This window comes from Callospermophilus lateralis, chromosome 6 (genome assembly GCF_048772815.1).
Source record: "Callospermophilus lateralis isolate mCalLat2 chromosome 6, mCalLat2.hap1, whole genome shotgun sequence".
Taxonomy (NCBI): Eukaryota; Metazoa; Chordata; class Mammalia; order Rodentia; family Sciuridae; genus Callospermophilus; species Callospermophilus lateralis.
Genome location: NC_135310.1, coordinates 24,310,728 through 24,524,864, shown reverse-complemented (window position 1 = coordinate 24,524,864; position 214,137 = coordinate 24,310,728). Strand labels below are relative to the sequence as shown.

The 214,137-nt window shown below is 38.7% G+C and overlaps 1 protein-coding gene across 5 annotated transcripts; it reads left to right on the top strand.

The window, feature by feature from the left end:
* Positions 1–64,904: 64,904 nt before the first annotated feature.
* Phactr2 (phosphatase and actin regulator 2) lies at positions 64,905–204,141 on the top strand. Of its 5 annotated transcripts, XM_076858173.2 has the most exons (14): positions 64,905–65,123; positions 87,423–87,497; positions 102,564–102,731; positions 133,917–133,997; positions 138,982–139,140; positions 144,488–144,727; positions 148,899–149,433; positions 155,615–155,817; positions 157,063–157,219; positions 162,340–162,395; positions 167,489–167,550; positions 170,183–170,320; positions 183,231–183,307; positions 196,739–204,141. In XM_076858173.2, the coding sequence occupies exons 1-14, from the start codon at positions 65,078–65,080 to the stop codon at positions 196,752–196,754; spliced, it is 2,013 nt and encodes a 670-aa protein (XP_076714288.2). In that variant the 5' UTR covers positions 64,905–65,077; the 3' UTR covers positions 196,755–204,141. The 5 variants fall into 5 exon arrangements, with proteins under 5 accessions (XP_076714288.2, XP_076714290.2, XP_076714291.2 ...); XM_076858175.2 differs by lacking the exon at positions 87,423–87,497; XM_076858176.2 differs by lacking the exon at positions 144,488–144,727.
* Positions 204,142–214,137: the final 9,996 nt, after the last annotated feature.

Genomic DNA, 214,137 nt, shown 5'->3' with positions numbered 1-214,137 from the left:
TCTGTGACTACAGTCATTTTATCCTTGCCACAGAAGACATTGAAATAAATAAGAACAGTGTGATATCAGGGATGAAAACTCTAGGGTAACAGATGAAACAAAACATGTTAGGGGTGTGCGTATGCACGTGTGTAGGGTAGTAGGAAGTCTGGGTCCGTGCATATGTATCATACCCCCATTTCCGTCATGAAACCATGCTCTAGGGCTTGTCCCAAAAGCATATAGGTATGACATTCTATGACAAGGCACAATTTCAAGATCCACTGAACGCTTCTCTAATTACATCAGTAGAGTAAGTGAAAAATAAATAAATAAACCAGAATCCCTAATTTAGCCTCATTTAAAACTTCTGCCTCCCACAATTAATTATACTGACATTCTGGCAGAATTATCAGTTTAATTCAAGCAAATGCCTTTCTTAACTGACTCATATATTTATTTAAAGGCCATTTAAGAAAGGGCAAGTGACTACTGTTAGCAACCTTTTTGTAGGCTTCGAAAATGCAAAGGGTTATTATTTCTTTTTTGGCTGACTATAGCTGCAAGGGATAAGTGTTTGCATAATTTGTGGCTATATTTGTTTATGCTACTAAATGCCATTAATAAAAAAAAAAAATTCCTCTGCTCCTGACAAATGTTCAGAATGCTGATACACTAGGTCGAGTGACTATTGAAAGAGCAGTTTCCTTACCATTTTCAACTTTAGGTTTAATCACCAATATAGGCATGTATCCCTTTGAACGGAATAATAGGTTTTTAAATTTTATTATTCAAACAGTTCAGAAATAGCACCTTTCTTATAATAGTTTATAACTGACCGTCAATGATCAACTTTCCATGGTCATTGTTTGATGAGGTAAGCATCTCTCTCTTCCAGGAGGGAAATGTGAACCTCCATGACACACTTTCCCATTAATCATACTGAGTGCATGTATCCTAATATCTCAAAACCTGAGACATCTTTGACATTATACCAGGGGTCGGATTAACTTGGAACACTGCATTTTCTCCAATTTAAATAAGATAATGAGGTTGCATATTTGCCTAAATTTTTCTAATCAGAAATGGCTTTAGGCAGTGGATATCTGAGCCTGGCAGCTCAAAGCTGAGCACCAATCTTAACAATCGGACCATCAGGTTTGTTTGCTTTTGTGTTTGTTTGTTTTGCAGTACTGGGGATCCAACAGGGGCCTTGCACGTGCTAGTGGACCATCAGTTTTAAGGATCCAGGTCTCCCTCCAGCAAGGCTTTCCGTGTAGGTGTTAGGTAATCCTTAGGCAGAAACACGAAGGGTCTGCACATGTCTAATGCTTCTAATTTATTAAAATCACTCAGAACATGGATTAAGAGAGATGCATATGTGGTTTCTGTTGTGAAATAAGGAAAGAGGAGCAGCTGGGGACTCCAGCCTTTTTGGTGGGATGTGTACTCTTCAGCCTTTGTGAACCTGCCCAATCTCCCCTTAGCAACAGAGAGCTGACATTCCCACTGCCTTGGAGAAGGAGACATCCCTTTCCCTTAATTGCTGGCTTAGTTATTCCTTTAAAAGCTTTTCCTGGAATAACAATCAAATATTTATCAAACTGTGTGTGTGTGTGTGTGTGTGGAATATGTCAGGGCAATTTCTGGTATACCTAACCTTTTCTTTCTCGTCTTACGGTTATTTCTTCTTAGAAGTTATATAACAACCCAGATAGATGGCCCTTTGTGATGACAGACCTATGGCTATGACTGCAGTCCATGTTGTTCTGCCAGTGCATTTGTGTCCCTCTGCCACCTCTCACCTAACTTCAGAAGCGGTGCTCCTGAGTGAGCTGTGGAAAGAGGTGCTGAGGAACGTTGATTAGGAGGGCATGGTGCTCACCTGAGATGCAGTGAGATGTAGTTCCACCTTCTACAAGGCAGAGTATTGTAAAAAGTTCTGCAGCATTTACTGGACTCATTTCTCCTTGCTTGATATCAAGATCTTTTAGTGACCGTGTGTGAGGCTTGAGAGGGATCCTCATTTGTAGAGGAGGTGGCAGCTACCGAGGACCCCGCACCTCCAACTTACCTTCCATCCAAGTGTCCAAAGTTTTTTTGGCCCTTGATGTACAATCACTGAATTTGAGAAGCTCACAATCTTGTAGCTGCCTGTACAAAGAGACTGGAAGTTTATTTGGGAGAAGATTTAGGAAAGGTTCACAGTGGCAGTCAAGAGCGTCCAGCCACCTTAGTAAATGCTGGCTCTACCACTTGCCATGTCAATGACTGTGAACACGCGACAGAAACTCCATGTGCATTGATTCCTCATTTGTAAGTGGTGACCATAATTATACCCTCTAAAAAAAAGAAGATAACACATAGGAAGTTTTTGAAACAATGGTTGGCATATTATAATACCCAACGCATGTTGGCTGTTTAGAGAACCATCCAAACAGTGAAGCAGATTCCTTTATGACAAATGTCTGCTCTAGCAGGATGGCTGTGAAAGCAGTGCAGATGAAAATGAGGAAAAGTGATCAGTCATAAGCAAAGAGAGCGTCAGGTGGCTGTCCCAGGAGTGTACTTGGAAATTGATGTGGGTATGCAGTGGCAGTAGGATTGAGGGTGATTGCATTGGGTATGTATCAGTGGAGCATGGAGAGTGGATATGGAGGCAGGGAGAACTAGACCAGGGAGACCTTTGAGGTTTTTATTTGGAGAATCTTAAGACAATAGTCCTTCACTGTGGAACACAAAGTGGGTTTTAAGGGAAAGACATGAGTTGCATTTTAGAACTGTTGCGTTAAATTATTTCTATGATACCTACTTGTCAGTAGCTGTTCACTGATGATTTTGATCCATTGAAGGGTATACACACACACACACACACACACACACACACATACACACACACACTCACACAGAGACACACATGAAATTCCTTACTGACTATCGATTTGAGATAAGCAGGATGTTTGGTTTATTTGGATTTTTACCCCCAGTTTAAATCCTTTATGTTTTACATATGTTTTGTTTACTTCCGTTCAGTAAACTCAATGACAGCTAATTTTTCCCCTCAGCCTGGAGGAGATCCCGTGGGATTGTGTAGAGAAAAGAGACTTTCTTATGCTTCATCTTTTCAACACAGATGGAGATAAGATAAGGCCCAGAGAAAATGCCCCTCAGCACTGAAATAATTTGGCAAAGGCCAAGTTGTTCCATAAGAAAATGTTAGTGCAAAGATATTTCAAGGGAGACCTAATAGCTCAGGCTGTCAGGTCAAAATCTCTGAACAACCAAAGATGGTGGTTCAGAAGAAGGGATACGGAACAGAATAGACTTCCTCTGGAGATTAATGCATTTTGAAAGAAGATACTTCCAAGAACAATTAACTTTGCAAACTATATTTTCTGCAATTTCAACCTTTTTCCTCTAATTCCCTACTTTGATGGTATCTTGGTTTTATCTATAATTCTATTAACCATATCTTTTACAGATATAACAGAAAACATACCTGCATATGCAAATAACATGTACATAGGTATTTGCATTTGTACCTGTGTGGTTTCTATTAGCTCTATTCAGCTCTGATCTATGGGAATGTACTTTCTAACAAACTTATTAAAAATTTAGAATAGATTTTCTTTTTAATTAAAAAATCTAATTTGTTCTTATTCTCTGAAACACCCCTTATACTTTTATTGAACATTTTATTAACTATGAAACAAACAGTGACTGTATATATTTTTTAAAAGCCCATTGTGGTATTTTAGCGTTTTATGATTCACAAGTACGTATTTAAGAGTAATTTAATAAGTATTAAATAAGCATCTAATTATGAGCACCTGGGATCTATGTAAAACTCTTTTTCTAAGCAAAAGATTAGTATTTGATAAGTTTGGTTTTTGAAACATCCATTTTCAAAGTGCTGGTATTATTATAGAAATCACTGTCCTTTAAAACAAAACGCCAAAAGGAAAAATAGGTTTATGTTGAAAGTTGGCTCAAGAGTGAGTCGGAACAGGGCAATGTCTTTGTCTCAAAGACAAAGTTGTTTTTATTTCGGTTTTCAGAATGTTTGAATTTGTTCTGAGTGGTGTTTCCTTTATAATCACTCATTTCCAGTGGCAAAATAAATTCTGATTTTTCTGTATCCAGAAGATTAAAATAAAAAAAAAGTTTGTCAAATGGCTTCAATTAAGAACTATGGAAAAGGATGTGGAAAACCAACTAGAACGCAATGGATCCAGAATTTTCTAAATTACATGCCATTTTATATCAATTCCATGGATATTAATGAATTTCCTCCCCCCCCACACACACAGAGTGTAGCATTGGGAAGCTGGAGAGCCTGAGCATGGGGCTCTTGATGCGTTAATAGGCACATGCTCACATGCTCACAGAATGAGCATGGAATTCCTTGTCTGTGAAATTTGTCTGTCCAGTTTGTTGTGAATTCCTAAAATGGCATATAGAACGCAGCAGCATCTCCCAGTCGCATTCCCCCAGGTTCTTGCGGGGACACCTGGTTACCAGGGAGGGAATCTGTTGGAACCCCCCCCCCCCACTCTCATTGTTGCTTTCTGTCTTCATCTAGTGTTTCCTCTCCTGAATTCTTTTCAGTTCCCTGTGTCCTAATATAGGAAGCCATCTGTGGTAACCAGCAAGCTAATCACTTCCTTAAACGTCAGAGCTTGGCTATTTGGAGATAAACCTCTAGGTCATTCATGTCCAGGATTTCTCTTCTTCCTTGCTGCTGGGCTGTGGGGCATATCATTGCTCATTGCCTTCACCATCTGATGGAGGAGAGAAGGGAAAGGAGCCAGGACTTCAACCTGGTTTGGATGGGAGTGGAATTCAATTACAGCCATGAAATTGGGGATAATGCACATATTTTATTTATCTGAACGTTTCAAATAGATTATTAAAAATTGATGATATAGGCTGGGTGTGGTGGCGCACATGTGTAATCCCAGTGGCTTGGGAGGCTGAGGCAAGAAGATCTCGAGTTCAAAGCCAACCTCAGTCAAAACGAGGTGGAAGCTACTCAGTGAGCTCCTGTCTCTAAATAAAATACAAAATAGGGCTGGTTTAGTGGATTTGAGTGTGGTTCAGTGGTCAATTGCCCCTTAGTTCAATTCCTGGTACCCACCTCTGCAAAAAAATAAATAAATGAATAAATTGATACTATAAAGATTTTATGTGTAAAAACACAAAAAGCAGTTTCAAAGTTCTATTTTTGCAAATCAGGCGTCAAGAACATAGCAAATCCTATTTAAATGTTAAATGTGTTAAAAGGAAGGAAGCTTACTTTTTATGAATGCCTGTTTTGCCCCAGGCACAAGTTAAGTATTTTACACATGTTGCAAAATTAATATCTGCAATCACTCTGAAAGTAAATATCATTTCCTCCAAGATATATATGAGGAAACTGAGGCTAAGTAAGACTTCACCCAATAAATAAGTGGGTGATTTGTAAACAAATGCAACAATAACAAAATTCAATCCATCATTTTCCATGTCATCGTATTTGCCTTGAGCATGGGAATTCTTGATCTTTGTATCCTCCACATTATTGAGTGCCTAGACTCTAGTACAGCATGTAATAAATGTATTTTTTTAAGCAAGTTGAGTTGGACATGGTGGTGCATGCCTGTAATCCCAGCAGCTTGGGAGGCTGAGGCAGGAGGATTGTGAGTTTAAAGCCAGCCTCAGCAATTTAGTGAGGCCCTAAGTGACTCATTGAGTTGCTTGAAATAAAAAATATAAAAGGGCTGAGGATGTGGCTCAGTGGTTAAGCACCACTGTGTTCAATCCTCAGTACCAAAAAAAAAAAAAAAAGTCAAGTATGGTATTTAACTAATATGAGCAAATTTTTCAAAAGGAAATCAATTTTGAAATATCACTGTCAAAAATGATCCCCTCACATGTCTGAATACCTCAATGAACAGGAGTTACTATATGGTTAAGAAGAACATGTAGTTGTGAAATACTTCCTTTGTAAACTTTGTACATTTTTGACAATTTTAAAATAGTATGCTTTTTGGTAGAGTCCACATGTGATATCTGGCACCACTGTAAAAAAAAAAAAAATCATTCAACATTTTCACTGAAGGATTCGATAATATTAGGGTCATTAACAGAAATCATTTTAAAATGCCCTCCAAAATTTTCAACAATGTTTAAATCAAATTCAGACACATCTTTCTGGAATATAAAAGAATTTCAACCCCCTTTCTTCTCCCTGAGAGATCAGGGTGGGAGAGAAGATCACAGAGGAACAGTGTCTGTTGACTTCGCCACGCCTGTTCACGGCTTGTTCTTTCTCTTTCACCAGCCATGCTCACGTGTTCATCTAGGTAGCTCTTTCAAACTCTGTTATTCTGTGAATAACTACAAGATTTGAAAAACGCCCTGTGAAACAGTCGTATTGCTTGCGTTTTGATATATATGTCAAGAGGAGCTATGTTCCCAAAGATGGGCTGGCAGATTTCCCGACGGTTTGCTATGCAGTCAGCAGAACTGTTTTGATAGATAGCTCTTTGGTCATCTTTAAAAAGAATTCCTCAATACTGAGCTATCTGTCACCTAAAAAATTACATTTGGAATTTCTTCACATAAACTAATTTTTCTAAGTATTTACTCTAGTTGTGTTTAAGATTCAAATGATGCCTCATGAGTGTAGGGTCGTAATTTCCAATCTTACACCTGAGTTGCTCAGTCCCAGCCCGGTTTTTCCACCTCAGCAGGTGCAGAGTTTGAATCTGGACATTCACTGGGGCTAGTGACGGGCCATACTTGACCGCATGCCCTTATCTTCTGTTGTCTCTCCTGTGTCCTCTGCTTCACCAATCTCATCTGTGCTCTTCTGCACACACAAAAATGGGCGCATATTCCTCACCTCCGTTCTCGCTGGCCCTCCCACGTAGCATGCCTGCTCCTCTCCTTCCACACTTCCAGGAGACGTTTCCCCATCACCCACCTGAGCCAGGCAATGTGCTCATCAGCGTGGAAACCAGAGAGTGAGACAGAGCTTCTGTCTTCCCAGATCTTTTTTCTAGCAGAGATGCAGAAGTTAAGATGAATAGATAGAATACTTGAACTGTGGTCAGTGTTGGGGAGTTAATGAACTGATAAAGGGTGAGTTCCCCTGATCTTAAATGCCAGGAGCCAGAATATTTCCAATTTTGTATTTTTTTTTAATTCTGAAATATTTACATTTACATGATGAAGTGTCTTAGGGAGGAATCCCAGGTCTGAACATGGAATTCACTTATGTTTCATACACACCTTATGCACTGGTGTAATTTGAATCTTAATTTTTTTCCCCAAAGGCCCATGATATGGAGGCCTGATCCCCAGAGAGGCACTATTGGTAGGTGGTGGAAATTTTAGGAGGTGGGTCCTAGTGGAAGGCTTTTAGGTCACGGGATATGCCCTTGAAGGGGAATGTGGGGCCTCAGTCCTTTTCTCTTTCTTTCTTTGGCTGCTGGGCCATCAGGTAGCAGTTTTGCTGTACTGTGATTAGCCACCACAGGCCAAAAGCAAAGGGCCAACTGATTATGGACTGAAACCTTTAAAACTGTGAAACAAAATAAACCTTTTATCTTTGTAAGTTGCTTATCTCAGGCATTTGTTATAGTGTCAGAAAGCTGACTAACATGCATATTGCTTGGAGGTAATTTTACATAATATTTTTAGCGCAGCTGTATTTTGACTGTAATTCATCACATGAGGTCAGGTGTGGGATTTTCCACTGTCACATCATTTGATACCCAAAGAATTTCGAATTTTAAGGCATCTCAAATTTCAGATATTCTTTTTTTTTTTTCTTTTTGTTGCCAAAGATTGAACCCAGGGGTGCTCAACAACCTAGCAACATCCCCAGCCCTTTTTATTTTTTATTTTTAGACAGGGTCTCACTAAGTTGCTTAGGGCCTGGCTAAGTTGCTAACACTGGCTTTGAACTTGTGATCCTCCTCAGCTTCCTGGACCACTGGGCTTATAGGCATGTACCATGGTAACTGGCTCAAATTTTGGATTTTCTGATTAAGGATGCTGAACCTGTGTTTGGACAGGGAATGAGGAAGGGTTGGAGAGCTACTCTGGATGGGGCCATCAGGGAAAGCTTTTGAGAAATCAGCATGCAAGCTGACACTTGAGGAATATAAAGAAATCAGAGATGTGAGAGCTAAGGAAAAAAGGATCCCGAACTGAGAAGCTAACAAACCCATAGTTCCCAGTGAGGAAATTTATTGGGATGTTTGATCAACAAAAAGCAAGGCTAGATGTTTCTGGGGACTGGTGAGGGTCATGAGAAAGGGCACCAGATGAGGGCGAGGGGCCTCAGGCCAACGATAAAGAGCCTTGGTGTCCGCCTTTGTCCTTCAGTTCAGGAGCCTGTGAACATGACATGGTCCTGGCTGATGAGATGATGTCAAGGCTTGACAAGACTGGGCGGAGTGGACTGCAGAAAGGCGAGGATGGAGGGTTCTGGATAAAGTCCCTGACCGTCCGTGATGGAGACAGCCACAGTTGGGGTGGGAGAAGGCACTTCTTGCAATCTCAGCCACACACTCCTTCTTAGGACATCTTCCCAGCTGGTCAGCCAGCCCTGGCTTTCTCAGGGCATTGATGGAATTCATCACCCTCTTTTCAGTGCGAACACCTTCCATTTGAATCTTGAAACACCTTGTGGGCAGATGCCACATCATGAACATCATTCATATCTTCCAAAGAGTTAGAATGGTTGTTCTAACTCCAGCCACCTATTAGTTTATTAGTCTTTTTAAATATCCCAGGCTCTTGGTCTCATCTTGGACAAATACAAACAGAGTCTCTAGAGGGGGAGTCAGAATTGTGTTTTGTTTAAAAGCTCACCATGATATCATAGTGGGGTGACCAGTGTGAGAAGCGCCATCGCAGGCCTGTCTGCCTCTCTCCACCCGCTTCCTCCCTCCAGCCCTCCACAATGAGCAAGTGGTCTAGCTGAGAATTTGCGTTTGGGAATGATCCACTTCCAGGTGGAAGGTGAGGCAGTGAGCCTGAACTAGATCTCCAAGAAACTGGCTGAAATGAAAGAGCAGAGGTGGAAGAATTGCTTCTGGATGACATAGCAGGATAGAAAAAATGGTAGCAGAGGTTCTGTAATCTGTCCTTTAGGAACCCATAGATCTGACAGAACAAGGTGTTACAGAGAGACCTGGTCACTTGCTTCCCATTCAGGAGGTGGCTTTCTCCTCCTGCATCTTCCAAGCACATTAAATGAAAAGAGCAACCACAGCAACCATAGTTGTCTCTGGTGAGACTTGACATGTGAATTTTTTTTAAAAAAAATTTTTAAATACATGATAGCAGAATGTATTACAATTTTTATTACACATATAGAGCACGATTTTTCATATCTGTATAAAGTATTTTTTTCATTACAATTCTTTTTTTTAAAGAGAGAGAATTTTTTTAATATTTGTTTTTCAGTTTTTGGTGGACACAACATCTTTATTTTATTTTTATGTGGTGCTGAGGATCGAACCCAGTGCCCCGTGCATGCCAGGTGTGCGCATTACTGCTTGAGCCACATCCCCAGCCCAACATTACAATTCTTATTACACATATATACCACAATTTTTCATAAGAAAAACTAAATTTCCCTTGTCAAGTTTTATATTGTAAAAAGACACATTAGTAGACTCCAAAAAGCACTGCTATAATTTAATCATCAACAGCTCTGTGTCTGTACTGAGCCACGACTGGACCCTGATGCCACATTTCTTGCATTCATGTAACTTACTACTGACACACTGTTTTAGTGAGAGAGAGATGGGTCCTGTTCCCTGTTATACACACACATGCGCACACACACACGCACACACCACACCAAAATGAATTTATAGATTTTCATTTTGAACTGACAAGTGATCTTAAATATTAAAGCGCTGGTAAGGTGTTCTGAAATTTTGGCTAATAAATTTTAAAATCGTGAAGCCCATCTTCTGATAATATCTGACTTAACGATCTCACATGATCACCAGGGTTACATGAGGAAGTGTCAGTGCAAGGGTTTTTAACTCTTAATATTTGTATAAATGAAGCATCTAGTATTGGGAGGACCCCTTCCCCCATGGTGGACAGAAGAGCCTGCAGGGTCCCATTCCTGCTTCTGCTGACAGCGTCACTGCCACACGGATGCCCCTCTCATGCCAACCAGCTGCCCCTCCAGCTCCCACCATGCCTCCCCTGGCCCTCCCTCACCTCCCTCCATGATTGTCCAGAAAAGCATCATGTCACATCCAACTCAAGGGTGCTCTTCTCCTGTGAAGTGTCTGCGGCAGCTCTGGACAGAATTAGTGTTCTCCCCCCTCCTCCCAGTCCCAGGGGAACTTGTATCAGGGGCACGCTTGTCCTCTTTTACGGTTCTGGCCACATGCTTCTAAAGGACAGGGCAGGGCCACTCTTATTCCTGTGTGCCATGCTTCATGCGATACCCAGACGAGGAGGAAAATGAATGAGAAGGCAAATGAAGATCCAATCTGAAATAAGGTCTGAGGCTTGCCTTTACTCTGAAGAGAAACTATGAAGTTACTTCCACTGGCAATTGAAGATGTGGCCGTGCGGTCCTTAACACAAACATTGGTTTCTAAACTAGAGACTCCATCAGAATTACTCGTAGAACTAAAATATGTATATCTGCTTATCTGTCTGTCTACCCACCTATTGTCTGTCTGCCCATCCATCCATTGAGAGACCTCACAGCCTCACAGCAGATCCACTAATTCAAAATCTCTCATGGGAGGAAAGAAGTAGCTTACTTTTAAAGAAGCGTTTCATGGATGATTCCAGTAATTGTCCCTGGTGAGACCCGTTGTCAGTCTAAGGGACATGTAATGAAGCCACTCAGACAGAGTGAGTTGCCTCTGCTTTATGAGGTATTAAGACATATAAATATTGCCAATGTGAGCACCTTATTATTAGAATAATAAAGGTCTTGTGCCTTGTGCAAAATGCTCTGCTATATACTATTAGAGGCCTGGATTGGCCTGAGGATGAAGAAGCATCTCTCACTGAGACTGAAATGGGAGCAGAACAAGAATTCATTCAGCATAGAAATTCTGTAATCTATTGCTCTGCTCACTCGCCGGGGGAAAAAATGCTCACTAGGTTCTGTATCATTACAGAGGCTTATGTAAAACGTTGTCTATCCAGCTTGCCTTTAATTTATCACCTGCTGCAGGGCTGTTTGTATTTTATATATTTGAGTCTTATTTTCTTAGTAATGGGAATTTGGCAACCATCCATTTTTAAAAGCAGCTTAATATAGGGCATTTTTAATAAGGGCATAAAATGAAAGATTGCCAATCCAGACCTTGGAGAACAGTTAATGTAGTATAGAGTGTGAAAATATCTTTGGTTTCCTGTAGGGACTTCACTCTTCACAGCACCCATCCTGTTTTCCTGTGGGACCAACAGAACAGATGTCAAGAGGAGGAGGAACCGATTTGTTTCCTCAAACAATAAGCATTTTACAACACTCATTAACCTAAGGGTCACTTTTTTAAATTAAGGAAGTTCAAAGACATTTGTTTAAATAACTGTGTGACTATGATGATGGTTGAGAAAAGCCAGAGAGTTGAAAATTAAAGCCAACCTCATCTGTAAAATTCAGCCTTTGTGGAAAACCAGGAGCCCTGTAGCATACATTTAGGATGAAGTACCACTTCTAACTTCTAAATTTCCTGGCTTATGTCAGTTTTTTGTCATAGCCTTAAAGCTTAATAAACAAAGGTATCCCTCATACTAACAGATGTGGGCTTTACCCTTCCTTTACCCTTCAGTCTCAGGTAAGGTTTACTTGAAACATCAGAACTTTAAAAAAAAAAACACACAAAAAAAAAACCCTCCTTACGTGCTTTTGGGTGCCTGGGTTATTTTAAAACAAAATCAAGCCTCACAAAATTATGTTTAAATGCAGAACTGCAAATAAGTGGAATTTTTGAATGTTGTACATACTTCAACAATATCCCTTTCATCTTCAAAAATGCTTACAAATATAGCTCATTTCTCAAATTCTACAGTGAATTGTATAAACACTTCAAATCATCGGTTCTGCTGTTTCAGATATGAAACTAAGGCAGAGAAGTTTATTTATGTTTTATTCAGAGAGCGGCCTCACGCACAGCTTAACTGCACATGGAAAATGTTGCATTGACATATAAAATGTACGTCCGGTTGAGTATAGGCTTGGCCATTTGCCAACCCACGAGGCATGGTCATGCCAAATCAGATTCCCATTGACTTTTATGCAGAAGGAAAGCCAAACACAATTTACCCTTTGGGTTTGCAGGCAATATTATTTTTCAGGGAAATGTAGTTATATTTGTCCTGGTGACAAAGGCTGTCTCTGAGGAGGACAGCCACAGGTCTTTGGTCATCATGTCCACGAAGCACAACTGTCTCCATCTGCTATCTTGAAATTGTCTATACTAGGATAGGCAACCTGGTGATCAGGGACTGAAAATCATGTGCAGATTCCAGTGATTCCAATGGGGGCTCATTAATTCGGAGACCATCCATATGGAAGGCATGTATTGATACAGCAGGTGTCAGCAAGTGAGGGCAGAGCACAGGCCTCCAGGGAAGGGACAGGAGTGGGAGCACGGGGGAAGCCCTGGCATTTTCACACACAGATTAAGCATGGAGATCAAGCTCCAGAGTAGAAACCAGAGTACTGGGCAGGGACATGGACCCATTATATCCAGAGGGCAAAGCAAATGCCTAGCTCATGAAAAGGTAGAAGAAGACCTCAGGAGAACCCCACAGGTTTTATCCTGGCTAATTCAGTTTAGGGTGATCTGGCAACAAAGAAACCTCAGGAGAGCAAGGCCAAGTTCCCATGCACTGATCCCCTCAGCAGTTCCTTCCTATACCACCACCTCCCCCTGGCCCCCTCTCGGGAGCAGCACAGGACTTGGGAAGCCAGCCACTACTGGAAGGAAAGTGAGAAAGGCAGTGAGAAAAGGAAGTGAGAAAAGAAGGATGGAGAGCAGGCAGAGATCCACACAAAGGATTACTTGTTAGAGCTGACAATTAAAGGCCATCCCTGTATAGAGTGGACAGAGGCCCTGAAATGCTGGGTGTTAAGTTTTGTGTGGGGTAGGGATTTGGAGTTGTAACTGTGGCGCTATGGGATGAGCTCAGGATGCTTGCTTCAGAGCTAGGCAAGTGTGGAATTGGCTTAGGTCAGTGGCACCATGGGGTTTTCCAGAGTCAAGGGGTCATGTCCTTCTGGGATTGGCTTAGTGTTATGGTACCGTGGGGTAGGTCACTAATGGGGGTGGGGAGAGTTTGGGTAGGAGGAAGTACAGAAAAGCGAAACTTATAAGATGGCAGTTAACATTTAAGATGGCTGCTCAGATGTTAAATCAAGACCCTATATTCTTCCCTTTTATATTTTTTATTGCATGCCCTTAAGGGACAGGGGAGTAGATCAATTCTTGTAGTTTCTTCCTGCTGGGAAGGGGCAGTGTCTGGACCTTTGTTATGGGTGTGGGATGTCATTTAGGTAATGGTGACAGTCAGGAGGTGTTGACCATGTTGACTCCTGAAGGCCCAATTTTGGTGGAGGGTTGGTAGTCTTGTAACAGAAGCTGGTTCACAGTTTGGGTAGAGATTTTCTTTTGAATCTGGTCTTGAACAGAATCTAATGACGCAGGGGGCAAGCATTAGCAGAAGGCCTGTGACAAGGAGAGGGGTCAGGAAAGGAAGTGCCCACTGAAGAAGGGGGTTACTTAGCTGCCATCCTCCAACAGAGGAGAGCTGTTGTTTCCCATGTTCAAGGTCCTGCTGGAGTGGTTTTATCTTGTCTTTGACTACCAGATGGACTGACATAAAAATTGCATTCCTCCTGTAGTATAGACAAAGTCCGCCTTATCTGACCTTAAGAAAATTGAGGTCCCTTGGATTCTGCAAAACCACAGCAGCTAAAGAATCAAGCTGGGATTGTATGGTTAGCATGGTTTAGCAAGTTGCTGTAAGTCCCCTAGAAACTGGAATGATAACTCCTGATAATAGTACACGGAGGTGGCTCTACCAACTGTACCCGTGGCAATGCCAGCCATGATCCCTCTGCTGTTAATAGGTCCAGTCCACGGTGGTTTTGTAGGACCGCAGAGGTTAAGGAGTCCAGTTGATTCTGGAGGGTTAGAATAGACTCAGGAACCTATTGATCCCCTATCAGCTGATTGGAGAGCTGATAAAAATAGATAACGGATGTGGTTCTTCCTGTCGTTCCTGTGGCTAGGCCTGCCAGGGCGGCTAGGAGGGAAACAAATGGAATAGCTTGTTTGTGTTGAGGGCTCATACGAGTAGGGCCTTACCAATGAGCTGTTTGGGCCTAGAAGACCTGCTATTAAATGAGAGAAGCCAATAATCTCTTGCCAGGAGATGTAAGGGCTGAGAAGCTGTCCCCATAACAAGATTGGAGAGGTCAAGGCCTTTATTTGGGAATATGAATCTTTAACATAGCCAGAGTTATCAGGAATGTAAACACAACATTTAACTTTTAATGTTATAGAAGTCCATCCCCATAAGATGTAGTTAAGGTACTTAATGATCTGATCTTGTAAAACTTTTCTACGGGTATGACCTCTGTGGCTAGTCGAGAACCCTTTATTTCTGTTACTTAGGGCTCGACAATCCTACTAGTGAACATCAAGCCTACTTGTGTAGGTTAGGAATATCTGTAGGCCGGAAACTGACTAAAAACTTCTGGCTTTGGCCGTTTCTCTTGATCCTTATCAGACATTCTTGCCTAAAAATCTCTCTTTTGTAGCCTCTAGGCTTACATATTTTGGGTGGCTAACACAAATGTATGTCTTAAGTTACATTTAACTATTATTATTATTTTTTAAATGCTCAGGAATGGCTATATTTTGATCTTAACTGTGTTTTTTTTCTAGGTGTTTAAGATGAAGCAGGTCAAACTGACTTTTGTTTCTATCTGCTGTTAAGAGTCTGCTGAATTCCCATTTAAAAGTCACCCTTGGGGAACTTGAGAGCAGACTTTTTAGCTCTGCTAATGCCATTTGCACTAGGATGGGTCCAGGTCTTACTGACCACGTGGCTTCCTTTGGAAGCATCAGAATGTCTCCCTTCTCCAATGACCCTCCTCTTCATAGCAAGTGCACTGACTGGCTTTCCTTTCTCTGGTGGCCTCATTAATCTCCCCAGTCGGGAGGTTACGTGGCCCAGAGTTGCAAAAGTCTTTAGAGGAGTTTCCTGTTCTCTGGATTCAGACTGACTCAGAGGGCAAGAGCCAAATATCGGCTTTCTTGGCCCTTTTAATTTAACTTTAATCTTTAAGTCTTTATCTTAAACATCAATTAGTCTCACCAGTCTTAAATGAAGAGTACTGGGCTTTAACTTTAATGTCTATAACCTTACACTCATTTACCCCATTTATTAATTGGGGTCTGTACTATACTATCTGTTCTGATGGCTTATTATCTTAAATTAATCCTGGTTATGTGTTCTTAAAGCACTGTCTCTTCAAAACATTAATAGGCAACATTTAGACACTTTATAAGGAAGATAAAAAATAAAAACAAGAGTAAAAACATATTTAGTTTGTGTAATAACTATCTTGAATTTTGGCTAAGTTTTATATTATACCCCCTGTTTGAGATCCTAGTAATCTTAACAACAAAAATCAATCCTTTGAACACAACTTTAAATGAACTGAAGTCTGGCCTATTTTGGAGTCATTCTGGCATGTAGTAAGGTGGGAGGCAGAGCCTTATCTCAATTAAGGTGGAGTTCTTATAAATTTCTGAATTTAGATAAATTATTTCATTAAAATAAAAGGAAATACTTTATATGTTATTTACAGTACTCTTAATTGGAACAGTTGAAATTTTGGGCCTTTGTATATAGAAATCTTCTTCAAACCTTTGTATATAGAATCACATCTGTTTACCATTTCATGAAAACACAATGTTCAAGTATATAGAATTATACCTGCTAGGACTTTAAATTTAACCTTGTTTTCAGTGATAACAAAGCAACTTTAAATCCTTTTTTTAAAATTTATCAATTTATTAAAGCATTAATGTTACCCAATGGAATTCAAGGAGTTAAGAGTACTTGATGGTATATTTAACAGTTAGCATTTTAACCTTGTAAGTTAATCAGATGTCTAACAAACACATTGATGAGTAATCCCATGTCAAATCTACTTTACTTATTTTTACCAAGATATCAGACAAGTATATTGAACAACATTAGCCATTCCTTCCATGTTGAAGAAAAGAAACAGTGGATATTAGACATTTTATAGATATTTACATTACATTAGTTCTTTGAGCACCTAGAGAGTCTTGTGAGATAAGTTTAATTTTAAAGACATCTTTACTTTCATCTGTTTACCCAATTTAAATTGAACCATTTTAAATCACATGAATTAAAGGTATTATTTTTAAATTCAGATGGGATAAAATTTCTTATTTTTCTGAGTATACAGGTTGTAGAGTCACATTGGTCATGCAGTCACATATATACACACAGTAATAATAATGTCTATTTCATTCTACTATCCTTCCTATCTCCCCTACCCCTCCCCTCCCCTCCCATCACTTCTCTCTACCTAATCTAGGGTAATGCTATTCTTTTTTTTTTTTCTCACATCTTCATACATATATTTTGTATAACAGTGAGGTCTCCTTCCACCATCCATGCAATTCCCTTTCTCTCTCCCTTTCTCTCCTATCCCTCTTCCCTATGTAGAGGTAATCTTCTTCCCATGCTCTTCCTCTCTTCCCCATTTTGAGTCACCCCCCCTTATATCAGAGAAGACATTCAGCATTTGGGCAGGGGGATTGGCTAACTTCACTTAGCATAATCTGCTCTAATGCCATCCATTTCCCTGCAAATGCCATGATCTTATTATTTTTAGTGCTGAGTAATATTCCATTGTGTATATATGCCACATTTTTTAAATCCATTCATCCACTGAAGGGCATCTAGGTAGGCTCCACAGTCTAGCTATTGTGAATTGTGCTGCTATAAACATTGATGTGGCTGTGTCTCTGTAGTATGCCATTTTTAGGTCCTTTGGGTATAGTCCGAGAAGAGGAATAGCTGGGTCAAATGGTGGTTGCATTCCCAGCTTTCCAAAGAATCTCCATACTGCTTTCCAAATTGACTGCATCAATTTGCAGTCCCACCAGCAATGTACAAGTGTACCCTTTTCCCCTGCATCCTCGCCAGCACTTCTTGTTGTTTGTCTTCATCATGGCTGCCAGTCTTACTGGAGTGAGATGATATCTTAGAGTAGTTTTAATTTGCATTTCTATGATTGCTAGAGATGGTGAGCATTTTTTCATGTGTTTGTTGATTGATTGTATATCCTCTTCTGAGAAGTGTCTGTTCAGGTCCTTGGCCCATTTGTTGATTGGGTTATTTGTTTTTTTGGTGTATAGCTTTTTGAGTTCTTTGTTTTACCCTAGAGATTAGAGCTCTATCTGATGTGTGAGGGGTAAAAATTTGTTCCCAGGATGTAAGCTTCCTATTCACCTCACATATTATTTCTCTTGCTGAGAAAAAGCTTTTTAGTTTGAATACATCCCATTTGTTGATTCTTGGTTTTAATTATTGTGCTATAGGTGTCTTATTAAGGAAATTGGGGCCTAACCCCACGTGATGGAGATTAGGAAATGAGGAAAACAACCCCATTCACAATATCCTCAAAAAAAAAAAAATACTTGAGAATCAACTTAACAAAAGAGGTGAAAGATCTATACAATGAAAACAATAGAACCCTAAAGAGAGAAATAGAAGAAGACCTTAGAAGATGGAAAGATCTTCCTTGCTCATGGATAGGCAGAATTAATATTATTAAAATGACCATATTACCAAAAGCACTATACAGATTCAATGCAATTCCGATCAAAATCCCAATGACATTCCTCACAGAAATAGAAAAAGCAATTATGAAATTCATCTGGAAAAATAAGAGACCCAGAATAGCTAAAGCAATTCTAAGCAGGAAGAGTGAAACAGGTGGTATCGCTATACCAGATCTTAAACTACACTACAGAGCAATAGTAACAAAAACAGCCTGGTACTGGCACCAAAGCAGGCTGGTGGACCAATGGTACAGAATAGAGGACACAGAGACCAACCCACAAAATTACAACTACCTTATATTAGACAAAGGTGCTAAAAGCATGCACTGGAGAAAGGATAGCATCTTCAACAAATGGTGCTGGGAAAACTGGCAATTCATATGCAACAAAATGAAATTAAATCCCTATCTCTCACCATGCACAAAAGTCAACTCAAAATGGATCAAGGATCTAGGAATTAAACCAGAGACTCTGTGTCTAATAGAATTAAAGGTATTTGAATCCATTTTTTAAAATTTATGAGTGCTCATTTTCAATCTGCCAATCATTATATCATGTACATGACATATGGACTCACACACATATGGACAGACAACACACAGTGTGCACACATACAAGAGTAAAGGCCTTGTAGCTTTGCGGGGATGAATCTCCATTGCAATGTTACAGGTATTTAAAAACTCCAAAGTTGAATAAAAATAGAACTGATCAGAAAAAACATTAACCTAGGTGCACAGGACCAAAATCATGAGCTCCAAAAAATATGGAATTTAAGGGGAAAAAACCAAACAAACAAGATTGTCCTAGAAAAAAAATGGCTGGCTGATAATTATTAAAGTACGATACAACTTACCTTTTAGCTTAGTATAGCATGAGGCTTCTTCCATTTACATTTCAATGTAAGTCCTGACATAGGTTTGGAAGCAACTGGGGAAAACTGCTGTTCCCTGTCCCTGCTCCCAAACTCGCCTGCGTTCCTCTGGTAGGAGAGTGTTCAACAGGATCATGGAAAGTTAAATCGTATTATTGTGTCAGTAATGGGAATTCCTTAATGTTCCCTGAAGGATTGGAGGTGACGGACCCTAGCCTCCTTTTTATTTGGGAGCGGTCACTAGAGGAGAAAGGGACGTGTACCCAGACAACTCCCTCTGTCCCTGCTGTTTCACGAAAAGGAAGCAGAGTTGCGGGCTGGGTGTGGGGTCTGTGGGAGGTCCTAGAGGAGTCAGAGCAGAAGGTGGAGAATGGTAGGGAAGGGGTTCATCAGCGAGGTCGAAGTCTGGGGTTTTGGGAGGGTCCTGAGGTTGAGAAGAGAGGGTTTAAGAACCAGTAGAACCTGGGCTCGAGAACAGGAAGGGCAGAGGGACGATTTGGAAGGAAGGAAAGACAAGGCCTGAGGGTAGGGGGATCTCTTTCCAATTTCCTAAACACACAATAGTTGAAAAGATTCTGATGATATTGGGAGCTAGAGTGCCATTAAGCGGCCATTTAGAGTCGTTATCCAAAGGTTATTGAGGCCCAATCTGATTGCACAAATGGATAAGCTTTTGGGGCTCTAGGTCCGGGGTAAGAGAGAGAGACCCTAGGTTAGCCAGGAGGCAGCCTAGAGGACTATGGGAGGGGATGAATGAGGAGCCACCCATGGTGAGACATAGGAGGTGAGTTTAGAGGTGGGGCACCCCCAGTCTCTGGTATCACCTAGTCAAGACGACAGTTACGTTCAGAGGATCATCACCATCGCTGGGTAAGCGTGGGGGCAGGAACCTGTACAGGTACTAGGGCACCTGGCCGGGACTATGTACTAGGGGCAGAAGCCCATAGAGATTAACCAAAGGCCAAGAGGTCTCCCAATCACTCTTGGTGGTTTTTTCTCAAAACCCAGGACCCAAATAAAAGACCACCTCTAGACTCGGTCGACAGTAGGGATCAGCCATAGCTGTGAAAGCTATGGCTAGGGGTGACCCCGACCACATGGTAACCCTGGGAGTGTAGGACATTTGAACCCCAGTCTCCTGCGTGACAGACAGAGATACTCACCACTCAATGGTCATTTCCTAGGACCCATAGGTCATTTAGGTTCACTGGAGACAGTGGTCTGTCTTACCTGAAATGTCTGGTGGTGAGTGCAGAGAGGGTGTTTGGCAGAATGGAGGACCTGGCCCCATGATGGAACAAGTATTGGAGCCCAGGGATGCTCAGAGACGTTCGAAGACGGAAGCAGGCACACTGGGGAACCCGATCCTGGGTTTCGACACCAAAATGAAAGGAAAGAGAGAAAGCGCGAGATGGGCGAGCAAGAAATGAAGGATGGAGACCAGGCAGAGATCCACACAAAGGTTTGTTTGTTAGAGCTGACAAATAAAGGCCATCCCTCTATAGAGTGGACAGAGGCCCTGAGATGTTTGGGTGTTCAGCTTTCATGGGGCAGGGGTTTGGAGTGGTAGCTGTGGTGCTATGGGATGGACTCAGGGTGCTTGTGTCAGAGCTAGGCAGGCGGGGAATAGCATGGGATTGGCTTAGGTCAATGGCACCATGGGACTTTCTAGAGTCAAGGGGTCATGTCCTTCTGGGATTGGCTTAGGGTATGGTACCTTGGGGTAGGTCACTAATGGGGGTGGGAGGAGTTTGGGTAGGAGGAAGTACAGGAAAGCGAGAAATTTATCTCATGAGATGGCAGTTAACATTTAAGACGGCTGCTCAGGTGTTAAATCAAGACCCTATGACTACAAGGAAGCACACAGGATCCACCAGCCACCAACACTTTAATGTCTATTTTGCATGCGAATCATTCCTAAATTGCAACTTCTTTCTTATATTCAGTCACATTTACTTTCCTTCTCAAGTTAAACGTACTCTAACACTTGGATAGTGTGCAATCTTCCATGGAAACTAGATTTGGAGTCAGAAAAGAAGGCTGCAGTTCCTGGCTAGGCCTCTTGCACTTGATGGCCAGGGGCCTTGGGCATATCCAGGGACTCAGTTTCCTAATTTGTAGCGTAGGGTTGGTTGGATGAGTATCTAGTATTGAGTGTAATGCGACAGTAGACTCATTTAGCATCCATGTGAATTTTCAGTATTTGCTGATCTCAACTCACTTCACCCCCTGAGTGCTGCCCTAGCCCCCCCACCCCCGGCACCCCGCCGCACCACACCCATCACTGTCCCCCTGGTGTCCTCAGCTGGGTTCTCACATTTTAGTGTTGTGGGTGCACTTGCTTCTGGCAGCTCCTTCTCCCTCCTTTGCATCTGCTGTTTTGTCCTCCTTTGTGGTCTAGGAAACAATCAAGATTGTTATTCTTCTGTCCAAATTAACTGTGCACGGACCTCTGAGGGCCCAAGTCCTTTCCCTGTGATTCACACCCATGGGCCGGTCCTCATGTACTTTCCACATTGATTTGGACTGAGTCCGTTTGGTTTATTTCCTAGTTGTTGACATAACTGAGGTGGACAGCACATTCAATCTTTTCATGTTACCTCTTGATTGTATTTAGAAATCTTCAATGATCCCACCCACGCCCTTAGAATAAAATTGAAGGTCTTACACATGGCTTTGTCTGTGTGGCCCTTCTGTGTCTCCAACACTGCTTCACGTAGCACAGCCCTGGGTCCCAGAATCCCAGACCCTTCATCTCACCCCAACTCTGTGTGTTCTTGCTACTTTGTTCTCCTGCCTATGTCCATTTTTTTTGCACCAGCAGAGAATAGCCCAAAGGCTAAATGACCTCCCCCTATGGTTCCTTAAGGACAGCACAGTATGTGGCACACAGTAACTACTTAGCACATGCTGGCGGACTCACAGCTTGTTGTCATTGTTACCAAGCTGCAAAATGTTCTGTGGAGCACAATGATGTATTTATACCATCTCATTACACAGATTTAAAGAAAAAGAAAACATTTAGGAAGAAAAGGAGAGTTAAGAGAAATACATTTGAATGCAAAGATGCAAAAGGTAACTTAGTGATATTAGTAAGATGTTTACAGATCCCAAAATAGGTCTTTGGAATCTTGATTTTTTTCTTCTGTTTGACTGACTTTAAACCAAATTTAGAATTTTAAAATGTCTATCTTTGTAGAGATTCCTTGCAAGGAAAGCTGGAATACATAGTAATTACAGTAGCAAGTGTGTTGGGTTTGATTTCTCATAAAGACAAAAACACCACACATCTAAAAAAAAAAAAAAAAAAATTCGCAAGGGAGATTTGATTATATCAAAGGAAGAAGACTGGTGAAACTTGTCTATAAATTGAGAAGTAGAAAGAGCCCAGTCTGATGAGTCTGATTATCTGTTTCTTTGAACGTTGCAAATTACCTTCCCTAGAAAGCATGTATTTCTCAAAATACATATCATGGATCAGTTGCTTAAACCATCCTGCTCTTGATATATGGAAAGAAAAAGACCTTAATCATAACACCCAAATGAAATAAAAGTAATTCTGAACTATTGTGAAAATCAGTTGATATGAATATAACTCATAAAGTTAACTTTATATAAAAAACATTTTGTGTACATATAGAGCAATATTCAGGAAGAAAATATCCCCAGCTATTAGCAGTTCTCAATCCCTGGGGAATGAAAGAGAATTATTTTAATATTTTACTTTATACTTCTCTATTTTTCATTTTGTTTTTATAATTAATATGTACCACTTTGGAGATGTTTACAAAGCCAATAGATTACCTTTTAATCTGCTAACTGGAAAGTAGCACATATTACACTGACTTACCGTGAACGATGAATACTATCCTGTGTGGTATGTCTCATGTTTTACCATGTGTGGTGCAGAGAAGCCATGGTAGATGAGGGGACAACTCAGAGCTTTCCCATAACAGGACACTAATGGCATAGCCCCCACCCCAGTGTAATAGCACGAGTGGTTTGAAGGCCCTGCCTCCCCACCCTCTTCCCACCCTGGCCCATTTTAAGCTGTTATTGAACTTTTTCCTTTATTAATCATGAAACTGTGAAATCTTACTAATTCTTATGCTCAAAACCCTACCACAACGACAAATTAGGATTCACGTGCAATATTACCACAACATGAAACTTTTAAACTAGATTTTTTTCTACCTTTCTAAATTGAGGGTCAACTTGAGGCCTCTGGAGTAAAATAAGCAATTTGGAAATATACATCTACCTTTTTGTAAAGTTATGGAAAACAGTTAATTTTTATGATATCATGAAATAGCTCTGCTCAAATGAGTCAATTCCACCCTGTGTTTGTCTAGGTTGGTGGGCGGAGCCGAGGTTCAGACTGTCCTTGAGAACTCTAGGCCTTTTGGAAGACCCCACAAGTGCACTGGAACCAGGGGAAGGGGTGACAAGTCTGGCTGAGCCGGGAAGGCATAGGGTGAATGTGTAAAGGCCTGGCCAAGGAGCTGAAGCTGAGTTGGTCATTGTGCCAATGAATTGAGTACAGTGGCAGAAATGAGAGGTGGGGACCACGGCCAAGGGCTTTAAAAACAATAGTCAAGAAACATGGCAGGAACAAGTCTAGGACTGTCATCCTGATCTCGCTTATGAATACTTGCTGAATCCATCACGTAGCTCATGTTGGAAATAAGGGGCCATGATGTGACCACATGTACACGCAATTGAATTAGATAATTTCTGTGCCAGAATTGTTGTTTTTTGTGATATTTATCAGTGCTTGCTTTGATGGCTCAGAATTGAAACTAGACCACTGTCTGGATAGTTTAGTCAAATAATACATGATAGCTTATCAAATAGGTATGTGCTTTATTTTGATTTCATTTTCACCCTGTCCAGTGTGTCTCCAATGTATTTCATTCCACTAGTGAATGTGTGAATTTCTCAGCTGTTAAAAATGATTTTGTGCAGAGCTGGAGTTGTGGCTCAGTGGTAGAGCACTTGCCTGGCATGTGTGAGGCCCTGGCACCATAAATTAATTAATTAATTAATTAATTTAAAAAAGAGACATTGAGTACCAAAAAAACATTTTTTTTAATGACTGTGCACAGCATATGCCATGAATTATTTCAAAATACCTTCTTTCTTATTTCCATTACTTATCACAATTTTAGAATATACTGGAGATGAAAGACATATTCCACAAATTTGAATTAAGTACCTACTGGGTCAGGCCTTCTTCTGGATGCAGAGAATATGGCAGTGATAAGACACATGAAGCCCTTGCTCCCATGGAGCTTATATTCTACTGAAGAAAACAGACAACAAAAAGATAAACAAATATATATGCAATAGAATGCCAGGCAGTGATAAGACCCCTAAAGAAAGTAAAGCAGAGTGGGCATATTATAGAAGTGCTCTTTTAGGTTTATTCCTCACTCATCCATGGTTTTGCTTTTCATTGTTTTAATTAAATGCCAACTGTTGCCTGAAAATATCAAATGAAAGAATTCCTGAAATAACTCATAATTGTAATATTGCATATTATTCTGAGAATTATAATGAAATCTTGTACTGTCCAGTTCAGGACATGAATCGTCTTTGTGCAGCGTATCCATGCTGTATATGCTACTGCCCATTGGTTGCTGAGTGGCACTCTGGGCTATCAGATCAGGGTTGTGGCCTCACATTGCTTGTATTCAAGTAATCTTTTGTTTTACTTACTAATGACCCTCAAATGCAAACTCATATTGTTATAATTGTTCTATCTCATTATTGGTTACTATTGTACCAAATTTGTAAATTAAATTTGTCATAGGTATGTATGTTTAGAAAAGAAACCATAGTATTTATAGGGTTCAATGTTACCCTAGGTTTCAGGCATCCAGGGAGCCTTGATTTATCCCCTATTTGAGTATTTTTTCCTCAATGTTTGGTCATCTAATTGGATCCGAGTTACAAAACCCAGGAGATTTGTAAGCAGAGCTTTGTGGAATCTTCTTTTATCAGTTTAATGTGGTTTCAGGTGAACCCTGTTTTTTCTGATTTCAATTTGCTTGAACCCTTTAAGTTTCATGCTGTTTCAAGTTTCAAGAAGTGGCCCAAGGTCAAAGAAAAATGCTAAGAATTTCACCTTGCTTTGTGTGACAACAGAATGAAGGCACATAATTACACACCCGTCCCCACCCCTGCCAAACCTGCAGTGACCCAGATTTGTTTGAAATTTAGCACAAAACTGCATTGTTTTCAGAGGATGTTCCCATGAGATAAGAAAGGCCTGGAAAGTGAGGTGGCAGCTTGATTACACAAATATTAAAACATCTCTTCTTAGTGACAAAGACCTGTTGTTTACTCTAATAGAGAACAAATTAACACGTGTTTATTTCTCAAAAGCTTTGGACTTAAGAGCATCTGCCTGGCTCTGCTAAGCATGCCAGTCGCCCCAGGGGGATTCTGTGTGATGTGTCCATTAAAGAAGGACAGGGATGAATTTTAACAAAGACATAAGAATTTAAACAACCAAAGAGAGTTTTCTTTCAGGAGTCACTTTGAGTAAGTATACATTAATTTCAGAATGTTGGTATTACCCAAAACAGGTTTGGAATTCCACTTTCAGAATATTCTTTAAAGTCAGTGTACAAAACAGATCAAAGGCCAAAACTGTTCTCATTCAGTTGTTCATTAGTTCCTTCACTCTTTCATTAGACAGATGTTTGTGATGCCTTCCATCTGCCAACACAGGGCTTCTTGTTAAGTGAATGTCAATAAATTGGAGCTACCATTTCTTGCCTTTGGGGAGCCGAGACACTGTTGTAGGGAGACAGATGAAGTGTAGGACCAGAAGTGCTTAAGTATCTGTGAACAAAACAAGGTGGACCGCCCAGGAGAGAAGCATGGTTTGGGGAGATTTCCCAGGAAGGTGACATTTGTGCTGAGTGTTCTAAGAGCAGTTCAAGTTTGCTAGGCAAGGGGAAATGTGCGTCTTTGTCAGAAGTCTCTTACTTTGTAGCTATACATTATTATTTTCAAAACTAAAGTAGCCTTACTCTGTTTGATAATCTACTTTATTCAGCTGATTTGACCTAGAATGATCTTGACTAATTGAAGAAAATAAATTTACTTGCAGGACATGATCCCTTTCCTAATCCCCTTGTTTTGTGTTAGCATCCTCATATCAGAGAGAACATTCAACCTTTAGTTTTCTTTTTTTTTTTTAGATTGGCTTATTTCACTTAGCATGACAGTCTCCAGTTTCATCCGTTTAGTGGCAAATGCCATAATTTCATTCTTCTTTTCGGCTAATAATTCACTGTGTGTATATACCACATTTTCTTTATCAATTCATCTGTTGAAAGGCACCTAGGTTGGTTATATAGATTAGATATTATGAATTGAGCTGCTATAAACATTTATGTGGCTCTATCACTATACCATGCTGATTTTAAGTCCTTTGGGTATATGCTGAGAAGTGGGATAACTGGGTCAAATGGTGGTTCCATTCCAAGTTTTCTGAGGAATCTCCATACTGCTTTCCATAGTGGTTGCTCTAATTTGTAGTCCTACCAACAAAGTATAAGTGAACCTTTTTCCCCACATCCTCAGCAATATTTATTGTTACTTACTTGTATTCTTGATAATTGCCATTCTGGCTGGAGTGAGATGGATTCTCAGTGTAGTTTTAATTTGCATTTCTCTAATTGCTAGTGATGTGGAACATCTTTTCATATATTTGTCGACCATGTGTATTTCTTCTTGAAGTGCCTGTTCAGTTCCTTTGCTAGGTTATTGACTGGGTTGTTAATTTTTTGATGTTAAGTTTTTTGAGTTCTTTATATAGTCTGGAAATCAATGCTCTATCTGAGGTGCAGGTGGCAAAGATTTTCTCCCATTCTGTAGGCTCTCTCTTCAGGTTCTTGATTATTTCCTTTGCTGGTCTTCACTCCTTTCTGTGGCTGAATCATGTTCCATTATATGGTTAAACCACATGTTTCTTCATCTGCCAATGGACATTTGAGTTGTTTACACCATTTAGGTTTTGTATACAGGGCTTCTATGAACACTTGTGTACATGGGTTTGTTGGAGCATCTGTTTTCAGTTCTTTGGGATATGTATCTATGGTGGAATTGCTGGATTGTATAGTATTACCATCTTCAATTTTTTGAGGAACCACTAAACTTTTGCACATCAACTACATTGTTTTGTATCTCAACCAGCAATAACAAGGATTCCAGTTCATCTATATCCTTGTTAATGCATTTTTTTCTTTTCTTTTTTTCACTGTAGCCATCCTAGTATATGTAAATTGTTATCTTATTGTGGGTTTTTTTCCCCCAGGGTCAGGGATCTTCTCCCATGTATGTTAGAGAAGAACTCTGCCACTGAGCTACATCCCCAGCCCTTTTTATTTTTTTATTTTAAGAGAAGGTCCTACTGAGTTGTCCAGGATTGCTCCAACTTGTGATCCTCCTGTCTCAACCTCCTGAGTAGCTGGGATTATAGGTGTGTGCCCCCATGTCCAGCCCTATAGTGTTGATTGGCATTTCCCTATAATTAATGGTGTTGGGTTACTCTTTGTGTGCTTTGGCTATTTTTATATCTCTCTGTCTTTGATGGCAATTCCAAATAAAACAAGTTGTAAGAACGTTCTGAGCAATGATAGTCTTAGAATAAATGAAGTACCTTATAAGAGGACTGACTTAAGGAATAAAATGTTCATTTGCCTCTGCAAATTATGACAGCAGTTGGTTAAAATGTGAAATCATGGGTCTCTTCTCAATCCTAAGCATTAGCCTGTGCCTTACAATAACCTGGGTCTTATAGGCAGTTTGAACCAGACCTATGATCTACCCATTTTTTCATAGCATTTTGAGATGTTATAGATTTTGCATAAACTCTAGTCAAGTTTGTCTATCTGTATATATAAATCTAAATATATATCTATATCTATCTATATATGTGGTGTGTGTGTGTGTGTGTGTGTGTGTGTGTAGAGAGAGAGAGAGACTAAATATACATATTATAGAGAGAGACAGAAAGAAAAAAGAAAGAAAGTATGTGCTTGTTCTAAGACTAGGCGTAATACTGACCTTAGATTTCAACAATTCAACTCAACAGTTATATCAGTAGAACGTAATTATTCTGTTCCCTCACCAGAATAAAACTCTCTAGAAAGATAACCTTCTTAATACTTTCAATGGAAGTTGCTACTCATTGTTGCTAAAAACTCCCTAGGTATATAGAAACACATGGGACAAGGAAAGGTCTAAAGCTAATGTCTATCTAGAGAAAAAGAGAAGATCCCAACATTATTTACTGTAGCAACTGATACTTACCATAATACTTTTTTGTATTTTATTTAGAGACAGGGTCTTACTGAGTTGTTTAGTGCTTCGTTGTTGCTGACGCTAGCTTTGAACTGGCGATCCTCCTGCCTCAGCCTCTGGAGCCACTGGGCCATAATACTTTTATATATTTAAAATTTTTGCATTGAGCAAAAAGTACAGTTAGAACAGTCTAGGCTCTTGGAATACAGTAGTGACAAAATAGCTCATGTATTTAAAAGGGCAGACTGATGATGAACACACATACCAGGTAGTTGCAAGCATTGGGAAGCAGAATGAAAGAGGTGTAAGGGGCCTGGCAGGCTGCTGCTGTAGACTAGACAGGCAAGAAAGACCCCCTGAGGAAATACAGACACCGCAACAAAGTCAGGGGAAAGCTGTGTGGACACTGAGGGGAAGGAAACAAAGTGCACAGATTCTGCGACTGCTCTGGTTTGAATGTGGTTTGTCCCTTCTGATGCTCTTGTTGAAATGTTGCTTTCAAGCTGGTGGTGGTGGAAGGCGTGGCTTAAAGAGGTGCTAGGTTGTTCAGAGGGGTTAATGCCTTTCTCACAGTGGTGGATTTTCCTGAGAGCAGGTGGTTGGAAAGCAGCCCGAGCCCCTCTTATTTTCTTTTCTCCATGGACTTTGTTTTCTTGTCTGCTTTCCCACCATGTTATGATGCAGCCTGAGGCCCTCACCAGATGCAGTTAACTGGTCTTGAACCTCTCTTCCAGAACTAAGAGCCAAATAAGCTTTTTTTCCTTTATAAATTTCCTAGTCCCCGACATTCTGTTACAGCAACACAATATGTACATGCTTCACCCATTTCTTGAAGTTCAAAACAGCCAGAGTGATGAGATTTCAAAGCAGAGTGGTAGGAGATAAAATAAAAGAAATAGCTAATTTAAAATAGGACAGTGCTAAAGACTGACTTGGAATTGCAAAGATGAAATTATCTGTCTCTGTGCTGGGAACCAGCTCTGGTAAAGTTATTAGTTTCCCATTGTTGCTGTAAGGCTTAAGGCAGTACAAATTTACCATCTTACAGTTCTGGAGGTCAGGAGTCTCTAACATGTGTCAGCAGAGCTGCATTCTTTCTGGAGCCTTGAGGGGAGAATCCATTTCTTTGCCTTTACCAACTTATTCAAGGCCTCCCATTCCCTGCCCAAGGTTCCTTTCTCCATGTTCCAGTCCAGGGGTAGCACCTTCTCCTCTTGGACATCGCTCCTGTCCTTATATCTTCTCCTGCTGACTTTGATCCTCCTGCCTACTTCTTGCAGGGACCCTTGTGATTACACTGGGCACTGAAATAATTCAGGATAACCTCCTCATCTCAAACTCCTTGATGTAACCACACCTTGCAAAGACATTTTTACCTTATAAGTTAACATATTCACAGGCTCTAGAGATTACGACAGGGATATTTCTAGATATGGAAGTGGTGAAGAGGGAGAAGAAGGAAAGTGCTATTCAACCTATCACAATGGTCTTTCTTGCCTGAGCAAAGTATGATTTCTGAGTTCACGGAGTATATTCTATAAGTAGAGAAGATGATGGTGGTTGGTTAGATTATTTAATGAGGGAGGTGTCCTTTCATAACTTTCTTAAAGATATTCATAAAAAATAAGATTCTCTTATTCTAAGCAGCTACACAGATTTATTCCATAAAAGCATGTCACACATATGTCCTCTCCCTGTACAGTTATCTGTATGGACACTGTTCAGACAGGTCTGCTAGGGACAGAATTTCACCACCTTCCAAAGAGCAGAACATATTTCTGGTACCCAGTCTACATTTTCCTTTCAGGAGTATTTTAAAAATCAAGTGAAGTTTCAACATTCAATTATTATTAAGCTCCTCAGTTGGCAAGGAATTTGCCAAATATTAAATTCAGTGTCTTGGGCTTTACTCCAAATGAACCAGCACTTCTCTGTGATGGAGGAGTACAGTTGGTGTCATGAGGGCCTCTCCATAAAATGTCTGGAGTGTTGGGGTGAAGCAGATGCAAATCAGTGAGAACAGTGGATGAGTAGCCTGAAGATTTCACTCTCTGCTTGATGGGGCAGGAGGATGCTCCACCATGTAGATGGCCTTTAGCTTGAAATGCTGCTCATCGAACATAAGTGCTGCAGAATCCCATGTTGTGTGAACTGCCAAGGGGAGGAAAGAATTCCAAGAGAGCCCAGAACAGCACTGTGCTCGTCCACGACCAATACAAAACTGTGAGATAATGAAATTCAAGTTAAAGGAGCGCTGGGTTTGCTGCTCAGATTCATCTGGAGTGTTCTCTATAATGTGCTATTCGTTGCTAGGAACAACCTGTGAAACGTGCCATCTGCAACTTGTGGCATCACAGACTTGCTGAGTGAGCCGATGGTGTGGCCCTGCTGACCTCTGAGAAGCAATCAGCAGCATCACGGTTCTTATATATGTTCATCTTCTTGTAGTTCACATTTTCTGTCCAGGTAATCTCTGTGACAAGAGAGGATGAAAAACTTGAGTATGGGACCAAAATAACTTCAATAAGAGATTCGAGTCTTTCCTTTCCTCTAATACATAAATTTTTATAAATATTCTTTGATGGAATAAAGGTCTTTATTTTATTATCATTTAAAAATCCTCTTGTTTTGCATGGATACAAACATTCAGGAAACAAAGGATGCCCATAAAGCTATCATCAGGCATATAAATTTTGCCAGCTTTTAAAGAAAGCTTTAAAAATGCATTTTAATGTACTGAATTTCTGATTTGGTGACATGTTTAAATTAGGTGTAATGGCAGGATCATTGTAAATAAATAATGTATATTTATCCCATTTAAAATTTATCCAAATTTTATCACTAACCTGAAATCACTGTCTCCTAATTATGACTTTAAAAATAAATTAAAATTTTCATAATAGTTGTTATTGATTCAGTAAGCAACTACCATTAATTCTTCATAGAGTTGTTGCAAGGGTTAAATGAGTTAATATTTGCAAAGCCCCATTCCTGACATTTTATAACAGAAATGACAGTCATGGGTATGAATTCCACTTGTACAATGCTCTCGGTAAGGCAGGGCATATTTCTTTGTTTAATTGAAATGCAGCAGAGCAAGTGTAAATCGTACTGAAATTACTCAGGTAGATCTGGAAAGATCTCTGGTGCTCTAAGTCTTCCTCGCAAAAGTCCCTTGTAGGTCCTCTTAATCATCAGCTTCGTGGAAGTTGTGTTTTCAGCGGCTGCTTGAAGCAACACTGCCGCATTGTATATGCCACAGATTCTTTCTTCTTTCCCTCCTCAATACCAGCCTTCTTGGCTTGGAGGCATTCTGAGGCAGGGAATTTAATAAAGTGCTTTGCACGAAGCGAATGCCCAAGATAGCCTCTTATAAAAGGAAGTTTAATATCTTATCTAACTCTCCGCACGTTGCATCATGTCACAGAGATGGAAGCTTCTACAAGGAAAATGTGTTTCAGCCCTGTTTGGCTGCATCTGTATACCCGAGTGGCAGTGCCCTGTGGAACACCGTGTAGTGTGTGATAAACTGAACAGAAGACTATTTCATGCTCACAGGGAAAAGACATGGCCATGAATTCAGCTGGCTTCCTGATTGATGCCATTCAGATTCATTACCAAAGCCTTTGAACCAGTTCTCATTCCTGAAGGCCAGTTTGCAGCTGGTCCTTGGAAGGCTGTGTACATTCTGAAAATGAGACCATCCTAGAAATGTTGAGCTTAACATAAAGTGCACACCCTGGAAAAGAGACATGGTCAGTGGAAAAGAACCAAAGTGATGGAAGTGCTAAGATTCCACCTCGGTTCTGCAATCCTTTGTTCCATTTCTAGGTTTAAGAATCTACCTCTGTTATGGAGCAATACCATTTACAAGGAAAATTGAAATGGATATAGGAAAATAGGTGGTGAAGGAGCTAAGTCAGAAATACACTTGCATAGCCCGGTCCTTGGAGCAGGAAAGGTCCTGAGAAGGCTCCTCTCCCGGGTCTGGCTCCTTCCCCAAGCCCACCTCAGTCCCACCTTCCTTGAGCCTGACTTTCAGCTGATGCTTAATCTCCTTCTTCCAGAAGTGAAGAAGCAGAAGTATTTTTACCACCAGAGGGAAAAGCTTGAGCTGTTTCCTCTCCGTGATCCCCAGCACTGGCTAAAACTCACCGAAAGAGGGTTGAAGTCTGCAAAATATTGTTTTTTAGATTGCTTCAATTTAAGGGAGAATAAGAATGTTTTCATACCTTATCTTGGGTATCTATATTTTACCTACATTTCTGTCATATTTTTTAAAAAAAATATTGGGCTAGAATTTGTAAGCATAGGCAGATAATCTTTGTGAATGTTCGACTTTAATAAAATTAATAGACATTTTAAAAGCAGTTTTAGGCTCTTAGCAAAACTAAGCAGAAAGTACAGAGAGTTCTCATATTCTCCTGTTCCCACACATCTACGCCCTCTCCCATCCAGAGTGGTGCATTTGTTACAATGATGAACCGACATTGACACATCCTATCACCCAGGCCATAGTTCACATTCAGGTTTACTCTTGGAATTGTGCATTCTGTGGTCCAGACAAATGATGCCCCGTATCCACCATTAGGATCAAGTAGAATAGTTTTACTTCCCTAAAAATCCCCTTTGCTCTGCCTGTTTATCTCTCCTTCTTCCCTAACCCCTAGAAACCATTGATCATTTCACTGTCTCCCTAATTTCATCTTTCCCAGAATATCATATCATTGGACTCATATAGCATGTAACTTTTCCAGATTGGTTTCTTTCACTTAGTATTATCTATTTAGTTTCTTCCATATTTTTTTCATGACTTAATAGCTCATTTCTTTTTGACACTCAATAACATAGCATTTTCTGGATGTATTATTTACTCATTTCATCTACCTAAGGACATAGTAGTTTCTTCCTAGTTTTAGCAATTCCAAATAAAGCTGCTATTAACATCTATGTATAGTTTTGTTTTTGTTTTGTTTTCTTGTGGACATGATTTTTCAACTCTGGGTTAAATACTAAGAAATATGATTGCTGGATCACAAGGTGAGAGTCTTTCAGTTTTCTAAGAAACTAACTAATTGCCATAGAGGCTGCACATTTCTTATTACCACGGACAATGGATGAGTGTTTCTGTCACTTGACATCCTCACCAGCATTGGATAATTGTCAGGGTTCTGAATTATGGCCATTTCCATCAGTATGCAGTGGTATCTCACTGTTGCATTAATGTCCCTAATGGCATGTAATGGTGAACATCCTCCATATGCATACTTGGCATCTTGTATATCTTTTTTGGTGACCTGTGTATTTAAGGATTTGGTGCGCGCGCCCGTGTGCTTGTGTGTGTGTATGTGTGTGTGTGTATTTCTGGGGTTTGAACCCAGGGCCTTGTGCATGTGAAGCAAGCACTCTACCAACTGAACTATATCCCTTAGCCCAGTTTCTAAGAGTTCTTTATATATCTTGAACATCATTATTTAGCAGGTATGTCTTTTCCAAGTATTATCTCCCAGTCTGTGGCCTTCCTTCTCATTCTCCAGACTTTGTATTTCTCAAAATGCAAGCTTTTCATTTTTAAGAAATCTAGCATACCAATTCTTTCTTTTATGAACTGCACCTTTGATATTGTATCTAGAAAGATGTCACTCTACCAAAAGTCATAGATTATTTTTCTCTTGTGTTATCTTCTAGGAGCTTTTTAGTTTTGCATTTTAAATTTAGGTCTGGGATTCATTTTGAGTTAATTTTTGTGAAAGGTATGAAATCTGTGCTTAGGTTCATAGTTTGCATATGGTGGTCCAGTTACTCTTTTATTATTATTTTTTATTTATTTTTTAGTTATAGGTGGGCACAATATATTTATTTATTATTATTTAATTTTTATATGGTGCTGAGGATCGAACCCAGTGCCTCATGCATGCTAGGCAAGCGCTCTACCACTGAGCCAGTGGTAGAGCCACTAGCCCCTCCAGTTACTCTTTTAGAGATGAACTTTTAAGATAAATTTTTTACAATGGAAGGTTAAAGTAGAAACAGTCCTCATTTAAATTGGTGGAAATTAAGCTAAGTAAGATAAGACAGGCCCAGAAAGACAAATGCTTCATGGTCTCACTTATAGGTGAAAGCTAAAACATTGATCTCATAAAAGTATAGAATTGTGGTTACCAGAGCCTGGGAATGGTGTGGGGGAGAAGAGGATGTTTAATTGGTACAGAGTTATAGATGCACAGGAGTAAATTCTAACATTGTATAGTGCAGTAGGATAACTATGATTGACAACAATTAATTGAATCTCAAAATAGCTAGTAGAAAGGATTTTGAATGTTCCCAACACAAAGAAATGATAAATGTCTGCAGTGATGGATAACAGTTACCCGGATTATCATTATACACTGCATATATGTATATATGACATGAAATGTCACACTGTACACCAGAAATATGTACAATTACTACATGTCAACTTTTTTAGATTTTTATTAAAAAAGAAACAATCCTGCTTTGGAAGCAAATATTTTACCTGTCTAGGCAGTATCATGAAATGTCTATGATAATTATATTTCATTCTATTTTAGAAAACACTAGGGCAAGTAGATGTGTCTATAGATCTCAATGTATAGTATCCTAATAGGCCTTTGAATGAAATGTAAAATAATCTGGTATCAGAAATGGCCTAGAAATTTTTAAAATTTTGAGTTCCATGTTGGTGTTTTTCTTTATGCTAACTGTCAAAACAAAATGTTTTCCCTTGCAGATAATCCAATAATAAAAATATAATCACTAAATGGCAACCCCTTTCAGGGAAAGCCATGCTATATGTTCCAAGTTCTCTTCTGAAAAGTTATATCCTAAGAATGCATCATTCTCTTCAAAGGCTATAATTAAAGAAATGTATTTTCTGCTGTTTGATCTTGCCAGAATAGAAACACTTAGTCCTGTGCATTCAATAAGACAGCAGTTTTGTGGAAAATTTGTAAATTGTGATATATAGTACTGCATGTATTTTAAGATGGCATTGGTGTACTCAGAGCCTGCAGAAGAGCTGGTCTGATTTTTCAGTTAGGTCTTGCTGCCATCTGTAACTTCACTCCTGAACAGTCTGTGTTCCTTGTAAGATAAGGGTTCACAACAAAGGAGACTGATGATAGTGAGGTCAAGGGAGTTAGATGATTTATCTCACCTATTCCTTTGGAGAATGAGCCTTGGCTTCATTCCAAAGATGATACAGGAAAATGGCATCTGTATCGTAAGGTGTCAGACTGCAGCTGGGCACGTACACGTTGCTGCAGGCAAATCCCTGGTAATTTGCATGCCACAAATATTTGCTCTTTGGATATGGCTAGCAGATGAAGCAGATACCATTGCAAATAGAAAACCTGGTCTTGTCCTCAAGGGATCTCATAGCCACAAATTAACTGGTCACTACACATTTTAAAGTCAGCACTGATATATTAACTTTCTTCTCATTTATTTAGAAAGACTAATTTAGGTAGCCCAAGGAAGTGAAGAAATGTCTATGAGCAGGACATGTATTTAACTAGAGGAAATTGACCTTTCTTATGTTCATTATTATCATTAAAGTGATGAATAAATATTCAAAGTTATGGCATTTATCTCCACATTCTTCTTATTTGCAGATAGCAAATATTATTTCATTACATATTATATCTTTTCTTTTTTAATTTTTTTAAGTTGTTTATAGACCTTTATTTTATTCATTTATTTATATGTGGTGCTGAGAATCAAACCCAGTGCCTCATGCATGTGAGGCAAGTGCTCTACCACTGAACCACAATCCCAACCCATCTTTTCTTTTTTTTCTTTTGTTCCAATTAGATTATACATAGTTATGCAATAATTTTTTACCTAACAATACCCACTGGACATCTATTCATAATTACATGTATGGAAATTTTAATTATTATTTCATTGTTTACATATACTCAAATGCATTTCATTAGTCCACTTTTGATGGGGGCATTTAGGATGTTCAGGTGTGTGTGTATTCTGTTACAAAATACCACACAAAATACACACTTCAAAAACTTTCAGTCACTTAACTATGTACATAGGACTGATTCGTACTTTCACAGATAATGTATTTGAGTGCTTCTTTTCCATACCCTCAGCAATATCTGGTTTTTAAATATTTGGCAACATGATAGATGAAAGCTGTTGTTTTAATTTGTTTCGTTTAGTCCTGGTCATAGGAACTTCTTTTCTAAACCCATGAACCAACTCTTCATTATCCTTGTCTTTTGCTCATTTTACTGGAAGGTCCTTCAATTCATTTGTAATGACTCTTTATATATTAAGGATATTATGCTTTTCTTATAAATGATGCAGATGAAAAACTTTTAAAAATTTCTATGTAATCACCTTTATAAAGCTTGTTATTTAAGGATTCTGGGTTTTATACTCTGTTTAGAAAACTCTCCACTTTCCTACTTTATTTTTAAAAAATTGAACCATGAAGTCAGATATGGTGGCTCACACGTATAATCCTAGCCACTTGGGAAGCTAGTGTAGGAGCACTGCACATTTAAGACCAGGCCTGGCAACTTAGTGAGACTCTCAAAATAAAAAAAATAAAGAGGGTGGAGGATATAGCTCAGTGGTAAAGCACTGCTGGGCCCAATCCCTAGTATTGGAAAAAAAAAATTGAGGCATGCTTTCCTCTGATGTTTTTAATGGTCTCTTTTGTGACATACGTGAAATATATATATATAGTTTTATATATAGTTTTATACATGTTAAATGTATAAGAAATGAAATTAGGATCCTCATTTATTATCTTTGCCAATTACAGCTACATTCCATTCACTAGTTTTTTGATTCCCTTGAAATATCACCTTTAGTATATAATCTTTGCCATACATGTTGGGGCCTATTTCTGAATGCCTTATGTCAGTGTTTCTCCAAGAGCAGTCAATAACTCATCTGATCATCTGTGGTCTATCAGGCAATCTGTAAGCAGTGATTTCCAAGAAAAATGTAATGAAATCATCTTATTCATAAATTTTAAATATAAGAAAAATTATGATTTTTTGTAGAAAATCCTATTCTTTCTTAATCATTTTCATGTCTTTCAACATTGTCCATGTATTGGCTCATCTTGGCTAACATAAACTCAACAGGGACATTTGGTCATAAACAAGGAATTTTTAGATCACTCTGTAATATTATTTTCATTATGAAATTTGCTTCGTTTCTTATTCCTATTGGGCTATGATATGTACCTAATTCACATGCAGAAAAAACTAAGGGTTTCGAAGTCATCAAAATATGAATGTTGCCTCCTGACTGTCATACCTTAGTGCATTTTTATATGGGGGAATATAATTCTAACTGAAAGTCCAGTGGGCACTTCCTCTCCCATCTTTTGGCAGCCAGCACTTGGGGACATGGCCTGGGTGTCACCTTTGTTTGCTCTTGGTCCAGGTTCTCGACCCTGTGTGTTGCCACAAAGGCACAAGTCTGTTAGAGGTTTGTCATGGTGGCTAAGACAGAATGCAGCACCTGGCAGTAGGGAGGGAGGGTTGAGGGGCTGCAGCACTCAGCCTCATGGCTGCTGGCCTGCGACCGCGTCCTGTGTGGTGGCATCCTGAGAAGGTGGTTCTTCTGAAGGATTCTTGCTATGCCTTGTTACCTCATTTTTGCCCTAATTTTAATTCCATAAGCCTCCCAGTCTTCTTTCAATTAATTGTTTTTCTGTCTAGAGTAACTTTTTTTGTTGTTTGCAGCCAAGGAAAAGGGGAGACCGAAAGAGTATAGAAAACGTGACAATGATGTTCAGATTTTCTTGTGCTATTAGTCCATCCACTCCTAGTTCTCAATAGTGAAACTTTGCCCAATAGGATTTTATTCATTTTGGGGGCTGCATAGCAAATCATCACAAATTAGCAGCTTAAAACAACACAAAATAGTTCTCAGTTTTCATGGACCAGGAGTGCAAGCACAGCTCAGCTGGGTCCTCTGGGTCTGGCTGCAGTCTAGGGGCTGGCCAGGGAAGAGTTCACACACATCTGAACTCTTGACTGGGGAAAAGACTGGTCCTAAGCTCATTCTGGTTGTTCTTTGGATCTGTCACACTCATGGCAAACTGCTTCTTCAAAGTCTGCTAGGACAGCAAGACTCTAAAGCGAATCTGCTCAGAAAACAAGAGTCTTATCTAAGTTAACACATATAATAATATGACACAGCAAGAGAAGCACCCGATCACCTTTGGCATATAAAGGATCATAGTCATGGGGCAACAACCTTTGCTGTATTCTACTGGTTAGAAACAAATCATAGGTCCCATCCACACTGGCATGAACACCAGGAGGCCGAGATCATGAGCATCACTTTCAAATCTGTATATCACAAAACTTTCAAGTCAATTTCTTTTATTCTTGGGGTGGGGGACAGAGTACTGGGGATTGAACCCAAAGGCGCTTAACCACTGAGCCACATTTCTAGCCCTTTTTATATTTTATTTAGAGACAGGGTCTCGCTAAGTTGCTGAGACTAGCTTTGAATTTGTGATCCTCCTGCTTCAGCCTCCCAAGCTGCTGGAATTACAGGTTTGTGCCACCATACCTGGCTAGTCCTGGTATATCTGAGAGCCCTATAGACAGATGCAAAAATCAAGGATCACCATAAAAAGAAGCAGAAGGAAAAATAATAGGAATAATGGCTTGTACATAGGTAGCACTATGAAAAGAGTTGTTAAAGAACGGATGAATCTTCACTGGTAAGAAAGGGAAGCAAGGAAAACTATTTAGAAAAAGCTTTTACAAAATTATCAAGTGGCAGTGCTCAGTGGAGAAGCTAAAATTTCAAAGTTCCAATTGTATTTTATGATTGTTTTGAATATCTAGTACCTTTGGCAAAGCCTACCAAAACTTACTTCCATTCCCAATGGCCTAGTCTTGTGAACTTGGATTTGCAAACCAATTGGAAATAGAAATTAAGGAACCAGTTCAATGTGGAATCTGACCACATTGACTCAAATATATCAGTGTGGATATGCCTGTGTGGCTGGAACAGAGACCTGAGGAGAAAAATTGAAGGATGCATGGTTGGGGGCCCATGTCAGGCCTTGTAGGTCAGTAGAAGATGCTTTTACTTGGAGTAGAGTGGAAACTCACTGTAATGTTTTGATAACATTTCCATAAGACATAAGTGACAGAAGGCAAAAAAGAAAAACAGTCTCCCAGATTATAGCATAATTTTATAATATTTTCTTATACAAAAGCTAGGCATGGTGGCACATATCTATAACCCTAGCAGCTGAAGAGGCTGAGGCAGGAGAATTGCAAGTTTGAGGCCAGGCTGAGCAACTTGGTGAGACTCTGTCTTAAAACAAAAAGGGCTGGTGAGGTGGCTCAGCGGTAGAGCACCTCTGTGTTCAATCCCCAGAACTGGAAAAAAGGCAGACAATTTAGATATGAATCTTAATTTAGCAGGCTGATTCATGTTACTTTTTTTTTTTCAAATATATTAATACTCCATCCACAGACATGTTTTACTTGTAGGAAGTACAAGTGTCAGCTATCTCTTTCTAATAGCTTAGATAAATCCCTTTGTCCTCCTCTGTCCATTTTCTTGTTCAGTTACCAAACTTGTTCTTAGCAATCAGTAGTTTACATAATTTATTCCATTCCAAAATTATAATTGGGATTGTAGCTTCCCCAACAACTGTGAATGGCACTACCTCTTTAATTATAACGTTCCATTTGCCCAGTTGTCGAGAACAAAATTATTCTGTGTAGCATCTAAAGCTTCAGCCAAGGGCTTAAAGTCAGTTGAATCTACATAATTATGCCTGTTTTTTTAAACAGAGTCCACTCTTCTCCTGAATAATTTTTGAATCATTATACGCTTCTGGTTTATAATCCATCAGTGATAAAGCTCATAAAATGCTGCAAAGTACTTTGAAGTACCATTTATCTTTCCAAAACAAATTTGTGGGTGACATGTGCTTATAGTAACATAATATTGTCAAACATACATACCAGAACTTTCTATAGTCCAAAGAGATTTGATCTTCAGGTTCACCACATTGAGAGTTTTTATTTATACCAACAAAGTTACCATGAATAAAACATTTTTATAACCACTAACATTTTATAAATGACACAGACAAAAAAGAAGCATCCTCTTGAATTCATACTTTGTTTTATGTTCTACCAATTTTCACTTTGGGTATCTAAATGATATTCTCTTTTTGAAGAGAATCAGTTGTGCTAGGGGAAAAGTCTTTGGGTTTTAGTTGGTAAAACCTGAATTATGTGGAGAAAGATTACTAACTATCCATAAGATGAAGAATGGAACATACCCTCAAGTGGGTAAGGATAGAGATAATTTGAGTATCATGGTTCACAAACCTGAGCTAATTGATCAAGAACTCCGAACTAACAAATAGATACACATTTACTTTTACACAAATCGGGAACATATTCAAATACTGACTATTTACACAGTCACAAAAGAAGTTTTAAGGACTTCTTAAAATTGATTTGGTATAGAAAGAAATATATATATTTTTTTATAAATAAATAAATATATATATATATATATATATATATATATATATATATATTTTTTTTTTTTTTTTTGTACAGCGATTGAATCATGAGGCACTCAACCACTGAGCCACATCCCCACATCCCCTTTTTATGTTTTATTTTGAGACAGAATCTAACTAAATTGCTTAGTTAGGGCCTTGCTGAGTTTCTGAGGCTGGCTTTGAACTTGCAATCCTTGTGTCTCAGTCTCTTGAGCCTTTTGAGCCACTGGGAATTACAGGCATGTGCCACCATGACCAGCAAAACTATTTCTGAGTATGTTTCCAATAAGTCAAAAGTCAACATAGTTACCCTAAGGTAAGTGTTCCCTGGTTCACAGACTGAATGATTGTCATCATTATTGTCTTCGTTCTACTCTATTGATTCTCATCTTATATTTTCTATCTGGCTGATAAGTATATAATACTATTAATTCCCGTAGGAAAGACATCACACACAGATTTTTTTTTTTTTTTTTTTTTAGTACTAGGGATTAAACCCAGAGCCTTATGCATGTTAGGCAAGTGCTCTATCACTGAGTTACATCCCAGCACTTTTAGTTTTATTTTGAGATTTTAAGACGGGTCTCACTAAATTGCCCAGTCTGGCCTTGAATTTGTGACTCTCCTGCCTCAGTCTTGAGAGTAATAGGGATTATAGGGATGGTTGTGGCTCCCAACATAGATTCATTAGGTCAGGAACACTCCTAGGAAAATGACTCTTGAGCTGAAACCCAAAGGATAAGCAGATGAGCAGTTAACCAGACACCCTGAGTCAAGCAGAGTAGAATAAGCTCCTCAGTAAGGAGAGCAGATTGCTGTCCAGCTGTAGTGCAGAGATGGAAGAGAAATGAACAAGGAGAGGACCATAGGGAAAGCAGACCTAATGGCACTGGTGAAGCCTGTGAAAGGTCAATGGATTTTGTTTCCTCTTCATTGAGCCCTGAAACAAATACTTCCTGTTTCTGTGTTCTGTCAGATAACCAACTAACAAAATGCAACCATTACACTGAAACATCACTACTTAATTTGGGAAAATGTCGTTAAGGATCTTGAGATGAGATCTTCCTGGTTTTACAAGGTGGATTTTAAATCCAGTGATAAATATTCTTATGAGAGACAGAGGAGAAGAAATATAGACTCCCAGAGGAGAAGGCAGTGTCTTGTTCCACTTTGTGCTGATATAACAGAATTTCTGAGCAATTTATAATGAGCAGAAATGATCTCCAACTTCCAGCCTACAAGAGCTTTGAGACCACAAACATCTGTTGTCTAGGCCACCCGGCCTCTGAGGCTTCACTACATGGAGTTTGGTATTCCCTGTTCATTTTCATGGGAAATGTTCATGAACACCAAGATGACTCATAGCAATTGAAAAGAAAAGACTTGATTTGAATTTTATTTCAGGTAATTTCATCTGAATTATTTTGGAATTAACTACATTAGTAATATTTTCTATTTCATACGTAATAATGAATTCAGTACATTATGCATCATTATTTTATAGACATATCAGTGAGAGTATTTATGCATATTTCTATTTAAGCACATTTTTAGGGCAAAATATTTCATAAATGATCTACTCCTTCACTCCTTGATTATTCAGAAGTGCATCGGAATAGACATAATCTCAACCAATTTAACATTACATCTATTTGGAGAATGTTTAGTTCCTCAGTTCAGAAATACTTTTTTAAAACAAATAGTTTATACTGTAAACAGATTACTTGTAAAAATTGCTTAATTTATAGTCCAAAATTAGCATGCCGTTTAGTTTAGTTATTCATTAAATTTTAGTAACATTCCTTTTATGGTGTCAAGACATTGATTAGAATAATATTCTAACAATCAATTGTTTATAGTGAGTTGTTTCATCTCTGTCTTTCATTGTGGCACAATAATGTAACTTCATCCAACTGGTAGTTCCAAGAAGCAAGGATGTTATTAGAAGTGAACAAAGTTATAAAAATCACTATCATATGGCTCATAAATGTTCAGATCTAGGTAATCAAATTGAATCTCCACTTTTGCTTACCATTTACAATCAAACCTCTAGGTATCTCTAATTTAGCTCTTTAGAATGTTAAGTGTTTTACTTGAAATGTGCATTTAGTTCACAAGCAGCAATTCAGTGTTCTGTCTCCATGAGGTGTTGATATTAAGCACTGGAGAGCAGCATGTATTACAACCTGTGTCTCCTTTGTGCAAGCCTTGTGTCTTCTGATTGCTTGCTGGATATCAAAACAGATTAGAGGCAGCATGATTTCTGATCAAAGAATAGGCATCTGCCTACCCCAGGGCTTACAATTTTTAATTTTTTTCTCATTAAAGATAAGTAACTCAACAGAATTTTAAGTAGGATGCAATTTTAAGGAATGAATGTAGAACAGTTAATACTGTAAGTTATTTTTAAAGTCACCTTTTTTATTATCTTGAAAGTAAAAGTCAACTTATTTGCTAAAGAATACTTCAAATACACTGTAATTTTGCACAATGGTACAAATATCAATCTATTTAATTATACCACATTGCTGGGGATGTAACTCAGTGACAGAGCACTTGCTCAGCATGTGCAAGGCCCTGGGTTCAATCCCAATACCTAAAAAAAAGAAAAGAAAAGAAAAAGTATATTATATTTAAACCCAAATGACTCCTACTGGCATTTATTTGGACTTACAAATATTTTAGGTTTATTTTGTTATCCTAATAGAAGGAAAGTTTTGAAGGTAGTGAAGGTGTTTAGCAACATTGTATTACTGAGGGGTGAATTTCTCATAAGATGATAATTATCCTTTAAATAAATGGAGAATAAATAAATTATTTATTAAGAAGTATTATTGGGCTGGGGTTGTGGCTCAGCAGTAGAGCATTCACCTAGCATGCAAGGCCCTGGGTTTAATCCTCAGCACCACATAAAAAATAAATAAATAGAATAAAGGTATTATGTCCAACTACAACTGAAAAATAAATATTCAAAAAAAGAAGTATTGTCATTGTTAATTACCAATTTGGAGGAGACTGTATATCCTTATCTTACAACATGTATAAAGCTAAATTACAGATGAATTAAAGATATTCACTTTAAAAATTAAAAGTACCAAAAGAAAATCATTCTTAAAATATATCATCATACCATTAATGTGTAAGTCATTCCTTAATATGATACTAATATCAAAAGCCATAAAAATTATTCAAAAATTTAACTACCTAAAAATGTGTACCAATATTGTCTCAGAAAAAATGGAAAGATAGATTTTTTAAGACTGGGGAGGTGGAGAGGGTTATGCAGGGATAAACATGTCAGAAGTAATGACATATATGCTTTTCCAGAATGTTTTCTGTCAAAATGTATCTATGATCTTTTAACAGCTGTTCAGTGAGCATCTGACATGGCTGAGGTCACAGAGGAGACCCAGGAGATACAAACTAGACCCAAGTGGGGTCCCCAGAGAGCTTCAAGTCTAGTTTACTTCCATTGTTAGAACATCTATGTCAGTTAATGGTTATTTTTTAATTATTAAAGTATTTCTCACTTTAAAACCTCTCAACAGAACAAGCATTATCTAACATTAATATCCTCGTGCCTTAAAGCTTATCTACTGTAATACAACTAGATCTACTAGCTCCCAAGTATCCATAGTGTATGTGTGATAGAATCCCAAGATCTAACTATCCTTATTTTTTACACAAAAGTAAATACACAAACACATATTTTATTACAATACAGTGACCACTTAGACATAACCTCATCCTTCAACTACACATGGCAAACAATTCACAATAGCCAAACTACAGAACTAACCTAGGTCTTGTCAGCAGATGAATAGATAAAGAAAATGTAGTCTTTTTTTTGGGGGGGGGTCCCATTTTTTTTTATTGGTTATTCAAAACATTACAAAGATTGCAGAATCACATCGGTTACACATCCACATTTTTACATAATACCATAATAGTAACTGTTGTATACAAAATGTAGTCTTTATACACAATGGAGTTTTATTCATCCATAAAGAAAAGTGAAATTATGTCATTTGTAGTAAAACAGTTGGAACTTGAAGCCATTAAGTGAAATAAGCCAAACTCAGAAGGTCAAGGTTTGCATGCTTTGTCTCATATGTGGAAGCTACAGAGGAAAAAGGAAAAGAAAGGTCGGGCAGGGGGTCTCATGAAAATCCAAGGGGATCAGTAGAGTAGAGGGACCACAGGGAGGGCAGAAGGGAGGGAAAGGGAAACACTGGGGAATGATACTGGTCAAATTATATTGTATATTATGTGTATGTACCAATAAATAACAACAAAGCCCGCCATTATGTACAACTACAATGCACCAATAAAAAAGATGGCTGAAAAGAAACAAATACAAATACAAAAAGAAGGTGTTTCATTTTGTTCAATTTGTCATCGACCTATGGTTCCCTATTCAGGGTTCATGGAACGGGAGAGAAGATCATTAGAATTCCACTTTCCTTGAAATGTCAAGAAGGGCAGGTGCACTCTGACCTCAGCTTTAAATTTAAGAAGTAGATGGGAGGATTTGAGGCTACTTGACATGTTTCTCAAGGAATTTCCCCCAAGCGCTAATATCTGAATAGTCTGAGAAATATGCAAGAAATTCCTTATTCTCCCTTGACATGAAGTTATGCTCAGCATGCTAACTACAATGCTCAAGCTTAGCTTTGGAATAGCAAAGAACATTTTCCCATTCTTTGTTGTGTTTATGTTAAAATAACAGTCTTGCAATCATTATTGTTCTGCATAGTCAACATGTCTTAAGTACCCACAGTGGGATAAGGCTTACTTGTAAAGAATTTTAAAATGTGTTTTTAGCAAGGCTCTAAAGATTTAAGTCTTTGCCGTGTTGTCAACAGTTACATTTGTTTCTAAGGAGTAAAAACACAAAACAGGGAATTTTTCTAGGTCCCTGTGAAACTATAGAACATTCTGTGGTGACGAGTTGCTGGCGAACTCTATTGATAATTGGAAATATTGTTAATCTATTATACAGGCACTAAGTATTATCTATCATGATATATATCCTTTTCTGTGAATGTAGGTACTATTACCCTCATCTTTCAAGAAACTGCTTCAAACCCAGAACAAGATCACTCCAAAGCCCTATCATTAACCAGTTACCTTTTGTCCTCTCAAAGTTTCTGCGAGGAATGGGAAAGATTTAACATGCGTCGTGCTTCCACACTACAGTGTGCCTGCTCTGGTCTAGTCTAGGGATGCAGTAGTGGGGAGAAGGGCTAGATCCCTGTCCTTGTAGGCTTGCATTTGAGTGGGACAGATAAATGCTTAACTTAGGTTAATGCTATGGGAGGAGAAAATAAAGGCAAGCAGACAGAGAATCTTGGAAATTTTAACTCATGTAAGGGCAGAGGAAGACCTCCCTCAGACTTTGCTTACTAAAAGGAAAGGGTGGAGGAAGTGGGGGAGAAGGAGGGTTTGCAGTTCACTGGGCAGAAGGAACAGTGGGTGCTAGGGTCCTAAACTGGGAATATGCTTGTGTCTGAGGAACGCAAATAAGACCATCGTGAACTAAAAAGGGGCAGGAGAAAGAGACGGTGAGGGGAAACACACAAAGGTCCAGTCAGGGCTGACTTAGGGAGGCCTTGAAGGCCATGATAAGGATTTAGAATTCCCCCCAACACTTTTAATTTACCGGTGTGATAGGAAGCCAGTGAATGGTTGGGGTTAGGAGACAGATGGAGTCTAATGACCTTAGCTGTGTGCAGAAGAGGCTGTGGAGGGGCTGCGGTGGACACAGAAGAGCAGCTGAGAGATTGCTCTTGAGCCCAGGGAGAGAGATGTGGGGACTGATGGTGGGGACCCTGTTGGGTGAAGATTTGGGGGGTCTATTTTAAGAATTCAGGGGATTTATTTTCCAATTGGTGACAGGCACAAAACTCACATCAGAGTAGCCGAACAGCCAGGACAGTCCTCTCATGAGCTGCATTGTTTGCTGTCAGTTCTTTCATGCATCTTCTGCACATTGCCAGGGGAACGCAGGGTCTGGTGATGGGTATTTTGAGAGGAGAGGGTGGTGGTAGCCTCATTTGCATTTCCCAGGGTGGCTCATGTGCTCCTCACCTTGCCTTGTTAATTAACAAGAATCCATCAATTCTAAAGAGAATTCTCAAGAGAGGTAAATCTAGAGGGCAAAGGCATAGTCAGTGCATCTGATTGTCTCTATTGGGAATCATTGGAAAGGGAGGAAGGTGAGGGGTGGAGAAAGCAGAGCAGGGCTGGGGTGGAGAGATGGCCGTGAGAGTGGGCTCAATGGGGAAGGACCAGAGAAGCTGGCTAAGGCTGAGCCATGAAGGAACCGAGTTACTCCTTATACTCTGAGAAGAAAGAATCGAGAGCCAGTGGATGTTAAATGTGCTCCAAAGTACCAGTGTGGTCACCGAGACACGCAGACGACACTCCTCCTTCCTAAAACCACTTCTCCCCAGAATGGGTGTGTTTGTAGGTCCTCAGGTGTCTGCTGCATGCAGCCTCTTAGATCTCGCCTCCTCTCCTGACTTCCAAATGGCCTGGGCTTGACCAACCGCCATCAAAGGCCCATGGCTCGTTCTTCCCAAAGAATTCTACTTATTTTGGTTTCTGTTTGTAAACAGTGACATTCAAACCCTAGGGGACAAGGGCAGAGTGGATAAGGTGTGTATGTGTGTGGAAAATAGACTCAAATATGAAAAAGAAAAATTAAGAAATACTATTATGAGGTTTTTACTTTAGCTTTAAAATGTGGGTTCACTTTTTTGATTCTTGTTCAGACTGAAAGTGGGCTGTATGTGTGTGTGTGTGTGTGTGTGTGTGTGTGTCTGTCTGTCTGATTGTCCATTTGCGGATGGAGTGAGAGTTTACCAGAGAACCTAAGGATATCAAAGGCACCACCTGATGTGCCCATTTCTTGGCATGTGTTTATTGTTTTGTGATTCATGTAAAATCCCCAATAAAATCTTTTATAAATTCTTCCAAGGAAAAGCAGCTTTACCTGACTGTCACTAACAGGCAAGGGTGCTTGGGCACCTGTCTCCTTCCCCCTCTCGTCTGGATTATTTTAGCTAAAGGGTTTTTGAACCAGCATTTCTCAAATGAAAATCTCAAAGTAAAACAGATGGTGTTTTTCCTCCTGGGCTGTGTGAATTACCTGTGGACATTTGTTTGCACTCAAGTACACATTGCTTTTGTTTCCCATCTGATAAATTCCCTCTAAGTCGGGTCAATTTTCAGTTTCTGTTAAAAAAAACTAAGAGTTTTGGGAATCCAACTGTGCTGCTAATTCCTCCTGGTGAAGAAGACTAGAAACTGTGACAATTCTTGAATAACCCATGAGGTAAAAGGAGTTGAAGTGGTTTTACCAAAAAAGGATACTTTTCACATCCAAGGACTGAATCAGCCCAGTGCCCACTTGGAGATAAGCCTTGGATGGCACACCTGGACTGGTAGTGTGTGTGTGTGTGTGTGTGTGTGTGTGTGTGTGTGTGTGAGAGAGAGAGAGAGAGAGAGAGAGAGAAAGACATAATTGAGTTGTTTTGTGATTCAGTATAAAATATATCATTGCAGATATAAGTCTCTTATAAAGAACAACTATAATACAATAATAAAAAGACATCCCAGTTTTAAAAATGGATCAAAAATTTGGAAAGACATTTCTCTGAAAAAGATATTTAAATTCTTAATGTACATATGCAAGGCTGCTCACTATCATTAACCTTAGAGAAATGCAAATCAAAATCACAATAAAATTCCACTACAGTTTATGAAATTCAGTTACTTTCAGCAGCCATTCTAAGTAGGTAATTCAGGGTCCCTAAGCAGAGACTGCACCCAGCAGCCTCTCAGGAACATCCATGTCATTTGCAATCAAGTTAGGCTGGAAGTTCATTGACAGACAATAGGAAATGCCAGGTATGTTCAGCAGCCCTCAACCTTCTCCCTGCAAGCTCTAGCTGGTAAGTTCCCAGAACAGGAGAGCTGCACTTGATGGGATTGTTGTCTCCATGCAGGAGGCTTTGTTCCAGGTGCCTCTGGACACATCTGTCCTAGAAGTGGCCCTTATCATTGAACCCTGGCCCTTTAGAAACAAGATCAATCACAGCATACATCAGTAAACGGATTGGTACTTAGCAACTTGCGTTGCTTCGAGATTTGCCTCTGGATTTGGATAAGGCTGCTACAACCTAAGTGGCTTGGTCTCTTCACTGTTGTATAAGGCAGTGGCTCTGACTCCTGTTTGTGAACTCCATCTTCTTGCCTTGAGTGCTTAATAGACTGTGGAGATAGATGGGTAAAGGAAAAAATCTCCAGGCTGTTGGCTCTAGTGCTTTGAAGTTTACTAATGGCCTGAAAGAATTCATGCAGCTTCCCACTTGGAAAGCTTACTGTAGAGGGATAGTTTATATTTGGAATAAATGGAATAGATTTGAGAGCCAGTAATAAACCCTCACATTTCTGAAATAGTGACTTTCAGCGAGGATGCCGAGACAATGCTATGGAGAAGGAATCATCCTATCAGCAAATGGTGCTTGGCAACTAGATATCTACATGTGAATCCCTGCCTCATGCAATATACCAAAAAATCAACCTAAGATGGATGAAAGACCTAAAGGAAAGAGCTAAAACTACAACTTAACAGAAAACATAGGTGCAAACCTTCATAATTTTGGGTGAGGCAAGAGTTCTTTAACATGACACCGAAAAATATAAGAAACAAGTGAAAAAATAACTTGGACATCACTAAACTAAAAGCTTTAGTACTTAAAGGACACCATCAATAAAGTGAAAAGACAACCAAAGAATGGAAGAAAATTTTTGCAAGTGATAAATTTCATAAGAAACTTATGTCTGCAACATATAAAGGACAATTACAATACAATAATAAAAAGATACCCCAGTTTTAAAAATGGATCAAAAATTTGGAAAGACATTTCTCTGAAAAAGATAGTTAAATTTTAATGTACATAATGCAAAGCTACTCACTATCATTAACCTTAGGGAAATGCAAATCAAAATCACAATAAAATTCTACTACATAAGGACTAGAATAGCTGTAATCAAAAAGACATATAGTAACAAGTGTTGGCAAGGATGCAGAGAAATCAAAACCCTCTACACTGCTGATGAGGATGTAAAATGGTACAGACACTTTAGCAGTTTGGCAGTGTTTCTCAAACAACTAATCATAAAGTTGCCATTTGCCTGGCAATTCTACTCCTAGGTGTACATCCAAAGGAAGCAAAAGCATGCATTCACCAAAAACAGGCCCATGAAATTCATAGCAGCATTATCCATAGTACCGAAGGGCAAAAAAAAAAGTCCTTCAAACTGATGAATGGATAAGTAAAAATAGTATATCCATATAGTGGAGCACATTGGACAGTAAAAAGAAATTAAGTACTGGTACATGCTACAATACAGGTGAGTCTTGAAAACATACAAGTGAAAGAAACGAGTTACAGAAGGATAAATGTTGTATGATTCCATTAACACGAAGATTACAGAGTAGGAAAATTTCTAGAGGAAGAAAATACACTTGTGGTCTCCTAGCACTGCAGCCAACCATTGAGAAATAAAATGATGCTGATGGATACTGGGTTTCTTGTTGTCACGGTGAAAACATGATAAAATTGATTGTAGAGATGGTCACTACAATGAATATACTAAAAATATTCCACTTGTACATTTTAAATGGGTGAATTGTGCACTATGCAAATTATATCTCAATAAAGAAGATATTTCAAAATTTAAAAAGAGATGAGTACACAATATGGGATATGTCATCAAGTATAGGTTTTCTTTGTGTTTCCTTGCTTTTATGTATTTTCCCAAATATTTCTTAGAGAGAGGGGGAAAAAAACCCATCTGAACCAATAAAAAACAAACAAACAAACAAACAAAAACCAACTAAACAAAGATTTACAACCAATTGCATGAAAGTCACTAAGTTTTCTAGGAAAAATTAATTGTAACATAGTGGTCTCACTTATGATTTACTTTTGTAAATTATATAATGACATGCCAGTTATTACATTTCCATAAAAATGAAAGTTCTTTGGAATTTTTAGTAAAATGTCCATAATCTCTTGGCCAAACCTGTCTACTAAAAGTCATATGTAGTTTTCACCAACGTTGTATCCTACAAATTGCTATATGAGAGGAAGAAGAGCCAACAGCTTTCTCCTAGATTGTGCCAAAAATTAAATCTCTATTAAAATCAAAAGAGTCTTGTATTCCACTAACTAAAACTTCTTAAGTTGATGACTGGAGGGTTTTAAAATAAGAAACATAAGTAGAGGGAAGGAGAAGTCTGGGACAAAAGACATTCATTGACTTTCTTTTCCAAACCAAACTGCCAGGAGACAATGGGCACAGAGGAACTTCCTTTGACCTTAGCAATTCACTTACCTGGAGGCTAAGCTTTCTCATCTGCAAACTTCAGGAGCTTTCAAGTCTTTCCTAACAGTCTATAATTTTGTAATGTGATCCAGAAAAATTCTCTGGGACATCAGTGCTTAATGACAATACAGGTAGATGAATTTATAGTTGAGTGAATCTTGTACCCAGTGCATTGATGAATAGATTGCATTGTGGAAAAAAGCAATTGCATGACTTTCCACAGGCCCCTGGAGCTGGAGCTGACTAGCATAGCATTCTAAAATTAATGTCAAACTGAAATAGCACATCTATTAGTTTTTGAAATCCATAAAAAGATGAGCACAATATACATGTTAATTCACAAACTTGCGTTCAAAAACTTAACTGCCAGGTTCCAAATGAACAGTGAGTGCTTGATTGGCCACAGAGAAAAATCTAAATATTTTGAAGGTTGGATGACCATAAATTCAATCTGAACCAAGTTCAATATGATTTTTTTAAAAAAAAACTTTGCTTTAAAATATGTAGACCAATTCACAATAAAATAAACAGATTTTTAAAAGAGAATAATTCAATGAGTTTTGACATTTGCCATACATCCATGTAATCACACCTCTATCCAGATGTAGAATGTTTCCATCTTCCAAAATATCCTTCGTGCCCCTCCTGGGACAAGCATTGCTGATTTCTTTCACCATGCATTAGCTTTTCCCATCCAAGAGCTCCAAACATGGAATCACAGAACATGTACTCTTTTGTGTCTGGTTTCTCTCACTCAATAAAATGGTTTTGAGGTCCTTCGTTTTGTTGGGTTTATCAGTAGCTTCTCACAATTTGGATTTCCTGAGAAGAGATGACGACGAGCATGCTGGGAGGAGAAACGAACAGAATTGGGCAGAGGGACAAGTGGAGCTGTATGGCAGTTCCCTGCAACCTTGGCAGACCCCAGCGGAAGAACTGGCACTCGACTGGCCCATCCATGTCACCTCAAGTTGTGGCCTGGGAGCTCTTTTGACCACCCCGTGTTGATCAGACTGCTTCTCTAGGAAGAAGATAGTAGACTCTGGTTTCAGCCAGAGGACCCTCCCCACAAAAGCGGGAGGGGGACTGACAGCTGAGGGCTTGTCTCTAACATAGTCCTGGCAGGTGATAATGTTACTCCTGAGAAAGGTCTGGAAAGCACATCACAGTGTTTTACTGTTGAGTTATACTCCATTCATGGATATGCCACATTTTATTTACCTGTCCTACTGTTAGACATTTGATCTGTTCTAGGTTTTGCTATTAGAAATAAAGCTGTTTTGAGTGTCCTGGTATGTGCCAGTTGTCCCAACAACCCAGGAAGTTAAGGCTGGAGGATCACTTGAGTCAGGAGTTCAAAACCAGACTGGGTAACCTAGTGAGAACATCATCTAAAAAAAAATGATAAAAATAAAAATAAGTTTAATCAATAGAGCGCCTATGAACATTCCTGAACAGACCTTTTTATGGATGTATGTTTTCATTTCTCTTGGACAGATGACAAGTAGAACTTCTGAGTCATGGGATAGGTGTATGTTTAACTTTACAGAAACTGCCAGAGTAAATTTCCAAACTCCAAATTATCATTTTTCACTCCCACTAACAATGTATGAGAGTCCCAGTTGTTATATATCTGTGACAACACTTGGGATAACCAGTCTTTTTAATTTTAGGAAACACTTGAAACATTTCCCAACCATTTGGATGGGATGTCAGAAGAGATTTCTGCTTAGGGTAAAGTTTGGACTATAGAGATTTCAAATCTGTGATATATGAAAAGCATGATTTAACATTAACTTCTATAGCAAAAACTGCATTTAGCCATTGGCTTCCTTTGTTATTTTGGAAAAGTACTTCTATATCCAATATTCTAAAATTACTTTAAATTATTGACGTTTGGGGTAAACTTAAATAGAACTTAAAACTGAGCCTGATGTTAAACCTCTAATGGTAAGGGATTCCAGTATTTAGAAATGAATTACAGCACTTAGTTTCTTTTTCCTAAGAGGTTTCTTCAATGAAACATATTCAGATAATGTGCTATAATAATAGTTAAGTTTTACTGATCAATTACTCCATATGAGGCTGTGTTCTAATCATTTCACATATGTAAGTTAATCTCAAAGTTGATTCAAGTATGATTTGAAAAATGAGGAAATGTTAAGGAAATATTGAGCTGCTTCTTCATTCGAAAAATATGTACTGATTGCCACCGTTGTGCAAGGGGATTAGGAAGTAAACAAAGATAAAATCTTTTTCTCAAAGAGTATATACTCCAATAGTAGGAGATTGGATCTATGTATCCACCTATTTATTAAGAATGAACCATTTCATTCTTCTTGAGCTCTCAGCCTGTTCTCCATTTGGAATAGTCATTAGAAAAATATGACCACGTATGCTACCTATAGCTGGATGCCTAAGAGTTGCTGGTATGGGTTCAAACAATTATCTGAATATCCGGAATGGATTACAATTCACAGTCTTTGGGGCTTGAGCTCACACTTTGGTCTCTTACAGATTTAAATGACTTCCTAAGGACTGCTTCTGCAATTCAGATATGCTAGGTGGGGTGCATAGTTTGTTGGTATCATTATAATATTTCTGAATGAAATATGTTATATGATCAAAAAGCTATAAATTTTTGATATGTAAACTACCATTCCCATCAGCTATTGGCTTCAGTCTATTTTTTCTGGCTCTGGAGCTCTCTGAGCTCACGAGAAAAGTGTTAGGTTAACTCTTCTTGGCTTCTGGGATGTCTGCCTGTTCCATGCTATATCTCTCCTTTGGTTCAGATTAGACTTCTCATACATAATACTTCTTTTAGTCCTCCATTTTTACCTAGTAGATCTTCCTGCCATGAAATCTATACTCCCCCGTGCGATATATAATACATGTTACTGAACAATATTGCCACAAATTTAGCAGCTTACAACAACATATATTATCTCTCAGATGCTGTGCTTCTGGTAGAGAACAGTCTAATGATGTCCCCTGCTTTGAGTCTCAGGTTCTCACAAAGTTGCTCTCGAGGTGAGGGCTGGGGTCCTTCCCACCCAGGACTTCCCAGCTCACATAGTTGCTAGCAGCATTCCTTTCCTTGAAGAATGCCAGACTCAGTTTCTTGTTGGCCATGAGCTAGAAGCTTCCTCTGCTTCTTGCCTCGTGCTTCTCCATGCAGCACCTCACCAACACGGCAGCTTCCTTATTCAAAGCCAGTGAGGGAGAGAGTGTCTCCTAAGGAGACAGAAGCTAAGTCCTATGTAACATAACTACACACACATAATCACATACATCCTGGCCACTGTCAGTGGCCAGAAGAAAGTCACAGCCTCCACCCACTCTCAAGGGAGGGGATTACACAATGGTGCGAGCACCAAAGGTCCACTTTAGCATCTGTCACCACACCACCCACGTTAAGAAACCTTTATTGTATTACCTCAGTCAAATGTTTCCTTCCTTCCAAAGTAGAGTTCCCTGGACCTCTCCCTCCAATTTGTTCATGTGTATAGTGATTTAGCAGTTAATGAAGGCCAGTGTTTAGCTTTAGCACTGCTATATTTCAACCAAATCAATTTTTAACAAGACAGAGGCCAATTAGTTCAGAAGAGAAACTGAACAGCGCTTTAACTGGACACATTGAAAATTTAAATGTGTGGATTTAACAGGTGGATATTAAACGTGGTTATGGCAATATTCAGATCCTATGTTTTCTCAATTACTTCATGCAAAAATGTAAGTGCTCATGTGTAAATGGTATTCTACTGACACTTCTGCTTAATGGTAGGCCTGAGAGCGAGCCTGCCCCCAGTACTTCCACTGTATCCTCAATTTCCTTTTCCTGTTTTCCCTGGTTCTTGCAGATGTGAACAGTGTATTGCTACAGACCAGATTCATTCATTCATATATAAAATACTGAGCACTCAGCCATGTGAGGATTCGGCTGGTGTTCCAGTGGTAAATAAGACATGGCCTCCAAGTGACATTCAGTCCAGAGAGGGAGCTAGAGGAGGAACAGCCATGGGACAAATTCCACTAAGGAGGTTGCTATGGAGATATATAGATTAAGGGCTCAGAGGATTTGATGTCTAAGTGGCATATCCCTTAGAAAACAAATGTAGAACAAGTGGTGCCCAGGTATTGAAAAACCCAAGTAGGCACAGAAAATAAAATCATGAAGAACAATGAGTCCCTAAGATAGTATAGAAGATAGGGACAAACAAAGGTTTGCAAACCAAGGCTTTAGGAAAACTCAGATAGAACATGCAACGGAAATGAGCCGTGAATTGCAAGTAACTACAGTATTAGTAAGCCATGAAAGTAAGTTTCACTCTTCAGATGGCAATATCAATGGTCAGGGACTAGCTATTTCTATATTGTCATAAATAATGGAACACACCTAAATATTCATTGCTTTTGCATGAAATGAGACACACTAGATGAAGTAAGACAATTATTTAACATGGGAGCAAAGTAAAAATAACCACTCTGAATAGACCCAGGTGGGAAATCATGTTAAGATAGCTGTTTTCTTTAATAAATGTAGTTGAACATTATTTTTAGCATTGGTTTCCAGAAACAAATCACTGGGTGTGCCGCTGGTTTACAACACTGTATACATACCTATAGAAAAAGAAATCAAATAGTCAGAAGGAACATTAGAATCTCTGAGGCTTTATGTGTGCAAAGAGAAATCTTTGCAAAATTTTCTCCTGCTAAATAAATAAACAGATCTTTTAAAGTATAGCAATAATTTTGCAAATAAAATACAAACCTCTCAGATAAAGATATTTTTTCTTTATTGTCTACTGGGTCCTTTCCTAACTTCTAAGAACTTCCCTTGTGCAGTCTCAAAACTGAAGTCCCTTTACTTGGAGAAGCTGGGAAATAAAAACACTTCAGTTGACAGAGTCATTGCATTGGGGAGCATGAATAGATTTAAAATGGCGATTTCGTATGTCTACTTCTTAATTGTGCGATTATATGATTTCTCCCTGAATAAATCTTGTTTTGATGAAAGATTAAGTCAGAACACCTGCTAGCTACGAGGCTGCCCTCCCTTTCCGGCTCCCATCTTTATACCTGTTTAGAGAATGTGTCAACCTTCCCTAATTGAGAAGTCATTTGCAGTTACTGAAATCCATTTTATATTAAAAAGTCTCTTCAATACGTTCAGCTTTCCCTAGAGGGTTGTTTGACTTGGAGGCATTTCTTAGGTTTAGATTTACATCCTAAAAAAGCTAAGTGTTTTTAAGGAACTAACCTTGTTAGTTTTTTCCCCCCCTTTCCTGTTTTAAGATTCCAGGGACGTAAAAGTAAAGAAAGTTGAAGTTAAACCTGGCTGAGAAAACGACTTATTTTGTTTGTGATTCCCCTAAGATGTCATTTGGAGCTTTAAAGACACAATTGTACTACAAATAAAAAATAGGACAGAGACATATTGACTCTAAAGAAAATAAAAATAAGCAGTGACTGTTTCTCATTATTGAATGCTGAGCTATTCAATAAGGAAAGTGGTTTAAGTGAGACTAAAAACGCATCTATATTTTCCTCTAAAAGCAATAACAGTAAGTTTTAAATCGCCTTCTTATAACTACCAGATAATTCTGTTTTTCATCTTAAATTGTCTTCACCTATATTTAATTACTTTTTAAATTCATAGATGCAGGGCATTCTCTTAATATGTTGAGTCAACGCTTGCTTCTCACTTGGATGAATCAAAGTACTAAATATACCAAAGCAGGGATGTTGCCTCTTTGGATTTTTATATCTATTTTGTTTGTGTCTCCCCCCCCCCTTTTTTATTATTGCCTTTCTTAAATCTGTTTTCTTTTTTCCCCCTTTTTTTTCAGCTTCAACTATTTAATATTTACCTAATTTCTTGGTGTGATTATATTACTCCTCCTTGAATAAATGTTTCTTGTTTTTTTTATAAAGGCAATTAAAATTTTAAATATATTTCTAATTACTATGTTAGCTTCACCCCACAGGTTTTGTAGTATTTTCATAGTTGTTTAGTCCTAAACAACTCATAAATTACAGGTTTATTTTGTATGTTATTTGTATGGTTTTGTACTTTATTTATTTTTTTTTTAGTTTTTAAAAAATGCATAGTGCAGTTTTTGTTTGTTTCTATGTTTTTCCTATTGATTTCTAATTTAATTGAATCATAGTCAAAGATTGGGGATTGTGTAATATAAATTCTTTAAAATTCAAATTGAGATTTCTCCTATGATCCAGTATTTACTCAATGTATAATGTATACTAGTTCTTTCCTCTTGCTTTTTTTTTTTTTTTTTTTGGGTACTGGGGATTGAACCCAGAGGTGTTTAACCACTGAGCTGTATCCCCTACCCGTTTTAATATTTTATTTAGAGCCAGGGTCTCAATGAGTTTCTTGGGGCTTCGCTAAATTGCTGAGGCTGGTTTTGAACTCGCAATCCTCCTGCCTCAGCCTCCCAAGCTGCTGGGATTACAGGCATGTGCCACCATGCCTTGCCTTTTTTGTTATTGTTGTTGTTGTTATTGAACCCAGGGTCTTGTGCATACCATATTTTCCTTGGTATGGAATTCTAAATTGATGGTTATTTCCCCATACTAGGGAAATATAATTCTGTTGACTTCTTGGATTTATTGTGTATTCTTTAAGTGGTATCTGTCTTTTCTACCTACTATGTAAAATTTTTTTTTCCTCTTCATTCTTCATACTCAATTTCACTAGGATGTGCTTTTTCCCTCTTGGGATCCATGATTGTTTTCATTCTCTATTTGAGTGTCTCGTGGACACCTTCTAATTTTCCACTTTAGAACTGTTCCACTCACTGTGGCCCTACTTTATTTAATTAGTGGCAACTGGATCCTTCCAATTGCTTGGCAAAAATTTTGAAGTCCTTCTTGCTCCTTGTATTTTCTCCCACACCCCACATTTAATTCATGAAAAAATCTGGCTCTGCCTTCAAAATGTGTCCAGTGTACAGGTATGTTTCCCACTCCCCCTGCTGCTGGCCAGGTCTAAGCCACCATTATTTTGTAGTGTCTGTCTCCCTGCTTCCAAACTTGTCTCCTCTGTTCTCTATAGAAGCTACAGTGATCATAAAACATGAACCAGATCATGTCAGGACTTTGCTTAAAACCATCATCACTTCTCCCTCTTTCTTGGACTCAAAGCTGAAGACTTTACGGTCAACTGTAAGGCCTTGCATGGTTTATAAATCCCTTCTCCTTATCTCTACCACACTTGCTCTGCTCCAACCTCACTGGTCCCTTCAGGGTCCTCAAACATACACCAGGCGCCTCTCCTTACTCGAACTGCCTTTCTGCTTAGAGTGCTCTTCCCCCAGCTAATCAATGGTTAACTCTATCACCACCTCTTCTCAGAAAAAAACTATTGTCACCACCACATGCCAATCTAATCTCTCTTAGATCCTTCTCTACTTCTTAACACTTTTGTGTTCTAAATTTCTATAAATTTACCGACTTATGTTTGCCACTTATTTTTGTTGTTGTTGTTGTTCTTTCATTAGACTGTAAGTTCTAGAAGTGTGGGTATATTGCTTTTTGTGTAATTCTATATACCAAACACCTAGAACAGAGACTAGAACAAAAGAGATAAGTAATAAAGATTTGTTAAATGAATGACAAACCAATAAATCAATTTTGCTAATATAGAACTATCCTACACATAATACAATATAGATCCAATGTATTTTCATAGAATTGGAATACATTGAGATACAGTTATAACCTAAATGATCATTAATGGGAAATTGGATAAGCAACTTTGATAGAGCCATATAATGGAAGACTACTTAGGACAAAAAGGAATAGAATATGGATATGCAGAACAACATTGGTGAATATCAAAAATACTAAGTGAGAGAAGCCATTTAGAAACAACATATGCTATTCTTCGTATATGAAACTTTAGAAAAGTCAAAACTATAGAGATGGAAAGTAGGTTAATGCTGGTTGCTGAGGATAGGATCAGGGTCAGGGTGGGGCAGGGACCACCTGAAGAAGGCATGAAAGTATGCTCTAGGGTTCTCAAAGTTTTCTGAAACTTGATGGTGATGTTTTAAAAACTCATAGAACTCTTTACTTGAAATGGATACTTTTAGAGTTCAAGGATAAGTTTAGCTGCAGCACATCATCAAATAAATATAGTCGAATACATATAATTAATACAGACTATATACTTCATTTGGGAAGCAGTCCACAGTCGTGGAGTGTCTTCAGAATAAATCACCATTTCTCTGTGCGAAGATATGGATTTAGTGATGAGCCAAATTCAAAGTCTTCTCTATACCAATTCATTGTGCATCCTTAACATGGGAGGAATGAACTTCTATCATTATACTCTGTTAGTCCTTTACTAGTAAGCTACAATATTATTTTCCATCAGCCAGACTCCACCAGGGAAAGGTCTCTCTGTCATGTCTCATTTATCCTCATGTCCAGGCCTAGAGATGCTGCATCCAATTCCAGTTGAATGGATGATTATTTAATGGAGCAATACATACAGGAACTGATATATACAATCACAAAGGAACTTGACATCTTCTTGCTATGGAATCAACGTACTGTTACCAAAATCATACATATATCCACAGATGAGGGTTTTTTTGGTCCATACTCTAAGTTGCTCTCACTAAGATAAAATGAATGCTTACTTATTCTTTTATTGACAAATGGATGGTTGTGACAGTTACCAAAACACAATTGACATTTGACTTTAAGCAATTATTTTGTGTAAATCAGGCAGTAATTGTTAAAGATGCCTTTAAGGACTGTTCTCTGTATATTTTGGTTTGTAGATTAAAGATTATCAATTGTATGGCAGTTGAGTTTTCAAATACTATGGATGGTAATTTGTTTTGCTTTAAGGAAGAGCAACAACTTACAGACATTTTTCCTTCTAGGTTGGAGGGAAAGTTTTTGGGAAAGGAAATTCCAACACTGTGCCTTGAGGTCTTTATTTTCCAGAGTAAATCTTCCAGCTGTCAGCTTGGTCACTAAGTAAGCACACGTGAGCCTCACCACGCCCTCTGCAGAGACTGACTCAGGGAGGGGCAGAAGTAAGGTATTTTGTTAATCCTGTTAGCTTGAGCAAGCAGAAGAATGGAAACTCTCGGGAAATAAATCACATAAAAATATGAGAACAATAGGAAAGAAAAGCTTGTCTTACAGGTTGGTTTCCTGTTCTGCCCAATATTTATGGAATGTGGACTTCTGCTGATGCTTAATATAACTAGTTGCGATGCTTTGCTTTAAAAAAGATCTTTTTTAAAAAATTGGTTAATGTCATGTTAAAACTACTGTCTTTCAGAATTGTCAAAATAAAAGGTATGGTAAGTAGTTAGTTTGCAACTGCAGTAGATTACATTTTTAAAAGTAAACACTAGTTACAACCCAGAAAGTCAACTGAAAGCATAATATTCAGTAAAAGTTCTATTTACTTTTAGATGGTCATGTTTTCCTAAGTAGTCTGCCCCTTATAAAAATGTACCCAAGTTTGAAGAAATGCAAAGTTTAAAAAACATTGGAAGAAATTCTAGTACAAAAAAAAAAAAAAAAAAAGGGTTGGAGGGAGCCTACCTGAATACTTAAAATTTTTTTTGCATATCAGTTTTTAGTTTGAGATTTTTGTATAATATGTATGTATTCTTTTACTAAGTATTAGAAACTCTTGTTTTAAGAAATTCTTATCACTTAGGAAAAAAATTACCTTCTAGCAATTCTATGAAAGGAAGAGAGAAAAGACAGATTCCTGCTTTTTAGTAAATCTGATAATGGTAGGTGAAAAGAAAATAATTAGCTATATGATAGTTTTAGATAATCTATGAGTTTCCTTTGTATTTTTCTGACCGGTATATGTAGAAAAAAAAAAAGATAAATTTTTGAAAATTCTCTTTGGAGAACCAGGCTCAGTGGTATGCATCTATAGTTCCAGCTCCTCAGCAAGCTGAGGCAGGAGGATCACTTAAGCCCAGTAGTTCAAGGCCAGCCAGAGCAACAGAGTGGAACCCTGAAAAAAAAAAAAAAAAGAGAGAGAGAGAGAGAAAATCCTTATTTGGAAAATTTCTGTGTTTGAGTTTATTTCCCATTTCCCGTCCACTGGGAAAGGGTTCTTGCTATAGTTCTCATTAGCCAAGGAAACATCACTAGCTCTATCCTCAAGGCCAAATACGAATCTAAGGGTGTCAGTTAATGTCATTATCATGTCCTCATATGTGGCCACAATCAGCCATCTTAGCTTCCAAGGCCACTACTGTCCTGATACCCATCTCATCTGCTGGAACGCTAGTCCTTACTTCCCATCATGAGCTTCCACCCCCAAAACAGTGGGTCCTAAAAGAAAAAAGTGCCTCTGGATAATGTGAAGACCCAGAACCAGTGCTCATGGCTGTGTGCTCTTGGGGGAGGAAGGTTCGTGCTTCCTGCCTCCGACTCCAAGCTTAGATTTGGCTACTTGGAAAAGTCTAGTGGTGACTGAAGTTACAGGATTTGCAGTAGTGGCTGTACTCATTGTCAGCCGTCTTCTTGAGCCACCAAATTGTATGCTTGTAATTTGAACCTTGCCCTAGTAAGAAAGGACTTTTCCACAAAATCGCCATTGGTAAAGTTTAGGTTTATGTCTGCTTTAACTTTTATCTAACAAATATAGTGACTTTTGTCCAGGACAAGTGTACGTGTCACTCTGGGTACTCCAGATGGATGAGCTTAAACACTTCTGCATCAGACAAGACAGTGAAATCTGTATTGGAGGGTAAAATACTTGAAAACCTTGTAAGTACCCAGAAGGGGAAATTCCAAGTAATCCCCTCAATTTTGATTTTTTTCTAGAAGTAAATGAATAAATCATAATTCTTTCAATAGTTGAAAATGTTTAGATGGGTGTTCAGTGGAAAAATAAGTAAATGCCATTATTCTATATATTTTAGGGAAACTTAATAGAAACTATTCCTCAAATTCAGTCATGGTGTGATTTAACAGCAGTGTATCATACCAGATAGAAGTCATGGTGCATTGAAGATGACTCATCCAGGTTTGTGGGCCACACTGTTTCATTTCAAAGACATCTGCAAGCCCATGACTTCAGTTCTGCTAGCTGTTTGGTTGTTGGTAGAATTGACCATTGTTGGAGTATTTACATCATGAAGATCAGCAAACATTAGAAATCACAAATTGATCTTGTGCTGTCCTCTGTCTCCCACCTCTAGCCTAAACCAGCTGTTAAGCATTTACTAGGATACCATGGGATAAAAGATTGGGTTAGCAATACAGAACAAAGAGTGAGACCAATGGGATAAATGCTGAAGAATTATAAATAGATGGCTTCCTCAGAGTTAGTATTGGCACTAATATTGCTGAGTACTTTTACAAATTCCCTAGAAAGAGGTATACAGAGAAATGACCATATTTTTCAGATGACATTAAGTGTTTCCAGTGTTCAACTATAAACCCATGAGAGTAACACCCAGTCCTATTTGTAAAGCTGCACGAGTTCTATTAAGCCAAGAGTAAGACAACTTGGGGAGGAATTACATTAAAATACCCTTGTTAAATGATAACACCTAAATTTATGTTATGACCTCAAATGGAATTTGGGGACTTCTTTATAGACTTTTCTATCCTCCTTAGCATAACTTGTTAGCTATGATTTTTTTTTAAGAGCCATTTAAACACCAAGCCCTATCAGTGTGAAAACAGAATAACCATCCCACCCTTATAAAGAAAACTTAGTGGGCTGGGATTGTGGCTCAGCTGTAGAGCGCTCACCTAGCACAGGCAGGACCTGGATTTGATCCTCAGCACCACATAAAAATAAAGGTATTGTGTTGTGTCCATCTACACCAAGAAATAAATATTTTTTTAAAAAAGAAAATTTAGTGAATAGTTCCTGCCATTTGGGTTGACATGCTTCAAGGATAATGTAATGGAACTGGAAGAATTTCAGAGAAAATTATGTAACCTGATCAGGGATTATAAGACTCCCAGATGAGGCTAAAGATTCTATTGACTAGGAAATCATGAAAGGTCTTGTATAAGGTAAATATGGATGTATTAAGCAAATCCTGAAAAACTAGAACTGAAGAGCACCCTTGATGTTTATAATAAGAATCTGTAGAAGAAAGGGAAAAAAAGTACACCATTGTTTTTCAAGGAAAAGAAGTAGTGATAGCAAAAAATAATATTGTACCTCAATGTTTAACTTTTATCAATTTCTTAAGATTATTATATCTATTTTTTTAATGTATAAGTTTTAAGGTCTGTTTTCTCGAATTACTGACCTTTTTATCAGTTAAGCTCTGTCAATAGGAGGAGTAGTAAGATATTCCCTCCTCTGACTTAGATTTAACTATTTTGTTTGTTCCTTAAGGCAACTTAAAGCAAAGACATGGAAGAAAAAGCAAATATAATTGCTTACTTTCACTACTGGATTCCCCAGGTGGACTGTCTTCCTAAAACCCAAAGTTTTCGTATTTTGCAAGGAAATTCAGAATTAATTTGATTGTCCTAATTAGAACTCACATTCTAATTAAGTCCTGTTTCATTGGAAATATCATGATTTCTTAATCTAGGGATTGTAGCTCAGTGGTAGTGTTTCCCTAGCATGCTCCAAGGATTTGATCCCAGCCCCCTCCCCCAAATCAGGGTTTCTTCAGAGTGAATGAGGCAAAGAGAAGCAGACAATTGATCACACTATTTTAAGAAAAGGCTCTTCCATAAACCAAAGTTTCTGCTATTTGGGTGTGAAAAAATACAGCAATTTACTTAATAATAATGAAACAAGCATTTTTCGAAAATAAAAAAAGGCCCTGCCTAATCTTAATACAAATGTTAGGAAAATGATTATGTTTAAAGTATTAAAACTCAGATTATCTTGTAAGACACATATGATAACTCCTTTTTTCATAATTTCAGAGTTGACTAGGATAAACCACGAAATGAAAGCTGATGTCAGCGACCCACTATATTGCACTTTTGTTTTTCACTTCTTAATGAAGTGTATGCATTTAGAAAGATGCTCATACCAGTACACAGCTCAGTGAATTTTCATAAAATGAACACATTGATGGGACCACTGTTCCATCTAATGCACAATACATATATTAATCCAAATGACTCAATATTACTAATCATCAGTTGTCAAGACTGAGTATTTATTTGTATTTATAGTTTTAAGAAAATTGAGATTTAAGAGGATATTATAGTAGGGTTTAATTCAGCTTTCAGGGGATAGTATCTTTTAGAATATTGATTGTTATTGTTTTTTCACCTTCTGTACATTTTAAACACCTGGTTTTGTGGTGATTCTTGGAGAGACAGGAAATGAACACCCCAGGAGTTTCTGTGGTCCAGCGCGAAGTGCATCATGCTTAGTTGACTTCACACTTGATACCCTCATTTAGATTTGTAGTCCAACCTGAGGCCATTAAGATTGGTTTTTCTTTTAATCGTATTTGTTAAAAGGAAGATGATTATTAAAAGGAGCAAACCCCACATCTCGCGCATTCAACAGCGCTGCAGTACTTGGGAGTATCAGGAAGGAACTAACTTTAAAGAGAGAAATTTTCTTAAATTAAGTACCGTGACTAAGTACTTTAATTCCTTTTCCTTCAGCCCTTAAGGATCATTTGACATTGAACCTTTTAAATTAAAGGGGAATATTCTGATAATCTGGTTCTCTACTACCCTGAGGGGGTGCGGGTCTCCCAGCCCCCTGGGTGCCACCGGCCCTGCCCGGGCCTCCCCCAGGCCCTTTCTGCAGCTTGTCCCCCCAACCCCACTGCCCCTCCTCCCCTCCCTATCGCCCTGGCCCCCTCCTTTCTCCCTGTGACCCCTGACCCCAGCTAATCTGCATAGAGGAATGACAGGCATCCGCTGGGCTGGATCCGCCGCGCCGGCTACGGCCGGCCGGGCTGGGGACCCGCGCTCGGGAGAAGGTGCGGGACCGGGCGGGCTGCTCGGCTCGGGAGGGGAAATGGACGCTTGGGAAGCTGTCTGGGAGAGGACCCATGATCGAAGGACCGAAAGAACCGCGTGATCCCTGGACCTGGCCCTGCGACCCTGGCCATGGGCCAGACCTCGGTCTCCACGCTGTCCCCGCAGCCCGGCAGCGGTGAGTCCCGGCGCGCGCGATGCGCTCCCGCAGCGCGGGCGCGGGGCTAGCGGGGCCCCCGGGACAGGCCGGGGCTAGCGGACTCCTCGGGTTCCTCTCGGACCCGCCAAGTCCCTCGGAGAAACCCCAGAGGTAGCACTCGCCCAACTCTTTGTCGTGAAAAGTGGAGTGTCTTTTGGGATCTGGCCGATTTTACCTTAAAGGCACAGGCCTCACTTCTGCGCGACATGCCTTGGCTTTGGTTTTTGTCCAGATTTCTTTGGAGCCAGAAACTTACGAGAAACGCCATTTGCGTATTACTGTGTTTTAAAAACGCGAAACTTAGAGAGCAAGAAAAACATGCCAACAGGTTTTTCTGTATTTACCCTTGGCTTCTTAACAGACTAGAACTGAATTCTTTCAAGCTTGTCAACTGATTTATGGTTTGTTTTTCGGAGAAGTGCCGATGGCCTTCTCCTATCCTGGCAGGACGCTGAATACTTAATAACTAACTACCAGAAGAAACCCGTAATTGTTTCAACTCATACTTGTTTTGTTTATGTTAGACACAAACTATAAAGTTTAGGGAAACATCTCATGAACATAGTTCTTGTTCGTTTTATGGAAATGTGTGTGACGTTTCTGAGTTACAATGCCCTGTTTTAACAGTTTCTTTTTTCCATCTTCTTAAAAAAAAAAAAAAAAAGGAAGGAAGGTACTTCTGGTATTTCCCCAGCTGTATAGAGATAAACACTATTCGGTGATGTGCCACGTGATTGGATAATGAAATAAATTTGAAAGTTATTGTTTTGATATTTTCCCATCAACAATTAAAAAACCCAGTAACCTCAAAGGAACCATCTACGTTGTTCATTGAGATATGTGATACACTTTTTAAATTGTGCAAACATCAACAGGATCTTGCTGAAAGGAAATGACAAGGCACAGAGGAAGGTTTATTAATCTGCTCCAGGATGTCTAACTAGATAGCATTCTCTCATCCCACCCCCACCCCTCACCCCCAATGGGTTTGTTTATGTTACACAGCTTCAGTCCCTGAAATATCCTAAGCTTCACTGAGGCTTCTGTTAATGCCCCAAAGAATGACCCTCTGTAAGGGAGAGAAATCAATCCAGAAAGGACTGCACCTTCCCTTACAGACAGACCATGACATGGCTACAGTGCTGCAAACATCACAAAGACCTCACGTTGATGGCTTTTGAGGGACTTGGGGGTGGGGGGTATTGATTAGGATCTTAAATTTAGAAAAGTGTTGGGTGCAAATAATAGTTTTTTTCTTTGTCTCATTTTAAAGCAGTGTGATATCTTTCATTTCAAGTAAGAGTTATATTTTTAAGTTTCTACACTAAAAAAGATAGAATTAAGTCATCACTCCAGTACAACAGGTAGGCAGGAAGTAGTGTCCTAAATTTAGTTCTTTTGTCACAAAACATTTTTGGAGTGGTTAATGGAAAAGAAAAAGATTTTGCATTTACAAAAATCAAGGAATATGACATAAAAGAAGTGCAAAAACCAAGCAGAATCCTAAAATGTAATCATCCTACCTCTTACCAAGCATAGCAGAAAACAAACAACAATAACAATAACAAAAAACAAACAAAAAACACCCAGAGTGCTGTGACTTCTAATAAAATGACTAACCATAGGGACAGATTGCAAAATCTATTTTTTAAAATATTTTTTAGTTGTAAATGGATCATTTATTTATTTATTTATATGCAGTGCTGAGGATCAAACCCAGGGCCTCACGCATACCACTGAGCCACAACTTCAGCCCCCAAATCTATTTTAATAAAAAGTGATTTCAAAAAAAAAATTATGCTTAATGATAAAAGGTATTTCAGAAAAATAGCCATAGAATGGTGCTATACAAGTGGGTTCTTGGCTTTGTGGATTAAAAGTTTGTGTAGATTGAAAGGACCAGTCCAGATATCTGAATAGAAGACTTTTGCTTTTGGTTTGTCCATTGGAGGAATGACAGTGGTTATAACTTAAGTTGCCATATTTCAGAAGTAGAACAATTTTCTCATGGTATTCACTTTGGATCTCTAAGTTTATGAGATCTGAAGTTTTGTCATCAGGTCCTAAACAAAACCAAAAGCGAAATAACATTTGGTCAGTTTTCTATTGATGTCTGTGTTCTCTGAATCTGGGAATGTCAAGTCCTCTGCTCTTCCAAGTATTCTGTTCGCTCTTTGTTAGCTGTTTAATTGGGATTACAAATGCTGTGAAGGTCCTTGTCCTGTTTGATGGCAGCCCTGCTCTAGGTTAAGTCTGGAGCAACTGCTAGGGATTACAGTGTAAGGATGCTTGGGGAGGACAACCTGCTTGAGTCTGGGACATCGATAACACAGCGTCCAACAGTTCCTCTTTTCCCTCCATTTGAGCCTTTGTAAAAAAAAAAAAAAAAAAAAAAAAAAAAATCTTATCTTCATTGTAACCATAGTTTAGCTTGTTTCTCCTCTTTTGATTTCAGGCTCTTTTCATCTTTTCCCTTTAGGGCTGTGCCTGTTTTTCTGGTTTCTATGAAAACTCAAGTTATTTCTGAAAATAAGTGGTCAGACCACATTTCTTTTAAAAAGTTGTCTTCTAGGGGATGAAGCTGTGGCTCAGTGGTAGAGCGCTTGCCTAGCATATGTGAGGCACTGGGTTTGATTCTCAGCACCACATATATAACTAAATGAATAAAAATAAAGGTCTATACATCTAAAAATATCTTTTAAAAGTTGTCTTCTAAAAAGACAACTTTATTGACATGTAACTCACATACCCTAAAGTCCACCTACTGGCATACAAAACATTGTTTTTTTAGTATATTCACAGTGTTGTGACACATGGGTCCCTATTTCCACCCTACTTACTTGCCTGCTCCACACCAGTTAAATACTAATCTACTTTTTGTCTCCATAGATTTGGGAACATTTTGTGTAAATGGAACCATTACATGTCATTTTGTGGATAGCTTCTTTAAGTTGACATGTTTTCAGGGCTGCCTATGTTATAGTAGTATCAGTACTTCATTTATTTTTTTTATTTTTTATTTTTGAGAGAGAGAGAGAGAGATTCTTTTAATATTTATTTTTTAGTTTTCGGTGGACACAACATCTTTATTTTATTTTTATGTGGTGCTGAGGTTCGAACCCAGCTCCCCGCACATACCAGGTGAGTACACTACCTCTTGAGCCACATCCCCAGCCCTTCATTTATTTTTGTTGCCAAATAATATTCCACTGTATGAATAGACCACATTTTGTTTATCTGTTCATCAGGGTTATTTCTACTTTCTTGGCTATTATGAATAATACTCGTAGGAATTATTGGTGAAGATTTATTTTTATTTCTCTGTAGTATATAACTGGGAGTGAATTGCTGGGTCACATGATAGGTAATTCTGTATTACCTTTTTAGGAACTGACAGACAGTTTTCCAAAGTGACTAGCTGTGCACTCTTATTCCCTCCAGCAGTGTATGAAGGTTCCAAAGCCTTCACATCCTTGCCAACAACACTTGTTATTGTCTAGCTTTTTTTTTTTTTTGCCCTAGCTATCCTTGTGAATGCCAAGTTGTATCTTGTGGGTTTTTTTTTTTTTTTTTTTTTTTTTTTTTTGGTACTGGGGATTGAACCTAGGGGCATTTTACCACTGAGATACATCCCTAGGTTTTTAAATTTCATTTTGAGACAGGGTCTTGCTAAATTGCTGAGAGCCTTGCTGAGTTGCTGAGGCTGACCTCAAACTTGCCATCCTCCTGCTTCAGACTCCTGAGTTGCTGGGATTACGGGTCTACACCATTGTCCCTAGCCTTATTGTGGTTTTGATTGGCTTTTCTCTAATTGCTAATTGCACTAAGAATCTTTTTATGTGCTTTTTGGCCATTTTTAGATCTTCTTTGGGAAAATGTCTATTCAGAACCTTTGCCTAATTTTAATTGGGTAATTTGACTTTCTGTTATTAAGTTTTTAAAACCCATTTCTGGATAAAATATTATTCAAATTGGACTACAGATTTTAAACATGGATTGAATGTGAGTCTCTTATCAGAAATATGATTTGCAAATATTTTCTACTGTTTTCCTGGTTGTGTTTTCAACTCAATAGGATGATTTTCAGCTCACAGTTTTAAGGGTTTTTTTTTTTTTTTAATGTTGTTGTTTTTAGTTTTTGATGTCATATCTAAGAAACCATTGCCTAACCAAAGCCAGAAAACATATAGTCCTATGTTTCTTCTAAGAGTTCTATAGTTTTAGCTCTTACATCTAGATTGGTTACACATTTTGCAGGGTTTCCACTTCATTCTTTGTATTGGATATCCAGTTTTCCCAGCAACATTAGTCATAAAGATGATTCTTTCCCTGTTGACTCACCTTGTCACTCTTGTGGAATATTATTTGACTGGGATTTTGATAGGTTGTGTTGAACCTGTAGTTCAATTAGGTACTACTGCCATCTTAGCAATGTGAAATCTTCTAATCCATTAACACAGAGGTCTTTCTATTTATTTAGATCTTTTAAAATTACTTTCTATGGTTTTGTATTTTTCATTGTATTGGTCTTGCCTTCCCTTGTTAAAGTTCTCCCTAAGTATCTTATTGTTTTTGATGCTAATACAAATGAAATTCTGTTCTTTTTCTTTCTTTCTTTTAACTTTTTTTTAAATTAAATTTTTTTCTAATTAGTTTTACATGACATCAGAATGCATTTCGTTTCTTTGTACACAAATGTATATACACATTGTACACAACTTTTTGTTTCTACGGTTGTACATGATGCAGAGTCCCACCATCTGTTTAATCATACATGTACCTAGGAAAATGATGTCCATCTTATTTTACCATCTTACCTACCCCCATACTCCCTGCCTTCCCCAGCTCTCCTTTGCCCAATCCAAAAGTTTCTCCATTCTTCCCATGCCCCGTCCCCTCAATATGGATCAGCATCCATTCATCAGAGGGAACATTCTGCCTTTGGTTTTTTGGGATTGGTTTACTTCACTTAGCATTCTATTCTCCAAGTCCATTCATTTACCTGCAAATGCCATAATTTTATTCTCTTTTAATGCTGAGTTATATTCCATTGTATATGTGTGTGTGTGTGTGTGTGTGTGTGTGTATTTTTTTCACAGTTTCTTTACCCATTCATATATTGAAGGGCATCTAGGTTAGCTCCACAGTTTAGTTACATTGTAGTATGCTGATTTTTGAAATTCTATTCTTAGTTCATTTTCAGAATGTTCATTGCTGGTGTTTAGAAATAAGGGGAAAAAAGATTTTTGTACATTTATCTTATAACTTGCAACCCTGCTGAACTGCAAATAGTTTTTTTTTAGTATATTCCTTTGGATTTTATATATATAAGATCATACTACATAAAAGATCTATATACAAGTTCATGTACAAAGAGAAAATTTTACTTCTTCCTTTGCAGTTTGGATGATATTTCTTTCTTGTCTAATGGCCCTGTCTAAAACCTGTAGAATAAATACAAGTAGCAGGAGTGAACATTTTGTTTTATTCTTGATTTAGGAGGTGGAATAGTCTGTCACCATTAAGTATAATGTTAGCTGTGCCTTTTTTCATAGATGTTCTTTGTCAAAAAGTTCCCTACTGTTCCTGGTTTGTGGGTATCTTACCATGAAAGGATTGGCAAACACAAGTCTTGTGAAAGGCTTTTTTTTTCTGCCTCTACTGAAAAGATTAATGGCTTTCGTTCTTCATTCTATTAATATAACATGTGACATTAATTGATGTTGGGATGTCAAAGCATCCTTACAGTTGGGGATAAATTATTTGGGTATGGTGAATAATCCACTTTTTTAATGATGCTGGATTAGGTTTGCCATTATTTTATTGACTGTTGAATCTGTTATTTCTAAGTACAGGCTATACAGGTATCTGCATAGGGTGGTTCTAGTACCTTCTGGCTTCATGCCCAAGGAAGGCTAAAACTTCTGTTTGTTTCATTGGCAAGTACAAGGCACGAAGATTGAGCTCAGTATTTCTTGAATATATGAATAAACCTATAAGTATTCTCAATGATAGCTTCACTACTTTAAGGCAATGATGTGTGAATGAGACGTATGTATTCTTTTTATTTTTTTATGACCTCAGAAATTATGTTACTCTGGCCTCATTATCAGAAAGGTGGTGTCTGCATCTAGTAACTATTTCCCCCTTTTCAATCCTATCTATCCTCCTGTGCCACAGACCCTTTTTTGATTACTTTGCCTTAGCCCTTAGGTTGGAAGGCCAGTGTCTCCACTTCTAAGAAAAAGGGAAGCAAGTGAATGCAGGGTGCAGGATCACACTAGATTGCAGTAGAACCTGTATCTGTCTGTGTTTCGGAGTTTCTGGTTTTGTTGAAGTCCCTATATTTCTTTTCTAGAATATTTATCCATTTCCTTGTAAACCGGGCATAGAAAGAAATCATAGAAGCAAAATAATTTGTTTCCTTTAATGAAAAGAATATGCACATGGTCAAAAGTCAAACATTACAAGACTGTTTAGGATAAAAATTAGTTTATTGGCCAGGTGCAGTGGTTCACACCTGTAATCCCAGTGGCTCAGGAGGCTGAGACAAGAAGACCGCAAGTTCAAAGCCAGTCTCAGCAGTTGCAAGGTGCTAAGCAATTCAGTGAGACATGTCTCTAAATAAGATGCATAATAGGGCTGGGGATGTGGCTCAGTTGTCAGGTGTCCCTGAGTTCAATCCTGATACCCTCTCTTCCCCCCAAATGAGTTTACTGCCAGTCATGGTGGTGCACACCTATAATCCCAGCTATTCGAAAGGCAGAGACTAAGGCAGGAAGGGGAGTTTGAGGCAATTTAGTGAGAACTTATCTCAAACTAACTAACTAACTAACTAAATAAATAAATAAGAATTAACTTCCTCCTAGATTTCTCAGCCCTCACCCCAGCATGAACAATTTTGTTTTAATTTCACACATTTTAATTCACATATGTGCCTTTATTAAAACATAAACAAGAAATACTCTACTTATTCTTCTGTACTTTGGGATTTTTCATGTGATAGGACTTGAAAATATTTCCATATTGACCCCTTTACTCCTATAAACAAAAAATATTTTAGTAGGTGATTATATAGAAATTTCCTTTAAAAGAACCCTATATATTATTAATTAATGAATTAAATTTTTGGTGGTATTGGGAATTGAACCCATGGATGCTCTACCACTGAGTTTTATCCCCTCCCTTTTTGATAATTCTTATTTTGATCAAGGGTCCTGTTCAATTGCCCAGACTGACCTATTACTTATAATCTCCTGCCTCAACTTCCTGAGAAACTGGGATTACAGGCAAGCCTGGCTTGGAACCCTATATGTTTATATTTTATGCTTGTATTTTTATATCATTTCTGGGTTCTTCTTGCATGTGTGTGCCGTTATGAACAATGGTGAAATGAATATCCTTATCTAAACATCTTGGTCTACATACACCCATAAAACTTAGCAGTGGAGTTGCTGGGTCAAAAGATTTCTGTGTTTTCTGTTGACAAACTTTGTCAGATTACTCCCAAAGAGCCTCTCTCAATGTCACTGTTTACTGTATGAGAACTGTTATTTTCTGCACTCTCATATTTCCATACATCAGGGTCTCTCTTAGCCCATATTGTGCTTTGTGAGAAATAAAAGTCACTTCCTCAGAATGAAGCAGCCCTGCAGGCCCATGGCTTAGCAAGTGGGACGTCCACAGGAACTGGCTTCCCACTCACTCTCTCATCCAGGTGCCCCTTGTGCACTGGAATGTGACCACAATATTGTGCAAAAAGAAGTTTTTAGAATCTTTGTAAATCCCTATGTAAAAAAAGAAAAAAATAGCATCCCTTTTTGATTGTGAGTGAAGTCAAGGCATTTATAGTTCTTTTCCTCTGAATTGCGCATTTGTAGTCTTTGGCTATTTTTATGGTTTCTTACGGATTAGTATGTTACGGTGATTTGCCTCGTGTCTATCATACGTCTTTGATTTGTTTGCACATATTTCTCCCATGTTTGTCTTGCACCGTAAGTTTGTTTGCAGTATCTTTTCACATAAGAACTTTAAGTTTTTAATGGAGTCCGATTGATTAAGCCTTTTCTTTCTTACAAATTAGGGTTATTAAGCAACATGTTTCCTCTGCTGTTTGTCTCTTATTTCAATATTTGATCTCCAATTTATACTGGCTTACGATGAAAAGATTTGATGATCTAAAATTTTTAGACAGCTCCATGGCAAAAAAATTCAAAAAGACGGAAAAAAAACTACCTCCACCACCAAAAAACAAACATGCCCACCCTGTCATCAGCAAATTGAAAAGGAAAATCTTAAAGCTGAAAGAGATATTTATTTGTACTATATATGGAAAATGATGATTAACTTCCTTAATGTAGTAAGACCTCTTAACAACCAGTAAGAAAAAGGCAAACACCCAGATAGAAAAACAAATTAAGGATATGAACGGGCAGTTCTCAAAATATCTAATGGACCAGGGACTGTTCAAACACTTTGCTCGAATTAAGTTTTAAGTCCTCACAACATTCAGATTATAGATCCCGTCTTATAGATTAGAAAAACTGACATAAGAGTTAAGTGACATGCCCATGTTACTTGACCCAAGAAGAAACAGAAGAGACCAATTGGTATATGAAAGTTGAAGCATTTATATGAAAAATATATATATATATATATGGGACGCCATTGATCACCTATGAATTTAGCAAAGATTAAAATGAATGATTTTCCCAGGAGATAATTAGCTTGTGGTAATTTTAATTGGGACAAGCTATCAGGACAGCCGTTTCAATATATATATTTTTTAAATCCCTAAAATTTCTATACACCCAGACCTAGCAGTTACACTTCTAGTAAAGAAAGTCACTTATTGCTCACTGGAACAGTGTTTACCAAAGCTAAAATTGGAAAATAATCTAGAAGTCAAATATCAAGAGCTTTATCAAATTAATTGAGATCAGTCATATAATAGAATAAGCCGTCTGAAGAAGATGTGCAAAAAAGTTTAAAAAGGTGATTTTTATGATAAATAACATCAAAATGTAAAAAAGCAGGTTTCAAAGTAATATGATTTCCTTTGGAGGTGGTGTGGCATCCATGGCCTTCCTCTATGTGGTCCCAGCCAAGGTTACAGCATGCAGTATCCACCAGGCCTCCACTAGTATTAAAGACTGTCACCCACCATGGTCTCTACTTGTCCCCAGCTATGTGAACACTGAGCTTTACCTTCAAAATGTAAAAAAAAAAAAAAATGCTGTTTTTCAACATTTTTTTCCCTTGCAAATTCAATGATGAAAACAGAAACATAGGTCCTAATATAGCCTTCTTCCTTAAGGTTTAATTTTCTTACTAGTGTGTTTGATAACAATGAAAATGTTGCTCACTCTTTTTTTTTTTTTTTTTTTTTTTTACTTTGAGGCAGGGTCTCACTATGTCCTTAGGGCTTTGCTAAGTTGCTGAGGCTGACCTCGAACTTGGTGATCCTCCTGCCTCAGCCTCCCGAGTTGCTAAGATTACAGGTGTGCACCACTGTGCCAAGCCAGGCTACTCAGTTTTAAAGAAAGAAAATAAGCAGAAAATTGGACATTACCTTTGGTCCATTGCTCATCAGGTCTGGTCCATAAGGAACATCACAAATATATTGTTTTATTTTATCTTCAGCAGTGTGAAAAAACCAATAATGGATGGGCAAGTCAGATTTTGCCTATTTCCTACTTAAAGGCAGTTTAAGAAAGAACATAAACCTGGGTTGTTGTCCTATACTTAAGCCTGTTTATTTCAAATAGAGGAAAAATTCTAGCATGTTTTCTTTTCTCGGGGGACTTTAATATAACAGATCAACTGCTAGTCTTATTCTTGGGAGAAAAGATTAATATTTAGTGAAGACTCAACTGATGTAAAAGTGATATTGAGGTAAAAATAGTCTTAAGAAAATAAACACTTCTTTTTCCCTCCACTCCCCCATCTGAAGCAGGGGAACAAAAAACAAAAGCCACAGTAATCCAGAAGGGAACGGGCAAGTGACATTACTTATCAAAAGGTTGGTCTGACCATTATCAGTTATATTTATAAACTGCCCCTGGGTTTATTTTCATTTCAAGGAACTGGATATTTTTACTCACATAAACCTTCTGGCAAGTTTAACACTGTAGCCTTTAAACACTAAGGAAATTTGGGTTGCCAAAGAGAAGGCTGAAGTGCTATTTTGTTTAAGAATATCTTGGAAAGCTACGCGGTACTGCTTGGTGGGTGTATTCCTGCAGATCTGCTTATTTTATGGGGGGATATGAAGAGGGAGAAAGAGTGGCTCCTTTATCTAACAAGAGGCTCCTCAGCAAAAGGTATGATGTATAAGGTGCTGTGCTGAGCTGGGGGTGGGGGATCAAAACCTAGGCCCTCCCCACAGGTCTGAGACTAGCAGACACTTAGTGGAGATGTGAGAGGGAAGGGAAGGGACAGCTAGAGAACTCTGGAGACACAATCAGAGGGTTTGAGGGGATGTGTCTGCCTGCCACATGCAGCATAGATTTCACAGAGATGGATGGCGGTGCCCAGGGGCAGACAGGCCACAGGGATCCAATGGGACGAAAGGAACACTTGATCTAGGGAGATGGCTGAAGAAATGGGAGTATGTTGCCCAAATTTGTGAGTCTGCCACTCTGATCTGTCTTTAAGTTCTAGGTTCAAATCTGTAACTGATTTGCTTGACGGGTTGGTTAGAGTACTTTGTGGGCATCTCCGTGGTAACATTTCTAAATAGAAGGATTGGTTTTGAACCCCAAACCAGTGCTTCCCTTGACTTTCTGCATTTTACCAAATGATGCTCCCAGCCACTCCCTTATACTAGCCAAAAATCTAGGAATCGTCCTGTGGTTTTTCCCTTTCTCCTCCACATCCATCCATCAGCATGTCCTGTTCATTTTGCCTCCAAAATATATCTCAAGATCATTCTCTTTTTCCTGTCTCTGCTGCCTGCCACCAGCCAAGCCCTGATCATTCATTTTCTGGACAACTGCAGAGACTCTAGACAATCTCATGCTTTGGGTCCTACCTTCTGCAGTTCATTTTTTTTTGCACAACAGCTTAAGTAATTCTTCAGAGCATGAATCATGTCACTTCCTTACTCTAAACCTTGCTGTCTTCCCTTTGCATTTAGAATGAAATCCAGATTTCCCAGTCTGGCCCTCAAGTCTCCACATGATCCTCCATGATCGCTGCCCACCTCTGTGACCTCATCTCCCACCACTTTGCCCCAGGTCCCCTGTCTGCTGCTACAGTCTCTGCCTTTTTCAGTCCTCAAAACCTGACTCTCTTCTACCCTTGGACTTCTGCAGCTGAGGCTCCTGTTGGAGACACTCTTCCCCTGACTCCATACAAAACTGGCTCTTTATTTCATCTCCACCATCTTCTCCTTGTGGAGACCTTACCTGCCTTCTCCTCTAGGATAGTCTGCAGCCACAGCCCTCTGTATTCTCTGGCACTTATCACTCAGATGATCTCATTTATGTTTGTTTATTGTCTCCCTTCACTGGAACATAAGATCCACCAGCTATGGACACTCTCTGTCTTATTCACCAGTGTATCCTCCATCTACTTTTTCCTACCCATGTGCCTGACACAAAATCTCTGTCAAATAAATGAGTTGCTCTGATTGGCTGGGTCCTCTATTAGCAGAGTGGTGGGAACTAAGTAGAAAGTTAACAACCTCAAGAAATGGTGAGTGTGTGAGGCCAGGTCTTTAGTATTTACCTCCAGTCTCTAAGTGGCATGGTTATGGGGCCACTTACTGATTCTTCGGCTCCACACATTACCTGCTCACCTCACAGTGTGGAAAACTGAAGATGGGGCTCCCTTTGTCTCACTGTCCCAAACCAATCCCATCTTTCCAGCCCTGTTTCCTCATCTTCCCAGCATGTCTGTGCTGCACTGTGATCAGCTCAGTGGTCCAGGTACCTGCGTAGGAACTGATGGCAGCTGAGCCATGTGGTGAGCCATGCTGCTTTCACTTCTCTACCCAGCTTCTGTTCCCCTGCTGATCTTCTGCATGTGCTTGACTGGTGTTCCCACCTTTGTTGGGTCATGTAAATCTCTTTTCAATGTGTTCAGACACGTGGGTTCTTCTTTTGAGTTCACCTAAGCAGTTTATCCATAGTCTTTGCCCTCTTCCCATTTGGACAGGATTTTCTCTAAGCTGCTGCCCAGCTGTTGCCTTGGGTTCTCTCAGCACCACGCCCTGGAGTTCCTTCCACTTCCTTCTTGTGCTGATTCTCCAGATTGCTGGATCCCACATCTTCTTTTTTTTTTTTTTTTCCTGGATATATTTCCTTATTTTGGCAGAGCACGCAGGGAGCGTCTTGAGAAAGGCTCCTGGGGTAAATATTTTTTTGATTCCTTGTATTAGAAAGTGCCTTTCCTTTGGCTTCATGCTCGGTTGATAGCTTGGCTGGATCATAAGGTAGAAAAGCAAACTTGCTGTAATAAGCACAAACAGCCACCATCACTTACAATTAATCTTGATTACCATTTTCCCCAATGTGAAAGACTTTTTTTTTTTTTTTTTTAAATTTCGGTAACAAATTGCTTTTTAACTCATTTCAAAAGCCTTTCTTGGACAATTGTCACACAGGATCTCAACTTTGACCTGGCTTATTGCACTAGCCTAAAAAACATTTTACGAAAGTTTAAAAGTTTTGTGGGGAAATAGACTAATTTAAAAAATATGTTTACTGTGGTATTAATGTGCTGACATTTTAAAAATGATTTACTACTTAAGGTCGGCATAGAATAATTGTAGTTTCCCTATTTTTGTGTGTTTTTGTTTTAACAGTACATTTACTTTTCAGTATGCATATCCCTATAAAATTTTAGGGTGTTATAAACAGTGGGGTGACATTTCACAAGTTTATGCAATTATGAGAATTACCTACAGTGCTTGGCAAACTACTTATTTCAGTGTTTCATATTCTAGATCTAGAATCTTTTGGAGAGGGGCCTCCGAGTGGTTTTCATAATCATTCTAGAAGTTTCTTAAACTGAGGCACATTCTCTGGAAAATAAATTCTAGGGCAGCAGGATTTTGAAAATGATGAAAATTTTACTTCACGAACTGCCTTTCTCATTACTAGAGGTAAAAGTTACAAAGTGTTCAGTTCAGAGCCTGATGCTCTTTCCTCCGTGCACTGATGAGTTTGGCCATTAGTATTAGCTTCCCATGAGCAGGTATTCCCCTTGTCAAGTGTTGTTTGGGGATTCTGGCATGATCTCGTCAGGAAACTTTTGGCTGTATACATTTTTCATTAATATTATTAGCAGCAAAGTAATCCAGTTCCCACAGCAACCAGGTTTGAAATAACTGCGGGACACTGGAAGGTGAAGAAGTCATCACACAATGGCAGTGGCCTAGGGAAGGCTTGCAGAACCTCTGCCTTTTGCTTTTCAAGAGGCTCCTGTGAGCTCCTTCTGAGGTGGCTGCCTGCCGATTGTTTATGGGAGGAACCAAAGTCAAAGACCAGATGAAAACAGGTGTTTCACAATGAGTGGGAGGAACTGCAAGAAGGGTTTTAGTGCAGCACGTTTCTAGAAAGGAGGCTGAGCCCTTTTCCCTTATGGAAATGTGGGCAGCATTTTCTGTAAACTCCAAAAGGAAGCAATCATTTATTTAAAAATTCTTTTCATATGTTCCTTATTAAACAATGTGTGGCTTTTAATTTTCGCCTCTGTACGTCAGGGGGCTTTCCTTTCAATGCTATGCCTCTTCGCAGAACATAGCCCAGTGTGAAGCAAATTCCATTGAGTCTTAATTGGGTCCTCTAAAAGCTTTTTCTGATGGTTGCTCAGCCCCCTGTGGAAGGCCTCTGTTTGTTGTCTGATGTGTGTGCTGAACACTGCCATGGACCCCGGAGGCCACCAGCTCTGGGGGTGGGCTCACAGGATGATTCAGGAGTGCTGTCACCAATTTCTTCCATTTGAGGGATTTTGTGTTTCTCAAAATGTCTTCCACATCTGTAAGACTAACTTGTGCTAACCTGCCCACCTGTTTACTGAAGAGCTGGGTGAGGATGGAGACTTGGAATGAACCAGGACAAGTTAGCTGAGCCCCTGCTGATGGTTCCTGTCGGCCCTGCTGAGCTGTGCTTCATCTTCCCGGGGCTCCAGGGGCAGGCCTGGTGCACCTGTGCACATCCAGTGTTCTGTTGCTTGGAAGGGACCTGACTGTCCGTTTTTAAATGCAAACATGAAAAGAATAAAACCCAAACATGAGATTTTTGAAAGGAATTTAGAAGGGTACTCTTTTAAAAAACTGAATTCCCTTCAGTCGTCCAACCACAGCTTGTCAGAACACATGCATGCCTCCATTTACAGATGAGGACATTTTAATTTAATAAAGCCATTTAAAGTGTTCATAGCAGAAGGCTTCAGAGAATCTTTCTTTTTCTCTCTTTTAAGTGGGTTGAGGATGAGGTTGAAAGCTATGTACTATTTTCACTTCACTTTCAACCTACTAATAAAAACTTACAGACCAAAGTGAATGTCTGTATTGGTGTGGTAGGGCTGCTATAACAAAGGACCCCAGGTCTGGGTGACTTAAAAACAGAAATTTAGTCGGGTGTCTGGTGCATGCCTATAATCCCAGCAGTTTGGGAGGCTGAGGCAGGAGGATCATGAGTTCAAAGCCAGCCTCAGCAAAAGCAAGGCACTAAGCAACTCAGTGAGACCCTGTCTCTAAATAAAATACAAAATAGGGCCGGGGATGTGGCTTAGTGGTTGAGTGCCCCTGAATTCAGTCCCTGGTATCCCCCCCCAAAAAAAAATAAAAATCAAAAAAATTAATTTGCTCAGAGTTCTGGAGTCTGGAAGTCCAAGATCAAGGGGTCAGCAGGGTTTCTTTTTGCGGAGGCTTCCCTTGTTGGCTTGTAGACAGCCACCTTCTCTCTGTGACCTCACATGGTTATCCCTTTGCACACAAATCTGTGTCTGAATTTCCTCTTCTTACAAGGACCCCAGTCCTATTGGATGACATCAGTCTACCCCAGTTGGCTTTTAAAGAGCTTGTATCCAACTGTGGTCACATTCTGAGGTACTGGAGGTTAGGGCTTCAACATATGAATTTGGAGTGGAGAGGGACACAGTTCAGCCCACAGTTTTGTCCTTAAAATCAATGTACACACCAGTATGCATAGACATGTAGATTTTTTGTCTTCTTTCTGGCTTCTTTAATTTCATCCCTTAACCTTTTATAGTCTCTTCCCACTCAGCCACAGTGCCCTACAGGCAGTAGAGGTGAGATGAATGAGAAGATGCACAGAAGTGACTTTCAGCACTGGAAATTAGCCAGTGTCACTAGGCGATGTCACTTTGAAAGTAAAGCCCAAGAAGTAAAGGGCATATGGGGTAAAATTAGAAAATGATATATGTGAACATCATGTTTCAGCTATAATTGTGTAGGAAATGGTGAGCAGTATCTTTTGATTGAGTAATGCTGTGAAGGAAACCAATAATAGTTATCAGGATTCTAATCCTAAGCCATGCACCTATAACCCCTGGTTCTTGGGAGGCTGAGGCAAAAGGATCATAAGTTTCAGGCCAGCCTGGGCAACTTGGCGAGACCCTGTCTCGAAATGAAAAATAAAAACGGTTGAGGGTATAGCTTAGTGGTAGAGCACCACTGGGTTCAATCACCTGTGCAGCAAAAAAAAATTTTCAATCCCATTATTGTGGTCAGTAACTGTGTATGTGCCGCTTGACTGGTTTTATAATCTTCTTTGAGGTCTTGGGATGTGAGGCATTCTATTTAGAAAGTGTGTTCCCGCATGTCACTCTGGATATCCCTTTCCTTTTCTGTGTTTGATTTTTCTTACCTTGTGTGCTTTCATTGTCTTAGGCATGTTTGATACCCAGCAGATTGACATGTCTCTTCACAAAGAGCCTCTAAAATAAGAAAGACAATGAATAGGGATGCTGGAGAATGATGGTGTTTAAACACCTGTCAGAGTAAAGCCAGAACAAGAATGCTCTTGCCAGAAAATGTAGCAGATTCACTGAGACAGGTTGGTAGTTCAAGATGACTCAAATGTAGGTAATTGCATTTGTGCTCTGGCTCTACATATTGTCAGATACCTAGCAGGCTTCTCATGATGGCCTCCTAACTCTTGTGAAATTTCATAGAAACTCTTAATGAGGACGGTCAGTGGTCAGTTTGGGTGCACTGTCACATTGTCACAAGAAATGAAGGTAGTGATTTAAAAGCACATTCATCTCCTATTTCTTTTCAGTGCTGGGGATTGAACTCAGGGCCTTATGCATGCTAGGCAAGCACTCTGTTGCTGAGCTGCAATCTCAGTCTTCAAAATCCCTTATTCAAAATAGAACATGTCTCTCAAGCCATCTCAGCACAAAAGTAAGATTTGGGTGCAGCAGAGTCTAGCAATCCTCATTCCTTTGGTAAAAGGATTTAAAACCCCCAAGAACCTCAGAAATTAATTTTATAGCATCTCCTTGGACCAGGAGTTGGTAGAAGTAAGTTAGACCTTGACATGACTGAGATGCAAAGCATTCCCCCAAAAGCTGCGTGCAAGACCCAGTTCTTTTGGGACCTGATCTGAATCCAGATAATGATGAGGCAGGCGTGGGGTGAGGGTGTGAGAAAGTCTTAGCCAAATTTCCACGCCTGTTAGCTGTGCCTCTGTCATTTTAGTCTTTGAAGACATTTTGCAGATTAGAGTATGCGAACATTCAATCTAAGGAAGGTTAAAAGTCACAGAACATTGGTGTTTCTCCAAGTGAGAACAATTCACTTGGATCCAAGACCTTATTTCAGATTCAAAACTTAGTGTCATATGGGCTACAAATGAAGTCTTACTGTATAGAATGGAAATAACTGTAAACATTTAATTAGCAATTATTTGTAGTTTTGAAGTCTTATTTTTATTTTTGGGTATTCTAATCCTGTGGTCAGAAAGAGCACTATAAAAGGGGAAGGACCCAGAATAAACCAAAGCCACTTCAATAATGATTTCTTAGCCAGTCTCCTGGGTAATGGTTCTTATAGTGCCAGAGTCCTTTTGGACTTAGCCATCTCCATTGAGTTTAACCCATTTTTTCCCTGTCACCCCACATAAGGAACACCTATAAGAAATTTGAATTGAGGAACAAATAAACCAGTTATGGCCACTTTTAAATAAATGCCTTTAGAGTTCTATTATTTTGAAAAAAAATAATGGGTGAAGGATTAGAGCACTTGCAAAACCTATGTATTTCCACATGTGTACAAAAATAAGTATAAAGAGTATATTAAGTTCTAGTTTATAGTTTCCAACCTATTTGAATACACCTGTGTCAATTTTGTTGAAATATTTACAGATTGAAAACTTGAAACTTAAAGGGTTAAAAGTGGTTTTAAATGGTCTGAGGTTGATGAAATCATGGATCAAAACTTTTTTTTTTCCTCTTTTCAGATTTTGACATTAGGCATATTTGTAAATGTGCAAAATGCAACTTCCTTTGTTTGGCAGTTGTAGCAACACACCGTATAAAGTGCAGCCTTTTAGAAACCCAAAAGCAATATCAACTTGTATTTGACTCTACGTAGACAGTTCCTGGTCAGATTCTCAATACAATTCATTAGGTGTTGTATTAACCAGCATACAGCCAGACTTTTGAATATATTGGTTTTTTTTTCTTACATACATGACAATAGTGGAATACGTTGTTTTTTGTTTGCTGGTTTTCTTTTGCTCTTTCGCTTGCCTGTCTTCCTTCCTTCCTTCCTTCCTCCTTTCCTTTCCTTTTCTTTTTCAGCTACAAGCATTGAAATAAAACCATCAACGTCCCAGATGGTAGGTAAGAACCAAATCTCTCGTTCTTGTAGGTCATGTCAGCCTTCTTATTCAGTTCCTTTCTTTAATGGAGGGCATTTGTGCTCCAGGGGGTGGTGATTTTCTTTGAGTGTCAGTTGGTCTCAGTGGCTCCTGACTATTGTCTTGAGGTTAGTGGAAGAAGCAGGTGTGGACTCTGGGTGGGTATATAGGAGTCTATTTTCCAGGGTGTTTTTGTTTCCCTGAAGATTTCTCGAAGACCAAGAAAATGTTTGCCAAAGTAATTCACTGCTCCATTCACTGATTCCAACTCATGCATAATCCACCCTCTACTTTTATACCCTAAACTCCTTGATTGCCCTTTTTCCACTTCCATATATTGTTTTTTGTGTTATCTCTATTAACCCTAGCTGCAGTCCATTCTGTGCATGAGGAAGAGACTCTGAAAGGTTGAATTAGGTTAATAGCTAGGAAGTGGAGGATCAGATTATTAAATTTATGTCTCTCTGGCCCTGGAAGCCCATGTTTTTTTCTCCACAGTACTCAGAGGTCTGGGTATATACTAAAAATGAATATTTCTTGTTTTTTAAGCATACAAAGAATCATACTGCGATGCCAAATAGCTAGAGAAATAAACAAAACACACTGTTTTCTGACTACTCTGGAAGCTTGGATATGGAAATGCCTAAGTGTGAACCATCTCCATCCATTTCTGTCTGGTGTCTGGGAGACTCGTCAAACAGCAGATATTCAGTTCTCAGTTGAAGGGTGGGATGGGAGGTGTAGTGTGGTCTCTTTAGATTGGAACAAAAATGTGTTGCTGGTTGCCAGTCTTAAAGAAGGAGTCCTAGTGATCCAGCGTGTTATGGCACATGCTCAGCTGTTTGCCAACACTGAGCTACTGCATGAAATACCTTTATCTTTTGGTTCTACTAGATTCTCCAGCTTAAGTGAATTGAAAGTCTAAAGCATTGATTCTCAGCCAAGAATCTGTAATCATGTTTAATCAAATAATTTAATTTTAAGTAAAAAAAATACACTTTTAATTAGGGAAAGGGAAAGGGACCTGGGCGGAGAGGACAAGTGAGGATAGAAGGGAGGATGGACGTGTTTAAGATGCAGTATTATTGCATGTATGGAAATGTCACAGTGAAATTCCTTAACTTGTACAGTTAATATGTGTTCATAATAAGAAACAAAGTAAACAACCAAAAGGCCATTTTAGAGTTTCTAGATTGTATCATAGTTTTTTAAGAGATTCAAATTCCCATGTGTGATGCTTTAAAAAAAAAAAATGGAAAAAACAAAAACAATTTGGATTTCAATCCAATGTAGTCAGGTAATCTCCTCTTCTGCTTTCTTTACTTTTCTTTCTTTTCTTCCTGAACTTCTCCAGTTAGAGGAAAGAAGGTAAGGACAAGAAGCATCTGAGATGCCTAATAAGAGTATTTAGTGGAAGAAAGAACTGTTAATGGAGTGGGTGGGCATGGGATAGAGAGACTCTTGAAAAAATTCATGTTCACTGCTCATCACTGTGGGAAAATAGAAACTTCTTAAAAGATTATTTCACATATAAATTCTTCCAGCTGTTTTTCAATTATTTGTCTTTGATGAAGTGTCTTTAAATTCTACTGTAAGCAGCAATTAAGTGTTCGCTTACCTGAAAAATGTGTCACCCCGCCTGTACTGTTCTTATGAGCGTTAATCATCTTTCCTGCTGGCTTTGATAGTTTCCCAATTTCAAATGTTAGTGTTTGTTATATTATCTTTCAAAATGTTTGGAATTCTACAGGAAGGCACTGTTGGAAACAGTTTCCTCTGTGGGAAGAGTCTAAAGACCTACTTGAATAAATCATAGCCTAGCTAGGCCAGGCCCTGCAAATAATTGCTACACATGACTTACATTTTCATTTTTCAAATATTAATTAAGGACCTTCTGGGTTATAGGTATAGTATGGGGACATCCCCAGAATGAAAACCAGTTTGTCCCTCATCTCATGGGACTCCTGATATAATGGGAAAGATTTTTTTCTTCATAATGAGACAGTCTTTGCCCCTATTCACTTAATTACAACAACAACTAAAAATTATTTTTATGGCTTCTGGAAACGTTGGTGAACTGCAACTAGCTACTTTTGAAGTGCAGTTACAGACTTTTCCCCGCCACTGTAGCACACAGTCAGCATTCCTTCAATATTAAAAATCTTAATAAAAATGATATGAGAAAAGAATTTTGGAATAAGCTCAGTGGCTGGATAGTGTCCAGATTGGATTCAGGAGCTTTCCGAGTGGTGTGATACCCAAGTCCTGCTGGTGGGACTCGTTTCCTGGAAAGCTTGCTTAACATGCATGCCGTTCTAAAGAAAGAACCAGAATAGGACATCCTGCAGGTGGGATCTCCTCGGTGATCCATGTGGGAGAGGAAAAGATACAAAGTCAACACTAAAGATATCATTATCATAAACTTGGTTTTTAAAAAACTAGTGGGATTGTTTCTCTCTCAAGAACATTAGGTGTACAAACTAAGGAATGTTAATCCTCAGTGACCTTTAAATAGTTTCCTATTTAATTTGAACAGGTTATTTCCACCTTTTAAGCAAAGTTATGAAACTAGCCTAAAACTCTGAAATCCTGGAACAATTTTACCCCAAATTTTTTACTCATAATTGGGAGACTTTTGCGCCATTCATGTCAGGGGAGCTATTCTCTTGGAGTTACCCACACTTTTCTGCCCGCATCACATGCTGTGAGTCTAGGTTGGAATGAGGTTGCTTCACTAGAGTCATCCTCCATCATTGACCATAAGCCCACTAAGGGCAGAGATCAGCTCCACATAGAACTTTCTTTACAATGGTTGCTCCGTAAATTAATTGTGACTGAAATGCTTCCATTCCATAGTAGGCACATTTTTCTACATGGGCATCTTTTTGTAGACTTCCTCCTCCTCTTCCTTGCCTTATCTGAAACCTGGCTGTCCTTGGTAGGTAGTAGCACAGCTTCTCTGATAAAGCTGTTTAATGGAGGTTCTGCGGTCCTTTGCCCCTTATGCCACAGGCACCATTGACGTTCCCCCAGCTTCCCAGTGCCATTTCCACCATCTTGTTCCAGGACTGTGCACACCTTCATTTGAAGTACATTCCATCCTGCCAAGTATTCTTGCTACCATCTCCAGACTACCATCATCTCATCTTCCTATGCACCAGATGAGATTCAGGCTTCCCCTCTCTACCTCTTCTTCCTATTACTCAAAGAAACTCAGTCTCCCTGTCTGGCATTCTGGCTGGTGCAGTACTGTAGCCCTTCTGTCTCATCTTCACCCTCTCCCCTCTGAGGCTCCTTCTCCTCATCCCATAAACATTCTTGAGTGTCCTTCACACTTTGCGAAATTTAAACAAACAGCAAACAGAACCTTTTTCTTATACTGGATCAAACTCAATGCCAAAAAAAGTTCAAGGTTCCTTATTGCGCAAAGCCCACTTGCTCCTAAATGTAATTGTTTCTCTGAGAATTTACCCCTGGCCCTCAACAGCTGCTTTTGTTTGGAAGATTCCACCAAACTTCACTCCAACTTTTTGCTAGTGTGTCAGTAATGAATTTCTGACTGTCTGTTGGACCGCTTCCCTTGGATGTCCTGCCAACACCTGAAGTTCATAATGTCTAAACACGATCTGAAGGTCTTTCCCCCAAGTCTTCTTTCCTCCTGACATCCCACTCCACCCTTGTGGAAGCTCAGGCCATCGAGTCCTCTGTGACTTCTCCAGGCAGTTCCTCGGACTCTTTCTCTGCAATGTCCCTCGGATCCATTCATCACTTTCAGCCCTTTTCCACTGCTCCTCTCCAAGTTCAGATGCCTGGGATGTTGCAGTCACCTCTTAACCGAACTACAAGTATATAAATCTGGGTGCCTTGGGAACACCACATGACAAATTGACATAAATTCTCCTCTGTGGAATCGATCTCCCGGCATCCTGCTTTCCATTGTATATGCTGCACATTTCACCTCTGTCCTGGGGAGAGAGTCCAGAGTGCTACATGTGGCCACCTCTTTGCAGAACCAGGCGTGGGGACTTGGTGTGACTGCCAGGGAACTGTTGGACATGCAGACAGGGTCAGTCACGTTATATGTAGATTCTCAGGGCCCTTACTTATCCACCAGCCTTTTGACGAAAGACATTGGTTCAGATTTAATGTGTTACTTTTTAATAATATTTCGGTTACTTTCATCCTCCTTAGGAATATTTTTTTTTTTTTGTCATTTTGTCAGAAGCAAAAATGTAGTCACTTACTTAAAAAAATCACGATGATTTTATTTTACAATTATATGGAAGGCCTGCTGGCCTCGCTCCTACGGTTCCATTCACCTGTGCACAGGCTCAGCACAGGCAGGGCGATCCTTATCCTAACACGGGTGGATTGAAACCCTTTTTCACTTGGCTGACTGTCCACGAGAATTACATATGGACTTTTCTTCCTTTTCACACAGCGCACCCTCTACACACCCTGGACTCTGAGAGTCGCCTCAAGGAGATGACTAGCCTTCAAGGGAAGCGAGGTAGAGGTCGGTGGGCTCCTTAGTTTTTCTCTCTTTCGTGTGCTTCCTGTCCTTCCTAAGCAGAGCTATCGCTGTCTTTGTGGAGAGGACCCTTTGCTCCTCGTGAGAAACAGCGCTCTTCAGAACTTCAAATGCTGTCATTGTCGCTAAAATTTATTTTTCATTGTAAAGTGACCCTTTTCCTACTCAATCGGAGTTCCTTGAACCCTCTAACGTGAGTGACTTTACTTAATCTGTTAAATATTCTGTGGCAGGTCTAGGGGATATTGTTCGTGTCAGTGAATCAGGATGTCATACAGCTGCACAAACATACTTATTCTGCAGGCCTTTTGGCCACAAGTTTAAACTCTGGAATTCTCTGTCGGTACTTGCAGGCAGATGGAAGTCTTTAGTAGCTTCTCCCCTTTGGGGGTTTAGAAAGAATGACTGCCTGTGTTAGAAAAACAAGTTTAAAAACCGATGGTATCAAACTTCTAAAATTAATACTATGGTAAATAAAGATTCTGTACAATCAAAGGTAAATATAAAGTGAACAGAATAGTCTGCCTGCAACCAGCATGTAATGAACTGTGTTAACACTGGTTGCTGTAGAGAGCAAAAAAGTACCTGCCCTAGTTTGGATTAGTGCAAACAAGTGGTTCTGGGTAGAAATGAATTATTGTTCATTAGGGTTTCTGTCTTGCCTTCTCATCCATAACCTTTCTCCCTATTTTATACAAAGGACACTCTGGAAGCAAGCTGCTGAGTTTAAATCCCTCTTACCAGCGGTGTAACCTTGGGCAAGTTGCTTGCTCTCTCTGAACTTCAATTTCCTCATCTACAAGATGGGGCTACATTAATAGCACTTACATCACAGAGTTGTAGTGATGATTAATGAGGCAATACTCATGAAGTCCTCAGAACAGGTCTTCCTGTGATCTGTAAGATTGATATACTCAGCACAAAGCAATGTGAAGAATCACCGAATTGTTAAAGTTGGAAAGGCTCCTGGAGATTATTTAACCTAGTCTCCTAATTTCAGCATTGAAAAATTAGGGTCCTTGCTCAAGGTCACGGGGCTAGTTAAGTAGCAGTGTTGGATCTAGGATCCAGCTCTCTTCTTGGCTTTCTCTTAACCATCCCAGTTGGGTGGTCAAAATCCAGAATAATAACCCAGATTTACTGCCTGTGCGGATTGTGCATTGTCTCCTTCACTTTCTATTTTACAGTCTTACTGTTAGAGCCATGAGGAGGTACTCCTAGTTCACCAGGAACCGAATTATCATATTCCAGCGAAGACAGCCTGGTAGAGGGGGACAGTGCCCTGATTAGGAATCAGGTGACCTGGACTTTCCTTTTTGTCATGAGCTAACTCTTTGGGAAGCCATGTGGCCTTTTTGTGGCTTGGTTTTCTCCTCTATAGGGCCTTTATATAGAGAATCGGACAACATGGAACTCCTGGGTTAAATGTGGTTGTAGTTCCCATCGTGGTAACATTGAAATCGAGTACTTTGGGAAATTACATTGCTCAGAACAACAGAAATTACATTGCTCAGATATGCAGAGTAAGACTATAGATAAAATGTCACTATTTACTCAAAATAAACTTCTTCTCCATCTTTAGTCGTGCTTACAGGAGCTTCTATTTTTGCACCACATCAGGGAAACCTCAAAAGCAGGTGTCAAGGTAAATGAGCTTTTCCAGAAACTTAGTAAGGGAAAGGAGATATTATTTTCATTTTCCAGGTAAGGACAGTAGTAATGATGTCCTTGCTCAAGAAAAGTCATGCAGAAGGCTCATTATTTTCAAGTTCTCTGTCTTCTGAGGTCTTGGTCAGACAGTGTTTTGATTTTGTAACTGGGTAGCTTTGCTTTGAAATGCTCACGTACTAAGATTAAGCTCCATAGATGAATCTCACAGTCCATGAAGGAAAGACACCAAAGGGTATGTCGTGTGATTCCACTAACTGAAAGTTCAAGGAAAGGTGAAACAAATCTGTGGTGATGGAAGTGGTTGTGGGATGAGGGGATGGAGGGAAGCAAGTGGGACTCCACTGGGGAATAGCACAAGGAAGATTTCTGGAGCCTGGGAATGGTGTGTGCCTTGCTCTGGATAGGGACTGCAAAATGAAGAATCACTGTGTGTGTGATACTATATGTATCATGCATATTGTACGTTATACCTCAAAAATGTCTATCTGTATGTTCTGTATGTTATATGTCAAAAAAATTGGGGGGGGGAATGCTGCATAGTATTAGTATAGTTTAGTTTTTAATCTTCCTTGTGGTACTGGGAATGGAACCCAGAGGCACTCTACCATTGAGCCACATCCCCAGCCCTTTTTATTTTATTTTGAGACTGAGTCTCACTAAATTGCATGGGCTGGCCTTGGACGCGCAATCCTCCTGCCTCAGCCTCCCAAGTTGCTGGGCGGATTGTGCAATGTCTCCTTCACTTTCTGTTTTATAGCCTTACTGTTAGAGCGATGAGGAGGTACTCATCGCTAGCCTGGAGAACAGTGGTGCAGAGGGCCACTTTATTTTATTTATTTATCTTTATGTGGCGCTGAGGATCGAACCCAGGGCCTTGCACGTGCTAGGTGAGCACTCTACCACTGAGCCACAACTCCAGCCCACAGAGGGCCATTTTAGAGACAGACAGATGTGAGTTCTAATCCAAGCTCTGCCACCCACTGCACCTGGCTTATAGTGCTGGTTTTAATGACAGTGTACTGACCTTATTTGAGTTCTCTTTAGAGAACTTCATAGTTTCTCTCAAGTTTAGAAGGGTCAGAAATTGGTAAATTGGGACTCAAGTATGAAAGCAGCCTTAGGAGAGGAGTCTTCCTTTAGGGAGAGTAAAATCCGTTTATCATACACTGTTACAGTAATGTTTCTCACATCTTATTACATTTCTTTAAATTTAATTTAACTTCTGGTTTGTATTCTGTTCTTTTATTCTTGAGAATTTAAAAAGAGAGTAGCTAAATAGTTTTTAATGTTAACCATGATTGTTACCTTAATGCTAATTATTTTTTAAGGAAATACCTAGTGATTAAAAGTAATTTTTTTCTGGGTTAGCTAAGATCATTTCTAATTCTAAAATTCTATTATTTTCAGAGTTTTAAGAGGTAGTATACATTTATATAGAGAAAGTTAAAAAGTTCCTTTTAGAGCATTTCACATTTGACCATTTCACATGTACAAGGACATGACTTTATAATTAGTTTGTTTCTTTTTTCCATAAATATATGTCATGTGCCGATTCTGAGCAGAGCACTATGATAATGAGAAAGTGCTTCTTGGCATTACTTTAAAAGGTCAGTCATACTTGGTCTGTTCCCCTGTGGGCTGTCCCCTCCTTAATTTCCACCTGGAAGTCTTCCTCATCTCCATGGCTCGAGTTCATGGCTCTCAGTCCCTGGGAAATATTCTTGGGACACCCAGCCAGAGTTCACTGCTTCCTCCTGGGAGCTAGCTACTCTGCTTCCACCTCTGTTCTTGGCTCACATCAGTGACCACTGGTCACATCTGCTTCCCTGATCACACTGAAGGAGCTCAGGGAGAGAATCTTGCTTGGCTGTTCCTGTGATCCTCCTGGATCTTGCACGACGAGCCACAGCCCCAAGTCGTCAAAGCTAGCCTGGAGAACAGTGGTGCAGAGGGCCATTTTATTTTATTTATTAATCTTTATGTGGTGCTGAAGATCGAACCCAGGGCCTTGCACGTGCTAGGCGAGCACTCTACCACTGAGCCACAACTCCAGCCCACAGAGGGCCATTTTAGAGACAGACAGATGTAAGTTCTAATCCAAGCTCTCCCACTTGATTCAGTGGGCCACTGGAGGAAGATACCTCTCTCGTCATTATCTACTCGATAAATCTTTAATCTTTCTCATCGTAGAAATGCTACCTATCTCAAAGGTATTGTAAAAATTCTCATGAGCTAATGATGCAGGTAAAGTACTTTGTCCAGTTCCTGGTACATAAGAAATACTAAAAACAACAACAACAAAAATATGATCCACTATTAATTCTGCAATAATAAAGTGCTCCTAACTTTAACTCTTGGGAGACAATGAAACCTGGATGAGGCAATGAATAGCTCATTAGTAGGTGCTTCTCACTAGCCTTCTAAACAAAGCTTAAGTCATGGAGTTTCTGTCCCTGCATCTTCCCACTCTCCTCACATCCCTGGGAGTTGAGGGATAATAAGGATGAGCTGCGAAATGCATTCTCAATAGGTCTGCAATAAACACTTAATTCCTTTAAATCACTTAATTCCTTTAAATTAGTTTTTTTGGGGGGTGGTACTGGGGATTGAACCCAGGAATACTCTTCCACTAAGCCACATTCCCAGCCCTTTTAGTTTTATGTTTGTTTGTTTGTTTGTTTTTAATTTTGAGATAAGGTCTCACTAACTTACTGAGGCTGGCCTGGAACTCGCCATCCCCCTGCCTCAACCTCCTGAGTTGCTGGGATTACTGGCGTGCACTACTGTACCCGCCTTAAATTGACTTTTGGTCCCAAGTAAAATTTTATTATTGAAAAAGAGTTCAATTATATAGAAATAAAGTATAGGGAGCCTTTTTATTCCCAGATTTGTCATTCTTTGTCAGCACTCCACGAGAACATGATGTTAATCCCTGTGCACGTGTGTGTGTGTGTGTGTGTGTGTGTGTGTGTGTGTGTGTGTAATCTCCGCTCTCTGGTGTGGTCTCATAACTGTAGCTGAATACTTCCTAATGTTGCAACTGAGCCCATTGTCTGCCCTTTGCAAGATGTTGAATATCCCTTAACTTTATTTGGGTTTATCACATGCTAGAAAGTGTTGAAATAGAAATATGATGACCTGTAAATGTTCTCTTCCTGATGAGCTACTGGGAACTGAAAGTATTCATAAAAGCAGTTTTGAAGGGAAAGCCAGGCAGCCCTGAAACATGGTACTTTCCCAAACTCCCTTGAGCAGAAATCTTTACTCTGAGCACCCTTCAGGTCTCTTAGAGCAATAGTCCATTGACTCCTAAGAATCTGCTAAATCTTCATGCTCCTTTTCATACATGCTGGCTGACACCAAATTTTACAATAGAAACTCTCTTTTAGAATAGTTTCAAACTTGCAGAAATGTTGAAAAGGTAGTACAGGAAGTTCTTATGAGCTTCCAACTCACTTTCTGCTATTGCTGGTATCTTATGTGTATGATACATTTGTTACATCAAGGAACAGTCATTGGTATGTTATCACTAGCTAAACTGCACAGTCTATTAGGATTTCACTAATTTCCACCTGATGTCCTTTTGTTTGTTCAGGATTCCATTAAGCGTATCACATTTTTGTCCTCATGACTCCTTAGGCTCCCCTGGTCTATGTCATTTACTCAGATTTTTCTCATTTTTAATGACCTTGATAGTTTGGAAATATACTGGCCAGGTATTTTGGAAACGTCCCTGAATTTGGTGATGTCTTGGTGTCTTTCTCATGATTACTCTGGGGTGGGGGGCTTTGAGGTGCTGTTCTCATTGCATCATATCAGCTTATCGCTGATGTTGTTGAACTGGATCCCCTTGACGAAGTGGTGCTTATTAGTGTTCTCTGCTGTGAAGTCATTCCTTTCTCCCCTCTTTCCATACTGAACTCTTGGGAAGGAAGTCACTGTGTATAGCCCATATTTAAGGCAGGGAAGTTAAGTGCCACCTCCTTGAGAAGGGAACATTTATATAAATTATTTGGAGCTCTTCTATACAGATGTAAATCTTACTCCCACGTTGATTTATTTATTCAGTGTTTGTTTTCATCAATATGGATTCATAGATATTTATACTTTGGGTTATAACCTAATAGTATACCATTTATTTTATTTCCTCAAATTGTTCCATTTTTGGCCTTTGAGGACTATTTGAATTGGCTTCTGTGTTCCTCTAACAGACTCCCATCACTTAGTGTTTTGAGTGCTTCCTTATTTTCCGGCTCTGTAAGATACTGCAAGTCTCATCTAACATTTTCCCTGTTCCTCCTTTTTTTTTTTTTTTTTCTGAGAGGGGTACTGGCGATTGAACTCAGCAGCACTTGACCATTGAGCCACATCCCCAGCCCTAATTCGTGTTTTATTTAGAGACAGGGTCTCACTGAGTTGCTTAGGGCCTTGCTTTTGCTGAGGCTGGCTTTGAACTTGTGGACCTCCTGCCTCAGCATCCCAGACTGCTGGGATTTCAGGCGTGCGCCACCATGTTCACCTGTTCCTCTTATTAAAGAATGCTATTAGAAACTGTGTTAGCTTTCTGTCACTGTGATAAGATACTTGAATCAATTTAAAGGAGGAAATGTTTATTTTGTTTACAGTTTTAGAGGTTTCAGTCCATAGTCAGCTGACTCAGTTGCTTTTAGGCCTGTGGTAAAGCAGAACATCAGCCTATAGGATCTGGTGGAGCAAAGTTGTTGACCTCACAGTGGCTGGGACGTAGAGAGTGGGAGAAAAAGAGGGAGTAGAGGAAGGGGCAGGGGACAAGATATACTCTTCAAGGGCACATGCCCAAGGACCTGCTTCCTCCAAATGGGCCCCACATGTTACTCTGTTTTTGTTATTATTGGGCCCCTAAGTTTCAATCACCAGCTGGGGACCAAGCCTTTAGGGACTATTCCAGTTCCAAACTCTCACAGAAACCAAGATCTGAGTCCTGCATGTGCTCATTGCTAGTGGGATACTGCTGCTTCTAGTTCCTCTGAGAAGACAGAGCTAAGAAATACATGTGGGTGCACTCAACAAAGTCTATACACATATCTACAATCTGTCTTTCTGCTGTCTCTCTATCTGGCCTAACATGAGTTCGTCCAGATGTTTCTAACTGTACTTGGTGCCACATGGATCATTCCAGATTTCCCCACTTATCTTTTCTCTCCAGCTGGGAGAAACCTGGCTCCCACCCTCAGCCAATTACTTACTGACTTGTTGGATCTCAGTCTACAGATGCAGCAGTTTCAGGATTTCTTACATATACCTCTCATTTTAATTCTTTTGTTCTTTTATGTATTTTTTCTCTCTCTTCTCCACTGACCACTTCTTTTATTCCCTCAAAGGAAGTGATTTGGCCCGATGCAATGTAAACTCTAGTAAGGGAGAAAGTAAAGATCTCCTTTAAAAGTGCAAGGCCAGGATTGCCCGTTGGCTGCCTTAAAAACCATTATCCAGTCTACTCTGCAATGGCTCTCAGCATCGCTTCACTCTGACCTTGCTGTCTACTTGGATCTGTGCCCAGAAACAAGTACCTTGTGTATCACGCATCTCAAGTCATTGTTTCAGTGGAGAGAGATACCTCCTGTGAATGCAGGAAGTAAAGCCAGGGCTTCCCCATTTTTTTCCTTATGATCTGTGGCCTTAAAGGGGTAAGGGGCAGAATTTTAATGGAAACATAATAGAACTAGAAATAAAAAATAAAAATAAATTCTATAGTGATAATCTTAATGTTTTATGAAAATAATAAATTCCAAAGATACACATACATCAAAAAATGATAATGAAACAGCCCAGAAATTATATTTTAAGGAAATTAAGGCTGGTTTACTTGGGTATTTTTTTCCCTTCCTTAAAGCACACAGTGGGGCAGGGGGCTATCAAAGCATTATTTACCACATGTTATTTCTCTGTTTTTGTTATTATTGGGCTTCAGAAGTGTATTTGCATTTACCTCCAAATATTTAAGGATTTTTAGAGAAAATTGAGACCATCTTTATCATTCACTTTTTTCATAGGGGCTCTCAGCTTGCACCAGATCAGTACCAGGAGATCTTTTACTGAGATTCTAAATGATCTTTTAACTACAAAATTTGTGATATGGAATAGTATGCATCATTTGTCTTACTTTCATGGTGACTAAAATAATTATGTGTACAGAAAAATGGATTTTAAGATAATATTTAATGTTATATCCAAAATATAACATTAAATATTATTTTAAAAACTACAAACTCTTGCTGGGTACAGTGGTGCATACCTGTAATTCCAGCACCTTGGGAGATTGAGGCAGGAGGATCTCAAGTTCAAAGCCAGCCTCAGCAAAAGTGACACACTAAGCAACTCAGTGAGACCCTGTCTCCAAATAAAATACAAAATAGGGCTGGGGATGTAGCTCAGTGGTCAAGTGTCCCTGAGTTAATCCCCAGTGCCCTCCTCCCCCCGAAAAAGTCTATAAACTCACACATTAAGTACATTTACCTTTTCTAAAAAGATCTGTCATTCAGTTCTCAAATCTCAAAAGGGAGAATATTCAAATATGTAATATATTTTATATGATAATTATCTAGTCTCTTATATTTTTTGGCCCATACGATCACCTTTACACTGAGACTGCGTAATTGATGAATTTCTGTTTAAATGAAAATAAAACCTGCATATGTTCTCTAAATACTTATCATTGGGTGGTGTGGGCTTATTTCAACAGGAAAATAGATTGAGGTGTATGTGTGTGCGTGTCATTTAAGATTTTTACATTCGAATAGCTAATGACTGTATTTCAGAATATGCTATATTTAAAGTGTACATCTCTGGCATGAAAAGGAAAGTCCTCATGAACCACTCTAATAACATGAAAGTGAATCGAAATTAACATTGAAAACAGAAAATTTCCACTTTTATCTGGGATACATCTGGCAATTTGTTCTCTGTGTGTAAATGCAAAATTCACTAGACTTACTATGAAAGAATTTATAGAAAGTTTCAAATGTGTTTTAATGATAAATTGATCCAAAAGAAAAAAATATAAATGTATCAATGGCACTACCAGTATCCTGAATGTGCAGAAAAGAGAAAAGGTAATATTTGGCTCATTAACTCAAAAGTAGGTGATATCCCTCTTCACTTCCGTGCTTTCTGTGAAGTACAGTGGCATTTTGACTAACTGTGCTGTCATATGGTCTCCAGTTGCAAATGTGATTCACTGAAATAGCCCAACAATTATAAAAATCACAAGTGGATTGTATTCAATCAGGGAAAAGAAGTGTGTGTGTGTGAGAGAGAGAGGGGGAGAGAGAGAGAGAGAGAGAGAGAGAGAGAGAGAGAGAGAGAGAGGCCTCTGACACAAGCTCAGGCCCTTTACAGACCTGAGATAAAGATAGAACCACATATGCCTCATCAAGAAATCAAGAAAGATAATAACTTAACCTTTGGATTCTTTTTTTTTTTTTTTTTTTTTTTTTTCCCTCATGGTGCCGGAGATTGAACCCAAGGCCTTGTGCATGCAAGGCAAGTGCTTGATCAACTGATATGTCCCCAACCTCTGGGCTTCTTACACAGTCAAGAATTTAACATTAAGGCTTCATTTTTCACTCATCCACCCTTTCACTCCATCTCTGTACTGGCCACCTTCTGCCATCTTGGGAGTTATTTAATATGGATTTTTAAAACTTATTTTTATTTACAGGAGAAAAATAAACTGTGTTTTACTGATTCAGATGGAAAAGCAGGATTTTTGTGGCACATCAGGGAAACAGATATGGTTTGGAAGATGGAGTCCCCAGTCTAGTGTGAGAAAATGAGAACTAGATGTTTGTAGTCACAGAGATGAATTTAAGGTAGAAGCTTTAGTTCCACTGATTTGTAATAGTCCTTTTGTATTTTACAGCATTTAAACTGTTGAAAATTAAAATCTTTTAAGAGAGTATAACAGAGAGTCTCATGAAGAAGAGAAACCACACACTCACTTCCTCCCTGGGTTTGCCCCCTGGTTCACAGTAGGCCGTTGGACAGGAGCAGAAGTGAAGATTTTACTGTGTTACTGTGGCTTAGCTTCGAAATCCATCTAACCCCCTGCCCTGCCCCCACATCTCTGTTGAGTTACAGCTGAAGGTAGGGTTAGGACACTTACAGAAGCATCCCTAGTGCTGCATCTCCAGGTGACCCTAGAAATGCAACACTCTGGTTACATCTGCCTAGATAGCACCCAAAATTAGAGTAGACCTCACTAGGAGGAGGAATGGGATTTATCCACACTCATTTGGAAGGAGAACTCACAAGGATTGAGGAGTTGGTATCCATTGAATATCCTTTAACATTCACTTTGAGATTTTTCTTGGTTCTTGGTATGTCAAGTGATTTCCACCCCCGCCTCCCCACCCCACTGGAACTTGAACTTATTTGTATTATGTTACAAGACGCTAGACTTTATTGAAACCTGCTTTCATTGGCTTTGTCTGACACTTCTTCTACCAGGCAAGCAGTGAGTGTCCCTTGTCCCCACTCCCCTCCCCCACCCCCCTGTGGAGTTAGAATCCATCTTCCCTTCTTGTTCTCTGTTGGCACACTGTGTATGCGGGTTGCGGGGGGGCGGTCCTCATTACTGTTGGGTAGGTGTGAGACTGTCAGATACCCACATGGTCTTCAAGGACCCAAAGGGATGGTGACCTTGTTTCTAGTGGGCAGTGATTTGACACCAGCCCAGTACTGGGAGTAACATTTGGTTATTCTGGATGGGGTGGAAATCCATGCTCCTGGGGATGGTTCATTAGCAGATGGCAGATGTGAAGGTCCTGGCTCCCCAGCTGGTCTTTTCTCACAAGACTCGATTCCCACTCCAACTCCCTCAGGGGTTTTAGGGTTCCTTGTTGAGCCCCATGAGGGTGCAAGTGTAGTTCTTCCACTCAACTTTTTCTGGCATGGTGGTCACAGTCCTTCTGTGGTGTTTGACCACTCAGAGCAATTACCATCTACAGAGTTTCTGTCTTGGTAGGTACGCCCTTCCCTGGACCCATGGCTAGAGAGAGGCTCTTTTGACCTGAGCCCATTGGCTGTGTTTCTGGGTTGCCATCTTCTTTAGCTGCAAGTGTGGGGTGTGTAAGGCCAGAAGCAAATCTAGGGAATCTCACCGCGTGCTGGTTCTTGAATTTTGAGGTCCCAGACTGCGCTACTGTTACTTTACCTTTCACAGTCTTCTTACATTTGTTAAATATATGACATGGAGGTGATGATGTTCAGCAAGACACATAGGAATAAGTAACTGTACTCCATCTTTCTGGAAGCAGGAACACTTGCTGCAAGTTCAGCTTCTGCTTTAAAAGAAAAAAAATTGTTTTGCCCCAACATTTTATCATAAAAGTTTTAAAAACTACAGAAAAAAATAAAAGAATTATACTCCCCCCACATATCTACCACCTAGACTCAACACAACATTTTTCTCTATTTCATTTTATTGCACATTTATCCATTTACTCATTTCATCTATTGATCCACTTATTTATCCATTTACTCATTTTTTGATGGATATAAGTACAGTTAACCTCTAAACACTTTAGCAGGAATGTCATTAATTAGATTTTATTCTCTTTATGGTTTTTCTAAGGTAAATTTTACCTAAAGTGAAATGCGCGAAGTCGTAAATACCATTTGGTCAGTTTTGCATAATCCAACCACTATTAAAATTCCATCACCCCATAAGTTCCCTCAACTCCGTTTTCAGTTAATTCCTACCTCCTTCTCATCTTCAGAAGGAACTATTATTCTGATTTTCTTAGGTTTTTGTTGTTGTTGTTGTTTGTTTTTGGCATTGTTGTTGCTTGTTTTTGCCATAAATTCATTTTTCCTGTTTTGACCTTTATATAGTGGAACCACACATGCACTCTTTCTCTCTGGCCCTTTCAGCACAATTTTTTTTGAGATGCATTCCTGTTGTTTGTGTCAATGTCTTGATGAAATGGTGTTAGCAAGAGAAATAGTGATAAGTAAGCTTCCTGTATCTTCCTGGAAGTACAAGGCTTTGCTATTCAAGTTTTGGTTTTTATTTGTTTCTCTTTTTAAATTTTTTAATTTGTTTTATTTACTTATACATGACAATGGAATGCATTTATGCACTTTGATATACCATACATAGATGGGATATAATTTCTCATTTTCCTGAGTCTACATGCTGCAGAATCATATTGGTCATGTAGTCACATATGTACGCACAGTAATAATGTCTGTTTCATTCTACTATCTTTGCTAGATGTGGGGACATCCCCTCCCCTCCTGTCACTTCCCTCTACCTAATCTGAAGTAACACTATTCTTCCCTAGTGCCCCCTGCCTTCTTGTGAATTAGCATCCGCAAATTAGAGAAAACATTAGACCTTTGGTTTTGTGGGATTGGCTTATTTTGCTTAGCATAATATTCTCCAACTCCAACCATTTACTGGCAAATGCCATAATTTCACTGTTCTTTAAAACTGAGTAATTTCCATTGAGTATATATACCACATTTTCTTTATCCATTCTTCTATTGAGGGACACCTAGGTTGGTTCCATAGTCTAGCTATTGTGAATTGAGCTGCTATAAATATTGATGTGGCTGCATTACTGTAGTATGTTGATTTTAAGTCCTTTGGGTATGAACCAAGGAGTGGGATAGCTGGGTTAAATGGTGGTTCCATTCCCAGTTTTATGAGGAATCTCCATACTGCTTTCCATAGTGGTTGTACCAATTTGCAGTCCCACTAGCAACATATGAGTGTACCTTTTCACCATATCCTCACCAACATTTATTGTTGCCTGTATTGTTGATGATTGCCATTTTGACAGGAGCGAGGTGAAATCTTAAAGTAGTTTTAATTTGCATTTCTCTAATTGCTAGAAATGTTGAACAGTTTTTTCATATATTTTGTTGATAAATTGTATTTCTTCTGTGAAGTGTCTGTTCAGTTCCTTAGCCCATTTATTGATTGGGTTATTTGGTTTTTTTGGTGTTAAGTTTTTTGAGTTCTTTATATATCCTAGAGATTAATGCTTTATTGGATTAAAGCATTGGAGGTGCATGTAGTAAAGATTTTCTCCCAATCTATAGGCTCTCTCCTCGAGTTATTAATTGTTTCCTTTGCTGAGAAGAAGAAGCTTTTTAATTTGAATCCATCCCATTTATTGTGACTTGATTTTACTTCTTGTGCTTTAGGAATCAGATCCTAGGTTGACGTGGTGAAGATTTAGGCCTATTTTTGCTTCTATTAGGCACAGGGTCTTTGTTCTAGTGCCTAAGTCTTTGATACACTTTGAGTTGATTTTTGTGCAAGGTGAGAGAGATTTAATTTCATTTTGCTATATATGGATTTCCAGTTTTGCCAGCACCATTTGTTGAATAGGCTGTCTTGTCTTCAGTAAATGTTTTTGGCACCCTTGTCAAGTATGAGATTACCGTATTTATGTGGGTTTGTCTCTGTGTCCTCTATTCTGTACCATTGGCCTACAAGTCTATTTTGGTGCTAATACCATGCCATTTTTGTTACTTCAGCTCTGTAGTATAGTTTAAGGTCTGGTATTGTGATGACTCCTGCTTCACTTTTCTTGCTAAGGATTGCTTTAGCTACTCTGGGTCTCTTATTTTTCCAAATAAATTTTATGATTGCTTTTTCTATTTCTATGAAGAATGTCATTGGGATTTTAATAGAAATTGCATTAAATATATATAATGTTTTTGGTCGTATGGCCATTTTGACAATATTAATTCTGCCTATCTAGGAGCATGGGAGATTTTCCATCTTCTGAGGTTTTCTTCAATTTCTTTTTTTAGTGTTCTATAGTTTTCATTTCATTGTAGATATCTTTCACCTCTTTTGTTAGATTGATTCCCAGGTTTTTGTTTTTGTTTTTGTTTTTGTTTTTGTTTTGTTTTGAGGCTATTGTGAATGGAGTAGTTTTCCTAATTTCTCTTTAAGTGGATTCATTGTTGATATATAGGAATGTGTTTGATTTATGGATATTGATTTTATATCCTGCTACTTTGCTGAATTCACTTATTAATTCTAGAAATTTTCTGTTGGAATTTTTTGGATCTTCTAGGTATAGAATTATGTCATCAGCAAACAGTGATAGTTTGAGTTCTTCTTTACCTATTTGTATCCATTTAATTTCTTTCTTTTGTCTAATTGCTGTGGCTAGAGTTTCAAGCATGATGTTGAATAGAAGTGATGAAAGAGGACATCTTTGTCTTGTTTCTATTTTCCACTGGAAATTTTTCTCCATTTAGAATGATGCTGGCCTTGGGTTTAACACACATATATATAGCTTTTACAATGTTGAGGCATGTTCCTACTATCCCTAGTTTTTCTAGTGCTTTGAACATGAAGGTATGCTGTATTTTGTCAAATGCTTTTTCTGCATCTATTGAGATGATCATATGATTCCCCAATGTGTTATTATGCGAGTTTTCAAAAAATACAGAAAGGACAAAAGGATCGTACCTCCCCCACAAACCTAGCACCTAGATCCAACACTTAACATTTTGCTGTATTTAGTTTTATTGCATATTTATCCATCTGCTCATTTTTTAAAGTGCTAAAAGCTATTTCATTGAATGAATAATACTGTAGTTTATCCATTCTGGGCTGCTTCTAATTCTTTGTCACTAAAATCTGGTAGTTGGGGTAATGTAAGTCATTGTTATCTCCCTTCTGTTTAGAACTTAGTGCAAGGAAACTTAAGATTTTGTGCTTTTCTTCTGATTAATAAAATGACAAAGGCATATCAAGATATGTTTTATCACACACAATACCTGCATCTTCCACATATTTCTTGCTGTTAGTGATAGTTATCAGAGAAATTGAAGCTGAAAACTTTTAATTTTTTTTTCCCTTGTAACAGGAGCAAAAGATAGTTTTAGCATTGTAAAAATAGCATTTAGCTTCCTGGCATCAAATTGTATTTTGTGAAGGAGAAACTATGGTTTTAACTACACCATAACTGTGATATTCATTACTGAGAATGCCAAACTAGCCTCCAGAGGAACATCCTATTTCTGGAATACTTAGAATCCTCTATTTCTGCACAAAATATTGATGTGGTTGTTGCCGATGGATTCAGCTGTGTTTTGCAGAACTTCACTTGTCTGTCCCCACCTGTTATGTAAGTCTCTTGCTTTCTTATTTCCCAAGTACCATTACCTAAGGGGACTATAATTTCTGATGGATTGATTAACTGATTGATATCAGGGGAGTCCTACCAGCTGTGAAATGGGACAAACTCAACTTTATGTGAGGTTCAATCAGAGTAGGCATGCTTGCTGTTAAAAGTCCAGGAAGAGATAGTTGATGCTGGTTTTAACTTTCATTGAAGCCTTTCTCTGATTTGACTTTTCTTTCTATAGTTGATGGACTGGACAAAGCCTCTATAGCCAACTCAGATGGCCCCACAGGAGGTTCCCAGACACCTCCCTTCAAGAGAAAGGGGAAGCTCTCCACCATTGGTAAAATCTTCAAGCCTTGGAAATGGAGGAAAAAGAAGACCAGTGACAAATTCAGAGAAACCTCAGCAGGTATGAGTGTCTGAACTGTGTTGCGTTGCAAGACAGGATAAAATGTTCCAAGTTTTCAAAAGGTAGAAAACTGTGTTTTGCAGACTTCTGTTCAGAAAAACATTCATATTTGAAATGAATTTTTCCAAATGAATAAAATTTAAGGATAACATAACTTAAGAGTTCTGGCTTCCCCTATTTTTGTATTGACTCTTTAATATATTCTTGTTTTTTAAATATATATTTGTAAATTCACATAGAAAATTAAGGTGTGAGGAGAAGGAGGCAGAAGAGAAGATTAGAAAGGAAATGTTACTTATCCACATTATGGTGATGGGCGTCCATTTTTCTGTATATACTCACAACGACATCTCTACTTACTTAGTTCAGTAGTACAGTCTTATTTGTGAATTAAAACTTCTAAATACAGTCTTTTTTTTTGATGTTTTTTTTTTCCTATGGGCAAGAATTCAGTGGCTGTATGAAAGAAAAATATTGCTTTATTTATTGTTTAATTTTAAACTTCCATTCTGTCCTTAGGACAAATAAATCATCTCTGCCCTAGGAAAGCCATAATCCCAGTGATGTGAAAATTTGTGGATTTATTAAAATTAAGAATTACATTGCTTAGTGCCTTTCATATGGACTCGTGGAGGAAATTGACTTTAAATCTCAGGCCAGATCTAAGCCTAGTTTAGCAGGTGCTCAATGTCAATGGTTTTTCTTTAAGGAAGAAGTGTGCTTATCTCTTGACATAAATTCAACTTTCTTACTGCCCAAACAATCTCTTCACCAGAAAGTCTAATATTGTCAGTGCATATATAGGGTCACAGAGCAACTTAGTAGTCTGTGCTAAGACTGGCCACTAGCGCTAGAGCTGTGAAATTAAATAGAAAATATACGCACCGCTGAAGAGTATGTGGTAGAGACACCTAAGCTCCCTGAAGAAAAGTGCCTGATGCATTTGTAGCTACATGATTTCTTTAAGTATTTACTACTTAACAAGAAATAATGATACCCAAAATTTGTTTCCTTTGTTTCAAGGAAGATTAGTGATAAATTGAAGATTGTTTAAGCAGACAATATGTACCAAGGGTTGATTATTCTCATCTTTCTATTATAGATATTGGAAAATACCTATAATTTCTAAAAATGGCAAAAGAAGTGAGTCTCATCTTGGGGGAATTAATGGTGGCTTGGTTATTGGGTCCTTTTCAGTGCTGGGTAACTTCCTGGGTTAGAAGGCACTGGGAATCGGTGGACAGAAGGCAATGCTATATGAGGACAACAGGGTTGTGTTTTTGCCAGAAAGGTACCGAGGGTACCAAGTAATATTAATTAAGGAAGATTCAGCCTCAGTTTCCTCAATTTCAAAATCTGTAAGTAGAATGAACTAAATTCTCAGGTGTTTGTGTTAGTCTGCTTTCTGTCATTGTGACAAAACACTTCCGGTGACTTGAAAGGAGGAAAGATTTATTTTGGCTCGTGGTTTCAAAGATTTCAGTCCCTGGTCAGCTGACCCCATTACTTTTGGCCTGTGGTAAGACAGAACGTCATGGTGGGAACAAACGGTGGAGCAGAGACACTCAGCTCATGGCATCTGATGCTTTTGTTTTTTAAATTATTATCGTTTTTTATGTGGTGCTGGAATTAAACCTAGGTCCTTAGACATGGTAGGCAAGCGCTCTACCACTGAGCTACATCCCCCGCCCAGCTCATAACTGGTAAGCACAGAGAGAAAAAAAAGGAGCAGGGGTCCAAATGTACCCTTGCTGACCACACACCAATGACTTACTTCCTCCAGCTAGGCCCCACCTCCCAAAAGTGCCACCACCTCCCAGCAGAGCCATCAGCTGGGGACCAAACCTTTAACATATGAACTTTTCAAGGACATTTAAACTTCAAATCATTAGCAGTGCACTAGTACCAGATTCTCTCTGAGAGACACTGGCTGAGCATCTTGTTCTCCCCTGTCCATCAGGTGTAGGTGGAACCACAGCAGCCTTCTTAAGTGCTCCCTCTTATATTTCCTTAAGCATTAGGAGAGTCTGGCTCTTTAGTTACCATGGTTACCCAAGATGGGACTAGGGCTGTAGACAGTAGCATTAAGAAGATGAGAAGAGGGGCTGGGTTTGTAGCTTAGTGGTAGAGCACTTGCCTGGCACTTGTGAGGTGCTAGGTTGAATCCTCAGCAAGATATAAAAATGAATACACAAAATAAAGGTATTGAGTTCATCTACAACTAGAAAATACTTTTTTAAAAAAAGATGAGAAGAGAGGATGGGAAACTTCTTCAGCTGCCATTCTTGCCCTTTACTTGAATCTGAGCTACTCTTCTGTCCTCACAGAAGACACTTTCAAAGAACTTTTGCTTGTTCTTTCCTTGTCACTTCTCTTTAATTAAAAGGTATGTTATTGTCACCTTATTTGTATATTTATTTAAAGACTTTAACTTCTGCTGAGATATGTGGAAAGTATTAGTGAAGCTTTAGACCAAAGCAGCAAATGGCATATAACATGACAGTTTTTTTCCATATCCATGAAAGTTGTCACATATAGATCAACACTGATATATTTGGAAATAGCGAAGGAAAAGGTATCTTCTTTAAGAAATGATCTCTAACAGTTAAATTGAGCTATTTAGATGTGATTGAAGCCATGTGCAACCTGACAATCTGTGAAGCCCACCTTGGGCAAGACTCACAGTATCTGGAGGTATGAAAGAGAGTGAGAAAAGCACACACACTTGGCAGGTTAGAGGACTCTTCTGCTTCTTGTAAGACAGAACCAGAACAACAGGCATGTAGCTGCATGTTGAGGTGGGTGGTCATAGGAAAGTGTGGGCATGCAATAGTAGAGATTCAGTGACCAGGTGAAACCCAGATATATTAGATATTAGTACAGTAAGAGAACAGTGTCTTGGCACCCAGACTTGAAGGCTTAGCAGGGAGAGGGGGAGTTTTCCCCCAGCAGGGGTATAGGTGAGGAGGACAGAGCCCTGGTGATCTCCACAAGCCTAGAATCTGACAATTTGATAGAGACAAGAGACCTGGGATCTGCACAGCGTGCTTGTGCTGGAGAAGGTCTCTGCGTTTCCTGCTTCTACATACAGTGCCATAACTGGGAGCCATCTTGAGAAGGGTTCTGTTGTTTTTATGCTTGCTGTTAAGGGGATCAGAAGTACCTGCGTTTTTCTAGTTCCAAGATCCAATGGCCTTTTCTTAGCCCAGGCTCAGAGGGCATTTACTCCAGGAGACAGTTTTGGCTCAGGTGCAAGACTTCTACACAAATCCGCTCAGAATTCTATGTGGTGGGAATTGCAGTCTGTGCTGTGGAAGGTACTTTCTTGACAGTTGACAGTTTGGGAGGTCTGCTATTAGAATGGTGGTAGGGTGGGGCTGATCCCTTGAGTTTGATTTCATGTCAAGTCCAAATTTGGGGCTCTAGCAAAATGGGTGATGGATCTCATGGAACTTGCTATCTCTGCTCCCAGCATAGATCTTTGAGCTCCATGGCCTCTCCCCACCTGCCAAGCTCCTGGTGACATGTGCTAGTGTTTGTCCCTTGAAGCATACAACCCAGGGAACTGTGGAAAGAATCTCTGCCCAAAGGCAGAGGCTTGGCTTCACTCTGGGATGCGAAGCCCAAGAGACTAGGAAGGGATTGTTGCCTAGTGAGTCATACATTCTGTGTGGCTCAGTCCAGTGTGCAAAGCAGCTTAGAGGGACTCCTAAAAGCCTCAGCCACAAAGCACTCCCGCCAGTCACCTGGAGAGCACCATGATGAAAAGAATTGGGGGCTGAAGAGCCCTTAGCCAATATGCTATTATTTTTCTTTTTCTCTTTTTCATTTCTTCCCTTTTGTAATTGTGAATTTTTTTTTTTTACTTTTCTCCTGCTTTCTTTTCCTTTTATAAAAATATTTTTATTCTGGGGCTGGAGTTGTGGCTCAGTGGTAGTACACTCATTTGGCATGTGTGAGGTACTGGGTTTGATCCTCAGCACCACATAAAAATAAATAAAATAAAGATATCGTGTCCATCTTCAACTAAAACATTAATACACACACACACACACACACACACACATATTCTATTTTTTAAACCCTTTCTTTTCTGTTATTATTTTTACCTTTTTTTTTTTTTTTCAAAACTGGGGATTGAGCCTAGGAATTAGCACATATTGGGTTGCTGCACTGTCACTGAGCTATGCTTCCAGCCCAGCTGAGAGGAACTGCATCTAGCATGACCCAATCCTGCCTGAACCTTGGCAGATACATCAACTTAAAGAATGCCCTTAGACAATGATATGATCACAAGTGTGCACAACTAGAGGGGTCTGATGTTCTGTTCCTAGACAGTCACCCCATATAAGAGCTAAGAGAAATAATACTCCTGTGTGGCTATGACACCTGTGAGGTTCCTCAACATCACTTGCTCCTACATCCTGTCAACCTGGACATGAGTGCTGCAGAGGGTGGGCTCTAATCTCAGCCTGTGGCTCTCCGAGTGAAACACCAGGAAGTGTACTAAGAGCTAAGCAGAGGATGAAAGCTTCGGGTGCTTCACTCCAGTCGAAAGAGTCAGTATCAGAATTGCTTTCACATAGCAGAGCCAGTTTCAGTAGTGGCAATGGAAACCCTTACCACATGATAGGGGCTTCCACTCCCAATGCAGGAGTATCCACATGGTCTGTGGTGTATGCCACATCAGCCTAAATTACCAGAAGGACCCACTGTTTCTTGAACTACAGATTAAGCATTCCTCAGGCTCTGATACAGTGTGCTTTGTGTCAGAACTTACTAATCACAGCCAAAGAAGCCATAGGGAGAGTATACTATGAAACCCAACTGGAGTAAAACTCAACACTACACAATAAAACCATACTTCAAAACACACTGTTGAGAGAAGGTTGCTTATTAAGACAGTCCTCACGTAAAAGTGAAAGAGATATCGGTCCCAACAGATACATAAATCTTAGCATGGTACCATAAGAAATATGAAAACACAAGGCAGTGTGAAGCCTCCTAAAGTTTATAACTCTATAGTAACTGATTTTAAAGCTATCAAAATAGATAAAGTGTCAGGCACATAATTAATTTAAAAAAGCAATCTTTAAAAGCCAGCTGAATTCCAAGGGAATTCAGGTAAACAGGTGAATGAATTAAGAAAGGCAATGCAGGATATGAATGAGAAATTCAATAGAAAGACAGAAATTTAGGAAAGAACTAAGCAAAAATCTTGGAAATAAAAATCTTAATAAATCAGGTTTAAAAAGAAACAAACAACCTCAGTTGAAACCCTTATAGTCAAACTAGATCAATTCTTAAAGACAAGTCTAATGAAATATCACATTCACATGATAAAAAAGAAAAAACTAATGGAAATGAAAAGAGCATACCATCTCTGGGACACCATTAAAAAACCAAGCACTTGCATAATTGGAGTAGATGAAGGAGAAGGGCTATAGGCTGAAGGCATAGAAAATCCAGCAAATGAAATAAGAGAAAATTCCCCAAATCTTGGGAAAGGCATGGATCCTCACATTCAGGAGGCTGGTAGAACCTCAAAGAGGCATAATCAGAAAAGAATCTCCCTGTGACCTATTGTAATTTAAGGGCCAAAGTGTAGGACAAAAAAAGAATATTAAAATCTGGGAGAGAAAAGACTGGATCAATAAATTAAAAAGTAAGACTCAACAATATGCTACCCAACAAAAAAAAAAAATCATCTCACCTGCATAGAACAACACAGACTGAAGGTGAACCGATGGAAATGATATTCTAAGCAAATGGAATCCAAAAGCAAGCAGGAATAACTATAATGACATCCAATAAAAATAGGTTTTAAAGCAATCAGAAGAGATAAAGCAGATCACTCTATATTGATCAAGGGGATATTTATTAAGAACATATAATGAGGGCTGGGGTTGTGGCTCAGTGGTAGAGTGCTTGTCTAGCTCATGTGAGACACTGGGTTCCTTCCTGACCACCACAGAGAGAGAGAGAGAGAGAGAGAGAGAGAGAGAGAGAGAGAAGTTTTTAAAAGTTGTAAAAAAATAAATAAGATATAATGATTATAAATATATATACACTGAATGATGGAGCATCCAGTTTTATAAAACAAGCACTGTTGGACATAATGGGAGAGCGAGACTCCAATATAACAATAGTAGGCAACTTTAATTCTCCACTCTCAACAATAGATGAATCATCCACACACACATACAAAAAATTCATTAAAAAAACAGAGTTAAATTGCGTTGTAGGACTTAACTGATGTCTACAGGATATTCCACTCCACAGCTTCAGAATATACATTCTTTTCATCTTTGCATGTGGGACTTTTCCCACAATAGACCTTAAATTAGGCCACAAAGCAAGTCTTAACAAATTCACAAAAACTGAAATAATTTATTACGTCTTATTTGATTACAGTGGAATGAAACTAGAAATCAACAGCAAGGGTCAGAAATTATACAGAGATTGAACAACAAATATTGAATGAACAGTGAGTGGGTCATTGAAGAAACCAGAGGGGAAATTTTAAAATTTCTTGAACCAAATTAAAATGGAAACACAACATACCAGAACTAGTGGAATACGGTGAAAGCAGTACTGAGAGGGAAGTTTGTTGCAATAAGTGCTTACATAAAGGAGGGAGGAGAGGAAGAGAGATCTCAAAGAAATTACCCAATGATGCATCTCAAGTACTTAGAAAAACAAGAACAAACCAAACCCAAAATCAGTAGAAAAAAATAAAGAGTAAAGATTAGAGCAGAAATAAATGGACAAAAAAAGAAACCATACAGAACTTTAATGACACCAAGAGTTGATTCTTTGAAGAGATGAACAAAATTGACAAACCTTTTTAGCTAAACTAACTAAAAGAAACAAAGATACAGATAAATAAAATTAGTTGAAAAGGGAGGTATTAGAACAGATACCATTGAAATTCAAAGGATTATTAGGTAATATTTTGAAAAACTATATGCCAATAATTTGAAAAATCTAGAAAAAATGGACAAATTTCTTGGCACATGTGACCTAAGATTAAAGATAAGATTGAAGCAATGTCTGAGGTTATAGCTCAGTGGTAGAGTGTTTGCTTCACACACATGAGGTGCTGGGTTCAATCCCCTGTACCACATAAAAAATAAATAAAATAAATAAAGTAAAAATATTGTGTCCATCTTTTAAAAAATTTTAAAAAGATTGAAGCAAGAGGATATAAAAAAATCTAAAAGGATCAATAACAAGTAATGAGACTAAAAAAGTAATAATTTTTAAAAATCTCCCAAGAAGAGGAGCCCAGAACTGAGTGGATTCACTGCTAAATTTTACCAGCCTTTTAAAGAAGAACTAGCACCAAGCTCCTCAAACTATTCTATAAAATAAGAAGGGAAGGAACCTTTCCAAACTCATTCAACAAAGCCAGTCTTACCCTGCTACTAAAACCTAATAATAACACAACAACAACAACAACAAAACAAAACCTAATAATAACACAACAACAAAAACCAAAAAAAAAGAGCCAACAACCAATATCCCTATTGAACCTAGTTGCAAAAGTTCTCAGTAAAATATTAGAAAATCAAATTCAACAGCATATTAAAAAGATTATTCACAATAATCAAGTTAGTTTCATTCCAGGGATTCAAGGATAGTTCATCATATGCCAGTCAATAAATGTAATACATAATACAGCACACAAAGAAAATAGCGATATGATCATATGATTGTCTCAATAGCTTCAGAAAAAGACTGTGATAAAATGCAACATTTCTTCACCATAGAAGCTGTAAATAAGAGAGGTATAGAAGGATCATACCTAAGCATAGTAAAGGCTGTAGAAGACAAGAACATTGCAAACATCATGCTAAAGGGGATAAAATGGAAGCAGTTCCTCCAAGATCAGGAACAAGACAAGGATGTCTGTCTCATTCACCACTCTTACTCAGTTCAGTACTAGAGATTTTAGCTAGAGCGATTAGACAACAGATAGAAATTAAAGGTATACAAATAAGAAAGGAGAAAGTCATATTGTCCCTGTTTGCTGATGATATGATTCTTTACATAGAAAATCCGAAAGACTCCACCAAAAGACTTTTAATTCTGATAACAGTTCTGTGAAGTAACAGGATACAAAAATCAACAAATAAAAATCAGTAGCATCCGTATGTACCAATAAGGAATCCACCAAGAGGATATGGAGAAAAAGGAAATCTTCCATCCTGTTGGTGGGAATATAAATTAGTACAGCCCCTATGTTATGGTGGTTCCTCACAAAACAAAATAAACCCATCAACTACTCCTGAGTTTATGTCTGAAGGAAAGGAGTCAACATACAAAGGAGATACCTGCAGATCGATGTTTATTGTGGCACTATTCACAATAGCCAAGACATGGAATCAGCCTAGTTGTTGTCAACAAATAAACACCTAAAGAAAATATGGCATATATAAATATAGGATGCAACCATAGAGAAGGATGAAATTCTATCATTTGAAAGAAAATGAGGACATTATGTTCAAGCAAATAAGTCATACACAGAAAGACAAAAATTGCATCTTTTCTCTCATATGTAGAAACTGAAAAAGAGACCAGAAATTAGAAGAGGGACTATTAGGGACTGGAAAGGGACCTGGGGAGAAGGAGGAGGGTAAGAGGGAGAGGCTGAGAGGGAAGGGTGGTCATAATCAATGCACATTACATGTTTGTATGAAATTGTCACAGTGAAGCCTTTAATGTGTATAATTAATGCAGTAAGATAGAAAGAAAAGAAGGTGAATTTTATCCAAGAAAAGTAACATCTTTATCCATCCTTCTCTTAAATTTCTGGCTCAGTAACTACATGGGTATGAATTTTATTGTGTTCCACTACACTGTGATAAATACTATACCACTGTTCCTAGACCAGGTTTCTGTTACAGGGATTTTATTTGATAGTTGATAGTATACAATAATAATTTTTTAATGCCATTGTAATGACACGTTTACTACGGTGGTGACAGGTAAGAAGGGTCCTTGGTGGTCCTTGAGTCAACTATACTTTGGAGTACTCCTAAACCCAAAGAACAGCTTGTCCTAAAAGGCAGACTGGGTTTGTGTCCCAACTTCCAGTTCTTTGGCCTTGTTTTTTGAAAGCAGAAAGTTAACTGTCTCTTGGTCTGCTTTAGGCTGTCAGTGTCTATCAGTTAGGCTCCAGGGCAAGAAAGCACCCTTCTTCTTCATCTGTAGCCCCCCGTCACTTAACGATGATACACATTCTGAGAAATGCATTGTTGGGCTATTTCGTTATGTGAACTTATACAAACTAAGATGACTGCAGTGTCACCTGAGGTGCTCAGCAGGACCTGTTCCTACTGCTTTTCATCTCCCGAATGAGAGGACCCTTCTTTGGTCTCACCTAAGCTAAGGTTCTATCCCTTCACTGTCTTTAGAATTCAAAATGTCATTCATGTCTTTTTTCCTACATAATCATTTTTTTTTCTGTTTTGTTTTGTTGTGGAGGAGGCTGTGAGTACTTCCTCTGAGTCTTTAAATATGGTTGTTTCTCCCCAAAGCTAAGCATTCAGACACCCTATCTAGACAGTGATTCCTGTGACTTCTGCATAGACTTCTACCAAACACCTTCAGAATCTGACCTGTATCTGCTGCTCCCTCTTTCTCCCCACACTCCAGTTCCTTTTCCCACTGCAACCTGTCTCTGTATCCAGTATCCACTGGCTTACTTGAAACTAGTCATTAAATTCAGTGTCACTATCTCATTTTCATTCGTTTTCAACCTCTGCAAGATTTGCCATGAATGAAGAGTCCCCCCTTGACTTAATGAAAACTCTCATTATCCTGGTTGTCTTGCTCTTTTCTTCCCCTCGTCTCATCTCCCCTAAACCTCTATGGGAGTTTGCTACATGTCGAAGCCTTTCTTTTTGTCTGAGGGTTCCCTTCATCTCAATACCCATGTCTCTCAAACTGGCCAGGCTGTGTCTGATGCTCTGGCACTGACCTGAGGACCTATTGGATAGCACTGCCTAAGGAGAGCACATGAACTCTAAATCCATTCCTCTGGCCCATGAAAGCCACTCTGTCTGTATTTTGTATCAGATAAGCAATCAACGTTCCTGTCCTCACAGGGCTTTCATTCCAGGCGGGTAAGATGATGCTGGATGCTCTGAATGGACACAATAGAGAATACACGCAGTGCATTCCTGCCAACCCAGCTATTTTGCCATTGTACACGTGGCTTCCTTTGGTATCTAGACATTACATTATGATGTGCTTTGACTCTTCCTTGTTTCTCACCATCCTTTACATTCTGAGTTCCCAAAACCATAGATTTATTTTTTCCAAGTGCAGAATCTTTAGCATCAACCTACCTTCTCCATCTCTGTTGTCCAGTCCTTATCACTCCACATCTCCATTCTTGCAGTGTAGCCTTTTTTGCTGTCCTTAGGTTATTTATTTATAGCTAACTCTAGAAAACTAGAGAAGGTCAAGAGTGGCTGTGTTCTGGCAGCCTCTCTAGGTCTTACCTGCCCTCACTTCTAGGTCTGACAGGGAGATTCAGGATGGCACAGGCTTTCAAGTACCCCAGAGAAGCTAAGATAGCAATGTTCCAAGGCTCGGACAAGGCAAATTGAGCAGTGAGTACAACCAAATGTGTTCCAGTTGGAGTCATGGAGCACCATGGGTGAGACTGGGAAACTCAGGCCTCAGTAGCCAGGGTGCTCTGTACCTGGTCATAGTGTTCGTGAACAGATGATGCTTGGGCCAGGGGATCAGAAAGACCCAAACAGGACCCATCCTTTTTTGAAGGAGAAAGAAACAGAGCTGGTACCTAGGATAGGAACTTACCAAAGGAGTTAGGATAGGCACTCCCTGTATAAAGTGGACCATGGGATGAATTTAGGGGAGAGGGTCTCCTCAGATCTCAAACCTCCAATGCTGGAATGGAACTACTCAAGACCTCTGGGAATTGGGGGGTGGGCACAGAGAGGAGGGCTTGCTGTGGTCCCCAGAAGCCTCAGATGAGCGGATCTGGGAAAACAGGTGGGCAAAGCACCCAATGCTCCTTCCCCTCCTCCTGATAATTCTGGATATTGCTGGGGAGAATTTTCTTTTTGTCCTGTTACTTCTTGCCTCAAACTTGTGACTGACCCCATAGTGTTTCCTAAATGAATTCCAGACTCCTTGGCTCTCCTCAGTTTAACCCAAACTGACCTCTTCTGTCTTACTTACCTTTCTTTAAAGAGTCCGCATACCTTGGACTTCCATCATGCTGGGTCACCACAGAGCCTACCCCAGGTTATTTTTGAGACCTGATCTTTCTTCCTTCTGTTCCCTCTTCCTCTGAGCTCCCTCCTGCCTCTGCTATACCTATTGAAATGCTACCGATCATTCAAGGGTCAGCATCATGTCTCTTCCTTCCTAAAGACATTCTTGACCTTGATTCTGCACCAGCTGAGTTGGAGCCACCACCTCCTTTATTTGTACTCCTGTTAGGACACGTATACAGTCAGCTCTCCATGTGCATGGGTTCCGTATCTCTGAGTTCAACACACTGCACATCAAAAATATTTGGAAAAAATTGCATCTGTGCTGATCATATGTAGGCTGGTTTTTTTTCATTCCCTAAATAATGCAGTGTAACATTTATATTAGCATTGACATTGTATTTGATATAAGTAAGGTAGAGATTAAAATTGTGACTTTTATTTACATTTTTAGTAATGGGAAAAGAATGTCCATCTAGATTTTTAGATAACATCCTGATAAGTGTCAGCATTTGAGGAATCAGGACTAACTTGTACAGAGTCATCTGGTAAAACTTGAGTTTACAAAGGTAGTCTAATAGTAATGGCTTTTATTGGGTGCTGTTACATACCAAGTTCAGCTCCAAGAACTTTATTTATATTGACTCATCAAATCACTAAAACAACCAAATGAAGTTTAAGTGCTTCTGTTATTCAGTTCTACTGATGAGGAGACTGGGCCCAGAGATTCAGGGGACTTCCCCGACGAAACTTCTCTGGCAGGAGGCCAAGGCAGTATTTGAAGCCAAACAGTAGGGCACAATGACCAGTATTTTGGACCATTATACTGAAGCATCTCTAAAGGATAACTTCCTACCCAGTTTGCTTCATACTCTAGTTTTTGCTGGAAGAAGAATTTGGTCTGACGAATTATTTTGGTTCTACTTCACTGGCCTGGTTTCAGTAGTACACATGTAGAAAAATGGTTGGTAAGTGTTAAAATTATGTTTGATCCTAATAAGGTATAATATTGCTATAATTATAGAAGCATAATGTTGCTGCTGGGGATTATTTCTCCTATCTATGAAGTTAAAGGGTTTGTCCAAGGTGATATTTGTTAAGGACTACTCTGGTTGCATTCATAAATGACAGTGTTTTAATTTATAGCTCTCATTTCACCAGGAGGGTGGAATGCTTTCACCCTCATACCTTACTGGAAGAAGAGAAGGGAATCTGTCTATTGCTTCACTATAGCAATGTTACATAACCAGGCACGGGCCACACGTCTCACCCAGGTCTAGAAAGGGCTCCTTCCTCTCAATGAATGTTTACGGAGCATTCTCATCCAATTATGCCAGTCACTATTAAGGACTCTAGGGACACTGTTAAAGACTCCAGTAACAAAAGAGGCTCAGCTTCCTTCTCTTGTGGAGGTTACATTCTAGTAGGGATGAGTCAGAAAGCAAATCCAAACAGATTAGGTAGAGTATTAGAAAGTGACAAGAGGAAAAGACAGCAAGAAATTAGAATAGGCAATCTAGAAGGGAGGTTATAGTTTAGAATAGGGAGATCAGGGAGGCTTTATTGGGAAGGCAACAGTTAAGCAAAAGTGGGAAGGAGGGAGGGGAAAGCCCTTTGATAAATCCTATTAAGTAATCACACATATTAGAGATAGCATGCACTTCCTCCTATCAATAAGGATGTTAACATACAGTGATTCTTGTCCTTATAAATTTTAATTTATAATAATTTAATTTAACAATGAAAATGCCTCTTAGTCATGAACCTTGTGATTGTTAATCTTGACATTTGCTGGGCAACACCAAATCATATAATTTTACTCTATATTATATTTCTACCCAAAAAGGAATAGAAAATCAAAAAAGGGATTAAGCCTTACCATATAAACATTTTGTAATGGCTTTCCTTCTCTCTCTCTCTCTCTTTTTTTTTGTTTGTTTGTTGCCAGGGATTAAACCCAGTGGTGCTTAACCAGTGAGCCACATCCCTGGCCCTTTTTTTAGAGACAGGGTCTTGCTGAGTTGCTTTAGGACCTCTCTAAGTTCCTGAGGCTGGCTTTGAACTTGCAATCCTCCTGCCTCAGCCTCCTGAGCCACTGGGTTTACAGGCCTATGCCACTGTGCCTGGCATTGCCTCCTTTCTTGACATTAAATCCAGGAGCCAGATTCTGACAAGTCATCAAACCAAAAGTCAAAAAGCCAGCCTCCTAGAGTCCTAGAATCCCTCATATGTTGGTATTTTTTAATTTTATTTTTTTGGTGGACCACTTTCAGTCACTGCTATTGTAATCATGACCTTCTCAAAAGATGTCATTCTCCATCATTTATCATTTGGTTGGTTTTTTTTTTTTTGGGGGGGGGTGAGGGTGGGGGTGTGCATGTGTAAAGTTCTAAGAATTTTAGCATGTGTAGGTTTGCATAACCACTACTGCAGTCAGGCTATGTTACAGTTCCATCACTCCCCAAATGTTCCTGGTACAATCCTTTTACAGTCAACTGCTCTTGGCACCCCTTCCTTTGCCACTAACAGATGGCATCACTGATCTGTTCTTCACTTTAGTCTTGTCATTTCAAGAATGTCACATGTGGGGGTTGGGGTCGTGGCTCAGTGATAGAGTGCTTGCCTAGTGCATGTGAGGTGATGGGTTCGATCCTCAGAACCATATAAAAATAACTAAATAAAAGTATTGTGTCCACCGACAACAAAAACATATTTTTAAAAAAATGAATATCAAATGGAATCCTTCAGTCTAAAATCTTTTGAGGCTGACATCTTTCAATCAGCACAGCAGCTTTGAGAGGTCCAACCATGTTGCCACATTTGTTCACTGTTCCTTTTTAAGGATAAGTAGTGCTCCGTAGTATAGACCTGCACCATAGTTTGGTTATCCATTCACCCAGTGGAAGACATATTGTTTTTTTCCAGTTTGGGGTAATTACGAAGAAAGTTGATATGCACATTCCTATACAGGTCTTTGTGTAAGCCAAAGTTTTTATTTACTGAGGGAAAATATGTAAGAGTAGGATTCTTGGGTTTTCTGTTAAATGTGTTTATAAGCAATTGTCAAATGCTTTCCAGAGTTTTATATTCCAGCAATGTAGAGAAGTTCTTATCATTCCATGTCATTGTCAGCACTTGCTGTTGTCATTGTTATTTTTTATTATGGTAAAAAGCACATATGATAAAAATTCACTATCTTAAACATTTTTAAACGTGCAGTTCAGCTGTGTTAAGTGGTTTATACTGTTGTGAAAACAGATCTGCACACGGTTTTCATTTTGCAGAACTGAAAGTCTATACCTAGTAAATAACTTCCTTTCATCCCCTGCTAAACACCCTTCAACTTCCTTTTTTTAAAAATCTCTCTCTTTTGTTTGAGTCAGAGTCTTGTTAAGTTGCCCGGGCTAGTCTCAAACTCATGGGCTCACATGATCTTCTTGTCTCAGCCTCCTGAGTAGATGGGACTATATGTGTGTGCCTTTTTACCATAATAAAAAATAACATGTCCTGCACCACTATTCCACTTTCTATACCTGTGAGTTTGCCTATTTCCCTTACAGAAGTGGAGTCATGCAGCAGTTGTCCTTTTGTGACTAGCTTATTCACTTAGCATATGTTGTAGCATGTGACAGGATTTCTTCTCTTTTGGAGGCTGCATGATATACCACATTTTGTCCATCCATTCATTTGTCAATGGACATGTACATAGTGTCCACCTTTTGACTGTGGTGAATAGGACCCCTGTGAACCTGCATACGCAGGTTCTGCATACTGACAGTTTTGTTAGGCCTTCTGAAAGGGATGAAGTCATATTTTGCCATGGTTGAAATTGGGATTTCCTTAACAGCTAATGATGTTGAACTTGTCTTCATGTACTTCCAGGTATTTATCTACCATTCCTGGTTAGTAAAGTTTCTGTTTGGGTCTTTTGCTTATTTTTTAATTATACTATGAGATTTGTAAATATTTTCTTCTAGTCCATACCTTGTCTTTTCATTCTCTTAAAAAAAATCAATAGATTTTTCAGGCAAGATATTTAATTTTGATGGTCTGGTTGATCAATTTTTTAATATTGCTCTTGCTTTTGGTATAACATCTCAGATCTCTTTGCTTAATTCCAGGTCATAAAAAAATTTTTCTCCTATGTTTTCTTTAAAGCTTTTATAGTTTTATGCTTTACATTTAGATCTATGATCAATTTTGGGATAATTTTTATGTAAGGTTTGAGGTTTAAGTCAAGGTTCATTTTTTTAATCCCATTTTTTGAAAAGATTATTCTTTTTCTATTAAATTCTTTGCAACATTTTGAAAAATCAGCGTATTCTTCTTTCATATATCCTTTTTGGTAAAGGTCAGTTCAAGTCTTTTGGTTCATTTTTATGGGAAGTTTGTGTCCCTCTGCCAGAGAGGGGTCTGTTTGTTTTATTTTTAGGGGGATTGTTTTTTGTGGTGTTGGGGGGTCAAGCCCATGGCCTTGTACATGCTAGGCAAAAGATCTATACTGAGCTACACCCAAGCCCGGATAGTTTGTTTTCTTAACACTGACTTTTAAGATGATATTTTCTAAGTACATTGCTCATTTTAGATTATGTTATCTGGAGAGGTTTCCTGCCAGACTTATCTTTTTATTCATTTACAATGTCTTTTATAGAACATGAGATCTTCATTTTGTTGAGGTACAATTTATCTTTTTTTTTTTCCTTTTTATATTGTATTTCTGGTGTCTTGTGTGAGGTTCAGCAGCGTTGGTTGGAAAGGTTATCTTTTCCATATTGAATTGCTTTTGTGCCTTTGTTGCAAATTAATTGGCCACATATGTGTGGTCTATTTCTGGGCTCACTGTTCTCTTCATCTATGTATCTGTTCCTTCATAATATCGTACGTTTTTGATTACTGTAACATTAAAAGTCTGCAAATTAGATTCTGTGATGCCTAAACTTCATTCTTCATTTTAAATTGTTTGAACTTACCTAGTTTCTTTGTCTTTTCATTTAAATTTTGAAATTGACTTTATTTTCTCAAAAAGTTCCTGCTAGGATTTTTGTTGGAATTTCATTAAATCTATCCTGCAGTTTGGGTGCACTTGATATCTTTTCTGTGTTGAAACTTCTAATCTATGAACTGGTTTGCTTCTCTATTTAATTAGTTTTTCTACTTCTTTCATCAGCAGTTTGAAGTTTTGAGAAAACAATTTGAGAAAAACAATTTGAGAAAACAATTACTTAAGTTTACACTTAAGTAATTGTTTCCTTTTTTTAGCTATTGTGAATTATAACTGTTTTTAAATATTTATAAATGTTCATCTCTACTTAAACATTGCTAGCTTATAGAAATATAAATTTATGCTTTCTTACCAAAACTGACTTGTTAGTTTTAGTAGTTCTAGTGAAGGTTGCTGGGGACTTTCTTTTATTAAGAATAATGATATCATCTTTATGTCATCTGTGACTGGGAAAGGTTTATCTCTCCCTTTCTAATCTGTATGACTTTTATTTCTTTCCTTGCAGTAGCTGGGATGTCTACTCTAATAGTGAGTAGGAGCAGTAAAAGAGGACATCCTTGCCTTCTTCCCATCCTTAGGGCGAAAGCATGCATTAAACATGATGCCTGCTGAATGTGTTTTGTAAGAGGACTTTTGTCAGTTTTGTTCTTGGTGGGTTTGTTGTTGTTGTTGTTGTTTGTTTGTTTGTTTGTTTTTAGAGTATTTATTACATATGAATAGTTGTTGAATTTATTAAATGCTTTTTCAGCATCAATTGATATGATCATGTAAGTTTTCTTCTTTAGACTATTATTATATTTGGTTACATTGATAGATTTTTGAATATTGAACCAATTTTGCATTCCTGGGGTAGACTCCACTGGATTATGGTATTATTATTTTTATTCATTACAGGATTTTATTGGAATATATATACATGTATATATATATGTACACATATATACACATGTGAACGTGTGTATTTATTTACTGGAATATATATACTTTGTTTAAGCCAAAGTTTTCATTTACCGAGGGAAAATATGTAAGAGTAGGATTCTTTATGTAAGAGTAGGATATTTTTATGACTGAGTTCACTTAGCACAATGTTTTCGAAGTTAATCTACCTTGCAAGATATATCAGTACTTTACTTCATTCCACTGCTGACTAGATTTCATTGTATAATTATGCCACATTTCATTTATCCATTCATAAGTGGATGGACTTTGGGCTGTTTCTGCTTTTGACTATTATGAATAATAACAGCATTTGTGTATGTTTTAGTGTGGCATTATGTTTTCACTTTTCTTGGTGAATTCCCAGAAATGGAATTGCTGAGCTATATGGTAATTCAATATCTAACATTTTGAGACTGCCAAATAGTTTCCCAAAGTGGCTGCACCATTTTATATTCCCACCAGCAGTGTATGGGCATTCCGGTTGCTCCACAATCTGAGCCTCATTTGTTATCATTGGTCTTTTTTATTATGGCCATCCTGATGGATATGCAGTTGTTTCTCCTGTACTCAGGATTCTTCTCTTTCCTCCTTACTTTCTTATTTTCCAGAAGCACATTTTACCTTCTAGCATTTGTAAATCATTTTTCAAAGCATTTATCCTGCTTCCAGGAGATTATAAATTCTCTGAGATTTTCTTTGTATTCTCTGAAAAGATCTTGAAGCAAGTAGAATAGAGCCTAGCTTATGTTGAGTATTCAATAAATGTTTGTGAAACAAATGAATTAGTGAAAGGCTCTTGATGGGCCTTATCCCATCTCATATATGGAGTGTTTGTCAGTGACTCTTCATAATTGGAAAGTGCTAGAATGGGGTATACCTTTTATCAAGTCTTCTTTAGTGACATATCACTGAGAGTTACCTAAAAGAGCCTTCAGAAGCCTGAGAAAGCCATAATAGACAAAATGAGTATTTCACCAGGGTAATGGATGGGATAAAGACCTATTCCCTGATGAACGGATAATGAACTTAAGTGACTATGTTACCATGTATGGCAACATGAAGGTCAGCGTGGGGGCATCATTGACCAAAAAAGGAGGCAAATGGGGTTGTGTTTTAGTGTACCTGTGTATTTTATAACTAAACCTAATCCAGCCAAATGAGTGTTAGAAATTCTGTGAGCAAAGATGATAACATAATTTTATCACATATACTTTTTTGAAATTCCTTACCCTGTTTTCCTAATAGTACAGTATGGTGTCAGAATAGATTTCCTCTTTATGTCTAACATGCTTGACACATATAGGAGACTAAGTGTTCCTCTTTAGTTTTTTTTTCTTCCAATAGAATTTTTTTTTCTTGGCTCTATTTTTGTATACATATGTGGGTGAAAGAATCATTATAGCTCCACCTTTTATTTCTGAAGCATTTATTATTTATCACAAGTCTATTCTAATAATGGTGAAGCCCATTTATGAGAAAGAGTAATATCATACTAGAACTAGATTTTGGTACTTTTGTCAGAATTGAAATCAGTGGTTTCATACATATAGTAACCTTCCACCACAAGTTTAAAATAGCCAGCTGCACAATAAAAGGGCCAAACCATCAGGACCTACCTTCTACAGATTAATATAAACCATAGACTCTTGTTTCTAAATGGAGTTGAGAAGACTCCCTTCCTTCCTTTACATTTGGGAGAATAGGCTATTGCCTGTTTAATCCAAGCTGAGCTTGGGGTTTAAATCTGTGGCTCCATAGATCTGACTAGTATCTCAAGGGCCCAGACATTTCCAGGAGGAGTTAGTTCTTCTAGGGCCGGGGAACTCAAAGAAGCAGTGTACAGAAACAGTCTCAAATGAACTGATTTCTGATTATAAATGACATTTTTAAAAATCACGTTCACTCGATTGAAATGTATTATTGTTAGCTTTGCTTTCCTGTTTAATATTTCTTTGTCACATTTGAGTCTTAAGAGGGATGTGGAGGAAAGGAGCAATGTTCCCATCAATCTTTTAATAAAATGAGGCTTCCATCGGGTTGACACAAATGAGCTTGCTTTGCTTCAAGAGAGGATCTGATTGTTTATATCCCTTATTTGGGTGAATAATTTCCTAATTTCATTTTCCTTTGGAATGGTGCCATTTTAAACCTGTCTAAGGGTACCACAGAACTCCTTCTGGCCTGGGTCAGAGAACTCACGTCAGGAAAGCCCATTATTTTATTTCCTTTGCATATTATTTCCCGTTGTGGTTCAGATTTGTTTTTTTCATCCTGTGATGAATCCGGTCGTTATCACAGAAGCTAAATCCTGGAAAGTGACTGTTTTCTGGCTTGCGTATTTTCCTGACCTGTTTCTCACTTGGAATACAAGCTGCCATCTTAATTCCTCTTTCTTTTGCAGTAGGTGGAAGTCATTTACTCATCTAGACTTAGAACACATTTTGTCCCAAGTGTTCTTCAGCCACTTCCAGAATCCAGACTCTAGGTCTTGAAACTCGCACTCATGAAATTTCTTTTTATTTTAAAGTATAAATGTTTACTTGTTAACTCTTATAACATAGGATTTAAGAGGCTACCTGAGAAATAGAAGAGAGTAAGAAATATGGTTGGAAAAAAGTCTGAATACTGGAAAAGTTAAGAAACTCGTCATGCATCAGCGTAGTTAAAATTCCTTTTCATTAATTTTTTCATCTCAGCATTTATGTAGTACAAAAAAGTTTCATAATTTAATTTTTCTAAATGGTAGTAGGAAAAGTACATAACATAAAATTTACCAGCTTAATCATTTTTAATTGTATAGATCACTAATGTTAAGTATATTCACAGTGCTGTTAACAGACCTAACAAACTTTTCATCTTGCAAAAACTAAACTACCATTATAGCAATGCTTTAGCTGGGATTGTGGCTCAGCAGTGGAACATTTACCTAGCACTTGAGGCCCTGGGTTTAATCCCCAGGACCACCCAAAACAGCAACAACAACCTCTCAGTTTTTCCTTCTCCTAACCCCTATAGTTTGTTTTTAAAGGAAACCTTAGATGAAAACAACCAGGATGCCATCTCAAGTCTAATCATTGATCTTTTGGGGGCGGGGGTTATTGAACCAGGGATTGAACTCAGGGGCACTCAATCACTGAGCCACATCCCTAGCCCTATTTTTTATATTATTTAGAGACAGGGTCTCACTGAACTCAGTTTAGTACCTCGCTACTGCTGAGGCTGGCTTTGAACTCACAATCCTCCTGCCTCAGCTTCCTGAGCTGCCGGGATTACAGGTGTGCTCCACCATGTCTGACTAGTCATTGATTTTTAATCAGGCATTGCTGTATTGCTCACATTATGTACTTCTTTCTTTCTGCTGATTTTTTCAATTCTTCTCAGTACTGAAAAAAAAAATCAAATGAATTATCACCCTGAGGTTTGAAAATGTTTTCTTTGGGTAAATATCACCCTGATATCTACCCACATAATTTATGCAACTTACTAAATGTGCAGCATTATGATATAGAGTACTTTTCTGAAAAATCGAAAGCCAAAATAAAACCCTTTTATTTATTATTCATTTGAAATTTTATTTAGGATTAAACTTAATGTCGGAAGATGAAATGTAGGTATTAATCACAATAACTCATTCTAGTTACCTTTTTTCTGTGTCCGATGCTGTTTAAAATGCTTGCAATCTTCCCAGTTACTCTGTGAGTATGTTACAATTACAAACCGAGTTTTACTAATGAATGAGTAGTGGGGCACATAAAGGTCAAACAATTTGCCCTAAAATCCAGAGTTTGTGATTAGAATAATCCATATTTGAATCTTTTTGGCCTGGCTCAAGATTTCATTCTTAATCTCTGTACCACGCTGCTTTTAGGTGGATAGGAACAGCAGAGTAAAACTGCCAGTTGGATGTTAGCAAAGGTCTATACAAAGGTATATGGAGAAAATGGAAAATAGGATGAGAAAAGGCTGATATATTTGTCTATATTTTGTGTCAAGCATATGATAAGACGTTTAATCACCCTGATATCTCACATTATGGTCATAGTGCCTCTGTTCTTCTTCTTTTTAAAAAATATATATATTTAGTTGTAGATGGACATAATATCTTTATTTTGTTTATTTATTTTTATGTGGTGCTGAGGATTGAACCCAGTACCTCACACATGCCAGGCGAGCGCTCTGCCACTGAGCTACAACACAGCCCCCCTTTGTTCTTATATGTAGAAACTAAGACTCAGAGAGGTTTAGGAGCCCATCTGGATTACCTGCTAATAAAATGCAGCATCTGTTTTGAACACAGAGGTGCTCTTAGAAGTGAGAATATGTCCTGTATAGAAGTATTCTGCTATGTAGAAGTCTATTAAATATAATACACATTTTTTAATAAAAATAACATTTATTCCATACTACTATGTGAATATTTTATATAATATATACAAAAACTCCTATGTAGAATTACTTCTTCACAGGACATGTTCTGACTCTTAAGAATTACATATAATGCACATGTGTGTATATTAAATAGAAATCCATTATATAATATAAAATATACTGTTTTATATCATATTTATGAGGAATATATACCTTCTGATCCATGTTCTATTTTCTGGTCTTTCAGTTTTACTATCCCACTCCTGGGTTTATACCCAAAGGATTTAAAATCAGCATACTACAGTGGTAGAGCCACATCAATGTTTATAGCATCTCAACTCATAATAGCTAAACTATGGAACCGACCTAGGTGTCCTTCAACAGATGTATAGATAAAGAAAATGTGGTATATATACACAATGGAATATTACTCAACCTTAAAAAAATGAAATTATGGCATTTACCAGTAAATGGACGGAGCTGAAGCATCTCATGCTAAGCAAATAAGCACATCCAAAAAAAGCGAAGGTCATGTTTTATCTGATATGCAGATGCTAATTTCACAATGGGAGGGGGGGCACTAGGGAAGAATAGAGGTACTTTGGATTAGGTAGAGGGGAGTGAAAGGAGGGGAAGGGGCAAGGGGTAGGAAGGATGGTAGAATGAATCAGACATTATTACCCTGTGTGTACCTTGATTACACAACCAGCGTGATTCTACATCATGTCCAACCAGAAGAACGAGAAGTTATATTACATTTATGTATGATGTGTCAGAGTGCATTCCACTGTCATGTATAACTAATTAGAACAAATTTTTAAAAATTTAGAAAATGGTGAGACCCTGATATTACCCTCATCATCAGAATTTGAAGCAGTGGGAAGGGAGGTTATGGAAGAAGAGAGCATTTGTCGAAGTTGAAAATGACCTTTGCTCTCAAACTTTAATTGTTATACTTTCAACCACAATGAAAAGGCGTATTTACCCAAGCCCTATTTTTTGTGTAATCTTGGAAAATAAGAGTCTTCAGTCAAGTTACCCTTTGTCCTAATACTGCAAGACCAAAGAGGAATCAGGGATAGTTTACCCCTCCTGCTTCAATCTAGGTCCAGACCAGTTTTGCCAGAGGAATATTGTTCTTTACAAATATTGCCATGCCATTGTGTAGGCAAGATAGTAGGGAGAAGAGAGAAATGTGTAAAATGCTCAAGAAAACAAAGTGTTTAATCACCCTGGTAATCTAGTCTGGTAAGATGCATATATAAAAGTGATCAATATGGATTTTAGGAAATTGGTTCTCAAATCTTATTACTAACTTATATTGGGTTGCCCTCACCTATTAGTCTGAGTTGATGATATTAAAATGTGTGCTGTTCATAGATTAACTAAATAAAAAGAAGCTGTTAAGATTGTACACCCCCCATATTAAAAATGGCCTATGATATGCAGAATTTCAGACACCCTGAACTCAGGTAGCAGAATTTGATATTTAAATGAATGGGAATGTCCTGATCTGGATAGTTTAGTGTCACCAAGATCTCTTTTGTGTCTAATCTTTCTTGTCACCCACTGCCAGATCTTTTTTTTTTTTTTTTTTCCTGACTGCCTGATCTTAAGTAAGAGGAGATACCCCATCTTGATCAGAACTGTGGACTCTCTGAAATGTGTAAGAATATTTGAGCCCCATCATGCGGTGGGAGATCAGGCTCTCCGAAGCTTCTCTTCTAATGGATATCATTCATGATCAAGTATGGAAACCCTCGTCACCATGAACCAACAGCTAGGATTCACATTTGAGTCATTCCTCCAGCCTGTTCTTCTGGTGGGAGATCAGGATGCTGTTATGTTCTAGGGATGATTATCACTATCCTCATTTCAAACGTCCTTCCCTTCTGTGGTCTCACCAGGTCTTGGGTGTATCCTCATTTTTATAAAGTACCAAGAAATGGAAACGTACCATCTTTTTATTGAACTGGATAAATCCAAAAGCACCTGTTTTGGGCATTTGTGTTTCCCACGAGTTGGAAAGAGTCAGAGTGGTAGGAGGAAGGACTGGGTGGGTGTGTTCCCCGAAGCACATAGGCCCAGGCCTCTGATTACTCTCCTGAGATTACTTGTACTTCCTGACCCATCTGGAATTGAGCGCTTATTCATTGTTCAAGTCCTGAACCTTTATCCCTTGATAACAAATCCCAGGTCCCCTCAGGTTGATCTGCCATAGCCATTCCCTGCTTGCCTCCTGCAGAAGAAGTGATTTGGGGCTTTTGCTGTTTGCACAGGTCAAAGGCAGTCACCTCATCTCTCCTCCCACTTGAACCTTTCCCGTCAATCTTGCCTCCTGAAATTTTAAAACTATTACATACATTTGTTCCATGAAAAAAACATGATGCTGAATGTTTGTAAAACATCTTTTATGCAAAAAGGACAAAATGAATATCTGATAATGAATATCTGAATTTTCCCCAGGAAATCTAGAAGGAGACACAATACCCAATAAAAGTTGTTAATTGCTTGTAGAGTTGGAGGAGGTTTATATGAATTGGTGAAGGGCAGAATGAGAATAAGAATTATAACTTTAGCCTTTTATGATTTGAACTGTGAGAATACAAAACCATCTAAGGGCTGGGGATGTAGCTCAGAGGTAGAGCGCTTGCCTAGCATGTGCAAAGCTCTGGGTTCTATTTCTGATACCATTACATAAATAAATAAAATGAACTTGGAAAGATTGTTCTTCCATCTGAAGTCTTCAAGAAAAATTAGAAAACATTGTGCCTTTCATGAGAAAGTTAAAATCTTTTTAATTATCAATGCAGATTGGAGAAGGCAGAGTGGGTAGGCTTTTAGTTAGACACAATTAAGTTCAACCAGATTCTAGCTATGACAAAAAGGGACAAAAAGGGTATTTAGCCTCTCCAAGTTTCAATATCCTTATTTGCATGGGAGTAATAAGAATAATCGATTATCCTATATTTTAGGTATACTGGGGCAGGGGCTAACGAGACAATAATTATAAAAATGCTCTCTAAGGACAAAATATAGAAATGATTACTCTTAGGTTTCTGGGGGGAAGTTGTGACACTAATGTCCCAAGAGAAGGGACATCTTCCTCTTTCTTTAGGCCTAACCAAGTTTCAAACTCAAGGGGGGAGCAAAAAAGAGGGTTTATTTACTTCTCCTTTCATATTTCTACCCTGCAGACCTAGAGGATCTTGGTCTCTGCTACAAGAAAATTCAATTTAAAAACTTTAGTTGACACCTTTTTGATTAGTCAGGGCTCTTTATTGTTAATGAATCCTAAAAGGCTTAAGCAAACAGAATGTATTGGTTCATATAATAGAAAAGCCCACGGGTATAGGGTTCAGGCATAGGGTTCAGCCCAGGGTTTAGGCACTATTGGATTCAGGTATTAAAATCTATTATTAGGAATCTGTGTTTTTCTATCTGCTGAGTCTATGTTCTGATGTGTTGGCTTGTTTGTTTGTTTGTTTGTTTGTTATTGTTGTTGTTTACAACTTAAGATCTCCTCTTGTGCAGGCAAAGTGGTCTCTACAAATCTAGGCTCATGTTCAGCAAGTTTTAACAGCTCCAGAAGGAGGAGAAAGCCTTGCATTCCTATTGCTCCAGCAAATTTCTTGGGCTTGGATTTCATTGGTGGGACTTGGGCATGTTTCCCTCTCTGAACCAGTCACTGTACCAGGCTGATACCATCTCTTACTGGAAAAATATGGGAGCCCTCAAGCCTAGAGGCTAAAAGGGAAAAATGATTTCCCAAAAGAGAAAATCAGGGATCTGTTTCTAAAAGAAGTTGAAAAAGATGCTGTGCATGCCTTCTTCCCTGCCCTCACAAGACATTTAGATTACCCAACGTCTGCTCTGTGCAATATGATTATTTTTTGTTATTATGGGTAAAAGAAAAAGACATCCCTCAGAGGGCCTCCACTAGAATATACAACTATGTGCACACGAATTTAGCAATAAACAATGTACAAGTGGCACATGCTATAAGAGAAATAACAGTAAGAGCTGATATTTGTTAAATGCTTTCTAAATTCTAGGTAATGGTCTGTGCACTTTATCTGGTTTAAGTTATTTGATCTCCATAAGAACCAGTAAGGTAGCAGCCATGATCCTATTTTGCAGATGAAAAAGCTGAGGCACAGAGAAATTACTTGGAAGGTGCAAGATAGTGAGATCACCCAACAGGAGGCGCTATTTGAAGAGTTCTTAAATTCTAGGGAGGATTTCGCCTAAGAGAGAGAGAGGGAAAGAGTAGAATGTAAGGAACATTAAACGTAAATGAAGGAACAGAGCCGAGGAGTTGCCACAGATGTTTAGGAAATGATAAGAAGTAAAGTTTGACTTTAACATTGGACGTATTAAAAAAAAAAAAAAAAGAGTGAGGAGAAGATGGATTAGCAGGGCCAGATATAAAGCTGGTTGCTGCTCCAAAAAGTTCAGCTCTGCTTTAATCTGAGCATTTTTGAGCAGGGGAAAGGCATGATCAGATAAACAAGAAAATGGCCAGACCTCTGTGTGTTTTCAGGTGGGGGTGTTGGCTTTATTTCTCTGCTTTACATTCTTGAGATGTTTTGGAAGGCTTTTTCAATGTGGCTGTTGGGTGGCGCTGGGGTGGTTATTTCTTTAAACGACTAGCCACCTAGCCTCCGTGAAGAGTCTTTTAGAAAGCAGACCATTTTCTGACGTTCTATTTTCTGTAACTGCTATTGAAGAGGAGTAAAGCCAAGCCAGCTCTTATAGAGCACTTTCAACCCAGGACAAGTGGTTTTCTGTGTTTCTGTCACACTTTTACAGTAAGGCCATTCACTACTCAGAACCAAGAAGATAACAAGGCACGCTTATTTAATAGTCTCTATTTGCTCTTCTATTTTGTTCAGTCATTAAACGGTGTTGGAATTGAGAATTAGGACTCTCTTTCCTCGCCAAATGAAAACACAAGTGACTTGTTGACTACAAGATTTACTCTCACAGATACTTCCAGAGTAATATGAAATCCAGGCCAAGTACCCACTGAACAGAGCCGGTGGCATATGCCCCAGACTTTTTTTTTTTCCCTGAATGCAGTCTCCACGGCTACCACTCCATGCCCAGGACATCATAAATCACTTCTAATTTATGAAGCGCCCAGCCAGTCGTGTGCTACACCCTGCTAGCCGCTGGTGTCTGTCCTCTGCACACTATGGGCTCCCTTCTTCAGTGCATACAGAGCCTTTTTTCAGAAGATCCATAGGACAGAAAGCCGAGAATTTTCCCTTAGACCTTCTCGGCCAAAGAGTAAAGGAGGGAGAAGACAGAAAGCTCTTGTTCCTTAAAGTTTTCCACAAGCCACCCTTGCTTTCTCCGAAACGGGAGGTTGGGAAGGGACAGAAAGTGAGACCGTTATAGTTCCTAGCCTATTTTCTTTTATTCACTTATTTAACAGATACACGTGTATTCGGGGTGCCAGTAACCTGCGTACCAGTCACTACTGGAGACACAGCAGTAAGCAGAGTTTTGGTTCTCTGAGATTATACTTATACATGTCAGGGGATGACACATTTTGCAAGGAAATAAGCTGGATAAAGATGAGAAGGGGAGGTAGCAATTCAGGTATACCTTGAAAGGTTTCTAATACGGGGACCTTTGAGCAGAACTTGAAGGCCATGATGGAGTGAGTCAAGCTGGGGAAATAGTCTCTTGGTAAAGACAGAGGCCACCATGCAGAGGATGCCTGGGAAAAGAGGGGACCATGCCTGGGGAAAGAGGGGACAGCAGGGACTCAAGTGAACTACAGTGAAATAGCCAGGAAGGGTGGTTAGGAGACTGGCAGGTAGGAGAAAATCCTCAGGAGGCTGCCGTAGTGACCCATGCTGAGGAGTTGAGATGCTGTTCAAACTGAGATAGACAGTGGCTGGAAGTTTGGGGAAGATTGATCCTTTTCCAACACTTGAGAAACTGGAGTGTAAGCTTGAAGTCAGGAACATGGGGGGTCATGCTTCCTTCACTTCAGAGAGAATCCAAATTAGTGTTGCTGTAATCAGGATTGAAATGTCAAAGCACTAATTCATCCAGTGCAGAATAAGATACAGAAACCATGATTCTGCTTGATCCCAATATAAGAATCGCTCATGCTTTTTCAATTAGGAGAGAAGAGAGTAACCCTGAGCCATTTATTTACTCAACAAGTGACGGTCCTTTTCCTGGAGAGAGACTGCTACTACATCTAGTGACCTGCAGCCCTCAACTCTCTTCCCTGGCAATATTTTGTTTATGCTACAGCTGTGGGGACTCCCACTCATATTATTAAGGTAGCTGCTCAGATTGGGATGAGCTTCAAAGTCAAACAGCAGCTGCTACAATTCCTAGGACCACAAACAACTTCTAAATAGTCTAGAGCTACCAAAAACCTATGTTTGATTAATGTGCAGAAGTTACAGAGAATTGGGATTTAGATATCTCATGAGGAACAACTCCCTAAAAATGAGGGTGATCCATAACTGAACTGGACATTGAGGGAAAGTGAGTATCCTGTCCCTGAAAATTTGAGAGCAGGTGAGCACACGTCAGGAACGTTCCTGAGATGCCCCTGTCTTCTGAGGCACGTTGAACTAGAATGACCTCCCAGATTCGTTCCAATGTAGAACCCGTCAAAGTGCCCAGTGAATGTGCTCTGCAAACACACAGACACTATATAAACACAGGGCAAATATTTTAAAAGGTGAAGAATGAGATACTTGTACTTCAGTGAGAGCAGGGGTTGGAATTTTGTGCCCAACAACATACCTTCCAGGCTCAGTGGGCTCCAGTTTGTTCTCATTGGCCCTGTACACAGTTATCTGCATTATGTGTTAAAAATGCTTTCAGCCAGAGACCAAACAAATAGCCAACGGCATTTTCCTATCAGGGCCTGTTTATAGGAGGTAGAGCAGAAGAACAAAGCTGTTGCTTTTGATTGCTGGCAGGAAGCCAACCAACGCTGCTGCTTCAAAGCTCCAGGATTTATATAGAAAAAAAGGGAGGATTTTCTTTTTCTTTCTTTCTTTTTTTTTTTTTTATAAAGCAAAGATTAAGTTAGAATTAAAGCAAGAGAAAACCCCAAATTCAAACTAAAAAATCCTCTGGGATCCATAATAGAAAGGCAGAAATGTAAACAAAATACGTTCCAGGCTATGAGATGAGTTTTTGGTGTAAGAATGAAAGTTTTCTATGGTGCCCATAGCAGAGATTACAGAATGGCCTTCATTCATGATACAAGCTCACATGATATCTAAGTTGGACGATTTGTCCTTAGTGGTCATTGACTCTTGTCCCTCATTTTACAGATCATGAATTAGAGGCCCTGGAAATTGAAGTGACTGCCCAAGGTCACCCAACTTGTTGCAGGAGTTCTGGGACTAGCGTCCAGAACTTCTGATAACTGCACTGTGTTTTAGGCGACTTTACTGACTTTACTGAGCAGAGGGTGGATGAAGATAAGAAAGACAGCAAGAGCGGCTGCATTTGGATTTGGCAGTGTGTTAGGGTTGCCAGAATGTGACCGACCCTGGGACCAGCAGCACATGCTGCTGCAGTTGCCACCCCCAGCCACAAGTTTAGGGCAGAACAGCCGGGAGGTTCTGGCCCATCCCAGGAATGGGGGCTGAGACACCTGTTGCAAGAGGTCTCTAGAATCGTGCCGCCCTCAGATCCCAGGCGAGCCTGAATGGGCGTGGGCAATCTTTGGAAGGCTGCAGTGTCTGGGGTCCTTCTAAACTACCTGCAAAATCTCAGCAATGCTCCACCTGTCATTGTGGGTGCTGTAGTGTGGCTTCCTGCACTGATAAGTGTTCTCTCCTTTTAGACAAGAGTCTGAGCAAATTGAAACTTCATTTAAACAGCAACACTCTTTGTATCAGAAAGAAAGCCAGTGGAAGAATCCCTCGCCTCCTGCCCTATTAACTTTGTCCTTTGAAATCATCAACCTTTGAGTGAGCTGTGGTTAGTTGCTTCTGGAAGAGAGGGTGGGGAACCGGGTGAGTGAGTAACCTAAAGGAAGAGAGGGGAAGCATTCATGTATGTCTCCTCGAAAATAAGGTGCTCATTGTCATTCTTTTTATTCTATCCAAAATATGTTTGACAGAACTTACAATAAAGAGCATAGACACTATACATATAAATGAAGTCAGAGAGCAGGGAAGGAGAAAACATGAATTGGCATGTGGAACCAGGGGTAAATCTCAAGTTCTATCAGAACATTCTAGAAACCAGGATAAAAAAGAAACACACAATTGCCAGCTATCAGAAAGGGGAACAAATCCAATTTCTTCAAGAGAGACTAAGTGTTGCTATTCTGGGGCTCATGCCATTAGTAAACACTTAGGGAGACTTTCATGTACTTGATACTAAGCTCACTGCTCAGGGCATGTCTGCCCTCCCCTCTCTCCCATCAGTGTCCTTGCTTCAGGCCACCTGGAGCACAGGAGAAAACATGTTTTTAGTGTATCACATGCTCTTTTTGTGTTTGTCAAGGCAAGTCTGAGGGTAATGGACTTTAGTTTGCCTTTGGTTCAGCTGAAATTGTGTTGTCCAGAGTAGTTCTGGGATTTGCAGATTATAAAACCAGGAATGGGAATCTTATGGAAGTCAGATGTTAAGGCTTCCTGGGCAACCCAGTCTCTCCCAACATACCTTTCTTTCTCCTCAAAGTGCCCTGGACCCCTTACCTTGCCCTTCTCCTATGTGACAAGGTACTTTTTTTGAACAAAGCATCTGGAGGGAATAGAGTTTTTCAGAACACACTTCAGGGGGAAGTTGACTCAGGATTGGTACATAACGTGACTTTGTCCCTGAAACCAGGATAGGGAGCTAATGGTTCCATAGACATTGTAGGATACAGAAACCAAAACTATGCACATACAAGGTGAGCACTATGGATGTCCTGCCCCCATGCCCTTGAGCTCCATTCCGAAGTTGTGCCAGGAATACAGATCCTTTCCAAAAGATGGAAGACTTGGTGTTATGACCGTGTCCCCTCATGTGCCTGTGAAAGCTGCCAATTCTTAACACGCTTCTCTACCTTCCTAAGACTTGGGTTAGTCATACTAGAAGCCCCTGGAATTTGTGAATATAGAAGTGCAAAGAGTTACAAAAGTGCAAGTCGCTGAACTTCTATCACAGATGATATGAGAGAAAACTCTAGAAAAGTCTTCCCTTCTCACTGGGGTTCTGATGAGTTACCTGAATGTCTACTGGGAGTTTATGGTTTGTTGTTTTTAAAAGCAGCATAGGTATCCTCTTCATAACTATATATCCATAAAAGCACATGTGTTGAAACGACTCATTATTAAAAGAAGCAATTTCAAAGCACGAAGTAGCCTCTATCTCTGTAGTTGGTATGAAATATTGTGTCTGGATCCTTAGCCACAGATTACCATTTGAAAGACCAGGGATGGTGGCTGGGCTCAAGATCATGATGTGGAGTCATTTGTCCTTGTCCTGAGTTGGTTCAGCTCCATTCACACCTTTTGTGGGGCTGGGGTTGAAGCCCTCATGGGAACAGAATGAGTGTATTCAATTCTACTTGGAATGATGTTCATAATTATTTTAAGCAATGACTTGATTCTTACTTGTGCTTATTCTTTTCAAAAGTATTAGAGAGGAAGATATCCACAAGACAAAGTAGAGAGGAGCTGATAAGAAGGGGCGTGCTTAAGGAGTTGCCTGATCAAGGTGAGGACATTAACCATACCTTTAAAATAACTGATCCTTCATCCTCTGGTCCTTCTTTCATAGTCTCTTGAAATTTAAAATGATCGTGCTCTGTGTCAGATAAAGCAGCAAGTAATGCTGCAAGAGTCTGCTCTGATTTGGAATGCCCTTGTGGGCAGCAGAGAATCTGAGGTAGTATAGAAAAGAAATCCAGTGACTTTTTTAGTGAATACTTCACTGCAGGTCACTCTGAACCCAAAACTCTGCCCAGGTGCATCAGTGGCTTGAGATGCAGATAACAATGTAATGCTTGCATGACTCCTTCTCTTCTCTGTTCTTGAACTTGAGACTTTCTCTCAAGTTAAACTTGATTGCTTGAGTCAATGCAATTTTAGCTTCTTCATGCCTTATTTGTTTCTTAGGACTATCAATAAAAGAAGAGATAGCAAACATGCCTCTTGTTTTTTTACTCTTTGTGATATGTTCAAATGTGCAATCAATAAGGCATGAATGGGCAAATTCACCTGCTTTATCCTTTCTTTCGAGTAATTTTTTCAGTATTATTCTCTTTTCATTTCTAGTTGCCTCTCACCTTGTCGCTAACAATGCTATTTCCAGTTTTTGGGGTTTTTTCCCCTTTTCTTTTAACCTTCTTTCTGTTTTTCCTCTACCCTCCCAAAGAGGAATCATGCTTCAAAAAAGTTAAGGATTAGAGAGAAAGTGAGTTTGACTCTATAAGAGAAGACACCAGCATTTGGTTATTTCCCCAAAAAAATCATACTGAGTGACTCTCTTTGTTCCCACTACTAGTAAAACTGGAAGACATTTGCTGCAACTTTGTTGAATTATTTCTTACCTCCCCCTTCTCTTGGAGAGGTAGAGTATTATCAATGAACTTTTATGGGAACAAATAACATGATATTTATTTGGAATCAAAATAATAGTATTTCTCTTTTTTCCTGATAAATGTTCCTTTGCAAAGAACTTAACATTTTTTAGCATTTGCTATTTACAAATATAAATGACATATTTTTTCCCAACATCTGAATAATTCCAAAATGGAGCTGGGAAATGCTTTACTGTTTTACTCCTCCTCTTAAAAAAAGAAAAAAAAAAGTGGTGGCGGTGGGGAATCAGGAGTGAATAGCTCCATTTTTACTAAGCCCTCACAATTTGGATATTTTATTTCAATTTCTGACCTGTCAAACTTTTCTCACTCTATAAATGAACTTTATGTCTTCCCCAATTTTCTTTTACCTTGAAGCTATTTATTTCCTGTCTGGGACTTTTAAAAATAATAATTTTAAAAAAATGCACATCCTTAGCCTTTTTAATTTGAAGGTAGACACACAATATCAAAATTCATGTCATGTCCAGCCCCTCTGCAGCCAGTAGAGAAATTCAGTGGCCACGGAGAGCTGCAGACTGACCATCAGAGTTACAGATTGACTAAGAATTTGGCATTTTTTATTTGAAAATATTTTTTAAAAAGGGAAAAAAGCGAAATTTATGACTTTAATTTTTTTTCAATTAAAAATTGTAGGAAGAAAAGATTTTGCTTTTTCTGCAATCGAGTAGCAATGGTCAATTTAAAGAAATGCTTAGTACTCTTGGTTTTATTCTGCCTAATCTGTTAAATGATTTGCAGCACAGGTTAAAAGTTCTTGGATTAACATGCACTTATTTCCCAGAAATCTGACTCTATTTGACCTTTTTTCACATGTAGATATTGCTGAATATTAGAAGTTTTGAAATATAATGAACGAGACAACTTTTAATCTAAACATAAAAAACTTACTGAATTTTGTTTCCCATCTTTTGCCGGGTCCCGGTATAGAACTATAAAATTATCTAATATTTGAAAGTTCCCAGGGGTGCCCATCGGAAATAGAGCTCTTCCCCCTTTCAGTCAAAGGCTGGAGAAAAGAGTTTTCTGTCATTTTCCTAAAAACAATTATATTGAGAATTTCAGTCTGAGAGACCAGAAGCTGCGTTTCTGGTGACAGCCTCCTGGCCTCAGCCAGTGAAGATTCATTCTTGGCTTGATCTTCTTGACCTTCCCATAGCTCTTGACAGTGCCTGTCAATTATGCCTTTTATTACACGGGCCAGCGAGACTTTTCAAGTCCCTCCAGCTGCCCTGGGTGTGACCCCGTCCCATCCTGTCCCATACCTCAATCTCAGCTATTATTATTATTCCCTTTAGTTTGTCTTACTTTACACCAAGTTATAACTTCACTCTGAAAGTTCAACAGTTAATCTCCTCTCTTGAGAAGCCTGTGTGTGGTCTAGTCCAGGTTCAGTCCCTAACTCTGGTTCTTTCCTTCCATCTTTTCCTTACCTGTAACATGAGGGCACTTTTGCCATCCTTCTTTCCTCTCTGCCGGTGTAGCTTCCCCCTGGTGATGAGCCACCTACCTTTGGTCATACATGATTCCCTTCTCCTTTTCCTCCTTTAACTCTACCTGCTATGCCCCTGTTTACTAGAAAGCGGTAAACCTCTTCAAACACTCTTATGCTCTTATTGAACGATTGGTTTCTTTTTATGCTTTATGTCTCTTTTTGCTTGAAGCTCAGTGATATTTCTGGGTTCTGGTTCCTTTGCATATGAACGCCCCGGCTTCTCAACCTCTGATTGCTTCAGCATTGCCCAGCCCCTTCCTTGGTTTAGCTAAGAGACATGCTCCATGTCAAGGATTTCATTTATTTTAATGTTGAAACGATTTTTGTAAGACACAACACTAGAAAAGCTTTTCAGTCTGTGCACTAATGGATTAGTATCTTCAGTTCTTTTCTGTTTTAGTCTTCAATTCCATATTTTTTGCAACTGTGTCTCTTTTTTTAAAAGTTATTTTTATATGCACTAGTTTTATTTTATGCCTCAAAGTAAGTATCTTCCCATGTTGTTGACTATTTCCATCACGTGATAATCCAATTTCTTCATATGACAAAACTAATTTTCTCTCTAGCTTTTTTTGTTCTAAGTTTTTTCAATAATCAGTTATTTAACCTATTGAAGAGTATTCATATAATTGCTTAAAATTGTCATTAACGTGATTTTAATGTCTATTTATTACCAACTAAAGTCAAGAAATACACACATAAATTTATTTGATTTTTTTAAGTTTTTTTTAAATCCAAAGACTTTTTTAATTTTTAATTTTTTTAGGTGTAGATAGATGCAATACCTTTATTTTACTTATTTATTTAATTTATGTGGTACTGAGGATCGAACCCAGTGCCTCACACAAGCTAGGCAAGTGCTCTATCACTAAGCCACAATTGCAGCCTAATCTGAAGATTTTTATACAAAGAAGTGGTTTTATATTGTACTTGAAATTGTCTATCCCCAACCCCTTTAGTATTTTTTAAATATTTTTATATATTATATAATATATATTTTTATTTTTGTTTTTATGTTATTTTAAATTTGTTTTTTAATTTTTTTATTTTTATATTTTATATCTCATTGGAATTGTCTATCCCCAGCCCTTTTTATATTTTATTTTGGGACAGAGTCTCACTAAGTTACTTAGAGCCTCACTAAGTTGCTGAGGCTGGCTTTGAACCTGCCATCCTTCAGCCTCAGCCTCGGGATCCCCTGGAATTACAGGCATGTTCCACTGCCCCTGGCTAAAATTGCCTATTCTTACATCATTTTAATTTTATATGGGCATATTGTAACCCACCCTCTTCTTTTATAGCTAATTGCTTACCTTAATTTTATTGAAATAGGATTTACTGGCAGTGGCATTTCCTTTAATGATTGTCTATTTTAGTTTTATGCAGAAATCAGATTATAGGTTCTTAGTAGTTTACTTGACTAAACAACAGTTGCTTTTCATTTTGAGCATGACATAATTTCATGATATTTATTTTTTACTGGTCATGCCTTCTTTTTTTTTTTTTTTTTTTTTTTTTGTTAAGAAGGCCAATGAATTTTATTGTTGAATCAAAGCAAAGAAAACTTGGGAAATGTTTTCTGTTTTATAATGACTGTTAAAATTAATAAACAACTGCATAAAACCACCTCTAATCATGCATTTCTTCAACTTTACTGTGTCAAACTTTAATTCACTGATTTTTATTTTACAATGCTAGTGCCATTTTTCCATAGATGGAGTAAGGGTAATCTTTCAAGCATCACTAATTAGAAGTTTCTACAAGATCCCTTTTACTTTAGAAAAGCTCAGGAATTATCGAAGTCCAAGGATTAAAATTAGTTATTTATGATTTAGATAATACATTGGACGTTTTATTATAAGCTATGATTTTAGAAAATTCCTCTGTAATTGTTTTTTTCCAATGTATGCTTTTTCGACTAATGTTTTCTAGTTATTTTTAGGCTACCTTATGGGTTTTTGGGTAATTCTATAGAGCAATCGCCTGAGTACATTTTAATCTTTCCTTAAATAAGACAATGAAAATAAACTTAGCTGTTGCTACCATTGTCCCCCTGAACACAGAGTGGCAGATACATTACTGTGTGAAGTTAATACACCGCATATGTAATACATTCTGCAGACAGTGGTGCTTGGAAACTTTCCTGTTCCACCTCTAATTGTTTGTATGTGTAATTACATTTCATGTTATTTGTGTATTTGCATACACCTTGTGTTTTTGGTGCATGTTAAAATGTTTATTTCATTTTTCAGATCATTCCTCTCACCATTCAGTTTCTGGATGACAAAGAAAAACACATAAATATTGACTTCAACAAAACCTAAGCACAAGAGCACAGGAACTCTACTGCCCTGGGGTATTGTGCAATTAGGATAATCAGTCCCACTGCCTTGAAATGGCACATGAATTTTCCCTCCTTAGCTGCTTTCTCTCAAGACTAAGGATTTTCTAGCTCTTTCATTGTAGATAAATTATTTAATGAAACGGTGATTCGGCTCCAGGGATAGAAACACAAACTCAGATCCTACTATCCTGGTAACTGGGAAGCTGGATTTTAAGAAAGCCATCAAGTTAGACATCTAGGTGTTTCTTTCCCATTTTAGATGGAGATGTAACAGTTAACTTTGAAAATTCAAACGGGCACATGATACCCATCGGAGAGGAATCTACCCGAGAGGAGAATGTAGGGAAGTCTGAAGAAGGTCATGGCTCTGTATCTGAGAAATCACCACCTCGGGAGGAAAAGGCAGAAGATAAGAAAGGTAAAATAAAGAGAAAAACCCGTATGATTTCCTTGAGTATGATTTCCTTTAGCTCAATGTCAAGAAGCAGGTCTCAGTCTCCAAATAGTGACCTAAAACCAGTGGTCCACAAAGAGGAAGTCTGAAATATAAAGAAGAGAGAAATGATAATTAGGGGACAAGAAGTAGGGTAACATCCTCAGGTGGATGCTTCCATCTCATATGGCATTGTTTGTTTTTTTATTATTAAAGAGGATCAATTAAAGGTAATCAGAAAAGGTGGAGTCCTCAAGCATTAGGATGTCTGAAAATATTCTCTTTTTTTGAGATTTTTTTCTTTAGGATCTTAAAAAAAAAGAGAGAGAGAGAGAGAGAGGTTGGAACATCTTTCTCACCTGGTTTTAACTGGGCCCTGTGAAGAACTCTGTATGGAGGAACACCAAAACCCGCATGGCTCCCTCGAGCTGGCACTCCCTCTCCAAGAGTGGGACTTAGTAGGTGGCATCAGTAGACCCAATGTTGTAGGTTCTAGACATTTCTAAGAGAAACCCAGGAATGGTCCCCAGAAAACTGATTATTGCAGTCTCTGCTTTGTGATTGATCTGTGCAAATACAATTTCAAAATCTGCTAGAGACAATGATACTATTCCCCTGAAGTCTTCTTTAGAGGTCTCGGTTTCTAGAGTGAATCTGCTGTGTTGATTACAGATATCTATGACATGCATGTCTATCACGCACCCCCAGAACCTTCACAAATTCCTCGTTGTGGATTGATTACATCTCGATACCAATGCTACTCCATGCAAGAGCCCCCACACCGCAGACTTAGACAAACCTTGAGCTGAACATCCCCACAAGGAGAGTTTTTACTGGGAGAGACCAAATGATTCCCTGTGGCACAGAAAGGAATTCTCAGGAAACAGACTATTTTCTGTTCTGTAAGGTCTACCTCTGCATTGAACAGCCGAAACTTGACAAAACCTCATTTGCATTCTGTAGACATTTTGAGTATTCCTAGAAATTGATGAGAGTGAACTTCTCTTCCTCTATTTTTGACCCAAATTGTCCAAAGACAAAGGGAATAGAAGGGCTTTTGATGGCTTTATTAAACAGACCAGGTAGCTTGACACCATCTTCTCTGGAAGTCCACAACCACTTTATTTGCACATACATTAGTCTTTTTAAAAAAACTTTAAAAGCCTCTGTTAATGATCTATTAGAAACTTATTATTTTGCTTTCTTCAAATCTGAAGCATAGTATTCCTGGGGCTTTACTTGCTCCATGGAAGAACTCCAGTTGTGTTTATGAGCACTGACTATAAGAAATTAAGACTTTCAATGATAACACTTCTGGAACATAAAGATAAAGTAGACTTAAAATTGAAAGGAATTTAGTTTATTCATGCAAGTAGTGATTTTGTTGGTTTGTTGTTAAGTCCAGTTGTCCCATCTCACCAAACTGTTAAATTTCAAATTCATCTGTGCTTTCTCCCTGGTCCATATGGGTGTCAGTGTCATTCACTGACTGGCCAGACTTCAAAGGAAGTGTTTTCCTTATCAACCTAATAAAAAGTTGCTGACAGATTTATGCTAGTTAAACCAGCAGGCCTTGGTGCTCTAAAAAAATGACAGATCATAGTTCCAGGAATGGTGGAGAGATGTTTTTGTTTTCTTATTCTTTACTTTAAATTAGTACATTCTGTTCTTTCTGGTCAATAAAGTCCAGGTTAGCATCTTACTTGGCTATTCGATACATAAGGAGGTGGACATGCCAGCTGCTGGCATGGCACTCTAAGACTACAGAGTGAATCCGCTGTGTTGGTTACAGATATGTATGACATGCATGATATCTGCCGTGCTAATAATGAAGAGAAGTGTTAGGTATGGAAGCCACTTCCTGAGACTGAAATGAATGTCACTCTAAATTAATATTTTGTGAGAATTATGTGAAGTAGAAAGTGTCTTAAGACAAAGACAAGATTTTATTTCTCTAGAAAGATACCATTAATTCTGAAAACCAAAACGATTCACTTATGCCTCTTCCCCTCTTTTGGAGTTTCTCCTTGTGTGAGCTCACTAGCACACAAACCCTCCATCACATGAGCTAACTCCTCCTCACTGTTGGGATGCAGTGTTCACTCTCCTCCAGTGTTATGCCCGCTCACTCAAGAGCATTGCTTCATCTATTAATTGGTTATATCTGCAAAAACATATCACATGCCTTTAAAATCCCAGATGTTTATTGCATCTTTTTATAAAACAATATCTCAATACTTTAATATTTGAAGCCTCAATAACAAAGAAAGCAAAGCAGGTTCTACCAAGCCGTGTGAGTGTATCTGGGGCTGTTGGAGCCGCCTGATTCTGTAGTTGGCACAGTGGTGTTAGGCCTCCTTTCCCTGAGGCTAGAGACTTCTTCTCTAAGGTCTTTTGGTTAAACACAACATAGTGTGAGAAATCTGAAAATTGTTGAACATTATTTCTATTGAGTTACTGTAAAGGGCTTTATATATCTTCTTGACTAAGAAGATACAAAAAGAATAATGAAGATGAGACTGTAGGGGCCAGGAAAAGGTCAGTATATGAAAAATGGCCTTTGCCCTCCAGCCGATCATGATACAAGAGGAGAGCAGACTGCACACAGGCAATTGCAAAACAAGATACAAAGAACCGTGAAAGGCCCCAGTCCACCAAGACAGGGGAGTAGAGACCAAGGTGGCTTCTCTGAGGTACAAAGTCACCTTCCACAGTAAGACCCCAAGTCAGGAAGGGGGTGAAGGAAAGGAATTGGAGCCAAAATGCATTCTAGGCCAGGTGCAGAGCGCACCCAGTTCTGGGCCTGCTCTAAGTGTTGTTGAACTCAGCTTTCCACGTGCCTGCAGCTTATCTTCCAGACTGTGAAACCTCATGTCCTCATGAAGCCAGAGTGAGCAGGCAGCTCTTTCTTAACCTCCTGTAAAGATAATACTCCTGAACTCCATCAGTTTACATAGTGTCTTCAGATCATGTGGTAATCCTAAAACACACGACTTAATTCATCACCTCCCACATGCAAGAATCTGTTTGCTATTGATGGCGTGACAGCAACGATCAGCTTGTTAGTCACATTTATTGAACTGATGATTTTTAGGGCATTGTGTTTGATGGGATAGAGAATTTCAGAAAAGAGACATTTTTCATTTAGTCAGAAAAATATACTCTTGTGAGTGCATGTCACACACACATACACACAACTAGGAGTCACCAGAGTGGCAGACACTCACGGATGACGATACAGTTCAAAGAATAGAGCGTGGTCCATGTTTTCAAGAAGCCAGCACAGAGTTTGTATGCAGCGTGTTCCTTTGTTCCCCAGTGGGGACATTACTGACTGCCATACAGCAAGCATCTCTTCCCTCCCAAATGCAAAAGCCTAATTCCTTGGAGAATTTTATTTTATTTGTGGTGCCGGGAATTGAACCCAGGGCCTCACATGTGCTAAGCACATGCTCTACCTCTGAGCTATACCCCCCAGCCCATCTTTGGGGTATAAATTTAGAATTTAAAACCTTAAACGGAAAGAAAAAAGATCCCTCAGTGATATGCCATGACCTGAAAGGATAAGATGCAGGGCTCTGAGTGTGAAAAAAGGACTAATGACACCAAATGCCGCAGATCGGTTTGCTCTTCCCACCGCCAATATCATTGGGTTTGGCCTCCACACTTGGTATTGTGCTTAGGGCTAAAATTGCAAAGACGTACTTAAAGAATCGATTTCTGCCCTTTGTCAAAAGACTGGCAAGTCGACATATGTTTTCTATTTCACATTCACATTCAGTGTGTTACCCGCGCATACACTTATATCATTCTCCAGTCCAGTGGGCTTTTGTGACTAACTGACCTTGTGGTTCAGACCAGGCTGGAGTGGAGGGAGGACGCTGTATTATAAATGATCAGCAGCTTAGTTGAGAAGATATATAAAAAGGAAGATGTACGAAGTGGCCTCTGCTGAATGTTGAATGAGTCGCTCCTATAGTGAGGCTGAATAAGTTCGGTAGCAGGAGAGATTGGCAGGGGAGGATTTCATGGCTGAGGCAGGATAAAATGGAGCTTTAAAAGAAAGGTCTTATTGATAAGTTTCTGTATCTTAAATCATTATCATGGGAAATATATAGGTGACTCAATGAAAAATATGGTTTAAAAAAAAAAAAAACCACTCACTAGAATAAGAAACGAGGAAGAAAAAGGACTTTGTAAAATGTAACATGTGCCAGCATTAAAATCCTTACTTGGTCACTCAAAAATGGGAAGACATATCCAGGAAAGGCTGAGTCTTGTCTTAACGCACTGTCTTGTGTTTTTTATTGTGCTCCATTTTTAAAGAAATGCTGCTTGGTTCTTTGGACCAGAATTGTATTTTAATTTCAATTGGTCACTACTAGAAGTCTACATGTGACTAAATGAATAAAAACCTCAGCATCTCCACTTTTGCTAACAAGAAACTGATAGTATTTCTCCTCCAGTTGTGCAAAACCTTGTGGAGGCTTCTGTTCTTAGGTATGAATTATTTCTGTGAATTGTAACTTTCTGTGAATTTTAATTCTTTCTGTGATTTGTCTTCTCCAAATCATTGTTTATGTTTATAATACAGAGCAAAGTTCATATTTTTTGGATTCTGCACTCAGGTACCTACAGCTGTGGCATTAAGTTAAAAGGGCAGAGCAAGTTATTGCAGAACAGGAAGCTTCCTCAGTTTGCTGGGAAAGCTTGAGAACATCTTCAGAGTGGAAAGTAGTTCATCGTTCCACACACTGTGCACCATGTCATAGATCCTTCGGTCTACCATAGCTTAGAAAATCAGCAACATTTTATTGCACTTCTACCAAGCACAAATCCCTTTTAGCTTGATCAGGCTTGAGTTCTCAAAGGTAGCCAGTAGTTGCTGCTGCTGTCAATCAGTCCTCATCTGCTGGACGGTGTGTGTAATATGCTCACCTGTCACTCTTGAGGGTCCTTCAATTTTGCTAAATTGTTCAATTTGTTGAAGTTAGCACTCAGTGTCCACGTCCTCATCCAGAACCACAGATCCAAGATTGGAATTGGGGCATCTGTCTTGTGGACATTTACACTCCTTCTCAACACACATTTATCCCAGTAACTTATGTCTCATAGTTTTATCAAAGGAGTGGTTGATGTATACAGAGAACACATCTCCGTTTGTCCTTCAGCCTTTGTTTTTAAACCAAACTTTGCTCTCCCTGGTGCAGAGCTCCACCTGGTTCCCAAGGGCCAAGCAGCTGTGTGTGTGTATCCCTGTCGCCATGTCTTGCTCCTAGTATTTATATGGTGTATGTCTGCATCAGTCTGCTCTGTTCACTTTCATTTATAGAGAACACTGAAAACCACTCTGAAACACCGGCAGCTCCTGCTCCACCTCCTTCAGCTCCTTCTAAGCCTAAACCCAAACCTAAAACCCCCAAATCACCTGTGCCTCCCAAAGGGGCCACTGCTGGGGCCAGACACAAAGGTGACGAAGTGCCTCCCATTAAAAAAATTGCCAAGGCTCCTGGTAAGCAGGCCCCCATCCCTCCACCCAAGCCAACGAGCCGAAACACGACCCGAGAGGCCGGTGAGTATGCCCTCACTGTATGCACTGCGGGGTGGAGTCCAGGATGCCTGGCTCTGGGATGGGGCTAATTGTTTCTTCCAGAAGTGATGGTTTGGGGGTTTCTCAGGATGTTATACCAGTGGATTCAGCTCTGACACAAAGACTGCTCAAGAGTGTTGTTTCTAGCAAAGACAACAAGTTGATTAGTTCTCCCTTTTAGGATCTGGGTAAATATGCCTCATTCGTCTTGGTATCCACTACCATCACATGAGACCCAGTCCAAGAATTCAGGGAGTAGGATATGTGTCCAATGAGTGATGATGAGCTGATAAGACATTATTTAGGTATTGACTGATCTTGTGCCTATTAAAGTTGATGGGTGGCTTTTGGTTAGAGTTTTCTTCCAAAATATGTCAGGTTTGCATATAAGAATATGACATACATCTTTAACGTTTGATGGATGTGTTAAATCCTCAGCATTCATGGTCATTTCTCTTCTGATAAAGAACAAATGGTCCATATAGTTGGTTCAGCTCCTGCCCACTTCTTTCTACTCCAGTCAAAAATCACATCTGTGGAGTTGCAAGTTACAGGCTCAGCGCTCCCTGCTCCCCCCCCACCCCCCCACCCCCCCCACCCCCGTCAGTAGATCTCAGTTTGTTGTGAGGCAAGCACCTTGGTGTGTGGCATTGTTTCAAGTTGCTATCACACATCGCCAGCAGACGTTTGGGTGCCCTGACTTCCTTCTCTTTGTGCACTCTTTGTCCAGCTTTCTTTTCACTGAACATGCTTCCTGCAAAGGGAGCTCCCATTCTTCTAGTGAAACAGAATTGAGATGCCTACCATGTGGTCTAGCTTTTAAAGGGACATTAATCGAAGTGCACATGCACTGAGAACATCAACATGTAAATAAAAATTCTCCTATACAATCTCTTTTTCCTTAAAACCAGCAGCAGCTTTCTAGTCATTGACTGCTGCCGTGGTGTTGATCTCTTTCCCCTCCTAATTTATACCCCCTGAACTCAAATTCAGAGACTGACTGAGTTGACTGTAAAACAGCTCTGGGTTCCTCGCTTCTCGCCTTTGACCCTAAGGTCTGGGTGTCTTCTAATCAGCTCTGAAACGAAACAGCTCAGAACCATGTGCCAACAGTGCGTAAGGACCATTTCCCAGGGGTCTGGACGTCAGTGTTGATGCTTGTTGGTGTCAGTGTGTTTCCCAGGCTGCCTCGTGAAGCCTCGGAACTGAGCCTGAAGTGGGGTGGGCACTGGTCCGTCTCCTGAAGAAAAGCTCCACACTCTCATTCTGCCTTTGGGAATGAAGAGTCTGATTCCCCACTTCCTCATTTTCCTATGGTGAGGGTTCACTGTGGCTGGGACTCTCAGAAGAAAGCCCATGATGAATGCAAGGGCAGGGGACAGCTTTCGTGACAGATTTGAAGTTATTTCCAGATATTTTACTTGAAGATTTATTTATAGACTCATGAGGTCCCTATGAGAATAGTACAGTCATTTTATCCATTGAATCATATATAAGACGGGCAGGCCCTTATACCAATAAGAATGTGACTGTTCCCAGGGCTGTCACAGAGAAAGGGTTTGCACTGAAGGACACTAAGGCCATGTGCAAAGATCTGTCTATCAATCGGTAATAATACTTCTTCAGAGTCCTAGGATATTCAGGGTGTATCCATTTGGAATATTCTGCCTGGTAACATTGTTTTATTTAAATAATGTTGACCTCAAAAAGTCAGTTCAAACATGCAGCTCTTAATTTTTTTTTTTTAAACTGGGAATTGAACTCAGGGACACTCGACCACTGAGCCACATCCCCAGCCTTATTTTGTATTTCATTTAGAGACAGCATCTCACTGAGTTGCTTAGCACTTTGCCTTTTCTTAGAACTCACAGTCCTCCTGACTCAGCCTCCTCAGCCATTGGATTACAGGCTTGTACTACAGGCCTGGCATAGCTCTTGATTTTCATTCAGATGTTTTCAGTTCTTAAATCATACAGTCAGCTATCAATATAGATGGTTCAGCTGCTTTACCACGAAAGTGAAGATAAAGCTCCCTTTTTTGTTTCTCATTGTTACACATGATTAGCAACAAAAGTTATTAACTGAAAGATGGTACTTCTTTTTCAATCATAGTTGGTTTCAGCAAAGTCCTGTCGTTTACAAGCTTTTTAAAGAAAAACATAATATGGCCTGAATTTGCACTCCAGATGTTGAAATTTTTTTTTCCATGAGACAGGCTAAAGTTAAACTTTTCTGTTAGAAATGAAAGAATTTTTCCCAGAAATATGACTAGAAGTGATAGTCTTAGAATTGATTTTGAAGGGATTATGTTGAACTTACCTGAGAAAATAATTGAGCATTTTTAGGCACCAAATCCTTAGTGTCTTTGTTGCAAGAAAAAAAAAAAAAAAAAAGTTAGAATGAGCTTAAGGAGGCTTGATTGATTTGACTTATAAACAATAAAAGTTTTTAACTATAAAGATGTAATAACAAGTCCAGATTTGGTGGAGTTCTAGCTATTCTGTATTTCTAAAATAATAAAGACCTCAAATGAAGAGACTCCTTTGAAGCCTGGATCTTTTCACTAGCGGAGCCTGGCTTCTTTGGCATATCAAAGTTAATAAAGTCTTACATCTCGTCGTCTGTTTCTTTATTTGTTCTTCATCTCTTGACTTTAATAAAGTTATAACCACAGGTAGGTTAAATAACATCTGTACGCAATATGGATTGTCTGCACAATCCTAACAAGACATTTTTTAATAGATCTGCAAAAGATAATTTAACCTCTCGTGAGAAAAAAAGGAAGAAGCAGTCAGGAGAAATTATAGTTCATTAAAGCAGTGAAATGAATATTCTCAAAGGAGTTTAAGTAAACTTCCTAAGATGACAGAAAGGAGAGGGTAGTTATTTTGTTTTCCTGAAAATGATTTGGCAAACACGACAACCCTTTGAAGACCTGCTTGGAACTTAGGTCATGAGAAGAATTAGATTTGTGAAAGTTGGGGTCGGAAGTTCTGGAAAGAGTCAGGCATAGTGGTGTGCATCTCTAGTCCCAGTTACCTGGGAGGTTGAGGCAGGAGGATTGATTGAGCCTAGAAATTCAAGGCCAGCCTGGGCAACATAGCAAGATCTCATCACAAAAACAAACAGAAGTTCTGGGAGTGATATTTTCCCTTCAATATTTATTTATTCATTGGTTCCAGGGATTGAACCCAGGGGTGCTTAGCCACTGAGTCACATCCCCTGCTTGTTTTTAATTTTTTTTTTTTTTTTTTTTTTTTTGAGACAGCGTCTCACTAACTTGCTAAGGGCCTCGCTAAGTTGCTGAGGCTGACTTTGAACTTGTGATCTCCTGCCTCTCAAGCTGCTGGGATTACAGGTGTGCACCACCATGCCTGGCTCTCTTCATATTATTCAGACATTACCTATGTAAATATTTTTGGTAAAATGCACAATGAAAAACATTTTTCCAGTCTCATGATGATTTGAAGGGGACCTGTCCCTCGTGTCTAGCTGTGTGTTTTCACCCCAACCCTCCTAACTACTGCAAAATGAAAGTATAGGCCAGCAGGGCAAACTTCCTTCCCTGGAGCTAGGGGACAGCTGATTTGGAGTTTGCTCTGTTAGCAGTGGGATGAGTGAATTTCTTTTGGACCCCAAAAGAAACTGGTAGCATATACCCCAGCTCCTTCTGAATATGGACCTCTGCTCCATTCCCAGAAAGACATCACAGGACACAGGTAATTTATGAAGAGCCCAACTGTGTGCCACCTGTAGCTCACTGCTGGTGGCTGCCTCTTTGCACCAAGATATCTCTTCTTCAGGACCTACAATAGTTTTTTTTTTTTTCTAGGTGATGCATACGACAAGGAAGAGAGGGTTTCCCCTTTGCTCCAGCTAAAGACTCAAAGGGAGAGGAGATTGAAGGCCCCTGTCCCTTAATTCTGCCCCAAATGTCAATGGTGCTGACCTGCCTGGCTCTACCTCCTAGGATAGAGGCAGAGAGGGTACAGAAGACAAGAACATTATCATTACTAGCTAGTTTTCTTTCCTCCATTTATCCAGCAGATGTTAAGTAGAGCATTTTAAATGTCATTAATAATTCCAGCTTGGTTAGTTTATTTAAAAAGCTTTGTCTTCTTTGATTTTTAATGCAAAAATTTCTCTATTTTAGCTGGTTCTTCTCATTCAAAAAAATCAACTGGCTCCAAAGCATCAGCCTCACCATCTACTTCATCCACCTCTTCTCGTCCCAAAACTTCTAAGGAGACAGTTAGTAGCAAAACAGGGACAGTGGGGACCGCGAAGGGCAAGAAAAAAGCTGGCAAGCAGCCGGTGACTTCTCGACTGTCCTCGGATGTCACCGCTGGTACATCTGACCTTAAAGGAGAGCCTTCGGAGACTGGAGTGGAGAGTGCCACCCCTGAGCAGACTGTCCCTGGGGCAGAGGAGCAGACCGTAGGCAAATCCAAGCCTACAGTTCCTCCACCCCCGGTGGCTCCTCCACCCTCCCCACCCGCCCCTCCTCTGCTTCTCGAAGATCGGTGCATTGTTGCCTCAGATACTCCAGTTGTCCTGGTCAGCAGTGGCGCTGACCTGCCTGTCTCTGCCTTAGACCCGAGTCAGCTCCTTTGGACTGAAGAGCCGACCAACAGAACCACTCTCCACTCGGGCGCTGGTTTAAGTGTTAGCGGAGAAAATGCAAAATGGTAAGTCCGGGTGCCAACCCCATGATACATCTGAATGTTAAACATCAGTCAAGAAGTCAGGAATGATGGTGCACACCAGTAATCCCAGAGGCTCTGGAGGCTGAGGCAGGAGGATCATGAGTTCAAATGGAGCCTCAGCAACTTTGTGAGACCCTGTCTCTAAATAAAATACAAAAAGGGCTGGAGATGTGGCTCAGTGGATAAGTACCCCTGGGTTTAATCCCAAGTAATAAGAAAGAAAGAAAGAAAAGATCAGTGAAGTATTGTGTTAGAATGGAGGAACCCTCCCTCCGTCATGTACTCTGGTGAACTTTAGGTGAGCTCACTTTTGGCCACTGTTTTTTCTTAACCCTGCCCTGGGAATGCCATGAGCTGTGGAGACAATCACATTGATAATGGTGACAAACACCAATTCTGTGATTTTCAAATGCATTCAGAGCACAGCTCGGCAGCCTTTTTTCTTGTCCCTAGACAGTTGCCTTCTCTTTTCTAAGCTTATTTTAAATCTTTCTCACTTGAGTCCAGATTGCTCACCCACTTCTGCCCACCTTCAGTTAGTTAAGTTATGTAGCCTTATTCTCTAAGAAAACTAAGACTGTCAGGAAAGAACTCTTTAAATTCCAACTCGTTTTCTCCCAACTGTAGAGTGGCCCCCATCCTTACTCACTTATCTCCCCACCCAGCTGAGATTTCATCTCCTCTGTGAAGCTTTCCAATGCTTCTAGACAGAAGTGCTCGTTGCATCGTCCATACTAAGAAACCCCTCTTTCCCGACAGGTGGGACAGAACAAGCTAACATCTTATGTACCTCTGTGTCCCCAGCAGGCAGTATAGAGTGGAGTGTTCTGTGGGCACTAGGAATGTTCACTGATTTTTTAATAAAAATGAAGAAGTGGGCTAAGGAGATTGGTTATAGGGAACATCAGCCTACTCCAGTATGGTGGAGTGGTATCAAAGATGAGATGGCCCTGAGGCTAGAGTTGATAAGCAGATGATAACCAAAGTTAAAAAGACCGTGGTCCAGTAGTCTTTCTTTCACTGAGGAAGGTTACCATGCAAAACGGGCCAATGGACTTAAGCCTTGGTGGATTAGTGGCCCCACCATTATCTAGTCGCCCAATCCAGAAACCTGGGGTTCAGCCTAGGCCCTCAGGATCCTTTCTTTATTCCTCACATCTGATCACTCACAAAGTCCTGTAAATATTCTACTCAGAGGTAAGTAAAACAGTTTATCCCTCCTGTCCCACAGGTCGGAAGAGAGGGCTATCAGTGTGTAGTTGATTCAATCATTAATTCTGTCTAGGGAAGGCTCAGAACTCTCATGTCTGATATCTTCTTTTCAGTTTCTAAGAATAAAACCTATAATCAGTTTTAAAATGTTTTAATAGGGTCTCTTTAAAAAAAAATCTTTGTCATGTTACTCTATTTAAAAAATTACTGCATTAATTACGTTGGTTTTGATCAAGCCACCAAAGTTATCAACTTTATTTAATTGCTGATAATGTCAGGAACTAAGCACTGTATATTTATCATCATTTAATTCCTGTAAATCTTCCCTGAAGTATTTATTTCCTATTTTATCTATAAGAATATTGATATTGAGAGAAGTAAACTAGTTTTCCCAGGATCCCCCAGTTGACAGTGGCAAAGCTAGAATACAAATGTAGCACTGCCCACCAAATTCTAGGCTTTGAAGAATTTTACAAGTTTTCCAAAATAGTTGCTTTTCCTTCTACTGCTATTTCTTTCCTAATATATTCTTATTTCTTCATTTTCATCATTTTGTGTAGTATAATTTGAAGGAAAGATAAATAAAGGTCCAATTACAAATTATTTATCTGATATTTTAAAGCAATACAGGGAAGATATTGAAAGGAAATGAAATGGTTATGGTTAGTGTGTTTTGGGCTACTATAACAGAATACCTGAGATGGGGTAATTTATAATGAACAGAAATGTATTGATTCTCAGCCTAGAGGCTGGAAATTTCAAGATCAAGTTTCCAACATTTGGCAAGGGCCTTCTCTCTGTATCATCACATGGCAGAAGGTGGAAGGTCAAGCGCTCAAGAGCAAACCCTCTCCCTCAAGGCCTTTTTGTAATGGTAATAATCTCTTCATTGGGGCTTTGTCCTTATGATTCAGGTACCCCCCCATGAGGCCTTATCTTCTAATGCTGTCATCTACAGGGTTAAATTTTTAAGATATGAATTCCGGGGGACCCCTTCAAACCAGAGAAGTGTTCTTAATAGTTCTAGCACATAGCAAATGACTTCCTTTAATTGTGAGTGTTTTTTTTTTTTAAACATTGCTGTTATTTCCAACCTTAATACTGAACTTTATTCTTTCAGCAGAGTTTTGGTTGGTCTTCTCTGTGTTGGACAATGTACTAAGCACCAGACATATAAAAGTGACCCAAACATGAGTAATTTTTATCAAAATATTGACTAGTGAGCCCAGGGAGTATAAATATTTCACACAACTTCTGAATTTTGGAAAATATATTGAACATATATGCCTTAATATACTGAAGAACAAGATACAAATCATATAAAATCTCTTTATATAGTCTTAAACATTCAGAAAGCCCATTTCCAAGCATGACCTGACTCCCAGATCATTTTCACAAACATTTCGGGAGTGCACTTAACTGTACTGAGCTCTGTACTATGTGCCAGAGGTTTAACATTAGCCTGAGTATGTGAAGATCTATCAGACAAAGGATCAGTTTCTATTTCTCCTAACACTAAATCAGAAGGAACAGACTTAGAGTATCATTATACATTGAGGATATTTGTAATAGATGTCCTACCCATCAGGGTAACTCTAACAAATTCCTAGAAGAACTCAAAGAGATTTTCTTCTCTATATGTTCTTCAAAGAAAAAAAATTAAACTATAATTCATTCTACAGGGGTGGTTTGTGTTTGCTCTTGAATTAATGAATTTGGAGTAGGTAGTGTCTCAAATTTTCTTCCAAATTCTTCCCATTTCAAGTGGATATTTGAATTAGAATTTTTGGCTCTTAGTCACCTGCTTTTCTTAGAACTCTCCTTGAGTTATATTTAGTCACCTAAAGTGTGAAAATCCTGTCATTTTATGAAAAGACTTCTGTGTGGAATACAAATATCAGAACTTTAAAGAGGGCAAGTGGTATGTATAAAAATACCTCCTTCTATCCCATATTGTAGGGTGCTAACTGTTTGGTAGGTTTCCATTTATTGGCAGCTCATCAGTAACATACAAGTCTTACATTACATGAAGCAGAAACTAATCAACCCATTTTGAGGCCTTGTTCAAAGGTGACTTGTTGAGTCCATTCCACATTCATGGCATGCACTATATTGTCCAATGTGCCCAGGAACCAAAGGGGAAAAACATGAGTGCCAAGACATGAGTTAATTGACATAGATTAGAAGCATTTTTAATGTGAAATATAACTTATAGCATTAATATAATTTTTTCTTTTGGTTTGGTACTGGGGATTGAACCAAGGGGCACTTTACTACTGAGCGACATCCCCAGCCCTTTTAATTTTTTTTATTTTGAAACAGGGTCTCACTAAGTTGCTGTGGTTGGCCTTGAATTTGCAATCTTTCTACCTTAGTTTCCTGAGTGGCTGGAATTACAGGCATGCACCATTGTGCCTGGCTAATATAATAATGTAAAATAAAATAAAACAATTAATGAATAGATTTAAGAGTTTTTAGTCTGGGTTCTAGCCTGGACTTGCTATCTTGATTAAGGTTCTCACTCATGGCCTTCCTTGGATCCATGAACTATAAATTACCTGCCCTCCTTATAATGTAGAACACTTGTAAGTTGTAAATATTTCTGAATTACTTACAAACTACAAAATATATTATAAAATGCAAATGGTGAGATTAAAATAATAATGTCCTAATAAATTAGCAAACTCACACACAAACAAATGACAAGACTTGACTCAGAAACATGTTTTGTTCTGCTGTATCTAGAAGGTTTTATTACATGTATCTTTTAAACATGCTGTGGTCACCTATAATGGCAGTCTCTGCAAACAAAAATGGCTTCCAGTGGCAATGAACTAAGCATCCAGACTGGGGGAAAGTTTTCCCACAAAAATTAGTCTTCTCTCATTTGAGATGAGACTTCCTGCTGTAGCCAGCAGTATAACGGTTCTTCAAAAAATTAAACATACCATTACACTATAATTCTGCAATTCCCCTTCTGTGTGTAAAGCCAAAAAAATTGAAAGCAGGGAATTGATTTTTTTGTACCAGTGTTCCCAGCAGCCTCAGCCAAAACGTGGACACAATCCAGATGTCCATTGACAGATGAACAGATAAACAAAATGTGGTGTATACATTCCATGGCATATCATCCAGCCTTAAGGAGGAAAGGAATTCTGACACATGCTGTGATAGGAAAGAACCTCGCAAATCAAACACAAAAGAACACACACCGTGTAATTTCACTTGTATGAGGTACTTAAAATAGTTGAGTCATGAAGTCAGAAAGTGAAATGGTGGTGGCCCAGGGCTGTCAATAGTGGGAATGGGGAGTAATTATCTAATGGATACAGAGTTTCAATCTGGGGAGATGAAAACAGTCTGGAGATGATTACACGATTATTAGGTATGTGTATCGAATGCCACTGAACTGCACACTTAAAAGTGTTTAAAATGGTATGTTTTATGTTATATATATTTTACAGAATAAAAAATTAGATTTCATGTATCTCTTCTTTGAGAACAAGAATTTAGGCTGCTGGATTTTCCTAGTTAAAAATAGAAAATCTTGGAAGTGCTTAGGTTTATAACCACAAAGTAGAACTTTAAATACCTCATGTTCTGAAAAAGTTTACCTGTATTCGTTATTCAAAGCACTTTTTCTTTTTTGGGTTTTTTTTTTTTTTTTAGTCAGTGAGAACAGCAAACACATGTTTTCCACTAAATAGTCTTTCAGAAGTGTGACATCCAAATACAGATTCTTCTATTTATATCAGAAAGCAACTTGGGGAATCTTCTGTATCTTAAAATGACGATTGTATTGTTTTTTTGCATGAAATATTTTTGATGTTGAGTATATTTTTTATTCTAGTTTTTAAAAATTTATAAGTTTTATATATTTGTAGTAACTCTTTAAACCAGAGACTCTTACCTCACTAATTAACAGGAAATTATCACTTCCCTGAACATCATCTCTCTTCTGAAGAGTTCATTTAACTTCATATTCTCCATCTGATTATTACTCTAGTCCTGGGAGAAGCAGTTTTACCAATGAAGGAATGAAAGCACAGATAGGATAAAGGATTTTTGAACCTTGACACACTGGCTGGGACGAAAATGAGGTTTATTCACCTATTCATGAAAGAAGATGTATTTTCCTCTACCACTACTCTTCTGGGTGCTACGGTGCACACAGTTTTATGTCCCACTTGTTGAGTGAGGATCATGTGGAGGTGGACTGGGGGTTGGTCCAGGTGCAGTGTGCTAAGGTGACTACCTTAAGAGCAGATGAGCAGGGCAAAGAACTCAACAGACCCAGAAAGTTTCTTGAAGATGCTGAGGCTTTAACTGAGACTCACAGGTCAAAGTGCAGACAAAAAGTCAAATAATTGAGGAGCTTCTAGCCCATTATTCTTTGCCTTGTGTCACCATTACTATGGAAACATCAATTATCAAGATATAGTTTTACCTTATTCATTTTTACTCCCCCCCCCCCACCGCCCCTTGGTATCAGGAATTGAACCCAGGGGTGCCTAACCACTGAGCCACATTCCCATCCTTTTTTTTCTTTTCTTTTCTTTTTATAAGACAGGGCATCCTAAGATGCTTAGGGCCTCACTAAGTTGCTGAGGTGGGCTTTGAACTTACCATCCTCTTGCCTCAGCCTCCCAAGTTGCTGGTATTACAGGTGTGCACCACCACACCTGGCTACCTTGTTCATTTACTAAATATTAGACACCATCCAGTGAAGCTGTTTAGTGTTGCAGATGCAGAATGTAAGACCTGGAGAATTGAGTAAGCCAGCACTCACTACTCTTCCATGTCAGTGACGTTAGCTGCCCCAGCTCTGGTTTCTCCTCTCCCAAGCCTAAAGGAGGCCCATGATAGATACTGAGCTCCTTTCATGGTGTTGGTGTCCCCAGGGTTGCTCTGAGCTTTGAGTCACCTCTGTGTTTTTTTGTGCTCTAAACAGTTTTACAACCAAAGACGAGCTGGGGAAGGTGGACACTCAGCTGCTGACCCCTGAGCTGATGGAAGACTTTTCAGAGTCCTTCAGTGCCCCAGAGGACGAAGGCCCAAGGGAGTACCAGGCCAACGACTCCGACTCTGATGGGCCCATTTTGTATACCGATGATGACGAGGAAGAGGATGAGGATGAGGATGGCAGCGGAGAAAGTAAGACTATTTTGAAGAGATAGGGAGGACAGCAGGTGGTAAACATAGTGAGCGAGAACTTGATTAGCAGCCAGACACCCCAAGACTTCATTCCCCTCATTTTCCTTTCTCAAGCTAGAAACATACTTTAGCTGATGAGGTCCAGCTAAATTTTAAAAAAGACAACAGGGGTGGATCAGGCTTTGATTAATGAAGTAAACATGCATGTTAGTATCTGTATATAAAAAAATAAAAAAGATGCAAAGCTTTCTAATGGCAGAGTCCTTTTTCAGAAAGACCAAACATGGCCCTTCTACCATGGGACCATTCTTGAAGATAGAGCATCAAAGCGGGGGATTCACTGGCTTACCCTGGGAAAGTGTTAGAGAATTTCACTCATTTTATGCTGCAGTTTACTGAGAGAGGAGGAAAGAATGAGTCAGGAATGACAAATATCTTTTTTAGAATTAAAAAAAATCACTCATCCACCATAGGTACAACTGTGAACCTTCTAAGAAGAAATGACACCATAGTGGAGCAAAGCCTACCATCTATGTGTTAGTTAGAGAAGTGGAATGTGCTGTTTTTTTATTTCCCCTTTGCTTTTGAGCAGCATGGCTTGAGGGGAATTCACTGTGAAATTTAATTTATAGATTATAAATACTTATTATTCTATTCATGACTAAACAGAAGTGTGTCGAATTCCCTCTAATTTGTACAGAGCAAAAAAAAAAAAAAAATGATACCCACCTGGTGTGAGCTATCATCTGCTGAGATTTTTCAGGGGCCCCTGGGTAATGGAGGGTTAAAATATTTATATAAATGGTAGACTCTGCCAGCATCATGTCTGAGTGGAGGAAGGAAGGAGACAAGGATTAACTGTACAGTATGAGGAGAGGGGATAAGTTTCAAAACTTGAAAAGAAAGAAAAAGCATTGTGCAATCAGTAATTTCCATGATCCACCATATCAGCAAAATAAATTCCAACTATCTCTTTCCAAATAATGAGGTGACATGTCCAAGTTTTTTCATGGTGTCCCAATATTTTTCAGAACATTTAAAAAAAAAATAGTCTTCAGTTCTTTCAAACTGAACTACATCCAACTCAAAATCCTGTCTTCCTTAGGTTAATTAAGATTCCCCTCTTGCATGTGGATAAAGAATTTGGCCTGGACCCTGTTGAACGCCCACGCCACATGTAACCTGATTGCTGCAGGCTAAAACGCGATTTATCTGCATCTCTGCTCTTTTTCAATCAATCCTCAGGTGCTTTGGCGAGTAAGATACGACGAAGGGACACTCTTGCCATCAAACTTGGCAACAGGCCATCCAAGAAAGAACTAGAAGACAAAAACATCCTGCAGCGCACATCTGAAGAAGAGAGGCAGGAACTCCGACAGCAGATCGGAACCAAGCTCGTCAGGTAGTTGTCCAGGTCCTCATGCCGCTGGGGCGGGCTCATACTGGACTTCCTCCCTGAGTTTCCTACCTGACTGGGACCCTTGTGGCTTTCTTGTGTACAGGCACACTTGGCCCTCAGGCCTTGGCAAGTTGGCCTTGGAGAGCAAACCACTCAGAACCTGCCTTTTAGTCAGCCAGCCAGTGGCTTTGAGGTCATCAGCCATAACTTTGAGGACCAGTTAGTGAATATTTTAGTCTCTGCTGGCCAGACGGTCTGTGTTGTAGCTACTCAACTGTGCTATTGTAATAGGAAAGCAGACATTAAAAAAAAAAAAAAAGACATATAAATGAATGAGTGGGGGACATGTTTCAAAAAAACTTTATTTACTAAATAAGGTGGCCCACAGGATTGGGCCTGTGCACCACAGTTTGCCCAATCCTGGCCTGCTCCATGGATGCACTGGCATTTCTCTGAGTGTCCTGAGTTTCTGCCCTGTGTGCTGTGAGACTGTAGCAATGTTAGCCTCAATGTCCTGGCTTCATCTAGGTGGAGTAACCATTGCCCCCACGTCTCAACTTCCCCCTTTTAACTCCCAATAAGTGGGTCATCTGATATCTCTTTCTGCCTCCTTCCATTGTGTAGGACTTCCGCTTTTGCCACAAGTGACTTTAGAAGTCCATTTACCTGGCAGTTTTAATTCAAGCCAATGCTGTCATTTTTTATTCTGTTGAAGCACATTTAAGAGCTGACTTCTGTCCCTCTGCGTACCTATCAGGGTGCAGAGGGAGGAGAAGGGAACCATCTGGAATACCAAAGCAGGGTTTGGAGGTGGGAGGAAGCTGCTGTCCTGGCTTGGAAGTGGACACTGCAGCACTGGAGAGCTGGTATGAGGTCTTCGGGAGGCCACTGGCTGTTCCTCTGCGAGATCTTGCTGTGGTAAGACACGAGAATTTCAGAGGCAGCTGTGGTGCCCACCTGAAGGAAAGGCACAGTCTCCCAGGGAATCTCAGAAGAGGCCTGAAGGTCCCTCTGCTCTGAGACACCTCCCGACCTCCAGGACTTTGGAAGCCATTCAGAGTAGTTTACTGATCGATGATCTATTTCTCACTCTAGTCTTTTCATTTCAACCGTAAACTTGGACCATTTCCTACTTCAGGAAAGAGCTAGCCAAGCTAAAAGAAACTAAAGGGATCTGCAGCATCGAGCAGGACAGACTTTACCTTCAGACTTGTCATTTTACTGAGTAAACACAGGGGCCTCTCTGAGGCCTGGGAGATTAAGGAAATTTCTGAAAGAGTTGCAGTTATTTAGTAGCAGGACAAGGGTTAGAATTTCTGTTCCTCAGTTTTCTGCCCAATCTGCTTTCTTATATATACTCTCCTATTTTGTACTTGTTGCACCACATAAAAGAATATGCTTCTAGATTTTCTGAGTGTTTGTTTTATTGCTTTTGTTTATGTTTGACCATGAAGAAGAATTTAAAGAACAATATTTGCATGTAAGAATAATGCAAACTCATGCATATTCCTTAAAAATAAAAAATATCATGATAGCTTATCATAGTAAGGGGTAAGAAAGCAAAATATTATATGCTCATCTCAGTAAGCATCTGAAAATGTTGAAATTTTAAAGATAATTTTGTGTTGTAAATCCTAAATAGATCAGAAGTATAGGGTTTTTTCCCAAATTATTGCTCAATATTTTAGTATATGGAGAAACTATAAAATTATTTTCTTTAAAAATAGAAGCAAAGAAAAACTCCCTGCTCTTCTTATACTACAAGACTAGTGACAATCATTTCTAATGAAATGAAAGTTTAAATTATAAGAAATACTGTTATACTTCATTATATACCTATAAAACTGAAAAACTACCAAAACTTTTTTACATCATAATTTCCAACAAGTTTACAGATGAAAGATTAATCTGTGAAAATCAACGTTATATCTGTATTATTATTGACACATAGCAAGAGAATCAAATGAATAAGGAAAATTACACTCACAATAGTAGCAACAAGTACATTTTAAATACTCAGCTACTCATTTAACCCAAAAAAATCTACCTCCAGAAAATTATAATGGAAGGAATTAATAAATGGAGAGAGAAAGAGTAAACATTTTTATCAGTGAGGAAAATTTAGTGGACTGGTTGATCAGGAGTGTGGGTGGCATGAAGTATAACAGGACTTTATTTATCACCTGAGGATTGATAAAGTACATGTACTTGACAGAATCAGGACATCAATAAAGTATTCGTTCCACAAAATGAAATCAAACAGGAATAAATGTCACCTCTCCCAACGTGGGCCAAAGAAAAATCATCTATAGAGACAAGATGAGGTGTCCTTCACTCAGGTCTGGAAGATGTTCAAGGCTGTGATAAACTTAATAAGAACCATTGTGAGATGTGTCTGTTCAAATCAGTGTGTGGGCTGGGGATACAGCCAGTGGTAAAGCACTTGGCTAGTGTGCAGAAGGCCCTGGGTTTGATCCCCAACATAAAAAATAAAAGAAAGGAAAAGGAAGAAATACCAGGGTGTGGACTTATTTAGAACTTATTTTAAAATACTTGCAGAAACTCAGTATGGAAAACAAGGAAAGAGGCCCCTGCTTGGATCCACTCCTAAAACAAGTGACTATCCCGGGAGCTTGCAAGGATTAGATGAAATGATACACTTAAGGCTCTTTAGTGCCTGGATCAGTAAGGGCTCAATAAAATTAATGTTTCTCATTATAAACTTAAATTATTATACATTTATTAAACTAGTAAAGCGCATTTAAAACTAAACTCAATGTTGGCAAGTTTATGGAGAAATAGGTCACACATACATTCTTGCTCAGTATTTTTGAAGAATAGTTTTACAGTATGATAAGAGAATTATAAATCAGTCTAATTTCTTTGCATGGTAATTCTATTTGGAGATATATATAAAAAGGAAATATTCCAGAAGGATTTTTTAAAACCATGTTTATAAAGATACTTATTACAAGCTTACTTATATACCAATGACAAAACAAGCCAAGAGATCAAAAATGAGGGACTGATAAAAAATATTGTGAAAAATTGACCCCATGCAATCCCATAGAGCATCGTTTCATCAAGGATTCCTGGAGGTATGGGAGCCTGGGAATGGAGGTGTGTATTTGTGATGGATGGACGAAAGCTTCCCATCCCAGGTCTAGTCATCCAATGGAGACAGTACCTCTTGCTTTTGTGAATTAGGACTCACTGCAACCCCCAAAATTCAAAAGCCTTTGTAAACAAACACAAGGACTGTATGTATACAAACTTTAGTGGAGTAGAATGTTTGCCATTATTAACATGTAAATTTTACAGAATTGTTTTCCAACATACACAGCACATCTAATCCCTGACATTCAAAGATAACTCACCCACAGGTCCAGCCTTAGGAAACAGACCTCAAAGTCAAAGGCCACAGATGGAAATCCTGACTCTAGTGTTCACTAGGCAAGTTAATTAAAATCTCATTTCCTCATCTATAAAGTAGGAGTTGGCTGCTACCTTGCTAAATCATTGTGAGGACTCTTGATAATATACATTAAGCACCTAGCACAATACCTGGGACTTTAAAAGTCTGAATAAAAGGTAGCTGTGATTGTCTTTATGATTTACTGTTTTCATGGATATATAGTCTTGAGTAACCATTGTGTGGGGGGAAAGAATCAGGAAGCTTTAATTCTTACAGGATAGGACAAACACCTACCTTCAGGAGACTGATTTAACCATTTACACGGTTTTAGTAGCTGGAGAAGGAAAGAAAGGAGGAAACAAGCTTAAGTACAAGAGGGGTGATACAGGTGTGGTTGGATACAGAGCCCAAAATACTGGTAGCACAGGACACATGGGTAGGAGGGGAGCATGAAATATAGTGCAGTGATGTCCCCTGGGTTCTTTTGTGGGTTCAGTTACTCAACTTAGTTTCAAGGTAGCTCTGATAAAGATTAAATTTTAACAAAAATTTTAATCACACATTTAAAATGTCACTAATCTCATTTATTCATTGCATTTCTATGAGAGTCATAACATTACAAATTAGTCATATATTATAGTAAAATTACCTTTCAAGTATATTAGTCTAAGTTGTACAAACTTAACCTACATCCTGAGGAAGTTTTTTCCTTACTAACAACAAATTAATCATAGGAATAAGACTGAGAACAAGGGATTTATGAGGATATACTGCTCTCATGTACAAATAGATAACTCCTAATCCCAAATGAGCCTTGGTTATCTTAAAGGCAGAGGAGAAGGAACAATATATCTTGAAGATTACATTATATGTAAATATTCATTTGAGGTCCCGAAAGCAGCATTTCACTTAAACCCCTGTGCAGCATAGATTAAGCGATTTCTAAATGGGCATGAACTCTTGAGCAGCAGCTAATATTTAGACTTGAATGACCGCAAGTTAATTAGGCTTGTCAGCTAAACTCCTGTGGGAGATCAAAAAGTACAGTGGTTCTAACAAGACTTCACCTAACTGTCCGGCCACGCATCATGGCTGGGAATCATGGCTCCCAAAGACTAGCACCCAGATTCATTCTGTTTCATTGATCTCCTGTTCCCTTGGACAGTTTCCTCTGCATGCTCAAAGCTGGATTACACCACCATGTTTTAAGTTCTAGCTTGTAGAAGAGGGAAAGAGAAAGAAGGGAACACACTCAGTCATTTTAAGGGTAAAAAGAAGAACTTACAGACATCATTTGGCTCACACTCCATAGCAGAATTCAACACTCCACGGCAGAATTCAAATCACATCCCCACACTTGGCTGCAGTCCAGGAGACTGAGGTCTGCAGCCAGGTATGCAGCTAAAACTTAGGAAGTTCTGTTCCTCAGAGGAAGACAGAATGGATAATGGGGGTAGTTATCAGTGTCAGCCACAATCTGGGGTCTGTGAACGGGTGAAAAGGACAGCTTTATTTCATAGTTGTGAAAAATGGAATTTTTTAAATGAACCACACCATTATGTATAACTATAAGGTCCTAATAAAATCATAACAGAATGGATTTTTTATTTCTCAACTAGTGAAAAAAACAATCTAGCTTTGTTTCCTGTTGCATCTCCAATAAAGGAGCCTCATTTGTAACCTGTAGTGTATTCTTCTTGTCATCTAGGAGACTCAGCCAGAGGCCCACTACTGAAGAATTAGAGCAAAGAAATATCTTAAGACGTGAGTATCCTCTGCTGTTCAGAAATTCCTTGTGTACTCGTTCTTTAGACCATCCACTTGCAGGGAGGCAACCATCACATATTAGTTTACTACCAACTGACTGGACAGTCTATTTATGTCCCATCTCTATGTAGCTGTTCATGCATTTAAGAAATAATATTTTAATTTTACGTTTCCTTTGATGGCATTGAGTCTGAGAGCCTGCAGGCTGGAATCGTGGCAATAACAATTGTTTTTAAGAAAGATGGAATATATTCCTTATATTCTTCCCACCAAATATTAAGTGGAAGAAGTGCTGTAGTGCACTGGCAAATAACTGTCAAAGAAAAGGCCAAAGAATCCACAAGGAAATGAATCAAGCCTTCTCATCTTACCATTAATAATACACATTGTTGCTAGGCTTAACAAATTACTTAATTTAAAACAAAATTTTGGTCAGAGGACTTTTGCAGTGCATTTCATTTTCCTTTGTTGTGATAACTAACTCTGCTTCCCTCTTGAGGGAAGTTTCTTGGCCCTTAAAGAGTTCTTCATTCATTTTCCTACTTTATTTTTCCATTTTATTTTTCTTTCTAGTCTTTTTGACAGGATGGTATATGGAACTCTAATAGAAACGAGGTTTGTGCTGCCCTTGTGTATCAATGTGCTTACTAACTTCAGAGAGTTCAGAAATGGATATTTTTAAATGGAGCCTAGACGCAGTTTTATTTACTAACTACAGTTTCTAAAAGCTTTTTATTGTATGAAATATCAAAGAACAGGGATAGATAGAACTCCGGATAGTAGTGCAATAGTAATGAGCTGCTGGCGAGAGAAAGATCCTTTTCAACCAGGCTTACAGAGTTCTCTTGGCTTTCTGGATGACCTATACTCTCCAGCCTAAGTTATTTTCTTTTCTGAAGGAAAGATTTTTGTAGCATATTAATACTACAGTTGCCATAGCTAAAGCAACCCAACAATAAAGATGTAATATAAGAGGACTACATCCTCCGGTCTATGGGATCTTTTTCTTATGATGCTTTTCTTCTGGTTGTTTGTAAGCATAACTGGAATAGAACCCAAGAAAGGATATAAGTGCCTATCAGTGTATAGAAGTGTCAGTCTGAAAGAAGAAAAAAAAATATGGCTAGAAATGGGTAAATTTGGGGCTGGGGTTGTGGCTGAGTGGTAGGGCACTTGCTTCACGTGGTTGAGGCACTGGATTTGATCCTCAGCACCACATAAAAATAAACAAATAAAATGAAGGTATTGTGTGTGTGTATATATATATGTGTATATATGTGTGTGTGTGTGTGTGTGTGTGTGTGTGTGTGTTAAAAAAAGAAAGAAAAGGATAAATTTGTGTTTTGACCTTTTGGAAGAATGATGAAAACAACATCTAATTTTGACAAAGAAACAAAATCCCAAAGCTTCACTGTTTTCAATAATAGGTTCCTGGGAAGCATTTGTTGAATCAAGTTTTAAATAAACTCAAATGCAGACTGTAAGCTCCTAAAACCCAGAGATTAGGTCTCCCTGGATGCCTGATGCAATACCTAGAAAAAAAAAAAAAGGCCAAGAAAATTCTGGGTAATTCTTTCCTGCTCCTGTGAGACTAATGTGCCAAACCACACTGGAGTTTGGTTATTTGAGGAACTGTTTCATGGATCCGGAAATTTATTGCATGTTGATCTTAAGTGCTGTGTTGGCTTAGTACCCTCTGTTTTCCTGGAGGTTCGGGAAAAAGTGAAACACCAAAGTCAACTTCAGATTTGACTCCAGCTCTTTTTGCTTCCTTCTAAGTTCGTGTTGATTCTGGAAACAAAAGGCACATTTCCAGTCTGGAGAGGCTGATAACTGGCTCATGATCTCCTGACACAGGATGCTGTGGCCAAGGGAAGCAGACAAGAACTGGTAGAAGTTCTGTTCACCAGTTTTCCCAAGCTTTCCACTGTAGTCACAGGGACTGAATGGCTTAATTTGCAAAACACTCTGCTCAGCCCATTGCTTCTGGGTTCTTCCACACTGTCTGCTCTTGTTTGTATGTTTTACCCCCGGTTTTCACCTCCAGCAACAATGACCATCTGTTCCAAGAAAAATCTATGGGTGATATGGTATTGTTTTTAAGCCACATATTTTAACTAGGTGATCTTTTCATGACCGAGTAGGAAACTAATTCATAAAACATTCAACAATTCTCAGATCAGAAACCATCACTGCTATAATAAGCATGAGTGAGCTGACAGTAAATGCTGATAGCTTTCATCAGAGTCCACGGGACAAGTTGATTTCTTAGGGTCATGTCCCATTTCACTCCTTCCTTGATTTCTGTCCATCCACTGATCCAGCTATATACATATATATACACATATATATGCCATATATATTACATATACCAAATTTTTATGTGTACTTTTATTTGTTCAAAATACTCCCATGGAAGCATGTATAAAGCAAAAAGAGAAAAAAAAATGTGGCTTTTTTTTTTTAGCTCATTTTGTCTGAATTAATGACTCAAGAATATAACAATACTCCAGTTGCTGGTATTTCTGTACTTTTCTTTCTTCTTTTCTTAGCTCATCCATAAAATGCTCAGGCAACTCCCACTAGCCAGGCAGTTTCCGTAGTGCCCACTGCTCTTAGACCCCAGGCATTGTTTGTGTGTTGATGGGAAATGTTTCCTGTGGCTCTCTGAAGGGTGCGCCCCTCTGCTCTGATGAGAGGTACTGAGAGCAGGATTTATCAATAAGCCCCATCACTTCCTTCATGAATTCCCCTCTGTTTGTTTAAAGTGACCAGGAAAGTTTACATTTTGCTCTACAATTAGTCCTCTGATGAATCAAAGAGTGAAGGAAACATGCAAAAAACATGGTGACTTTTTAAATACCAAGCTTAAGGCTTAACCCTGACTCTTTGCAAGAGATTTTACAGTGACTCTTCAATAAGATGCAGAAGAATGATCTAGTTGGCTTCCCTCCACCTCACCCGCTTCCTCTAATTTCTTTAGAAGTACAATTTCCAACGTGGGAAACGTAAGGAAGCCAGTTCCTGATGTCAGAAAAGAATTCCCAGATGGTAAAATCCTGTTTACTTAATTCTCCAACTGCAACTGGCTTTCTTTAAAAAAAAAAAAAAAAAAAAAAAAATCACTGGCTGTCACCTAGTGGTACAATGGCCTTAACTAATATTCCCTTCCAAGAAATGTCATTTTATGTATTAAATGAAAATCACAGTATGTTAGCTTTGAGATGTATTAGATTAAAAAAAAAAAGTCTTTGAAAAGTACCTTAAAAAAATATATAGCATAAGGGCTGGGTAGGAAGAGTTGACTAAAATATCCTAAGGATTATATTTTTCTTTTTATTAATAATAATATCAAAGCTCTCACCTTGTAAAACTCTGGTTTCAATCACATAAACCACAAGGTTGTCATTTTATTATGTATAATTGATAGTCCACAAACTTTATCCAATTCATATAAGGTAATCACTTGAACTATGTTATATTGTAAGAGTAAGTATACATGCTTCACTTCATATATGAAAAACTTACAGTGTATTCATGGTAAAGAAATTAAATTGTAATCAAACTTGTTTGGTACTTATAGGCACTTTATGCATTTTTTGTCCTGTGGGTGATTTCAGTTATATTCAGTTATACTGTCTAAATCACCAGACTGGTCATCTTTTTTCTTACAAATTAGTATTTCAGAACAATGTAGAAACTTTTTCCTGTCCAAAGGAGGAAAATTCATAGAATTATCCTGTTCAGGTTGGGGGTATAGCTCAGTGGGTAGAGTACTTGCCTCGCATGCATAAGACTCTGGGTTCAATCCCAGCACCACCAAAAAAAAAAAAAAAAAAAAAAAAAGAGGGAGAGAGAAAGAATTACCCTGTTCATTTAACAAATATAGATGTTGCAAATATTAAATGCTAATATTTTATTCATGATACAAATAATCATAATGATGGGAAGTCTATTTGAATTCTTAAAACAAATGTAATTAAGGCTGAAGATATATAGCTCAGTTGGTAGAGTGCTTGCCTCACATGCACAAGGCCCTGGGTTCAATCCCTGGCAACACACACACAACACACACACACAGATATATATATTTTTTTTCATAGAAGAAATTTTTTTTCTTCAGCTTTCTAGTTGATCCCTTATACAATGTGACTTTCTTTCCGTTGAATTCATGACATCACTTTCTGAAAGATGATCTTTGATAAGCATTAGTATCTAAAAAGTAAAATCTGTGTTTACTTGTCCACCAGAGGATGAGCTCCAGGAAGCAAGAAAGAAGTTCCTTAAATAAGCACCCGATAAAAGCTGAAAGGGTGTTTGTTTCTTTAAAACTTCTGAACTTTTTTTAAAATCCCATCTGTTGGACAGCATTAAGTTGTACTACTTGGTGAAGCACTACAGAAAGAGAAGACTCTGGAAAGTTAAAGTCACAAGAAAATAAATAATTTCTACCCACAGTACACCATAACCCCATTCAGAACATTCTGGTTTGAAAGTAAAGCCCAAAGAAATGCTTACATTCGGCTTCTATGGAAACCAAGGAAGACAGATCAAATATTTTGGTTGGACTTGAATGGAAAGCAGCAGTTCAGACATGCATTGGATGGTTTTAATTTGCTCTTTTAATATGTCTCAGATTTTTTACATAAAGGCCAGATCCAGAAGTAAAGTTTTATCTGAATTCTGGTAAATTGTGCTTTTAAGCCCATGAGATGTTCAGCAATAGAAGGCTTTCACCAGATTCTAAGCACTCTTAGGGATTTTCAGAATAGAACAAGGAATCAGGAAGTAAAAAAAGTTAAAGTTAGTAACAAATCCTGCAAAGGAAAAAGTTATATACACATATATGCATGTGGTGTGTGTGTGTGTGTGTGTGTGTGTGTGTGTGTGTGTGTATCTGTGTCTCTGTGTGTGTGTGTGTCTGTGTGATTGATCTTTCTGCAAAATCTTTTGACAACTTTTTAAAGATATCAATGAAGTGTTCAACCAGTATCAGATAGATTCTAGTAATTGTGGCCTGGTAGACTTTTCTGATTGTAAAATTATCTGTAGTAACTAAGTCATTTTGCCTTCCCCCCCTTCATAAACAGAAAAGAATGAAGAAGAAGAACAAGAAGCAAAAATGGAACTTAAACGCAGGCTCAGCCGAAAGGTGATGACAATGTGGCTGCTAATGAGCATTCATGTTGTGGGATATACTTTCTTGTTTGTGTTTTTTTTTAAATCTATATCCACTTTCTTCAAATCTGATGTTGAGGAATAATTATTCCTATTAGTCGACTAAGTAATTGTAGACATTAAAACCAATGCAATGTATATGAAATGAATTCACTTAAATTTACATGTTAATTTCAAAAAGTTATTAATCAAAGGTTTTTAAATTGCATTTACTATGAAAAAAATATATTCTGTGTAAAAATTTTAAAATATTTTTAAAATACAAAGAGGAACAAAACACTGTAACTATCATACAAAAATCTGCTGTTCCGAGAACCATTATTAACACTTAAATGTATATATTTCCGTTTTTAAAAAATAGTTTTAAAAAATGCTTACACTTTCCATGTCATCTTGGAAATATTAAAAAAGTATTTTGTGACTATGAAGATTTGCCACTATTCCATATCAGAACTGGGTAATTTACTATGTGAGCTTGACTGTCCAACAGTCTGTTTGCCAGTACTGCCCAAATCGACAAATGGCTCTAAAACTCAGAAGATTGTTTCCACTTATTTATGAAAATATAAATCTGATTCCAGAGCCATCACTCTTTTTTTTCTGTGTTAAAATAATAGTATTTGGAGAAATTAAGCACTCTCCAAGTATGTATTTCATTATAAATCCTTGTAATAATTCTTCAGATATACTTTTCATACCTGGAAAAGGGCAGGGTGACTAAAATATGGCACCACAGTCAAGTGTGTGGCCTGACCCACATTTTTGAGGGCTGGCTGGGGAGTTCAGAGCAAAAGCATTCTAAGGCGGTTCAGGAAACACTCCACTCCTGTGGAAAAGTTATAGGGACTGGATTTGGAAAGTTTTAGACTTTTTTTTCCCCTTGCAAGAAAATATCCCTTAGTTCATTTCTCTGTGTTTTTTTCCCCTCAAAGCTTCTAAATGTCAAATAGTGCTCAAGCTGAAAGACTCTTTAAATTTAATTTCTAGGGATGATGATGCTAGCATTCAGTGGCCCTTAAGTTACCAGCCACAGACAAGGGGTCACCCCTCTGCATTGCTCTGGGCTCAGTTCTGGAATATATAGAGCCTTTTTTTCAGTCCACCTCGGCCCCTCCATGAAGCACCTCCCCACCTTTCCCCACCATACAGTACTCCCTGCCATAGGTTGAAAGTCATCCTGTAAATCCTGGGAGCTACCCCATGACTGGTACAGTTCTCATGGGAAGAATTACTGATCTGTGTGGCCACTGACCAGTGGACTTGCATTCTGACCAGTCCTCAGGCACAAGGGTTTCTTTTCCTCCTTATTTCCATCTGCTCTAGAAAGGCAAAAATCCTAGCAGTATAGATTATGTGGCATCTCAGGATGTAACCACACCACTTTGATTATTCTCTCCTTTATCCATTGCCCGTCAGAGCTGCATGAAGTCAGGAGCTACAGTTGCTCTATCCCAGCTCCAGTGAGCTCAGGGTGTGGTTCCAGGCCTTCTGGAGTCCTTGAACCCTTGCAGTATTAGAGCTCTAATGCAATTCCATCCCTGGTTTTTCTCAGGAGGAAACAGGACCAGGAAAGGGCCTGTTTTTTCACTATAGAGCACAGACACAGTACACATCCCTAAGCCAAAGGAAGTAAGGAATGTGTCCAAAGAGGAGAGTGTCTGGCTATACACAGTGTACATAAAGTGAGGAAAGGTGCTGAAAATAGGCCCTTTAGGTATAATAGAGGTCTAAGTCCACCTGTCTGGAAATACTATGAGACCTCCAAACTGGAAAAAGTCTCCAAAGGCTTTGACTCTCAATAGTAGAGAGCAGATAATGCCTGTCAACCAAGGGCTAGGTTTTATTCATCCATCAGAATTGTTTTGGTCTTATTCTTGGGATTCTAGAAAGGACCAAGAAAGGACAGTAAATACCCACAGGGTTGGCAAGATTCATCATAATTATAAATTTGAATTGGACAAAGACCATAAGGAGGAACTCAGTGATGACAGGAGTCATGAAGGCTGCTGGCAGGGCAGTTCTCCAGCAACACTCCCTCATCATCTTGAGTGTGGTCTTTATGGCAGGGGATAAATGTCAGCATGAGGGTCCTTCTGTCTAGGGGCTGTGCTGTAGGCAGACCCTTCTCCAGACTGCTCTGTGTCATAGCTTTGTGCATTTCTGAATATATAGGTTTGGTATAGTAGGGGCACAGATTTTTATTCTCATTTCTGAAAGTGTCACCGCTTTTGTCTAGGCTACTTAGCCACCAACCCAGCCATCCTGAAGCTGGGTTACTATCAGGTCTGCATGTTCCTTGTATGGGTGACAGATAAACCTTATTGCCGTGCCAGACAAGTTGAAGGAAATAGTATAATGCTCATGTTGTCAAAGATGTGACCTATCTAACAATGATGATTTTTTATAGTCTCAAAAATTAGGGCACACTGCTTTCTAGTTCTCATTACAAATTCCCGAGATGATGCTGCCTTTTTTTTTTTTTTTTTTTGATACCTGAAAGTGACCTTATTTAACCATAACTTTGAAGTGTTCTCTATAGAAAACTTGCCACCATGATGCAATAAATGGTTTACTGATCTCCACTTTTTCCCTCTTTCCTCCTGCAGCTCAGCCTGAGACCCACAGTGGCAGAGCTACAAGCTCGAAGGATCCTGCGGTTTAATGAGTATGTAGAAGTCACCGATTCTCCCGACTATGACCGCCGGGCAGACAAGCCCTGGGCCAGGTTGACACCTGCAGACAAGGCAAGACTCTCAGTGGTGTTGATGTTGATCACACTGCTTTCCCCAAAGCTCCGTATTCACCCCCCTTCCACTTGGTCATCCTAGGGAGCCAGATCTTAACCAGTAGTCCAACAGTTTTCTGTCTCTGATTATTTCAACTGCTTAAATGATGTATTTAGTAATAGTAATATAGTTCTTCCAAGTAAATCTCAAGGAAAACTAGTCCTTGGTTACCATATAACCTGTCTTCATTCAAACCTGGATGAACAGGGCTTTCCCAGAACCAAGGTTTATCCTTTCTCTTAGAAAATATGACTTATTCAATTTATCATTCTAAAGAGATATGTGAACTATGGAAAACTGGCACACTTCTTCTATAAATGGCCATAGAGTAAATATTTTTGGCTTTATGGACCATACAATCTTTCTTGAAACTTCTCAGTTCTGCCATTGTAGGATGAGAACAGCCATAGACACTATGTCATTGAATAGATGTGTGTGTATGTTCCAATAAAACTTTATTTACAAAGACAGGGAGCAGACTAGATTCAACCCACCAACCACACCCATGAAATAGCACCTCTTTGTGCTTGGGCTTTACCTCTTGCTAATTGTTCCTGAAGTTAAACCTATTTTTTGTATGTCTATTGGGCATTAAGGTTCCACTTCTGGGAAATGCCTTGTCTTTTGCCCATTTTCTTTTGGTTAGTCAATTTCTTGTTGATTCACAGAGGATTTTCATGTATTCCAGTTATATATGTTGCAAATAAATATGTATCTTCTCCCATTTTTTGATATTTCAACTCTGTTTATGGGATCTTCTGATGAAAAAGGGATGCCTTAAAATGGTTGTTTCAACAGACTTTTTATGGCTTATGATTTTATTTCTGAAAGTAATGTTTTCTCTTATATATGGAAGCTAGATGAAAATAAGGGAAAAGTAGGGGATCCCATGAAAATAGAGGGGAGATCAGTGGAGCATTAAAAGGAGATTGAGGGGGAAGGGAGAGGGATGGGGGAAAAAATGGTGGAAAGGAATTGATCAAATTATGCTAGTGCATATATGAATATTCCACAGTGCATATCACTTTTATGTATATTTATAAAACACTTATTTTAAAAAAAAAACTATAAATAAATAGAAGGAAGATCAGTAGAGTGAAGAAAGGAGGTTGGGGAAGGAGACACACCAGGGACTGAAACAGAACAGATTATATTCCATGCTTGTATGATTATGTCAAAATGAACCCCCAATATTATGTATAACTAAAAAGTACTAGCAAGAACAAAAAGAATTCTTCCCTTTCTAAAATCATAAATATATCCCCCATACTGTCTCCTAAACCTTTATTGGTTTTTTTTTCACGTTAAATTTCTTGATTTACCTGGAATTAATTTTAGAGGGGAAGGGGTAAGGTGTACTTTTAGCTTTGTTGGTAATCTCTGTTATATTTCTTTTCTAAGTTACAGAAGTCTCCCTATATCTAGGGTTTCAATTGACTAATAATGAAAAATATTAAATGGAAATTTCCATATGTTTTAAATTGTGTACTGTTCCCAAACAGTAGCATAACAAAATTTTGATTTGTCCTGCTACATACCACTACTTCCACCCTGAATGTGAATCCTCCCTTTGTCCAACATATCCTTTCTGTACACACCTGTTAGTCACTTAATAGCCATCGTGGTTACCAAATCCACTGTCAAGGTTCCTCAGTGCTTGTGTTCAGGTAATAGAATAGTTATTCTATTTTATTATTAGTTATTGTTTTTAACCTCTAACTATACCCACTTTATCAATTCAACTTTATTTATCATAGGTATTATGCATAGGAAAAAACAGTATATGTTGGGTTCAGTATCCATGGTTTTAGGCATCCAATGGAGATCTTGGAACATATCCCCCCACAGATAAAGAGAGATTACTGTTTTTGCTCTTTTTTTCCCCTTTCTTCTAAATTTTCTGGCTTTATTTAACTTGTTTGTTTCTAACTTAAGTTAGAGACCCTATATAGTAAGATTTATCTTCTTCTTCTTTTTTTTTTTTTTTGTATTGGGGATTAAACCCAGGGGCATTTAACCACTGAGCCATATCCCCACCCTTTTTATATTGCTAAGTTGCTTAGGTCTAAGTCTTGCCAAGTTGCTTAGGGCCTCTCTCAGTTGCTGAGGCTGCCTTTGAACTTGGGATCCTCTTGTCTCAGCCTCCTGAGCTGCTGGGATTTCAGGCGTAGCCCACTGCACCTGGCCTTCCTTAATTTTTAAAATAAGCACTGGAGGCTATAAATTACCCTGTATATCAGTGATTTGCCAAGTTGGCTGCATAATGTATCATCTGGGGAGTTTTAAAAATGTGGATGTATGAGGAGATCCTGATTTAATTTGCCTGGGGTGTTGCCTTATGTATTAGGATTTTTAAAGTATGTGGTCAATAATTTTAAATGTCTTTATATATCTTTGAAAACAATATGTGCTCCACAGTTCTGGGTGTGGTATTCTAAATGTGTCTATAAGATCAAGCTGGTTAGTTATTCAGATTTTTCTATCCTTATTTTTCTGTCTACTTTATCTGTTAATAAGACAAGTTAAACCTCCTACTATTTGGATTTTCCCTTTCTCATAATTCTATCAATTTTCATTCTTGCATTCCAGGTGTGTCATAGGTGTTTAGGATAACTATATTTTCCTGACAAAAACCTTTGTTATGAGATTCTATCTCAAGAAACCTCTTTGGTTATAATGTTTGTTTCATTTAACAGTATGTTTTAATGAGATTTTCAAAATGAGTTACATTAGGCTACCTTAGGACTGTGAATTCTGGCTGCAAACCTACATGTTGGCTGACATGGATTCAAATTCTCAACTAGCATCTATACTCACACACACACCCCTACCTTACTTATTGAACATCTGTGTGCAGTTTTCTTTGCTGTCCTTGGAGTATGCCATCGGTCCCCACTCTATAGAGGGAGGATTATTTATTTGACTTAGGCAGTCTCTTGTCTTCTACATCTCAGCAGGCTGCGAAATGACCTCTCGGGTTCACCAGGCTTAATACACCTACCCTCAAGATTAAGAACAGTTTCATTGTTTGTCTACCTTATTCTCTGAGCTTCATCATCATTTACCCTTTTTTTTTTTTAATCAAAATAGTTTTGGCTGTTTTAGAAGCTCTTGGATGCATTGAAAACAATTTTTTTCTTTTTTTCTTTTCTTTTTTTTTTTTTTTTTTTTTTTTTTGGTGTGTGTGTGTTTTTGGGATTAGAACCCAGGGCCTTGTGCATTTGAGGCAAGCACTCTACCAACTGCGCCATATCCCCAGCTGAAGACAATCTTTTAAATGCTACATTTAGCATGTTCTTTTCAATAAGAGGATGAATCAAGAAATCTGGTGTGCTATTCTGCAAGAAATGGTGTACACCTTTGTATGTGTTTTTCTTTCATCTGTGGACCTTTGGCTACTCACCCCTCATTTAGTGGCTTCCGATTGGCCCTGCTCCAGTCACTGTTCCTGTACAAAAAAAACCCTAAACCTAGTGGTTGAAAGCAGCAACAATATTGAAAAATATTTCATTGTATTTTTCAGATTTCATAGGTTGAGATTTGGTCAGGGGTCAGTTGGGCAGTTTCTCTGCTTCTCCTGAGGTTGACTGAGGTCTCTCCATGTCATTCATCTGACAAATGGGCTACTCTGAACTATCTAGGATGGCTTCTCCACTGTGCCTAGTGTTGTGGTGGGGATGGCTCAGAAACTGGGTTCAGCTGGGGCTGTCCACCAAACTACCTACCTGCACATGTACTCCCACAGTTGCCAGGCTTCTTACTTGTGGCTTCCCCCAGAGCCAGTGTTCCAGAGCCAGGTAAGAGCTACCTGGCCTTTTTTGATGCAGCTTTACTTCCACTACATTCTGTTAGTTGTAGGCAAGTTATAAGGCCAGCTCAGATTCAAGGAAAAGGGAATCGGCTCTACCTCTAGACAGGGAAAAGGCAAGTTCATGTCACAGAAAAACATGTGCACTGAGGGTATTGTTTTAGCCATCTTTGGAAAATATAATTTGCTACATCCCCCATTACCAGCTGTCTTATTACTCAAATGCTGAACTCCAGAAAGGCAGGAAGGGCCAGGTAAATGAATAAAAATATCGCAACAGGTGAGAATTGTACAAGCAGTGAGAATCCAAGTGATTAACGACCCTCATATAAAAACTATGCTTTTCATACCCTAGAATAGTTTTTCCTAACGCTGGTTCTGTTATTGGGAGATAAAGCTCATTCATCTCTAACTATAATAGAGAAGACTTTATAAAAATGTATTGAGACAAAAATATGTTTTTTATGTCAGACTCGTAGGCTGCAGGGGACATGAGCTTGGTCAGGGTTTCTCCTGCAGGCTTAGTATTTTGAAGGCACAGAACTTTTACATCTCCCCTGCAGATCCAACCCCAAGACCCAGAGCAGAGCCAGAGCCCTTCCCTACTCACAGGGGAGACTCATTTGCTTCTGACATTTCTTGCATTTCCCCTGAGACTTTTTAACGTGTAAAGGACATTTTCAGAACTGGATTTGTGTGTGGCAGGGGTGGGGAGGGCGTCCATAAGTGTTTTCCAAAAGAATTTATTTCAGGTAGAAAAAAATTATATATTTTTAAATTTTATTTATATAACTTAATATATATTTAATTATATATTGAATATTTATTTATATATTTGATTATTTTAAATTTATATATATATTAATGGTAGAAAATAGAAAAGAATGCTGTTTAAATCTAGTATATTATACAAACACAAGTGATTTGTGTTCATTGACAAACATCAGAGTATCCAAAAATTCAAAAAGAAGAGACTAACAATTAAAATGCACATTAGTGTGTTGTATTTTTTTAATTGGTGCATTATAATTGTACATAATAGTGGAATTTGTTATGCCATATTTGTACATAGTGCATAGGATTTTTTTTTTTTTAAGTTTTCAGCGGACGCAACATCTTTGTTTGTATGTGGTACTGAGGATCGAACCCGGGCCGGACGCATGCCAGGCGAGCGCCGCTACCACTTGAGCCACATCCCCAGCCCCACATAGTATTTTTAATAATTTCAAAAAATAATATTTTCTACATAACAGAAAAATAAGTATAATGAAGTATTACTTATGGCCCAGAGATACTAAAACCATATAGCATTATTATGTATTTTATTTTATGTTAGAGTCTGTAAACAAGTCTGGATGGCGCCTGGCAAAATGCCAGAGGGAGTGATTTGTAAAGTAATGCCAGCAAGCCATTAAGTGTGGAGATTCCTTATTGGTTGACTGCTGTATCTAGTTTATGTTAATTAGATAAGCTGTGTGGAATGTATAAATACCCCTCCTGTCGTACAATAAACGGCTTCCACTCCTGCTGTATCAATCTACACAAGTTGTTCGTCACCACTGGGTTATTTTGCTGCAGCCGCCCCCCGCAGATTCACATAAGCACCTCTACATTCTATTCCATTTTGGAAATTAACCTCATACTGAACAATGAGAGGCTTGGTATCAAATAGGAAGGGTTTGTTCAATTTAGCAGAGATGGCATGGTGCTTGGCTCGAGACATCAATACAAGTCCTTTATCACCTGGAAGCTTTGTTTCCTTCATTTCATCTACCCCCCACTTTCCATCATATTTGGCAATTTCATCATCAGTCGCGTGGCAGCGGCAGCCGAGGCCTTTTGTTTCTGCAGCACGTGACGGTCGGGCCTCCTCCACCGCTGTCTTCACTGCAGCGCGGGGCCAGGTGTGCAGGTGGGAGAAGGTGCAGGCACTGCCGGTGGTCCCCGGGAGGCTCGAGATCATGGAAGGGAAGTGGTTATTATGTATGTTTCTGGTCCTTGGAGCTACTGTTGTTCAGGCTCATGATGGGCATGAAGATGATATGATTGATATTGAGGATGACCTTGATGATGTCATTGAAGAGGTAGAAGACTCAAAATCAGATACCAGTATGCCTCCATCTCCAAAGGTCACCTACAAAGCTCCAGTTCCAACAGGAGAAGTTTATTTTGCTGATTCCTTTGACAGAGGCTCTCTGTCAGGGTGGATTTTATCCAAAGCCAAGAAAGATGACACTGATGATGAAATTGCCAAATATGATGGAAAGTGGGGGGTAGATGAAATGAAGGAAACAAAGCTTCCAGGTGATAAAGGACTTGTATTGATGTCTCGAGCCAAGCACCATGCCATCTCTGCTAAATTGAACAAACCCTTCCTATTTGATACCAAGCCTCTCATTGTTCAGTATGAGGTTAATTTCCAAAATGGAATAGAATGTAGAGGTGCTTATGTGAATCTGCGGGGGGCGGCTGCAGCAAAATAACCCAGTGGTGACGAACAACTTGTGTAGATTGATACAGCAGGAGTGGAAGCCGTTTATTGTAGGACAGGAGGGGTATTTATACATTCCACACAGCTTATCTAATTAACATAAACTAGATACAGCAGTCAACCAATAAGGAATCTCCACACTTAATGGCTTGCTGGCCTTACTTTACAAACCACTCCCTCTGGCATTTTACCAGGCGCCATCCAGACTTGTTTACAGACTCTAACAATTTTAGAATGAGAATAACACAGGCCAAACATTTTTACAGCAAGTTGTTCTGGGTTTCTATTGTTTTTTACCTTAAAATAAACCACTTCATAATATACATTGATCAGATGCTAAATAATGTATTTTATATAGTAAGTTAATTGGTGTAAAAATTTGTAATTTAACTATTATGTTAAAATGAGTTTTATATTTAACTTTTGAACTCTATGTTTTATTTTATAAAAAACAATTGCAAGTAAATATTTTCCATCTCTGCTCTCAAATAAACACACCTGTCTATCTAAAACCATCCTTTCTCTCTTAGTGCCACTTTCACAGCCCTATTAAGATACCGCCTTGCAAGGTAGTGCACACCTATAGGCCCAGCTACATGGGAGGCTAAGTTGGAGCATCACTTGCACCCCCAAGTTCAAGACTAGCCTGGGAAACATATGGAGACCCTATCTCAAAAAAGAAAAGAAAAGAAAAACAAAACAAAACAAAATAATACCTTGCATTTTAAAGATCAGTAGTCAGTCAATCACCAGTTAATGCCTATTCTGTGAGATTACTTGACAGGGTGCTGTGCAGAATCTCACCAATCTGGTAGTTTGTTAAATTCCTCATGCTGAGAAAGAGAAGTGGTGGGAGAGTGCCTTAATAATTGTAAGCTTTATTAGTTTAATTCACCTTTAAAAATAAGATTTTCAATTTGACAATATATGTGCTTAGGTGGAGCACTAGAAACAGATACAGGTACAGTGAGATAAGATGGCCTCATTTCCTGCACTGAAGGAGATAAATGAGCCAGCCCTAAAATGACAGACAGGTTTTCTTAGTACATTTTGTATTACTAGTCCATAGAACCACAGACTAGTTAATTTATAAAGAAAAGAAATTTATTTGGCTCATAGTTCTAATTGCTAGCCAGTCCAAGATAGAGAGGCCACATCTGGTGAAGATCTTTGTGCTACATCATCCCATGGCAGAAGGCAGAAGGGCAAGGGAGCACAAGACAGCAAGAGAGGGCAGAACTGGCTTCTTAAACAACCCACTCTTGGGATAACTAACTCATTCCTATGATATCAGCACTATCATGACAGCAGAGCCCTTATGATTTAATCACCTCTTTTTAGGCCCTGCCTACCATGTTGGCTTGGGAATTAAATTTCCAACACATGGATTTCAGAGAACACCTACAAGACACAGGGAGAGCAAGAAAAGACCATCCAGTAGGCTCACTTGAGTTACCATCCCCATGGGGTGGAGCATGGAAGAGCCAGGATGGAGAGAAGTCAGCCCACTTTGTAGTTGGGCAGCTGGGTGTGATTCTTAGCCACTTGTTTTCTGGCCAAGTTGTTTAACCCAAGTGCCCTCACTAGTAAAGCAGAGCCAATTATATCTATTGAGAATTACATGGAATATCTGTCTTGACCCAACTCATCAGTATTACATTCATAATCAGTATTACATTTATAATCTTACCACTGTTACATTCATAATCAGGTTTAGAATTGAAGCTTTATACCCCATTGGTGACATTTTCATTATTTATTGAAGCCTCAACTTATAGTCTAGTGTAAAATTTTCTAGTGAAAGAGAATGCAAATTTTTTCAGATGATCACATGGATTTGCCCAGTGGGTCACTCAGTAATGATTCATTAAAGCCCTTACATGTTAAATATGTTAAATATTCCTCCAGACTCTAGAGATACAAGGATGAGCAGAACATACTGTCTTTTCAGGAAAGCACTATCTACATAGGTCTTAGGAAAGACTGAGATTTTAACCCTCTATAGTATAGTCTTTGGCCAGTTCTCATTTGCCTTGGTAGCAAAAGGTAATCTGTTTACCCTCCCATGGCATTGAACTAATGAGTAGTCAAGAAGTCCACTCTGTGCTGCATATCAGAATTCTATTGGAAAAGTTAAAGCATATCAAAATGGAAATTTTATTTAATTCTGGTCTCACATCCTTACTATTTGAGAAGGTTGCATAGTAGTCAAAAAAAAATCTGCTGGTGCTTCTTATCAGGATGCCCCCTTAACTGATGGGCTAATGAAGCAGAACTGTTACTACTCACCACTGGTCAGTTTTATACCTAGTTTTAGTCATTTTCATTTCCTTTTTCTTTTAATTCTCATTATACCAAAAATTTTTTTTAATATTTTTTAGTTGTTGATGGACTTTTTATTTTATTTATTAATCTTATGTGGTGCTGAGAATCAAACCCAGTATCTCACACATGCTAAGCAAGCATTCTACCACTGAGCCACAACCCCAGCCCCATAATACCAAATTTAACTACATATCTGGTCTCAGTGCTATCTCCTGGTGGTTTTTGGTTGTTGTATCTCTCAGTAGCTTCCCATGGTGATCCAACCCAGCACTGTTTGTCCTCCAACCCCACTATTTCAGCCCACGTTTTTCTATCTCATATCTTTCAACAAAATCAGTCCCATTTATAGTTATGTGAAAAGTATTAGGGCTAAAATCTAGTTTCATTTGTAAAGAAGAAATTTAAGATTATGTACATGCATTTCACCAATAATAAAAAGTCTTAATTACTTTTCCCCCCTCTTTTTAATCTCTCTCAAGAAATCATTCTCTTTATTCTAAGAAATAACTCCTGGAATTCATTCTTCAGTGAATTTTTAAAAATTTTTTAAATTTTTTAAAATTTTTTAATAAATTTTTTTAAATTGCATTTCTTCTATGTCCTGTAGTTATATCTTTCTGATATATTTCTCAACTAGTCCCTGCAATTTTACATAACATTCATTGCCACATCACTCATATAACTGACTTATGATTTCTAATTCAAGCCAGCACACAGAGCATGAAGATCTGAGGCAATTATCTGGATGAGTTAGAATCATTTTACTGGAAAGTGTGTAGGGCTTGAGGCCCATATAGGGGACCCATCCTTGTCACTTAGTGCACACTTGATCTCCAACAGGTCACATGAGTGTCTAGGCCTCTATTTTATCTTCTGGAAGATAAAAGTTACGGAACAGGATTGACGGACGTTAACCACAGCTTTTCAACAAACAACCCCAAAGCCAAGTGGCTTAAATCAACTATTTTATTTTACTCACTTGAGGTAGGATGAGGGAACATCCCAGCTCAGAGGGTTGTTTCTGATGTGCATGGCATCAGGTAAAATGCTAGTGCTAGATTCCACTTCCAGGAACATGCCTGTGCCCTCTGGCTCCTTGGTGCACTCACTTCCTGTCTCATCCTCTCCCCACTCCCCTCTCCACCACCCCCTGTCTACATAGGGTCTCATCCTCTAAGGCCTTTCCTTGTACCTGGGATTTCTCCCAGTGTGGTTCACTGAGAATAGTCACATGTTTTCATGTGATAGCTGACTTCTAAGAAGCAAAATGTACCAGGCTAGGAAAGAGCTACACCCGAGACTGACAGACACAGTATCACCTCAACTATGTTTTGTTGTCCAAAACAGTTATAGGACTCACCCAGATTCAAGGCTAGAGAGCAAGACCCCACTCTTGATGAGGAAATGAAAAGGTCACATTACAGATGAGAATGTGGGGTGTGTCCCTAAGTGTTTGGCTCTCTGCATAAAAAAGGCGTGTGTGTAGATATATGGTCATTACAGAATTGTACATTTTATTAATATAAAGGATGTGTCACACACAATTTACAATTGTGCTAGTTTTTAAGTTCCATATCCTAGTTGATTCTCTCAGAATGCTTTCATTGGTCTTTGCCAAACTCTTAGAACAATAGGCAACCTACTATTGCAAGGCAGGACTTTGTCTTATATATCTTTGAGTCTTCTTCAGTGACATCTTCTTGAACTCTAGAATTTCGAGTATCTAGAAATTTTAAATGAACATTTGCAGGAGTCTCTGCCCCTATTCAAATGAAAATACTTCCTTTCAAAGAAGAACTTCTTTTAGATGTGCATTGTGACTGGGAATGGAGCATCTTCAGTTTTTCCAACTTCTGGTTCTAGGAATCAATTTTTCTATAAATGAAAATGAAGGCATTATAAGTCACAGTCACAAACCCAAATAATTTATTTATGAATGCCTCACAATAATGACATTATTGATAGCTTTATAGTATACAAAGTACTTCCAGATATGTCCTTGAATTAGTACTCATAATATTGTGAGGAATTCTCATTTGAATTTTCCAGGTGAATGTCATAGTGTTTTCTATCACTATAACAAAATACCTGAGGCAATATCTTATAAAGAGAAAAGGTTTATTTTTGTCTCACGGTTCTGGAGGCTCTAGTTCAAGATCAAGTGACTCCATGGATATGGGCCTCTGGTGGAGGCGCTAGATGGCAATGGAGAGTACCATATGGTGGAGCAAACCATTTACATCAGGAACCTGAAAAGCAAAGAGAACACAGGCCAGATTCTTCAGAGGCATAACACCAGTGATCTAAGTACCTCCCATAAGGCCCTGCCTCCTAAAGGTCCCAAGCATCTCTCAATAGCATTACCCTAAAGAATAAACCTTTAACACATGGACCTTTGGGGAACACTTATTCAAGCTGCAGCAATGAGAAAACTGTGGCTTGGGAGCAGAGTGACTCTGCGAGGTCCACACTGCTATTGAAGGAGCAGCCAAGTCTAGAATCCCTGTCTTCTGACTTCAAGCGTGATGCTTCGCACATCCTCTAGTAAGACCTCACATTTGGAGAAGAAATTTAAAGTGAGCATTGGCAGGATTCTCTGCCCCTCTTCAAATTAAGATACTTTCTTTCAAAGAAGAATTTCCCCTAGATGTTAATTGTGAATGATATGGGGCGTCTTCAGCTTTGCCAGCTTCTGGTTCTGAATCAGTTTTTACAGGCAGTGAGAAAAACAGCCGTGTCCAGGAGGACACAGGCCCACAAACATTTTTCTGCTTGCTTTAGCTCTTCCAGAAATCAGTAGTGTGAATTATTACCACCGTTTCCACACCCAGATTCCCCATAGAGACTACAGGGGCTGAGGAATGTATTTGGGGAGAAGAGAGGTCTGTGTCAACAGGATTTACACAGAACACTGGAAGGCACATGGGCGGGAAAGCTTGTGGATTTCACTGTGATCCGTGGGGGGAGAGGGCCCTCCAGGCTTTCTTCTGTCTTCTCCTTCTTCTAAAATTCATTATTTTCCAACCACAAAACAGATTTTCTTATCTCTCAGCAAAATCACTCTCTGTGATTTATATTGTCACTCTGGGTTTTGACTGAAGAGTCCATTTTTTGCCTAGAGGTTTCAGGGGTGTTTTATTAGTACTTTAAAAAAAAATGAATAAGACATTCTTCGTAGAAAAAATGAGGAAATAAAAATAAGCAAAAACTTGAAACCCAAAATCATGCGCCATCCAGTCACTGTTCGTTAACGGATAAACTAAAGTTAACATTTTGACGACTGTCTCAGCTTTTCGCTCTGAATGGCATAAGCATCTCTTTGTACACCAAAGTTTACATGGCACAGGTTATGTGTTCTTTAAATAGTAATGCATCTTATTTGATATTTTCCTTGAGTTGCTTTGCCCACTGTGCTGAAATTTCAAGTTCTGTTTATCTAAACTTTCAATATTAAAGAATAAATAGCGACTGCTTTCCCAGTAGCTCTGTGGCAGCTCGTCAAAACTATGTTATTGTGGGCGGTAATAAGTGCAGAACTTTCATAGGAATCTGATACTATTTCTCAGAAAAATCTCATGCCCAGCACTTTCTTGTGGTCATCGAGGTGGGGGATATTCTGTATGACTCATGGACTAGGCCATGAGTCTAGCCAAGGCTCCTCTCCCCACCCCCGTTGTCAAAGACACTTGAAGAGGTCAGTCCTGATTTTTAGTTTGGATTTACACCTTAAATATCCCTCATCTGAAATGCTTGGGACCAGAAGTTTCTCTGGTTGGAGAATTTTTTCATACTTTGGAATATTTCCATACATATAACGAGATATGATGGAGATGAAGCCCAAGTCTAAACACAAAATTCACTTATGTTTCTTCTACACCAAGCCTCAAGGTCACTTTCTCCAATATCATTACTGCACTTGCCTTTTGTGACAATCACATGAGGTCAGATGTGGAATTTTCCACTTGTGGCATGGTGTGGGCACTCCAAAGCTTTCAGATTTTTCATATTTCTAATTTCAGATTTTCATATTAGGGATGCTTGACCCATAATGTGATATTACATTTATTATTCTACCTTTACCTGATGGGAATTAGGAATCCCTTTGTCCTGGCCATTCCTTAATGGTAGAATTCCATCACATTCTACCATCCTTGTTAAGCCTGTTTCATTGATGCTACATAGACTTGGAGAAATATGGGACCCAAGTAATAAGTTTACTTGCCTATTTTTTTTCTCCTGTTTAGGCAGCCATAAGGAAAGAACTAAATGAGTTTAAAAGCACAGAAATGGAAGTACATGAAGAGAGTCGACAGTTTACAAGGTAAGTAGTCAAAATGCAGTGTACCATGCTGAAGATACTTAAGATGTCAAATTTTATGTTAGGTCTATTTTAATCACAAATAAAAATTTTAAATAGTTTTAGCATAAAATCTTCTCATGAAGATTTCTGCTTCTCCCACATTCATCCTTGTTTGCTTTCACTGGTGACCTAACAGTCAGTATGTCAGTTTTGAAGATATGATAAGATTATGAATAACACTGTAACTAACCAGGCTGAATAAGAATTTCTAAAATTAAATATTTCTTTTCCTTTCAAAGAAGTCTGAATCATTCCTAAGGGCTACATTTTGGTTCCCTTTTTAGTTTCATTTTCTGGGCCAGAAAACAAGTGTCAACAGTATTCATTCTGCTTCAGCTTTTAAAGTTCTATGCCCAGAACAGATGCTGGTGACAGTCAGTGTGGGCACATATGTGTCACCTTGGGCTCACAGTAGACATAATTTAGGATAGAAACTGAATTTTCAAATGATACAGCTTAGCGTGGTAATCCAGTTTTTCTGGAACCACAGAAGACTGTTAGATTAGATTTTCATTATTTTTTTTTATTTTTTAATTGATTTTTTAAAAAATAAATGACAATATAATGCATATAATTTTTATTACACATATACAGCACAATTTTTCATATCTCTGGTTGTATATAAATTATATTCACACCAATTCATGTCTTCATACATGTACTTTGGATAATGATGTCCATCACATTCTACCATCCTTGTTAACCCCCTGCCCCCTTCCTTTTTCTCCCACTCCTCTGCCTTATCTAAAATTCATCTAATCCTCCCATGCTCCCCCTCCCTACCCCACTATGAATCAGCCTCCTTATATCAGAGAAAACATTCGGCATTTGCTTTTTTGGGGATTGGCTAACTTCACTTAGCATTATCTTCTCCAACGCCATCAGTTTACCTGGAAATGCCATGATTTTATTCTCTTTTATTGCTGAGTAATATTCCATTATGTATATATGCCACATTTTTTTATCCATTCATCTACTGAAGGGCATCTAGGTTGATTCCACAGTTTAGCTATTGTGAATTGTGCTGCTATAAACATTGATGTGGCTGTGTCCCTGTAGTATGCTGCTTTTAAGTCCTTTGAGTATAGACTGAGGAGAGGGATAGCTGGGTCAAATGGTGGTTCCATTCCCAGTTTTCCAAGGAATCTCCATAGTACTTTCCTTATTGGCTGCACCAATTTGCAATCCCACCGGCAAAGTATGAGTGTACCTTTTCCCCACATCCTCATCAACACTTATTGTTGTTTGTCTTCATAATAGCTGCCCTTCTGACTGGAGTGAGATGAAATCTTAGAGTGGTTTTGATTTGCATTTCTCTAATTTCTGGAGATGATGAACATTTTTTCATATATTTGTTGATTGATTGTATATCATCTTCTGGGAAGTGTCTGTTCAGGTCCTTGGCCCATTTATTGATTGGGTTATTTGGGGTTTTTTTTGTTTTGTTTTGTTGCTCAGCTTTTTGAGTTCTTTATATGAGATAACAATTTAAAAAGAGAAAAGGTTGATTTTGACCCACAGTTTTGGATGTGTGAACCCATGATTTGTTGGCCCTGTTGCTTTTGAGCCTGTAGAGAGACAGCATGTCATGGTGGCAACAAGTGTCAAAATCATTCACCTCTTTGCTGGGGAGCAGAAAGAGACAGGAAGAGACTAGAGTCCTACAACCCCTTGAATGGCATGCCCTCGCTGACTGGAAGACCTACCCCAAGACCCACCTCTTAAACTTTCCACCACCTCCTAATAGGGCCAAGCTGAGTACTAAGCCTTTAATACACAGGCCTTTGGAGGACACCTGAGATCCAGACAATAGCAACTATAATCCTACTCTTTCTCCTCCCAGGACCCTTCAGTTTCACAGACTACTAACACCAGAGTGGACCAACATGAGTGATCATATTATCTGATGCCCACTCACCACAGGTGTCCTGTTTATTTCTCTCTCCCAGGTGTATGTGCTTTGCTCTCTATAACAGGTGTATTCCTAAAAACTTGCACAGAAATCAAATCTCTAAATTAAATTAAGGTTAAAAGATACCAGAACAGATGCTTACAGAAGGAAGACCATGTTCTGTCTTTTCAGAGAACAAATGCTGCTGCTGTAGGTTAGAAATAGCCTCTGAAGGGCAGCCATACGCCATGGTGCTCCTGTTCCTGCAGTGGTTCCTGTGGTGTGGGGGTAAAGGAAGCTTGGTGCTGGGTAAAGGAAGTAGTAGTAGGAACTCGTTATTTAATAGCAAACCCCTTCCATGAAATTCGTGGTGGCCTCCATTATTATAGACATCCTCCACAGCTGTTCCCCATACGTTAGTCTCATGGACAGAAGAAACTCCCGTGTGTCTAAGGGACATTGCTTCTTTATTTGTTTGTTTCCTCTTATATCCTGTTTGGTTGTATCTGCACACAGGGACTTCTGCCATCTTGAAGTGTGGTTTTCCCTCTTTGAGGGCTCTCTCCTCTTATAATCTACTCTTGGTCCAGTAACGGCCAGACTTACATTCTCCCTCCCACTTCTGGGGTCAGGAAAAATTCATGCTAAAATGAGACACCTGAAGATGTACTTCTCAGTAAAGTTGATCATAAGAAAGGGGTGGAATATTTTTGTGACACTGAGCTGGCTAGGGCCTCCGGGTAACTGGGAAAGGGCTTGTGCTCATGTCCCTCAGACCTGACCCCTGGGCTGCAATGACTGCTCTTAGCCCACTCTTTGTCATTCAGGATGGTATCTGATGACCTTATTTTCATCTGATAGCATGATACGAGGAAAAATTACAGCAAAAGATAACCAAATTAAAAGAACAATGCATTTTTACAGATTTTTCATTTTATGAAAAGTAAATGTTTATTCTGAAAGAGGTTCTGCTCCTGTTCTGTTAAACACTGTGAACAAATATACCAAAAGTAGGATACTGGGAGAAGTCCAGTTCATTTCTTTTTTCTTTTTTATTTTTTGTATATATATATATTTTTAGTTGTCAATGGACCTTTATTTTTATTTATTTATATTCGGTGCTGAGAATTGAGCCCAGTGCCTTACACGTGCTAGGCAAGTGCTCTGCCACTGAGCCACAACCCCAGCCCCTCATTTCTTTTTTAATATGTGTATTTTGATGTAGAAAAAGAATATATTAATTTAGGATTCAAATAGTACAAAAGTTTATCATATAAAAATGAAACCCCACTTGACTCCTTTCCCAGACTCACTTCCATTCCCCCCAGGGACACTAGTACAGGTTTGAGGTACTATGTAGATGTTTCTGTGTATCTACGTAAATAGTATATGTGTATATACATACATGTGCTTACATGTATCCTCTCACACACAAACAGAGCATCTAGAAAGTCCTAGATGTATATATCACACTCATTTGAATGACTCTGTGGCATCTCATAGATAATGTACAATAAATTATATGATTGGATAATAAATTATTATATGATTGGATAATAAATTATATGATTGGATGTTTATGGAGTTTCCGTTTTTCGTTATCAAACACTGCTACCTTGATTTTGCACATATATTTCTGGGTACACATGCTAGTATTTATGTATTAGTCCCATTAATAGATTGACTAAGTCTCAGGATATTTTTCTTTCTCTTTCTTTCCTTCTTTCCTTCCTTCCTTCCTTCCTTCCTTCCTTCCTTCTTTCCTCCCTCCCTCCTTCCTTCCTTCCTTCCTTCCTTCCTTTCTACATTTTTGAAAGATACTATTCTGTTTTCTCCCTGACCCACAGTTGCTGAGCATGCCAAGCTGCTTACTCACCCTTGTCAGCATTTGGGGAGTGGTTGGGAGATTTATATTCTAAAGGATAAACAATAATGTTCTGTTTCATTGATTTCTATGAGACTGGGCATCTTTACTTATGTTTACTGAACATTTTATTTTTGATTTGCTTATTCAAAATGTTTGGCCAGTTTGGGGGGATTGTCTTTTTTATGTGAATTAGTAAAATCCACTTAGATATTATAGATATTGGCCCTTGGTTATATATGCCATGGTATTTTTCTCCAATCTGTTGTTAACCTTGAGAATTTTTAAATGATTTTTGTTTTAATTTTTGCATATTCATATCTTTCCTGTTACTTTTTACTTCATTGATTGTCTTGTGGAAGGAAACAAAGATTATAAAACCACTTGTTTCAACTTATTATGTGATTTTTTATGTTTTGATTCAAGAGAGTAAACCAACTTTACTGTTTTCTGAGTCAATAATGTGTTGTTTCCATGCCATTAATCTCCCCCTGGATGTGAAATCCTTTTTTATAATGCATACATTGGTCAATTTCTGAGTTTCTTATTATGTTCTGATGAGCTATTTGTCCATTTCTACTGTGTCACTCTGTTTAATGAGCATAGATTGGTAGTGTTTTTATAGCTGATGGGATATTTTTTTCACCTTCACAATCCTATTGGCTGCTCAGCGCAGTGGCACACATCTGTAATTCCAGTAGCTCAGGAAGCCGAGGCAGGAGGATTATGAGTTCAAAGCCAGCCTCAGCATCTTAGCGAGGCCCCAAGCAACTTAGCAAGACCCTGACTCAAAATAAAAATAAAACCATCTGGGGATGTGGTTCAGTAGTTAAGTGCCCCTGGGTCAATCCCCAGTACCTAAATAAATAAATAAATAAATTTGTTGGCTATTTCTCTATATTTACTCACTTAGGGAAATTTAGAATATGTTTGTTGTTAATAAAATAGACTGTTGACATCCTTAGTGTTTAAGCTAATATTAATAGATGTAAGTAGATAGGCTTTGGGGGGATAACAGCTGATGTCAAAGGTAAACTTTAAAAGATTTCCAGAAAAAATATTGATTAACACTCTTTAAAATGTCTTTCCAGATAAGGAAAAAATAAATATTCATATCACTAAAATAAATATGCCTTGCTTAAGTAGTCTTCAAAACTTGGCAGTAGAGCGAATGTCTACTGCTATTTTTCCATTAATTTATATGACATCATTAGAACTGCATTTCCAGCCGGGAAATATTTCTGGCTTTAAAGACAAAAATCGTGCTTATTGTTTTCAAGTTGTTTTCAGTATTTCTTTTAAGAGAAAAACATTGAGGGAAATGCTGCTGTTTCTAACCAAAATAATACAAAAATATGGTAATCTTTTACATTTAGAAAATTGCTCATGTAAAAAACAGTACTTCTCTTAGCACCAGCCACCCTTGGGGGGTATAAACACACTATGAATCATTACCTAGCCTTTAAATGCAACCTAGATACCCAGCAGCTCTTCTTTCTTCTAATTAGTGCCAGAATTTATCTCTTCATACCAAGTAAGCCTTCCCTTCAAAACCTAAATCTCTGTGCTCCCTGCAGATTTGAGGTAGTTAATAAATGGGTTGAGACAGCTCTGCTGCTTCTGCTCACGCACCTCGCATCCAGTGACAGCTCCCACATATCGATGTACCAAGGAGCACTGGATGGATCCATTCCCATATATAGCTTTCTTTGTTTCTGTATCTTTGGAAAGATACACAAAAAGCTGATAGCACTGCTTGCCTCCCAGGAGGAGACCTGGTGATTGGGGGCAGGCATGGAAGGGAGACTTCCCACTACTTACCCTTTGGAACCTTTCAGTTTTTGAAATGTGAGAATGTCTTACCTTGTCAAAAACTCTTAAAAGAAAAACTAAAGGTTCATTCCCCAAGTCCTCATTTCTGTAGGTGAGGATCTCATCATGGTGGCTTGTCTTGAATACTGGGCTGGCACTAATATTAATTGTGACTGTCCCGCTGAGGTCAGTGCATGGAAAAGACACCTCTGAGATTCTAAGCTTAGAAAACATGCTGTGGCATGTTTGATCTGTCTTGATGAAGAATTGTGGTGCTCTTTGACATAATTTCCCCAGCACTCCCTGGAATTGAAATGTATGGAAGACCTTGCAGCAAGAATAGGCTCAGGTGCTCCCCACAGAATTCGTCCTGAGGACTGATAGGTACCAAGCTAGAACCTCAGGTTGCTGCTTATCTGGTCACATCCTGGACATTCTAACCCCCAGCTGGCCTTTCAGTCTTCTGCTCAAAACCCCAAAATGCACTTGAACAGAGGGCTATTTATCAGATAGGGTCGTTGCATTTTTTAAAGAGACCACCATCATTGCATTTTTTAAAGGCCACTATTGCCCTTTCCATAGTAAATGGACTTTCTACAATATAAAATAATTCCATAAATTATTAAGACAAACTGCATGAAAGGTCAAATTTTACTTAAAAACTGAATTTTTAAATGATTATAGCTGAGTGGTAAGATGATGAGGAATTTTTGTCTTCTTCTGGATAGCCTGTTTTCCAAATCTTTATGAATTAGTAGGTTTCAGATTGAAACTCGAGAGAGTATCACTTTAAAAAATACTTTAATTTTATAAATAATATTTTAGAGTATGTAAAGTACTTTGAAATATTTACACACATGATCATCTTATCAGTTATTTGCTTATTATATTAAGGGAATTATCACAGACTTGGAATCATTGAGTTGAAGCTCTTAGAGTTACAGTAGGTCTCCAGAGGTCATTGCATCACATCAAGCGGGAAAGTCAAGATATTGACTAAATGCATATTTAACAGCAGTATATTTAATTAAGGTGCACAGAAAAATATTAGAAAATGACATCCAAAATTCTTCATGGTTTATTATAGAATTGTGGGGATTTTGACTTTTCTCTATTTTTCAAATATTTCTAATGTACGACAGTTGGACCCATATACATATATGTGTAGTTTAAGGCAATTATCTTATTTTCTTTTTTCTGTAGGTATTTCCATCCTATGTGGATTTACAGATAAAGTAAACCACTCTTTCAGCTGCTGGATAAGCCTAGTTTATGGAATTGTGACAATGCAGCAACTGTACTTAGGACTGCAATTAAAATTTGTTGAGGGGTCCTCCACAGAGGAATGAGAGGGCTGTCTCTGGACTAAAGAAGAGTCTGACCACTATGTGGTGTGACCTCTCAGATGGAACAGGAGCTGTGGTTTAGGAGGGCCTCTTCATTTGGTTTCTATATGTGTACATGGCATAACAGTGAAAGTATTGAAGACAGAGGGAGGGAGTCCTGGGGAGGTAGCCCTGTGGGGGAGCCCTTGATTGGCATGAGTGAGGTCCTGGGTTCCATTCCCAGCATGGCAAAAATAAATAAATAAATAGATAGATAGATAAGTGATTGATTATTCAGGATTTAGCATATATCAAATAGGGAAATATGGTGATGTAATATGTTTACATTTGGGAGTGATTCTGTTTTTATAGTGCCCAAATGAATTTACAGGAAGATGAGTAAATTTTTTAAAATTAAGTTTTAGAGGAACCATCTTTAGGGAAATCATTATCCTTATCTGAATTCCATGATTTAAAAATATCTTTTCCATCACAACAGTATGAAAATAAGAAAAATGTATTGCAGTATTAAAAGGAAGAAGAAAATATAGATAAGTTCAAAATTGAGTCTCAGAAAAGTATTGAAAAGAGGGTGGACAAAAAGCTTAAGTGTCCTTAGGGCACAGTAAATCTATTTATTGCTCCACCAACTTGAAGCCTAAAGCCAAAACTGTCATTCTGTCAGACAGGCAAACTTCTCAGGAGGTAAAGCTGAACTTATATTTTTAAATGAATGCAAACTGCTGAGCTGGAACACACTTAAGGATAGTTTGCATTTCCATTACCTCTAACCATGAATTTTAGAGCTGAATTTGAAGATACGGTACTTAATTTAACAGGATATGATTATGCTTTTTCTGATCAGACAGAGAAGACATGAGTTATTTGTTTTACCAAATCTGGACAATCTATATAAGAGGCTGCAGCTCTGCCCCTGGGTTTTGTCGGCATCTTATTGCATTCACAGTGTTGGTTGCTCACCTCCTTCTCTGAGCCAGCCCTTGAGACTGCTGGTGTCATCTTTCCACGCAACCCAGGCTGTAGAGCTCATTATCTACTGCAGTTCCTGGGCAAACGGTGTCTGCAGGAAAAGAAAAAAAAAAAAAGTGTGATAATGTCCTTGCTAGGTTTGGAAATCTAAAAGCAGGATACTTTTCAGGAAAATGCTGGGCTTTAGAAGATTATCTCTTCCCAGTCCACTGACTACTTGCTTGATTTCCCAATCTAATTCTTTGCTTACTTCTTCATCCCAAAGACGTCACCAATGGGATGGGAAGAGAAAACAGTTTATGTCCTTTGTCCCACTTATCCTTTGAATCCAGGACCAAAGAACATTTGAAGATGGGGACATTGTGGAATGTTTGGTGTGCAAAGGCGAGCAAAATTGGAGAGGGCTAAATTAGATGAGCTTTTATTTAATTCCTAAAGGAGAACATTAAAAAGAGAGGCTGATGGCTCCCAGGATGAGGATCCTAGAAGTACAATTTATCTTGTGTGCCAGGGCTCCCAGGGCTCCCAGGGCTCCCAGGGCTCCTGCTCTTCATGTGGCATAGACAATGCCAGTATGTCTTCCTCAGAGGGAGGGGAGGGGATACTGCTGGTTTCAACCCCAGGATCAGGCTGAATTTGCTTCTCCAGTTACTATAAAAAGTTGGAGAATAGCCCATTTCCATTGATTCCCCTTTGTGGAGAAAGGTGGATGTTTTTGAGATAATTGTAACAAAGTGTAGGGTGGAAATGGATAAAAGGATTTTTCTCTGACAAAATTGATCAAAACTTGGTAGACGAGATCAGGTGCGTTCAGGGTGGTAGAAACAATAAGAGAGGTAAATAGGGAGCCTACATCCTGTGAACAAATCTTTACTCCTCACACTTCAGATAGAGCCCTAATATCCAGAGTATACAAAGAACTCAAAAAATTAGACAATAAGATAACAAATAACCCAATCAACAAATGGGCCAAGGACCTGAACAGACACTTCTCAGAGGAGGACATACAATCAATCAACAAGTACATGAAAAAATGCTCACCATCTCTAGCAGTCAGAGAAATGCAAATCAAAACCACCCTAAGATACCATCTCACTCCAGTAAGATTGGCAGCCATTGTGAAGTCAAACAGCAACAAGTGCTGGCGAGGATGTGGGGAAAAGGGTACACTTGTTCATTGTTGGTGGGACTGCAAATTGGTGCAGCCAATCTGGAAAGCAGTATGGAGATTTCTTGGAAAGCTGGGAATGGAACCACCATTTGACCCAGCTAGTCCCCTTCTCGGTCTATTCCCTAAAGACCTAAAAAGAGCATGCTACAGGGACCCTGCTACATCGATGTTCATAGCAGCACAATTCACAATAGCAAGACTGTGGAACCAACCTAGATGCCCTTCAATAGACGAATGGATAAAAAAAAAATGTGGCATTTATACACAATGGAGTATTACTCTGCATTAAAAAATCACAAAATCATAGAATTTGGAGGGAAATGGATGGCATTAGAGCAGATTATGCTAAGGGAAGCCAGCCAATCCCTAAAAAACAAATGCCAAATGTCTTCTTTGATATAAGGAGAGTAACTAAGAACAGAGTAGGGACGAAGAGCATGAGAAGAAGATTAACATTAAACAGGGATGAGAGGTGGGAGGGAAAGGGAGAGAGAAGGGAAATTGCATGGAAATGGAAGGAGACCCTCTGGGTTATACAAAATTACATACAAGAGGAAGCAAGGGGAAAGGGAAAAATAATACAAGGGGGAGAAATGAACTACAGTAGAGGGGGTAGAGAGAGAAGAGGGGAGGGGAGGGGAGGGGAGGGGGGATAGGAAAGGATAGGAAAGGCAGCAGAATACAACAGACACTAGTATGGCAATATATAAATCAATGGAAGTGTAACTGATGTGATTCTGCAATCTGTATACGGGGTAAAAATGGGAGTTCATAACCCACTTGAATCAAAGTGTGAAATATGATATATCAAGAACTATGTAATGTTTTGAACAACCAACAATAAAAAAAAAAAAAACTTGGTAGATGTAGAAATCCAATTAGTTGCCTTTCTATTCTACTCTATCCAGAGAGCACTAAAAACATTCCCTCTTTTGAATGAAAATTCAGATTGGAGTATATTTTAATCTGTACTTTCATAGAGTCTGGATGCGGTGGCACATGCCTATAATTCCAGTGACTCAGGAGGCTGAGGCAGGAGGATTGCAAGTTCAAAACCAGCCTCAGCAATTTAGCAAGGCCCTAAAGCAACTTAGAGAGACCCTGTCTCTAAGTAAAATACCAAAAAGGGCTGGGGATGCGACCCAGTGGTTTAGCACTCCTAGGTTCAATCCCTGGTATCCGCCCCCGCTCCAAAAAAAAAAGAAAGAAAGAATAGTGCCTGGAGCCTAGCACCTCCATCTATGAGCTCTCTTCCCTTGGCAAATGACTTGACATCTTTGGGCTTCAGTTCCTATACCTGTATAAAGAGGGAACAGGAGTCCCTACCTTATAGGGTTATTCTAAGGATTAAATGAGGTGATGTACATATGCATGACACTTGGATTTGTGCCCAGCAATAGTAAATGTTAGCTATTGTTATTATTTTTTGCCTCTCTTTCATATTTTATATAAAAAGTTTGATTTAAGAAGTTTTCACTTGCTCTTTTAAAATTTTTGTATGGAATTTGTGTATTTTTCTTTAGCTTGTGATTGACTCTTCCAGAAAGCACTTTGGAATGTTCTGTCAGATGGGTTATCATGATTACTATGCATTTGCATATAATTAAGTTTGGGGATCTTACAATTGACTCTGCAGTTATATAAGAGTATTTATAGACTGAGTGATCTATGGAGCTGGGGTGTCGCTTAAGTGGTAGAGCACTTGCCTAGCAATTGCAAAACTTTGGGTTCCATCCCCAGCAACACATGCACACAAAAGGAAGAATTATTAAATGGCTTTCTAAATGCCCCCATGATGTGTTCAGCTGTTTATGCTTTGAACAAATGCTTAGTGAGCACACAGAGTGAGCTATATTGTGTTTGGAGCATGGGAATTTAGAATACATCATTTGAAGTCCTTGTCCTCAGGTGGTTTGGTTACATTCTGGTGAGAGAGACAAATCATTAGCAAGTAAACAGACATTTCAGTTTGAAGTACCGTGAAGAGAATATAACAGGACACCATGAGAAGGACAAGGGGGGAGAGAGCGTGGATTGTCCCAAAAAGGAGTCAGTTGAAAAAATTAGACTTGTTCTGTGATTTAAGCAACAGGAGGAAGCTAGCTATTCACTTCGAGGGGAAGAGAAAAGCATGCCACCCCAGGGGAAGTGAGCTGATGTAGAGGGAAAGCTGGTGCCTATTGCCCACCTCCTGAGAGCGGGGAACTATGCATGGCCAGGCAGCAAAGGCAGCCCAGGTGACCACATTAGTAATGTCTATTTATGAGGTCACACATCTGCCCAACAGCATGGCCAGTGGAAGAGTTAAAAATTGAACTCTAAGGGGACACAGTCCTGCTTCAGCCATAACTTATTTACCAGTTTGGGAAAGCTTGGCATATCTTGTTTTTATTTTGACTTTTGGGAAGTTAAACATACTGAATTAGTGTAAGACGTCCCATGCATCCACAAGGCAGCTTCTCCAGTTATCAACCACAGCCAGTCTTGTTTGTACTTCTTCTTATGTCTTTATTTTTTCATTTCTTAGTGCTTTGATTCAAAATAACAGCGTGGTCTACGGCCATACCACCCTGAACGCGCCCGATCTCGTCTGATCAAAATAACAGCTTATATTAAGATACACCATAGCCAGGCTCCGTGGCACATGCCTGTAATCCCAGGGGCTCAGGAGGCTGAGGCACGAGGATCATGAGTTCAAGGCCAGCCTCAGCAAAAGTGAGGCATTAAGCAACTCAGTGAGACCCTGTCTCTAAATCAAATACAAAATAGGGCTGGGGCTGTGGCTCAGTGGTTGAGTGTCACTGAGTTCAATCCTGTGTAACCCCCGCCCCCCCGCCGCCAAAAAAAAGATATACCAAATGCCAGATGGTGAATATAAAAGCAAATGAAAATAGTCCTCTGCTCATTTCCCATGGCCCTTTAGCACAGGCCCTCCTGCACAAGGACCTCCTCATGATAAATAATTGGCACAAACCAAAGGTCATAGGAGCACAGAAGAGAGAGTGATTCGTGCCTCCCTGAGAAGTGGAGGAAAGGGAAATTGGGAACCTCAGAGAGTGAGATCATACAAAGCAGAGATGGGAAGAAAGATGAGGGTGGAGGAAAGAACACGAGCACAAGAGCATTTGGGGGCAAAAGATTAGAACTGAGCACATTGGGGAATAGTAATAAAGAGAGATCTAGCTAGAAACATGGGTTGGGCCACATTCTAAAAGGCCTTGATCACCAGTCCAAGAAATTTAAATTTTATTTTGTAGAGAAGGAGGAATAATGTAATTCTTATGACAAAAAAATAAATAAATAAACTAGAATAGTGGGATCAATATTTCATAACGATAATGCTAGTGACAGTGACAGGGTTTGATGGGGAGAGCCTGGACAGGAAAACCAGTTAAAAGACTCGTTCAACAGGGTAGATGAGCACGAGATTATAATAAATGGGACATTGCCAAGTAGAGTTGCATAAATGTGAATCCCAGAACTAGTCTGAAGGGCTGGATAGATAAGACTTTATGGAGAAGATGGCTTTTGACCTTGATCTTGACAATGAAAACAGATTGGACATGAAGGGAAGGAGTTGCGGTAATAGGAACAGCATGTTCGAGAAAGTACAGGTCTACAAAAATGCAGGAATGTTCAGAAATTTGCATGGAGGGAAATGAAGCTGCTGGCTGACCAGCAAGCTGACCACTAAAGTGGTGCCAGCCAAAGATGGCCAGGGCTTTCATAATTCATAGACGGGCTTAGTGACTGATGGGCAGGGCCGGGTGAAGGAGAGGAATGAATTGCAAAGCTGAGGTTTCTAGGCTAAAAATACTTAAAAAAGTAGAACATTAAACAAGATAGAAAGTGCAAAGGCAGGTTAACAGGAAAAACTTTGTGTAGCTGCAGACATGCTTGACATGTTGTTACTCTGGACCATCTGGGTGGGAATGCCCAGTAGGCATTTGGAAATTCAGGTATGGAAAGTGGATTTGGAGTCACCTACAGGAGCTGATGAGAGGCAGAAGCTAAAGAAATAGTGACTGAAGTCTTCCTTTGTTACTACAGACCAGGTGTAACCAAATCGTTTTATGACACATCTCATTCTGTTTCCTATGGGTTAGAATGTCCCCATCAAGGATGGTGATGTTTTATGCCTTAATTGCTCTGTGACCTGAATGATATAACTACCATCTTTTACACAGGGATTGTCTCTGTTTTCCAACATTGTGATAGTATTCAGCTGTGGGACACTTAGAGCTACCTGGTTTTCATTGTGAACATTGCTGCCCTCAGTTCCACCCAGGTAGAGTGCGCCTGGGCCACCACAGACTCACAATTACCTTTCTTCCTCCAGGTTTCATCGTCCATAAGGAAGTGCGGAACTATTTGGAAACAGTAATGGATTGTCTTTTGGGGAAGCCCTTCTTCCTGAAAACCTGATATTGCACTGAGATTTGAGTGTGTGTGTTTCCGTTGAACCTGTGGTGAAGGAGACGTGTGACTCAGCTTTGATCAAAAGTGCTCCTCACCTGTACAGCCAAGATGGGCCAACAAGCAAGCAGGGACACAGTGAGCCTTGCTGCCCAGAATGTGTATTGATGGTAAGGCGCACTGTGGTTACATCCACTGTTCTTCATCAGGAGTTGAAATCACAGAAGATGAGCAGAAGACAATCGCTGACTCCCTACCAGAAAGCCAAATGTTGTTACACATGCGGGTTAAAGAAAAATGGAGATTGGAATTGCTGGGCACCAGAAAGGGGTGGGAGTTGAAAATCAGAAAAAAAAAAAGCAGAAAAATACTTCATTATGTTAATGAAGAAGAGAGAAAATTGAAGCATATTTGTATTTTCGAAATAGGCATTTGGTAGCTGAGAACTTACTAAGGGATTTGGGAATCTAATCGACCAATGTGGATTCCTTAAAGACTTGATTCTAGAATACTCTTGTTTCACCATTAAGTTGGTACACTGTAGTACCATTATTTTATGTTGTGCCAGTGAATCCAGTTGCCAGAAACATCTGAATGTTTTCATTCATCTTTTTCTTAAATACAAGAGATTTCTATTGACTCTGACCAAGCATGCTTACCCAAATTTTGTTGCATGCTTTAAGTAGCATGGCTATACACATTTGAATATTTTTTTTAAATACTTCTTTCCTAGTGTATCAGTGTATCAGCCCTCCACAAGGATAACAGGACTGGACATAAAGTCAGATATAATGCAGCTGTATAAATCTGTTGCAAGCTTTAGAAATAATTCTTTCGGCCTTTCCCTATCTTGATTATCTCTAGAGTCAAGCAACCATACTTGTTCTAAAGAAGATACTATTGACAATCATGACACCCTTTTAAAAACCTGAATCCAAAGTTAAAACGTAAGCGGGGTGCAAGTGTGTGCTGTCTGCTGTTAGTTTGGAGCAGGAGGCAAAGGACCAGTTATGGAGGATCATGAATTCAAAGCCAGCCTCAGCAACAGTAAGGCGCTAAGCAACTCAGTGAGACCTTGTTTCTAATTAAAATATAAAACAGGGCTGGGGATGTGGCTCAGTGGTCCAGTGCCCCTGAGTTCAATCCCTAGTACCAAAAGAAAGAAAGAAAGAAAGAAAGAAAATGATGGGTTGCTGCTATTTAAAAATAAATAAAATAAAGCACATGAAAAAAAATACCCCAATGCTTAAAGAAAACAGAAAATTTTTGCTAAGTTGTGTGCGAGGAAAACCTCATCGTGTATATCAAGAGTCTACAGACTGCATCCATAAAAACAGTATTTATTTTAATGCTAGAAGACCAGTGAGGTAAAAGTCATAGATTTCCCTATGATCCTGCAGTCAGTATTGTTTACACTTAAAAATAAAACAAAAAATACCCTCTATAATGAAATTGATCTTTTTCATGGAGTCAACCCCAAGCCCAGAATGATTTCTAACCTCAAATGCATTGACCTTATGTCAATACCTCCTCGCACTGAATTGTTCTTTCACAGTTGTTTTGTGTCCCTTCTGTTAAAATCACATGAAATCTATAAAAAGAAGGCAAGACCTAACTAGAGGATATATTATTCTTTAGAACATGGATGAGAAGAATTTTCTGAATTGTTTCTGGTTCAAAATGTGGAAGAGTGTAATTTTCAATTTCAACTCCAAAGTAAGCATTTCATGTGCTGGATAAATTTTGATCCTACCATTCCTTGACATTTTAAAGAACCACTTGAAATTGGGTAATTTATTTTAAAATTTTAAAATATTGACCCTAGTTGCCGTACTATAAAAAGCCAGGACCATTTTATAAATAAGAAGAGTAACCAGCATTAATGTACCTCTTGCTGAAGTCAGCTATGTGCATTAATAAAATAAGTCTGCTTTCCATAGCACTGTCATTTCACTAATAGAATAAGACATACCTTGCTTTGAAAAAAATGTTTCTGCATCTCCAAATCTGGGGCTCTATATCTGGCTATGGTATTGTCTGCTCTGTTGTTCTACAGTGCTGGGGGATCAAACCCAGGGCCTTGCACATGTTAAGCAAATGATCTACCACTGAGCTACATCCTAAGCCCTTGTCTGTTTATAAGGTTTCAATCCAGCCATAAAAGTTAATTTTGATCTCATTTTTTTTCTAAGTTATCTTTTTCTTTATTTTATCTTATTAGCATTTTAGTGACTTGGAAAAAAAATACCAGAGAGTATAATGTTCCTTTTCTTTTTCTATGCTTATAATCTTTGAGTATTTTTTTAAATTTCTAATTACAAGGTCTTATATAATGTTAAATGTAAAGACATCACTGATTTAGCACTCAAGATACATGTCAGAGAAAGTTCCTATTGAGTTTATGGAAGGAACTTTTCTTTTTAACCATTAGTGATACATAAAATGTAATTCTTTTATTTTAAAATGAGATTCACCCAGGACCAAAGTGAAAAACTGGGCAGTAAGTAATTCAGTAATTTTCCTTGTGTAATTAAATCAGATTTATGAAGTACCCACACTTTTTTTTCATACTAACTAATACATTCAGAGAAAATTTTATCAGAGAGAAATTTGAAAGTAAATAATAAAATTAACCACTGCTAGTCTAATATTTAAGTGACTAGAACCACCAATTATTTCATTAGCAGGATCCGCTAAATAAAAAGCTATGGAAGGAATTAAAGGATTATGTGCTGAGCTGTATTTCGCAGAATGAAGCTTTATTTTCTTGGTTAATTTTTAAAGGCACAACTGCATATCTCCCACCAGCAGCCCATGCAAGGGTCTCCTGCCCAGCAGGCCTACAAGAATGCAAAGGCCTGGGTCATCCTACCTGTAATTATGCCTCTGCCCACTACCAGCATTTCTGCAGTCTAACCACTATATTTCTACTCTATAAAGAAAATAAATGTGTGTGGGAATTGGTTTTCTTTTTTGGTGCTGGGGAATCAAACCCAGGCCTTGTGCATGCTAAGCACCTTCTACCACTGAGCTACATCCCCAACCCCTGTAATTTCTTCCTTTGTTGCTGCTATAACACAGTTCCAGGTTTTCACTGAAGTGTGACAATAGGCTAACAAAGGACAAGTGAGTGACTTTTCCTGGATTCTTGATATATGATTAAAGAAGAAAACAAACCCACCTCTAGGAAGGAAAGAATTAGAATGTGAAAACCAAAGTGACCATTCCATCTTTAAAAAAAAAAAAAAAATAGGGGGAAAATAATATTAAGGTGGTAAGAAAATGCTAAATGAACTTTATCAACGTCCTCATGGTCATTACCAATCAACCTGGAAAAAATGGTTCTCTTGTGATGAACATGCATTTAAGGCAGCTTACTTGATAATTTCCTGTGTAAGAGAAGGGTTTTGCATTTTTTTTAACATTAGCTGTAATCTATCTTTATGCTAATTCCTTGAATTATTTAACTGAAATCTACAGTAGTTAAGAGAACCTATCTTGGACATTTTGAATAGCTGTTTAATTAGAGAAAAAAACCAACACATCTATTTCTCTGACTTACCCAGAAAAACTGATTTTCTGGTTGCATCTTTGTATCTCTTATTAGCAGAATGAGTGTAGTTACTTATCTTTCTCTAATGTCATTAAACATTCTGTTAGTAGAAAGTTCTAAACTTCTTTTTTTTTTTTTTCTTTTCTAGTGCTGGGCATCAAACCCAGCTAGGCAAGTGTTCTACCACTAAGCTGGGTCCCTAGCCTGGAGTTCAGAAATTTAAGTAAAAAAATCAGCTTAAGAAAATAGAAGGATTGAATATACTCTTCAGAAATCACCAATTATTGAAATGACTCATGAGTCCTTAAAACCATCAGTCAGGTTGTACATCCTGCAGTTATTTCAGTGCTGTACTAGCACATTAAAAGGAGAAAAAAAAAATCTGGGCACCGTAGTGCACACCTGTAATCTCAGGTATTCAGGAGGCTGGGCAGAAGGATCCTAAGTTTAAGGCCAGCCTTGAACCCTTGGTGAGACCCTATCTCAAGATAAAAAATGAAAAGGATAGGGATATAGCTCAGTGTAAGAGCGCTTGCCTATTATGCATAAGGTCTGGGTTCAGTCCCCAATACCAAACAACAATGACAACCCAAAAACACTACCTTACACTTGAAAGGGGAAAAAAATGGCATTAACACTGCATATCCTGATACATACCACACAAACATATAACATGCATTTTACTTATACTTCATAGAGTCAGACACAACTTGTAAAACTTAATTCACAAAAGGAAAAGGCATACCACATAGTAGTATGTCATTTAAACAGTGAAAACTTTCTTTCCTTTCTCTCTCACTCAAAAATGTTTATGGTCCTAGCAGCATATTTCATACAAAGTAAGAAACTTCCCTTATAGTAGGTAAGGTATATTTAAACAAATACAAGATATATTGACTATGTCATTCTCATCAGTGTGGCATAACTATTCAAGCATTCCTGAATTCCAGTATATGAAGTCTGTCCTTACTCATGAAAGTATATTGAGATCATTATTTCTTCACAGCATTAGAATATGTTGTGAGCATTAAGGAACCACTTAGACACAATTTGTTTGCAATATTCTCCCTTAGCCCTTAGAATGGTTAATCTTTCACTAGCAAGTCTTTGATCTGTACTGTCTGGTAGGAGATACTATATTGTTTTACTTGACAAAGCAGAACAAACTTCTGGAATTCAAATATGTGCTAGAGGAAAAGATAACAGTAAAGTAATCATGTTAATAGGAGCATCTTCCTGAGAAAAAGCACATCCCTAGATAATTCAAACTCAAATTCCAAAGAGGAAATTTAGGCTTTACTAGAAAGGCAGGCAGTGGCCAAAGGGTACTAGGGACCAAGAAAGGAACCCCCAAACCATTCTCATTTTCACCTTCTTTTACTTTTTGTAGTTATTAAGTTTAAGATCTGTTTGAAAATGTGAACCATCATTAGCATTTCGAGAAAGCAGCTGAAAATAAGCCACATCTGTGGGCACTGTTTTGAAATCAGAATCCTCCCAAATTAAGAAATCCCATTGCATACATTGTAAGATTTCTGGCAAAGAAATGAAGATTTCTGTGGCAGCTATTCCTTCCTAAAGATGACCCTAGAAGAAGGGCCATGTTTAGCGATGCTAGGGTTTCCTGCACGCATACACACACACACACACACACACACACACACACACACACACACACAAAATGTCATTTAGTTTGTGGCATTGCTCACACAGCTGCACATAGGAGACAACCTTTGTCAATTGATGTTTCTCCATGGGGATGTTGTAGTCATTTAGATTTGGGCAATTCTCTGTTACACAGAAATGTCCCACACCTTGCAAGGTGTTTTAACATCCCAGTCCCCTGCTGACAAAATGCCAGTAGTGTTCCCAGTCAGTGTAAAACGCCAAGTAACAAGCTCTCCCCCAGCTCAGATGCCCTCATAGGGTGGTACCTCCCCCACTTGAACATAATTGAGAACACACAGGCAGAAGTGCCTATCCCCAAAACATTGTCTCTGCTGCCTTGTGTTTCTTTGGGCCCATTCATTTCTCAAGCCTTCTACTTCCATTCAGCTTTAATTTACCCATTTCTTCAGACAGGAGTTTCCCAGCAGCCTTGGCAATTCTGTGTGCAGTGGGCATGGTAACTTGGCCTGATCCCTGTGTGTACTTAAGGGAGAGATTTTACATGAAGCGAGCTTTCTCCCCTCACAATTTTTACTCCAAAACTACACTGTTGGACATAGTTCTTTCAGTGTTGTGAGGATTGTCACAAGAGTTAAACACAAACACAGTGACTCTTAACAGTCCACATAAACAAAGCAGGGGGTCTTTGGAAGTCACCATCAGATTTCACATGGTAATGTTACATCCCATGAGTTCCAAAAGAGTCTCTTCTTTTTCCTGTTAAGGAAGCATTTAATGCACATGCAAATGCTTCTATTCCCCTGTATAAATAGTCACATGGTTCAGCTCTTCTAACAAGGTCTGTGAGTGCTCATTATGATGGAAATGTGGATTAACTGTGGATTGCATGCCTGTAGTTCAACTGCAGCAATGGTCACACACAAACCTCCTTTTACCTGGGTGAGATGTTATTAATCTGCACCAAACAATACAGAAACACATTTATGCTCTTTGTCGCTTTTTAACACCAAAACTGAATGGTTAATGTATTGAAATTATTCCAGTGAATTGTGGCTTGGAGAATGGAATTAATTTAGCCACTATAATTTTTTAAAATAGTAAAACTCCAAAAATATTTTGAGGCCGAGCAACTCAGAGTTGGTTATTTTGAAAATGTATAGATGGTGCTTAGGAATTGTTATCTTTTTTAATAGCAGTATTTTTTCTTTTTTAAGAATAAATTGAAAGGAGTAAATGAGGCCGATTGCCACTCCACCCTCAGGTCAATTTTATGGTATATTAAAATGCCAATAATATTTGTGCCACTTGCCAATCTGGGGGGCTTCTCCCTTACTGGATGATGTTATAGTTTGGCTATATTATTACATTGCTTGGAGAGCTTCTGCACAAGAAATTGCCACTGCAGTGCTAATTAGCATTCAAAAAGAACCAGACTGAGTCAAGGGTCAAACCACTTTCATCACTTAAAATATCAGCACTAATTTTTCTTTTTCATGTTTTAATATTTCTTCCATGGCTTAGAAATGTGCCAGTGTGTTAAAAAGTTTCTGTACCAATGTCACCAGTGAAATACCTACTAAAAATTCAAACTAGTCATTTTTTTTCCTATGTATGGTGATTTTGAAATACAGGGCTATCTGCATTCTTTGTTATTTCAAACTTCAGTTAAAGTTGAAAGAATGGTAAACTGTGATCATTATCAGACTAATTGAATGGTTCCTGATTTCCAGTGAGTGATCTTGTCCACCTATTACACAGATGTAATATCTGTGAGTGTAAATAACTGGAACTGTATACTGATTAACATGACAGTTTCTCTTTTTTGTCATTTTTCTTAATCTGTACTGTATTATAGTATGTGGGTATAAATATCTACAAGTATACACACATATGTATATGTATTCCACTATTGTAACCTGAAAGATAAACTATGTATTATCTTTTTTATTCCATATTGGTGTTTGTGTTATTTAAAAAGCAAAATTTCGCTCTATCTAGTGGTATAATATAGTAGAATACTTTGCTGTGCACAATTCCAAGTGCCTTAGGACATTGTTTAGCTTTCCTAAATATATATAAATGCATATATGTATAAAACTGGGAAAAGTTACCTCAATAAAATCATTGGGAAATCCCCAGCTTTAGTTTATTCTAATTTGTATTACATTCAGATAGTGCTCAGTCTTTTTAAATTAAAAGTTCACAGTCCTCGCTTGTAACACAAGAGTAAAACAACTTTCTTAGTTTCCTGTTATTTTAACAACACCTAAATTTTTAACATTTTTTTGGGTATAAGGTTTTGTGATTTATGCTTTTTATTTAAAATATCTGTCTAAAGATTATTGCTTTTAATAGCAGCATACAGTATAGTTTTAAAACTTGCTATCTTTTATATCTAAGGGTATTTGATATTGATATTTTTATTGACATTATACCATGTTAACATAAAAGAGCCCCTTTAGAGCCTATGATACAGAAAATAAACAGACTTCCTCATTGCGCTTAGTTTTTAATGCATTACAAGCAAGGAAAGAAGTTGGGAGCATATTTTGACCAGAAAAGGAACTGGAATATACTTTTCATGTTTTTTAACAGTGCTTACGAATAGTAACTTAGCCTCCTTTGACTCCAGGACAAGGTCACAAATGTGAGAGGAAAGTTGAAAAGCAATGCATGTACCCTGGTCCTAGACAGAGGACATATTATAAAGATTAGGACCAAAAACATGAAAAATGATTTGAAAAATTGGCCCAGGTGTACTATTTAAAACAAGCAGCACCAAAGCCAGCCTCAGCAAAAGTGAGGTGCTAAGCATCTCAGTGAGACCCTGTCTCTAAATAAAATACAAAATAGACTGAGGATGTGGCTCAGTGACCTCTGAGTTCAATCCCCAGTACCCAAAAAAAAAAAAAAAAGGGTACATTTCCAAGGCTGGTATGGTAGTTTTTGCCTTTTGATTTTTTTTCTAAGACAAAACTTTAATAAAACATTACTTGTAAAATCCAAAGGAGGTAAGAAGTGGAGTTTCCCTTTTCCACAGTGCTGTGATGGCCTCTGAATTACTGTGACTTAACCCTACACTGATCTCAACTGAGACGCCGGCATGGACTTGTGCTACTAGCCCTACTGGTGCAGACAACCCAAGCCCTCACTCAGCTTATGAGATTTGAACCCTACCCTTTAAAAGAAGGACACTAAAAATAGAACACATAAAATTCTAAAGAAAGGCTAAGAATCTCAAGTTTGTGCCATGGTTTATTTTTGGGTTTTTTTCTCTTTTGCTGAAAACAGGCACGATTTCCTAGGATTTTAAGAGGATAAAGCCACAAATGGTAGCCTTTTTTGCACTTAGATATATATCACAGGGAGGAGAGAACTAGCATTTTCAGTGTTTGTCCATTCCTCGACAGACTATGGGCTTTGATTGGCCCCAGTCAGGCAAATGGGGGTAGCAAGCTCTCAACACTGGCAGGAATTTACCTCTTATTGTTCCTGTGGCCAGACTTGGGAACCAAAGCTTCCAGTCACCTCTTTCTACAGTCCAGTTGTTTCCCTCTTCAGTTCAGATCCCTGTGTTGAGAGCCACAGCAGAAGGGGCCCCAGCAAACTTCCAGCTGATTGGCTCACTGTGGCCCCAGCAAACTTCCAGCTGCCAGCTGATTGGCTCCTCTGTGGTGATGCTCATTGGACTGTTTCCCTGCCCTTTCAGACCACGGAGCTGCTCATTGGGGGACTCTTTTGGCTCCGCCCACACGACCCAGCCAATTGGCCTCAAGAGTGGGAGGTGTGGGGAGTTGAGAGGCTCTGGGAAGTCGGTGGTGGCAGTTGGGGTCTGAGGGAATTCCTGAAGAGCTGGTGTGGTGCCCCTTGTGTGTTCTAAAAATAAAATTCTTTTTTGGCAATGGAGCCAGATGCCTTTCTCCACAATATGGTGGATAGACACCTGGTCCTTGTTCGGTTTTTTGGTAACGGAGTACCTCTGCTTGATAAATGGCTCATGAATTGTGCCCAGCCAGACTGCAGCACCCCTGTATCAGGAAGTATCCTGGGACCTCTGAATCATCACCTGAATCTTCCCTGACCAGCACATTCTGCTCCCTAAAGGACAAAGTTTGTAACATTCCCACCCAGAATTTTCCAGTGAGTCCCCCTAGTCTACAGAATAACTCCAGTTACTGGAACTGAGCCCACAGGAGCTTCTGTAGTCCAACTCAGACCATGCTTCTAGATGACTCTGCCTTTATTCCTCACTTGGACCAAATCAAATAAAAGTTGTCCCCCAAGTACATTCGTTATGCATGCTTCCAACATTCGTTTAAGCCATTCCAACATTCTTTAAGCCATTCCCTGCAATGGAATTCTCCTTCACTTGTTCACATCCCACAGATCCTTCTTGGAACAATCTGAATGTTCTTTCCAGCTTTTATAATTTCTTTATACTATTTCTTTGAATGTGTAAATTTAAAAGATTTGATTTTCCTCTAGGAACACTTCAAATGCCTGAATGTGACTATAACAATCATTTGACACGTTTAAATCTAATGCATTTTATTTATAAATGTGAGAATTCAAATGTTCTTAAACAATTCAGTATTGTTCAGCAATGTAAAAATTTAAATTTTGACTTTATAAGTCCAAAATCAGGTACATGGTTTAAATTGGAATCACATGGCTAACGAATCTGATTCTACAATATTCCTGTTTTTTCAAAAAAAATTAGAAGTGCTTTATTACCAAATACGATATGGATTACCCTGATAATGATAAAACAAAGTAACACAGGAGTATTACTTTGGCTTTGATTTAACATTTTTAATGGTAAACCTTTCCAGGCCTGTAAAAACAGAAACTAAGAAAGGCAGGATTTAGAACCCCAAGCAAACAAACTACTAGATTGGAAATTCACCATTTGCCTAAAAAATCTGTGGCTGAGAAATGTGTCTCTAAGAGTTACATACTTCTGGGAAGAATCTATTGAACCACAGAGACACTCAGAATCACTTTTCAAACCATATAACCTTAAGAGTTCTCCAAATCCACAGCCTTCAAAAAGCTCTGGTTTTGTTAAACCAGATTCAAATTACATCCTAAACATATCTTGTCTAAAAAGTAAGTTTGTACTCTCAACTCGTCATTAATTTCCTTCAAAAATCTTGTACTAGCTTACTTGAAATTTTAATTTCTTTTTCACATTATTTTTCTGTGACTGGATACAACTTATGTAAATGACATCCAATTAGTTTCTATGTTTGTCCCATATCAATGTCTAGTTTTCTTTGTTCCTGAGACTAGAACTCTATAAAGTTGTGCTCAGGATGGCACAATTAAGTTTTAAAGCTGAACCAAAGAGGAAGCTGTCATGGAATTATAGAGGTAAACAAAGGCTATATCTTGAGGGTCCTGATAAACCTTGTCAAAGAATTTGGAATTTATCCTTAAGACTATAGGGAGCCACTACAGCATTTTAAACTCAGTGGTAGAATCTGTTGAGTTGCTCTCATCACCCTGGCCATAATGGATTGTGGAGGAACTGTCTGGATTGGAGGAGGCAATATTGATGCCTGGTGACTGTTACTATTGCCATAATCTGGGAAGTGCTGGGGACGCAATCAAGATAGTAACTATTGGTAAAAGAAACATGAGTGAATTCCAAAGGCAGTTATGAAGTAGAAGTGATTGTTACATATGGAGAACAGGGTGAGAGGATGGATAAGTTAAAATAAATAAATATATATATGTATATCTGAACCATGTACATATATACATACACTCACACTATGTGGCTGTCTTAGGCAGGTAGTGGTGATGACACTCATTGAAATAAAAAACAGTAGAGGTAAGGCTTACGTAAGGTAGAGTGGGGGAGCAGAACAGGGGAAGAAGAGGGCAGGAGGAGTGGAGAAGTGAGGCATTTGATTTTGGACACACAGTTCAATTTGATTTGCCTTCTGTTGGGATGTCCACATGTAAATAAATGCACAGGATTCAGTTGGAGGTATGAGTCTGAAGGTGAGCGGACAAGGCTGAGCTAGGTAAAGTGCTTGCCTCACATGCACAAAGCCCTGGGTTCGATCCACAGAACTGCAAAATTAAAAAAGAATTTAGGCTACAGAGACGAAGTTGAAATTCATACTTCACATATAATGGAAGCTGTGGATAGGGACAAACCTCTTCAACAGTGTAGCTTAAAACCATGAAGAAATTACTACAATAAAATTTTAATCAACTATTATTTCATTGCCTGGCTTCATCTCCAAGACAATAACATCAAATTGTTTACACATCATCTGTGTGCTTCCAATATTTGTTAGCTTTTAATTTAACTGGGTTTTACTGGTTAGCTTAATTTTAAATAAAAAGGAATAGCATTTTATACAGTAGGTTAAGGTGCAATGCAAAAGTCATACTTAAAGATTTCATATATTGCACGGAGCACTATATACTAGCCCAATAAATCTAACACAGCCAATTTTTACTTCAGCATCCAAATAGATGGCTAGTTTTTTGTTGTTGTTGTTGTTGTTTTAACATTTATTTTTTAGTTGTAGTTGGACATAACACCTTTAGTTCACTTTTTTTTTTTTTTTTTAATGTAGTGCTGAGGGTTGAACCTAAGGTCTCACAGACGTGGGAGGCGAGCGCTCTACCGCTGAGGCACAACCTCAGTCCCAGATGGCTAGTTTTTTAATTTGGCCACAGATGAAGAAGGTAGTTTACATTTAGTTGTTTTATTATATATACATACAAATGTATACAGGTTGAGTCTCATTTCTCTAAAAACCTTGGGACAAGAAGTGTTTCTGATTTGGGTTTTTGTTTTTTTTTTTCAGATTTGGAATATACATAAACATAAGAAAATACCCTGGGGATGGGACCCAAGTCTAAACAAGTATTATGTTTCATATATACATTATATACATAGCCTGAAGGTAATTTTATACATCATTGTTTTGACTGCAACTTGTCACATGAGGTCAGATGTGGAATTTTCCACTTGTGGTTTCATGTAACCTTACCTTTAAAGTTTACACTCAACACAGTGTGATGCTCACACAATAAGCAGCACAGAACGCAGAGTGACTGTAGAGGGAAAAGTAGATCAATGTTTCATGTCACCCTCATTCTGCAGATGTGCTCATTGGTGCAATGACAGGCAGCATTGGGGAGCTCCCTCAACAGTAATGGTGGTAATCTTACTTCTCTCTCTTTTGCTAAAAGCATACAATGCATTACCCGGTAATTTTAAAAATTGTTTCAATAATATCTATTACTCAAAGAAAAGGGGACTGGTAATGATTTATGAGACACTTATTTCCTAAAGCGAAAGTGAATGCAACTGAAACCTACCCAGGAAATCTTAGAATCCATTTTAGAGATACAAAGGCACAGTAAAGAAACTTTGGGTTAATATTTCCAAGTGTATCCACCCATCAAACTGTACAGATTTTGGACTCTAAGAAAGTTAGTAAACAGAAGCTAAGAAATATGAAGAGGCTGAGCTGTTTAGAATTCTAAACAACAAACAATTACGAAGGACTAGAAGCAAGTAAACAATTTGGAATCTAATTATATACTATAAAGAACCTTAAAAGTACCAGAAACTTAGGGAAAGTAAAAGGATAAGATCCAGGGAAGAGAAGAAGGGGGTTTAGTGTGCAAATGAACAGCTTCCCACAAAGCACGTGATTTGATGCAAAGCTTATATCTCTTGACGTATCCTAGATGCTGAAAGTCCTGGTTTTAGGAGATGGCCAACCTGAGACATAATGTAGATGGGTGAATTACTCCCTTTGGCTGGGAAGAGGACAATAATGCATGTTCATCAGACACTTATTAAAAGCCCCAGGCAGTCCACAGAAGTCCAAGCATTTCCCACACGTTCTCATCTAATCCACCAGCAATCCTATGAGGTAAATATTAAGAATATTACCATTCCTATTTTATATACAGATGAGGCCCACTTGCGCCAAGTTGCACAATAAGAATGAACCATAGACCAGAAACTCATTTCAGTCGGTGTACAATGCATACTATAGTTATCATGTAATACTGTGAGGGAAAGTTTGAGCTTCTGTGGTAAATGTCGCATTACATAGACAAATACACCCCTCTCCATCTGACTTTAGGAGGGTTCTGTGCCTTTCCTCATCTTTGAGTTATTTTACAACTCTGTAAATTCCAGAAAACTGACAATAATGTAAAATAGTCCTTATCTCTAGGAAGGAACATAAATTGTGTCTTGTGGTAGTTCAATAGACTTCTTGTTCACTCTTTCTCTGTTTGTATATTCTTCCCAATTTTCCTGCTCTAAAAATGTTTCTGTTCTCTGAACTGACCTTTGAACTAATTGTAACATCTTACTAATTGTAACATCTTACTAATTGTAACATCTTACTGGCCACCTTATTAATAATTAAAATAAAATAATATCCTTAGCACAATCTCACTTTATATGAGAGTCATAAGTTTACCATTTAAAAAATTATTATTTAACAATATTTTCTGAGCTAGGGTATATGAGTTTGTAACCTGCTCCCTCTTTGCTTTTGTTGTTAAGTCTTTTTACTTTTTATATACTCCAAATGCATTAGAGTCATCCCTCTGTATCCAAAGTTTCAGTGTTGGAAGATTCAACCAATCACAGATCAAAAATATTTATTTTCAAAAATTGTGCCTGAACTGAACACATACAGATTTTTTTTGGTTCCCTCCACAATACAAAAGGATAACTATTTATATAACATTTACTTTGTATTGGGTATTAAAAGTCAGAAAGATGATTTAAAATATATAGGATGATGTACCTAGGTTATTTGCAAGTACTACACCATTTTATGTAAAAGACTTGAGCATCCTGGGGGTTCCTGGAACAGAAGAAGCCCTGCAGATACAGAGGACAATGGTGATTCAAATCCTCACTATCAATACATAAATAAAGATGAAAGATCTACAACAGATATTGAAATATCCATGTAATCTCCCTCCAGTTCCTTGGAGATAGTTACTATTAGCAGTTTGATGCATAATATCCCAGCTATTTTTTCTATGCTGGCACGATAATATTTCTGTGTAAAAATTTTAATATTTTTTCAACTAAATATGCCATCTACCATGGAGTTCTGCAACTTGCTTTCCTTCTGACTTCAGAAGCGTCTGTCCCTGTCAATCTGCCTCAACAGCTTTACAGAGGCCCACTGTATGAATGGTTTGTACTTTTTTTCAATGAATTCCTTACTAATGGGCTTTTAATTGTTTTATTTTTCTCTATTACAAGCAGTGCAACAGGGAACATCTTGGTATATCCATCTTGATGCATTTTTCCTTTTTATAAATTATGTACCTCTGTAAGCACTATTAATATTGCCAAATATATAATTTATAACTTGTAAAGTTACTGCTTCAGGGCCTATTTAGTTTGGCTATTCCTACACAATTTTTCTCTATGTTTGTGCACATTGGTTTCCTGGTGCTCAGGAATCCTTGAGTGTTGCTGATGGAAAATGGTCCCCTAAATAGAAGGACCACTGAAAGGGTCCTTCTAAATGGGGGTAGTATGGTAAACAATTTCAATGGGTGTGTTAGTTTCCTGTGAAAAAGATTTTTTCAAAACATGGATGAAACCAGAGAGTCTTAAAAATAGATACTATTAATTACAACACGCTAATAAGAGGGTAGGAGAAATATGCGTTGGATTTAATATCATTACAATAATATTTCAGTTATGAGTATTTTTACTGGTTAAAAAAATAGCATTTTTATATATTAAGACAGCACTCAGAAAACTCTCTGAAGCTGAGAATACACCATGTGTTGGGTATTTGGTATTTTGGAATTTTTTTTTTTTTTTAATAGGGCGCATTGTCATGGTTAAGGATATGATCCTCATGCTACACCTGAGTTTTTATTCTGGCTTCAGCACCTACTGTCTTTGTGCTCTGGGGCAAACTTCACTTAATTTTCTGTTCCTCAATCACCAATCTGCTTTATAAAAAAAGATAACAACAGTATATCTGCTTAAATCCTGTTATAAGGATTTAATGATAAATATATGTAAAGTGCTGTGAACAACACAATTAGTTTTGAATGTTTACTACATAGTTAGTGAGACAAATATCCTTGCTTTCAAGTAGATTATTACAGTCTGGTTGTGGACACAGAAGAAAATGAGGATTTGTAATTTAGTGTAATAGTGCAGAGTAGTGTAATCACAGAATACAGTGAGAGCATTTGGGACAGGCCGAGTTTTTGAAGGAAATAGGAAAGTTTCCTACAGGCAGGCAAGGTAAAAATTTCCCCAGACGCTGCCATTTTCTTTCTATATCCTGACAGAAACACAGAGTACCTTGACCGTTCTGTGACCTGGCCAGCTGCATGTTTTTCTTTCCCTACAGGCTTGATCCCAAGCCGGGGCCTTGAACATTCCCAGGCACTGATAAAGCTGTGTAGGTTATTGCTGAAACACTGAAAGATCAAAATATGTTGCTGAACACATAGAAACTAGCCCTGGCCCTGAACCAAATACCTTAAATCCTCATATAAACTCCATAATCCACTGCCTTGTCGTGAACATACCTATGTAGAACATATTTGCTGTCACTGAAGCCCTCTGTATACAAATTCTTGATAAATGTTTTGGACTCATCACTCTGGCATGCAGTGCTTCTTTCTTTGGAATCCCCACTGAGCCCACTTCAGAACAGTTTGGGGCAATCCCTTTCAGAAACTCCTTTGCTATCCGCTTGGGGCACTCCAGCCTAAAGTTCAGTGGGAGAGAAGATATGGCTAAACTATGATTTGAAGAGTGGGAGAGGAATGGAAGAGCCTTTGAGATGGCAGAAAAGAGTCCATCTCTCTTATGCATTTGGGAAGTGCAACTAGTTTCACAGGGCTGGATCACAGAGGTATTTGGCAGAATAAGGAGGTATTATGTGAAGCTGATGGCTGGAGATTAGTTGATAAAAAAAAGTCTTGGTTACCATGAAAAAGAGATTGACTTTATCCTGAAATTATAGGGTAGAAAGAATACAGGTAAGTAATGTGATTATAGTCTTAACAATGATAAATGTAATAAAATGGGTAATGAAGTGGTACATTTGGATAGTCATAAGGCAGAATCAACAGAATGTGCTGGTTACTGCCTTCAGGAGACAGTGAAAAATATGGGTAAGGAATTACTTTCCCAAGGCAGCCAGATGAGCTACACCTATAAGTTTTTCCTCTTTGTGACCTCAGGGAAGCAAATTCAATTCTCTGAATGTCAGACTCATTGGCTTAATGTTAACTAATTGTACATGCAGACTTGATGAAGGAATTGAATGGTGTAATGAATACAAAGTGCTGAGCAGCTGTATTTAGTGTTTGTATTAGACCAACAAATATGTAAAATAAGCATAATGTTATTTGGGGTAGGGGGCCACAAGTAGTGTGATTAGGATGCCAGGCTCCAGGAAGTTTCCTTAGGCCTAAAGCACTGATCTGCCATATACTAATCATGTGACCTTAAGAAAGTCACTTAGTTTATCTTTTTTTTTATTATTAGTTGTTCAAAACATTACAAAGCTCTTGACATATCATATTTCATACATTTGATTCAAGTGGATTATGAACTCCCATTTTTACCCCATATACTTATCTTTTTTTAAAAAAAAATGCTTCATTTTTAGTATTTGTAAGATGATGAAGATAGTAACACCTCTCCCACAGTGTTGTGATGGGGAAGAGATGAGATAATTCAGGCAAAGTGCTAGAACATCAATTCACTTAAATATTGAGTGCATGTGCCAGATATTAGATACAATAATAAATAAAATAGATGGAAACAAAACAAACCCTGGCCTCCTGGATCATTTTTCTAACAAATACTAATAATGAATCTCTAGCACATAGAGTGCTATGTGTTATCTATTTCAAAGTATTGTCTCGAGGCAAGTTTTGCGGTCCTAACCGTTCTATAATTTTTACTGCTTGGAAAAAATAATATTCCATAAATATTTGTAATGGTAATATGTTGGGCCTAATTATAGACGCGTTGCAAGATAATTCAGACATGGGGAAGATACCAGTAATTGGGAAGAGGAAACACAAATTTGAGGACAGTTACTACCGATAAAACTTTCAATGGAAATTAGATGGAGATTTTA

What these genes read in the sequence shown, in the direction of transcription:
- Phactr2 (XM_076858173.2), top strand. Translation starts at nt 65,078, where the DNA reads ATGGGCCAGACCTCGGTCTCCACGCTGTCCCCGCAGCCCGGCAGCG. An exon ending in ATCGGAACCAAGCTCGTCAG is followed by an intron (nt 157,220 to 162,339) that starts GTAGTTGTCCAG and finishes CTTGTCATCTAG; the next exon opens with GAGACTCAGCCAGAGGCCCA. An exon ending in GCAAAGAAATATCTTAAGAC is followed by an intron (nt 162,396 to 167,488) that starts GTGAGTATCCTC and finishes CTTCATAAACAG; the next exon opens with AAAAGAATGAAGAAGAAGAA.